This window comes from Panthera pardus, unplaced genomic scaffold (genome assembly GCF_024362965.1).
Source record: "Panthera pardus isolate Hobbes unplaced genomic scaffold, ASM2436296v1 HiC_scaffold_25, whole genome shotgun sequence".
Taxonomy (NCBI): domain Eukaryota; kingdom Metazoa; phylum Chordata; class Mammalia; order Carnivora; family Felidae; genus Panthera; species Panthera pardus.
This window is the reverse complement of record NW_026526821.1, coordinates 20,825,098-21,107,974: the sequence shown is the minus strand read 5'-3', so window position 1 is coordinate 21,107,974 and position 282,877 is coordinate 20,825,098. Positions and strand designations below refer to the sequence as shown.

General features: G+C 49.6%; 5 protein-coding genes and 1 long non-coding RNA gene across 10 annotated transcripts; 5 read left to right on the top strand and 1 right to left on the bottom strand.

Annotated features, from left to right (window-relative positions):
• The first annotated feature begins 18,856 nt into the window (after positions 1-18,856).
• SLC32A1 (solute carrier family 32 member 1) lies at positions 18,857-23,899 on the top strand. The gene is made up of 2 exons (XM_053890258.1): positions 18,857-19,817; positions 21,982-23,899. Exons 1-2 carry the CDS (start codon positions 19,425-19,427, stop codon positions 23,167-23,169), a joined length of 1,581 nt encoding a protein of 526 aa, XP_053746233.1. The 5' UTR covers positions 18,857-19,424; the 3' UTR covers positions 23,170-23,899.
• Positions 23,900-31,119: 7,220 nt separating this feature from the next.
• ACTR5 (actin related protein 5) lies at positions 31,120-58,524 on the top strand. Its single transcript, XM_019458509.2, has 9 exons — positions 31,120-31,555; positions 32,755-32,984; positions 35,117-35,286; positions 41,340-41,557; positions 42,358-42,540; positions 50,900-51,016; positions 51,963-52,102; positions 53,101-53,233; positions 57,908-58,524. Exons 1-9 carry the CDS (start codon positions 31,157-31,159, stop codon positions 58,163-58,165), a joined length of 1,848 nt encoding a protein of 615 aa, XP_019314054.1. The 5' UTR covers positions 31,120-31,156; the 3' UTR covers positions 58,166-58,524.
• Positions 58,525-81,653: 23,129 nt separating this feature from the next.
• On the top strand, positions 81,654-181,735 carry PPP1R16B (protein phosphatase 1 regulatory subunit 16B). 3 transcript variants are annotated; one of them, XM_053890257.1, is made up of 11 exons: positions 81,654-81,671; positions 109,321-109,671; positions 156,829-156,899; positions 160,643-160,788; positions 162,695-162,798; positions 164,451-164,575; positions 167,427-167,552; positions 168,086-168,161; positions 169,014-169,143; positions 169,235-169,403; positions 176,919-181,735. In XM_053890257.1, exons 2-11 carry the CDS (start codon positions 109,422-109,424, stop codon positions 177,426-177,428), a joined length of 1,707 nt encoding a protein of 568 aa, XP_053746232.1. In that variant the 5' UTR covers positions 81,654-81,671; positions 109,321-109,421; the 3' UTR covers positions 177,429-181,735. The 3 variants fall into 3 exon arrangements, with proteins under 3 accessions (XP_053746232.1, XP_019314051.1, XP_019314052.1); XM_019458507.2 differs by lacking the exon at positions 81,654-81,671 and adding an exon at positions 82,042-82,155; XM_019458506.2 differs by lacking the exons at positions 81,654-81,671; positions 109,321-109,671 and adding an exon at positions 81,867-82,155.
• Positions 114,722-116,296, bottom strand: LOC109272450 (uncharacterized). The gene is made up of 2 exons (XR_002082473.2): positions 116,095-116,296; positions 114,722-115,629 (listed from the first exon to the last, which is right to left on the bottom strand). It is a non-coding gene; the product is annotated as an uncharacterized LOC109272450 (long non-coding RNA).
• Positions 181,736-183,996: 2,261 nt separating the features above from the next.
• Positions 183,997-205,020, top strand: FAM83D (family with sequence similarity 83 member D). The gene is made up of 4 exons (XM_019458505.2): positions 183,997-184,521; positions 195,981-196,148; positions 200,365-200,489; positions 203,582-205,020. The coding sequence occupies exons 1-4, from the start codon at positions 184,045-184,047 to the stop codon at positions 204,570-204,572; spliced, it is 1,761 nt and encodes a 586-aa protein (XP_019314050.2). The 5' UTR covers positions 183,997-184,044; the 3' UTR covers positions 204,573-205,020.
• Positions 205,021-212,019: 6,999 nt separating this feature from the next.
• On the top strand, positions 212,020-278,322 carry DHX35 (DEAH-box helicase 35). Of its 3 annotated transcripts, XM_019458501.2 has the most exons (22): positions 212,020-212,149; positions 217,114-217,247; positions 221,736-221,828; positions 228,776-228,853; positions 233,843-233,947; positions 236,053-236,114; positions 236,957-237,026; positions 239,212-239,271; positions 245,659-245,771; positions 246,951-247,047; positions 247,915-248,073; positions 249,973-250,183; positions 254,451-254,575; positions 257,561-257,615; positions 261,040-261,135; positions 262,948-263,042; positions 264,949-265,026; positions 266,533-266,662; positions 268,801-268,882; positions 270,743-270,814; positions 273,458-273,569; positions 277,092-278,322. In XM_019458501.2, exons 1-22 carry the CDS (start codon positions 212,110-212,112, stop codon positions 277,134-277,136), a joined length of 2,112 nt encoding a protein of 703 aa, XP_019314046.1. In that variant the 5' UTR covers positions 212,020-212,109; the 3' UTR covers positions 277,137-278,322. The 3 variants fall into 3 exon arrangements, with proteins under 3 accessions (XP_019314046.1, XP_019314047.1, XP_019314049.1); XM_019458502.2 differs by lacking the exons at positions 233,843-233,947; positions 236,053-236,114; positions 236,957-237,026; XM_019458504.2 differs by lacking the exons at positions 233,843-233,947; positions 236,053-236,114; positions 236,957-237,026; positions 239,212-239,271.
• The last annotated feature ends 4,555 nt before the right edge of the window (positions 278,323-282,877 follow it).

Sequence of the window (282,877 nt, the reverse complement as noted above, 5' to 3'; positions counted from 1 at the left end):
AAGGTGATAAACTGAGGTAGATCCCCATTTTAATCCCTCAGAGCTCCTGGATTTCTCCTCCTCCAGGAAGTCTACCCTGGTCTGCTCCCTGAGCCAAGTCAAGTGCCTGCTTGTTATACCCTTAGTCCCCATGCTTCCCTCTAGCATAGGTCCTATTGTGTAGCATATTTCATTCATTCATTCATTCATTCACTCATTCAACAAATATTTATTGAGCCTGTACTATGTGAAAGACTCTGTTCTAGAAGCTGGGATATACCAGTGCACAACATAGAAAAAAAATCTCTGCCTCACGGTGTTTCATTCTTGCGGGCAGACTGATACTAAAGAAGATAAACAACTTCAATATGCAGTAGATCAGGCGACGGGAAGTGCTATGGAGAAAAAGAAATCCAAGACAAGTGATAGGAAGTGTGTACCTGCAGCAATTTTAAAAGGGTGGGGACAGAGAGCGCTGCATCAAGACGGTGGCATTGAGGACAGACTGAAGGAGGAGGAGGAGGAAGCCATGTGGATACTGGAGGAGAGGGTTTCAGGAGAAAGGGACAGCCAGGGCAAGCTCCTGGGGCAGAAGAGAACCTGGCTGACCCGGCCAGTCCTCCAAGTACAATGGGAGCTGCTGGGCTTTGAGCAGAGAGGACAGGATTGGACCTAAGTTGGGACAGCCTCATCTGGGCTTTCGTGTTGAGTGGAGACTCCAGGAGGGAAAAAGACCAAAGCAGGCAGATAGGAGACTTTTGCAATAATCCAGCCGAGAGATGCTGGTGGTTTGGACTGGGCTGTGGTACATGCAGTGACCAATCTCTGGAGAGCAAACTCATTGAGTAGGAAAGCTGGTTTTCCAAATTTGCCTTCCAGGACCCTACTGGGTTTGGATCCCTGCCACAAGCCCGGCCTTCTCCAGACCCCCTCTTTCCCTGGGGACTGCTTCCTTTCCCCTCCAGCCCTGGCCCACCCCATATGCTGGGATCGCAGTGCTGTTACTCCTCACAGACCCCTGCTGTCATCCCCACCCTGGGGTCCTGAGCACTGGTCCATCAGGTCCCTCTGACGGGGGGTGTCTGTCTCTGCCCCAGACCAGATCTCCAGTCCCAGCCCTTCCTACTCTTCAGCAGCCCACGTGGCTTGACCCTCCCTTTTGTACCAAAGTCTCTGCTTCCCTCTCCAGGTCTGTTCCCTGCTCCAGCCATGGAAATGCTTGCACATTCCCAAATGCACCAGGCCTTTTCCCATCCAGGGACCTATTAGAAAGCCCTTTCCCCACCCTCTTCACTTGGGTTGAACTCCCTCAGGGCTCAACTCAGGTGTCACCTCTTCCAGGAACCCTTCTGAGAGCCCTCAAGCTAAGACACACTTTCCCTCCCCCATTCTTCTGGTCACACACTCTTTCTTTGGGGGCAGCCTCTCCCTCACAATACTCTAAATCTAAGCTCCCTCAAGTGAGCCCAGTTCTATAGCCTTGCTGCTGAATAGTCCATGGCTCCCTGATGCCTGATGCTTAAAAAACCATGTGGCCTCATCTATCCTTACAGCTCTATCTTTTGGACTTGCTTTCTCTGTTCCCAGCTCCCCCCACACCTGACATTCCCATTTCTGGACCTTGCCCTGAGACTTTTCAGGTCAGCGGCAAGAGGTGGCTCAGCACACCCCCAGGACCGCCTCAACAGATACGCTATATGATGCCTAGACATTTGGAGCTGGGGGATGAGAACAGAGGCCTGCCCAGGGGAGCGAGGTGAGGCTGCAAATGCCCCTGTGTTCCTAGGAGTGTGGGATCAGACAGGCTGGGGGTTGAAACTTGGACTTGCCACATCCTAGCTGTGTCTCCTTGGACAAGCCACTTCAACTTTCTGAGGCGTGGCTTCCTCTTTGTAAGTGGAAACATTAATACCCTCTTTGCAGGCTTGCTGTGAGTCCAGTGAAATAATGAACATAGAATCCTTAGCCCATGCCTGGTAAATAGTCAGCATCAACAGATTGTAAAAATAATTGTCATGGGACAAGTCAATTGGAAAACCTCTGCCACTTTTCCAGCCACAGCGGTGACCGGAAGTGGCCTTTTTGCTCATGCCTGGCCGTGCCTGGCTGGTGAAGGTTCGGGGTCCTCCGCAAGACCCAGCTCTGGGGGGTTCGGGACAAGCCAATGCAGTTTGGGAATCTGCATTGAGGAGCTGGGTCATGGAACTCTGCGAGTGAGGAGACTGGTCTCCTCTGTGGCCCAAGATGGGACCATGGGCATACCGGCTGCAGGGGTTATTTTTTTTGGGGGGGGATCCAGCTGCAGCCTTTCTCTTGGGCATCTTCATCAGATCTGTCCCGACTGGCAGAATTTCTTGGCCATGAGTCTTGACCAAACTGTAAACTCCAAGCTGAGGATTGAAGATGAGCTATGGGTCAACCAGCAATGGCTGGACAGGTGGGCTACCAGCCGGGCCAGAGGGGGCCTCAACTACAGACCCCCACACTACATAACTCTGCTCATCTGCTTTGAGCCTCCTACCAATTCTTCTGCCCAGGAACACTCCAGGGCTTGAGAACATAGCAGCTTTTTTGTGGCGGGGGTGGGGGTGGGGGGGTGGGCAGGGGGAGAGGTCTTTAATTCTCCTCTATGTCCAAGCCAAGCTCTCAATCATTGGTGCAGGAAGTGCTCCCATAGCTCTGGCTTTGGCTAGATAAATTCACCTCTGTATCCTATGGACCCACATCTGGTTTCTAGTTTGAGGTCTGTGAGAAATAAGGCCACTGTCCCAATCAAAGGAGGACGCCGGAGGCTCGGAGCACAGTGAAGGGAGGCTTTAAACAACGTTCTTGCAAGAGCCGGTATCTGAGGGACAGGCATACCTGGGGCAATCCCAGCAGACAGTTTATCTCCTAGCTACAAGTCCCTCCCCTAGCTCCTCATTGGCTAAGTACTTCAGAGGCAAGTCCCTCCCCTGGTTCCTCATTGGCTAAGGACTACAGAGGTCACAGCCTTATCTGGACTTCACCTATGCCCACTTAAGGCAAAAAGTAGTCTGATTGGAACAAACATACATTCCCTGAAGTGATGCAGAGACTTTCAGTCCCTCCTCCCTTTATTCTATGGCGCATGCTCATTGCAAAGCCTGTGAAAATAAGCCCACGAAAAGGAGGGGGGAAGAAGGGTCTAAGGGTCCAGTGTGGGGATGTGGGGGAGGGTTATACCTATTTCCAATAGGTTGTAAACCTATTGTTAACTAGACAGCACAGCTTTTATTTGGTATTTCTGGAAATGAATCATCTCACTCTTTTCTCACAAGGTCCTGCGTTTGCTCATAGTATCAGAGGCGTCACTTAACCTTGAACCTCCACCTCCAACCGGGGAGGGGTGAATAAAGCATGACCAGTACATACACGGTCCCCTCCTACCCCCAGGGCAAACATCACTAACTAATCGGATAACCCTTCCCACTGAGGATACACCTAGCCTCAGAATCCAGGGCTTCTGCAAACGCTGCCAAATGATTGGAAAACTCATCTGCATTTGAGCAAAAGTCTTTGGGCCCAGGCCACAACCGTGATAATGATGATGATAATGATGATGCTGGCGCCGGTGTTGGTGAAGAGAGTGGTGATGACGATCGTATTCACAGATGTCCATCGTGATTTGAGGCTTGCAAAGTACTATCAGCACCCTTACTTCCATAGCTTTACCCCTTCAACCTTCAAAGATAAGTCGCTGCTTTATTCAGGCCTCATTGGGTTGTAACTAACAGATTTTTCCCCCCTTCAAACATGCTTGAATAAAGCCCCACGGAGAATGCCGATGTCTAGGCCTGGGTCACAACTCTGTCCCTGGGATCCACAGAAGGATGATTATGAAATGGACAGGGAGCAAGTGATTCTTGGACAGAATGGATTCTGGAGGTCCAAAAGCACGAGTCCATGGGAGCATGATTGCCCATGCCCACCCTGTTTTCCAGAGGGGGGGAATGGATGCTCAGAGATGGCAGATGCCTTACCCAAAGTCACACAGCCGGCAGGTGGGAGTGCCGGTATGAGAACCCAGGGTCCTAAATCTCTGAGTCCAGGATGCTTTTCCCTTCATTAAGGCTGCCCCTCAGAGGCTAAAACCAAGCGACCCTTACTACCATCAATAAATTCCCCAGACAGAGCACTCTGCGGCCATCTCTAGTCCCCCTGGCCAGGACCACAAGGCCTTTTTACCGAAGTGGACAGAAGGGACCTCTGCTCTGTCATGATCCCTCCCCCAAAGGGCTGGGCATGGGTTCAGAGGGGGTGGCGTGGGCAGGATTAGTAAGGACACGCCCAGCACTCCGCCCAGGCAGAGCCATCCTGCATCCCCCATCCAGGAGACAGCAGGCGGCCAAATAGGCAATTAATTACTGCCTGGCGGGCTGCTGGCTCCCCTGCCCCCTCTGTTCAGCCAAGAGTGTAATGGAAATGGGACTCAAACAGACTCCCCTGCCCAGAGGGACCCTGGCCTGCTCAACAGAGGAAGAGGCCCAGGGAGCCAGGGAAAGGGCTGTGACGCAGAGGTGAATTTATTAAAACAATGAGCTTCTTCTGGCTCCTTGTCCTGCCCTTTCTCTGACTCCTGGTGACAGGCGCAGTCTTCTCGGGGTGGGGGGGGGGGGGCTCTGCTAAGAAGTGGCCCTTTCTTGGCAGCCGGAGTAGAGGAGTGTTGTTAGTATTAGTCTTCTGTAATATTAACCGCCGTGTATTGAGTGATGTCCTACATTCTTTACAAGCATTATCTCCGCAAATGTTCAAGAAAGTCCTTTGATGTGATTGTTTTATCCCTCTTTTACAGCTGGAATGTCCCTCTTTTACAGCTAAGAAAGGCTGAGGCCCAGAGCAGTGACAGGCTCTCAGGGGATGGGGAGATGGAGTGGTTGGAGCACAGGCTCTGGAGTGCAGACCCATTCACGTCCCTCGCTACTCATTTGCCATGAGCCAGTTACTTACCTTCCCTGTGCCTCAGTTTCCTCATCTACGAAGGGGTGACGATGGTCACACCCACCTCATAGGGTTGCTCGGACAGTGTTTGGGTTGAATGTGAAGCATTCAATAAACGGCAGTTGTGTGGCTTTAGAAGGTAGACGGGGTGTTTTTGTTTTTGTTTTTTTTAAGTTTATTTATTTTAAGAGAGAGTGCGTGTGTGGGAGGGGCAGAGAGAGGGGAAGAGAGAGAATCCCAAGAAGGCTCCGCACCATCAGTGTGGAGACCAATGTGGGACTCAAACTGGGAGCTCATGACCTGAGCTGAAATCGAGAGTCGGAAGCTCAGCTGACAGCCACCCAGGAGTCCAGAAGGAAAATGCTTCCATACCGTGTTGCACAACAACTTTAACACAGTAAATGCATCAGGTGTGCAACGTGGACCATAATACATGCTATTTGCACTCTACGCACATGACAAACACAAGTAACTCAAGAACGTTTCATTCACAAAATGCCGGGCATGTTCTGAATCTTCTCTCTCTATCTTCTTGATCCCTCAGCAGCCCACGCCTCAGGGGGCTAGCATTTTCCGTCCTTTGTATGAAGACTGTCGGGGTAATTTTTGTCTGTTCCCAGGTGAGTCACTTAAATCCTGCTGATGGATTTGTTTTTATTAAGCTTACACAGACAGTCCCGCTACAGATTCTTAGAAATCGCCCAACCTCGTTTGAAAAATTATCGCCCCAGGGGCGCCTGGGTGGCTCGGTCGGTTAAGTGTCTGACTTCAGCTCAGGTCACGATCTCACAGTCCGTGAGTTCGAGCCCCGCGTCGGGCTCTGGGCTGATGGCTCAGAGCCTGGAGCCTGCTTCCGATTCTGTGTCTCCCTCTCTCTCTGCCTCTCCCCTGTTCATGCTCTGTCTCTCTCTGTCTCAAAAATAAATAAACGTTAAAAAAAAAAAATTAAAAAAAAAAAAAAAAAGAAAAATTATCGCCCCAGAAGAAAGGAAATTGGCTCTCCTGGACATCCAGATGGGCAGACTGGCAAGCGTGCGGCCAGGGTGCAGTAAAGGGAAGAAAAGAGAAAGACCCGGTCCAGATCAAGGCACACAAAGAGAAGTCACACACTGCCAAAGTGAGCCAGGGATTGTCCCCTCCCCCACTCATGGCTTGCTGGTGTCCCGGCGCCCCTGATCCTCTGAGCCCTGGGGAAAGGGCCTGGGAGAATTCACTGATGTCACCCCAGCACCCAGCACGAGATCCAGCACTGAACAGGGCGTCTGGGAAGGCTGAAGAAAGAAACAAATGAACGAACGAAAGAATGAATGAATGGCATGTCTATTTGGAGGAAGCTGTAAAGAATAAAGAAAAGAGGGAAGGAGAAATAATTCGTGCTATTTTCGGTGCCTTTAGAATACTGAACAATCTCTATATTCTGATGTGAAATATCTCCAAAGACAAATTAGGTAAAAACAAAAACAAAAACAACAACAAAAAAAACCCAACAAACCAAACAAACCAATGTACACAACTGAACGTAGAATATGCTACCTTTTTGTATTTAAAAAGGGGAAGGGGACAACAAGAACACATTTGTATTTACTTATATCCTTGTACATGTTGTACAGGCAAATGGAAGGGTCCCTAGGAAACCAGTAACAGTGGTTTTGGAGAAATGGAAGGTGGGTAGGCAGATGGATGACAGGAGCTACAGGGCCACTTTTCATTATATTTTATATAATATATAATAATACACATATTTTTTTTCTGAGCCATGTGGGAAAAAAATCAAGAAAAGGAAAGAAAAAATAAAAAAAGGAAATTTCCCCTCCAAGAAAACACACAAGAGTCACCCCTTGCTTGATGCTGGGGAAAGGAAAGGATGCTTAGTTATCTTCTCAAGGACTTAGTTTAATTAAGGCCTTAGAGATCTCCTAACCTATTGATCTCGGACCAGCAAGCATTAGGTGAGCTCCCAGGAGCTCCAGGCTTTCAGAAATCATTTCCCTAAACTCCACATCTCTTTTGTAGCCTCTGCACCCTTCCCTGGGGTGGTGGCCACTGGGACAACAGGCACCAGGAGAGAATTCTTGGGGGGTCCGGAAGCTGTCCTGGAGGAGGAGAAGGAGAGAAGCCCAAAGGCCTGGGTACAAGAGGCCCAGGAGCAAAAAGAAGGAAACTTTGTCTCTGGCTTCACTGCACCCCTCCCCACACCCACCTGCTGAAAGGGCAGGAAAGATCCACCGGCCATGGAATTAGGGCAGGGGCTGTCCTGGGTGGGGACCCTCTCCCGGATGTCCAGGGACAGAGAGCACCCGCTGACCTCAGGGCTCCATTTATAACAGTCCAGTGTGGAAATCGCACAAGTGTTTTTATGCCACGCTGGGCACTGAGGGGCCCAGGAGCTGAGCCCCAGCACCGTGAGCTGGGAGAATGGGGAAAGGGTGCCTGTAGTACCCACATCTGGGGTCAGATTGATTCAGGAGCCAGCGGCTGGGTCTCGCTGTCCAGGCACCGGGATCTTTCCATGTCTATGGGATCTAGACTCAGGGAGCCTGCAGACAGCCCCTGCCTCAAGCAGGCCTATGGCCTTTGAACTTCTGACACTGAGGGGTGCCCTCTACCAGAGGCTCTTTGATAAGTGCATTCATTTGGCTTTAATATCTTTGCTTGGAGGAGGCCTCCTAACCCTTCAGTGACCTTCACATTGACAACGTAGCCCAGGCCGTGAGGAAACCCCAGCCTCGGTCTGCAGCTGGAAGGATCGAGGCCAGCGGGAGGACTCCTGCAGGCTCATAGAGAGCCCCATCCTTTGAACCTGCCCCGGAGCCCGGTCAAATCCCTGGCTGCCATGACAGGCTGGGTCCAGGGCACGGTCTTCAGAACAGGATTTGTTCATCCTCAGAACAGACCCACACGTCGCGGGCACCAGCCTCACATGCCTACCTGCAAGTGCGGCATCCCCTCAGGCTGAGCGTGGTCCACGCTGGTGATACCACCACTGTTAACAACAACAAAACCGACGTTAATCCCAGCTGCCATTTACTGAGTCCTTCCCAAGAGGCACAGGACTTTGTGCACATTATCTCCCTTGATCCTCACAGCAGCCTCACCGGGGAGGTAGACCCTTATTTCCAGCTGCCTGGGACTTTTCAAACAGCCAGTCCCACTCTGGTGGTGACGACTTATGATATGGGAGGCTCGAGAGCTGTAGGCAGTCATGTTTCCCTCAACCTGGAAGGTCAGGCAGAAAACAAAAGTTACGTGCTGAGGGCACAGCCGCAGACGTGGGAAACGGAGAGGGGTCCCCGGTCCCAGCTTTCCTGAGGCGGTGCCCCTGTCCGCCTTCCATAGTTACCTGAGACCGCAGCATGCTTCCAGCAATGCCCATCTGGACCTATGCTAGGGGCTGAGGGTGAGGATAAATGAGATAACACATTTAGCCCTTTAGATGGAAAAAATAAGTCTTCCATAAGTGATAGCTGTTATCACTCTAATTAAGAGGACACAGACTCAGCTCAGCTCAATGCACACCCTGAGAGGCGGCCTCGGCGGGGCACAGAAGCACGATCTATTTTCCACATGCTACCGCGAGTGGTCCTGGAAAGCCCCATAGACAGACTTGTGGGCGGGGAGGCTTGGGGATTCACCTTCCTGGGTCCAGCCTCTTGGGGGCCAGGGGTGCTGGGCGTCCCCATCTGCCCCTGGCGGTCAGCGCGATGGTTTGTCCAGAGGCCAGTAAGGAGCGTCCTCCAGGGCAGACTCTGTGCCGAGTGCCAGGCTACACGGGCGAGTAAGACACAGGCCACACCTGCGTGTGCATGCAGCAGGCCAGGGCAAAGTATGAGAGGGTTGTAGGAATACTTAGGACAGGTGAACCCAATCTTGGGGAATCAAAGAGGGCTTCCAGGAGGAGGTAACCTCGAAACAGCCACCTAAGAATGCATAAGAATACTAGCTAATATCCACAAAGGATGTATTATTATGAGATCTTTCAGATCCTTTCATCCTTTGATGTAATCCTTTGGGCCACCCTGGGAGGGAGGTCTGATTATCCCCATTGAACAGGTGAGACTCCTGGTCCGGCGTCTACAAAGTGGCGGAGATCGGATTTGAATTCGGCCCTTCCTGGTTTAAGTGTGGGTTCTGAGCCGCAGAAACGAGAGTGGATGGGAGCAGGGGTGGGCAGCAGGTCCCTCCTTGCAGGGGGAGCAAAGAGATCTCCCTGAGCTGCTGGATAGGAGGCTGCTGAGGCAGGCCTGGGGTCAGAACTCATGGGGCCTTGCCCACTGGGAGTGCTGGGGAGGGAGTTTGGACTTTGTCGTGAGGGCAGCTGGATGATGGAGAAGGCCAGATGTGATGTTAGAACCCTACCAGTTAGCGTCTGGCCACAGATGAAGCCTTAGGTGGCTGGGGATGGCGGGCCTGAGTAGGGCTCAGAGCCTCCTTCAGAGCCCTGCCTTCAGAGCCCTCTGCCTGGCGTGAGGCCAGAGGCTGGAGGGAGAGGGCTGAGGGACTGGGTTTCCAGCTGCCAGGCTCAGACCCTCTTCCTCCCGAGTGGGGAGCGAGCTGGTGCATCTCAGCCAATCACCAAGCCCACCCTAAATGAGCCATAATGACTCCTGATTGCTCCTTTGTCGCTGGGCTGGCTTTCAATGCCACTTCCATCCGAGGCTGTGGGGAGGAGGAAATAGGGGCCCTGTAGACCAACGCAGCCACGCTGCTTGGTTTTCTATTTTAGGATAAATGCACGTGGGGAGGGGGTTGAGCCTCCCCAGGCTCTCAGATCCACGTGCCAGGCACAGATGAATGGGGGTGAAGGTGGAGACAAACAGAACCAGTTGCCACAGTTTACAAGGCAGATCTCTGACCGACTGACCATGGGGTAGGATTGTATCCTTATTTGACTAATGGGTAATCAAGGCCCAGGGAGGGGTTAGTATACAATCACGGATGGTGAAGAGTGGAACCAAGTCAGCCGACATTTATTGAGCACCTACTCTGTGTCAGGCGCCATGCTACGTGTCAACTATAAACCCAGAGCTTTTCCAATGGTGACGACAATGATAATAGCTAGCTTTTCCTGAGCATTTACTAGGTGCCAGGTACTCGTCATGGTACAGTTCGCCATTCTTGCCACCCACACTGTTAAGGAGAGTGAAATAGGCGCTTGGATGGGGCAGGAAGTGTTTCTCTCTGTCTCTACAGACCTGAGATGGTTCACAAACAGAGGCATTCGGAGACAACGAGGACTAGAGCCTAAGGACATAAGAGAGAGGGCCCAAATGGGAGGGCTCATCACAAGGTGCATGGCCACATGGACAACTCCAGAAGATCTGATCCAAGAACCCACAGCCTGCAGAGCCTGGGTGGGCTAATTAGAACAGAACACACACACACACACACACACACACACACACACACAGCCACAGATTGTGCTGAATTGAAAGATCCTGATGAACACAAAGTGATTCTTTCCTTCAATTTTTTAAAAGAGGCTCCACGCCCAACATGGCCCTTGAACTGAGGACCCTGAAATCAAGAGTTACATGCTCAGGGTGCCTGGGTGGCTCAGTCGGTTGAGTGTCCGACTCTTGATTTCAGCTCAGGTCATGGTCTTACCCTTTTGTGGGTTCAAGCCCCGTGCCGGGCTCTGCACTGACTGACTGCACAGAGCCTGCCTGGGATTCTCTCTCTGCCGCCCCCCCCCCCGCCCCTCCCACGCTCCTGTTCTTTCTCTCAAAATGAATAAAAATTAATTAATTAGTTTTTGAAAAATCCCATGCTCTACCGACTGAGCCAGCCAGGCACCCCTCCATGTGCATTTCTGAGCACTGACCAGTTTAACAGTGAATGCCTCATCCCTCCTTCCTACTGCCTTCGTTCTAGGACAATCCTTTTTGTCCCTTTTTAATAGATGGGTAATTTGAAGCTGAGAGACCCTGAGCCACCTGCCCAGGGTCACTCGACCAAGAGTGGAGGAGGGGACTTCCAGAGCTGAGCTCTGAACCAGCATTCCCCTCAGGCTGTCCCTGGACCCACTAGTCGTGAGGCTGGCCTGGGTGCCCTGGGTACCTAGTGGGCAGCAGGACGATCAGCCTCTGCGCCCACTGTAGAGCAGCAAACCCCTCCCCCTCTTTCTGCCCCTCCTCCCCGCAGCCCGTCTGGGCTCAGAGCTATTAACCAGGTCACGCTGGCTTGTCCCAGTCCAATAGTTCCCTTAATTGCCTTTTTATAGCACGTCGTACAACTGTTCATTACGCTGTCATATTTCCCCTCGAAGGCAGCAGTGGGGGAGCCAAACTGAGGATGGGGACCCGTCCAGGTGGCAGGGGCTGTGTGTGGGGCACCAATGTGTGAAGCTTATTTTCTACTTGGTCAGAATGAATTAAACGCATGCTTCTCACACTTGAGTAATACACAAACCACTTTTAAAGGGGGAAAAAATTTACAGCCCCTTGCCAACAATTGATGGATTATCTTTATTACAATTTTACCGAAATATGTACAAACATAAAGCTAAGTATAAAGCTTTATCCTTTTAGCTCTATACAACAGGAAAAGCTAGGATGATGTGCTAGTGGGATACAAAGCTACACACACACACACACACACATCAAAATAACACGATTAATTTAACGTGATGGATGATGTACTGCTGAAATTAAATCGCCACTTGCATAGTGAGTATGGTTCTGTGTGCTTTAGCATTTAGCCCCCCTCTGTTCTTTTGTCGTGAGACCTATGACAATTAAAGCAGTCTGGTCATCCAGGAGACCTAGAATCTGCTGGTAGTCTTTTTAGATATAAAATAATATCATAAAGGGGCGCCTGGCTGGTTCAGTGGGTGGAGCATATGACTCTTGATCTCAGGATTGTGAGTTCAAGCCCCACATGGGGTGTAGCGATTACTTAAAAATAAAATCTTAAACAATAATAATAATATAGAGGCGCCTGGGTGGCTCTGCCAGTTGAGGGTCCGACTCCGGCTTAGGTTATGATCTCACAGTTCGTGAGTTCCAGCCCCACAGTTCATGAGCTGTCAGCTCAGAGCCCGGAGCCTGCTTCAGATTCTGTGTCTCCCTCTCTCTCTGCCCCTCCCCTGCTCATGCTCTGTCTCTCTCTCTCTCTCAAAAATAAATACACATTAAAGAATAATAATATAAAAAGAACCAATTCTGGGTGAGAGCTCACACATCGCAGGTTAGGAAACAAGTGATTTCCCAGGAGCCTTTATCAACTCTGCTGGGCTAAGCCATCCTGTGGGGGAAGAGCCACAAGACTCTTGAGGCTGGAAAGCCCAAGACACAGGATGCGGCTCCCCGGGACCAGAGTTGAGTGAAATCCACAAGCTCTCCTGAGCACCTACTGTGTGCCCACCCTGTGCCTCCCCACCTCCCTGTCCCAGAGGAGTCACCTGAATAGTTGGAAGAAGAAGGTGCCAGAGTGGACATATACACCAGTCAGTGCATGGAGATCTATCTGGTCATTGGGAACCAGATCCGGATTGCAGCCTCTCCCTGGAGCTCAGGGTCCAAGTCCTTCCAGGTGAGCTCACCTAGGGCACTAAGGTTGTAAGGACAGCTCCGAACCTGGGTTTGAATCCTGGATCCACCACAACCTATCTGTGAGACCTTAGGCAAGTTATTGAACCTCTCTGTGCTCCAGGGTCCTCATTTGTCAATGGACACGAAACCAATCCAAGCTCACAGGGACGCCGTAAGGCAATCATGTAAGAATACATGCACAGAATAAACACTTGTTAAATATTAACATTGGCATCTCACCCCGGGGCCAGCTCTCAGCGCAACTGGGAGAGAGACAAACTTAACAGATTGGGCTCTTAAGCTGAAGGCCATGGAGTCATCATGCGCAGGCTATAGAGAATTGGAAAGTCCGTGTGACGTGTGTGTGACCTAGAAAAATCTTTGCCTGCTAAGCTAGTGCTGGTCAGGGGCTGGCAGAGGCCCTCAGTGTCTTAGTCAGCTGGAGTGCCGTAACAAAACACCACAGGCTGGGTGGCTTACACAACCGGCATTAATTCTCTCACAGTTCGGAGGCTGGAACTTACAGATCAAGATCTGGCAGGGTCTGTTTCTGAGGATTCTTCCTGGCCTGCAGAGGGCCACCTTGTCACTGTGTCCTTCCTTACCCGGCAGAGAGAACAAGCAAGGTTTGAGGGTCCAGGAGCCCCGTTGCACTCCTGGAGCCCGGGGTCCTCGAGGCAGGGCTCACCAGACTCAGAGCCTCCTCCGTGGCTGTCTCTCCCAGTCGCTATAACCAGTGACCCACAGATTCCTAAGGGTGCTGAGTGGTCTGGAAAGGAGTCCCTGAATCTGTGTGTGCACCCCAAGCCCGTTCTGAACAAAGATCCCATCTTACATGCGTATTGCATGACTAGCTTTCAACTCTGCAGAAGGTGATGTGGGCATAAAAGACAGATCCATTTAGAGGGGCTACAGAACCCAGAATTCAGGGCTGGATTTTGGCCATTGTGTATGTGTGTTTCTTCAACCAATTATACTGAAAGATCATGGGTGCAAATGGTTTTATGACATCAATTTAACACAACCCCGCCTATGTTTATTGAGTGTCTACTGTGCACTGGGTACCCAGCGGGGAGTGAGGTCGCTGTGTTCCCTGTTTTCCAGCATAACAGGAGGCTGTGCTCCCAGAAAAAGTCAAAAAATCACTGATCTAACCCATCAAGTCTGGTCCAGCGCTCCTCCTTCACTTCCAGGCAGCTTCTTCTGGTTTCAAAGGCTGCTGAGGGCCAGGCCTGGGTCCCCATGGGCCCTGGCCCTGGACTCTTCTCAGAGCCACCTTCACAGAAGCCTTGGCCCTAGAAGCCCAGAAGTTATGAAATCCTGGGGCGCGTGGATGGCTCAGTCAGTTGAGCATTCACCTCTTGATTTCAGCTCAGGTCATGATCCCAGGGTTGTGTGATCCAGCCTCAATGGGGCTCCATGCTGACAGCATGGAGCCTGCTTAAGATTCCCTTTCTCTCTCTCTCTCTCTCTCTCTCCCCCCCTCTGCCCTCTTCCCCTGCTCTCTCTCTAAAATAAAATAAAATAAAATAAAATAAAATAAAATAAAATAAAAAGTTATGAAATCCAGCCTCCCTTGCCCTGAGACAAGACTCCCCTGGACATTGTCCCTGATAGGAATCCAGCCTCTGCCTGCATACCCCCAGAGATGGGATGCTAATTCAGCAAGGAAAACCACTAATATTTAGTCATTAATGTATTTTAATATCTTTTACCCTGAGCTATCAGAGGCAGCACTGATACCCTCCATGGTCCCACCTGATTTGTCACACCAAAGCAGGGGAAGAATCGGGGTCTTTGTTCCACTTGGAACCCTCAGCCTTGCTGGTCCCTCTCCTCCTTTGTGCCCATAGACACAGCATCAGGAAATTGAGTTCCGGTTTCAGGCAAGGTAGCTGTGGCTTTCTCCAGCCGTAGGAAAACCTCACCAATGCCCCAGCTTGAGGGAGGGGGCCTGATGTATAGAGCCAGCTTCTGTCCCTTCAGCAGGAAAAGGCTCACAGACAGAACTTGCTCTGGAAAAGGAAGAGGAGGAGGGGGTCTGTCTGTGATCATTCAGCCCCGAAATGATGCTCATGATGTTGGCTTTCCAGGCCATTAATTCAAGGGCTTCCTGCCCCATCCCCCATGTTGCTGCCTGCTCTGGCAGATAAGCCCAGTTCTATTTAACCCTATTTATTCCCCCCAAAAGTGGCCTCCAACTCCATCAGCCAGGCATTTAACCCCTTGGGTACTGAAGGCATCAAAAACAGAGAGACCGGATCTCATGTTGGGAGAGGGATACGTTTTCCCCCTGGGCCCAGGCTTCAGGACTGATCCAGAGTACTGTCCTTGTATCAGGGGGCTTGGCAGGGGTCCTGGGGTCCCCTCACACTCCCTCTTATGCGGCCCAAGCCCCTCAAGACTTTGGGACCTTGTGTGGCCCTGAGAGGAGAGCCCCTGCCCCCACTCCCAGGGTGGGCTGCAGGGACAGGTCCTCCTCCCCCTCCACAAGCCCTCCCAGCTGCCATTTTCTTAGTCACAGGTCTGGGTTCTGGCATTGGCCAAAAGGAGGCAGTGGCACCTCTCTCTTTTGTGCTCCTGCCTGGAATGTCCTCTTCCCTCTGTCTTCCTCTTCCCTCTTCCAGCACGTTCCTTTTTGTGTCTCCTCCACCCTGTTCCTCCCTTTTTTCTCCCCTATTTTCCCCTTCAGTAATCATATAGGGGTATTCTTTCATTCGGGGGTGCCTATCGGTCTCAGTGTGAATCTGCATGTGTGTTCCCATGTCTGGGCGTCTGTCAGTGTGTGCACAACTCTCCACGTCCATGCCTGTCCTGTGCTGCTGTTGTGTCTAAGTCTATTATCCGGGTGCCGGTGCGCATGGGGATCCATCTGTGGGTGTCTGTCCTGGCTTCTTTGTGTGGCAGGCAGTGTCAGTTCAAATCTTGTGTCTGTGTGCTGGCCTGTCCTTGACCTGTGTGCGTTGCCCAGTATAAATCTGCCAGTGTACTTGAAGCTATGTGCTGGTCCTCATTTCTTTGTGCATCTGTCGGTTGGCTTGTCCTCTGTTGTGTGAGTGTATGTGTATATGTGTGTGTTGTTTCAACGCAGGGGGCCACGTTGCTGCAAATTCCTCTCGCGAGGGTGCCCCTAGAGGAGCTATCAGAAGAATCTGGAGGTTGATGGCTTCACTAGAGCAGGCCCAGCTCATTACCAGCTAGGCAGGTTGTCCGGTTTGCCTCCTGGGGCTGCCTGCCAGGTCCCCTGCCCTCCGTCCAACTCCTGACCTCCATTCCTTTCCTTGGAAGGCGTGAGGACAGGGAGGTGAGACAAAGACAGAAGAGTGCACATGCCAACTCACTCTGACTTTCACACCCAATCACAGACTTTCTCTTGTACACTCACTTTTTCCTAAACAATGAGACCTGGCTATCTGGTATGGCAACAACAACAGGATGATAAAGTAATTTCTACCATGCATCGGGCACTGAGCGTCCATTGCTCGGCATTTTGTATACAGGACTCACTGAATCCTTTCAAGAACCGAATGAGGCAGTTGTTATTATTTTCACATTTTAGTGTCGAGCAAGTAGAAGCTAAGGGACGTTAAGTGAGTAGTCCAATGTCACACAGCTAATACATGATGGAGCAGAATTTTCTAGTAAAGGAAGGCTGCTTGGGAGCATGCCACCCTGGCCTGGGAAGAGGCATTTATTGCAAATAGCAAGAAAAGAGGGATACAGGGGCACCTGGGTGGCTCAATCGGTTAAGCATCCGGCTCTTAATTTCAGCTCAGGTCATGATCTCATGGTTCATGAGTTCGAGCCCAAGTCAGGCTCTGTGGCAGCAGAGCCTGGTTGGGATTCTCTCTCTCCCTCTCTCTCTGCCCCTTCCCTGCTCACTCTTTCTCTCTCAAAAATAAATAAACATTAAAAAAAAAAAAAGAGGGATACAGAGGCTTTCCTCCTCCAATGTTGGCATCTAATTATTGCCAAAAGAACTAACGTCTGCTCGAAATTTCATCTCTTTTGACGGTGAGGTGACCGAATACCAAACAACCAGGGAGAGGAGATGGGAGGACAGACAAGGTCATGGAAGAGAAGGCACAGGAGGGGCATCGGGATTCCTGCGGCCTAGACTGCCTCTACCCTGGGCTCTGAATGACCTTGAGCAGGACACCTCACTGCCAGGCCTGAGTGTGCCTATCTGTAAATGTAAGGCTCTGTTGGGATGTTTTAGGGACGGTGTAAGCATCGCAGAAAGGATGATTGGACTGAATGTTCTCCAGTGTCCCCACCGACCCAAGAATTGCCACGGGAGCCTAGACAGGGGTCATGCTTGCATTGTCTTGGTGGTTCCCACAACAGTGGGAAGAGAGTCACATGCACAGTAGGGTGCTGAGAAGGTTTGCTGAATGAATGAATGATGAATGACACCATTTCTCACTAATGAAAGAACTTCCCAGTCCACCTTGGGTCTTACAGCAGCAAACATCATAAGGGAAAAGGAAAGAGAGGATAAGCATTTTGGACCATCATAAATCCACCCATAAATCAGGAATGACCAACTGATACATAGTTGTCAAAAGGCATCAATGGCCACCCCCAGGTGTGGGGGTGTATGGGGTAGAGGAAGACACTAGGGACCCCTAGTCTCTGCCTGGACCACCTCGTGTGGAACTAAAGAATTTCACCAGGAACAGAAAAGCTGGGATAAGGATGAGGAGGTGAAGATCTTTGCCTGTAGGAGTCTGTAGGGAGAGGGGATCTCTCTCCCCAGCCTTTGGGGATGGAGTGGAAGATGATCTCTGGGATGGGAGATCAGTTCTATTTCAAGTCTCCTTGGAAGAGACAATCTGTGTTTGGGGAGGAAGGATTTCTGTTCTTTGTTCTAGGTCATATCGTGACTTGGGGGGTCTGTGTTTGGAGCTGGGCTCTATGGGGAGGTTTTCTTGGCAGTATCTTCTCCTCATAGTGCAGGGGACTGGATTGCTCAGGTTAGGGGGTGGGCTTCTGTCTTGGCTTCTGGCAAGCAGGCTTTTGGGAGAATATAAGAGAGTACCTGGGGAGGGATCAAGGGAGCATCTCCGTCCAATGTGGCAGAGGTTCCTATCTGGAGAAGAGCTTCAGGGAGACCGGAAGGCACTGGCAGTGGGGGGTAGGGAGTAGGGGGGAAGCCTGTCTTGTCCAGGAAGCTCCAACTGGCTGGTCAAAGCCCTCAGGCCGCCCTACTTGTGCGCTGACGTGAGCTAATCTAGAAATACTACAGGGGCGGGGGTGGGGGGGGTGGGGGGGGGAGAGACTGGGGTTCTCAGAGAGACAGAGCCTTGAGAGGGGGAGACTGGGGATCGCTTTCTTTTCCTTTCCTTCAGTTTCTCCCTCCCCACACTCCCACCCCAGTCACAGCCGCTAGACCTCCTCCACCGAAGCCAGGTGGCCAAGCTGCTGTTTACTGCTCAGGAGTCGTCCCGGCGGGAGCCCAGCTGGGAACACACGCAGGGACCCTTACCGAGCTGTGGACCCTCACGGAGACACAACTACAAAAGGGCTCACACAGGCAGAAACGCAGGCAAGCCAGTCGGCAACACTTATGCACACAATCCAGCACACAAGCTCTGCGCACGCACAGGCTGAAATGCGCACGAAACCACACATGTACAGAATAAACACAGTTACCAAATCTCACCCTCGGAGTCCTTTCAGATTCAGCCCGTAGCAGTATCTGATACAGTATCGGTCTTTGTCTCAGGGTCGCTCTCTGACTCGAGCACCCCACTCATCAGCAACGATCTAGGTTTTCACCGCCTCGGCGAGCGCACCGCGCACCTCTGCGCCCCGGGCCCGCGGCGAGCCCTTCTTCCCTCTGGGCCGGACACCGGCTGAGCCCCTGTGCGGCGTGTGCATTCGCAGACCCGCCAAGAGGCTGTCGAGAAAGGCCCTCACGAAGTCCTGCTCCTTCCAGACTCCTCAACGAAAAGAAAGTGAGAGCGGTTGGTGGCGGTTGGAGCGGATGGAGAGCGGTTGGTGGCGAACGAGCCGCAGAATCGCTTCCATCGCGGCGTCCCTGGACGGGTTGAGACAGCCCGGTGACCGAGGCCCGGCTGAGCATTCTTGAAACTGGACCAGGACGGACTGCCTCCGAAGGGGGCTTGCGGCCAGGTTTCAGTGTGAGTAATTGGTACAGATAGACGCCCAGACGGCCGGCGCCGCCCGAGACAGGTAACTGCCCCGCTGCCTTTCTGGACGTCTAGACTGGTCCTTGGCCAGAAGCTCTGGGGCCGAAAGCCTCCCAGGCTCTGGAGGGGGTAGTCGCCGCCGCGGGACCGCTAGAATCGGCAGGCTCCGGCCCCCTCCCTCCTTGCCGCGGCGAGGTGGGAAGGGCTAGGATCCGAGCTTAGCACCTCCCCCAGAAATGCAGCACTCCAGCCCCCCCACCGTGCCCTCCGAGCCCCCTCCCCGGTGCGCTCCCTCTCGGTGCCCTCCCGCGGGCGCCCCTCTCCGGCCCCCATTCAGTTCTCCCGAGTCCCTTCGCGACCCTGTTTCTTCTCGCTGCCCTCCTCCCCACGCACCCCCTGCCTCCGGGTGTTTCCCCTTCCCCAGCGCCCGCCCCCCGCCTGATTCCGAGGGGCGGGAGCGCATTGGGCTGCGCACGGGTGGGGGCGCCGCGCCAGCCTCGCGTAGCTGCTCTGACGCCGCCGCCGCCGCCGCCGCCGCCCTCCGCAGCCCAGCGCGCGCCCCGCGGCAGCTCCGCAGTGCACTCGCCGCCGCCGCTCCGCCAGCCCCGCCGCCCGCCCGCGGGGTGGGCTTCGAGCGAGCCTCAAACGCCAGCCGAAGGGGTCATGAGCCAGAGCGCCCTGGGACGCCGCGGGGAAAGCGAGCGAAGATAGCGGCCTCGCGCCCCCCTGGCCCTCGCCGCCTTGCCGCGCGTCCCCCGCGCCCCCAGCCCCTTGTGTCCTTTCCACGGACCCCGCCGCAGCCATGGCCACCCTTTTACGCAGCAAGCTGTCCAACGTGGCCACAACGGTGTCCAACAAGTCCCAGGCCAAGGTGAGCGGCATGTTCGCCAGGATGGGTTTTCAGGCGGCCACCGACGAGGAGGCGGTGGGTTTTGCTCACTGCGACGACCTCGACTTTGAGCACCGTCAGGGCCTGCAGATGGACATCCTGAAAACCGAGGGCGAGCCCTGCGGGGACGAGGGCGCCGAGCCGCCCGTCGAGGGAGACATCCATTACCAGCGCGGCGGAGGCGCGCCCCTGCCGCCCTCGGGCTCCAAGGACCAGGCTCTGGGGGCCGGTGGCGAGTTCGGGGGCCACGACAAACCCAAGATCACGGCGTGGGAGGCGGGCTGGAACGTGACCAACGCTATCCAGGTGAGCGCGGGATTCCCTGCTCTGCCTGCCCCCACCCTCCACCTCCTTTAGCTCAGAGAACCAGGCCGTACCCCCAGCTGAGTCCCCGGGCGATCTCGGCCGAGAGACCCCCCCTCCCCTCCTCAGGACGTCGCCTTCCCCCTTCCCTCCCAGCCCTGCGGGGGGGATCTGCAACCCTACAAGCGGCGGCTCCCGCCCAGATCCGCGCTCCCTCCAGTGGCGCCAGCCGCTGGACAGCCAGGCTGCTGTTTGGTCCGAGGCACTTGCCCTGAGACCCTGCAAAAGGGAGGGAAACGGGAGGAGGGGGATCGGGGAGTGGTGAGGGAGAAGGAAAATCAGGATTGGAGGGAACGGTGTCTCCCGGGACTCCGGAATGGATTCACAGCTGCATGTTGGGGAGGAAAAGAGAAGGGGGACTGCTGAGGTGGGAGTCTCCTCCTGTGACACAGGCACCGACACACAGGCTCACATACCCCCTCCCGCACGAACAAACTCCCGGCACAGGTGCGCACGACATGCGTCTATATATAGACCACGGGGTTAGCCTCAAACGCACCTTCATACGCCCCCACACAAGCACATACCTGGACATACCAAGCACACACACGAACCTATTTGAACGTTCACAGGCACACAAGCGCAGACTCGTGCAAACAGGATTCAGCCCACTTTCTCAAGTGCAGCCCTACTGGGACATACAGGTGTACACAAACATAAGCACACATATTATGTGCCCACACAAGCACAAATGGCCCGTGGTACCTCGGTGCTTCTGCGCACAGACTCACCCCTTTCGCCCGAAATTCCGGCTACACCGCAAAGAGGCGACCAGCTTCTCCGCATGTGACCCTGGAGAAGCCGCCTCTGGATGCTCTGAACTGCCTCTACTCTCCAGGCCGGCCACCCCTTCAGGCTACTCGCAACGCCCCACTCCCCACCAGGAGGCGCCGGACTCTTCAGGGACCGGGTTTGGAATGCGCACAACGACCCCCGGAACTGGCGGAGGCGGGCAGGCCGCGGCACGCGGAGCGGAGGAGGCCTCAGCCCTAGGTGCCCCCGGGCCCTGTGGCTTGGTCCCCCTCGCGTCCCCAGAGCGCACGGTCGTTGGGGCGCACAACGTGGGCCTCCCGGGAGCGGGAGGGCCGCGGCGGGTTTGCTCGGGGACCCGGGCTGAGCAGGGCCCTGCGCACTAAGTGGTCGGGCCCGAGGCGCCTCCCGCTCCCGGGCCCTGCGAGACGGCGGTGCGGAACCGGGGGCAGGAGACCGCGACCGCCTCCTTGCCACCCCCGCCTTCTCCAGGGGCGTCTTTGAAGGCCCCGTTCCATAGGCCCGGAGGGAGGCCAGGGTGGGAGCCGGGAGGCCTGGAGGCCTCGGAAACCCTGGATTTCGTTAGCTTTTCTTCTCTTTGTGGATTCTAAACCTTCCTTCCACAGTCCGCCCGCCTGAGTCCACAGCTTGATTCCTGCTTGATTTAGCCTCTCAGTCACTGCTCGCGCTTCTCCTCCCCCCACCCCCCCCACCCCGCCATTACCCTTCTGGCCTCTCCCCCCTAGGGCCTTCTGGCCACTCTCACATTTCCTCCGTTCTGGCCTCCCTCTGCTTCGCTCACCTGTAGCCCCTCTTCCGCCCTACCCCAGCTCTTTTCCCGGCCCCTGCTGTTATAATGCTCCCTTCTCCAATCGGCCTTAGGCCCTCGTTAGCTTCCCTGTACCCCATTGGAGCCGCACCTAAAATCCCTCACCCCCTCTTCCTAGTGGCTCAGGCCCAGCTCTCTACCTTTCTCACCGCCCTTTTCTGGCTCTGATCCCTCCACCCCCTTCTTATCTACTTCCAAAATATCTCCATCTACCTTTTCCCTCCTTGTGGCTTGACCCCACGCTCAGCCTCCTCCCCACCTCCCGGCCCTTAGCGCACCTTTCCCTCTCAGTTCCGTCCTTGAACACCTCCCTCTCCATCTGACTCGACGCCCGGGCTTCCCCCGGTGAGGCCGCGGGACACCCCCATTGCAGCCGCCCGTTAACCTCTCTTCCCCGGGGCTGAAGCCCCGTTCTCACTCCGCGTAGCGCCCCCTCGCGGCCCCAGTTTTAAGCCACGCCTCTAGGCCCCCTCTGAAGAGGCTGCTGCCGCTGAGCCCCGGCGTCTGGTTCCCTTTTCCGCTCCGCAGGGCATGTTCGTGCTGGGCCTGCCCTACGCCATCCTGCACGGCGGCTACCTAGGGTTGTTCCTCATCATCTTCGCCGCCGTGGTGTGCTGCTACACGGGCAAGATCCTCATCGCGTGCCTGTACGAGGAGAACGAGGACGGCGAGGTGGTGCGAGTGCGGGACTCGTACGTGGCCATCGCCAACGCGTGCTGCGCGCCGCGCTTCCCGACGCTGGGAGGCCGCGTGGTGAACGTGGCGCAGATCATCGAGCTGGTGATGACTTGCATCCTGTACGTGGTGGTCAGCGGCAACCTCATGTACAACAGCTTCCCGGGGCTGCCCGTGTCGCAGAAGTCCTGGGCCATTATCGCCACCGCCGTGCTGCTGCCCTGCGCCTTCCTTAAGAACCTCAAGGCGGTGTCCAAGTTCAGCCTGCTGTGCACTCTGGCCCACTTCGTCATCAACATCCTGGTCATCGCCTACTGCCTGTCACGGGCACGCGACTGGGCCTGGGAGAAGGTCAAGTTCTACATCGACGTCAAGAAGTTTCCCATCTCCATTGGCATCATCGTGTTCAGCTACACGTCCCAGATCTTCCTGCCTTCGCTGGAGGGCAACATGCAGCAGCCCAGCGAGTTCCACTGCATGATGAACTGGACTCACATCGCCGCCTGCGTGCTCAAGGGCCTCTTCGCGCTGGTCGCCTACCTCACCTGGGCCGACGAGACCAAGGAGGTCATCACGGATAACCTGCCCGGTTCCATCCGTGCCGTGGTCAACATCTTCCTGGTGGCCAAGGCGCTGTTGTCTTACCCGCTGCCCTTCTTCGCTGCTGTGGAGGTGCTGGAGAAGTCGCTCTTCCAGGAAGGCAGCCGCGCCTTCTTCCCGGCCTGCTACGGCGGCGACGGGCGCCTCAAATCGTGGGGGCTGACGCTGCGCTGTGCGCTGGTCGTCTTCACGCTGCTCATGGCCATCTACGTGCCGCACTTCGCGCTGCTCATGGGCCTCACCGGCAGTCTCACGGGCGCCGGCCTCTGCTTCCTGCTGCCCAGCCTCTTCCACCTGCGCCTGCTCTGGCGCAAGCTGCTGTGGCACCAAGTCTTCTTCGATGTCGCCATCTTCGTCATCGGTGGCATCTGCAGTGTGTCTGGCTTCGTGCACTCGCTTGAGGGCCTCATCGAGGCCTACCGAACCAACGCGGAGGACTAGGGCGGGAGGGGTCCCGCGCTCCCGCGCCCTTCCCACCCTCCCCACCCACCCCCACCAGCCCTGTGCGCCCTGCCGCCGCGCTTGGGAAGCCAAGCTTTAAACATCTCTGGTTCCTAGTTTCTGATTATTGGGGACGGGGGTGGGGTGGGGTGGGAGGGATAGGAATCCACAATCCATCGCGTCTGCGTTTCTGTTGTCCTTTCTTTCCCACAACACCCTAGTTTCTGGGGAGGCGGGGGGCGAATTTGTGGGCAGGGCTTTCTGTCCTTCCCGGAGGGCCCCCTACTCTTTGGTCCCTGTCACCGAGCGGGTGGGAAGGGAGGGAGAAGGGGCTCAGCTCGCAGGCGCAGAAACTTGACCTTGGGGGGACATTTCACAGCCATCCAGTGCTCGGAATCTGCAGCGTCCAGCCATTTCCAGCAAGAGCGCTTCCCATTCCAGAGACATTTCAACCCTGCAGAGGGAAAGGCTGGCCGGGAAATCCGTTTCGGGTGGGCGATTTCCTTCCACGAAGCGGGGAGGCGAGAAACCAAGGCAGGGCCGGCTTGCCTGCCGGTTTTCAGGAATCCAAACTCATCTTGTGCAATTTATCAGGTCGTGGAACTGTTCTACTGTGCGTGTGGTGTGCTCGTGGTGAATAAGACGAAATGTATATCAGAAAAAAAAATCTATCTCTAATTTAGAGTGCGGTACATTAATTATATCCGTAAATAAAGAAGAAACAAAGGTGCGCGGGCTTCTTGTCGGTTCTGCATTTTTGCGCCCTCGGGGATCCCAAAGCGTTGGAGCGCCGGGAACGACTCTGGCCCGACCGGGTGAAGCAGGTGTGGATGGAAGAGCGCCTGTAGGAGAGCCTGGGGGGAGTGAGAAGCACTAAGAGGAGGCTCTCCAGGTGTTTGGGGGGAGGCAGGGGAAGGAGCCTGTGGGGCTTGCAGCAGTCTCCGTGTGGCCAGGGCCCTGCCGCCACCAAGATACGATTTGTTCCGAATCCATCTGAGAGCATTCCAGAGACTCTCAACCTCCAATCCTGAAAGGACAAAAAAGAAAAAAGACAATAAACAAAGGCATGCAGAAATTCACACTTGATTGTGGACTGTGAAGATACTATACAAAGGAAATCAGCCTCAGGTTGTGGATTTCCCAGGGCTCCCAGGGCCAGGGGCCAACCCGGCCTCCCAGGCATCTCTCACCCAAGAAATCCCCCCTCAAGTCCAAGCGGAGGTTTACACAGCCACAGCGAAGAGATCTAGCTGTTTAGAATCAACAGCCTGAGCTATTTGGATCCCAGTCTCCCCTCTCCTTGAGCAGCCTGTTGGATTTTTTTTTTTTTTAATTACCTAGAGGGTCCAGTCCTTTTTGTGTGTGTGCAGATCCAACTGCGGGGTGCCAGTCCTGGGCATGGTTGCCGAGGGTCACAGTCAGAATTAGCATACGGGATCCAGGAATGCAGGAAGGCTGGGCCATTCCTGGGGTCCTCTCTCACTTTGAGAGTAGCCGTGCGGGAGGTTTTTTGTCACCGCCACCAAGTCAGAGAGGACTAGTTTGGAACGAATTCTCTTGGTGTGATCTCTGCACCAGAAAGCACGGGGAGATTGCCTAAGAACAATGTCCATCCTCCCTGCCCTCAGCGACGGCTGTGGAGGCCTGTATGCGCATGTGTAGGAGATATAAAGATCTGCGTGTGGGGTGGACGGAAGTCTTGTGAGAGCCTTGATGAATATGTGTGTGTGTGTGCGTGCGTGTGTGCAGAGCATTGAGTGGGCGTGCCTGTGGTAGAGGTGACCTCGCACCATCCTGATTCTGCAGCTATGGAGCAGAACAAGGATAAGATCTGCCCTCTGCTGCCCGGGGTTCTGACTATTTAAACGGGCTATTTGGGATGTCCGCTGTCTCCTAATCCCGCTTGTCACTATTGTCGCGCATTCAGGATCCAGAGCTGAGCAGAGGATCCTGTTTGCTAAGCTCTCTGATGTCTCTCAGTCCCGAAGCTGACCACCCCTCCCTTCCCTACCCGCCACTTCTCAGTGGGTCCACAGACCCTGGGGTGCACTCTGAGTCGCAGGGAGGTGTGCAGTCTTCAGAAAAAGCCCGGGCTGCTGCAGTGGATGGGAAGGTGGGAGCGTCAGGCTGCACCAGCTCCATCCTTCCCGTCTTTAGAAGGACAAAGGAGACAGTAGGCAGGTTCTGGACAGTGGCTGCCACCTCCGCGGACTTGCCTAGATCCACTCCCTTGCGTCCTGCTCCGGGCTTTGTGCTCAGCTTACAGGAGCCTGGGTTCCCCCCTCCCCCACAGCGAGTCCGGAGGGTGAGGGTCCGGAGACCCAGCCTTCTAGGCGCCCCAGAAGAAACCCTGCACCCTCGTGGGTAGGACATCCATTCCAGACTCGCATTCAGGCAACTGGAAGAAATAGGGAGCCTGGGTAGCTGAGGCCCATCTCCGAACTCCTGCCGCCAACACCAAAGTGTGTGGGTAGAAGTTCAAACGAAGCATTCCGATTTTCTTCGGGTAGAGTCCGAGGGAGCGGATAGGCCCGGTCAGATTCATCAGGGGGTCGAACTGAAGAGGAGAGGCGGAATCCACCTCCGGGTCCCAGGGTGCCCATCATTTCCCAGCACGGATCCAGATAAGCGGTCCCTTCCGGCGGCAGCCTTGCGACGGTGTTATTGGCGTACCTGGCTCAAGGCTTGGGAACCAAGACACTTGTCCCCGGAGGAACCCAGGAGTCGCCGCCTGCTCCCCAGCGGTGTCCTACCTCGCCCCCCAGTGGTGAGAGCGCAAGCTGCCGGCCCTCAAAGAAGGCTCTCCACCGTTAGATTTTGGGTAATCTCTTTCCTGCATACCCCAGATTTCTAACTGCTTCTTCCCACCCTGCCATCCCCCGCCCTGCCCCATTGATAATCACTGCTTACCTCTAGTGCTTTATTTTCAGGTCCTTCATATTTCAAAAGTGGGCTTTTGATCGTTTTCCCCTCAAACAGAAGGAGGAGAAGGAGGCTATGTTGTCCAAGTGTTTCATTGAATGACATGTCCTGCCCCAGGGACTGATCTGTTCCCTTTATTCATTTGGATGGATGGAGGAAGCCAAATAGGCTCGTGGGGACCAGTCAGGAAGTTGAGAAGGATCCTCGACTTTTTGTTGGTGGGGATGAAAGATCTCAAGGGCAAGGGCCAGAGAGAGGCTGCCGTCAAGGAGGGGGCAGATCAGCTAGAGGGCTTAGTCGTCACTGCCAGTGAAGGTGTGGTGGGAAACCCAGGCCTGGACATGCAGGGATTCAGGAGGTGGAGCTGGTTTGACCCCAGAGAACCAACCTTGGGTGTTTTTCCCACGGCTTTTATTTATTTATTTTTCTTCCTCTTCCAAGAACACTTGCGAGCTTACAGAAAAGGTGAGAGAATTCTACACTGACAGTGCATAGCCCGCCACCTAGACTGAACAATCGACAGTTTTACAGTGTTGGATTATCTACCCTATAGCTATCCATCTATCCAGGTAGCGATCCACCTTTTTAAAAAGTGTCCTTCCAAGTTGCAGCCGTCAGCGTACTTCCCTGTTATGGAAGCATGCAGGATCGGTACCAGTGACATTCAAATAGCACAGGACCAGTGGCAGTGCTATCTCTGCTCAGCCATACCGAGTCCAAAGCAAAAGCAAAATATCAGCAATAAGGATCCTGTCTTGATTTCACATTTTATTATTTTGTTCATGTTATTTTGAACATTATAGTTCAGGCTTAAATCTTGATATTGATTTATTATGTATTTGTGTGTGTGTGTGTGTGTGTGTGTGTGTGTGTGTGTTGGCTCCATGCCCAATGTGAGGCTTGAGCTCAAGACCCCGAGATTGAGGGTCACATGCTCTACTGACTAAGCCAGCCAGGTGCCCCTGAATTTTGATCTTTAAAATAGTGCATCAAGGGGTGCCTGGGTGGCTCAGTCGATCAAGCCTCCAATCCTTGATGTCGGCTCAGGTCATGATCTCGTGCTTTGTGAGATCGAGCCCTGCGTGGAACTTTGTGCTGACGGCATGGGGCCTGCTTGTGATTCTCTCTCTCCCACTGTCTCTTGTCCCTCACCAGCTCACCCATGCATGCGCTCTCTCTAAATAAATAAACATTAAAAAAAAATCGTGCATCAAATATCTCATTGAATTTTTTTGCACCGTCTTAAACTTTGCTCTCTGAGCAAATGCTTCACTTGCCTCATGCTCATCCCAGTCCTAAGTGTGAGGTAGGGCTTGGGAGAGGAGCTCTACTTCCTTCCTAGAGGTTTGGAGTGAATCTGTTCAAGAGCCTGGCTATGACTCATCCCACAGTGATGCTGCGGGTACCATCTCTGCCAGTTGTGGGGTCGAAGAGGGGCCAGGAGGGGAGAGACTTCTAGCCACAAACGCCCAGCAGGGTGGTCCAGCAGCGTTAAGGGTCAAGTTCTGGAAGGGGATGGGGAGGGGAGGAGCTTTACGCCGGCAGCTCCAAATAACACTCTGTGGGTGGGATGGAAACAGGGTGTACAGATTAATTGTTAAGGTAAGGTCAGGATGGGCCCTTCATTCAATATGACTGGTGTCCTTACAAGAAGAGGAAAAGGGATACACACACAGGGAGAATTCCATGTGACAGTGGAGGCGGAGAGTGGAGTGATGTGTGTACAAGGCAAGGACTACAAGCGACACCCAAACATAAGATAAAGGCGTGGAACGAATTCTTCCTTAAAGCCGTCAGAAAGAGCATGGCTCTGTCCACACCTTCTTTGGGACTTCTGGCATCCAGAACTACGAGAGAATAAATTTCTTCTGTTTTCAGCCATTCCTAGTGGTACTTTATTATGCCGACCCTAGAAAATGAATACAGTAGGCTTCTGATCTATTTTCTTCTAGTCATTTCTACGGGCAAATAATTACCACCATAGATTTTGTCTAGTGCTGTGTTGTACAACAGAGTAGCCACCAGCTACACGGAGCTATTTAAATGCAAATGTAAATTTAAATCTTTTTTTTTTTATTTTTTTATTTTTTTATTTTATTTTTGGGACAGAGAGAGACAGAGCATGAACGGGGGAGGGGCAGAGAGAGAGGGAGACACAGAATCGGAAACAGGCTCCAGGCTCCGAGCCATCAGCCCAGAGCCTGACGCGGGGCTCGAACTCACGGACCGCGAGATCGTGACCTGGCTGAAGTCGGACGCTTAACCGACTGCGCCACCCAGGCGCCCCGCAAATGTAAATTTAAATTAAATTAAAAATCAGCTCCTCAGTTGCACTACTCACATGTGGCTCATGCATTAGACATTGCAGACTGTAGAACATTTCCATCATGGCAGAAAGTACTATTGGATAGCATTAGTCTAGTGTGTCCATTTTCTCCTGCAGTAATGCTGCGTGGCAACCCAGAATTTCAGTGGAGAGCAAACATTTTGTTGCTGTTCATGGATCCACGGGGCAGCCCAACTGTAGATGATGGGTCAGCTTGGACTTGGCTCTAGGCTGCAGTTTGGGTTTGGGTCTGCTCCATGTAGTTTCCATCCTCTTCACACTCCGGGCATGTTCTTCTTATGACTAACAGCAGGAGTGCAAAGAGGGCAGTCTAAACCACAAAGCACACTTAAAGCCTCTGCTCAGATCACATTTGTTTAGCGCTGGCTGAAAGCAAGCCACGTGGCCAAGCCCAGTATCAATGTTTATAGCGAGAGGCCCTACAAAGTTACATGGCAGGTGGTATGGATTATAATCTTATTATATGGGAGTGGAGAACCAGAAACAAGAATCCAGTCTACCTTACTTATACACAGTGCTTTTTTTTCCCCTGAAAAAGTAATACACTCACATGGCTAAAAATGTTTTAAAGTATGCTGTGAACATTTTCCCCATACCTGACCCTCCCACCTTGGCTCCTCTCTTTATAAGTATACTCCTATATTAGTTTCATGTCTATCTGTATGAAAATACAAGCAAATCCATATATATTTGTCCCCACCCTTTCTTCAAGGTAGTTTACTATACACTGTGCTGCTTTCACTTATTTCTTTTTTTTTTTTTTTAACATTTTTATTTATTTTTGAGACAGAGAGAGACAGAGCATGAACGGGGGAGGGTCAGAGAGAGGGAGACACAGAATCTGAAACAGGCTCCAGGCTCTGAGCCGTCAGCACAGAGCCCGACGCGGGGCTCGAACTCACGGACCGCGAGATCATGACCTGAGCCGAAGTCGGACGCTCAACCGACTGAGCCACCCAGGCGCCCCTCACTTATTTCTTTTAAAAATAAATCTTGAAGTTTTTCCCATGTTAGTATACATAAATGTAGCTCTTTTTTTTTTAATTTTTTTTAACGTTTATTTATTTTTGAGACACAGAGACAGAGCATGAACAGGGGAGGGGCAGAGAGAGAGGGAGACACAGAATCTGAAATGGGCTCCAGGCTCTGAGCTGTCAGCACAGAGCCTGACGCGGGGCTCAAACTCACGAATCGTGACATCATGACCTGAGCCGAAGTCGGACGCTTAACCGACTGAGCCACCCAGCGCCCCATAAATGTAGCTCTTGAACTTACATTCACTTATATTTACTGTTCTCTGTGTTCTGCTTATCCCTGCTTTCTCAGTTTAATGACTGATGAGATACTTTCAGATACTTTCAGATGAGATAATGGGTTTGCTTTGGAAGGCAACACCCTTAATCTGACTTTGCCACTAGGCTGGGTCTCAGTTTAGCCTAGAAGAGTTCACAGAGATTTTGAGAAAAGTTTAAGGTTTCATCTCTTGCTGAAAATGTTACCATTTAAAAAAATTTTTTTAATGTTTATTTATTTTTGAGAGAGAGAGAGAGAGAGGACAGAGGATCTAAAGTGGGCTCTTCACTGACAGCAGTGAGCCCCATGCGGGGCTCAAATTCACAAACCGTTGAGATTAGACCTGAGCCGAATTTGGACACTCAACCAACTGAGCCACCCAGGTGCCCCAAAACGTTACCATCTTTTATAACTAACTTGCTTTTTTCTCTCAAAGTTGCGGGTTCCAGACCTGAAAGCGTACAGTCAAGGGATGTGTTTTTAAACCTTTTTATACCCCTAGCTGGGAGAAATGGGGCAGGGGAGAGCTTGCCCAATCCTTTTAGAGCTAAACTGGAAGGCAGGTGTCACATTACCTCCACTCCCACCCCCACTGGCCAGAATTTGGTCACAAAATCATACTAGATGAAATTTTGAGGGAGTTATACCACTAAAAGGAAGAGAGAATGTATATATTGAGAATCAATTAGTCCTTTTCTCAGTCTTTGAGGTCTCAGTGAGAGGGCTGTGGGAGTTAGTAAATAATAAATAATTGAATTATTTAATAATGAATCTATTAAAAGAGTTCATATTGTATTACAAAAGACTACACACAGGAAAATGCACAGATCGTAAGTGGACAGTTTGATGAATATTCACAAACTGAAAGTGTGTACGTAGCGAGCTCCCTGGTCAAGAAACTGAACACTGTCAATACCCCCGAGTTTGTTTCCCTGACGGCTGGGCTAAGGGCTTCGTAACTCTGTGGAGGCGGAGCCAAGGGCGATTGAAGGTGAGTTACCCGGGACATGGGGGTGTGACTAAGAGAAAAGGCGGGGCCTGAAGTAGTTTAGGGACACGTTCTGGAGGCCCGGAAGGGGCGGGACCTGGTGGCGTTACGCATCCGGGGCGGGGCTAACTGTCCGGCGTCCCGGCTGGAGCGAAGGGGCGTGGCCAGATCGGATGTTGGGGGCGAGGTTAGGCAAAGGCGGGACTTCGAGGCCAGGATGGGCGAGGCCTAGCGATCCCAAAGGCCGCCCGGGTCGCTAGGGGCGAGTCAGGCGAAAAGACTGGCGGGGTTTCGTGAGCGGAGGAAGCTTGGGAGCAATCGTCACGCACGGGGCGGAGTCTCGTGTCGTCTGGGCGGGCATTGCGGTGAGGGGCGGGGCTTCGCGTCGTTTGGGCGGACGTTGCGGCAAGGGGCGGGCACAGCGCGCGCGCTCCAAGATGGCCGCGGCCAGTGCGGCCGGACCGGTGGCGAATGTGTTCCCGTTCCGCGATGCCCGCGCCGCGCCAGACCCAGTGCTGGAGGCCGGCCCGGAGGCACACGGGCCACTGCCAGTGCCACTGGTGCTGGACAACGGGTCGTTCCAGGCCCGCGCCGGCTGGGCATGCCCCGGGCCGGACCCGGGCCCCGAGCCGCGCCTACAGTTCCGCGCTGTGTGCGCCCGCGGGCGTGGCGGGGCTCGGGGCGGAGCGGGCCCGCAGGTGGGCAACGCGCTTGGCAGCCTGGAGCCGCTGCGCTGGATGCTGCGCTCGCCCTTCGACCGCAACGTACCGGTCAACCTGGAGCTGCAGGAGCTGCTGCTTGACTACAGCTTCCAGCACCTGGGTGTCTCCTCACAGGTGAAGCGAGGGGGAGGTGGGTTGGGCTTGAGGGGAGGGGTGAGGTCTTGTGCCCGCGCATTTCGCGGAGAGGTCGTAGTCACTACGGTAACTCTAGCTCTCATTGTCATTTAGCCATTCCTTTCGTCTGTCGAGCAAATCTTAAGCGCCCAACGCGTTTAAGCCCTATGCTGGGCTCTTGGGAAATAGCAGTGGACTAAACAACGGTCCTTTTCTCTTGCAGCACACCTTCGGGCATAGGTGCTCATTCGTTGATAAATTCATTCATTGAGCACCTACCTACTCTGTGTCAGGCACTTTTCCAGGCGTTTGGAATACATCCATGAATGTAACACAAAGTTACTTACGCTGTGGAGCTAGAATGGAAAGACATTCTAGTATGAAAAGGCAGCCAATAAACAATAGAATTAAGTAGTAGATTCTGTGGCATGATAGGAGGAGGGGGGGCGGTTCACGTCTTTTCGGATGGTCGGGGTAGGACTCAGGGAGAAGGGGATGTTCAAGCAAGGATTGAAGGAGGTGATTGAGGGAGCAAGCCATGGGAATATCTGAGGGAATAGTATTCCAAACAGAGGGAACAGCCAGTGAAAAGGCCCTGAGGGAGAAGTGTGCCCTAATCCTAAGTGAGAGCAGCCAGAGTGAGAGGAGAGTAGTAAGTGGAGAGGAAGTCACAAGTGATGAGGGGCAAATCACACACCTTATAGACTTTTACTCGGAGTGTAACGAGGAGCCATTGCAGGGTGTTGAGCGGAGGAGGGACATGACGTGTGCTCCAGAAGGCCCGCCGTAGCTGCTGTATGAAGAATGGACTGGCATGGGTCATAGGGTAGAATCAGGAGACCAGTTAGGAGACCATTGCAGTCACCCAAGTGAGTGATGATGGTGACTAAGGTGAAGGTCAGGGGAGGGGGATATGGCAAGAAGCAGTTTGATTCTGGAGGTATTTTGAAGATCGAGCCAATATGATTTGCTGACAGTCTGGTTGGGGCTTCACTTAATAACTTTCGATTGACCGTACTTTCATATTTTCCAAAAACAACCTCCAGTAGAGATGAGATGAGCGTTTTACAGTTGCTTCTGGCCAGGTGTTTGAAGACCGAAAGCAAATTCAGTCTTTACAGTAGGCCTTTGGTTTCTTTTATTCTTTAGGAAGAGTATTCTTTTATTAGTGGTCTGTTCTGTCTTTTCTTTCAAAGTAGGGCTGTGTCGATCATCCCATAGTTTTGACGGAAGCTGTGTGCAACCCGCTGTATTCTCGACAAATGATGTCCGAGCTTCTTTTCGAGTGCTACGGGATTCCTAAGGTTGCCTATGGAATAGACAGCCTCTTCAGCTTCTACCACAATAAGCCAAAGAACTTGATTTCCAGCGGGCTCATCATTTCATCTGGTTACCAGTGTACCCATATTTTACCCATCTTAGATGGGAGGTGAGTAGCACTTAGGGCACTGGAGAAGCATTCAGGAAACATTTGTTGGGTGCCCACCTTAAAGGTGGGGTGGAAAGAACAAGTATTGGACTGGGAACTAGCCTCTGGCCTTGGCTCTGACATACTTCACTATGTGACTTCAGGTAAGTCCTGGAGGGAGTTGTTGTAGATGGTCTTCGAAGTCCAACTCCATAATTGTAGAATTTTACTGTTTTGATTATGGCAAGATAATCACCTGCAAGTAGCAGGTGCCCATAAAAAAACGTTTTGAAGAAATTATTTGAATAATTTAAATGGCCTTTCTGTTCTGGAGTCACTTTTTTATTGAGGGGTTATTTTTTTAGGGGGGGAGGTTCTGGGTTTTCAGGTCAGTCATGACCCCAGGGTTGTAGGACCAAGCCCCACATCAGGTTTCACACTGAGTGTGGGGCCTGCTTAAGATTCTTTCTCTCTCTCTCTCCCCCCTGCACCTCTCCTCCACTCATGCTCTCTCTAAAATTTAAAAAAAAAGAAAAAGGTTATCTTTTAATTTAAAGCTCTTTAATCACAGTTGGTTAGTACTTTTCAGGTACAGTGCCTGGCACATAATATAGATACTTATTAAATATTTCCAAGTTGGATAAAAGGTGAGGGTAGTTTCTCTCATTTAAAAAAAAAAAAAATATATATATATATATGTGTGTATATATATATATATATATATATATATATATGTATGTATTTACTTATTTATTTTGAGGTGGAGAGAGGGGCAGAGAGAGAGGGAGAGTCAAATCCAAAGCAGACTCCATGCTATCAGTGCAGAGCCTGATGTGGGGCTCGAACCCATGAACTGTGAGATCATGCCCTAAGCCGAAGTCAGACCTTAACCGACTAAACCACCCAGGTGCCCCAGTTTCTGTCATTTTTAGACCAGTTTTCATTTTATAGTTGGGCTTTCATTGTTGGAGAAGAGACTAGACCAGCATCATGCTCTCGGGAGAAGGTTTCTTATTGCATACAGAGGGGAAGTAGGGAGCAGAGCCCTGGCTTTGGAGTTAAATGCCTGGGTTTGTGGCCCTGCTGAGAATGAGGTTATTTACCCTCTCCACTTGGCCTCTTCTTAACATGTAAAATGGGGAAAAACTAATTTTCCAGGGTTACTCTGAGGATGAAGTGAGATAAATGTAGGTGATGGCACTTCGGGAACTGTAGAAGAGTCTGAATATTTAAGTCAAAATAAATGTTGAATTTATTGAGACCTATAGTGGTAATTTCTCTTGAAGTTTCTACAAACATTTATGAAGATAGAAGTATTTATTTTACACGTTACCAAACACTCCTTATATTTGGAATTTTTTTTTATTTTATGTAAACAGAGTGTACAGAAAAGTATTGAGAGAAAAGTGTTTTACCTGAAAGTTAAGAAACGATCACATTGGAGCCTGTCCTGTTCTATGCTGGCATCTGCTGGTGAAGCGTGATATAGCAAAAACTTTGCAATTGCGGCAAGATCCTAGTGTCCTGCTACCCTTTCTCACATTAAGAAAGAGGCTATTCTGATTTCTCTTCCCCTTCACAAGATGTGGAAGGGACCTGGTCCTTTCAGGAGGTTACAGTAAGCCAGTATGTGCGTGGTTACTTAATGTGTATGCATCAGCAGAAGTGGAGTGTCCAGGGGAGGGTTCTCAAACTCTAGCCCATGTTAGACTTACCTAGAGAGCTTGTTAAATAAAGTGCATACTCCCAGCCCTACCCCAAAGCAAATGAGTCCCGGGAATTGGCACGTTTAACATTTCCCCCAGCTAATTCTACCAGGACCACAGTTTGAGAAATGCATGACGAGCCACGTAAGGGTCTGACTTCAGAGTACATATTCTTCCCGTTGAACCTTGTTTCCTTGTGACACCCTTGCCAGAAGTTAGATGCCACGTGTCTGGGTGTGGACTAGGAATTCCTGCACTGAGTCAGAGGCTGAATCGAGGGAACTTCAGAGTCCCTTCATCTCTAAAGTTTTCTGTTCCCCCGGCTGCTCTGTCTCTTCCTCGTTCATCTGCATTGTCACCCTCCCCCGAACCCCCCACGAAGTGTTCCCTGTCCTTTCTCCCATGTTGCCGCAAATTTCAGTGCTCTTTTCCATTCCTTGCTTATAGGTTAGATGCTAAAAATTGCAAACGCATCAATCTGGGAGGAAGCCAAGCAGCTGGCTACCTCCAGCGTCTCCTGCAGCTGAAATACCCTGGGCATCTGGCAGCCATCACTCTCAGCCGCATGGAGGAGATCCTGCACGAGCACAGCTACGTTGCTGAAGATTATGTGGCAGGTAATGGAGACGGCCTCTGTGGCATTTATTTATTTATAATTTTTTCAAAGAGTTTTTAAAAACTGTTGATTATTTTTCAGAGTGTGTGAGCAAGCATGAGTTGGGGAGGGGCAAAAAGAGAGGGGGAGAGAATCCCAAGCAGGCTCCATGCTGTTGGTGCAGAGCCAGGTGCAGGGCTCGGACCTCGTGAACCGCGAGATCATGACCTGGTGAAATCAAGAGTCAGATGCTTAACCCACCGAGCCACCCAGGAGTCCCTGCTTGAGGCTTTTAGATATTGTCTGTGTTCAGGGTGTTCCTTAAATCGTTTCCAGGATGACTCTCTTGCTCACTTTTTACTCTCATTAGCCTCCCCTTTTCCTTTTGGTATTTACTTAAACTATTCAACAAACTGGTAACTTACATCTGTAGGTTTTTTGTTTTTTTTTCAAAATGGTTTTGGCTATTTTAGTTCCTTTGCCTTCCCGTATCAACATTAGGATTATGGGGGTGCCTGGGTGGCTCAGTCAGTTGAGTGTCTGACTCTTGATCCCAGAGTCGTGAGTTTCAAGCCCCAAGTTGGGCTCCCGTGGAGCCTACTTAAAAAAAAAAAAAAGTTAGGATTAGCTTCTTCATGTCTACAAAAATGTTCTTTTGGGATTTTGATTGAAAGTATATGAAATCTATAGATCAGGTGGGATATGAAACAACAGCATTTTTAATATAAACCTAAACATAATATTAAGTCGAGATGTAACATTAAATGTAGATTGGGGAGAAGTGACATTTTGTACGATGCTGGATCTTCTGCTCCGTGAACAAAGTAGGTCTTTCCATTGACCTCGGCCTTCATTGATTTCTTTCATCAGCATTTTGTAGTTTTTGACATACAGATCCTATACATGTTCGGTTAGATCTGTGTCTAAGTTTTTGCTTTTTTATTTCACTTTCCGGCGGCTCATTGTTCGTGTTTAGAAGTGCAATTAATTTTTATGTGTTGACCTTGTTAAATTTATTTATTTTTAGTCTTTTGTAGATTCCTTGGGACTTTCCACATAGACGTGTCACCTGTGAATAGGAACAGTTTTGTCTCTTCCTTTGCAATCTGTTTGCCTTTCTTTCTCTTTTTCTTATTTTACTGGCTGGGACTTCCAGTACAGTGTTGAATAGGAGTGGTGATAGTGGGCATCCTTTTCTTGTTCCTAGTTCCTATTTTTGGCATGGTGGGGGGGACATAGTCTTTCACTATTAAGTATATGATGTTGGCTTGAAGTGTTTTACAGATGTCCTGTATCAAGCTGAGGATATTGCCTTCTGTTCCTAGTTTTAGTAAGCATTTTTATCATGAGTGAATTTTGAATGTTTTCTTTTTCTGCACCAGTTGATATGATCCTATGGTGTTTCTGCTTTGGACTATTCATATGGGAGATTATAATGATTGCTTTTTGGATATTGAACTAGCATTGATTGGGGGGTGGTAGATGCCACTTGTTCATGTATATTTGTCTTTTTATACGTTGCTGGATTTGACTTGGTAATATTTTGTGGGGTTTTATGTCTATATTCATGAGGGATGTTGATCTGTAGTTTTCTGTTTTCTTTCTTTTTTTTTTGTAATGTTTATTTTTGAGAGAGAGACGGAGTGTGAGTGGGGGAGAGGGAGAGGGAGACACAGATTCAGAAGCAGGCTCCAGGCTCTGAGCTGTCAGCACAGAGCCCGATGCGGGGCTTGAACTCACAAACTGTGAGATCATGACCTGAGCTGAAGTTGGATGCTTAACTGACTGAGCCACCCAGGTGCCCCTAAAAAAAATTTTTTTTAATGTTTATTCTTGAGAGAGAGAGAGATAGAGCTCAAGTGGGGGAGGGGCAGAGAGCGAGGGAGACACAGAATCCCAAACAGGCTCCAGGCTCTGAGCTGTCAGCACAGAGCCCGATGAGGGGCTCGAACTCAGGAACCATGAGATCATGACATGAGCTGAAGTCAGATGTTTAACAGACTGAGCCACACAGGTGCCCCCAAGATCATTCTTCTTGTAATATAAGCATTTAATGCTGCAAAATTTCCCTTTCAGCATTGCTTTGTCTACATTCTACAGATCTTGTTATATTTTCATTTTTACTGAGTTCAGGTATTTTCTTTCTTTTTTTTAATTTGAGAGAGAAAGGACAACTAGGGGAGAGGGGCAGAAGGAGAGAGAGACAGAGAGAGAGAGAGAGACAGAATCTTCAGGCTCCACGCTCAGTATTCGGCCCAGTGCACGGCTCGATCCCATGATGCTGGGATCTTGACCTGAGCCACAGTGAAGAGTCAGATGCTCAACTGACTGAGCCACCCAAGCACCCCGAGTTCAGATATTTTCTTATTCCCCTCAAGACTTCTTTTTATGAACCATAGATTATTTGGAAATGTATTGTTTTATTGGGAGTACATCAAAATAAAAAGCTTCTGCACAGAGAAGAAAACAATCAACAAAACTAAAAAGCCACCCAGTGAATGGGAGAAGATATTTGCAAATGACATATCTGAAAAAGGGTTAGTATCCAAATTATATAAAGAACTGATACAAGGCAACACCCAAAGCACAAATAATCCAATTTAAAAATGGGCAGAATTTTCTTAAGTGTTCAATGAAGATGAATTTTTTTTTTAAGTTTATTTATTTTGAGAGAAAGAGAGTGCAAGTTGGGAGAGAGGCAGCGAGAGAGAGAGAGAGAGAAAGAGAGAGGGAGAGAGAATCCCAAGCAGGCTCCACACTGTCAGCATGGAGCGCAACGCAGGGCTCAATCCCACAAACATAAGATCATAACCTGAGCTGAGATCAAGAGTCGGACACTGAACCAACCGAGCCACCCACGCGCCACGGAAGTTGAATGTGTTCTATAATGTTAATTCGAATGAATATAACTTAAAATAATTGTTTCTCAGGGTTCCTGGGTGGCTCATTTGGTTAAACATCTGACTCTTGATCTTGGCTCAGGTCATGATCTCCTGGTCGTGGGATCCAGTCACATGTGGAGTGGCTCAGCATGGAGCCTACTTAAGATTCTCTCTCTCCTTCTCCCTCTGCCCCTTCCCCCATTCACATGACTCTCTAAAATAAAAAAAAATAAAATAGTTGCTTTTCATGTTTAAGTCTCTTTTACAAAGTGAGTCATGTCTTACGTTATCCACACAGGATTCTTTAGAAGCGATTTCAGTTTGTTCATTTCTGTTAAAATGAAAAGATTTATATAATTTTTGTTTGATTTTATATATTTGAATGAGAAGGGTGATTTGTGTAAGGTTTTTAAAATGAAGAAGAGGGCAGAAGACATGAACAGACCTTTCTCCACAAGAAGACATCCAGAGGGCCAACAGACGCGTGAAAAGATGCTCAACATCACTCATCCTCGGGGAAATGCAAATCAAAACCACAGAGAGACATCGCCTCGTACCTGTCAGAATGGCCAAAATCAACAACACGAGAACAAGTGTTGGTGAGGATGTGGAGAGAAAGGAAGCCTCTTACACTGTTGGTGGGAATGCAAACTGGTGCAGCCACTGTGGAAAACAGTATGGAGGTTCCTCAGAAAGCTAAAAATAGAACTACCCTACGATCCAGCAGTTACACTACTAGGTATTTACCCAAAAAATAGAAAAACACTAATTCAGAGGGATACACACACCCCTGTGTTTATAGCAGCATTATTTAACAATAGCCAAATTATGGAAGCAGCCCAAATGTCCACTGATAGATGAATGGATAAAGAAGATGTGGCATACATAGAAACTTTTAGCCATAAAAGTGAATGAAATCTTGTCATTTGCAACGACATGGATGGAGCTAGAGAGTAGAATGCTGAGTGAAATAAGTCAATCAGGGAAAGACAAATATTGTGTGATTTTACTCATATGTGGAAATTAAGAAAGCAAATGAGCAAAGGGAAAAAAGAGAGGAGGGCAAACTGAGACACAGACTCTTAACTCTAGAGAACAAATTGATTGTTTCCAGAGGGGAGGGGGTGGGGGATGGGTGAAATAGGTGATGGTATGAAGGCGTGCACTTGGGCTGAGCACCGGGTGATGTATGGATGTGCTGAATCACTATATCGGACGCCTGAAACCAGTGTGACACTGTATATTAACTCTAGTAGAATTAGAATAAAAACAATCTTTAGGTTTTAGGGGTTAAGTCCAATTTGATATTTTAAAAAATAGTTGATGTGGAAAGCAGAAAGTAAAAAAAAAAAAAAAAAAGAAGAAGAAAAACAAATGTGTTGTTATATATCCAAGTATTTGGAGATATTCCTGTTATATTTTTGCGATTTATTTCTGGCTTAGTTTCATTATGGTCAAATATCAGGTGAGCTCGTGAAGGTTTGTTTCATGGCCCAGGCACGGTCTCTTTGGGGATTGTCCCATTCATGCTTGGAAAGAACATGAACTCTGCTGTTGGGCAGAGTATTCTGTGACGTCGCTTGGGCACGCTAGTTCGTGGTGCTGCTCAGCTCTTCGGTGTCCCTGTTCCTCTTCCATCCACTAGCTCTGTTGAGTATTAAGAGTTTCGAAGTCTCAAGGGATGATTTGTAGATTTTTTTATTTCTCCTTTCATTTCTGTCAGTTTATGCTTTCAAGTATCTAAAGCACTTTGGTTAGGTACATATTTAGGTTTCTTATGTCATCTTGACAAATTTACCTTTTATCATTATACAGTATCTTTTTTTATGCCTTGCAGTTTTCTTGGCTTTGAAGTCTACTTGGACATTAATATAGCCACTCCAACTTTCTTTTGATGCGTGCTTGCATGGAATGGCCTTCCCATCGTTTAGTCTACTTATACCGTTATACCCAAAGTGAGTTCAGTGGCTGTCTTTTTAAAATCTGTTATGTCAGTCTCTATCTTTTAATTAGTATGTTAAGACCTTTTTTTTTTTTTTTTAAATTTTTTGAGAGAGCCTGTGTGCTCACCCACACTTGGGGGAGGGACTTAGAAGGCGGGAAGGAATCCCAAGCAGGCTCCACACTGAGTGTGGACGCAGAACTTGATCTCATGACCTGAGATGGCGGCCCGAGCCCAAGTCAAGAGTCAGACACTTTTACTGACTAAGCCACCCAGGCACCCCAAGATCATTTAAAATTAATTCTATGTTGAATTTAGTTGTACCATTTTATTACTTGTTTTCTGGTGTTCCTTCTCTTTGTTGTTCCTGTTTCTTTCTCCTGCCCTCTTTTGGGTTAGAGTATTTAAAACTTTTTTTGGTACTGGCATTTTAATTTATCCGTTGTGTTTTTACCGTATCGTTCTATGTAGTTTTTTAATGGTTGCCCTGGGATTACAGTAGATAGACTTTTCACGGTGTTCTTAGAATCTGTGTTTTGCGACTTCAGGTGGAATGTGGAAATGTTAGCACCCCAGAGGCCCCTTTAGCCTTCCTCTTTTATGTTGGGTTGTCCTATGGATCACATCTACACACAAGGGAAACCCAGCGGACCTGTGATGGTTTTTTACTTGGAATTGTCAAACATAACTTTAAAGAACTCAGGAGGAGGCTAGCCTATCATGTTGAACCAGATTTTTGTCCTTTCTATTGCTCTTCCTTCATTCCCAATGTTCTGAATTTCCTTCTGGTGTCATTTCTGTCTGGCGAACTGTATTCGACAGTTCTTTTTTTTTTTTTTTTTTTTAATGTGTATTTATTTTTGAGACAGACACAGAGTGTGAGTGCAGGACGGGGAGTGTCAGAGAGAGAGGGAGACACAGGATCCCAAGCAGGCTCCAGGCTCTGAGCTGTCAGCACAGAGCCCAACATGGGGCTCGAACTCACCAACTGCAAGATCATGACCTGAGCCAAAGTCAGCCACTTAACCTACTGAGCCACCCAGGCTCCCCCTTTACTCGACAGTTCTTTGAGAAGGATCGGTGGGCCTTATGTTCAGGTGTTACAGCTGCATTTTGTTGACCGGGTGGATTCAGAAATTGGGTGGATTGTGCCTTCTCCATCTTCCCCGGATCCAGAACCCTGGTATCGCCTTTCTGATTTCTCTGCTAATACTGTTTCCATTTCATAACTTCAAAATGATTTCTCCGAAGAACTGCAGAAATGGCGGTGCCCTGATTATTACGAAAACAACGTCCACAAGATGCAGCTCCCGTTTTCCAGCAAGCTCCTGGGCAGCACTCTGAGCTCCGAGGAGAAGCAGGAACGGCGGCAGCAGCAGCTGCGGCGCCTGCAGGAGCTCAATGCCCGCCGGCGGGAGGAGAAGCTACAGCTGGACCAGGAGCGGCTGGACAGACTGCTCTGCGTGCAGGTGCTGGCGGGTCCCGCGAGGGGCTCCGGTGTAGGCTCAGCATGGGGGGCCTGTACCCGGTACACAGCAGCAGGTGTCTCTGGACTTGGCCTCACTCATTTACTTTGGCCTTATAATCTCCTTTGTTTCATAACTTCTTTTTAAAGTTTATTTATTTTTTGGAGAGAGAGAGTGTGCGTGAATGTGCAGGCGAGTTGGGGAGGGACAGAGAGAAAGGGAGACTGAGAATCCCAAGCGGGCTCCACGCTGTCAGCACGGGGCCCAATGCGGGGCTCGAACTCATGAACCTGCAACATCATGACCTGAAACCAGGAGTCGGATGCTTAACTGACTGGGCCAACCAGGCATCCTGTTTTACAACTTTTTGATTGAAACGTAGCACACATACTACAAAGTGCACAAGTCTTAAGCATGTGTATATAGCTCGATGGATTTTCACAACGTGGAACACACCATGTGTCTGCCATCCAGAGCACCTCCAGCATGCCCCCTCTTAGCCAGTTACCTTCCCACCCCACTCAAAAGGTAACATTTCTGACCTGTGTCACCATAGATTAGTTTTTCCGAATCAGGTGGTGCTGAGGCCCTGACTCGGTGCAGCCTAGAGACAGCTGGGGAGGAGGGTGGGGTGTGGAGCTCCGGTGGGAGGTGAGATTTTGTGGAGGCGCAGGCTCTGAGTGTTCTGGGAGCCCCCTCCTGCTGTAGTTTCTCTCTGTTCGGCTTCTAAGCTGCTTCTCTCTCCTTCCTGTTTGTGAGCGCACTGACGTCTTTGAAGTGAATTGTGACCGCTCTGGTTTCAGGAACTTCTAGAGGATGGCCAGATGGATCAGTTTCACAAGGCTCTGATAGAGCTGAACATGGACTCCCCAGAAGAGCTGCAGTCCTACATACAGAAGCTCAGCTCGGCCGTGGAGCAGGCTAAGCAGAAAATCCTTCAAGCAGAAGTCACCCTCGAGGTGGATGTGGTGGACAGCAAGCCAGAGGTACCAAGGGCCTTGGGAGGAGGGTCCCGTAGGGTCATTTAGAGAGGACAGCCCTTCCTGGGGACGGGAGGAGTGTCTTGAGGAGGCTGGCATAAAGAGGTGTGACCAGACTTGGGAAAGCGATGTGGGGAGTGCCGTCTGTGGGGACATGCGTGCCGACTGAAGTTCTGACCTGAGAGATTTCACCCTGTGGGCCTCTGGCCCCCTGGGCAGGAGAACTCTGCATGTAGGGTAGGAAGAGCCTTCGCGGACTGGTCGTGTGGGGCCCTCTTGAACCTGAACCTTCTCCTCCGATGGTTATTTGCAGTCCCTTCCACTTTTTTCTGATGTTTACTTAAATATATTGTGGTTGATACTTCACTTACTTCCTTTCTGTCTTGACGCCCCCTACTGTCGGAGATCGTGCTTCGTAATAGTTGATGGATTTTTTACAGCAACTGGTAGACGTGCTCAATAAGGTATCTGTGGGTTGATTTAAGATCAGCCTTTTATTACTAAAACTGAATAAGCCATTTGATCTCTGTCTTACCCTTTCTGTGTCCCTGCCAGTGGACTCTTAGTGTTGAGGTGGCCTAAGGTCAGGTGGCAAGGCGTGAGATGGGGCCCTGGGTGCTGCACAGTAGCACCGAAATCAGTAGCTGGTTGCCTGTCTTTAGAACTGGAGGAGAGTAGGGGCGCCTGGGTGGCTCAGTTGGTTAAGCGTCCAACTTGGGCTCAGGTCATGATCTCGCGGTTTGTGAGTTCGAGCCCCACGTCGGGCTCTGTGCTGCCAGCTCACAGCCTGGAGTCTGCTTCAGATTCTATGTTTCCCTCTCTCTCTGTCCCTCTCCCACTCACACTCTGTCTCTCTCTCCTTCAAAAATAAATGTTAAAAAAAATTTTTTTAAAGAAAAAAAAAAAACTGGAGGAGAGTGTTAATAAGTGTGTGCATTGTTCCTGAATCTGTCAGCTCTAGAGTTCTAAAACAAAGGACTTGTTCATTGCCTTGTGGCACTTCTGGACCAGGATTAACCAGGCTAGCTTGGTGGGTTTTGTTTTAGTTTTAATATTTATTTATTTTTGAGAGAGAAAGAGAAAGGGAGAGAGAACAAGCAGGGGAGGGGCAGAGAGAGAGGGAGACATAGAATCCAAAGCAGGCTCCAGGCTCCGAGGGTCAGCACAGAGGCCAACATGGGGCCTGAACTCATGAACTGTGAGCTCATGACCTGAGCTGAAGTCAGGCTTAACTGACTGAGCCACTTGGGTGCCCTGGTGGTTTTTGTTTTTAAATCAACTTTCTTTAAATTCTAAAACCTATACTTTTAGAAATGGAAAAATCCAGTTTGGTGCAGGGTGGTGTGGTTACTTGCCAGTGACTTGGGAGCTGTCTTTGGCTCAGTGGGGAGCCTGTTCTTGAGATTCCAGCTCTCAGCTGGAGGCTCGCTCACATCCTTGCTGCGCTCAGCCTCCAGCGCCAGCTCTCCCACAGCTGAGACTCCCGGAGGCCAGCAGCTGGCCAGGGCATGTGTATCAGATAGAGCAGACCCCACGTCAACCTTCCTAGACATGGTTCCCTGGATGGCTGAGGTCCTAGTCTGGCATGGCGTCCCAGGTCAGCCTCACAGCACCCAATGGGGCCTTCCTAGTTCCCCTCTCTGAGAGTTTTCTTCTGGTTGTGCTTCAGATCTCAGCTATTTACTGGGATCCAGACCCGTGTTGCCTTTGTTGTTTATTCACCCATATTCAGTTTTTGTCATGCCTGACAGGACATCAGCATCTTTATACCACAGATGTGTTGCTGAGCCACTGGCAGGTGGGCAAGGGATTTCAAATTTAAAATGAAAAGCCTGGGTGGTTCAATCCGTTAAGCATCTGACTTCAGCTCAGGTCATGATCTCACGGTTTGTGAGTTTGTGAGTTTGAACCCCATGTTGGGTTCTGTGCTAACAGCTGGGAGCCTGGAGCCTGCTTTGGATTCTGTGTCTCTCCTTCTGTCCGCCCCTCCCCTGCTCGTGCTGTCTGTCTGTCAAAAATAAAAAACACACATTAAAAAAAAAAAAAATTATAAGATGAAAAGCCCAAATGACTGTAAAATGTGATTCCTGAGCAGTTGGAGACCTAGTTTTTCCTTCTGTTTGTTGATTTTTCTGCATTTGTTACATGCTGTGATTCAGCCCCTCTTTCGTGCATTTAGCAGGTATTAATTAAGTCCCTACTTTGTTCTGTGCTCTGGGGATATGTATTCTCGCTCTCTCTGGGCTTGGGGAGATTTTGAGATGTTGGACTTTAGTTTCTCTGTATACAACAAATTTGATGAGTTGATCTGTACCCAAAGCTATGAGGGTCAGTCAGCATTTATTGAAGGTGATCGTTAGTGATTAGGGTCGATTACGTAACTTTCGTGGGATATATGTCCCATGTGACTGCATCACTGGCTGGCTGGTTCTCAAAAAGTATTTGTAGTGTTTTCCAACCATGTAATTCTTTTAGAATGGAGAGAATGGATTTATGTGGAATCAGAGCTCATATTGAAATGCCATCCAAGCAGTCATGCCGTATTGGATTAATTCAGCAAAATTTTTAACTTACAGTGTTTTCTAAAATCCATTTGTCCCCACAGACCAGTCCATTCCAGCCCTTGCTGTTCTGCAGATATTCTGATGAGGGTGTTGTAAAGGAGTAGGCTTTGTCAGCATTCCTAATGAAGTATTTGAAGTAGAGGATGTTGGCTTTCCGTCAGGAGGGGGAGCACAGTTCTAGAGCACATCGCTTGTTGGAGAGCACAATGAGCTTAATATAGAAGGTTCTCTTGCCTGATTAGCCAAGATGAGAGCTGGCCCCTGCTTGTTCTTATGCCACGCAATCAAGACTGTTCCAGGGAACATGCTGCATCTTCTGTGATGTGCTTTGGCAAACTGTCGTTCAGTTCAGTTCCAAAAGAATGCCTATTTGTGTTCCTGAACGCCACACAATACGTGTGGAGACCCTGGCAAACCCTAGAGGGAGAGAAGCCAGCCACGGTAGAGAAATCTGTTCTCTGTTGGAGGCCCGTCGTCCGCTCTGAAATTACTAGCTTTGTTTCTCCGTGAATCGTATGAATTTGGATAAGTAAAATATCTTCGTATCGTTTTATTTTTTTAATTATTTATCTTTGAGAGAGCACAAGCGAGGGAGGGGCAGACGGAGGATCTGAAGCGGGCTCTGTGCTCCCGGCTGACAGCAGCGAGCCTGATGTGGGGCTCAAACCCACGGAACGTGAGATCATGGCCTGAGCTGAAGTCGGATGCTCGACCAGCTGAGCCACCCAGGTGCCCCTCTTTTTATCATTTTTAGCGAAGCTTAGAAGTTATCTTTAAGGTAGCATGCTTTTGAATGTAGCTAGGTGAAGGTGGATGATGATATTTTTGCTGTAGCTGAAGAAGCCTTTTGAAACTCGAACATTTTATAATCCTCTGTTCCAGGAAAATTTGAGGGTATCTCCCAGGGGCTGACCGCTCAGTGGTAGGCATGGTATGCCAGGGACTCTGTGTCCCTGGCAGATGCACGGTTCTTGCATTCTTTCGTACCTAAAAAAATAGGGCTATCGAATCACACTTAGTTGACTGTGATAAAGCTTATCTGGTGTGCTGGCAGATGGTGTGGGAATTTAGGTGAAGTTTTTTTTGTTTTCTTTTGTTTTTTAAATATTTATTTATTTATTTTGAGAGAGAGAGGGAGAGAGAGAGAGAGAATCCCAGGCAGGCAGCGTGCTGTCAGCACAGAGTCCAGTGTGGAGCTTGATCTCATGAACGGTGAGATCATGACCTGAGCTGAAATCAAGAGTCCGACACTTAACCAACTGAGCCACCCAGGTGCCCCTGATGAAGTTTTAAGAAAGTCTAGGGATATTTGAGCTGAGGCCTGGAAGATGATATGATTTCAGTAGGTAGCAGATGAGGAGGGAAGGACATTATAGACGGAGACAGTTCGATGCCAGGAAGCACGTGTGCAAGGGAGCCCGGTAGGTTTGGTGTGCAGTGTGGGTGATAAAGCAGGGAAGTGGGGGGTGGGGGGCAGCCTACAGAGGTCCTTATCAGTCAGCCTGGGTATTATCCTTCCGACAGAGCCTTCGGAGGATGTCCGGCAAGGAACTAATACAAGGAGACTTGATGTTAGGAAGATAACTGCTGGCAGTTAGGATGATGGGTTTGGAGAGAGGGGAGGCTGGAGGCGGGAAGCAGGGTAGAAATGTGTGTGGTAATCTGGGAGAAAGCTCATGGGGGGTGGGAGAGTAGCCATGGGTATGGCGGGTGCGGGAGACACTTCACAGGTAGCGTCCGGGTACCTGGGGGGCTCAGTCGGTTAAGCGTCCGATTCTTGATTTCGGCTCAGGTCATGATCTCATGGGTTCATGAGATCGAGCCCCACGTCAGGCTCTGTGCTGCCAGCATGGAGCCTGCTTGAGATTCTCTCTCCCTCTTTTTCTGCCCCTCCCCGCTCACGCATGCACGTGCGTGCTCTCTCTTTCTCTCTCAAAATAAATAAACATCAAAAGGTAGCATCCAGGGATCTTGGTGCCATGTAGGGGCAGTGGTGACAGGAGTGGCAGTTGCTGATAATAGAATGTGTGACGTGTGCCAGACCATGAGCACTTCTGCAGGTGTGGTCTTGATGAATCTTTGCGGTTGGGTAAGTACTATCGTATTTCCACCTGACAGATGAGGCAGCTGGGGCGCAGGGGTGAAGGAGTCTGCCCGAGGCTGTGCAGCCGGAGGTAGTGCCGCCCATCTTCAGACCCAAGCAGTCCGGTTGCAGGTTCACTCTGGTCACACAGAGGCCATCCTGAAAGGCGGTGGGTGGAGGCAGCCTTGGGGTTGAGCACCTTGTCTTTAAAGTCTCAGTGGGACTTCAGGTGGAACTTGCCAGGATCCAGCCACCGAAGGACCTGGAATCGCATGGGGAGTGAGAGAAGAAGGATGCCCGGGTCCACTGCTTAGGGGCCCTGGGGTGGAGGAAAAGCTGGGGGAAGAGACTGAGGAAGAGCAGTTAGAAGAGAGCAGCAGGGGGGGACGGGAGACATGTAAGGCGGTGGGTGGTAGGCTCCACCTGGGAGGGCGCAGGAGTGTGAAAGGGCCAGGGAAGAGGTGAAGGGGTGGGATGGAGGTAGATGGGCAGTGGGCTTTCTGAAGTGCAGGCGGCCATCTGCCGAGGACCGCGAGTAGTGGCCAGAGGGGCCGAGGAGAAGTGCTGGGAGAGGCTGAAGACCCTGCCCCGGGGGATGCACAGGGAAGCTCAAGAGGACGACAGGCCCGGCCGTGGCGGCCTGCGGCTTTCTCACTCCTGCCCACCGGGAGCGCATTTCCCTCACCTGCCGTCGTGTGGAAAACCACTCCACACTTAGCAGCGTGAAATGATGACCATTGTGTTGTGCTTCCAAGTTTGACGGGTCAGGGGTCCAGAGAGAGTGTAGCAGGGATCTCTGCTCCGTGACGCCCACCTGGGGCCTCCGCTGCGAAGGCTTGGATAGCTGGGGACTGGGACCCCAGAGGGTTTTTCACGTCACTGGCACCTGGGCTAGGGATGTGCTGTGTCAGCGGGAGGGTGGACCTGAGCACCTACACGTGGCCTGAACGTGTGCCTTGGGCTTTTCAGCATGGCAGCTGGCTTCCAGGAGGGAGCTCCCCAAGGGAGAGCAGCCAGAGTGCGAATGTTTCAAGAGGTCAAGGGGAAGGAGGCTGTGTGGCCTTTTATGACATCACATTGGAATGCACGTGACACCGCTTCCACCATACTGTGTTGGTTGGAGCCTCACGGGTCCCTAATAAGATTCAAGGGGAGGAAATAGAACCCACCTCTTCATGGGGAGTGTCGAAGTCCCATTAAGGAAGAGCATGTGGGATGGAAAATACTGTGAGCGTCTTCGAGAAGTACAGTCTACCCCGGAGCAGAAGTGCAAAGAGCACCGGGTGGTGACCTTTAGGCTTCTAGAGTGGCCGCTGGAGCAGCAGAGCGGATAGAGTAGGGGTGGGGGTGGCAGTTGTGATCGGGCTCCAGGTGGGTGGAGGGAGGTGTGCGTGCACAGGGGAGCTCGTCACCGGGAGGTCAGAGAGGTCAGAGGAGTGAAGGTTGGGATGGAGAAGAGGACGACGGAGGTGTGGGGAGTAGAGCGGGAGGTAGGTGAGAGCTCCCTGGAGCTCATTCACTCGTCATTTGGGGGCCGGGGTCCATAGGTTTTGCCTGTAGTTATTTTAAATCCACAGGTGCCATCTGTGTGTCTCCAGCCCGTTATAACAGTTATTTAAGGGGCCAAAGTGAGTGTCTGGCTAAAAGAGAAGGACGAACTAACTGTTCTCTTCTCGGCCCACCGCTGCCCTAGGGTCGTGCCCTGCTTACAGAGGAGGACGAGGCCTCAGACTGCGCCACTGTGACCTTAAGTAAATCTTTGCCATTCAGAGCGGGATCCATGTGATCTCAAAGCCTCATCTCTTTTCTGCAACAGGCCACTGCTCCTGGTGGCTCATCATCCACAAGCCACCCAGTGAGAGGGAATTTTCATGATCTGTATCTGACCCTCTCTTGGGACCCCTGAGCTTAGTGCCGAGCCGGAACAGGCACAGGTGCTCCCGGGGTTGGGGCTCCTTTCTGGAAGATGAGAGTCTTGCAGATTCGAGACCGCAGACCTGCGGGGGGAGCGTTCCTTCACACACACTCTGCGGCCCCCACTGGGGCGGAGAAGCCTGTCTGTCATTCACTCTGCTGACCTTGCTGCTGCATGTAAAATCCTGGGTTCTCATTCATTCACCGTGACCTCAGGTAAATGTTTTCCATACTCCGCGAGCCCGGCTGTCCTGTCACACTCAGATTCATGATGTATGGAATTTCAGCTGGAGGCAGAGCGAGGACTTTGGAGTGAGCCATCTGTCTTAGGCCAAGTTTCCCCCACTTCCTAGTGTCACGTGATCCTGGGCAAGTCATTTCACCTGCTGAGCCCGTTTCCCCACCCGGGAACGGTAGTAGTCGTCTCTTCAGGGGGATTGTGCAAGGAGCAAGCTCCCTGCTCCCGGATTGGATGCAGTGTTCGGATGGCTCTTGCCTCCTTCACTGAGGGTGAGGTGCTTAGATTCTTGCCTCCCAGCCCACCCTCTTTCCTCCTTAAATCACCTATTTCCAAACCAGTCCCTCTCTTCCTGTTCTCTAATCTCAAGGGAAGAAGTGTTCTCGTCCTTTCCAAGGTTTACCCTCCCCTTAAATATGGTAGAATCGTCTATATTGAATAGAACTTAGGATTCATTTTACCTCGTTCTAGAAGCTATATATGCACGTGACTGTTCTGGTATGTGTTTGCTGGATGAGTGTTGAAGAGCATTGTTTAGGGGTGAATTTGGATGCTAGTGTACCTTTGAGTATATGTGGCCGTGTTCTAAAGAAGTATGTGTAAGTGTTGTGAGTTATGTTGCTAGTTTACATACGTTGGGGTATGTCCAAGGGTAAGGATAGGCTCACAGGACACTTACTCAACGCAGGGACCTCCCCTCAGGCATGCCAGGCGGGCAGTATTGAGTCAGCTTGCACCCTCCCAAGACACCTTGTGAGACAGTCCTTTCTATAGCAGCTGTCACTGTTAGAACCCTTTTTCAAGGAAGGCGACACAGCATTTTTTCCTGTAACTTCTCCCCCTTGAGTCCAGAGGTAAAACTCCTCTGCCTTTCACGTGGCAGAACCACAGATGGCTAGAGATGTCATCTAGAACCGCACTACCGCTGCCCAGATTCCTTGTCCAGGTCCAAGTTATGGTGGGCCCTGAACCTTCTATTGGGAGCGGTGCCAGCATGCGTAGGCTCCACCCAGGTTCCCTGTGGCTGAAGAGGAAAGCCTGTTGTGTGGGGCGCCACAGTTCCCAAGCTGTCACCTCGGGGGCTCTTAGTCACGTCTCCAGCCCAGTGGACTGGCTGTTAAGCCCATTAGTGTTGGCAGTTGTATTTATTAAGCAGATAAGAGATTTATTTAATTTTGCTGGTGTCTGGGCCACTTTGTGGGACGCCAGCTCTTGCACCCTGGCCCCCCGAACTGTGCGTGTGGTGTGTGCCTGCCCTCCCCTGGGTCCTGTTTGAGCAGCCCCAACGCAGGGCTTCAGAGAGAAGGTGGGGTCGGGGGGCTGTTGAGGTTTGTGTGAGGTAGGGGACAGGAGCAAAGCCTGTTCCTGGCTTTTTAGGGTTTTAATCCTTGTGTTCACTTGTCTTCCTCTTTTTTTTTTTTTTTAACAGTCTAGAAAATTTTCATCGTTTTTATATCAACTTTTAGGACATGGAGCGAAACACCAATTCTTGTCCGTGACGGTGAACTGGTAGAGTGAAGGCCTGAAGTTACAGGTGCTGTTTCGTCCTGTTTGTTCTGTCCTTAGACCCCTGACCTGGAGCAGCTCGAGCCGACTCTGGAAGACGTGGAAAGCATCAATGATTTTGAACCCTTGTTTTCAGAGGAAACCCCTGAGGTGGAGAAGCCAGTCGCCACTGTCCAGGTTGGGCTCCGATAACCTGCACCATGTTTCTGCTTTGAAACTGTTGACATAAATGACCAGTCTGGTCTAGTCTGCTTGTTTAGGAATGTTTAAAAAAAAAAATTCCTGTTGTATTTTCTAGGAAGGCGGGAGGTGGGGGTACTAATGCTTACAACTTCTGCAGTCAAAACTTTTCCTGCTGGTTAATGGGGTTCCCGCACTAAGATCTGTGAACCTGTGGGAAACAGTCTGCTTGGCAGAAACATTTAGGCAAGTAATTGAGAAGTTTAGACTTAAAGACTAGCTTTAGTGGTTTCATTTATTTTATTTTTTTTTAAAGTCTATTTATTTTGAGAGAGAGAGAGAGTGAGCATGAGTAGGGGAGGGGCAGAGAGAGGGGCGGAGAGAGAGAGAGAGAGAGAGAGAGAGAGAGAGAGAGAGAGAGAATCCCCAGCAGGCCCCGCGCTGTTAGCACAGAGCCTGACACAGGGCTCGAGCTCACGAACCTCGAGATCATGACCTGAGCCGAAACCAAGGGTCAGACGCTTAACCACTTAAAGACTGAGTCATCCAGGTGCCCTATGGTTTCATATACATTTAAGCCAGTGTCATTGTGCTTAATCCTCATTTGGGCCTACGTTTCTGTCATTGCAATGGCAACCAGACAGACTGACCCGAGTCTGAGGCTCACCTGGGAGGAAACTTCCCGCTGCTGCTCTTCTTGAGGTCTCTTTTCTTGCAACGCAGGGACCATTTCATGATGCAAAGTTGTAGGTATTTGTGATTCAGAAGTGGAAGAAAGGTAGAAAATGGAATTAGTGTATCAGGAGAGCTGGGGAGAGGTTGTTCTGGCACGAACAAAGGACAGAAGCTATGTTGGAATAAGAAGTGTGGTTTGAGGGAACTGGCAACTGGAATGTTTGTCACTGTGGCCTAAAAATATCTTCTAAACCTTGGGTTTTTAAAGCCCGTGTTTAACTTGGCAGCCTATCATCAGCTGTTTGTTGGGACAGAAAGAATTCGGGCTCCAGAAATTATCTTCCAGCCGTCTCTCATCGGGGAAGAGCAGGCGGGCGTCGCAGAGACCCTTCAGTACATCCTGGACAGGTGAGGCTGGTCCTTCTTTGCCTTAGATTTACCAGAACCGTTTCCTTGGATTTTGCACTGAATGATAGATGAGATGGGTCGGGCATTTGAAAATGTGCCTCATGTCCTCCTTTTCATTGACTTGCTGTGCTCAGATGGTATTCTTTCTCTCTCCTCAGCCCCGGCACAGAGGAAAGACTCTGTAATTCTTTTCTGAACATGTAAATGCTCAGTTGATTTGAGGAGCTTTAAGAAATTCTTTTATGTTTCAGCAACAATAACATATGTGCGTTGGTTTTTGTATAAACTTTGACGTTATTGAAGATGAGCGATTTTTAAGTGCCCTAAATATGTGCAGAGCCTATAAAAGTTTTTTCCTCCTTGCAGACATTGTATTTAAGAGTTTGCAGTTCTGTAAAATGCTCCTCCCATCCCATTTCTACAGGTGTTTTCCCGCAGTGCGAGTTTTCATAGTTCAAGCTGGACAAGCCGAGAGCATGATTTGTAGTACTCTGGCCGCCTTGGTTGAAACAGGGTGAAAACTGTCACCTGGCAAGGAAGGAAACTATTGCAGCCACTTTGTTGGAATGGCTTTAAGCTTTGTCGTAACGAGAAAGTGCTCGAACATGTATAAGATGAAGCTATTATATTTTTTATTTTTTTTTTAAATAAGCACATAGGTAGAAAGATGGGCTTTTTGGGGTGATGGAACTGTTCTGTATCTTGTGATAGTTACTAGGATGTATAGATTTATCAGACCTCATCAAAACGTTTGTAAATCAGTCCTCCGTAAAGTCACTTTTTAAAAAACGTGTCAAGACACAAAACTTCTAATCCTGCTAAGGAAATGAATTCTATAAAGTTGTAAGTGAAAAATGCCAGGTGTTTTTTTGTTTTTTTAAACACTTTCTGTGCAGATGTTTTCTTTTTTGTGCCAAGGGTTTATATTTCTACGTCTGCATTCTCCCCTGAGCTTCAAGTTGGTAGGAGTATACCGGAAGGAACTGTCTCTCTCCTAGGTACTCCAAGGACGTTCAGGACATGCTGGTTCAGAACGTTTTCCTCACCGGTGGGAACATGATGTACCCTGGGATGAAAGGTAGAATCGAGAAGGAGCTGTTGGAGATGAGGCCCTTTCAGTCTTCTTTTAAGGTACTGGTTGTTTATGTAACCGGCTGTTTCGTAAATAGCATTAGTGTTTTCTGATAGCAGAAGTAATAAACAGTAGTTTAGAGGAGGAAAATTACTTTCTAATTCCATCATCCACAAATATCCACTGTTAATATTTTTGTGGCTTTCCTTCTGGTCTTTGATATACGTTGAATTGTTAAAGCAGAATGGGAATCATGTTTTTAATATTTCTCTCTCTCTTTTTTTTAACTGAAAAAAGACATACAATCTAATAAAATTCAGAGAATACAGTCAGTACCCACTAAGAATAGTCATTCTCTTCCCCCATCCCTTATTCTACAGGCAAAGCTTCTCTTTCACAGATTCTCTATACTTGAGGGTAACCTGTCTTGTAACCTACATTTCTTTAACCCACCATGAGCGTTTCCTGATGTCATTCTTCCAAAGTACTATTTTTTTAAATTTTTATTCTATGGTGTGGATGTCCCATAACGTATCTAGTGAATCTCTGATCGTTGAGAAACATGGTCTGAGCCCCCATCGAGGACCAGGCACCTTGCAGATGCCGACAGGTCCTAGACACGGCCCTTAGCTGCAAGGAACTTGCTACCAGAGGGACAGCAGCTGACTAAATAGGCCATGATAGCCCAGAACATGATGGACGTTCAGGCATGGGCACCAGTCAGTCTTGGAGGTCAGGAAAGGCTCCATGGAAATGAGTTCTTCCTAGGATGAGGAGGTGTTTTCCATATAGACACTGGAGAGGGGTGGGATGGAGGGAACATTGCAGACCGGGATCAGCATGAGCCAAGGCTCAGGGGCCCGAGGCCGGCTGAGGGCGTAAGCTGCAGCTGAGCGTGGCTGGAGCATTGGGCTGCTAAAGAGGAGTGGAGAGGGGTGTGGTGGAGAGCCATGCAGAGCCCACGCGTCCTGCTGAGAGGCTGGCCTTGGTCCCCTGTGCTGCATGTTGTATTACACAGTCACGACGTGGGTTTTGGGCTTTGGTCCCTACTCCATCATCTCCATTACTGAATTTTGCCACGCCTTTGTTTTCTCCTTGGTACAGAGGTAATCCTACCTCCGGTTTGCAGGATTCAGTGTGCTGGTGCAGGTCAAGTGCTCAGCATAGGGCCTGCACAAAACGAACACTCAGACCTTAACTGTTGTAGGGGGCAGCGGGGTAGGGGAGGGCTCCCTGGGATCATTCCAGGTTCCATGATTGGCTAGGGCTCACAGGAACCCACATATAATCATACTCCTGGCTATGACTGGAAAGGAAACAAAGCAAAATCAGTAAGGAGAAAAGGTGCACGGGGGGAAGTGCAGGGGAACGAACGCAGGTGCGAGCTCCCAGAGTCCTCACCCGGTGAAGTCACACAGGGCACACTGGATTCTCCCCAGCAACGAGCTGTGACAACTCACGTGGAATGTCACCAACCAGTGACGTTTGAGAGAGACTCAGCGTCCAAGGTTTTCACCGGGGGCTGATCGTGTAGGCACCCCCGCCGGGCACGTACCCAAATTCCAGACTCACAGAAGGAAGCAGGTGTTCAGCATAAAGCACATTCAGACATCGGGAGCACTGAGCTGCTTTCACGAGTCTCCTGAAATCCAGGTCCCCGGGTGCCAGCCAGGGGCGGCCTCGTGAGCAGTCAGGCCTGTGGGTCCACTTTCCTGCATAGCTGTTGTTACTGTTAGGCCACATGGGACCGAGAAGGAGTCTAAGCATGGGAATTGTTTCCTTCGGTTTGAATTTAGGAAGATACTTTTGACTGTTGTGGAAAATGGGAGAATCAGGAGAAATATCGGAAGCAGGGGAACAGTTAGGCAGCAGCTCCTGGGCTTTACGGTGGAGTCCTCACTCCTCACCACAGTCTGCAGTGTCTCCTGTGATCTGACCTTGAATCACTCTCCCTGCCACCCTCTACTTTGTTCCCCAGTAAGCCATGTTTTCTTGCCTCAGGGCGTTTGCACTTGCTCAGTCCCTTTGCCTGGAACGCTCTTTCCATCTCGGTCCAGTGTCCCACGGCTGGCTTGCATGTCACTTCCTCCAGAAGCCTTCCCTGTCCTTAACTGTACTCCTTACTAGGCCCGCCTGCATTAGGGAAGAACAGACTGTCCTGTGAACTGTCGTGTGCCAGGCCTTGGCTCGGTGTCATTGGTAGTTGTGCCAGAAACATGCAGCAGGCATCAGGAGAGAGCGGGGGGACGTTGATGTGGCAGAGGTGAGGGGGGTGAGCTGAGTAACAGGCCAGATTTGGGGACAGAAGGGTGGGACCCAAGACAACCCCCAGGTTCTGAGTTGGGTAGCTGATGGGATACAGATGACCTCCGCTGGACTGGGGAATGGGAGAGGGAGAGCAGGCCAGAGGGTGGATAAGGAGTTCCACTCCTGCGGCGCGTAGAGTGGAGTTTCCGGGGGAATGTCCAGGAAGCAGTGATTCCTAGCCAGCTGCCGAGTGCTCGAGAGAGCGGTGGGAGGGTGGACGCAGAGCCCCTAGCGTAACCGTGTCTTTAGAGGGCACTGTTGGGAGGCTGGGTGATGTCCATGGTTAGGCCTTACATGACACCAGCATTTAAGGGCCTCGGAAGGGTGGGGGTGCCCAGACCGTGGGGGTAATGGCGCAGAGGGTGGGTGTGGGTGTGCGCCAGTGGCCGTGACTTGTGATGACAGAACTGAGCACACGTCGTATTACTGGATCTTTAAGCTCTATGTCTTGATCTTCGTGAAAGCCTTTCCCGTGAATTACTCTGTGAACATTCGTTGTAGGAATGCTGCCAGGGCTCCCTTCCAGCTGTCCGTCAGCTGGTTCGGTCTCCTGTGGCACAACCCCATCTTCCGTCTCTTCCTCCTGTCCTGCTCCTTTGCAGCTGCTGATGTAACAAGTGTGCGTCATGTCAGAACTACCCCTGATCTTCAAAATTTAGGTTATGTATTCAGCAGTGGCTCAAACAGGAACCATTTAAGACCCTAAATGTGCACTTTTGCATACTTTAAGTTTGTTTTGGTTCTTTCTCCTCCCTCCTCGTCCCTCTTCGTCCCTCCCCGTCCCTCCTCCTCCCTCCTCCCCCCTCTTCCCCCCTCTTCCCCCCTCTTCCCTTCTTTTCCCTTCTCTTCCCTTCTCTTCCTTCCTCCTCCCTTCTTTCTCTCTCCTTCCTCCCTCTTTCCTCCCTCCTCCTTTCTTCTTTTGAGAGAGAAAGAGTGTGTAAAAGGAGGGGAGGGGGAGAGTGAGGGAATCTTAATTAGGCTCCGTGTCCATCGCCAGGCCCGACCTCACGACCCTGAGATTATGACCTGAGCTGAAATCAAGAGTCGGATGCTTAACTGACAGAGCCATCCGGGTGCCCCAGTGTTTTCTTTCTTTTTTTTTTTTTTTTTTTTTTAATTTATTTTTGGGACAGAGAGAGAGACACAGCATGAACGGGGGAGGGGCAGAGAGAGAGGGAGACACAGAATCGGAAACAGGCTCCAGGCTCCGAGCCATCAGCCCAGAGCCCGACGCGGGGCTCGAACTCACGGACCGCGAGATCGTGACCTGGCTGAAGTCGGACGCTTAACCGACTGCGCCACCCACGCGCCCCAGTGTTTTCTTATTTAACAGCAAAACATTTTAAATCCAACTGTAGTAGTGTTTTAAAAGTTACATGAACTTTTAAACGTGTATGATTTTAACTAAAAAAAGAGAATGTCGATGGCTTATTTTGTGACCTGTATTTTTTTTTTAACTTCTTAAATTACCGTTTTGCTGTGTCAGTAGCTACACGTTCGAAGCCTCTTTTGTATGGCTGTGTCGTATTCCATTGTTATATGCGTGTATCTGACTGCTTTTTCACTGGTAATAACAAAAGCCACCGGTTGTCACTACTCAGCCGGTGCCAGGAGTGTCCCCCTGCTAGCGCTCGTCTCTCAGTGAGTTTCTGGCCAGAGCGCAGGGTCCTTGTTACCTGCGTTTATTCGCGGTCTCTTATCGCAAGTCCCTCCCACGGCAGCCCCGTCCGTCAGCCTCCTGACTTTGGTGTTTATGTGCTTCATCCGCCTCCACCTGTGCCCGCCGATCGCACGCCGTGTCACCTGCCTGTTACTTCAGAAAGTTCTGAACCCACCATCCCAACCCCAGGCTCCTGGGTTGGGGGAGGGAGGGGGGAAGGAGGCAGGAAGTCAGGTAGAGACTCCGGGAAGCTGGAAGCCCGATTCGAGCTACAGAGGCTGTTCCCCACTCTGGTCGGGTCAGCCTCGTCGAGGGGCTGCCACGGGGCCGCTGACCTCAGCCTCGCTGTGACACTAGGCCGCGGAAAGAGCACTGGCCGCGTCCTGGAGAACGCGCCAGGTGCTGCTCTTCGGTCTCCGCTCCTGAGGCTTGTCTGCCGCCGAGGCTAGAGCCGCCTCGCATCAGCCTCCACTGCCCTCCGCTTGTGGACAGCTCGGGAGCAGGGGCGGGGCAGCTGGGCCCTCTCTGACCCAGCGCGGGCCTGGCGTTTGTAAAATAGCTGCCGACCGCTGATGGAGGTCGAGTCTGGTGTGCCCTGCGCTCCTGTGTGCTCTCTCGGAACGTCCGCGGCGTCTCGGCTCGGCCGTGTTTGGAGGGTGGGGGCCGTCCCGCGCGTGTGTTTCTGGGGATGCCACGGAGGGGGCTGCAGCCGCGCCTGTGCACCCTCACTCCTCAAGCCCTCTGCTGAGCGCTGTTTGTGTTTCAGGTTCAGCTTGCCTCCAACCCGGTGCTGGACGCTTGGTACGGCGCTCGGGACTGGGCCTTGGATCACCTGGATGATGACGAGGTCTGGATCACCAGGAAGGAATATGAAGAGAAGGGAGGAGAGTACCTCAAGGAGCACTGCGCGTCCAACATCTATGTCCCCATCCGCCTGCCCAAGCAGGCCTCACGCTTCTCAGACGCCCAGGCCCCCGGCAAAGGCTCGGGGGCCAGTGGAGGCGGCGCTGGCGAACAGGCGTAGCAGGGGCCCTCTGGGACCCCGGGGCCGTGTCGGCCGGCATGGCGGACGGTGGCTGTGCCAGCTGTTGTCCACTCTGAGCCCTTTGGTAGCGCTGGGGTGCGAGCACTGGGGAGAGCAGTGAAGGGACCCTGGGAGTTACTCTTGGAACTGCATTCACTTGGGGCTCCTGCAACGAAGAGACTTTATGTGACCTTCTGGTGTCTTCGCTGAACCACGGATGAGCTGTGGCATCGGCTTTCCGCAGCAGTAAATGAAGACGGGTGGAGGACAGGGATGTACAAAATGTAAAAATTGTATTTCTTCATTTCAAAAACATCTTTTTTAAAGAAAATCCCTAAAAAAAAATCCTTTAAAATTTATACTATCAGTGTAGACGTTTTTCTGACTTCATTCAGAATTGTGTGAATGCCCAGCAGGTGGAGGCCTTTCGCACGTATACAAAAAATGGTGATGTTGGTGTGACAAAAGCAGTCACCCACGAAATCTCAGGAGCCTGGATTTAGGGTGGGTCCTTGTGTAAGAAATGACACAGGGGAGAAGGCCATGCGAAGACAGAGGCAGAGACTGGAGTAAGGTGGCCACACCCAGGGAACGCCAGAAGCCACCAGAAGCTGGAAGAGGCAAGGAAGGATTCTCCCCTTTCATAGGGAGTATGGCCCGGATGACCCCTTGATCTGGGTGTCACCGATGCAGAACTGCGAAAGGATAAATTTCTGTTGCTTTAGCCACCACGTTTGTGATCATTGGTTACAGAAACAGATGTCCAGGTTGAGTCTGGGAAGGAATCTGAATATGGGCGGGAAGTTTTTAAGCCATAAGGAAGCAGATAAGTTGCCCACAAGATAGAAGATTCCTAGAAGGAATAGGGAGGAGGGTTTGGAAAGGGCGCAAGACCAGAGCTGACGGTCCTGGAGAGGATCCCCTTCTGGGGATGAGGGAGGCCCCGAGGCAGCCCGAGATGGTGTAGGGGGAAGCACAGAAGGGGCTGGCGCTCCGAGACTTACTACAGCCAACGGAGGATCGGAGGAAGCCTGACCACGCAACCGTGCCGAGTACTGCAGAATGCCTCGCTGCAGCGCCTGGAGGGGGGGCCCCCGAGAGACTTGGAGACCCGCCCAGACCCTCTCCCTGCCCTGCTCCTTACCCGTATCCTCCAGCTGAGGGTTGCTCAGGTAAACCTAACACGCTCAACTGTGAACATTAGTAACACTGCAGCATCCTAATGGGGATCTGCGAGAAAAGACCAAATCCAGAAAATTCAAAGTCAAACTTGTCAGCAGAAAACACTGAGGGAAAAAAAGCCAGAGGAAAATTGCAATGTGGCATTCAGACATGAATTAAATAATTAGGCAAGCACAGCTAGTCGGGAGGGTACCACAACAGAAATGGAAAGCTTTGGGTAGAAATGACCAGACGGATGTGAAATGGGAACTGACAGGACCCAGGAAAGAAACTGAATAAAACCGAAAAATGATCTCAGAAACCTAAATCCAAGATGCTCAAGGGGGGAGATACTCACCCCGGAAGAAAGAAAACGAAATAACCAAATGAGAGAGAATTAAGAGAAAGTTACAGATAAGGCAAAGGAACCTGAATCAAGCTGAACATAGTTGAAGAAAATTTGTGTTGAATTTTCTATTGTAAAGGAAGAAGAGAAACAATGGAACGAAATTCATGTTTAAAGGGTAATTGAATGATACTTTACCCCTTAAGAGAAAATGTTCTGCATATAAGTACTGCAGAGACATGCTGTGTACATGCTCGGGAAAACTGGCTCAGAAGTGCCAACTCTAAGAAAATCCTAGCCAAATAAGTCCTCTGGGCCTTCAGGCGAAAAGACAAAGTGATTTGCACTATAAAGGAAAATTAGGTGTCATCAGACTTTCTAAAGGCACTGTATAACACTAGGGAGTTGACAAAAGAAATTGAATAATGATAAAACGAAAATGGTAAAATAAGCTTATTTGAAAAAAAACCACAATAACATTTAAGAAATACTACAAAACCTGCTAGCAAAAGATCAACAAAAATTTAGTGGAACGAATAGAGAAAGACACGAAATAAGGAAATAATACTAAAACAAGAAAAATCAGAACTGTGGGACAAGTCTTTGCAAATACATTTGAAAATATAGATAAAATCATCATGTTTTAGGCAAATATCATTTACCAAGACTGGCCCTGATAGAGATCTATAAAGTTTGGAAAGACCCATTTCCATACAGAAACTAAAGACCATTGTCACAGAGCTGCCCCCCTCAAAAAGGCTCCTGATCCAGTTATGTTCACAGAATTCTATTAGCCTTTAAAGACCAGATCCTTCCAATGTTCCTTATTTTCAGAGCATAGAAAACAAAAGAAATTCTCTACATTATTTTTAGGCATAACTTCTATCCAAATCTGATTGCGTGCACACGCACACAGACCCACCATAGCCCAGCCTCCCTTAAAAATATCAGTGAAGTAAACACAAGTCAGTTATTTACAAACGGAATCCATCAGCACATGAAAGGATAACACGTGGTGACCAAGTGGTTTTTACTCCGGGGATATGCAAGCGTAGCCACCAAATACCGAAAACCTCAGAGCCTTCACACAAGGTGTATTAAGTATGCTGTGTGTCCAGTGAATGTCAGCATGTGCGTGTGGGCTGGGGGTGGGGGGCATGCACTGTCCCACAGAATCATTGCATGCCATCTTAGGATTCTGCCATCTCAACGCAAAGGAAGGAACCAGGAACATCAGGAGTCCAGCCCCGGCTCCGAAATGCTTCCACCAAGAACTGACGTTATATATAAGCACACCTACTCAAGATTTCTTTCATTGGCCAGAGCACATAATTTAGCCCTGTGTGATTTAGCATTCCATTTTATCTCCTCTGACTAGTTATGTCTCTTGTCATTTTTGAAAGGTGATCTAGAAGTTACAGTGTACATGCTTAACTTATCATGGTCTGCCATTACTTAATTCTAGAACACTTCACCTACAGTGTAAGAATGTTGTCACATAGAACTCCATTTTTCACATTGGAGATTTGCTGTTGGTATCATGTGCTTTGCTATTCACTTACGGTGTAAACCCCGTAACACGTTTTTAATTTTTTAAATTTAGTCGGTAGTCTTGGAGAAATCTAGAAAGATAGGGTTTTACCTGCATGTTGACTCTTACTGGTCAAGAAAGTGATGGGGGTGGGGGGTGGGGGAGGCTTCCTTGGCTTCAGTACTTGCACATTCTTCTCAGGAAATGCCAAAGGACGGGCGGAGGCTTCCTTCTGGAAGGAAGATTTTGGAAACCATCTAGAAGAAGTGTACTGGGATTCTTCCCATAGCCATTCTCCAACCTGGACAACAAGGGTTCTCTGGAAGATGCATTCACCTGCTTGGTTCTTTCCAGCCTGAGTAACATTTTGTTGAACACTTGGCTGGGACGGGGCTATATTGGATCCTGCCAGCCCTCTCCCAGCCTGGACAACCATCTGGGGATTGCCCAGGAGCCAAGTTGATGGGCATTCCTCAGTCTAGATAAACCTCTGGAAACTCTTCAACTTTAGTTTGGGAGGAGGAGTTTACTTGATGATCATTCCCCACCTTGGAACACCAGCAGTTGTTTGGACTGGGTCAAATAGAAGTGTTGTTAAATCTAGAAGGCGTTATCCTTGCCAGCAAATGTCCATGCCCTCGTCAGTATTCACAGTAAAGGATGTTCCAAGAGTATGAACTGAGGAAATCTTTTTGTTGATAGTGGTCCTGTCAGGCTTTGTCATAGGCCTTCCCGTCAGCCATTGTGAGAAGGCACACCTAGTTGCTAAAGTACACAAATAAGAATCTGAATAAAACCAAAACATTTACAAAGACCCCCCCCCCCCCCCCCCCCGAGGAGGAGGAGAATCTAGCCTCTTGGCAGCTCTCCCCACATTCTGGGTCTGACAGTAGGGAAGCTCTTCCAAGATTATTGAGGTAGCTGGGAAGTCTGGGGACCTGCCAATTATACCCAGTTCATCCTGGCATCCCCTCTGTGTGGTGAGCCTTGGGTTTTGGAAATAGGATGAGCAAACAGACCTGTGGTGCTCCCACTTTGGGGGCGCACCAAAGGTGATGTGGATGCAGAATATCCCGAAGCCTCTTTTCTGAATTTGGGACTGATGTTGGAGAAGGACCAGAATGAAAAGAGCTTCCAGAGAGTCTGCTTGGGTGAAGAAGATAAAAGCAGGGGGTGGCCGGGGAAGGTGAAGTTCCTGGGCCTTGGCCCCTTGTGAGCTCTGGGAGCAGAGTTGGCAAACTCCCCAAAGCTCTTTTCCTTTCCGTCTTCTGAGTTCCCAGGCCTGCTCAAGGCTCGACCTTGAGAATGAAGATCTTCCTCATTGGCAATTTCTACGGAAGAGACTCTCAGAAAGAAGGAGGCAGTCCCTCTTCCCGCTGAAAGTTTGGAAAAGCAGGCACTCTCCTGAGAGCAGCAGAAAGCTGTTTCAAAGAGCCCGTTCGGATAAAATGTGGGACTCTCATCCTGCTCTGATTTTGGCTGCAAATGTTATTTGTAACAAAGGACTCTCTTAAGTCATCTGGGTTTCACAGAAATGTAATCGTGCTGTAAAAATAAATCTTCAAAAAGGTTAGTATCTTTAAAAATTAAAAAAAAATGTAATTGGTAGCTTTGCTTAATTATATATTGCCCAAATAATAGCATTTCATTTGACATATCTCTGCTTAAAAATGAAGGTAAGGGGCGCCTGGGTGGCTCAGTCGGTTGGGCATCCGACTTCAGCTCAGGTCACGATCTCGCGGTCCGTGGGTTCGAGCCCTGCGTCCGGCTCTGGGCTGATGGCTCAGAGCCTGGAGCCTGCTTCCGATTCTGTGTCTCCCTCTCTCTCTGCCCCTCCCCCGTTCATGCTCTGTCTGTCTCTGTCTCAAAAATAAATAAACGTTAAAAAAAAAATTAAAAAAAAATGAAGGTAAAACTATTTGTCCATTGTCTGTATTTGCAATTTCCCTCTTCTTCTTTCTCCTCTGACTATGACTTTGAATTAACAATACACGCTTTGTATATTTGGCTTTGGAACTGTGTATATGTTACATGCAGTTATAAAACAAACCAACTTTTTATTCACAATGTGAGCACAATCCTTAAAAATCAAAAGCAGAGTGGCATAAGTGAACCTCATTATCAAGTTGGCAGCTTACTTACACAGAGGGGTCTTAGTTTATGTCTTGAATGAGGTGACTTTAATTAGGTGATTTTATTTTAAGTGACTTTTTTCACAGCAATGAAGAAAAAAAGTCCAGTAAGTGAATGTACATCTTTAGTGGGATATAGTTGTATCCCACTAAAAACAACTGTAAGCAAATCTTGCTGTTTTCAGCAATTATGTTATTAGTAATGGCATTGGTATGGCTATTCTGAAGATATGAATATATATATATATATATACACACATGTATACATATATATACACACATATATGTGTATATATACATATGTGTACATATATGTATACATATATATGCAAATAATTATGTTAATGTTGTTAGAAACCAACATTTCCAGCCTAAGAGACCAGAGATAAAAATATAAAATCAAAAATTAAAAGTCCTATAATCCTGAATTTGGATCACAAGTATCAGAGCACATGATGTATTTTCTCTCTGAACATAGTACTGTCTTACTTGAAATAGGATCTAGAAATAATGAACAACCCAGTATCAAGGAACACCCCCAGTGTGGCTTCCCATTAAAAGGAACCAGGGCTCATTAAAAGGCACTGTTTCTTATTAAAAGGAACCAGGGCTCCTTGGAGAAATGACTGCTTCCCGTTCTGGGGCAGGAATTATACAAGATGAACCTGGAAAATCCTGTTGCATCAGAAAGCAAGGAAACTATCAAAGATTCCCAAAGACTCCCGGGTCGTCTTGAAAGAACCCAGGAGCTAACTTGAAGTGGCTCCCACTGGCCAAGGAATGAGATCGTTGGAGCATCAGAAAGAATACAAATGAAGGGTTAAAGCACATCAGATGTCGAAATCCATGAATTCATCGTTGGTAATCTTTGGAGGAATCAGCTCATAATTTTGAAAAGGAAATAAAGTGAAAGAAGCAGGTATTCATCTTGCCTTTCCCGTACCAAATGTACCCCATGGTAAACAGATACATGACAGGGGAATTTTTCTTTATAGAGGATTCCCAGCTAATAGAAGAAGAAGGAATGATAGAATACCACCATTTTCCAGGGCGCCCGGGTGGCTCAGTCAAACGTCCAACTGTAGATTTCAGCTCCGGTCACGATCTCATGGTTCATGGGTTTGAGCCCCGCATCGGGCTCTGCACTGACCGCACGGAGCCTGCTTGGGATTCTCTCTCTCTGTGTCCCTCCTCCACTCTCACGCTGTCTCTCGGTCTCTCTCAACAATAAATAAACATTAAAAAAATAAAATTAAAGGGGCACCCGGGTGGTTCAGTCGGTTGAGCGTCCGACTTCGGCTCAGGTCATGATCTCGCAGTGTGTGAGTTCGAGCCCCGCATCGGGCTCTGTGCTGACAGCTCGGAGCCTGGAGCCTGCTTCGGATTCTGTCTCCCTCTCTCTCTTCCCCTCCCCTGCTCACGTTCTGTTTCTCTCTCTCTGTGAAAAATAAATAAACATTAAAAAAATTAAATTAAAAAGCATTAGTACTCTCATTTAGCCTTGTTTTGTTTGTCACATAGCAATATGTCTTAGATGTCATTCCACGTCGTTGCATACGGAGTGGCTTCTTTGTCATCTTTGAAAAATGTATGTATGTGTGTATGTGTCACAAACATGACAACTCCGTGAGAATGTGATCAGCATGTCCATGACCTGTATATGCTTTCCCCACAAACAGTAGCGTGCTATGCACAGTATAACAGTATATCTTGGAAATCATACCACATCAGTACAAAGAGAACCTCCGTGTTCTTTCTTTTATCTTTGTTTTTATGTTATGTTCCATGGATAACTCATCCACAGCCTTCTGAAAAACTGCCCCCCACCCTTTGCCCTTTTATACTAAGAAATGTGGTAAGAATTGCAAACATTTTCCTGTGATGGGTGTTTGTCATTTGACTTTTGTTGAAGTATTTTTCCATGCATAATTCTTTATGGTCTCAAATCAAGCAATCTTTTAAAATTGCTTTTGGGTTTTATCTCATCTTTAGAAAAGCTTTACTCTGAGGTAATGAAAAAAAAATCTTATGTGTTCTTTCCATATATTTAGTTCTTTTAAACCTTTTAATGTAAAAAAACATAATGGCATACAATATAAATGTATATAACTTAACAACTTGTTAGAAAATGAGCACCTGTATAATCCTGGTGGTCAAGAAACTGAACATTGGTGTCCATGCCCCTCCCCAGAAACCCCCAATATGATCTTTCCTGATCAAAATCTGCCCTTTTCCCTTGGTAAGAAACCACTGTATCAACTTCTAACATATTCTTTTTTGTGCTCTCTATAGTTTTGCCACCTAATTGTGCATCCCTAAACATGGTCTTTAAGACGCATCCCTGTTGTGGGGCACCTGGGTGGCTCAGTCAGTTGAGTGTCGGGCTTCGGCTTAGGACACGATCTCACGGTTCGTGTGTTCGAGCCCCGCATCGGGCTCACTGCTGTCGGCACGGAGCCTGCTTCAGAACTTCTGTCCCCTTCTCTTCCTGCCCCTCCCCGGCTCATACTCTCTCAAAAATAAGCATTAAATAAAAATTTGAGACCCATCGCTGTTGCATGTAGCCGTGGTTCGCTCATGCCCGTTGCTCTGGAGTATTTTACTGCACGCATGTATCATGATTTATTTATCCAGTTGGAATTGCTATTGGGAGGTTTATGGTAGGACTCCAGCTGAATTACTTTTCGGATAACCAGCCAATTGTACCAACAATATTTATTAAGTAATCTGTCTTTTCTCCACTGATTTAAATGCCACCTTCATTATTTATTAAATGACCTTATATTTTGTGGTTTACTCCCAGACTCACTCATCTGCTCTATCCATCTCTCTTTCTGTTCCTGAATTCGTAATGAACTCGTACTCTTACCTTGTTGCACACTTTAAAATGCAACAGAGTTTGTCTCCCCAGAATTCTCTCTGTTTTTTTAAGGACTTCAAAAATTTTTTTTTCCTACATGATCCTTGGAATCAGTTTGTGAAGTTCCAGAAAAATCCTGTTGGAACATTTATGTGCATCCCATTAAAATTACAGAGCGAGAAATGGACGACGGTATCTTTCCTTTATTGACTCTTCTAGCCCCAAATGGAAAAGTGCCTTTTTCCTTTGTTCCGGTCTTCATGTCATGCAGTAGGACGACACCAGTTTTATTCATATATTTCCTGCACATTGTTTGTGAAGTCAGCTCATTCATTCGAACATTTGAACGGTATTCCATGGTATTTCATGTCACGATTTATTTAATGATTCTGCTTTTGAATGGCGTTTGAATAGCTCTGTTTCTAAATTTATTTTTTTAATTTTTTTAATCTTTATTTATTTTTGAGAGACAGAAAGACACAGAGTAGGAGCGGGGGAGGGGCAGAGAGAGAGGGAGTCACAGAATCCGAAGCAGGCTCCTGGCTCTGAGCTGTCAGCACAGAGCCCGACATGGGGCTCGAACTCACGAACACAAGATCATGCATGACCTGAGCCGAAGTCAGACACTTAACCGACTGAGCCACCCAGGCGCCCCTAAATAGCTCTGTTTCTGAATTTATTCCCTTACGGATCATGCTGCAGTGAATATCCCCTCACACACGCATATTCGGAAAGGATACACTCTGCAAACGAAGTTGCTGGATGAGAGGATGTTTTAAATGTCGACTGGTACTTCAAAGCACTGTCCCAAATGATACCAATTTACACTCTTTCTACAGGTAGCCACCCATTTTCCAGACTTCAACAGATCCTGCATATTTATAACTTTAAAATCTTTTTCTAATGCTCAGTACATTATATCTCACTGTGGTTTTAGTGAATAGCTCTTTGATTTCTGCTTACCTATATTTCTTCTGAGCATTCCCCATTCATATCCTTTACCTAGTTTGACATGGGACATATATATCTTTTCCGTATGGGTTTTGTATATGCTATTTATTTCACGTGTGAACCTTTTATTAAAGTCTGGAACATTTAATTCTTCACTGTCTGGAGTTACAGTGTTCTAATTTTCTCCATAAAGATCTTATGTGGGTTTATTATTCCTAGACACCTCCTAGATTTCATTGCTATCGTAAATGGCATCTTTTTTTTAAAAAGGCTATTTCCTAATTGTTTGTTGCCGGCATGTAGGAATGGAATTGATTCGTATCAGTGATGTTTGTTTAGTGATGCTGTGTCCACCAGCCCCACAACGCTCCCCTGTTAGTCCTCAGGACCTGAGTGAGAATCTGTTGGACTTTACTTTTATTTAAAAATACATTTTTTAAGTTTTTATTAATTTCTTTGGAGAGAAGGAGAAAGCCCGAATGGGATAGAGGCAGCGAGAGAGGGGAGACAGAGAATCCCCAGCAGGCTCCGTGCTGTCAGTGCGGGGCTCGAACCCACAAACCGTGAGATCATGACCGGAGCCAAAACCGAGAGTCAGATGCTTAACTGACTGAGCCAACCCAGGCGCCCCTGGATTTTTAAATGTAAAAAATCAGACATCTCTAGTGTCGTGTGAGCAACAGGTAGTTAAGCCTTGTGATGTAGAATCCAGGAAGCAGGGAGAGGGAGACAGAACTGCAGAGACTGGGAGAAATGGAGGAAGCAGGACAGGAAAGAGATGGTCGAGAGAGACAGGGGAACTGGGAAGACTGCAGGTGTGCAGGTAGTGGCCAGGGGGGAAACAAGGCGTTGAGTTAAGTGTTCCTGGGAAGTTCGTGTCTGCCATTTCCTTTCATGGCATTTGAAAAACAAAAGCTGGGTTATTTGTAACATTTTGGGGCCTGTGCTGTGCTTGCGTTAACTCCAACAGTGCTTTGGGATTGGATGTCATGGATCCTGGCTTATACCTGCTACGGTCATGCACAGACCAAGCCCAAGACTGTGTGCCTGGAGCAAAGGAACTAAAGAAGAAAGGAAACAGGAAGAATATACTATATTAATATAATGGAACAAACAAGTGGACTGCAAGGTGGCAACATCGTGGCTTTTTTTTTTTAATGTTTTATTTATTTTTGAGAGAGAGACAGAGAGACAGAACGTGCGCAGGGAAGGGGCAGGGAGAGAGGGAGACACAGAATCCGAGGCAGGCCCCTGGCTCTGAGCTGTCAGCAAAGAGCCCGATGCGGGGCTTGAACTCAGGAACAGTGAGATCATGTCCTGAGCCGAAGTCGGACATTTAACCGACTGAGCCACCCAGGCGCCCCAACATCATGGCTATTCTAATTAAAGAGCAGTGTGCTATCCTGAAAATATAAACAAGAGTATGGAGGTAAAAATATACCAGAGAAGGTTCAAATCTATAATGTCCTTGACACTAAGTAGAGGACTGTAGCAAAAAAGTAAAATTATAATAACATATTTATTATTATACTCCTTATTTATTTTCATGATTTTTAACTTAAACTTTAATTTTACTTATTTTGTATTTTGTTATGATATTTATTAATTATTGTTATTCTTGCTGCTATTGTTGTAGCTTTCTAGATGGCCAGATCTGGGCTGGAATTCTGAGTCCTCCACTCACAGGCTGTGTGAACTTGGGGAAAGGCAGTCAGTCCCTGAGGTTGAGAGGTCAGTGAAGAAGGCAAATCTGAGACGAAAACATGCACGCTGGCTATGACCATGGGCAATCCAGGCCCCAGCTGGGATTCCTGGGACAGGTAGGGCGACAGGGTCATTCTCTGCCCAAGGTCTCCCGTCCTCAGGTATACTCCGGTTTTGTGCACAAGGTGGCAGTGTTCCAAGCTTGTGCACGCGTGCTTCTGGAGCGCCTGCTCGCATCACATTTGCTGGTGTCCCCCTGGCCACAACAAGTCACGGGGACAAGTCCCAAGTCCACGGGGGAGGGGGTACACAAAGGCGTCAATACTGAGAGGCGTGGTTCATGGTGAACCGTCAATGTGACCGCATTACAATGTAATGGACAATGTAACGTGCAAGGCGTGCTTGGCCCTCGGCCTCCTCACAGTCTCAGGTGAGACCGTCCCTGGAGCAGCCAGAGCATAAGCAGGTAAGACCAGCAGATGGGACCAGAGCTGGTGCAGTCCGAATCATTGCAGGGGTTGATGCTTTGATAGGAGGGTTGAACCAAAGTGGGGGTGGCACAGAGGAGGCCATCAAAGGCCCCGGAGGGTAAGAAGTGACAGACACAGGCTCTGGAGCAGGCAGACCTGAGTTCAAGTCTTGACTTTGCCATTTACTTGTTCATAGCTCTGGGTTGCTGACTTCTCTGCTTTGGCCTCTTCATCTATAAAACTGACCTCGAGGGTTAAGGATTAAATGAGACCAGTAGAACTTAGCTTGGCACAAAGAAGCGGTCCATGAGTGGCAGTGGTTGTGGCCAGGCTGGCAAGAGGTGGTGAAGATAATGATGGTCAGCGATGACCCAGGACAGAGGTCAGGAATGCTCTGGACGAGCAGTGACTCTGGACGGGTGAATGAGGGTGGCCTATTAGAGCAGGGCGGGTGAGGGCATCCCGGGCAGGCAGAACAGTGTGTTCAAAGGCACGGGGGTAGGCTGAGTCTGATGTGCTTAACAAACTGTGATGCCTTTGGAGCCTTTGGTGCAATGAGAGGAGGGGGGGCCGTGCGGATTGTGTTTTCCCAAGATGGCCGTAGGACTGTCTCCCATCCCACATGCTCTTCTGACAGTGTGGCTGTTATAGGCTGAATTGAGTCCCCCCAACTTCATATGTTGAAGCCCTAACCCTAATATCTCAGAATGTGGAGATAAGGTCTTTAAAAATGTGATTAAGGGGGTGCCTAGGTGGCTCGGTCAAGCGTTGGATCTCAGCTCAAGTTACGATCTCACGGCTGGTGAGTTTGAGCCCCACGTCGGGCCCTGTGCTGCCAGCTCAGAGCCTGGAGCCTGCTTCGGATTCTGGGTCTCCCTCGCCCTCTGCCCCTCCCCCACTCACACTCTGTCGCTCTTTCCTTCCAAAATAAATAAGCATCAGGGTGGCCCTAATCCAGTTTGACTGGTGTGCTTATAAGAGGAAACGTGGACACACAGAGACACAGGGGTGGGCACACAGAGGAAAGACCATGTGAGAACAGAGCAAGAGGGCCGCCAACTGCAAGCTAAGAAGAGAAGCCTCAGGAGAAACCAAACCCACTGACACCTCCATCTTGGACTTTTAGCCTCCAGAGCTATGGGAAGTAGATTTTTATTGTTTAAGCTGTTCAGTCTGTGGCATTTTGTTATGGCGGCCCTAGCAAATGACCACAGTGACCTTGACATTCCTCCCATCCCGTGGCGGACCGTGTTCCCTCCCCTTGAGGCTGGGTGGAGACATTCACGCTTGAAGCAAGCTGCCATGTTGTGAGGAATGGAGAGACCCCACGTAGATGTTCCTGTTGCGGACCTAGCTGAGGTCCCAGCTGACACCCAGCAAGGACGACACACACGTGAGGGAAGACACCTCCAGGTGATTCCCGCTCTGAGCTGTTGAGTCACCCCCAGCCCCTGAGTCTTCCCAGCTGACACCCCAGACATGTGGAACGGAGACAAACTGTCCCTACTGTGCCCTTTTCAAATTTGAGATCCACAATTTATGAGCATAGTAAAATGGTTGTTTGCCCCACTCAGGTTTTGGGGTAGTTACATAGCACCATGAATTCCCAAAGGCTCTTCTAGAGCAGCTACCGTGAGCCTGGCTCTCTCACGGAAAGGCACGGATTGCCCCTCTCCATCCAATGTTCTCCCCAGCCTTGAGGCAGAGCTGTTGCTGCCACCTGGTGGCCAATAGAGAGAATGCGAGACCTACTGTTCTCCCTCACGAGCAGCTTATTCTCACTCATTCATTCAGACATTCACAATCCCTGATGGTGGCGGGTCAAGTGTAGTTTTAAAAAGCATAATCTGGGGTGCCTGGGTGGCTCAGTCGGTGAACCATCCGACTTTGGTTTAGGTCATAATCTCACGGTTTGTGACTTCGGGCCCCGCATCTGGCTGGTTGCTGTAGGCGCAGAGCCCGCTTTGGAACCTCTGTCCCCCTCTCTCTCTCTGCCCCTCCCCAGCTCGCCCTCTCTCTCTCAAAAATAAATTAAAAAAAAAAAAACATGAAAAAGCATAATCTAACACTACTGTTTCTTGTATGCGTTTGTCTTTGGTCATGAGATTTCATTTACAAGTCCCCAATCCCTTAAACTTTCCTTTAAAATCCAAAATTCTCTGAAAAGTGAAAGGTTTTCATCAGTTTGCAAAACTCGCTCAATAGCTAGACCCAATCTGAACTGACGTGAGGCCATGCATCGTCTCTCACCGACATTTCACAGCAGAAATATTAGTGTTTGGTTATGGGGTGCTGCCCTAGATTCCCTCTAGGGGTATTATATAATAGCACTGGTTCTCTTGGGGGACCTGGGTGGCTCAGTCGGTTAAGCGGCCAACTTCGGCTCAGGTCATGATCTCGCGGTCCGTGAGTTCAAGCCCCGCGTCCGGCTCTGTGCTGACAGCTCAGAGCCCGGAGCCTGTTTCGGATTCTGTGTCTCCCTCTCTCTCTGACCCTCCCCCATTCATGCTCTGTCTCTCTCTGTCTCAAAAATAAATAAACGTTAAAAAAAAAAAATTTAATAGCACTGGTTCTCAAGTGTGGTCCCCAGACCAGCGGCATCAGTATCAACTGGGATCTTGTCAAACATGGAACTTCTCAGGCCCCACCCCAGACCTGAGTCAAAAACTCTGGGATGGAGTCCGGCCATCTGTGCCTTAACGACCCCTAAGGGTAATTCTGATTCATGTTCAAGTATGAGAATCACCGATATCGAGTATATGCACCACATTATATTTAGTAAACCCCAGAGCCTGAATTCCAGAGCACATTTGGTTCCCATGGTTTCAGAGAAGAGATTCCTTGCAGACTTGTATTTTGAAATTTCAAGTCATGTTAAAGGAAGCCAGGAGATTTTTATGTGTAAGAAAGAGGGCGGTGCTTCCTTGTAGGCCTAGAGAAAGGATGACTGATGATAATAAAAGCTAACTTTCTGAGTGTTTATAACCTGGCGGGCACTGTGCCAAGTACCTGGGCTCACCAGGTCCACACAGTGAACTTAGAAAGTAGGCATCTTTAATCATCCCCATTTTACGAATGGGAAGACTGAGGCGAGGGGAGTCAGCAATTACCAAAGCACGGAGAGGACCCCCAAAGGAGGCCCTGGGCTTCAGGGGAGGGATACAGGCAAATCACAGGGCCTTGTTTCTTCAGTGTTCCGAAACCTGCTGGTGCCTCCCTTTGGCTAAGCTCTACGAGAAGCCAGAGAACAAGGGAATCCCTACGGCTTAGCCCACAGCGGTGCAGAGCAGAATAGATCTACGGGGGCCACTGTTTCACACTTCTACGGCGAGCGTATGTATCATAACTGGATGCTGCTGTGTGTTTAAATATAAAAGTATCACATTGCAAGGATCCATTTGCAACTTGCTTTCGTTTTCACTCACATTTTTGTTTTCTACATTTGTCTGTGTTGACACAGGTAGCTCTATTTTAGTTCATTTTCTCTGTTGTCTAGAATTCCATCATAATAAAAGAGCCCTTCGTAGGGGCGCCTGGGTGGCTCAGTCGGTTGAGCGGCCAACTTCAGCTCAGGTCATGATCTCACGGTTTGTGAGTTCGAGCCCCGCGTCGGGCTCTGTGCTGGCGGCTCGGAGCCTGGAGCCTGCTTCGGATTCTGTGTCTCCACCTCTCTCTGTCCCTCCCCTGCTCATGCTCTGTCTCTGTCTCAGAAATAAATAAACATAAAACAAATTTTTTTTTAATAAATAAAATAGCCCTTCGCTTATTGATCTCCAGTCCCCTGTCGGTAGATATTCAGAATGTTGCCCATCTTTTACCATTACAAATCAAACTACAATAAATATTCTTAGACCCCTCTTTTCCTACACCGGTGGGAGCCTTGCTCCAGGCCAGGTCCTCCTAAAAGTGGAGTTTCTGGGTCACAGGACACGCATATCCAACTTTTCCAAACAAGTGCAAAAGTCCTCTTCAAAGTGGCTGTACTGGTGTTGGGTTCCCCCTCACTCCAAGGGATTCCTGTGTCATATCCCTGGCCTGTTCCTCCCTTGAGAGGAAGGACTTGCTTTGCCTTTCTGCCGGCCGGCAACCTTTCTCCCCTGGGTGTTTTGCTTGCCTTCGCTCAAGAACGCAGAAGCCGAGCCTCCTGTGTGGGGATAAGCTGCTTCATCTGCCCAGCCTGGATTTCTAGCATTCCGCCAGACCCTTCCTCTCTTGTCCCAGGCGTAACCCAGGATGAGCGCTTTGGCTTTCCAGCGTGGGTGTTACCACTCAGGAGTGGAGAACGACTTTGTTTGCTCCGGGTGGTCTCTGTCCTCCCCCAGAGGCAAAGAGTGACAGCGGCCAGATGGACACAGAGCTGAGGGCCACCACGGCGACCACAGCAAAACACAAACCTGGAGCTGCCCGCTGTCCAAAATGTTGCCGCATCCGGGAGCTGTTTATTGAACCCCGGCGCGAGCTGGGACCGGCGGCAGGGCCTCTGTAAGCCCTTCCCACACCTTGTGAAGCAGGATGCCTTCATCCTCCCTGTGCTCCTCCTGCAGATAAAACAGACCTGGCGCCTGCTGGGGGACGCGCCCCACCCATCTGTCCGCTGGGAGAGGACAGGACAGGACAGGACAGGAGACACACACTGGGGACTTAAACTGCAGAAACTCCTTTTCCCACAGTGCTGAAGGATGGAAGTCCGGGATCAAGGTGTCAGCCGGGTCCTGTCTCCAAATGCAGTCACATTCCGAGGTCCTGAGGGTCCTCCCCACATTTGAAGGGAGGGTGGGGGGTGGGTGGAGGGGGAAACACCATTCAACCCCTCACATTGTCCAAACGGGAGAGGCAGACCTGAATCCAATGGTGACAAAGAGATGTAAAATGATAGCTGTGGTCCCGGGGACCATGAGAGCCAAGTCCAGGGGGTTTAACTGAGAGGCTTCCGGGAAGCCTTCACTGAGGAAGTGACATTGGGCTGAGACCCGAAAGACGCGTGGGGTTTCAGCAGAGAACGAGGGAACAGGATGTTCCAGGAGATGGGAGTACCGTATCTGCAAGGTGTTGGGGAACTGGAGGGCAGCCAGTGGGGGACGGGGGGGTGCTGTTAGCTGGGGGGGGGGGGACCTCCAGGGATGGTGAGGCCCTGCATCAGGGAAAAATCACCTGGGCACCCCTTAAAACCACAGACCCTGGGCCTCACTCCAGGCCCACGGAATCCGAACCTTCAAGGGACGGGGCTCCGGGATCTGCATTCCTTCCCAGGGTCCAGATTTTGTTATTTCGAAAAATATCAAACTCGCAGAGAAATCGAAAGCGAAGTACAAGGAACCCTTGAATACCCTTCACCTAGATTCACCGATGGTGAACATTTTGGCACATTTAGGCTTTTCTTTCTTCCTCATCCACCCTCCCCTTGGCAGGCATCCCCGAAGAATGAGGGAAGGAGCCGTCCTCCATGACCACAACACCGTGATCGCATCTCAGAGTATTAACGTTGCTTCGGTAATGGCATCTAATATACACACAAGAGCTAAATTCTCTATAGTCTACAGAATTCTTTTGTAGCCCTTCACTTCCTCAATCCAGGATCCGACCAAGGTCCACGCTTTGATGCCCCTTTATTCCCTCTTAATCTAGAATAGCTCCCCACCTTTAAATAAAAAATTAACTTTGTAAAAGAGAGTCCAGGCTGGTGGAATGCCCCACATTCTAGATTTGTCTAAATTTTCCTCATGATTAAAATCAGGTTAAGTATTTTTGGCAAGAATATGCCATAGAAGGTGACGCGTACGTCATATTGCATCACATCAGGGCACACACACAATGTCAGGCTGTCCCATTCTTGGCGAGGCTGGGTTCCATCACTGGGCTGAGGTGGGGCCTTCTGGAACTCTCTATTGTAAAGGTGCAGGTCCCCCTTTTTAAATCAGTACATAATTTGGGACATGGTCATTTGAACCATGTGAACATTCTGTCATCCAGCAAATTTTTACTCAGTGGCTCTAGCATCCGTTGATGACCCTTGCTTCTTCAATTGTCATTATAGTGGTGACCGCACAGTGACATCTGCATTTTTAATAAGTGCCCCAGGTGATTCTTTTACTCAGGAAATTTGGGAAATCCTGCTTAAGTCAAGGTAAGAGTTGCAGGAGAAGGAGATCACTATGGCATTGGCAGCTGGAGGCATTAGCTAAGACCTGTTGTTCTTAGGGGATCAGTTAAAATGCATATTCCTAGGGCTGTATTACACCAAAGAATGGAAAAGCACTGCCAAAGACAGGCCTGGGGAGCAGCGTTTTAACACCCTCTTCCTCCCTTTGCCCTAGGTAATTCTGTGCTCTGTGAACTTTGAGAAACACAGACTTAGGTGGTGATCCTTAGCCTGGATGCACATTACATTAAAAAAAAATTTTTTTTAATGTTTATTTATTTTTGAAAGAGACAGAGCATGAGCGGGGGAGGAGCAGAAAGAGGGAGACACGGAATCCGAAGCAGGCTCCAGGCTCTGAGCTGTCAGCACAGAGCCCGACGCACGTCTTGAACTCACAGACTATGAGATCATGACCTGACCCAAAGTTGAACACTTAACCGACTGAACCACCCAGGCGCCCCAAGGATGCACATTGCATTTTCAAATCACCTGGGGAGTTTTTGTGATCCCTGTATATACGTGTGTGTGTTTATTTATTTTTAATGTTTATTTTTGAGAGAGAGAGAGAGAGAGAGAGAGAGAGAGCATGAGTGGGGGAGGGATAGAGAGACACACATACACACACAGAATCCAAGTCAGGCTCCAGGCTCTGAGCCATCAGCACAGGGCCTAATGCGGGGCTCGAACTCACAAACTGTGAGATCATGATCTGAGCTGAAGTTGGACACTTAACCACCCAGCCACCCCAATAAGTGTGTGTTTAAAAGTAGGAGCCGCATCTCCAGAATCCGATTCAAGTGGCCTGGGGCATCCATCCTTTCCAGCGCTCCCTCAGTGATTCCAACGTACCGCCAAGATCGAAAGGCACCGTGTTACGAGAATTCTCTGTAAACGGAATATAAAAATGAAATCCCGTCCGCCCCCTCCCCCAGTCACCCTGAAACTCACAGTATCCCCAGCACGGAGCTCACCTGCTAGCCGAGAACATCTAGTGTTCCCTCCACACCTCTATGGGGCTCCCACTGTGTGCAAACATTTCTGACCGTGCTCTTTGGGAAGCTTACAAAAGAGGTCGAAGAAAGGTCACTTCCCTCAAAAGCACGAGGACGTGGGAAAACACACACACACACAAACCCGTGCGAGTATTGTACAAAAGGAGTTTTACCGACCAGGAAACTGACACCCTGGAAGGGGAAATGACCACCCAGCAGGTTCACAGTGGAGCCAGGACGCTTACCCAGCATGCCTTTCTACCACCCTGGCTCATTTTCCCCGGAGCCCACGCTGCACCCTCTGCACTCCCTGCTCTCCTGCCGACACCTTCACCAGCAGCACCTGCCTCCCAGCAAGGCTCACCGGGGGCCAGCCATCGCAGGACGTATTTGTTGAATGAATGAATGTAGCCAGCCCGGCACCTGCCCACCGGCTGGTACTAAGAACCAGTGGCTCAAATAACCTCGAAAATGAATCCCTGTGAGTGGGATTAGCTCATTTTTCCCACAGACTCAGGAGCCTCTGGGCCTTTCTTCTTCTGGCCCCCTTGCTTTACCTCATAACAACCATATAATGAGCCCCCGTTCTACCTCCTGTGTAATTATGTAACTGTGAGTTCACTTGAGCTGCACTTGACTAGTGGAAAGTTACGTAGATATTTAATTCTGTATTTGTAAACACCGATGTGTCAGATTTTATATGTTGCGACCAATCCGTTTATTTTTAGGTCCTCAAAGATTTCCCGCCATCTATTAGAATGTTCATTGGCCTTGGACTGTATCCTAATGTCTCATAGACCATAGGTGAGCTCAAAATATAAAGCAGGGCTTTGGTGCCTGGGGACAGGGGACAGGCTGGGAGACACAGTCCTCTGGTTGCTTTCAAGGGACCAGTTTAACTTTTTTTTTTTTTTTTTTTTTGGTGAAAACTTTATTGCGATCCATATACTACACAATTCACCCACTTAAAGTATACAATCCAGGGGTGCCTGGATGGCTCAGTCGGTTAAGCATCCGACCGGCTCAGGTCATGATCTCACGGTTCGTGAGTTCGAGCCCCGCATCAGGTTCTGTGTTGACAGCTCAGAGCCTGGAGCCTGCTTCCGAGTCTGTGTCTTTCTCTCTCTCTCTCTGCCCTTCCCCTGCACACACTCTGTCTCTCTCTCAAACATTGAAAAGATTAAAAAAAAATAAAGTGTGCCATCCAGCGGGCTCTGGTATATTCATAGTTGGGCAGCCATCACCGCATCAGTTTCAGTATGTTAATCACCCCCAAAAGAATCTAGTGCCTTTGATCAATCATGCTCCCCTTGCCCCCCAAACCCTCTCCCCGTTCCAGACAACCACTGATCTACTTTCTGTCTCTATACATTTGCCTGTTCTGGACATTACCTACCAGTAGAATCGTACAACCTGGGGTCTCGTGTCTGGCTTCTTTCGAGGTGCGTCCGTGTTGTGGTATGTATCGGTACCTCGTTCCTCTTGATCGCCAAGTAATACCGCATTGTGTGGACATATATCGCATTTTATTTACCCATCCAACAGACGATGGACATGTGGGCTGTTTCCACTTTGGCGCTGTTGTGCAGAATGCTCTGTGAAGGTTCGTGCACAGGTTTGTGTGGAGGCATGCCTTTATTTCTCCCGGCTGTGTAGCTACCAGTAGAATTTCTGGATCATCTGGTAACTCTACGTTTAACATTTTGAGCAACTGGCGGGCCGTTTTTGAAAGCAATGACCCCATCTTACATTTCTCCAAGCAATGTATGAGGCGTCTAATTTCTTCACTTCCTTGCCAGCCCTTGTTATTGCCTGTCGTTTCGATCACAGCCTTCCTATTAAGTTTCAAATGGGATCACATCGTAGGTTTGATTTGCATTTCCTTGATGGCTAATGACGTTGAGCATGTCTTCGTGCACTTACGGGCCACTTCTGTATCTTCTTTGGAGAAATGTCTATTCCGATTCTCTGTCAAATTTTGAATCGAGTTATAGCAAACCCTCGGTTTGCGAGCATAACTTGTTCCGGAAGCATGCTTGCATTCCAAAGCACTTGTATATCAAAGCAAATTTCCCTGGAAGAAATAAGGGACACTCAGATGATTCATTCCACAACCCAAAAATATTCATATAAAAATGATTACGATACTGTAATATAAAACAAAATAACAAAGAAAATACAAAATGTAAAGAAAAATAAACAAATTAACCCGCACTTACCTTTGAAAACCTTCCTGGCTGGTGTGCGGGAGACAAGAGAGAGGAGGGTTATTGTGTAGGACGACTGTCGCTATCACTAATGGAACCACTGCTGTCTGTTGGCTCAACGGAATCTTCTGCACGGGGGCCATCGTAGACACTCGCACGGATGTTGACCACAGTCATATACTGTATGTAACGTAACTGGCAATAAGGCAGCAGAGGAAAGGGTTTCTATCCGCAGGCAGCCTGACCCCGGATGAAGCAAAGCATTCCTAAGCTTACTTTTGTATGGGAAAGCAAAGGACTGTCCCTAGATGCTTTGAAGTGACAAAAAATACAGTAGTGCCTGTTGTGGGCACCTTCCAACGTTCTGAAAACTCACTGATTTCTGCCAAGCACTGAGGCGTTAAGACCAAGCATCTGAGCATGAGAGACAATCACCCAGAATCCCACGGGGAGGGAGGGAGAGGGAGAGAAGAACCATTGGCTCAGTTGTGATCATGTGACTTTTGGCATCAGGTACTACTTGTATTGCAAGACATCGATTGTTTAATCAAGTTAAAATTTATTAGAAATGTTGGCCCATCTGGAAGAACACTCGTAGAACGAGTTACTCGCAGACCAAGGTTTTTACTGTTTGCCTTTTTATTATTGAGTTGTAACAGCTCCTTACATATTCTAGATACAAGACCTTATCAGATGTATGATTTGCAAATCTTTCCTCCCATCTGGTGAGCTATTGTATTAGTTTGCTAGGGCTGCTGTGACAAAATGCCACATTCTGGGTGGCTTAAACAACAGAAGTTTCTTTCTCACAGCTCTGGATGCTAGAGGTCCAAGATCAAGGTGTTTGCAGATTTGGTTTCTCCCAAGGTTTCTCTCCTTGGCTTGTAGGTAGCCATCCGTTCCCTGTCTATGTCTTCACAAGGTCTCCCCTCTGTGTGTGCATCCCGGATGTCCTTTTCTCCATTTATAAGGACACTAGTCATACTGGATTCAGGCCCTATCCTAAGGGCCTCAGTTTGACTTAATCACGTCTTTAAAGGCTTGTTTCCAAATACAGTTAATTCTGAGGTACTGGGGGTTGGGACTTAGACATGTGAATTTTTGCGGGGACACAATTCAGCCCATAACAGTTACTTTCTCTTCACTTTCTTGATGGTGTCCCAAATTAAAAAAAAAAATTTATGTTTTTATTTATTTTTGAGAGAGAGAGAGAGAGACAGAGCGTGAGCAGGGGAGGGGCAGAGAGAGAGAGGGAAACACAGAATCTGAAGCAGACTCCGGGCTCTGAGCTTTCAGCACAGAGCCCGACGCGGGGCTCGAACTCATGAGTTGTGAGATCGTGACCTGAGCCGAGCTGGACGCTCAACGAACTGAGCCACCCAGGTAGGTACCTTGATGATGTCCCAACTTTTGAAGCACAAACTTTTTTTTTGATAGGACCTGACTTCTCTGGTTTTTTTTTCTTTGTTGCTTGTGCTTTAGGTGCCACATCTAAGAAGCCATTACTTAATCGATGGTCACAGTTTATGCCTACATTTTCTGATGAGTGTTTTGCACCTTTAGCTCTTACGTGTCAGTCTGGTCTGTTTTGAGTTAATTTCTGTACACGGTGTGAGGTAGGGGTCCAGCCTCATTCTTCTGCACAAGGAAATCCATTTGTCCCAGCGTGACATCCAGTTGTGCACGAAAAGATTTGTTGAAAAGATTATCGGTTCCTCATTACATTGCGTTGTCACTCTTGTTGAAAATTAATTGGTCGTAGGTGGAAGGGTTTATATTTGGACTCTCAGTTTTATCCCATTGTCTGCATATCTGTCCTCGTACCCATATTTCACTGCCTCGATTACTGTAGCTGTGTTTTGAAATCAGGAAGCGTGAGTGCACCGGAACTTTTGGCATCTGATACGGTGAAAGGTGTGAATGAACAATACAACATGGGGATTTGGGCCCATCCTCAGGGCTTCATGTCAGGAACATAGGCTCCAAGTTCAATACCCGCCTTAGATGGATTCCAGCCCTCTGAGCTCACAGCTGGAGCCCGGGTGGGGGGGGGGGGTGGGGGGTGGGTGGGGTGGTGAATGAGGGAGGGGGCTTTCAGAGGACTTGAGGGGCCCCAGGGCCTGGAACAAGCCCAGCCCTGAGTTTTTCACCTTCCCCAAGGAAGGTTACCGAGTTGCCTTAGCAAACAGGAAATCCCTAAACTCGGGTTCTACCGGCCACCGCAAAAGGACATTGCTAGTGTGATGGCCAAGAGGAATTCTTCCTTCAAACTGGATTGCTGGGGCGTGAAAAACTGCGCATCACCCCAAAACTCCCCAAACTTAAACCTTGTCTGCACCATCACTGACTGGCCCTGGGTTGCCTGGGGCTCTAAGCTGAGGCGGAGAAAGCTCAGGAAACAAGGCCCTTTGTGGACAAGAGAATGCTATTGTTCTAAAGCCAGTGTTCAGGGAGTGTGGATTCCAGAGAATGTTTTGGTATGGGTTTTTTCCCTTTGTTAACTTTCTCTTCTCTTCCTGGGGGGTGGGGTGGGGAGTAGGGCCCTCTCAACAGCGACGCAAAAATAGTTAGATCCTGTAAAAAAAAAAAAAAAAAAAAAGAAAAAAAAAAGATGGTGTTCAGAGTGCTGAGGCCTTCAGCCCCGGAAAGAGGCTCGAATTCGATGATCGAAACCACCTCGGTGTGTTTTGCTTTTCGTTTTTTCATTTTTACCACTAGATCTCCGGAGGGCAGCCCCTTTCTGGATGCTGCACACCTCAGACAGTGACAGACGTCAGCGAAGGTGCGACCACTTCCTTCCTCCTTCCTTAGCCTCCTTTCTTTACAGAAAGAGGAAATGATGACAGTCCATGTCGCAGGCCACAACCCCCAAGCTCCCACCGATCTCTCCTCACCCCCCACCCCCGCCCCGTCTGGGGAACCTGCCCCCACAAACCTGTCCCCAGGGCAAGGCCTAGTTGGGCTTCTTGAGGTCCCGGAAAGGCTTCAGACTCAGGCTGCGCAGGCCTTCGAGGTAGGAGACCTGGGTTTCTGGCACTGGTACTGATTCTGTATGACCTCGGGCAGGTTACTGCTCCCCTCTGGGCTTCATGATGCCCTTCCACGAAATGGGAGCAGGAATGCAGTCCTGGGCTTCCCCCTTTCCGCGTTTGGTGATGGTGAGGAGAGGGCGTGAAAGGGGGGAAGACTGTAAGGACGACTGTTCCGAAGCCTGGCAACGTCCATGGCCCTCGATTTCCGCTGCTCAGTGGAGGGGCCCGCACCCCCAGGGTGCCGGGACCCTTCTGCGAGCTCCCAGGACCGCGGGAGGAGCAGGGTGAGCGTGCCCACCCACTTCCCGGGAGCTCAGGCCCCGCCTAGGGGGAGGAGCCGAGGGGCGGCGCGGAGGCTGGCGGCCGGGCTCAGCCAGCTTCTGTCGCCGCACCGGCAGCTGCGGCTCGGGGACCGACTGACAGAGCCAGGGCCGGAGCCGCTCGGGGCCGGGCTAGGGAGAGCGGGTGAGTTCCCCGGCGACGCCGCCCCTCCCTGGCTGGAGCCGGCGGGGATGAGGATCGCGGCGGGGAGGTGGTCCCAGCCGCGGAAGGTCTGGTTGGGGGTGTGTGGGGCGCGTGGGCCAAGGGCCGGCGGCTGGAGGCAATTGGGGGAGGGGGCGCTGGAACGGCGGGTGCGGGGAGCGCAGGCCGGGGCGTCGGGCTGGGGTGGGGGCGTTCTCCGGGTCTGGCGCGCCTACGACGAGGCTGGGGTAGGGGGCGCATCGGCAGGCTGTTGGCCGGGGCCACCGGGGCCCGCTCTTGGGGCAGCCTGTGGGATTTCGGCTGCTTCTGCCGGGGGTCGCGGTGCCGCGAAGCGGGAGCCACAACCAGCATCAAACGGCCGGGGCGCCCAGCCTCGGGGCCCGCCGTGGGGGCGCCGCCCCCTCGCGTGGCGGCGCCAGATCCCCGCAGGGAGCGCTTCTGCCCGGGCGGGAAAGGTCCCCAGGGCGGGCGCCCCCGCGTGCGGACCCGCCCCGCCGCTGGCTCCAGCTGACAGCGCCCGCCGGCCCCGGGAGACCCCGCGCGCTTCTTCCCCGCGGGAGGTGCTCCCGGCCTCTCCAAAGGGCCGCCGTGCGCGGGCTGCCGGGTCCCCGCGCCAGGAGCGCGCCTCTCCTCCCGAGTCCCGCGCCCCGACTCCGGCCCGAGGAGCGCCCCCGAGAGCCTGGGATGGGCAGAACCCGTGCAACCCGCCCCAAAGAGGTCGCGCGGAGGGGTCTGCCCAAGGTCACCCGGAGCGCCCAGGCTGAGCTGCCCAGACCGCCCGAGTGGAACGCAGGGAGGGGGAGGCGCCCGCTGCCAGCCTCCTTTCCCTGATGCAGACTCCCTCCCTCCCTCCTCCTCCCCCAGTCTGGAGCCGGCTCCTCGGGAGCCGCTGCTGATGCAGCTCCCAGCCCCGAGCGGATGATTGAGCCGAGGCGAGCTTTGAATCCGGTGTTCCCGGGAGGGCCGCGCTCAAAGCCTGGGACCCGGGACTCCCGGGCACTCGGGAGCGGGGAGAGAGGTGGCTGCATAAGCGCTTCTCAGAACCGAAAGCCGAGCTGCTTGCGCGCCCATGTGATTGGATTCCACATAATGGGCCCCTGTTCTCGCTGTCAGAAGCGCTCACCAGCTCCCCGCGGCCGCGGGCACCAGGTGCCGCCTCTGAATCGCCCTCTGTGGAGGACCCAGGGCCCCGAGGTACCAGGCTCCCTTTCCCGCAGGGCTGTCTCTGGAAGGGGCCTGTCATTAGCCGCCTGAGCCCACGGGGTACTTTCCTGAGTGCCCTGCCATTTCCTGCGGCTGGTGAACCAGCGAGGGGAAAAACCCTCCATCTGGGAGGCTTCCCCCTAGGTTGGTAATAAAGCTTCTTAGCTCAGCCAGTGACTGGCGCTGGGCTGGAAGGCAAGGCACTTGGCCTCCAGGAGCCTCAGTTGCCTCTAAGACAATGGGGCTAATACTCAGGCCGTGGGCAGGGGTGGCGAGGGGACCCACGTGAAGTGCTTGGTGCAGTGGAGCGGGTCGGGAGGAATGCTCTTAGGTAAATACTGGCGCCCTTCCTAGTGGTTTTGAGTGGGGTGTGTCTCCTTTAGGCAGGAGCAGCCCGTGGAGTCCTGGAGGGTGGTTCTGCGGGGGCCGGGGGAGTTTCCACATCTTCCCCCAGCTTGGTCACAAAGCTCCAGCCTGCAGGCGGCTTGTGGGCCCTGGTGAGCGAGTCCTTTCAGCTCGCCGCCTGCTCACAGAGCCATCCCACACAGATTTCCCCGGCCCCTTCTCTCCCCCCCTGCCAGCAAGATGCTGGAGACAAGATGTCACCCAGGCCACTCTGGACGTTCGACTTTGAACCCTCTGGTCAACTGGAGCGTACCCAACAGTGTCGCCCACCCTGAAACCTTCCTGACCCGTTTCCTGGTCCCAGCCTCTGCAGTGGCTCCTTCAGGAAGACCAGTTGACCCTCCCTGTCCCTCTGTCAACCTCCTCCCACTGGGACATTCACCTGCACATTCCCTGGTTAGCGTGCGGAGGCTCCTTGCCTCCTGGAAGGACACGCGGGCAAGGCCAACGTATGCTCAGACTTCATTCCGGTCACTGGTGCTGGAGGGAAGGTTAAATCCTAATCTAGCTGCTAAAGTCTGTTTGGGAGCCTGAGGGACAGGGGGAAGGGGATGCTGACTCAGGAAGGTGGGATTTTCCCCAAGGCCAGAACCTTTCGGCAGAGCCCATTTGGACTGTTGGAAACTAGGGCCTCAGTTTCTTTTCAAAACCAGCCCCATCCCCAGAGGGACCTTTCTCTGGCCAACAGAGGTTGCAGCTAGCCTGGTTTTGCAGATGGCGGAAGGCACCTTCCTGGATTCCTGTGCCGTACTTGGACCCTCAAGAACCCCACCCAACCTTGCTGCCTTCCCCCAACTAGCTGCCCCAGCCTGTACCCTGCCTGCACCTCGGACTTGAACCATTTGGCGTATGGTGGGTCCCGCAGGGCATTCTGCCAGCAGAGATCAGGACAAACCTTCTTTAGCCCGAGCACATCTTAGAGGCTGGGCTCAGGGAGGGCTTGGACCAGCCTGCCTCCTGCAGAAAGCTACAAAGTTTGCAGACCACGAGCACCAGGCAGGTTTAGTTCAAATGATAGCTCGATACTTAAAGGCTGTGTGATGACAGGTAAATTACTGCTCTCTCTGAGTCCTGGTTTTCTCATCTGTAACATGGGAGCCAATAACACTGCCTACTTCGTGGGGTTGTGAGGATTCTGTGAGATAATAATGCACAGAAAGTGTTTAGTGCAGCACCTGGTGTGGGCAGGAATGCAGGAAATGGTTATTGTCACCATCACCACCATTTCCTCCTCTGCCTTGGGCTGTCAAAGGTCCCACCGCCTCCAGTCTGGGGGAGTCAGACCACTTCTGCCTCTAGCTCTCAGGACAGGGAAAGCCTCTTGGCTGGGGAGGCCTGACTCCTGGGAACTGGAGTCCAGCCTGGGCCTGTCCCCAGGAAGTCTGTGAGTTAGCCTCTCACATCTGGCTGCCATTTTCCAGGATTTGTGGGTTCATTCGATAGATGTTTACTCCGTTGTAAGACCTTGTGCTTAGCGAGGGATTTCAAGATGAATCAAGCAGCAATCAGGGCTCCCCTCTGCGGGGGAGAGGCAGGCCTGGAAACAGATAGCGAGGACACCGTGGGATAACAGCTTCACTGGTGAGAAGGGGAGGGGAGAGCCGAGGGGCGGGTGGACAGGTGGCCGGGGCTAACCAACCCAGGTTTCCCTCCTGAAGCTGCCACCTTGCTGCTGGCTGGTGATGGGCAGATGCCTGGGTAAGAAACTCAGCGCAGGGCCTTTTAGATATTAATCAGAGCTTTGCACATGTTAGTTGCTATTATTACTAGTCTGTGATGACCGATGACAGGTGGGCAAGCTGCTGTGGGAGCGCGTCGCGAGCCTTCAGAGACAGTTTTCCAGGTGGCGGGTACTAGAGGGGCGGGCAGGCTGAGCAGAGGGAGCGGCTTGCGCAACAGCACAGGGGCTTGAAAGCGCTTGGTGTCTCTGAGAGCAGTGGGCAGAGGCCGCGGCTGGAGTGCCATCACCATAGGGCGTGACGGACGCTGGGGCGGCAGGCGAGGCCAGGGAGGTGGGCAGAGGCCATCCTTCCGAGGGGTCCCAAATGATTAAACACTCGCTGACCCGAAGCAGGCACCCTGCGGCCTGTGGAGGGCTGTCCGGTTGCACACCCAAGAAAGTCTAGGATTAACTTCTGCACGGGAGGGAGGGCTGGCCCCGGGCTCATCTGCCAGTATGTTAGCTGTCCCTTCCTCTTCCGTCTACTAGGAAAGCACGGAGGTCCCCTCCTTCTTCCCGAGATGCTTTTCCTACTTCTTCATCTGTTTCTCTCTTCCTGGGACTCAGTAGCTCATTTGAAGGAAGGGGATGTACGTGGAGGAAGTGCCGTGATCTGGCTCCTTATTGATTATAACATTGTACCAGGTGCCGGTACACTTCCTGGAGGCTGGTCACTGTCCAAGGTCTTTGCTTGCATTGCCATGGAATGCTCATACCGACTGACTTGAAGTGGATGCATTTATCCCTGTTGTACAGAAGGGGACACTGAGGCACCAAGGGTGAGGCGATTCGCTAAGGGGTCTGGGGCTCCTAAGTGGCAGGAACTCATGTCGGGGGTCTCCAAAGCTTCCACGTGCTGTCCCGTACCACTTCACTCATGCTCCTTGTAAATCGCTAAATGTTTCACTCATGCAGAACGTCTGGTTTCTTCCACTGTGCACCCTTGGATGCTGGGCAGTAGGCACCTTGGAGATGGGTCACGGTGGGGAGTTCTCTGGCTGCCTGGACACTGCTGCATTCTCTCCCTGCCCTGATTTTTGGGGAGGCCCCGTGGGCAGGCATTTGGCAAAGGGGAGGAGGTGTTCTTGGATGTCTCAGAATTCAGGGCCGCATCCCTTGGCCCGTAGGGTCCCACAAATGTGCCTTGAGGCAGGCAGTTTGTAACCCCATTGATGTGGCAGGTGGTGGTTGAGTTCTACCGGGACCCCCTAGGAAGGAATGAGTCTTTTAGGACGGCTGGTCAGTGCAGCGCGCGCGCGTGTCACGTGACCTTACCTGTTTTCAGAAGGCAAAGGCTCAAATTTCCTTTTCCATAGGAGGCGGAGTTTAGGGCTGGGGTTCAAATCCAGGTTCTGCCTTCCACTGGCTTTGGGGCCTTGGGCAATTTCTTCGCTTCCTTGAGCCTCAATTTCTCCACCTGGAAATACAGATCATATATACTATATACATAATATGTATAATTCGGAGTTGTAATAAAGACTTGTAATCATACAGAGAAAACCTGGCTTCCACGTCGTAGATGACATCGGTATAATATCCACAACATTGACCTCTGTGGTACTTATCGTAGTTGTGATCATATGGTTATTTGTGGTCATTACTTTTTGAGTCTGTCTTACTCGCTAGACCAGTGGTTCTCAGCTGGTAACAGTTCGGCCCCCAGGAGTCCTTTGGGAATGTCTGGAGACATTTTTGGCTGTCACAACTGGGGAGGTGCAGGGTGGGGGGGGGGTGCTACTGGCGTCTAGCGGGTACAGGCCAGGGATGCTGCTGAATTTCTTGCATCACACAGGACAGCCTTTCATAGCAAAGAGTTACCCAAATGTCAATAGTGCCGAGGCTGAGGAAAGTTGCACTGGGCTATGAGCCTCATAAGGTCAGTGACTGTGTCTAATTCATTCAGCTCTGTGTCCCCGGTTGCCCAGCATGGAGCCCCGGTACATGGGAGACAATCAATATGCATTAAAAGGATGAATGAGGACTTGGAAGGCCTTGTGTCCCCTGGAGTCCCAGAGGTTTGGCTTGTAGGACATTTTGAATGGGCAGGAGAGATTTAGATGAAACTGAATGATAAATGGCCAGTTGGTGATGCAGGCCAAGGAAATTCAGACCAAGCTATTTTCCTTCGCCAGCAGGTGCTGGGGGGCCCAACTGATCTGAACCATTGCTGCAGTCACCAGTGCATTTTGGTCACGTGCCCGTAGGACTCACCTTTATCTGGACGAGCCGGCCGGGGCAGGCGAACTAGGTGCCGACAAGGAACGCCCTGTCAGCGGGGCCCTTGGGATTTGCCAAGCTGGGCCACAGCTGCTGTTGCCTTCCTGTTTTTTCCCTTTCTGGTGGAATGAAGGAAACCCACTGAATGGCTATTTTTCCACTGACATTTACAGCAATGTGATAGGCTTTGGATTAATGAGGTCAAGCTCCAGTGTGAAATCTGCCTGATAACTTGAAGCTGGGCCAACAGGAAGACACGGCTTGTTTTCTTTGGGCTATTTGATGTCTTTGGATGGCTTTGGCCAGGGAAGCAGGGGTCACAACTCCGTACAAAAGAAGGGAATGTTTTTACGCCCCAGAATTCCAGAGGCTGGTGTTGTTGTCTCTTTTTCAATTCATTGGGAAGGCTTATTTTAAATTTTTTAAAATGTTTTTATTTATTTTTGAGACAGAGAGAGACAGAGCATGAGCAGGGGAGGGGCAGAGAGAGAGGGAGACACAGAATCCGAAGCAGGCTCCAGGCTCTGAGCTGTCAGCACAGAGCCTGATGCCGGGCCCGAACTCACGGACCATGAGATCATGACCCAAGCTGAAGTCAGACGCTTAACCGACTGAACCACCCAGGTGCCCCGGGAAGGCTTATTTTAATGCCGACTTAGAAATAAGTAACTCATTTAAGCAGAGGTTCACTGTGAGCCCTAGGCTGGCTGCCGAGCATGGATCTGGGCTATGCAAAGCTGTTTTTCTGGGGCTGTCTGGGAGTCCAAAGGAAAAGATCGGCCCCAGAGGGTGCTTGGACAGGTTAGAGGTGCGCACGAGTTAGAACTTATTCTGATGGGGGACGCCTTCTTGGACAATGTGCCTCAAACTTGCTCATGAGTCATCTGGGGGTTCCTGTAAAACGCACAACCTAATTTAGTAGGTCTGGGTCCTGAGTGTCTGCATTTCTAACAGGTTCCCAAGGGGGAGCCATTCTGCTGGTTTGTGAGCTGTACTTTGAGTGGCAAGGGTCTGGGGAAGCCCACGTCTCCAGGGGAAGGGTCTCTGGTGTCACTCACGCAAACACAACAGCACTCAGCTCGTCACTCCTGTTGGCCCAGCCATCTGCTCTGCCGGCTGGCTTGCAGGGGCACATGTTTCTTGCTCCCCCTCTCCGTGTGTCCAGACCTGGGACCAAACATGAAAACGAGGCCGCTTGCTCCCAAGGGCAGGAACAGGTGGGGACGTCTGGTGCTTCCAGAGATGTGTGTCCAGGGACATGCCGTTCCCACGTCACTGATCACCTGGGGCTTGTTGAACATACAGATCCTCAGGCCCTGCTTAGCCCAACCCGCCTGTATCAGAACAGGCCCTGGGAATCTGTGTTTGTAAAAAGTGGGCCAGGAGATTCTGATCCACAGCCAGGCTGGCAGAGGGGAAGCCGGGAGGAAAGAATGGCTACATGTGGAAGTGAATCGCTCAGCAGGCGTGATATGTGAGGTTGTGGACTTGTGCACTGCCCGATGGCACAGGGAGGGGGCAGAAACCTCGTCTGCCCCACTTGCTAAGCTCTGCACCCTGCAGGGTTGCATCTGCCTGGAAGGAAGGACACCTTTTTCTTAATCGTAATAATAATCGTCAACATCTGGTACGTATCACGAGGCAAGCACTGTTTATTTAACCCCTTTAGTCTCATCCTCGCAAACTGTAGAGGGGGCATTACGGCGACCTTGATTTTACTGCTGAGGAAAGCGAGGCACAGAGAGGTCCAATGACTTACGTCAGGTCACATGGCCATTAAGTGCGGGAGTCAGGATTTGAATTCAGGACGTCTGGCTTCAGTGTGCTGGCACTTAAATCATTATGTTCTCTGGCGTTTCTCTGGGTAAAAACGCCGTTGCGCTTCGGGGCTGTCCCGACTCCGAGGAAGTTCCTTTTTCTATTTCTTTCCCAGATAGGGGAAAGGCTAGCAGTGGCCTTGGCCGTCCCTGGAGTCAGACCTGGGTTTGATCCCCGCCTCTAGCACTTACTGTAATCTTGAGCAAACTACTTGCTTAACTCCGCTGAGCCTCAATTCCCCGCATGTAAAATAGGGACAATAATAGAATAGGCTGGCATGATTAACCATTTTGCTCCATGCAGAGGATGTACTCAATAGTATCTGCAATTTTGATTACATCAGCATCCGTCACGTCTGCCCTGGGAGCATCCCTTCAGAACAGAGGGGATAGGTGTGCAGAGTCCTGGGTCATTTATGTCCCTGGGGCCTGAGCTCACCCAGATTACTTATTTACGTCTATTACTTACTTAGGCATCCCTAGCCTTTACTTCTTGGCACTGGTCAGAGGCCTCATGTACATTCCAGCTTGGTGAGTTCTCAGAATTTCTTGGCTCCCAGACTGATTCAGAGTCTCAATCAGAACTGGCTTTATTTTCTGTCATCCAAGAGCAACTAAAGGCACGCATTCCCATATTTATTTCCTTCAGGGCTCTTGGCCCTTCTCGGTGTCTGTCCCTGTCTCCAGGTTCCTTTCTGGAACTCTGTAGACATCATTGGCGCCTCATGAACTGGACAGAGAGCGAATGTTGCTTTATAGACATTGCCTATTGCCTTATAAAGAAATAAGGAAGATTTTCTCCAAAATTTCATTAGTTATCTTCTTTCTTTTTTAAATGTTTTTATTTATTTTTGAGACAGAGAGAGACAGAGCATGAGCAGGGGAGGGGCAGAGAGAGAGGGAGACACAGAATCTGAAGCAGGCTCCAGGCTCCGAGCTGTCAGCACAGAGCCTGACGTGGGGCTCGAACTCACGGACCGCGAGATCATGACCTGAGCCGAAATCGGACGCTTAACCGATTGAGCCACCCAGGCGCCCCAGTTATCTTCCTTTTTTTTTTTTTAATTTTTTTTTTAACGTTTTTATTTTATTTTTGAGACAGAGAGAGAGCATGAACGGGGGAGGGGCAGAGAGAGAGGGAGACACAGAACCGGAAAGCAGGCTCCAGGCTCTGAGCCATCAGCCCAGAGCCCGACGCGGGGCTCGAACTCACAGACCATGAGATCGTGACCTGAGCTGAAGTCGGAGGCTTAACCGACTGAGCCACCCAGGCGCCCCCCCAGTTATCTTCTTTTACATATAAAGCCAAGCTTTTGTTTTCTTATTGCGGCATTTTATCCTGTTTAGTTATAAAAAGAATACAAAATCATTGTTAACATCCGAATAGTACAGAAATATGGAAAACAGAAAGTGAAATGTCCCCAACCATCATCTCCAGCCACTCATTTCTTTTCCCCAGAAGAAATCCCTGGATGTTTTTGAAACTTTCCATAAATGTCTTATATACATACATACAAACCCCTATTCATTTATGTGTCTGTCCTTTTTTCTTAACACACCTCTGCAGCATGCTTCTGAAACTCCCCCTTTCAGCTCATTTATCTTAGCACATGTCAACATACCTCTGTCTCTAGGGCTATGTGGTACTCCAGGAATAAGCATTTATCGTAATGGATTTTCTAGTTCCTTGTGACAGTGAAGGTTGTTTCCAGTTTTTCTCCTACTAGAGCTGTGAAGTCACAGCATCCTTGCCGGTGCAGCATATCTCTTTGTACCCTGGCGCGATGTGATCCCTGTGGAAATTTCCCTGCAGTTTGAACTATGATGGGCATCATCAAACTCTCCTCCCAAGAGGCCAGACCACTTTCTATCCCCTCAGCAGTGTGTGCAGATGCCTCTTCCCCACCCTCTTCCCGCAACTATGGTTTTGCCAGTCCAATAGGAATAAACTGGAAAGAATGTTTCAGGGGCCACGTTGATTCTGGTTTTATAACCTTTTAGACTCTGCCTACATAAGCGTTGTTAAATATTCAAGAACTACATTTTACCTGGCCTTAAGCTTGGGATTAGAGATCTAAAATTAAACGAAGCCAGTTTCTGCCCTCAGGTTGATCCCTGTCTTCTGGAGGAAGCAGACACGTGGAAAGATAAAAACCAAGCAGTGTGGTCCAAGCGTGCCAGAGGAATGCGTAAACGAAGCTAACTTTTGCTCGATAAACTCTATCTGCATGAACATCACAGATGAACTTGTAAAATACAGAATACACCCTGTCCTGAGGGCAAAAGGGGTACTTGAAATCCTCAGAAGAAAACGACTTGATTGGAAGCAGAAAAATCCTGCAGCTTACCCCTAGTGGGGGCAGCAGAAGAGGCAGGCAGCTAGGAACGTGGGGAGATAGGAAATTTTCAGAGAGTCGTTTTGGTGGTTTCCAGGTTTGCTCATGGAAACCCATCAGTCCGAAGGAGGTGGTGCAGAATCCCCACTGAGTCTGTAGCACTCATTACCGATCACTCACGCCCGGGCAAACGTGCACATTAGTCCAGAAAGAGTGAGAGCAAAGGAGCAGAAAGCTGGATCCGAATACCCACGACGCTGGCCCTCGCAGAGGCTGGCCGTGGGTGGCAGGAATGGGCGGTTTCCCCAGGGGTTAGGAGGAGACGAACTCCGGACGGTACCCACCGTGGGGCAGATGCACAGAAAGGGTATTCAGTGAATGGGAGGACATCAGAGATGCCTCTGTTTTGTAAGTGGGCCTCCTACTTGAAAAGAACAGAACCATTTAGAAAGGGGTATGATCACCTAGTCTGCCCATCTGTAGACTATGGGGAGCCAGGCCATAGCTGTACATTTGCTTGGGGCCACGGTCCCAATGTCTCTTCATTCACTTGGGATGATTTAAGTATGACACAAGGTGGGGAGCAGTTGAGAATATCTGAAACCACACTGTGGGGATGAACATAAGCATCATTTTACAGCAAATCACCTAAGCGGGGGCACACAGAGCCCATGAAGCTAGGGGCAATCTTATCCCACCCTTCTGTGGCAGGGGCCGCGGGAGGGGTGTCCTGAGTTGACTCCTCAGTGTTCCCCCATTCCCCCCATCAGCCAGATCTATTTTGTCTGGTTTGATTCTCCAGCGCTGGTTCCAAACCAGGATAACTCCTTGTGACGCATGGATGGAATAATCTCTGAATTTTCAGTCTCTCGGTCTCCTGATTTCCTGTCCACTGTCGTCCCAATGGAACACCTACTGCCTGCTGGGGTGGCTGTGTGGTGGGACATAAAGGGGAATGATATGTATCCCTTGTCTTTGGAGGGCATCTCGTCCAAGGGAAGAGGCAGATCTGAAACTAACAATTACTACAGAGGGTTGAGCGCCACAGGGGAGATGTGGTCACGTGCCTTGGAACTGGAGAGGAGGAGAATGAAACCCATTTGGCACAGGGCAGATAAAGAACAATCCAGAGGGAAGAAAAGGAGCATTGAGACAATACTGTGTAAAGGAGACAAAGCGGGTGTTGAGCTTGGTGCCTGGAAAGCACTTCAGTGATGATGGATATGATCCCAGTGCTTGTAGCCGCTCTCAGAGAATGGGGAGTCTGCCAGGTGGAGGGACAGAAGGGTGATGCCACCCTGTGGGACAGAATGAAGGAAGGTGAGGAGGGGGGTGTGGTGTAGTGAAAATTGTGCGGGCCGTGGAGCGGAGAAACCCGAGTCTGTGTTCAGATCCTAGTTCTGCCCCTTTCGAAGTGTGGCTTGGGCCATTCAAGAGTAGCCTCCATTTCCCAATTTGTCCGTTGGGGACAATCATGTCTGTCTTTCAAGGCTGGCTGTGTGGATTGCAGTGAATCCGTGTGTGGCAGAGTCTCGAGACAGCAGAGTCTCGGCCCCTGGGGGCTACCATTGCTGAGGTATGAGGCCATCGGTCTGGTTCTGTGTAGCTGGAAAATTAAGCGTTAGCAGGTTGGGGCTGGGGAGGGAGGTTGGGCTGGCCAGAGATAAAGCTAAAATGCCCAGGCCAGACACCAGATGGGCTGTGAGACTGAGGCGTCTACCCATGACTCTGGAGGCCATGGGGAGCCATGAAATGCTTCCTTACGAGGGAAGCGCTGTGGCATCAGACTTAGTTTCAGAATGACCACTCTGCCAGTGGTGTCTGTGGTGGGCCAGAGGTAAGGGAACCACTTTGGGAGATGCTGCCTTCCCCGATCCTGTCTCGGCAACCCACAGCTCACATTAGCCTGGTGAAAGTTCTGGTGAGTTCTACAGTCAGGCACTTCCTGGAGAGACAGTCTAGAGTAGCGGTTCAGAGCATGGGCTTTGGTGTCAAGGCCAATGTGGATGTGGATCCTAGCCCTGTTGCTTTCCTGGCTGTGTAAACTTGGCAATCTCTTAACCCCCCTGAGCTGTGCTCAACCCTTCTATAAAAGGAGGGCTCACAGTACCTTCCTCATTGGCTTGTTGTGATGATTACTTTTTTTTAAGTAGGCTCCATGCCCAGCGTGGGGCTTGAACTCACTACCCTGATATCAAGACCTGAGCTGAGACCAAGAGCCGGAAGCTCAACCGACGGAACCACCTGGGCACCCCTTGTTGTGCTAACTGAACGAGACAGTGGGGACGAAGCAAGAAAGCTAGCTCTAGGAGTTCACTAAGTGCCCAATAAAAGCTGATCATCAGAATTTTTAAAATCACATCTTTGACCATGAAACCCCCGTTCCCCACGTGACACCTATTAACCATCTCTGGAGCTGCTGGTGTTACGACAGAAAACATCTTGCTTTAGACTTTTCTGGAGAAGCAGCAGCACTGTTTGCTCCGAGAAGTAGTAAGGAGGGTTGCCAAGTTCTAACACAGTGGTTCTTGGATGTACATTAGCCCAACTGGGGAGCTTTTCGAAATGGCAATGCCTGGCTGCACCCGAGACCAATTAAACCAGAATCTCTCGAGGTGGGCCCCACACACATCAGTATTTTTTTTTTTTTTTTAGTTTTAATGATTTATTAAGGTAAAACAAATATAGGAAAGTACACAACCCTGAAGTGAATGAATCGTTCACTGGCTGCAGATGCCCAGATCCTGCTCAAAAACCAGAATCTCACCAGTATTCCTGCAGCCCCTTTTAGGTCCCTTTCCAGAAGCTCCTCCACCCCAAAACCGCTATGCCGATCAATTGCCTGCTGCTGAATTTCACCTAAATGGAATCGTATAGCATGCACCGTTGTGTGTGTTTGGCTTATTTTGGTTAACGCCGTGAGAATCTTCCGTACTGACGGGTGTAATTGTGGAGGTTACACTAGGTGTGAGTCCTAGTGTGACTGAGCCATTCTTCTCTAGACTACTGAGGGTGGGCATTTTGGATAGTTTACATACCTTAGGACAATCACAAGCCGCGCTATTGACATTCTTCTACGTGCCTTTTGGGGAACGTATGTAGAAATTTCTGTTTGGGTATACTTCTAGGAATGAAACTGCTGGATTAAAACTGCCGAGCGGTTTTTAAAAGTGGTGGTACCAATTTATATTCCCAGTGTATAAGAAGTCTTGCCAAGAGCTGCTATTTTCTGTCTTAAAAATTTTTTTGGCCGTGCTCGTGGATGTATAGTAGTCTTGCTCTGCGGTCTTAATGTTAAGTTCCTAGCATCTCCAGGTGATTCCAATGTGGAGCCGAGTTTGAGAACTTCTTTCTTCACAGGTTTTGAAAAAGCAGGGAGCGCCTGGGAGCCTCAGTTGGTTACACGTCCGACTCTTGGTTTCAGCTCAGGTGATCACGATCTCACGGTTCGTGAGTTTGGGCCCCACATTGGGCTCCACAATGACAGTGCAGAGCCTGCTTGGGATTCTTTCCCTCCCTCTCTCTCTCTCTGCCCTTTGCCCGCTCACATGCTCTCTGTCTCTCTGTCTCTCAAAATAAACAGAGAAAAAGGAAAACACCTCTTAATACGACAGGATGAAGAAGGGCCTCCCCGTCGACTCCCTCTGATGTCTGTACGCAGAGTTTTTTACAGACCCACTGACTGTAATCAGCCACTGGACCATGCTTTTGCTGTGGAAGGAGACTGCGGAGGTCTGACAGCCTGCCCCTCATTCCTGTGTGTGCTTTTTGTCGGGCACATGGTGCCGTCAGGAATGATCTGGAAGCTGGAAAGAGGCCACAGTGGGACTTTACTCTCTTTTCCTACTTGAAGACCTGACAGAGAAGGAAAGGAGCTGAGAAGGGGCTGGTGGTCTCAACAGATGTTGTCAGATGACCAATCTGGTCTCTGGGACCAGGGTTTAAGATTCTGTGTTGTGTTTTTGCCCCTCAAAGCTTGCCCAATACCTGGCACTTGGAAGGTACTCAAAAAAGGGTCACTGAACTCAGTATGAGAGAGAACTTCGTGACTGTCCTTAGTGGAAAGCACGAGGCAGGATGCCGAGGAAGGCGTTGGTGGGGGTTTAGCTGATCTCATGAAGAGTTTGGGTCTTCTTCTTTGCTGTGTCGATAGTTTCTATTTGCTCATTTGTGTTCTTTTACACCCTCGAGCAAAGTTACAGGTAGCTGCTTTAAATCCTTATCTGTTGACTTCCAACATCTGGGGCATCTTGGGGTAGATCTCCGTTGATTGCCTTTCCTCTTGACTTTGGGCCACGTTTTCCTGTTTGTTTTTAATTTTTTTTTTTTCTAGTAATTTTGGATGACATTCTGAACCATTGTGAGCGAGACTTGAAGAGACCGTTGATTTTATTATGTTCCCCAGAACGGTAATGATTTCCTTCGTTTGTTTTATCAGGCAGTTAACTTGACCAAACTCAAACTCTGAACTCAGTTTCCCCTGTGTGGACAACAGCTGGAATCTTTTGTTCTGTTCCTTTGGTCTTAGCTGAGCTGCTTGGAACCTCCCCCCATACATGTGTCATTCAGAGAAACTTGGGTGGAATTTATACTCAGAATTCGGGGCTACTGTCCTGTGGCTATTTTCTGAGACCTGTCTCCTCACTTTCCAGGTGTAGTCACTTGAATTCTGCCCTCTAATTGCTCAGACAATAAGAGCAAAGGTCTCCATCCACGTTGTAGCCACCATGAACGTTAACTGGGTTCTGTCCTTGGGGAAAACCCTATAAAAACACGGAAGTCACCATTTCCTTCTTACGGGTGTTGATTCCCCTCTATTTTCTGTATGCTTGTAATTGAACAAACCGAGTGCCTTCTGATAGGTGTGTGTGTGTGTGTGTGTGTGTGCGCACGTGCGCGTGTGTGGTTTATAATAATTATATGTGAGAGGCTACTCTGCCATTACCTAAAGCAGAACCTTTCTGATCAATAGTTTGGTTCATTCAGGGACTCTCAGAGCCCCCTTATTTTACTGCCTAGCACATAGTAGATGGCAATAAATACTTATTGATTTATTGAGTAAATGCATGAGGTCTTAAGTTAAAAAACAAAAAATGAAAGTGAATCAGGGGAGAAAAACTGCCAGAAGAAAATCCTGAGACCAGCTCCCCCCGGGTGACACCAGGTATAAGATAGGGAGGGTTTTCGGTAATTTGCTGGGGGAAATGTTGAGTGCAGGGTTGTGATTAGGGCCCCAGATGTCTGAGGATAGACCGAAGTGGCTCACGAAGTGAACCTGTGTTTTCATCGCGAGGAGACAAATTCAGCTGTGACAGTAACATCACTTTCAGAGCATCGCGTCTGTGGCTTACTGAGAACTGACCGTGTTCGGTGGAAATACAGCTGGTCAGAGGGGAAGCAGAGGTCTGCCTGGAGTGCTGCACGCTCCAGAGGAGCCAAGGGGAGAGAATCAGAAGGGAGGCTGGCTGGCGATCAAAGAGCGGAGGAAGGAAAGTAATGAAAGGCAGTCCAATGCGGCTTGTTCCTCGCCGCGTGCTGACCTGGGAGGTCACAGACCCAGGACAGAGGGACTTCAAAGGCTACCTAATGCACAGAAGTGTCATTTAGCGAAACCCCGGGCATCTGGAAACTTCCTGGCTAACTCTACTGAATTTCATCTGGTGGAGAGGAGAGGAGAGGGGAGGAGAGGGGAGGAGAGGAGACAGGACAGTTGCTGGTGGGAATTTGGCTCAGGAGCTGTTGGGGGAAGTAAAAATGAGAGAGTGCTCACCAAGAAAGGGAAGGCTGGGCCCACAGGGGTTTAGGAAGGCAGGTTTTATGAAACTTAGGGTGAGTTTACAGTTGACCCTGAAACAGCACAGGTTTGAACTGCATGGGTCTACATATCCGTGGATTTTTTTTCGATACAGTACAGTCCCAGAAGTGTATTTTCTCTTATGAATTTCTTTCTTTTTTTTAACCTTTATTCATTTTTGAGAGAGAGAGAAAGAGAGAGAGAGAGAGAGAGCATGAGCAGGGGAGGGGCAGAGAGAGAGGGAGACACAGAATCTGAAGCAGGCTCCAGGCTCTGAGCTGTCAGCACAGAGCCCGACGTGGGGCTTGAACTCACAAACCGAGGGACCATGACCTGAGCCAAAGTCGGATGCCTAACCAACTGAGCCATTCAGGTGCCCCTCTTATGAGTTTCTTAATAACATTTTCTTCTCTCTAGCTTACTTTATTGCAAGGATACGGAATATAGTACATATAACATACAAAGATGCATGAATCCATTGTTTTTGTTATATTATGTTAGCAGTAAGGCTTCTGGTCAACAGTGGGCTATTATTTTTTCTTTTCAAGCAGGGAAGATATTAAAATTACCTAACCATCATGGCACAGGCATAGACCAGTCAGAAGAGAGGCTAGCCACCAACCACCAGAATATCAGCCCTCCTTCCAAGTTCCTTACCTCTGAGTCTCAGTCTTCCGGTCTTTGAAATGGGAACAATACCTCCACTGCAGGGTTGGTGCAATGGTTCCGAGGGCCATTACATGGAGAGAGCCTGATACGTGGGAAGTGCACCGTGGACAGACGCTGTCCTTGTCACTTTGCACTGTTTATCCCTGGGTTAATTTCTTCTACACATCTTATAGCTTCTCTGATGCGATGCCTTAGTTTCATTAAGTCATTACATTTTACTTTCTACTGACTTCACTAAGTATTTGTTTTAGTACAAATTCAGCTGTTCGTTTTCTTAGTCAAAGTGTCCTCCTGCCTTCCTGATCACTAACACTGTGGATTCTCTGAAATCTTGCATTTCATGAGGAAGGTCTTTTAAAGTTTATTTCTTTATTTTTGAGAGAGAGGGGGAGAAGGGAGAGAGAGAGAGTGCGTGGGTGGGACAGAGAGAGAGAGGGAGACACAGAATCCCAAGCAGGCCTCATATTGTCAGTGCAGAGCTCGATGCAGGGCTCGAACTTTCGAACTGTGAGATCAAGAGTCAGAAGCTTAACCAAGTGAGCCACCCAGGGGCCCCATGAGGAAGGTCTTTTAAAGCAGTTCAGGTTCTTGTAGGGTTTTCCCTAGTTACTTCCTCCTCTTCTTCCTCTTCTTCCTCTCCTTCTCCTCCTCTTCTTCTCCCTTTATGTACATAGACTTTGGAATTAAGCAGACCTGGGTTCACATCCCAGCTCGACCACTTATTGGTTGCATGGTCAAGGTGGCCACTCTCCGCCTTGACCTTCCCTCTTCTTTCTTCCTTCCTCCATTGTGGGACTTTCTCTCTCTCTCTCTCTCTCTTTTTTTTTTTTTTTTTTTTTTTGCTGTCCTCACTTCCTTGGAATCTTCTCTAAACCTCAGTGAACAAACAATATGAAAAACTCCTTAAAATTTCCATCTCTGCTACTTCCAATTGGCCAAAAACACCCCTGGCCCAAAGGGGAGGAGAGAGCTTGTTAGTTTCTGAAGTGGAAAGAGAGGTCTTGTTAGGAAGCAGACCACAGTCCCCTTCTTCCTTTATGTTGGCAGTGGTGTTGGACCCGCGATGTTTGGAACGGACGAGAAAGTGATCCCGGGCTTGTAGTAGTGACTCTGCCCCTCCCCCTTCAAGAATGGACCCCATCTGGTCACCAGAATGTGTATCTCCTACTCTCCAGGGGCAGAGCTGAGAGAGGTGGCGGTCAGCTCGCAAGCTGCCCTCCTTTGCTTGAGCTGGCTCAGCATACACTTCCTAGAATCCGGATCCAGTCAATTTAAGGGGTTGGTTCTTCATTCTACCCCTTGAAGTTATTAGAGAATAGGGTGAATTATTAGAGAGATTCCTACTAGAACCTATACTGCGATTTGAGGGGCCCTTCCACTCAATCTGATAACTTTCTAGATGTTTGTGTTTAAGGATTTTGAACAACGGGGCAAAGGCAAGTGCTGAAATCCAAGGTTAGGCAAGCATGCTCCGAGGTGTGTGCTCAGTAAGCATGCAAGCCACTCCCCACTGCTTTATCCGTGGCAGACATTACTAATCGATCCCACCACTCATTCCTCCTGTTGTCACACATGGCCCCATAAACCCTGCCTTCACAGCGCTCCAAGTAGCCATCACTAACCTGAGAGTTGGTGCAACAGAGAAAAGCTTAGCCTGGGCTGTCAAAAAAGAAAGCTTTACCGGGCAGAAAGAGGCAGGCAGAGAAGACAGAGGCCACTCTAGGCTTAGCCAGTGTGAATGGCCATCCCCTGTTCAATAAATGTGTAACCCAGGAGGGCATTTTGTGGCCACAGGTGGCCTCCTTTGGAAAAGGATCCTTCCAGCTGCAAAGGGAGCTTTTTCTCTCCCTGCAAAGAGAGGGGGTGGACCACACTCCCTGAAGCCTGGAGAAGCAGTATGTGTAATTTGACTCCTGTTTCCCCGTGCTTAGCTCTTACATAAGCTTCTTTAGAAGCCTGGCTGTTTGGTGCAGCACTGTCACTGTGACTGACTAATGTTCGTAGACATCATGTCAGCTCTGTGTGTGCCCCATCCTTGGCACCTTCCCTCTGGCCCCTGCAGCCTCCCCCACACTTGACATTCTTATCCAAAAGTACGTGGGCCTCTCTGTGGGTTCAGGTTCGCGGGGAGAAACTCAGCATGAAAGACTGATGTGTGCATGGGTTTTCCTTCACCTGTTCGAGCTGTGGTTTCCTTTGAAGCTTTCTTGGAGCTGAGCCTGTGTGAGCTGCCTCACCATCACGGGCAGGATGAATCCAAAACATCGTCAATCAGTGTCTATTTGGAATAGTCCTTACAGACTATCTAGCCTGGTGGTTACCAAGTTCTGGGCTGCAAATGTGCATGATGGAGTACTTGCTCCTAACACAGATGATCTGCCTGCCGGGCCAGGATGGGGGCTCCCTGGGACCGTCCCACCCTACCAGCCCACATGGGTGGTGGGACCTTCTCTCTCAGCAGCCTCGTGAGTGGCCTTGGAGTCCCCGATGGTGGGGACCCCAGCATTGTGCCATGGCTGGGCTTAGTTCAGTTGTCAATGTGAGATGATTTTTCCTCATGCCAGGCTGATCCTGCTTCTTCATTTTGCTCGTCCATGATCCCAACCCTGTCCTCTAGAGACCTGGAAAATAGCTCATGGCTTTTGTTAAGGCCTGGTCTTTTCCTGCCAATATGGCCCAGCCAGTTCAGTTAGAGGTCCACTGGGCTATTATTATCCCCGGTGCTGGGTAAGACTCTTTTCCCAAGAAAGTTCGAGTTGTGCAATTTACTTGATCCCTCCTTGTTCTTGCTGAACTTGTGGGCTTTTGAATCCTGCCACCCTCCCTCGCCCTGGTTCCCCTCAAAGTCTTGCCAAATCGGGTCATGGTAAACGGGCTTCAAGAGACAGTGACAAGTCAGGGCCGAGCCCACGGCCGTCACTCAGAGGTCCGAATGAAGGAGCCCAGCTGGGAGAGGCAGACTTGAGGAGCAGGCCGTTGGGGACCCGAGTCCCCAGATTTAAAACCAGAATGTTTGTCTAGGATGACTGTGCTTGAAGTCTAGAAGGTACCTCCCAGCAGGGATAGGAGAGTGAGTCCATCACATCCCATGAGGATGGGGTTGAGGGTGACCAGGCTCATTTCTAACTCAGGTAGTTGGAGCACCAAGGGTGCCAGAAGTCTCTTTGCTCACGAGTAAGGCATTTTTATACCGGGGCAGGGGAGCGGGGTGGGGGGGTGGGGTGGCGATGCTGTTATTCAAAGATGCGTGTTGCGGAAGGGTGGGGGCGTACATCCTTTAGGAGAGAAAGTGGGTCCCAAGTGAGATCCAAGGAGGAGGGCAAGCCAGTGCTGTTTGTTTTGTTTCCCCCTTTCCCTCGTGCTCGACAGCACAGGAAGCGCGAGGAGAAAGCACGCACGGTCTTCCTCTAGGATCCTGCCAATATTGTGTGGAGGAGAATAGCCGAAGAACAAGGGAAAAAAAAAAAATCTTCACATTTTAACGGCGTGAACTTTGAGACACCGTCTGACTCATATTTTGAAGGCTCTTCAATTTGAATTCACCTGCCTCCGTGTTGTTTTTCTCAAGCGCTACTAGGCTCGGGTCCAAAGAGGGGTCAGCCAGGTTCTCCCCTGGGACTGAGGAGTCCCAAGGCCCGGGCCCCCTGCTCCCATCTTGGGGTGGGGGGCGGGGGGTGGGGCTGCTGATAGAACCTGATAGAACGTGGCTTTGGCCTTCCCCCTCTTCCTCGAGGCTGGCCTTCGGCGTGGGGCCCCAAGTTTAGGCCGCTGTATCGGGCAATGTGCCCCAGCAAGAGGCCACTCATCTTGCTTCAGACAACAGTGCCTTCTGGAAGTCCAGAAGCCCCTAAGTTAAAGGACCCTCGTTTCCCTCTTCCTACTCCCAAGTATTGGTTCCTTCCAAAGGCTGGTTTCCGGCTGCAACTGGGGTTCATGTTTCCACTTCAGGGGCAAGAGGAAAACAGAGCTCCTGACTGGGGGCAGTTTAGGTCACGTGCCTACCCCCAGCCAATCACACATGGCTGGGCTTTGGCCCTCGCTGACAGGTTCTGGCCAATCAGGGCCCAGCACAGAGTAACCCTGGGGAAACTACAAGGACCCCCAGCAAGCACACTGTGTCTTTCAAGGGACCCATGCCTTTCTTCCTTTTCTGGTTTCCCCAGAGACCCATCATTCCCCAAACGACACTCCTGTAACGGCCGTCTTCTTATTTTCAAGGAGGAAGGGGTTCTGTAGAGTGTCCTCCCCAGCCCCTCTTCCACCTTGCCTCCAAGCCCCAGCAAACTTCCTCACCCTTTTCCCTTCAAGGCTCAGCTTTCTGGAGTGCAGCCCCTGTTCCCGCAGGTGTATACCGACTCAGTTTCCCCCTTAGCAGACAGCAAGCGTTAGTAGAGGCACCAAGAGAAATCAAGTTCAGATTTTGTCAGACAGAAACCGGAGGCGGAATCGAGGCTCACCCCAGATGCCTGTCCTGCCCCGCTGAGGTCAAGTGGCTTGGCCTCAGACTTCCGGCTGCCCACCAGCAGCCTCTTTTGTTTCATCCACCCAGACCTCATACAGACACCTGTGGGAGAATTAAGTACCTGCCCTATTTCCCCCTGCTTCTGATTTCTCTCCTTATATCACACACACTTCCTGGGTGATCTCACCCCAACCTGGCCTCTGCAGACCGCTTCCACACCTGCCTCGCCAGCCTGGCCACGCCGCTGACCACGCCACTGACTTTCCGCCACATGTGCCCAGCTCTCTGCAGGATGGCCCTTGTGGACGTTCCCACAAAACACTGGGCTTCATATATCTCCGTGGGGCTGGTGTTCCTACAAATGAGGGCCTCCTTGGGGATCCCCTTTAAGTGCTGATGATGCCGTTGGTCTCCCAGGTCCTGACGGTTTGGGCTGCGTCCCCATCACCATCCAGGGCTTCCTCTGAGAGTGCGGACAGGTGCGCCCAGGTCTCGGAGGGGGCCGGTCCACAGCCCAGAGGAGCCGGGACTTCTGTGGGCTGCCCCAGCACCCAGGCAAGTGCCCTGCCTTAGGGGCCGCCCAGCTGCTGTGTTAGCAGCACGATGGCAATTCTTTAATTAGACCAAGCAGGGTTTTCTCGGACGGGGGTGGGAGGAGGTGTGTGGGTCTATTGGGGGAAACTGGGTCACCTGAAAACCAGCAGTCAAGAGGGAGCTGTCCTGGAGCTCCAGCTCCAGGGAACCTAGAGGGGTGAGGCAGGAGGGGCTGGCAGGGAGAGCAAAGTCAGAGGAAAATGTGCTCTGGCCCCTTTTATTGGCCCTTGGGAGGCACCGTCCTCACCTTGCTGCAGGGGGCTGGGCAATTGCCCTTAATTCTGTCCTCCCGAGCACACTGCCCTAGCCAGGGAGGACACTGCAGTGAGTGCCTTCTGTCTGCCTGGGGCCTGATGCCATCTATCCAGTGGCTAAGGACTGTGCCTGTCTTTGGCCCTGCTGTACCCCTAGCCATCAGCACAGTCCTGGCATGTGATAGATACCGATACCCAGGAAATATTTGTCAGATGAAATCATGAGTGCACATGAGTGCTTCCCTTATAAAATTGTCATTGGCCATCAATAGCCCGCTGGATATCCCAAACGCCAATCACTTACAATTTTTGCCAGCATTGAGTGCCATCATTATTTCATATTTTTGGCAGCCACCTTGCTAGTTTTCCACGGAAGTGGATTCATTTCAAAAGGAAATTTTATTTATTTTTTTTTTATCACCACCATAAATAAACAGTAACTGCGAAAACAAATCCACAGAAAACAAAACAATGTTTTCGTGTTCTATCCCCAATGCTGTGAGCCTGAGGCCCGCCTTCTCTTTGTTTACAAGGGAGATTGACAGGGTTATCATGATGTTTAAGGTCTATGAGCACCCCACGGACACTGTCTCCTGGAGAAAATCTGATGGATTAAAAAAGAGGCGAAGAAGAGAATTTTCTCTTTCTCTGAGTTCCCGTGATATTAAATCTTGTCCCATACTTTTGAAAATTTTCTTGGAGTGGATTCTCTTTCCACACTTAGGGAAACACTTGGCTAAGAAGATGGCTGGGAGTCCTTAGAAAAGGATTAAGTGCTTTAATTAACAGGATAAGTGATTGGTATGCTTCTTATCTTTAGTCTTGGCAGGCTTTGGTACCTCTCACTTAGTGGGTGATCAGTAAACACTCAATATTGCAAAAAGAAGTAAGTGTGTACAGAATGTGAGGGCCAAAAGCAATCTTGTGGAATACTCAGGCCGATCTGACCAAAGGGGAAACGGCGTTCTCCAGTGAGTGATGGAGAATCTGCCGCCTCCTGAGACCACAAGCCCCTCGCTGAATTGTTTGTTGGGCTGCTCTGAGGACAGGTGCACAGCACTGTGCCCCTGCGCCCTGTCCTGTTCTTCCCTGGGGAGATACGTAGACTCTCTTTTCTTTCTGGGTATTTGGAGACTGCTGTCTCATTCTGCCTAAGACGGGGCTTGCGAACTCAGATGACCACAGGAGCCGGCAAAGTGATGCCAATTAGTGAAGGAGGTCAGGTGGGGTAATGGGTGGGAGGGTAGTGTCCCTACCTGCGTGGGACAGTCCTCCTCCGCATCTGCGGGTTGTTGCCGCGTGAGCCCCATGTGGCCGGTGCTGAGATGGTCTAAGAAAACCTGAAGATCTGATTTTGGATGTTAAAGGTTCAAGTTGTAAACATTAGCAATATATTACAGCGTGATAAAACATGGTGTGGTCCAACACCCAAGCAGCAGCCAGCCAAATGCAACGTGGACCAGGGGGCTTCCCAGTGAAGTCTGGCCTCTCGCCACAAATTGCCCTCCCCCCCGCCCCGCCCCTTCTTCTTTTTGGGCTGAGCAGCCCATTCTCCTCAAGCTGTGACTGTGGGTGTTGGTCCCTAGAATTCCCTCCATGGTGGTCAGCCCCCCTGCATGCCTTTAAACACCTCCCAGCTTCCTCTCCGCCCATGTCTGTCCTTTTCATCTGGCAAACTACTCTTCCTCATCATTCCCTTTTTTTTTTAAATGTTAATGTTTATTTATTTTTGAGAGAGAGAGAGAGTGTGTGTGAAAGGGAGAGGGGCAGAGAGAGAGGGAGACACAGAGTCCAAAGCAGGCTCCAGGCTCCGAGCTGGCGGCACACAGACCGACGCGGGGCTCAAACTCATGAACCCCAAGATCATGACCTGAGCCAAAGTCGGATGCTTAACCGACTGAGCCACCCAGGTGCCCCTCCTCCTCCTCCTCCTCCTTCTTAATGGTTGTCCCCTGCTCTGGAGAGCCTTCCTCATAACCCCAGGCGGACTGGCTCTTCCATTTTCTAGCTAGGATGTGACGCTAGGTAAATTACTTAATCTCTCTGTGCCTCAATTTCCCTCTCTGTGAAACGGGGATGATGATAGTACCTACCTCATTAGATTGCCAGGAGGATTAAAAGATTTTGTAGATACACTGTAGACAGACAGAAGACAGACAGACTGGGGTTTCCTAGAAGGTAAAGCTAGTCCGTGTTCCATCTCTGAAGCAGGGCTTGTCACAGAGCAGGTATGCGTTCAGCGTTTGATCACTTGAGGAAGTGGGGAGAAGTGAATATGTGGTCCACCAGCTCTGGCCATCATGATGAGATGATGTGGTTGTGAATGCAGCGCTTCCGAACTCCCCACTTTTGAAAAAGGCAACCAAAATATCTATCTAAATGGCTAAACTACGACACAGCGACAGCACCAAATGCTGGTGGAGGAACCGGAATGCTCATACATTGCTGGCGGGAATGAACGATGGTACCGTCACTCTGGGAAACAGTTTGACAGTTTTGTTTTGTTTTCACATAGAACTAATCATGTCATTACCACATGGGCCAGCAGTTGTACTCTTGGGCATTTGCTCCAAAGAAGTAAAAACTTGTATTCGCACAAAGCTTGCACATGAATGTGATAGCCCCAAGCTGGAAAGAGCCCAGACATTCTTCGGTGAGTAAAGGGTTAACACACCGTGGTACATCCGCACAATGGAACCCTACTCATTGTTGAAGTGACAGAATTCTAGAGATGGGGACCAGGTTAGTGATTGCCAAGGGCGAGGATGGGAGTGCTTTGAGAGAAGGGAGGTTAGGGATCCTCGGGTGATGGAGCTGTTCGTACCTCCACCGTGGTGGTGGACACACAAACCTACACGTCGGATGACGTTGTGTAAAACTAAACACACACACACAAACGAGTTCATGTAAAACCAGGGATTGTTTTTTTTTAATTTTTTTTAACCTTTATTTATTTTTGAGACAGAGGGAGACAGAGCATGAACAGGGAAGGGTCAGAGAGAGGGAGACACAGAATCTGAAACAGGCTCCTGGCTCTGAGCTGTCAGCACAGAGCCCGACGCGGGGCTCGAACTCACGGACTGCGAGATCCCAACCTGAGCCGAAGTCGGACGCTTAACCGACTGAGCCACCCAGGTGCCCCCAGGGATTTTTTTTTAAGTTTATTTATTTATTTTGAGAGAGACAGAGAGAGCACAAACGGGGGAGGGGCAGAGAGAGTGGGAGAGAGAGAATCCCAAGCAGGCTCTGTGCTGTCAGCGTGCAGAACCTGACCCGGGGCTTGAACTCATGAAACCGTGAGCTCATGACCTGAGCAGATATCAAGAGTAGGACGGTTAACCGACTGAGGCACCCAGGCGCCCCAAACCTACTCTGAATGGATTGCTAGGTTGTGTCAATGTCAGGGTCCCTGGTTGTGATCTTGTCCTACAGTTTGGCAGGATGCTATCATAGGGATAAACTAGGTAAACGTTGCATATTATTTGCCACAACTGCATGTGCATCTACAACATCTCAAAATAAAAATTTTAATAAATTACTTTAAAAAGCATTGCATGGGCGCCGCCTGGGGGGCTCAGCCGTTAAGCATCTGACTTCCGCTCAGGTCGCGATCTCGCAGTTGGTGAGTTCGAGCCCCACATCAGGTGAGCACGAGCCCCGCGTGGGGTGGGCTCGCGCCTCCCTTCTGGTGAGCTCCAGCCCCGGTTCAGGTAAAAACACAAGCCCTAGGTGAGCCCCACTTCTCTCTCTCCACCCCCCCCTCCCCTCCCCTCATTCACTTGCATCTCTCTCTCTCTCTCTCTCTCTCTCTCTCTCTCTCTCAATAAAGAAATAAAGAAATAAAGCATTGCATGGTATTCAAAGCAAAACGAAACAAAAAGCAACCAAAGGCTGTAGGCCTGCTGTTTGTTTGTGTTTTTTGTTTTGTTTTGTTTTGTTTTGTTTTTTTGCTGAGTCTTACCTTCAGCTTCTGTTTACATTTGAATCAAGTTTACTCGGACCCTTAGGGCTTTTGCCCTCCAGCCTGGCCAAGCCAGCCCCTTCCCCATTTGCTTGTCTGCCCTCCAGACTGGGAGCTGGGAGGAACCGGAAGAACAGCCTGGCCCAACCCGAGCTCCCAAGGGTCCAGGCTAAGGCTGAAGCCTGGTCTTTAGCGTCTGGAGGATGGACAGTCTGGGAGCAGAGCAGGGAACCCGGAAGACCAGTGATCACTTCCTGAAGCCCAAGGCTATCCTGACTCCTTGGGACCAGCAGGCATTAAGGCATTATGCAAATGCAGACCTGCGCCAGTCTCCAGTCTAATTACCCAACAGCCCACAATCATCCACCAGCCTTGCTGTGACTTCCCGGATGGGCTGCATTTACATGTCCCTGATCTTCCTCCAAGCTGTTTCTGCTGTTAGTTGTATAACGCTTTTTGGTCAGCTCTCTTTATTCCTATCAGTTCTGGGAGGTGGCTACAACATTATAAAGGCGGGAAAACAGGCTTAAAGAGGTGCGAGTGATTGTGCCAAGACCCTTTCCCTGTGTGTGAGAACCCATAGGGTCTGTGCTGAATGAGGGACAGGGACCCACTGGAATGAGATTGAAATTTTGTCGACTTCGTGTTGTCCAGGAATCTAGGAGAGCAAGAGGTGTGATTTGTTTATTTATTCTTTAAAAAAAATTTTCTTTAACGCTTATTTATTATTGAGAGACAGAGAGACAGAGCATGAGCAGGGGAGGGGCAGAGAGAGGAGGAGACACAGACTCCGAAGCAGGCTCCCAGCTGTCAGCGCAGAGCCCTACGCGGGGCTCGAACTCACAAACCGCAAGATCATGACCTGAGCCGAAGTCGGATGCTCAACCGACTGAGCCACCCAGGCGCCCCTATTGTTTATTTATTCTGAGAGAGAGAAAGAGAGAGAGAGAGCACAAGTGGGAGAAGGGCAGAGAGTGAGGGAGAGAGAGAATCTCAAGCAGGCTCCTAGCTGTTAGCATGGAGCCCAATGTGGGGCTCAAACCCACAAACTGTGAGATCGTGACCTGAGCTGAAACCAGGAGTCGAGGCATAACAGACTGGGCCACCTAGGCGACCCACAAAAGGCATGATTTAAAAGAAAAATTTAAGGTCATCCAAAGAAGAAAACTTGAACTAAGATGTTCTAGACTCCTGTAGGTAGGCAATTACCAAACTTGCCTAAAGGGGTCTTAGGACCCCTTTATGCTCTTAAAATTAAGGATCTCCAAGAGATTTTGTTTTTGTGGATTATATCTGTCAGTATTTACCATATTATAAATTAATACCGAGATATGTAAAATATGGTATTAATTCCTTTAAAAATGACCCAAACCCTTTATGTGTTATAGCAGTATAACAAGCTCCTTATATGTTATAAGACTATAACAACCTTCTGTGAAATAACAATGCAACCCCAAAAAAGCAGTAATTATGCGGCGTGACGGAGTAATCACGCAGCTAAGGCTGCAAGGGTCACCATATTGCCAATAGATAAGTGTATCAAATCAACGCTTTGCGCCCTAGACTTCCGCAACGTTATAGGCCAATTATATCTCAATTTAAAAAAAGGAGTAAAATAGAAAAAGCAAGTGTTCTGAACACGGGGCGAGCGACACCCTCTGATCGGTGTTCTGAGCCTGACCGGCGTGTCCATCTGTGTCTCTCTCCCCGCACAGGCCCCACCATGAGGCCCCAGTCCCGCAGGAGCCCCCGCGCTCCGCTGGCACCCGGCGCACCGCGCTAGCGCCCCGCCGGGGAGTGGGGAGGCGCCAAGGCCATGGCCAGCCACGTGGACCTGTTGACGGAGCTGCAGCTGTTGGAGAAGGTGCCCACGCTGGAGCGGCTGCGCGCCGCCCAGAAGCGCCGGGCCCAGCAGCTGAAGAAGTGGGCGCAGTACGAGCAGGACTTGCAGCACCGTAAGCGCAAGCACGAGCGGAAGCGCAGCACGGGCGGCCGGCGGAAGAAGGTGTCCTTCGAGGCCAGCGTGGCCCTGCTGGAGGCCTCCCTGAGGAACGACGCCGAGGAAGGTAGGCCGCTCCGCCCTCGGCCCCGGGCGCCCCCCGGGGATGGCCTCCAGGGGCTGCGCGGCGGAGGGGTGCCGGCGGGGTCTGGCCCCCTCCCAGGTTTGGGCAGCCCCGCAGGTGCTAGCAAGGGCGCTTACTTCGCGGGGCCTGAATTATCGGAGACTTTTTTTTTTTTCTAGCCTTTGGCTGATGAATTCCATGCTGATTTCCCTTCCCTCCGTGAATGTTTAGGACCCCCCCCCCCCCCCCACTTGCACATTTCTATTCCAAGTATGGTGAACAAATTGGATCTGGTCTTGCCCCTCCAAGAGCGCCATACTCGAGGATCTTGCATTTAAGGCCCTGTTGGGCGCCCCGCCACCGCCCAGGGCGCTCCGTGTGCGGTTGAGTTTTGTCTGGCCTTGGCTGCAGAGCCGGGCGGGTGTAGAGGTTAATAGCACAGGCCGGAAGTTAGACTGCCCTCACTTCTGAAGCTGGCTTTGTCTTTTAGACCCGGGGTGACTCTGGCAAGTAGGCGGCTCACTTCGGTTCCCTGTACCTTAGTTTGCCCCTCTGTAAAGTGGGGATAAATGCTAGTATCCGCTGCAAGGCCTTGCTGTGAGCATGAAATGAGGGAATACCCCCGAGTTCTTGGGCATGGATAGTCTCTCATTCTGTGTGAGGAGTTATTAGTATGTTTTATTTTATTATGTTATGACTATAGTTTATTTCATTATATTTATATAATGAATATGTGTATATATATAACGTTTGCCTAATGTACTATTTATATGTGTAATTATGTTTATACATAGAGTGTTCATAAAGTCTGGAAACCGACAAATATATACAATGTTGTCTAGGACATTTTCACTCGATAAAGCGAACAAATAAATGAGCACGAACACACATAGAACAAACAAATGAACACAAACACATATAGATACATTCATAGAATCCGTTTCCAGATTTTATGGATACCCTGTACTTGTTACATTTTACTTAATTATGGTGTTACCTGTCCTCCATCCAGATGTCACGATACCCTAAAGACGCGTGTAATGGGCACCCATGTTACAGATAGGGAAACTGAGACCCAGAGCCTTGACCGAGGTGGCAAAGCTGGGACCAGAAAGCTCAGGATGCCAGCTGTTGTCGCTGGTCTCATGGCCTCGTGGGTTTGTTTCCCGTTATATGAATGACTGGAGGATCCATGATTTGACCAAAGCTCTCTTCTCTGAACGTGCCCGGTCCTTGTGCAGCTGAGGTTGGCGTATGTGTCCTGTGCCCCCTCCAGTCCCCTCCTTCTGTACAGGAGTCCTTTCTGGCTGTCCCTGGAGAGGCCTAGCCATACTTCCTGGGTCCCTCCGGCCTCCTGCCTCTGCACACCCTCAGACACGTGGTGCTAAAATAGTTGTTGAAAGAGGGACGGCACTTTCTGCACTAGAGGGTGTTGGGTTTTTCGCACATTGCTCCTCAGGTTCTAGCACCTTCTGAGAAGCACAGTTCTACTGCCCCGGCTATGGTGTTCTGGGAACTGAGCAGAAGCATTCCCGGAACCACTCAGCTGGAAACCTCGCAGCTGAGAGCCTGGGGTGAGCAGCCTGGGGGGGGTGGGGTGGGGAGAGAGAGACAGAGAGAGAGAGAGAGAGGGAGAGGCTTGAAATGTCAGGCTCAGGGGACCGGCCCTGCGAGGCTCCTTCCCACACGAGATTTGCTGGGTGACGCGGCAGACCCATCCCACTCAGTGGGCGACACATCAATGATGTCTGATTTTTGTCGTGGGTGGCGGTTCATCATCTCTTCTTTTGCCGCTCGTCTTTTCCTCCCTCTTTCCCTGACAAAGCCCCACTCCCCTCCCTGAAGGGGCTCTGTGAGCTGGCTGACAGCTCAGAACAGGGGCGCCTGCCCGGCCCCAGCGTGGGCCCCACACCCTCATAGGCGCCCACGTGCCGCTGAGAAGGAGCCCTGGGCTCGGGGCCAGGACCTCGAGCCCCCTTGGCCTTGCATGTGATCTTGAGCGGCTAGTTCCACCTCTCTGGGCCAGTTTCTGTGTCTGTAAAATGGAGTTTTGAACCTTGTCCTCAAGGGGGGGTGTGGCAAGAATTAGACAAGATGCTGAATGTGACAGCTGTAGGAAAAGTGACGCTGAACGCAGCCCCAGGGTGGTGGGCATTTTAACCCGCTTTTCCCCTCTGTGTGTGTGTGTGTGTGTGTTAACACACTTTTTAAAGAACCCAAATATCCATAAACACATTCTTCTTCTAAAACTCAACACAGAGGCATACACAGGGTCCCTCCCTCCACCACTTCTTTCTTTCTGTTACTTTGATGTGCTTCCTTCCAGGCGTTTTTCTTATTTACCTGTGTGTTTGTAGACTTGGAGAACTCGAGAGGCTAGTTGGGGTTTTTTTGTTTGTTTTTTTTTTAATGTTCCTATATTTTTGAGAGAAAGAGACAGAGCGCGAGTGGGGGAGGGGCAGGGAAAGAGGGAGACACAGAATCCGAAACAGGCTCCAGGCTCCAAGCCGTCAGCCCAGAGCCCGACGCGGGGCTCAAACTCATGAACCGTGTGATTGTGACCTGAGCCGAAGTCAGACGCATTACCGACTGAGCCACCCAGGCACCCCTGTTTTTGTTTTGTTTTTACCCAAGTGATGATACACTGGATATGTTACTCTGCAATTTGTTTTTCCACCCACATTTTTCCAACGTGTCTTGGAGGTGTTTTCATGACGGTACCCTGGGATAATAGATCTGTATTATTCTTTTTAACTGCTGTGTAGTATTCCGTGGTTTGGATTCACCAGAATTAAAAAAAAAAATTTTTTTTTAATGTTTATTTTTGAGAGAGAGAGAGAGAGAGAGTGGGGTTAGGGGCAGAGAGAGAGGGAGACACAGAATCCGAAGCAGGCTCCAGGCTCCGAGCCGTCAGCCCAGAGCCCGACGCGGGGCTCGAACTCCCGACCCGCGAGATCATGACTTGAGCCGAAGTCAGATGCTCAACCGACTGAGCCACTCAGGCGCCCCATCAGCAGAATTTTTGAACTGGTTCCTCATTGATAGGCATGGAGGCTTCCTCAGTAGTTTTGCTTTGGCCCAAGTGAAAGTTCCATGCACACAGGCAGCTGTGTCTCAAGGACGGATGTGGGAAAATGGAAGAGCCGGAGGCAAGGACATGTGTATTCAATTTGAATGAGCAAAGTGCTGGCCCCTGGGGCCAGCCGAGCGAGGGTGGACGGCCAGCGTACTGGGCGCTGTGGTGGGCCGTGGGATGGGGTGAGCGGTCCCCCTGGAGTCCTCAGGTGGCTGGGTTTGGGCAGGGGCGTGAAGCTTCCATCAGGCAGCCGGCAGTCTGGCCGGGCTATGCTCAGCTCCCTGGCAGCATGACAGAGCCCGCTGCTCCCAGCTGGCTGCGATGGTTTCTATGTGCCTGTGGAGCTGGTGTTGGGGAGGCTGCAGGGGCGTCAGCTCGCGGCGGGATGGGAATGGGGGTGGCAGCTCCCCCGCTCCCTTCAGCTCACAGCAGTGGCTGAGTCAACCTTCTCCACCTGCCAGGGCAATGTGAGTCGACCCAGAGAAAGGCAGCGTTGGGGAGGGACTCTCTGTATTTCCTTCTCTGGCTCTGCATTGCCTTCAGGCTAACGTCCGGGCACCAGGGACCCTCCTTGGCCTTGGACCTGCCTGAATCCCACCCTCAGGCGCCCTCTGCCCAGCATTGCCCCATCCTCCAGCCATCTCCCATTCTTCCCATACGCCCTGCGTTCTCTTACCTCCCCGCCTTTGTATATGCAGACCCCTCTGTCTGGAACACTCTTTCCCCTGACTCCTGTAACCCTAGGGGTTGGGTCTTGAGTCTTGGGGAGCTGTCTGTGAGCCTTCTCTGCACCCCACTGCACCGCCAGTGAGAGCAGTAACTGAATAGACAAGCTGGCGTTTACTGAGAGGCTGTGCAGTGTCGTGGCCAGGAGCAGGCACTCCAGAGCCATTTCTCCAGGATTCAGATCCCACCTCTGCTGTGTCCCAGCTGTGCAACCGTGGGAAGGTTACTAAACTTCTTGGGGCCTCAGTTTCCCCGTCTGTGAAAATGAAGATGATATAATACACCTGCCTCAGGAAGTTGTCCTGGCGCTGGGGAGCCGGGGTGGCTCAGTTGGTTAAGCGTCCGACTTCGGCTCAGGCCATGATCTTACGGTTCCTGGATTTGAGCCCCGCGTCGGGCTCTGTGCTGGCCGCTCAGAGCCTGGAGCCTGCTTCGGATTCTGTGTCTCCCTCTCTCTTTGCCTCTCTCCTGCTTGCCCTCTGTCTCTCAAAAATAAATAAAAACGTTAAAAAAAAAAAGAAAAAAAAAGTTGTCCTGGGGTTAAATCGACTTTACAGATGTTAGAGTGGCATGCTAAGGAGTAGATGAGTGCTATAAATTGTTGCAATTCTGCATTATGCGTGGTCTCCACTTACATAATCCGTTACTAGTATATACACCGATTGTCATCATTACTATTATTTATCGAGTGCTTTACTTTGTATCAGACGTCATCTCAGTTCATCCTCACAACAACCCTCTGAGGTAGAGAGTCAAACCCCATTTTTTAAAAACAGCTCTATTGAGTTTTAATTTACATATCGCAGAATGTGCCCATTTTAAGGGTGCGATTCGATGATTTTCAGGACATTTACAGAGTTGTGCGCCCATCGCCACAACCCGAGTTTTGAACATTCCGTCACCCCAAAAAGACACTTTGTGCCCACTTGTAGTCACTCCTGTCCCCAGCCCTAGGCAACCACTAGTCTGTTTTCTGCCTCTGTATCTTTGCCTTTTCTGGAATGTTCCACGTACAGGGACTCAGCTAATATGTGATCTTTTGCGATTGGCTTGTTTCATTTAGAGTAATGTTTTCAGGGTGCGTTCAGGTTGTGGCATGTATCAGGACTTTCTTCCTTTTATCGCCCTTTAGTATTCCATCGTATGGATATGCCGCATTTTGTTTCTCCGTTCACCGGTTGAGGAACATTTGGATTGCTTCCACCTTGAGTTATGATGAATAATGCTGCTAAGAACAGTTGTGTGCAAGTCTTTGTGCGGATGTATGTTTTTATTTCTCTTGGGTGGTTACCTGGGAATGGAATTGCTGGGTCACATGGCAAATTTCTGTTTAGGAAACCGCTAACCTGTTTTCCAAAATGGCTGTAACCATTTTGCGTTCTCCAACTTCAGTTTGGCTATGTCACTTGCCAAAGATCTCTTAAGTTTTTAGTGTCAGACCTGGAACTTGAACCCAGATCTGGTGTCTCCGAAGTCCGTGCTTTTTGGCATCTCCTGCTTTGGATTTTCCTGAGAAAACGAGAGAGCCACTCACCTGTGATTCGGATCTGTCTCTCCCGGGGCCTTAAGGCCCTGCTGCTTCTGCTGGCCTCTTGGGCCCCTTGGATCGGAGGGGTCCCCGGATAAGCTCTTCATCCCTAGCTGTCACCTTTTCCATGGCCACATGAGCGAGCCTCTGTTGAAACCACCGAACATTTGTTAAGTTGTCAGGGCTTCTGTTCTCTCAGAATGTGCAGGATTTTCTTTATGGAAACTCTGTTCACATTCCCAAAAAAAGTTTGAGTGGTTCTTCTATAGCCTAATTTTAACTCTTCAACTGTTATTCATTCTCACGGTAAAGGTTTTCAAACTTTTTTTTTTTTTTTTCAAGCAGTGGAAACTTTTATGTGAAATTATGCAGAAACTCAATGTGTAACATGCGCGAAAGAGCCAGTCTGGCTGAGGTTGTTGGGGGGGGCAGGTGTTGTGGCTACTGGACCCTCAACCACCATCTGCCCTTCGGACCTCTCCCCGGCACGCAGGTGCACCAACAGACATCTGGGCTCCGCATGTTGTGCTTAAACGGTCGACTCATCCAAAGGAAATACAGGTCTGACTTTCACTTTTGATGATTTTCAAAAGGGAAGTTTCTCTTCTCTTAATTTTAAAAATCAGTCATCCTTGTAGGAAATTGTTAAAGTACAGAAAAAAAAAAAAAAACAAACCCATTAAGGCAGTAAAATCAAGATACCCCAAACAGCAACAACTATCAGTAACATTTTGGTATTTTCCTATTACTCAGGGTCCTGATAGGAAAGAAATGGTGCCCTGACATGAGGTAGTTTGAGAAAAGTTTAATAAAGGGGCAGTGGCCAAAAAGCTTAGGGCAATAGTTCTCAACCTTTTTGGTCTCAGGGCCCCTTTATATTATTAAAAACTGAGAACTCTTAAGAGCTTTTGTTTACCTGGGTTCTGTATTGATATTTACCACTAGAAATGAACGCTGAGTAATTAAAACAAACATGTGCTCATTAAACCATAAACACCAAGTTATCTGTTGTTATCTAGACACTAGTTATCTACTTATCTATTGCTACATAGTACGGGAGCTCAAAATTTAGCAGCTTAAAACAATAAACACTTACTGTCTCACACAATTTCTGTGGATCAAGAATCTGGGGCCAACCGAGCTTGGGTGGTTCTAGCTTAGGGTCTCTCATAAGGTTGCAGACGCCCCAAGGCCTAATGGAGCTGGAATAGCTGTGTCCAAGATGGCACACTCGCATGGCTCTTGGCAGGAGGCCTCCGATTCTTGCCATATAGCCCTCTTCACAGGGCTGCTTGAGTGTCTTCGGAACATGGCGGCTGGCCTTCTTCAGAGTGAGTGATCCAAGAGAGCGAGGGGGAAACCACAATGCCTTTTATGATCTAGACTTTAAAGTCACATATCATCCCTTCTGCCATGTTGTGTTCATTAGAGATGAGTCACTAAATCATTCAAAGGTAGGGGGATTAGGCTTCACCTCTTGAAGGGAGGAGAAATGGTGGGCAGGTTCCAAAACTACCACACATGTTAACGTAAATGTTTTTATGAAAAATACTGATATTTCTCAAAACAAAAAACATAGAGTAGCCTTGTTTTATACTTTTGCAAATCTTTGTAAGGTCTGGCTTAAAAGAACGTGGCTGGATTTTTTTTTAATCTGCTTTTGCTTCTCTCTGTTGTGATATATTATTTTGGTTAAAGTAAATGGACAAAATCTTACTTCACACAGATATGTTGGAAAAGAGAGGAAATATTTTAATTGCCTTTTCAGATAATTGTGGATATTCTTTAATACTCAACTAAACTCAACAGGTGGTAGTTTTTTCTTATTTTATTTTATTTTATTTTTTATTTTTTAGTTTATTTTTATTTGAGAGAAGGATAGAGAGCAAGCAGGAGAGGGACAGAGAGGGAGACAGAATCCCAAGCAGGCTCTGCACTGCCAGCACAGAGCCCGATGTGGGGCTCGAACTCACGAATTGTGAGATCATGACCTGAGCTGAGGTCGAGTCAGACGCGTAACTGACTGAGCCACCCAGGCGTCCCAACAGGTGATCATTTCTTGATGATTAATCTCAATGTGGAATCTGAAACCATAGGAAGTTTTAGCTTTTCTTAACTTTGTTATGTTAAAATCCATTGGTGGCTTTGCATTTTGAATGGCTCTTTTATCCATACCTATTTTTTTTTAATGTAATGTATTATCTGTTAGAAAATATTAGCTCATTTCTCGGGGGATATTACACCAAAAGTACAAGCAACAAAAGGAAAAAATAAGCAGGTGGGCCTATATCAAACCCAAAAGCTTATCCACAGCAAAAGAAACAGTCAACAAAAGAAGAAGCAAATTACGGAATGGGAGAAAGTGTTTGCAAACTATGTATTAGATAGGGGGTTAATATCCAACATATATAAGGAACTCCTACAACTCAATAGCAGAAGGCCCAAATGATCCAATTAAAAAATGGACAGAGGACCTGAATAGACATTTTCCCAAAGAAGACATGTAGACGGCCAACAGACACATAAGATGCTCAACATCACTCCTCATTAGGCAGATGAAGATCAAAGCCACAATGAGGTATCACTTCATTTAAGACACAGAAGAACTGTAATGACTTTGTGCCCATAGTAATAGTAAGGTAGATGGAGCAAAGAACCAAACCAAGAGAAAGCCCTGGGACACCTCAGATGCTATGTGCTGAGCCAAGAAGAGAAGGAAGGGGACCAGTAGTCATCTGCCAGGTGGAAGAAAGACAACTAGGGTGGTGTGGCATCTCAGAAGCCTAGGGAGGGAGGCATTTTTATTTTATTTTATTTTATTTTATTTTATTTTTATTTTTTATTTTTATTTTTATTTTTTTTTTGAGGGAGGCATTTTTAGAAGGTCTGTCGTTTGACTCAGATGTTGCTTAGAGGTCGACAGTTTTTTATTGTCTTAATACGGTCTTTGCAAAGGAGATTTTTAATGACGCCCTCAATCTCCCTCGTCTGAATGTACCAAAATGTATGTAACCACTCCCTATGATTGGATTTTCAGGTTGTTTCCAATTTTTGCTACTATAAATGATGCCATAGTGATTATCATTGTTTATCATTGTATGAAAGTATCTGGTCACGACTTTGGTTATTTACTTTGGGTAGATTTGAGGTTCATAGATTTGCGATATAAACATATGCAAGGCTTTGGTATAAATTGCTTATTTGGTTAATTTGCACCTCCCTCAGCCTGTGTCCAGCCTTGCCTCCCCTCTGCCTTGCTCATCGACACTGCTGGATGAACAGAAAGCTGACAGATTCAATATAGGGAAAATAGTCCTGTTGTCTTAATTCATATATAACTAAGAAGTTTAATGTTTATTTTTAGAGTGAGAGAGAGAGAGCACGAGCAGGGGAGGGGCAGAGAGAGAGAGACGCACACACACAGAATCTGAAACAGGCTCCAGACTTTGAGCTATCGGCACAGAGTCTGATGTGGGGCTCGAACTCACGAACCCTGAGATCATGACCTGAGCCAAAGTCAGATGGTTAACCGACTGAGCCGCCCAGGCGCCCCGAGAAGTTTAAGGTTGAATACCTATTCATAGGCTTACTGGGCATTCATTTTTTTATTTCTCCGAGTTGTCTATTTTTTTGTGTCTCCATTTGTTCTACTAGCTTGTTTCTTTTTCTTAATTGATTTCAACGACGGGGTAATGTTTGTGGGTGACAGAGGAGAGAAAGGGAGGAGAGACAGCATGAAAATGGTGGGGAGGATGTCAACCCTGTGCTGTCATGTATGATGCACATACTTTCTCAGAGAGAGAGAGAGAGTGTGTGTGTGTGTGTGTGTGTGTGTGTGTGTGTTTGCTTTAACATTTTGTGTATAGATTGTTTTTATGTAGTTAAATCTAATGATATTGGCTTCTTTTCTTCATTATTTTGTTCTTTGCTTTTATCCCTTTAAAGCAGGGGTGACACAACTATGGCTTGAATGCCACCGTCTGTTTTTGTAAATAAAATGTTATTGGAACACGGCCACACCCAGGCATTTACATATTGTCTATGGCTGCTTTCACACGACAATGACAGTGTTAGGTGATGGCAACAGAGACCACGGGACCTGTAAAGATGAAAATATGCCCTTTACAGAAAAACGTTTGCTGACTCTTGCTGTAAAGCGTTTCTTCATCCAGTGTTGTATATTAACCTACATGCTCTTCTAGATTTTCGTGGCCTTTTGTAAATAAATTAAACACTTAATTCTTTTGGGACTCGTTACAGCACAAAGTGGTAAATGAAAATCTGTCTATATCCATTGTGTTTCCAAGGCATTATCAATTGTCCGGCTTCCTTCCCTTGCCGGGGAGCATGTGATGCCACGCTCGTGCTCTGAGCCTCGTCGGTGAAGAGAAGGGTGACTTTCCAAGCTGTTTATTGTGTTCCAGCAATCTGATTCTGTGCCAGTTACACAATGTTTTGATCCTAGCTTTCTAGTGTGGCTTCATATACGAGAGAACAGGTCCTTCCTCAAATTGCTCCTTTTTTTGCAAAATGTTCTCGGTTATTTTCAGTCGTACACGTCACATTTAAGAACTTTTGGTCAAGCTTTCCCACTAGAGCTCAAAAATAGATTCCTCCAACATTGATTAATATTGTAGATCGGTAGAGAGTTCCGGTTTCACAAGATGCAGAGAATTCTGGAGATCGATGGCGGTGATGGTTGTACGACATTGTGAATATATTTAATACCACGGAACTGGACACTTGAAAATGATGAAGCTGGTAGATTTTGTGTGTATTTTACCACAATTAAACAAATGAAAAACATTAAAAAGCAACCCCCCCCCCCCAATTTAGCCAGGGACTGGAGGGAGGGGAGAAGGGGGAAGTCATTGTCTAACGGGTCCAGAGCTTCGGTTGGGGAGATGGAAAAAGTCATAGGGATGGATGGTGGTTTCGGGTGCACGGTAATGTGAATGTGATTAATGTCACTGAACCATACACTAAAAAGTGGCTGATATGGTGAGTTGTATCTTCTGTATATTTTACCACAATTGAAAAAAATTCATTTGGGCCAAACTGATTCCCTTGTCATGAGTTTTGTCTAAGCAGGCCAATGGCACCTGTCTCTACTGGGCAAGTATTCTTTTTTTTTTTTTTAATGTTTTTTTTTGATGTTTATTTTTGACAGAGGAAAACAGAGCATGACTGGGAGAGGGGCAGAGAGGGAGACACAGAATCGGAAGCAGGCTCCAGGTTCTGAGCTGTCAGCACAGAGCCCGACGCGGGGCTTGAACTCAAGAGCCGTGAGGTCGTGATCTGAGCTAAAGCCAGACGCTTAACCGAATGAGCTGCCCAGGCGCCCCTGGGCAAGTATTCTTTTATGCCCTTTAGGAAAGCTACAGATATTTTTTTTTTCTGTTACCATATAAGTCCTGTTTATTTCTTGAAAGGATGGCTTTAAGTTTTTATGTATTAATTTTGTGGAAAGCCATTTTACGTCTTATTTTTTTCAGTCGGTGCTTTTAGGGCTTTCGAGTAGAAAATAACCTTATTTGCAGATGATAAGGTTATCTGTTCATTCTGGTGTTTCACTGAGGCTGTCATGCCTATAACCTCTGCTCCCACCTCTTCTCTCTAGGCTAACAACCCCCGGTCCTTTTACGGATTTTTATAAGATGTGACTTTGAGATTTGTGAACATGCTCTCCTTTGTCTATAGCTTTCCCGAGTCTGATCTGGCTCACCCTCAGGTGAATGGAACTGTCAGTTTCCTCATTCTGGTTGAGTGTGTCTATTCGTATGGCCCAAATTTCCATTGGCTTTTTGGCCAGCTGTCAACTCATATGGTGTTTATAAGAAACTAAAACCCTCAAGTGGGTGTCCCATTAGTGAAGTTACATCTTCCCCATCCTGTTGTTATGCAAGTGATTTTATTTTTGTCTTTAAAAAATGTTTATTTCATTTATTTTGAGACAGAGAGCATAAGCGGGGGGAGAGGCGTAGAGAGAGAGGAGAGGGAGAGAGAATCCCAAGCAGCCTCCACACCTCAGCACAGAGCCCAAGGAGGGACTCCGTCCCATGAACTGCAAGATCATGATCTGAGCCGAAATCAAGGGCCACTTAACCAACTGAGCTAACACTGAGTGCTTTTTTAAAAAAACTATCTGTCGAAGTATATTTTTCGTACAGAAAATGACAAAATTGGTTCCATTTTCATAAGTTGTGTGTGCCTATGTAACTCGTCCTCACTCTGAGCAATGGGACGTCGCTGGCACTCTAGAAGCCTTGTAGGACACACAGGTGATTTTCAACACTGAAGTCGAGACTCTAAATTTATCCTGTTGAATTTTGAGCCCATTATCCACCTGCTCAAAAATTTGGACTTTGAATGATATAGTAAGACTTCTGTGCTACCAGTGACAGGAAATCCAACTCAAACTAATTTAAGCCTATGTGGCTACAGGGGGCCACCAAAAAGTGTCTCTGAATAATAGATCACTGTCAGCAGCTCAGAGTGTGTATTTTGTCCTTACAGTAACCTCCTTAGGAATAATTTCTCTTTCCAACAGTCTCCCAGGTTCACCAAGTCCCAGAATTGAATCTCATTGGCCAAGATGCCTACCTCGGAGCCAATCACAGGGGCTAGAGCGCGGATACAATGCTGTGATTGGTCTGATCTAAGTCACGTGCCCACCCCTGAAGTCAGTTCCTCCCAAAACACATGGCCTGACATTTGGAGATACGTTATACCTGCCCCAGGGAAAATTGGGATGCTGTTGCCAGCAGGAGGGAGGATGGATGATGGGCAGGCCATAATTAAATATGTCCACCTTAGATGAAATATTCACCGGCACTTTCTATTCCGTGCCATTCACAAACACAATGAAATCAGCATTTGCCTTCTACCCCAGAGTTAGTTGTTCAGTAGAACTTTTTCTGATGATGAAAATGCGCTGTTATGGTAGCTGCTGGTCACATGTGGCTCTTGAGCACTTAAAATGTGACTAGGAGCCTGAGGAACGGAAGTTTTAATTTTATTTAATTTAAAATCATTTTAGGAGTCCCCTGTGGCTAGGCTACAGGTTACTGTATCAGACAACACAGTCCTGGACCCCATCTAAATCCTTGATAAGAATGTTAAGCAGGCTACAGCCAAGGAGAGCCTGGGACGCAACCAAAGACCCTGCTCCTTACTCATGTATCTGAGCCAATCATTACCCATCAGGGATAGTTGTTTATCTGAAATGAATTTAACTATACTGTTTTGTAGTTGGTATGTGGGAACAATAGCAGGAGTCTCTACTATAAAAAAAAAAGAGAGAGAGAGAGAGACTTCTTGTCCTATATAAACTTGGAAGAAATTTTCCTCGGAGGATTGAATTATAACAAAACATGCAATGGATCAGGGTAGAATTTCACGCACAGACATTCATGGAACACAGTCTGGACATCTCCAGACTGGCAACAGTGGTTCAGTAGTGAACAGGAGGCTGGGTCAGGCCATAAGGGAGCTCAGAGTCTAGCAAAGTCAGTATTTGAAGAGTGGATTGTGTTAGAGAGCCTTGTGAAGAACAGATGCCTAGATAGAGGAGGCTAGGAGATCACCGATGAGCAAGGCCATCTAAATACTGTCCAGGGGTCGGGACAATGTGACCAACAACTTTTGAAGGTCACCGCCCCTGGGGAAGGCATTGTGATCATGAAAAAGGAAACTTCAACCCGTCTGGACACAATGCCGTTAAACGTGATGATCATGTACTTCCTTGCGGCCCTCTGATTATACCTTGGCTTCGCAGCCAGGTCTGCCTACAGGCGCAGAATGAGTTGACCATGCGTCAGTGAATTTCTGGAGTGCAAGACAATTCCTATCCTCAAGGGAGACTGTATTGTGGTTTTATTCGGCAGCCTCCTCTACTCAGATGGTAGGAGGCCACTCTTGGGCGAAGAAACCACTTGTGGTAGGCTGGTACATGTGGTCAGTCACCAAGATGAGGCCAGCCCTGGGGCGCCCAGCCAACTGGCACTCTCCTGGAACCTCCTCAGACCCCAAACACTGTGACACCCGATGAGTATTTCCCCTGGATATTGATAAGGAGCTACGTGAGAGGCCGTCCGCTGCTTGCTGGAGACTAGACGCACCCTCTCTTTAACATTTCTCAGTCCAAACTGACCCTGTTGAGAAGACAGAGGAGATATTTGGGGCATGGTTTATTCTTGTCTGGCTTCTCGGAACCACTGTTGCCTTCACAATGGAGTGAGAAAACGGTCAGTATTTCTGCCCGAGGAACTCAGGGGCTCTTTAAATGAGCAAATCCTAAGCCTTTCTACAACTTTCACCAGAGCCAAAGTCATTCAGTAACCATGTGGAGGAAGGCTGGGGTTTAGCAAATAGAAGAAGGTTCTAGAATCTGCTCCAAGTATTGCATCGTCCTAGTACATCCGTCCCGTGTTTGTGCCAGCAAGCAGAGCTGATCCCACCGCCCCGTCCTCTGCCCGTCCCGTTTGGTGGAGACAGTTGTGTCCAGGGCAGAGGTGAAATCTAAATGAAGAGGTAGGAAGGTTGCTACCTCGGGGAGAGGGAGGTGCTACCTCCATCACCTACACGCGGAAAGCTACGTGAAGCCCAATCTTGATGGAGGAGCCAGTGTTCCCGGTCCTTCAAGAGAAACCCGAGGACACAGGCTTTTTGGCTTAAGGATCCCCATTTCCCGGGGATCACAGAGGTAGTCGTGGCAGCTCTCCAGGTGAGTCATCAGCAAGAACTCTGCCGTCTCGGCTGCCTGTTGTTACGTAACAAACCACCCTGAAACACTCAGTGGCTTGAAACAACTTCTCAACGATCCTTTGGATTGACTGGGCATTTCTGCCGCTCTTACCTGGGCTCCGTATGAGGTTGCAGCTGTTGGCTGGGTCGGCCAGTGTCTGGGCGCAGCTGGGATGGCTGGGATTCTCTCTCCCTGCGGTCTTTATGCCGGGCTTCCCGCAGGACTCCAAGAAGGCAAGCTCCTGTGCACAAGCATGTGTCTGGCCTTTGCCTGCATCATGTTTGCTGATGTCTCATTGGCCAAAGTAAGTCACATGGCCAAGCTCAGAGTCCGTGTGGGAGGAGTCTGTACATGTGCATAGGTACTGAAAGGCGTGATTCATTGGGGCTGTGATTGTTACAATCGACCACACACTCTAGACTTTGCTTTGCTCTACACCAGAATCCCAGCAACCCCGTGTGATAACCCTGGGCATATTGTTTTGGTCAAATGCTGTGATTGGTTGTTGATATATTGCAATGTCCGGGATGTACCAGGTGAACCAAACACTGTTCCATCTTGGACCCTGGGTTGAGGATGCCAAGTATGTGATATGCATTGACTCTAAAACCATGTGGCAGTCAGGATTCAGCACTGGCGAATGGTTCTCGTGTTTATTTAATTTTATTGCTTATTAACTACATAGCCATGACAATGATTTATGTGATTTCATAATATTATGTTGAACCCTCAGTAATTGGGGTTAAAGTCTGGATCAATGTTGAAACAGAAGCAGGAACAGAAAAATAATCATCAGCCAGATGGAACGAATTATTAGTTCACAAACGCAGCGTGCCCGAGAGATAGAATCTTTAAAAACATGGATGGCATAGGGAAAATGAATCGGAGGGGGCTTTCGGTGGAAAGGTGGGGAAGCCTTGCAGAGATGGTAATAGGCCTTGGGAGTTATCACGGAGTCAGACAAAACTAAGTTTTAATCTCTATTTTGTGGCCTCGGGTGAATGCCTTGATCTCTTTGCGCTTGGATTCCTCATCTGTGAAGTAGAGACAATAGTGACTGTAGAGAGAATCTGTGAAGGAGAGAGAATAGTAGAGACTAGAGATGCAGTCTGGACAGCACATACAGCCACTTAGCTATTGCTGTCATCTGCCGTTAGCCTTGGTTATCATGGGCCAGAGGCAAGGTTAACATCTCTTCTGTTTTCTTTCGGATCCTTCTTCCGCTCACCCCTACTGCCATAACGACTCCGTTGCCCCTGTCTGCACTTACTCAGTGCCAGCCTCCCATTAGTCATTCATATAAGAGTATTCCGATTGTAGTCATTTACACTTTAGTGTGAAAATTAAGCCGTTTTACAGCAATTCTTGTCCCAAGCCAGTGGGAAATGAAAGGTTTGGGCCACCCCACATGATGTAACACTTAAAGGATGCTTGCATCAGGGGGTCCTTTCGGACTCCCTAGAGTGGAAGGGGCTGCCCCCTGGAGAGCTTCTGTCAGACTGTCGACTGAGACTGTAGAGCCCAAGGTGCCTGGAATCTCCTGGTTTCTGTGTGTCCCCTCGTAAGGCGGCCGCAGATACCTGTGTTGCTCAGCCTGAGCCATTTGAATGTTCAAAACCTGGCTGTAATTATAAAAACTCTTTGGAGGGACCCTAATTAGCTTCTATAAACGGCTTTCTCTGACCTTTTGAAGTTAATATGATCCCTTCCCTTGTCATTAAGAAAAAAAATACCCTAGATTATTTCGCAAAACTTCTCCCAAGTTCCTTGGCCCCTAACGTTTTGTCAAAGAGACATGGCGGCCAACCTTCCTGTGGATGGGCAAGGTTTCTACACAGTCATTCCTTCCGGCTCATGACTTTCTTCTTCCTTTGCTGCCCACGGATGCTGAAAATAACTTGTTTTCTGGCAAGTTTGGGATGAGATTCCTTATGATTTAATCAGATCCATAATGAAGCTCTCCTGGATTTTAGGAGAGAGCATCTCAACCTGCAGGGAGGGTATGGGCAGGGCTCTGGTGAGCGGGGGGAGCCTCTGGGCTTGCCGTCACATCTGGAACCAGGAGATCTGCTACAGGGCCGTGCTACCCAAGCTGCCAGGGTCCCTCCCCCCTCGCTGGGACTCCTGGCTCTGCCTGGCAGCGTTCCATGCCCTGCACCATGTGGGCTTTGCCTTCCCACTCCCAGTAGCCCAGACCAAAGGCCTCACAGATAATAAGCAGGAAACATTCTGTCTCTAAACATCAGCTGCTTGGTCCAGGAAGACATAATTTCCTGCAGAGAGGGGTATATATAGACCAGGACAGATTTGTCCTGACTAAAGCCAAGATTCCCTTGATTGTTCCAAACTGATGTTAACTCTAGATCATGCAAAGATGAGAGAGAAGCTGGGGAATCTGGCAGGGTAGCTGGGCGCCGAGTGATCCTCTGAGTGGCTGACGCGGAGTTGGATAGCGAAGGAACAGCTAAAGTAATGGGAAAGTAGCTGGAGAGAGGGAGTAGCTGGAGGGAGAGGGAGAGGGAGAGGGGGAGTAGCTGGGCCGTCAAGGGCTGGTTGGAGAACGGAAAAGTAACTGGCTAATGATCGTAAGACACAAGGTGGGAGTTCCTGCCGTGGGACCGTAGAAGAGGCCCCGACCTGGAGCAGGGACCACGCTGCCCTGCGTGCTCCAGGCACCTCCATTCTGCCACTTTCTTAGGTCTTGCCGGTGAGAAACGAACTCTGTCTGAGGGTATGTCGGTTGGCTCCAATCCAGTATGCTAGTGGGGCAAAGCTCTCCGGGATTCAGGCTGGTGTTGTGGCAGTGGGGTGTGGGTGCAGTGTGGAAGAAAGTACGATTCTTCCCTTCGGGGAGGGGCTCTCTCTTCTCTCAGCCCCTCAGAGGATGGGTGAAAAACCGCCTGCCAGAGGCCTCAGCAGAGCCCACGTCCGAACCCCCACTGCCCCGCTGTCACCTTCATCATTCTCTCTGCCAGTTGTCATTGGCCACTTGAGTGTCGGGCACTGTGGCATGTCTTCGCATGCGTTATCTCGTTTCATCCTTTTGACAACTCCGTAAGATAAGTATGACTGGTAGCCCCATTTTACAGGGGGATAAACTGAGGCTTAGTAAGGTCTAGTTGCTTGCCCAGCTAAGCAGCAGAGCAAAGTATTGTCTGTGCTCTGAGTCTTATGCCACAGTCACGGATTACACCCATAAGGAGCATAGTCCCTCTTCAAAAGCCCAGTTCTCCCCATTCACGTTTAAAAAAATTTTTTTTAATGTTTCTTTATTATTATTATCATTATTTTATATTTGAGAGAAAGGGACAGGGTGCGAGCAGGGAAGGGGCAGAGAGAGAGGGAGACACAGAATCTGAAGCAGGCTCCGGGCTCTGACCTGGAGCCCAAGGTGGGGCTCGAACCCACGAACCGCGAGATGACGACCTGTGCTCAAGTCAGACGCTTAACCAAATGAGCCATCCAGGCGCCTCTCTCCCCATTCACTCCTTAAGAGGACTTAGCAAGGTCTGGTCCAGAAGTGAGGGCTCAGGTAGAGTGTCCTACTTGAGTGAGGAGCCTGAGAGAGAAGCCAAGCGCCTGGGGCCCCCACCTGTGGGTGGATGCAGCTGCCTGTTAGCCGTGTTCCAAAGCCATTCCCAACGAGGTCTGTTGGATAAAGTCACAATTTAGAACCTGACTTCCCCAGGGTGTACCCACCACTGGCAATCGGACCTCATTTGCACTTAGACATTTATAGTCCATGGTGAATTTCCATCATCTGCACAGGCTGAGGCATCGGAGTAGAAAGCTCCTGGGCTTGGGAAGTTTCTCCTTCCGTCCTCTTGGGACGCATGTCTTGGGACAGATGCCATGTCAAGGGTCGTGCCCAGCTGACGTTTTCAAAAACATTTTCTGACACCAGGTGCTTGCAAAACATAATGTGGAAATAACTTCAGGCTTCGGGAAATTGTTTTAATTAAAAAAAAAAAAAATTTACATTTGGGTCCCGAAGAGCCTGACTGTATCTCATGAAAGCAGTGCAGTCTCGTTGTCATATGTGACGTGATGCCTTATTTAATAAGCTGCCGGTTCCGAGATAAGCCGTTCGCTCCCGAGGCTCTTGGTTGGCAAAACTGTTTTTCGCTAAGAGAAGCTTAAGGTTAAGCTCTAATTAACGGAGGGGGTTGGATTTTATACAGATAGATCGGTAAGTAGGTTTGAGGACATGTCAAATACACCATTTTTGTCTCTGCAGCTGAAAATATATTCATAAAGCCCACACAACGCTGTAGATTTCTTAAAACTCCATTTTTGGCAAATGTATTCTGGTCTCGGTGTGCTCTGGCTAATAAACAGCCTGTGACTCATGACACTCAATGACTGGTGATTGCATTGACCTGGGTGTCTCTCAGGGCATAGCTCTTGGGAGCCAAAATCCCCCGAGTCTCTCCTGGGCGGCCATGGCCTGGGGACCTCAGCCAGGCACTAGGATTCTGTCTTAGTCAGCTTGGGCTGTCCGAGCAAAATACCATAGACCAGGTGGCTTAGACAATAAACATGTATTTTCTCATATTTCTGGAGGCCGAGAGTCCAAGATCAAGGTGGCAGCGTAATCAGTTTCTGGTGAGAATCATCTTCCTGGTTTTTAGATGGACGCCTTCTTACTGTGTCCTTATATGGCAGAGAGAGAGAGAGAGAGAGAGAGAGAGAGAGAGAGGAAGCCCTCCAGTGTCTCTTATGAAGCCACTAATCTCATCACAAAGGCCCCATCCTCATGACCTCATCTAAACCTAATTCCCTCCTAAAGGCACCATCTCCAAATGCCATTGCCATTGGAGGTTAGGGCTTCAGCGTATAAATTTGAGGGGGACACAGTTCAGTCCATAGCAGGCACTTTGTGTTGTCAGGCCAGAGGGCCAACTTCTTTGATATCGCGGGGGGGTTCCTTGCGATCGGGAGAAGCTGGTAGGGAGTCGCCAAGGAGGACACAAAGGCAGCCTGAAGTTAGGAGGTTATTCCCAAGGGGTGGTTGTGCTGAAGCGAAGTCCACTGTTGATTGGCAGAGCTCGGGGGTCCCAGGTCCTGGCAGACTCAGAGTGTATCATTTTTGGAGGAGAATCCTGGTCTAAGAGAACTTTCAGGTAGAGAGGAAAAGAAAGGGAGGCAGAGGGAACGATCAAACCTGATTTGCTGGGTAAATGGATGGACCTACCAGCTGGCACCCTGTTTGGACAATACGATTTGAGCACGGGGCTACGATTCAGGTCTGCAAAACCATGCAGGGGGCAATGAGCTTATTAACCAAATCCCTGAAGTTACTCAGAAAGGTGTAAGGAAGTAGGGATGGGGAGGGGAGCTATATTACCAGAGAGAGGTCCTGATTCTCTGTTGCCATATAAAAAAACACTCCAAAACTTAGTGGTTTATTTTATTTATTTATTTTTGTATCTATTTTATTTCTGAGAGAGAGACAGAGACAGACGGACGAGGGGCAGAGAGAGAGGGAGACAGAATCCGAAGCAGGCTCCAGGCTCCAAGCTGTCAGCACAGAGCCTGACGCGGGGCTCGAACTCACAGATCTTGAGAGATGATGACCTGAGCCGAAGTCAGACGCTTAACCGACTGAACCACCCTGGTGCCCCCCACAGCTTAGTGGTTTGAAACAACCACCATTTTATCATGATCTTCCATGGCTCAGGAATTCAGATCGAGCACAGCAGGGAAATTTCGTCTCCGCTCAGACCTTAGCTAGGGTGACTTACGTAGTGGGGGTGGGGCCTCTTGGAGGTGGCTGGGCATCTCTCTGCTCTCTGTCTCCGTGTAGTCCGAGGGCTTCTCCACATGGCCTGTCCAACATGGCGGCCTTGGTATAGTCAGACTTCTTATGTGGTAGCTCAGGGCTCTCGGAGCACATGTTCTGGGATCCAGGAAGTCAGAGCTGCCTATATCTTGAGGCCTGGAACCGTTACAAAGCCCACCCAGATTTAAGGAGAAGGGGTGAAGACCCCGCCTCCTGAAGGCAGGAGTTTGATGCACACAATTTGTGGCCATCTTTTTAATCTGCAACAAGGTGCTAATTGCTGTGACATTTTGAAGTTTATGTCTTCCTCACGTAACCATCCAGCATGGGTGTTCATGGGTTACCTAGGGCTGGAGTTGCCTAGCGAACGGGGAATGACTGCTGATGGGCATAGGGTTCCTTTTTGGGTTCTGGAATGTTCTAAAATGGATTGTGGTGATGGTTGTCCCACTCTGAAAGGCCCTCTTAGGTAACTCTCCTCCATGCCGTGACCCTGTGCCAGGATCCTTCTATCCTTAAGCTCTGCCCTCCAGGTCTGCACCATCCAGTAGAGACATAATGCAAGCCACATATGTCATTTTGGTTTTTTTGTTATTTTTTAAATATGAAATTGTCAAGTTGGTTTCCATACAACACCCAGTGCTCATCCCAACAGGTGCCCTCCTCAATGCCCATCACCCACTTTCCCCTCCCTCCCACCCCCCATCAACCCTCAGTTTATTCTCAGTTTTTAAGAGTCTCTCTTTTTTTTTTTACTGTTTATTTTTTATTTTTGAGACAGAGACAGAGCATGAACAGAGGAGTGGCAGAGAGAGAGAGGGAGACACAGAATCTGAAACAGGCTCCAGGCTCCGAGCTGTCAGAACAGAGCCCCATGTGGGGCTCGAACCCACGGACTGTGAGATCATGACCTGAGCTGAAGTCGGACGCTTATCCGACTGAGCCACCCAGGCGCCCCAAGTTTTTAAGAGTCTCTTATGGTTTGCCTCCCTCCCTAACTTTTTTTTCCCCTTCCCCTCCCCCATGGTCTTCTGTTAAGTTTCGCAGGATCCACATAAGAGTGAAAACTGTGTCATTTTAAATGTCATAGTAGCTACATTCAAAAAGGTGAACATAAACAGGTGAAATCAATTTTAGCAAATTATGAATAGACTGAATAGTATATTTTCTTTAACCCAGTATATCCAAAATAGTATTTCAACATGCAGTCAGTATAAAAACTTATTAATGAGATATCTTACCTATGGGTTTTTTTTTTTTCACTTTTTAATGTTTTTATTTATTTTTGATAGAGAAAGAGTGTGCATGCGTGCACGCACGCAAGTAGGGGAGGGGCAGAGACAGAGGGAGACACAGGATCTGAAGCAGGCTCCAGGCTCGGAGCTGTCAGCACGGAGCCCAAGGCGGAGCTCGAACTTGTGAACCGTGAGATCATCACCTGAGCCCAAGTCGGTCGCTTCACCAACTCAGCCACCCCGGCGCCCCCATTCGGGTTCATTTTTATAGAAGTCTTTGAAATCTGGTGAATGTGTTGACACTATATGTCAATTCAGATTGGACACATTTCAAGTGTTCGTGACCGTATGTGGCTTGTGGCACCATCTTGGGCTGTAGACCCCCAGGTCCTGTCCATTCAGGCCAGGAATGGCGAACGTGTGGGGATGGCAAGGGAGGGTTCTGCAGGGTTCCACCGACGCCGTTGGTGCCCACATTCCATTGACCAGGACCCAGAGTGTGGTCCTGCCTTTACAAGGGAAATGGGGGCAGATACTCTAGCCATATGCTCAGGAAGAGAAGGAACAGAGTTTGGGGAACACACAGCAGATTCTGCCCTAGCAGCCGACAGTTTTTGGAGCACCTACTGTGTGCTCGTGGGCCTGGTCCGCATGCTTGCTTAGGTTTGGAGCAGGTGGGAGGAAGCTTTGCTTTATATACTGTTTGCCCTTGACTCAGTTCGTACAGCTTAAAGGGGCATCCAACTTACTGGCACCTGCTATGTGCCAGGCATTTCGAGTGCTTCATAAATATTCAAATATTCATTGAGTCCTCCTGACAGCCTTAGGAGAGGTTCTGTTAATTACCCTGTTTCTGGGTAGTGGGGACATATGCACAGAGAGATAAAGTAACTTGCCCAAAGTCACACAGCTAGTTAGTGGCGGACCTGGGAACCGAACTCAGGCCTTCTGGCTTATGCCCGGGTCTCCACACTAAGCTGCCCCCCTCTGCAGCAATCAGAGGTCATGGGACAGAGGGGGTCATATGACTTCCTCAGCCCGTAAGGACCTCCTACACCCGTCATGGGAGATCTTCTGGGACCCGGGCGGGCTGTGGCCCCGGAGCCGTGTCAGGGTTGCTGCTGCTTTTGTGGTTTCTCTGTGGGAAGGTTGCACTGACGGCTCTGTGGGGAGACAGAGGAGAGGATTATCACACAGCAGCACCTGGTCAGAGCGCCCCGTTCCCCGGCTTGGTTCCCTGTGGCAGTCTCCTGGCCTTCTCTGTCAGTTCTCGTTTTCATACTCACCCTGCACCGACAGCCTCTTCGCATCTCCCCAGTTGTCCACGGGGAGCCAGCCCTACCCTCAGTTTGCAAATCCCTCAGCAAAATGGGAGGCTTGGCCAGACAGCAGCCTCTGCCCCCAGGGCCTCCCTCCGCTGGAAGTTCCAGGGTTCCTTCAGCCAAGTTCCTCTGACTTACGAAGCCCTCCACGTCCTCCTGGGGCCTGACTCCTCTCTGTCTCCTCTGGACACATCCGTGAGGCTCACCCTCGCTGCATCCCCATTGGTCAGGCCCCTGAGTCTTGGGGTATCCATAGGTCACAGGCAGCCAGCTCTGGCAGCATGATGGTGTTGGGCACTGACCCCAGGGAGCTCATAGGCCAGTGTGATTGGATCACATCCGAATCTAAGGCTCAGTGAAGCCCCAGCACCTTGGCGGGCCACCACGGGTGCACTGTGACATTTTCCCCTGAGTCAGGAAGCGGATTAGCAAATGGTGGAGAGCAAGGACTTGGCAGTCGGCCAGGCCTGGGGTCTAGCCCTGACTCTGCCGTGGCCTTGGGCAAGTCACTCCATCCCTCCGAGCCTCAGTTTTACCATCTGTAAAATGGGGACACCAACAGGATGCTGCAAGGTTTCAATAAAGAAATGTGTCACCCGCATGGGCATACTTCCTGGCACATAGCAAGCCCCTGATAAACAAAATCTTTCATTTTTGTTAGGGTATCCCCAGCATATAACTGGGTCACGGCTGACGACTTCCGTTGAAGGCCTTGTCTGAGTTCTGCCCCTCAGCCTGGGCCTTTCGGCTGGTAATCTTTAACCCCCAATTTGCCCCTTTGCCTTTGTTTGGACTTTGTTTGGACTTTGTTTGGGCTGGTTCCTTCTGTTCTCATTGTGAACTCAGCGAGTTCTGCTAGGCCTTGCCCATGAGCTGGCCTTGCAGCCCCAGAGACCTTGACCCTGAACCAGCCATGATGCCTGGCCATGTCTCCCCTCTCCCCACCCCGCCACCAAGTGTGACTTCAAGTTCACTCTGGTCCTCCGAGCCCCGCATTGTGGAGTAGCCCGGGGACCCGCCTCTCCGGGGAGGAGTGCGGTGCCCATTAGGGTGGACAAGGCAGTGGGAGGTTAAGACCTTGGTCGGTGACCCGGACGTGGGCACCAGGGTGGGGGGTGTGTGGGGCCTAGATGCACCAGCAGAGGTGCAGGTAAGAAGTCAGTGCTTCTGAATGACTCTGAGGGACTAGCAGTCTCTGACCCAGTTTGGGAGCCACTGGCCCCTCTCAGAGCTGGAACTGCAGAAATCAATTTGCAGACGGGCACACACTACTTAATTAGCGTGGCCTCCTTCTGGCTGGGAAAACACCGTTAAGTGGGCTGGGTTGGCCTGAAATCATGCCAGTGGCCCCAGCCCCAGTCCCATCGGCCTCTCTGTCCCTTGGGCTCTGTCCTCTTAGCCAGGCTGGATTCAGAATGGCCCGAGTTTCCGGTTTGGAGCTGAGACAAATACTACTCTTGTCCAGGCCCGGGAAGCACCTGGCTCCCACATGGCAAGGTGAAGTTGGCCCTGGGGCCTGGGGTGTGCGGGGACCAGAAGGAGGAGAAGTAGGGGCTTCCCCCAGCGCTCTCTGCCTCCCTGTGCCTTTCTGCCCGTGTGCTGCCCTGCCCCAGCTCTGACTGCTTCCTGCGTGGCCCTGGCTCCTTTCTTTGCGTCACCTGTGTGCCCGTAGCGTGGGCTCGACGTCACAGCTGAGGGGACAGGCTCAGAGAAGTTGTCACTTGCCCAGAATTTGCACAGCCAGGAAGTAGCAGGGCAGGATTTGACCCAGCTCTGTCAGGATCCCGTGTCTGTATCCTGGCTTCTGTGCAAACTTGGTCAGCCCCTTGCCGAGCCTGTCTCTGATTTGAGGACAGCTTTCAGCACCTGTGTTTCAGAAGCCTGTGAGGTTCGATCCCTGCCTCTGGTTTTGGGAGAGTCGTCACACATGCTGTGGAACAGAGGAGCCCCCACGCCCTAGGTGTTGGGTCTTCTGTGGGCTGAGTGTGTGTGTAGCCGGAAGAGGGGGGGGCGCCTGTGAGTTCTACCGTGGGCTTGCTAGGTGAACTTCAGCCGTGAACTTGATCTCGGAGCCTCTTTGGCTTGTCTGCGAAATGGGAGTAACAGCAGGATGTATCTCACGGTTGTCCTGAGGGTGAAATAGGGCAACATACAACGAGGGCACCTAGTGAGTATCCCACCCGAACTCCTGTTGTGGGCAGCCCCTCGGACCCGGCACAAAGGAGGCTGCTTGCTTTCCCCTCACACTGTGGACGTCTGGGGTGTGAGGCAAAGGAAGTCCTTTCCCACAGTGAGGGCACAGCTGGGCATGCTAGGGCAGCCCGGGGTGGGGGGCAGGCCTCCCTGGCCCAGACACAGCTCTCCGTGCCTATGTCAGGAATCGGGGTACACCTGGGGAGTTAAAGTGCTCCGCGGTCTGGAAACTACTGGGTTTTCAAAATTTGAAAATGCGGATGGAACTAGAGTGTATTCACGCGAAGCAAAATAAGTCAGTGAAAGGAAGACAAGTATCGTCTGATTTCACTCCTATGTGAACTTTAAGAAGCAAAACAGCTGAACAGGGAAGGAAAGGAAAAATAAGATAAAGACAGAGAGGGAGGCAAACCAAAAGAGACTCTTAAATACAGAGAACAAACTGATCGAGGGGAGGTGGGGGGAGGGGATGGGTTATATGGGTGATGGGCATTCAGGAGGACACTTGTTGGGATGCACACCGGGTGTTATACGAAAGAGATGAATCACTGGGTTCTGCTCCCGAAATCAATACTACACCATATGTTAACTACCGTGAATTTAGATAAAATAAATAAATAAAAATTTGAAGTGCCATTCACATAACATAAAATTAACTGTTTCCGAGTGTATAAGTCACTGGTATTTAGTACATTCATAGTGTTCTGCAACCATCACCCCTACCTTCTTCCAGAACCTTTTCATCATCCCCAGAGGAACCCTTGTTCCCATTAGCAGTCATTCCCCAGCGCCCTCTCCTCAACCCCTGGTAAACACCAACCTGCCTTCTTTTTTTTTTATTTTTTATTTTTTTTTTAACGTTTATTTATTTTTGAGACAGAGAGAGACAGAGCATGAAGGGGGGAGGGGCAGAGAGAGAAGGAGACACAGAATCGGAAGCAGGCTCCAGGCTCTGAGCCGTCAGCCCAGAGCCCAACGCGGGGCTCGAACTCGCGGACTGCGAGATCGTGACCTGAGCCGAAGTCGGACGCTTAACCGGCTGCGCCACCCAGGCGCCCCTAACCTGCCTTCTTAATCTAAGGATTTACCTACTCCGGACATTCCATGTAAATGGAGTCATACAATATGTGACTTTGATGTCTGACTTCATTCGCTTAGAATAATCTTTTCAAGGTGTATCCATGTTGCAGCATGTATCAGCATTTCTTTCCTTTTTATGGTTGGATAACAGCCCTATGAACGGATGTGCCACGTTTTGTCTATCTGTTCATTGGTTGATGGAGAACGGCTGTTTTTTCGGGTTTTTTGAAATGGCTGTTTTCTAAAAGATAAAAAATAAAAAAAACCTGCTGCGTTGTTTTTAAAGTTTATTATTTTGAGAGAGAGAGAGTGAGCAGGAGAGGGGCAGAGAGAGCGAGGGAGAGAGAATCCCAAGCAAACTCCGTGCTGTCAGCACAAAGCCCAACACAAGGCTCCGGCCCGCAATCTGTGAGATCATGACCTGAGCCGAAATCAAGAGTTGGACCAACTGAACCACCCAGGCTGGCCTAAAACTGCTGTTTTTAAAAGGGGCTTGAGGAGAGGGCAAGTCTGAGCCCAGAGGGACACACACACACACACACACACTGCAGTCCAACGGAAGCCCCCCTCCCAGCCCCCCCACCCCCCGCAATGATGGGCAAAGGGCACTGCAGACGTGGTGCCTCCGGCCTCGTCAGCACATTACTGCTCAAATATTCAACCTGGTGCTGATGGGAGTGATGGAGGGGCGGTGGTTCCAGGGGTGGGGATGGTTAAAGGTCTACCAGGTACCCAGCCTGTGAGTCACCAGAGTGCATGGGGCAGCCCTAGGGCTTTGGAGTGAGACCGTCTGGGCTCAAATCTGTGCTCTGCTGCTTGTTGGGTAATCTTGGGTGATTTGCATCACTCAACCTCTCTGTGCCTCAGTTTCTCTTTTGGCCAAATAGAAATACTATCACCTTCTCAAAAGGGTGGCACCAAGGACTAGATGGAGCCTTGCTTTATTCAGCACCGTGTCCAGCATAGCGGAAGTTTCCAAAGTACGTTAGCTATCAGCTGTCCTTATTCTTTGACTATATGAGTTGGGATTTGCAGGCTTGTGGCAGGTGCCGAGCCCCTGACTGGGCCTGGTCCCTGCCCGGCATCCTCATGGCATGGTTCCATCTATTTGAGTGGTCGTCTTGTTACCATGCATCCCTGTGACCGACCCCCCAAGGCAAGGGCTGGGTCCGGTTTGGCTCAGCCCAGTATATATGCCTGGGAAATCTGTATGAAGGCTGCATACCCACATTGCTTCTGCCTTCTGCGTCAGGAGTCAAGTCCCTGCCCCCGTGAGCAAAACTTATGCCTTTTTATTGTGAGACAATTTTAGATTCATTTTAGATTAAAAAAAAATAATAGATCCCCTTTACTCTTTGCCCAGTTTACTCCAATGGTAACATCTTATAAAACTATAATATAGTATCTCAACTAGGAAATTGACATTGATACAATCCATCAACGCTACTCAGTTTGTTTTTTTTTTTTGGCCAATTTTCATGTGTGTGTGTGTGTGTGTGTGTGTGTGTGCGTTTAGCTCTGCAGTTGTCTAAATCACAGATGGAGATTTGTGTGACGAACACCACAGTCAAGATACAGAATTTAAAAATATTTATGACATGCATATTGAAATAATAATATTTTGGATGTAGTGGGTTAAATAAAATGTATTATTACAATTAAAATAATACTACAATTAAAATATAGTATTAAGATTAAAATATATTATTATTAAGGGGCACCTGGGTGACTCAGTTGGATAAGCATCCAGCTCTTGATTTCAGCTCAGGTCGTGATCTCGAGGTTTGTGAGATCGAGCCCCGTACTGGGTTCTGTGCTGACAGTGCAGAGCCTGCTTGGGATTCTCTCTCTCCTATCCCTCTTCCCTCTCCCCTCGAATTAAATAAGTAAATTTAAAAAACGTTAAAAATATATATTATTAAGACCTATTCTTTTAAATATGAAATTTATCGTCAAATTGAAAACCTATCTATTTTTTAATGTTGCCACCAGAAAAAAAAATATGTGGCCCACATTGTATGTCTGTTGGACAGTGCCGGTTTTGAACATCACCATCCCTCCAGAAAGTTCCCTTGTGCACCTTCCTAGCCTGTCCTCTACCCGCCTCCTGGCAAGTACTGTTCTGATGGCTTTTTTTTTTTTTTTTAACCACTACAGGTTAGATGTTTTGTTTGTTTGTCTGTTTGGGGTGAAATCCACATCACATAAAATCAACCATTTTCAAGTATACAAGCCAGTGACATTCTGTACATTCACAGTGTTGTGCAACCACCACTTCCATCTAGTCCCAAAACATTTTCACGCCCCCAAAAGGAAATTCTGTACCCGGTAAACAGTCACTTCCCATGCTGCCCTCCGTCCAGCCCCTGGCAACCAGCGATCTGTTTCTGTTTCTCTGGCCGTACCTTATAAATGGAGTCCTGTGATATGTAACCTTTCGACTGTGGCTTCTTTCACTTAGCATGATGTTTTCAAGGTTCACCCAGACGGTAGCATGAATTAGTACTTCATTCCCTTTTATGACTAAAGATATGTACGCACTTGGATTGTTTTCCTCGTGAGCTGTTTTGTGCCTGTTGTGAATGATGCTGCTACGAACATGAGTGTGCGTGCGTTTGAGTGTCTCTTTCCGGCAATTTGGAGGCACGTACCTAGGAGCGGAATTGCTGGGTCGTGCGGTAATTCTGTTTCAGTGTTTAGGGAGCTGTCAGATTGTTTTCCAAAGCAGCTTGCACCGTATTGCATTTCCCACCAGCAGTACAGGCGCGTTCCAGGGTCTCCACATCCTCGCCAACCCTTGTTTTGTCTGCTTTTTGATTATGGCCACCCTAGTGGGTGTGAAGAGTACCGTTAGTTATGCTTGTTCTAGAACTCATTCAAAAGGAGTAACAGCATCGACTCCTGTGGGGGGGGGCTTCTTCCAGCCTACCCGTGAAGATATTTGAGGTGTGTGGTTGAATGCCTGAAACACTGTGTCATGGCCCATGGAGGACTTTAAAGGGGAAGAGAAGACTCTTTTAAGGCATAGGTGACAGCTCACTCCCCCCTCCCCCGAGATCACCTGCTATGCCTTGGTCGAGACAAGAGGATGGTGGGTAGTGAGGAAGGCCAGTTGGGGAAGTTCTCTCCGAGGACTTCGGGACACCTGAAGGATGAGAAGGAGCCAGCTGTGTAGAAAGTCAGAAGAGGGTGGGCTAGAGGAGAGCGTTCTAGCAGAAACGGTGACATAAACAAAGGCCCTGAGGCAGGGAAAGGGGGTTCAGCGCTAAGTTGGGAAGGGTGTAGAACCGGTGGGAGCATGAGGGATGTTACTGCTGGTGATGGGCCATGGGGTGGGGGCCACAACCTTGCGTTAGCTGCGAGTGGGTCCCAGGGCACGAAGGGCCACACCCCCATGCCAGCCTTCTTGCTGCCTTCCCAGCCCCAAGGGGCAGCTCATCTGAGATATTGTGGCTCATCCCAGTGTCTTGCAGCCTCTCGAACTGGAGGGCGGGGTGGTGGCGATGGGGAAGGGCGCCGTCAGGGGCACCGAGTCCGAGATTCCAGGACGCAGGCCTGGAATCCCCACAGGGACTCTTGCGCGGTTCCCACAGCAGGCTTGTAAGCTTGAGTCTTGCCGACACACCCACAACCCTCGTCCTTTCAGGTTCATGGGGGACAAGGTTGCGGGGCAGTGCATGGCTCAGCCCGGTGCTCTCCCCTCCCTGGGGAGCTGGGCACTAAAGAGCTCTGGCCGGCCTTCCGGAGCTTCGAGAACAATTTGTCCTGCACACAGAGCCCTGGCCCCAGGACCCGAGTGTACCTGAGCCCCATCTACAAGAGGAAAACTGACCCCAGCTCTGAGTTACGTAAGGACATCTTTGGAATTTGGCTCCCTTTGAAATGAAGTGGGAAAACAACACTCAAACAAGCAGGTGTGGGAGTTCAATAGGAGGCAAACTCCCTTAGGGTCATCTCTGGGTCGGTCTGCTTCTGAGTGTTGGTTTATTCATTTAGCAAATGGTGCCGGCACCTACTTTGTGCCAGGTCTCATGGTGGCAGTGTAAGAACAGATGGCCAATAAATGCTCGTGGGGAGAAGGAGGGGAGGGGCAAAGAGAGAGAAAGCCAGCAAGGGAGGGATGGAGGGAAGGAGGAAGGAAGGAAGGAGGGACGGAGGGAAAGAGAAAGGAAGGAGGGAGGGAAGGAGGGGGGAGAGGAAGGAAGGAGGGAGGGACGGAGGGAAAGAGAAAGGAAGGAGGGAGGGAGGGGGAGAGGAAGGAAGGAAGGAGGGAGGGAGGGAGGGTAGGAGGGAGGGAGGGTAGGAGGAAAGGAAGGCAGGAGGGAAGGGAAGGAAGGAAAGAAAGGAAGGGGTAAGGAAGGAAGGGTAGGAAGGGAGGGAGGGAAGGAGGAAGCATAGATGGACAGAAATACCCTTGCAGAGCTCACACCTGTGCCCATAGTCATGTGACTAAGTACAGTCTAGCTCAGTGTTGGTCAACAGAAGAATCATGTGAGCCACATACTTAATTTTAAATTTTGTAGTAGCCACATTCAAGTGGAAAAGAAACGGGCGAAATGAGCTTGTATAACGTGTTTTCTTTCACTCAATATATCCTTTCAACATGCAATCAGTACAAAACGTTACTGAGACATTTTCCGTATCTTTTTTTGGTATAAATCTTCAAAGCCCGGTGCCTTTTACACTTACAGCGTATCTCAGTCTGGGTGATGCACGTACGAAGTGCTCCCCAGCCCCAAAGGGCTCACGGCACCTTATGGGCCACGGTGTAGGGGGACAGGTGCCGCGGACGGGGTGCACACTGCGCACTGTGGTGGGCACGTGAATCAAGGTCAAGGAAGACTCAGCCGAGGTGGTACATTCAGTCTTGCATTCGTTCACTCATTTAGTCTTCGTCTGGTGATTGCCGAATGTCTCCTACAGTGGTGTGAGGCTGGGCAGGGATTTAGCTGGTGGGAAAAAGGGAAGAATATTCCAGACCGAGGGGAGGGCAGACTGCGAGCTGGGAGAGAATGGAGCTCTTGTCTGTCTTGTTCACTGCTGGACGCCCACACCTGCACAGAGTTGGTGCCTGGTGAGTATTTGCGGAGGGGACACGGGGGTGGAGGAGTAGGGTGTTTCTAGAGCCCGGGAGACACAGGAAGGAATGATGACAGAGGAGGCTGGAACACCCGCATCACCGGGAGGGCTTGTCAAACTGTAGATCACTGGGCCCTCCCCTGAGGTTCCTGATTCGGTAGGTCTGAGGGAGAACCACAGGATTTATGTTTCCAACGAATTCCCCAGTCCTGCTGTTGCTGCTGGTACACACTGTGAGGACCTTGGGGCCAGTCCACCGACAGTGTGAAGGCAATGGGGAGCCATAGGAGGTTTTTGAGCAGGAGAGGAGCACCTTCAGGTCTGCGATTTGGGAGACGGTGGGTGGCCGCTGGGGGCAGGGGATGGCAGTGTCCTCCCCACTTGTCTCTAGCCAGGTCAGCGGCACCTTAGCTCAAGAAGGTGCCTCAGGACCCATTCCGTTCTCACACAGCACGGGAGCCTGGGTTGGGCCCCTACAACAAGAAAGAGACCCAGGCGATGCCTGACTTGTTTTCGGCACTGAGGGCGGTGGGGAACCGAAGCCCTTAGTCAGCTGCAGGATTCAGCGCAGACTTTCCCTGGTCAACAGAGATCTGACTGTGCGGGAGGGCGGGGGTCAGGTTGGGGCGCTGGGGGCCTGGGCTGGTACCTGGATGGTTCTGGCTCAGGGTTTCTCTGGAAGTTGTGGTCGGTACGTGACCCGGGCTCCCGTCATCTGAGGGTGTGAGTGGGGCTGGAGGTTCTCATTCACTGTGGCTCTCTGACCGTGGCTCTCTCACACGGCTGGTGGCAGAAGGTCTCCGTTCCTCATGACGTGGTCTTTCCACAAGGCTGCTTACGTGTCGTCCTGACATGGCAGCTGCTTCCCTGCAAGTGAGTGATCGGAGGAGAAAGACCGAGCCCACCGTACCTTTTGTGACCCAGCCTCGGAAGCCACACTCCGTCCCATGGTGCCACACGCCGGTCAGCTCTGGTCAGTGGGAGGCCTGGGAGGAAGGGAGGCGTAAGCAGCGTTTGGAGACGGGCTGCCACACCCAGGCTGCCCTTTGCCTCTATCCCAGGGTCATCCCACAAGATTGCCAAAGATGCTTTACGCCTGGAGCCACCATTAGGTGACTTAGAGCGTGAGCACTGGGTTCCACATTCCTGTGGGTGGCTTGTGTGTGTGTGTGTGGGTGGGGGAGGGCCAACTAAATCATGTTGTCATTGCTGTTATTACTGTCATCCTCATCAATACCTTATAATCTCCCTCTCAGATAACCTGATGAGGTTATAACTCCTCTTTTACTGATGGGGGAAACTGAGGCTCAGATAGAGGAGAAGACATGCCTGGGATCAGGTCACTGGCTGAAGGGGTCTGAATTCTTAGCCACTACCCCTGTGTTTGCATGCCAGGTGCCATGCTTGAGTGGCTTGCCTGTCCCCCCGACGGTGCATTCTGGTGTCCCCTCTCCAGGGTGCGAATGACCGTAGCAAAGGTCAGACTGGCCCTTTCATGCCTCTCAGAGCCTGGTGCCGGACGTGCTGGCAGAACAGGAAACAGGAAGGTTCCGGGCTGCAGATCCCCTGGCTCTGGAGACCTGGGGTCCAGCTTAGCTCTAAGACCTGTGTTGAAATTGTTATGGCAGAGCAAGCATGGAGTTCAAGTGTGGGGCTACTGGAGTCTCTTACCACCTGAGTGGTTTGATTAGCAAGTTGATTAGATGCACTGTGACTCAGTATCCCTAGCTGTAAAATAGGAGTGATCAGAGAGGCTGCCCCCTTCCAGCCCGGGGCCATGGTGGGGATCCGGTGAGCTAATTCCTGCTCTGTGCCAGGCACACAAGGCAGTGCCCGGCACATGTGTGTTCTTGCTATTGCTGGCTTGTTAGATGCTGATGTGTTTGCTCTCTGTTCCCGCATCTGGCTGAGTCCTGGGGACAGGACCGTTGGGGACAGCCCATTCTCGTCTGCTGCTGGGAGCATCAGCAAATGATCCCCAGGTCCCAGGGCTGAGGACATTCCCAAGTTCTGTATTTAACTCTGCTCCAGCAGCAGGCCGGCCCTCCCCAAGCCAGGCCTTGCTAAGAGCAGTGCGTTCCAGAAGCTCTGGAAAACCTGCAGACTTGCTCCCCTCCTGGCCCAGCCTGCTCCTCTCTGAAAAAAGAGCGGGTTTTTCCATGTCCTGTAGCAGAAACGCGTCTGTCTCCCCCTGCCCAGCCAGGCTCTCTCGTTTCTACACGTTTCACAGGTGGTCCTGCAGCAGCCAGGGGGCGTGGGTGGGGGACAAAGGACAGGGGCCTTGGGCGGTGGGCCTGGGTGGCAGGCAGCTATCCTGTTAGGAGACGCCTCTGTTCCGCTGTGGCAAGGGTGCTGAGTCTGTACCAGAAATGACAAAACCGAACGCCAGCACACGAAACCCCCCAGCCGTCAAACAGGAAGCAGGGCCCGGATAAAAATACCCTCCTTCCTGCAGCTGCAGCCTCCACCACACTGGTTTCAGAAGGTCACGCTCTTAACAGGAAACTCGGCTGCGCTGCGTGGCTGAGTTGGGGCTCCGGGGGCTGAGCTGGTGGGGAGAGAGGCGACAGCAGGCTCTCGGGGCTTTGTGCCCCCGTGTTTCTCAGCAGGTGCAGACACTGAGCCCGATCGGCCCATGGCCCGCCTGGCCACGATGCAACGGCCTACCTTCGATGTGTGTTGATTTCTTCCTCTCCTACCTGGCACCACGAGGCTTTTATTGTGGGAGGGAAATGACTGCGGTTTTCAACATGCTTTGCGAGCTAAAAAGCCCTGCACCAGGGATCAGCAAACTTTTTCTGTAAAGGGCCAGATAAGAAACACCATCGGCCGCGTGGGCCACCCAGTCTCTGTTCTGACAGAGGAAGCAGCCAAAGGCAATACATAAACAAACGAGCCTGTGTTCCAGTTAAACTTCATTTACGGGCACTGATTTTTGGCTTTCATGTAATTTTCCTGTGTCATAAAATATGATGCTTCTTTGATTTTATTCCCCCAACTGCCAAAAATATGTATATATATATAGAACCATTCTTAAGTTGTAAGCAGTTCAAAATTGCACGATGTTAGCCATTGGACCATAGTTTGCCGACCCCTGCACAATGCAAACAAAGGGGTTATTATTATTATTGTTTCTATTTAACATCCTACCCAACACAGGAATTTCAGCTTCAGCATTTGCTTCAAGGGGTCAGCCAGCGTGAGACCTCATTTCTGCCCTAGAAATTTCGCAGAAATGTAGTTCTTACCGCTTGGCTCTCATGGTGTGTGGAATGTATCATTTTGTGTTTTAGTGAAATTGGAACATTCTGGTTACTGGGGCGCCTGGGTGGCTCACTTGGTTGAGTCTGACTTTGGCTCAGGTCATGGTCTCACGGTTTGTGGGTTTGAGCCTCGCGTCGGGCTCTGGGCTGACAGCTCGGAGCCTGGAGCCTGCTTTGGATTCTGTGTCCCCCTCTCTCTCCGCTCCTCCCCACTCACGCTCTGTCTCAAACACATTTTTTTTTGAAAAGAAAATTCTGGTTATGAAAGTAGTGCATATGTATTTTTAAATGCTTGGAAAATTCTGGCCACCAGAAAATAAAAGTCACTGATAACCACCGTTCGTATCTTAATTGTTTTTCCAATAAGCAGCGTGTGCCTGTGTGGAAGGCATTTTTCCTTTCTAATTGAGATTGCATTGAATGTACAGTTTTGATCTCTCATTTTCCATTCTACGCTATATATCAAGCAATTTCCCACATCCTTAAAAATTCCTCAAAGATACGAGCTGCAGAATATTCCATCGTATGAATGTTCCATAATTTACCTAATCAGTCTCTAATTGTTTAGATGTTGGGTCGTTTCCGGTAATTCTTTATTATAAACAATGTATATAAACAGTGCTGCTGTGAACGTCCTTGTCCATAAATCTTTTTCCGCCACCCCTCCTCTTATCTTTAGCATGTGTATGTGCTGGAGATTCCTCGCAAAAAAACACACAGTTTTGACTTATATATGGACGATTTTTGTTTTGCTGGATTTTGCTTGGTGTATTATGCGATTCACAGGCTTTCTTAACTGATAATTGCTTCGTTCTCCCCACCCCACCGCTGACCCAGGCAGCCACTAATCTGCTTTCTGTTTATGATTTCATTTTGAAATATCTTTTTAAAAAACCACCCTAAGGGGCGCCTGGGTGGCTCTGTCAGTCAAGCGACCGACTCTTGGTTTTATGGACCAACTCAGGTCCATGATCTCACGGCTCGTGAGTTCAAGTCCCACATCCAGCTCTGCACTGACACCGCAAGAGCCTGCTTGGGATTTTCTCTCTCGCTGTCTCTGCGCCCCCTCCCCTGCTCTCTCTCTGTCTCTCTCTCAAAAAAAAAAAAAATAAATAAACTGAAAAAAAATTGTTTAAATCCATTCTGCACCATAGTAATGTTGCCACCCCCACTTTCTTTGTTTTCGCATTTGGCTGGTTTATTTTTGAGCATTCCTTTATTTTTACGCTCTCTGTTATTTTGTTGGGATGTATCTCTTGTAAGCAACACACAGATGAATGGTTTTTTTTTTTTTTCTCTTTTTGACAACCAAATCTTCACTGCTTTATAGGGGAGGGTAGATGATTTCATTTATTGTAGTAGATAGTTGGTTTTTGGTCATCTTGCCTCAGGCCTTGTGACATTTATGTTTCTATGTTCTTTCATTCTGTGACTTTAACGAATACTATGTTTTCTTTTACCTTTCCCGTTGGTATAGAAGACAAAATCCCGGTTTTACTTTCTCCGGTGGTTCCCTTTACAATTTCAAAAGTCTTGTTTACTTTCCTCAGCTAGACAGGTGGAAGCCCAGAGTGGGATTTGCTGGTGTTCTGTGTGACACAGCACTGAGAGACAGAAGCAAGATGCATCGTCTTTAGGAGAAAATTGAGAGCCAGGCAGACAGACTGGGGGGGGGGTGGGAAGGATGTGGTGATGGGACAGGAGAGTGGAACCAGGGAAAACAGACAGAAGGTTCAAAGTGGACGGGTGGGAGCTGGAGGAATATCCCCCTTCATAGGCAACTTGTTTCCTCGTACTAAATATTGACAGGAATGGGTTTTATTCTTAGTTATATATGGGCGAGTCTCTCCTGTCACCAGTTATGCCTGAAACACCAGCTGTACCTGGAATCAACCACACTAATATGGGTTCTCGACACTTATTAGCTAAGTGAGTTTGAGCAAATCATGGACGTTCCCTGTTGAATGAGCTGATGATAGCACCTAAAGTCATAGGATTGTTGTCGTGGTTAACTGGGATGAGACATGTAGCATCTGGGCATTCTTCTGGGTATTCTTCTGGGTATTCTTCACGCTTGGAAAATATTCAGGAAACGCTACATATTATTATGACGGCTGTGAAGCCATTTTCGTTTTCATGTATATGCAGCTCCTGCGTGTAGAGCTGGGAATATTTTTATCTGTTACTTGCATGGAGATATGAAATAATTATTTTTTAAAAAAAATTTTTAACGTTTATTTATTTTTGAGACAGGGAGAGACAGAGCATGAACGGGGGAGGGTCAGAGACAGAGGGAGACACAGAATCAGAACCAGGCTCCAGGCCCTGAGCTGTCAGCACAGAGCCCGACGCAGGGCTCGAACGCACGGACAGTGAGATCATGACCTGAGCCAAAGTCGGACGCTTAACGGACTGAGCCACCCAGGCGCCCCTGAAATAATTACTTTAAAAAATGAGGAGCAATAAGTAGACAGAGAAGAGAGGTGATAGAGCGATGGGGTTGGGGCAGCAACAGGAGGAAGTCCCGAAGAGGAGTGCAGGGAGTTTGGGGAGAGAGGGCAGTTGGGGGAAAAAAAAAGAACAGGTACCTTGGAGAGTTCCCAGGGGGCCAAGGCTCTGGAGGGCAGAAGGGAGATCAGGTTCCCAGATCCCCAGAGAAGCTGCAGGGAGAGGTACCGGGAAAATTGTGGAAGCAGAATTAGTGAAGAACAGGGACCTGGCACAGTTGGGGTCCAGTATGTTCATGAATGGAATGGGGGAAGTTCCAGGGTCATGTTTCCGGACTGGCGGTACCCTCACTTTGAGTCTGAGGTGTTGATAGGCACAGGTGCACCTGGTTGGCTCAGTCGGTTAAGCGTCCAACTCTTGACTTCAGCTCAGGTCATGATCTCACGGCTTTGTGAGTTTGAGCCCTACATTGGGCTCTGCGCTTTAAGCTGTGGAGCCTGCTTAGGATTCTGTCCCCATCTTTCTCTCTGCCCCATCTCCACTTGCTCTCTCTCTCTCAAAATAAATAAAAAATAAATAAACATTGAAAAGAAAACAGTAAATAGGCACAGCCTTTGTAGCTTTGGTGGAGAAACCTTACAGACCCACGTCTTCTCTGATGAGATGAATTAAATTCAGTTCTTTCTCCCTTTGAGGAAATCTAGTAAAATATCCGCTGCTACATTAGGAAGTTATTCTTCTCCCACCCCCACGTTTCAGAAAGACTCTGCATTTGCCACGAGCATTGACTGTAGCTTATTTTGTATCAAGGTTTCCCTGGTCTCCTTCTGTTTATTTATTTATTTAGACTGAATTTTCCGAGAACAGTTGTAGGCGCACAGCAAAAATGAGGGTAGGTACAGAGATTTTCCATATACCCCTTGGAACTACACATGCATAGTCTCCTCCATCGTCAACAACCCGCACCAGTGTGCTACTCTGGTTACCATTAATGAGCCTACATTGACCTATCATTAGCCTACAAAGACCCCGGTTTACATTAGGGTTCACTCTTGGTGTTGTGCATTCTGTGGGTTTGGACAAATGTATAATGTATAATGATGTGTATCCATCATTATGGTAGCATACAGAGTGTTTTCAGTGTCCTAAAAATCCCCTGTGTTTTGCCTATTCATCCCTCCCCCCTCCCTAACTCCTAGCAACCACTGATTTTTTTTTTTTACTGTCTCCATAGTTCGGTCTTTTCTAGAACATCATATAGTTGGAATCATACAATATGCAGCCTTTTCACATTGGCTTCTTTCACTTAGCGATATGCATTTAAGGTTCTCCCATGTCTTGTCATGACTGGACATCTCATTTCTTTTTAGCACTGGATAAATATTCCATTGTCTGGATGTACCATGGTTTGCCCGCTTACCTGCTGAAGGACCTCTGGGTTACTTCCAAGTGTTGGTGATTATGACTAAAGCAGTTATAAATTTTTGTGTGCAGGCTTTTGTGGATATAGTTTTCAACTTCTTAGAGTAGATACTAGGGAGTGTGACTACTGGATTATGCGGTAAGAGTATGTTTAGTTTTGTAAGAAACCGTCAAAAGTTGCTGTACCATTTTGCATTCCCACCAGCAATGGATGAACGTTGACTGTATTCATGTGGGTCTGTTTCTGGGCCCTCTGTTCTGTTCCGTTGATCTGTTTGTCTCTTCTTCCACCAATACCACACTTTCTTGATTACGGTAGCTTTAGGGGTAAGTCTTGAGGTCAGCTGGTGCCAGTACCCCAACTTTGTTCTTCTTCTTCAATATAGTGTCGGGGCTTTTGTCTTTTTCTATAAATCTTCGAATCGATGTGTCAGTATTAATAAAATCACTGACTGAGATTTTGGTTGGGATTGCATTGAATCTATAGATCAAGTTGGAAAGAACTAACATTTTGACAATATCAAATCTTCCTGTCCGTGAACATAGACTATTTCTCCATTTATTTTTCTTTGATTTCATTCATTCGAGTTTTGTAGTTTTGCTCATATGGATCGTATACATATTTTTCTTAGATTTTCCTGGTATCTTTAGTTTCATTTTCTTAGGAGAGTTTTTTTGTTTGTTAATTCTCTCAACAGCTACTTGTTGAGCTCTTACTCTAGGTGCTGGATATTCCAGATAAGAAGACAGACAGGATTTGCCTGCACAGAGTTGGCATTCTAAAGGGTCTGCAATCCCTTTTCCTGCGCACATCTAATACTAGATATAAGTTACACATGTGCAGAGGCTTCTGGGTAGCTGATGCGAGTCCCTGTCAACAACTTCTATCCAGCATGACCATGTGTCTTGGGCATGGAGGTTCTAGAAAAGAAAATATTATAGCTACATGCCTGACATGCCCTTGGCCATCTTGCCTTCCTAGTTTTGAAGGTATCGGAGATGCTAAGAGAGAAACCAACCTCTTTGTATAAGTCAAGGAATGAAGATTCTCTCTGAGATGAAAATGTCTATGGCCTGGCCTGGGAGCATTTTTGTCCAGAGCACGAAGTATAGACCAACCCAGGAGAGGATGCTCTGGCCAGTTCTGAGGCTTGGGTAGAGACCGAGCAGGCTCTCTTTACCACCGCAGTCATCAGATATTGACTGGGATCCCAAACCATCTCATGGTAGCCAAAAAGTTTACGGTTCCTACTCTCCTACCCCTCCAGCCCTTTCACTAGACCTCTTGGTCTAGTAAAAACACAGACAAATGCATGCACAAATACATCATAGTGTTAAGTGTTTGGGGGAGGGAACAGGAAGCGCATGAGAAGGGTGCCTCCCCCAGCCTCGGTGTCAGCTTCACAGAGGAAGTGACATTTAAGCTGAGACATTTAACCTGAAACTCGGTTAAGAATTAACCATGAAGTGAAGGCTGAGAAAGTCAGGCAGAGGGATAGCCCATGAGAAGGGCACGAGAGTCAAGAGAGAGGGTGGTACGTGGTGGTCCTGGAAGGGTCCGGGTGGTTAGGAGGGAAGATGCCAGCAGGGGTGGGCAGAGGCCAGATCATGCAGGGCCCTGGAGGGATCAAGTGGCCAGTGGCCTCCTTCTTTCTTTCCCGTTTTAAGTAAGAATCAAACATCTATTGTTTACCAGGTACTGTCCTAGGCACCGTGGGTACAGTAATGGATGAGACAGATACTGTCCTCACCTCGTGGAACCCCCAGGCTGGCAGGGGAACGAGCTCTCAGCAGGGTGCTCAAGGCCACCTTAGAGCCCCTTCCTCTTTTTTTTTTTTTTTAATGTTTATTTATTTTTGAGAGAGAGAGAGAGAGAGAGAGAGAGAACACGAGCAGGGGAGGGCAGAGAGAGAGAGGGAGACACAGAATCTGAAACAGGCTCCGGGCTCTGAGCTGTCAGCAGAGAGCCCGACGTGGGGCTCGAACTCACAAACCATGAGATCATGACCTGAGCTGAAGTCGGGCGCTTAACCGACTGAGCCACCCAGGCGCCCCCTCTCCCTATTTTTTTTTAATTGAAATATCACTCACATACCACAAAATTTACCCGTTTAAAGTGTGCAAAGGATGCCTGGGCGGCTCAGTCGGCTAAACGTCTGACTCTTGATTTTGGCTCGGGTCATGATCTGTGGTTCGTGAGATTGAGCCCCGTGTCGGGCTCTGTGGTGATAACTGGGGATTCTGTCTCTCTCCCTCTCTCTCTTCCCCTCCCCTGCTCATGCTCCCCCCCCACCCGCCCAATTCAAAATAAATAAATAAACATTAAAGTGTGCAATCTGTGGTCTTTAGTATATTCATAAGGTTGCGTAACCATTACCACTGTCTAATTCCAGAAAATCGTTATCACCCCAAATGAAACCCTGTACCATTAGCCGGTCACATCCCAGGGCCCCTTGCCCTCAGCCCGTGGCAGCCACTGATCTACTTTCTATCGTTATGGGTTTGCCTACTCTGAAAATTTCATACAAATGGAATCATACAACACGTGGCCTTTTGCGTCTGGCTTCCTTCCCTTGGTGTGATGTTCTCAGGATTCATCCATGCTGTGGCATGTGTCAGCATTTCGTTCTTTTTCATAGCCGCATAATATTCCACTATGAATAAACCTCATTTTACTTATTTCTTTATCCATTGCTGGACATCTGCGTGTTTTCACTTTCGGGCAATTATAAATACTGCTCCTAATAAACGTTTGTGGGCAAGTTTTTGTGGGGAAACTTGTGTTTATTCCTCTTGGGTCTATACCCTGGATTGGAATCACCGGATCACTTGGTGACTCTATATTTACTTTCTGAGCCACTGCCAGACTTCTCCTCGGCGGCCGCCCCATTTCACATTCCCACCAGCAACATACAAGGGTTCCGGAGTCCCTTCCTCCTTGCCAACCCTGTTATCGTCTGCCCTTTTTTCTTCCCAGATGGATCCTGGAGAGAGGCTCCCTGGGGAAGAACAAGGCCTGGCTCCTGGGGCCTGCACTTGGGGATGTGGCTTTGAGGGAAGCCCGGGTCTGCCTTGCCCACCCTCCACCGCGGCTGAGTCACCGTCCGGCATCTTGGGGTGAACCGGCCCCTGCAGAAGCCACCATTAGACTCGACTGAATCTCTCCCCGCAGCCTTGGGGCGGCTGGGCTTCCCTGGAAGCAGCTATCTCTGGCTGTTTCTGCTCCAGGGAGGGGGGGGGCAGTGGTGGGTGGAGAGGTTGCAGTCGAGTGATTTTGGAGGCGTGGCGCATCGAGGGCCCAGGACAACCTTTCTGAGAGCGCTGGTCCTCCTGGCAGTGTCTGAGCAGCAGGCTGGGTGCCCGGCCACCCCGACAGCACCCTGGGAAGGGGGGGAGCGGGAGGGCAGGTGGAGGAGCTGGTTGGACCAGGCTGTACGTGCTGGACCCGGGAGACTGTGGAGGGGGAGCAGCCCGGTGGGTTGGCGTCGCAGCTGGCCGTGTGCCTCCCGCGTGCCTGGCATCGGGTGGTGGGGGGGGGGGTCTGCCTAGAACAGAGGTGCAGCAGGGAGATGGACAGAGGATGCATTGGAGCTCAGGCTTCTGTGTCTACCCCAGAGCTGCCACTCATCTGTCACGGGACCTCAGGCTAAGTGTTAACCTCTGTGCCACCGCGTCCCCGTCTGCAGGCTGCACTAAGAGGTCGCTGTGATGACTATCAGGGATCACTGTCTTCATTAACCAGCACTGAACACTGAATGATCGGCGATGGTCCCGGCCCTTCTGGCTTTTCATCCTGTCTGTGGCTCTCTGCTGCATTCACCCTGCTCCTCTCTCTGCCGTCCACGTTCCTGCCCGGGCCCTCGTGTGGCCACAATTTTAGCCAAGCGGTGAAGTGTTCAGCTTTTGGAGGCAGCCAGCCGAGGTCAGAAGTTCGAGCTCTGCCGTTCCCAGACACGTACCCTTGGACAAGTCCTTTCCCTGGCTCGAGACTGAGCCTCAGTTTTCCCATCTGTGAATCGGGGGCAATAATAGCAGGCAGGTGATACTAGCCGGCCGTTAATCCTCATACCGGATCAGGAGGACTAACGGATTGAAAGACAAAGTGCTTAACGCCGTGCCCGGCACGGTTAGGGCTGGCTGCACAAAGAGTAACGGAAGGTGTCAGGCAGAGGGCGTGAGGTCTGGGACCCTGGGCAGGAGGGGACTGATGCGTGTCCGTGCCCGGCCTGGGAGTGGCCTGAAGGACTCCGGCTGCATTGCCAGTGGAGGCTCAGGGAGGGATATTTGCTGCTTCATTTCTGTACAAAACCTGTATTGTGGCTTTTCAGTTCCTGAGTCACACGCCCTGTGGTGTGTGCAGGGCTGTACGCATGTCCCCAGGGTTCCCTGGTCCCAGGGGCAAGCAGCTCTCTGGGCCCTCCCCTCCCTCCCTCCCCCTGAGCAATCTTCCCTTCCTCCCTCGCTTCCTTCCTTCGTCCATTCACACAATAGACTTGCTTTTTAAAATTTTTATTTTTAAATAAAAATTGAATATATGTAAGATATACAACAGAATGTTGATCTAGAGAGAGAAATGATTAATAGAGTGAAGCTAATTCACATACCCATCTCCCTATATAGTTACCTTTTTTTTTTTTTTAGATATTGGCCAAAGGGCACAAAGTTTTAGTTCGTTATATGGGATCTAATGCACAGTATGGCGACTATAGTGAATGCTTTATTGGGGCGCCTGGGTGGCTCAGTTGGTTGAGTGTCCGACTCTTGATTTCAGCTCAGGTCATGATCTCACGGTTCCTGAGATCGAGCCCCGCGTCGGGCTCTGTGCTGACAGCATGGAGCCTGCTTGGGATTCTCTCTGTCTCCCCCTCTCTCTCTCTCTCTCTCTCTCTCAAAATAAATAAATAAATATTTAAAAAATAATAATCGAAAACTAGAAATTTGCTGAGGGAGCAGATTTCTGGTGCTTTTGCTACAATAATTTCTGGAGCCCCTGCTAGGAGCCGGGCTCCCTCGCGGAGCCCAAAAAACTAAAGAAAGAGTTATATAATCATTGTAGACTAATCAGCCTGTATTCACAAATCGGGATGGGCACTGCTGTGGAGCTGAAATGCAGAAATGCAAGGTACTATGGGAGTGGGTAACTCAGGCAACTTGCCCGAGACTGGGGTGATCAGGGAAGGCCTCTCCGAGGAGGTGACATTTCAGCTGGGATCTGAGGTTTGAAGAAGAGTTCGCTGGCCCAAGAGTGAGAAGAAGGAGGGCTCCAGCCACAGGAACCTGCACGTGTAAAAGCCTGGAGGAGCTCTGTTTTTGTTTTCTTTCATTTTGATTTGGTAAATGAAAGAAGCCAGCGGCCACTGAATCGGTCACTGAGGGATTCGGGGAGGGCCAGAGACTGCATCACGCGGTGCCTCGGAGGCAGTGGAAGGATGTGGCCTCGTTGCTGGGCGCTGGGTGGAAAAGGAGGTGAGACGGGGCGGGGAGGGGGGAGGAGGGCCGGTGAGTGGGTGCCCCACAGACATGACTGTACAAGTCACATGGCCGGGCGGCAGCTGCTCAGCCCCAGAGCGCCCCCCGCTAGTGTGGATTGCCCAAGGTCCGCCTGGGGGGGGGCAGACACCTCTGTCCTTCGGTCCAGGGCCGGGAGCAGGTGTCACACAGACCAGCTCGAGGTCAGGCCGTCTGCTGTGTGGGGTAGAGTGGGTCAGGTGGCAGAAAACCCACCAGCTCATCAGCAGTGATTTCTCCCCGCAAAGGCAGCCGCCACCAGCTTCCTGCCGAGATGGGTCCCTTCACCCTCACTCGCTACAGCTGGAGATGGAGGGGAGCAGACGGCCCTGCTTGGCCCAGATTCCAGCCAGATTGCCAGGGAGGTGTGGGCGGAGCGACAGGGTGGATGCCAGGAGCAGGAATACAGGAGAGGAGGGTGGGAGCCACCTCCTTGCCATCTCAGGGGGACCTTGCTTGCATGGGGGGCGGTGGGGACCACCTCATTGCGGTCCTTGAGCCAGCAGAGGCTTGGAGCTCCCTCGAGAGAGATGCTTCTGTCTTTTACAGCCAGGCCAGGAGCTTGTGAGAAATGCGAGATGTTGACGGTTTCATCCCCGGCGCCCGGCGCCTGGTGGGACCAGGCGGGAGCTTAGTGGTTGTTTTTTATTTGTGTTTTAAAAATAAGGGGCGCCTGGGTGGCTCAGTCGGTTGAGCGTCCGACTTGGGCTCAGGTCATGATCTCACGTCCCGTGAGTTCGAGCCCCGCGTTGGGCTCTGTGCTGACAGCTGGGAGCCTGGAGCCTGCTTCCGATTCTGTGTCTCCTTCTCTCTCTGCACCTCCCCTGCTCACCCTCTGTCTCTCTCTCTCTCAAAAATAAATAAACATTAAAAAAATTAAAAAAAAATGGTGGTAGTAGCTTTCGGGAGATGAGCCTGGAGGGGTAGGGAGACAGGACTGCTGGGTACAGCTGAGCAAGCTGCACACTGCACAACTCCAGAGGAAGCCATTCCCATAGACCGTGATGAGAGGAATGCAGCCTGGGAATTGTGCAAGGTGGTAGCCCTGTAGGCGGGACCCCACCACGCAGGACCTTGAAGCCCAGCAAACATTTTCTGTAAAGGGCCAGAGAGTAAATATTTTAGACTGTGTGGTCCATACAGCCTCTGCTCTGCGACTCAGCTGTGCTGTTTCAGGGTGAAAGCAGTCATTGGCGATATGTAGATAAATGAAATGTTTCTTGTTCCAATAAACAACCTAATCTACAGAAACAGGCTGCCTGCCAGATTTGGCCCGTGTGCCATAGTTTGCCCACCCCGGTGAAGGCCACGAAAGGATTTTGAACTTCATTCTAAGCGCCGTGGGGAGCCATGAGAGGGTTTAAACAGGAAGTGAGAGGTGCACGTTCGCAGTTAACACGGTTCTGAAAGACCTGACTGTGCCCCCAGGACCTGCAGTGTTTCTTCCGTCCTGTGTGTGGATCACTCTGTTAGTGCTGGTTCCCACTGGCCTCAGGGGCAGAGTGGAGCAGCCCTGTGGTCAACAGTCAGGGCCTCGGAGTCGGAGGACCTGCTTTCCTCTGCTTGGTCTCCCGTGACTATGACCCTTTGTCTCTTCTTCTCCACGAGGGGAATCGTTACAGACAGGAGCCCCATGAAGGAAGGTGGTTCTGCACGGACCTGGGGGCACAGGAGGAGCTCAGTAAGGAGGCACTGTGGATGGATGTAAGAATCCTTTTTCTTGCTGAACCGGAGGCAGGAAAGCCTGGTCGCGCCCTGGGCGCGTGCCGTGGGCTCTTTGCTCCAGTGAGCTGTGCCCAGAGCCAGGCTCCCAGCTGGAGCAGAGCACACTTCCAGGGACACCGTGGCTCATACATGCGAAGGGCTCCGTGGAGATGGGGGTGATGCTTCGTACCTCTTGGGCTGAAAATAACTGCCCGCCATGGGAGTGATTCCTCATCTTGGGTTCCCAATAATTCCTGCACACGGACGCTGCTTTTGCAGCTGGTGTTTAATTTCTGTCTCCAAGAGTGTCTTCTGGACAGGGAGCCTGGTCCCCCCCACCTCCACCCCGGCGCTCCCTGCGGGATTTGATGGCTTGCCTCGTATAAGCAGAACCTTCCCAGAATCCGTCCTGTACAGGGGCACAATGGCCACTTCTACTCTCCCAAAGGCCACCAGCCAGCCCCACGGGCTCTCCACTGGCCCGTGGAGCGGCAGGCTGGGCCTCGGCGATCAGTGATCTTGCCATAACTCTTACCTGCCCCGAGGCTGTGGGGGTCACCACTGCAGGGTGGTCTGATTTGCTCAGAGCCGGAGAGGCTGTGTCCTTGGGCTGAGCTAGGGGGCTGCCGATTAGGCCACGGTCCAGGAAGAGTGGCTGAGGACTTACCGTGTGCCAGGCCTCAGGGAAGGAGCAGTAGGTGCCAGGTCACCGTCCTGCCCTTTTGGGGCTTAGTGTCCTACGGCAGACAGACCCAAAGCCCCTAATGACCCAGATAGTTATGTAATTTCGGTTGTGAAAGGCTATAAACTAGATTCAGAGGAGCTGTGGGTGTATGTTAACAGGGGAGTGCCTCGTCTGGGGAGTTTGAGCTGAGACCTGAAGGTTGAGGAGTGAGGCAGATGTGTGTGTGTGTGTGTGCATGCGTGTTAGGGGCAGATGTATGAATGAAGCTGGATGGATGGATAGCGGATGGGTGGATGAATGAAGGGACGCATGGATGGATGAGTGAGTCTTCCAGGCAGTGGGAACGGGCTATGCAAAAGCTCAGAGACCAGAGGATGCAAGGTGACCCTGTAACTGATGAAAGACCATTGTGGAAGGTGTTTGGAGTTTAAGGAATGGGACTGGAGAGGTAGGTAGGTAGGAGCACCATGTACCGCTGAGCAAGTTGCGCACTGCTCCAGGGGGTGCCGGTCTTATAGATGGCGGTATGAACGGTGCCCCCTGGACTGTGCAAGATGGAGGGCTGCAGGAGGGATCCCATCACGCGAACACCGTATGTCTTAGGAGGGGTTTTGGACTTTGTTCCCCGAGCACTGGGGAGCTACGGAAGGCTTTTAACAGTTGGTGATGGGGCTCATTTCCATTTATAGCGCCCCAAAGCGGCGCTGTCCAATAGAACTTTCTGTGAGGATGGAAACGTTCTGTTTCGGCACTTTCTAATACGGTAGCCACGTGTGGCTTTTGAGCACTTGAAATGTGGCCAGAGTGACCAAGGACGTGACTTTTGAATCCTTATGAGTGTAAGTTTAAAAGGCTGTAATAGCCAGATGCGGCTGCTGGCTCCATAGTGGACAGGCAGCTCCAGAGACTGAGACCATATCCCCCCCCCCCCGCCCAGACTCCTGCCCTGCTGGAGACGTCGCCGCTTGCCAGAAGGCTGGGCAGAGGCCTCAGGCTCCCCCCTCGTGTGGACCTCAGTTCACCCTCGGGCCAGGGAGGCCACGGGCCTGTGGTTCTAGGAACTGGGCCTGGTGAGGGTAGAGCTGAGGGGCCGCGTCCATCCCCGCTGCGCCTGAGACCTCGTCTCTTCCCCTGCTCCCACCCCCCGGGGGTGCTGAGCCGGTATCCGTCCTGCAGAAGCAGCGGCCGTGTCCCTGCCCTTCCCAGATCCCCCCTAGTTGCCCCACAGCGGCTCCTCGTCCGTATGGTGGAGAGCCGTTCACACTTGCCTCCTGTGCCCAGGACGTTCGCATCAGGACCTGGGCGCGGTGGGTCTTACCTGGGCCCCCCGCACACCTGCTCACTCCTCTGCCCTCCGTTGCAGTGCGCTACTTCCTGAAGAACAAGGTCAGCCCTGATCTGTGCAATGAGGACGGACTCACAGCCCTGCACCAGGTAAGGCCAGGTCCTTGGACCTGGGGTCCCTGGATCCCTGCGCCCCAGCTGAACGGTCACGCCATCTCCCGGCCTTTTCCTGCCCACAACCCCCAGGGTGGAGGGGAGGAAGGGCAGCCTCAGCTGCCTCGTCTGAAAGGCTCTTGTCTACTTGGGAGATGCGCGGGTCTGTCACCGACACGCCCACGGAGCCCCTGGGCACGCGTGCGTGCGGCACACGCACAGCCTCCCGGCACAGGGAGCCTTTGTCACGGCGTCCTCTCTGCCCAGCGAAGGGCTCGACAAACAAAGCAAGTTTGCTCTGAGCTCGAGGTTTACGAAGCATGTTTGTTCGCACCCACCGAGGCCTCCGTCCACCCTGGTGGGAAGGGTGATTGACAGGGAGGCCACGTGAGCCGCCTAGCGTCGCACAGCCGTGGTCCGTGGCCATGAAGCAGGTGCCCTCGTGGCCCACATCCTTTCCGGGGCGGCGCGATGGGCCAGCCCCCCCTTGGCCTGAGAGGGGCTGTTCTCGCTGTCATCACTCAGCTGGATGCTGCCAGAGCCTCCTAGCTGGGCCCCGGCATTCAGTTGCCGTGCCGTGTTTCGTTCTTCCCGCGGTGGCCTCAGGGACGCTCGGGCCAAAAGTCTGATGTTACTCAAAGCACTCTTGCTGTCCTCCCACGTGGTGCCTCGAGGCCTGGCCCCTGACCAGTGCTCTGTGCTCCCTGCCTCTCCGGGCTCCAGCCGCATGGCTTTTCTGTTCCTTCCACACACTGGCTCCTCCCACCACGTTTCCCATGGCGTGTGGGGGTGTGCCCTGATCAGCCCCCGTGTGCAGCAAGAGCCTGAGAGCTGTGCTATCGTATAGTGTCCTTTTCTTCTGAGCACCTGCTCCGGTAGCCATTTTAGCCATTCGATGCTGGCCTCCCTCTATCCAGACAGAGCCCATGTCTCCTGCCCATTGGTACGTCCTACCATCTTTCCCCGTGCTGGTATACAGTCAGTGCTCCATATGTGCGTGCTGACCTGAACACACGGAAGTCTCCCGGTGCCCTGGCCCAAGTTTCTGAGCAGGTGGACTTGCACGCAGCCCGGCAGGTGGGAGCCCAGGCTGCCTGAACCCCAAGCTCTCTCCCCGAGAGCGTCTCCATGAGCTCACGAGGGCAGGAAGGGATGGACGGAGACTGGCCGCTGCCCTACCCGTGAGCCCCAGGGGCAAGCCCCACCCCCAGCCATCAGCCCAGTGGCTTCCTATCTGTCTTTTTGGCTTCTCTTCCACTCCGCAGGGCTTCATTCACCCACTAATTCTAGCTGTGTGATCTTGGGCAAGTTACGTAAGCTCTCTGTGCCTCACTTTCCTCATCTGTAAAATAGTAAGTGCCCACCTCACTGGGCCGTTGCGAGGATTAAACGAATACGCATGACAGCCCTTCAAGCGTCTCCTGACGCTGCATAAATATTAGACGGCATTATCGTTATTGAAATTTGTCACCTCGTTCGCTTCTGTGCAGGGCCACTTATGTGAAGTGTAGTCGATCCTCTCAACAGCCCTTTGAAATATTATGGTTCCCATTTTTATAGCCCAGGAAACCGAGGCTCAGGGCCGGCACTGTCTAGTAGAATTTTCTAGGGTGATGGGATGTCCTGTGCATCTGCACTGTGCAGGACGCTAGCCTCGCGGGGCTATGCGGCACTCGGAATATTGCCCTGAGGATTGAATGAGGTCGTCTGTGGCCAAAAGTTAGCGAGGTGGCCCTAGCGGCACCTCAGAAAGCACTAGCCAGGGTTATTTGATAACGTGACAGGCTGTTATTGCCACTGCCCGGCTGTCATTACTGTGTCACTGCGGCTGCATCCAACACAGGCTGGAAGCGCCTTCGCACGCCTGGTAAAGGCGTGTGGCTCTCCTCCCCTTGGCAACAGGGAACCTTCGGGGCTTGTAAACTGGGACTCATGGATTGACGAGGAGCTCTGTGGGTTGAGGGTGTGGGAAGGGGGGCGACGGGTTGGCAGGGAGAGATGATGAAGCCGCATCAGGGCAGTGGGGCTGGGGGCAGTGATTTAGAAGGCGGCATCCACACCCCATGAGAGATTGGATGTGGGCAGTGAGGGGGCGGGAGGAGTCATCCAACCGCAGGTGCCATTTCCCACCTTGGGGAATGTAGAGGAGGAGGCCTGCCCACCCCACCACCTACCGCCCCAGCGTGCACCCCAAACCCAGCCCTTCCTCTGGCCGAGCCTCGGAGGTGCAGGCTGGTCCAGTCCCTGGGCATCCCTCTCGTAAGGCTGCAGTTCTGGGTGCACAGTCCCCTCCCCTTCCAACCTGAGCTCCTCCGCTACCCCGTCCTCACGTTTTCTGTAGCCCTAAGGGTGGGTTCTCTGGCCCGGCTGTCCCCTGACACTAGGGGCTGACCTGCTCCTGCTGTGGACAGGAACTCCCCAGACCCAGCTCGCAGTGACAGGGGCCCCTTGTCGGTCCCCACTGCCTCCCTCCAGTGCCTTGGGCTCCCTCTGCTGGCCGTGCTGTGCCACTGCATGGTTCTCTCCACCACCTGAGGCACACCCCCCTGGGGTCACCCCTCTGCCCCACTTGTCTGGAGAGATGCCCTCAGACCCAGCCAACTCTAGACAGGCTGGAAAGAGATCTCTGGCATTATCTGCACAAACGGTTGCTCTTTTCCCACACGTCCTTCTGGCACTGAACCCTGGCTCTGCCGGGGATGGGGTGGGGGGCCATGGTACCACCCTATCCCCAGCCCCATCGCCACATAGGGCCATGGGCTCCCAAAAGTGCCCCTGATCCTTCTGCTGGCATCCAGTCCCTTCTTCCCATGTCCACAGATAGTCCTGTCGGCCCAGCCACCATCGTCTCTTAACTGGATGATTTTGCCATAGCTTCTCCCTGTCCCTCTCCTCCTCAAAAAGTGCTCACATGCAGTCTGTTCTCCACATGCACCCAGAGGAAGGATTTTTTTTTTTAAAACAAGTCTGATTATGTTGCTCCTCTGAGTATAACTCTGCCACGTCTCCCATTGCACGGGGACCAAGCCCTTCCCTGGATGGGGCAGCACTGAGCACAGACGCCTGCTTTGTCCCCTGCTGGCTTCTCCATCCCGGTCTATAGAGTGACTCCCTGTCTTCTTCCTCCTCTATCCTCGCCTCTGTCCTCTCAGGGCCCTGGCTTGAGGCCCCCCTGTCCCCTTGGAATCGTTCACTCTCTGTCCCTGGAGTTTGGGGGCTCTGGTGGCTGTCAGAGGTGTTTGTCTCCCTGGGGGGCTATGGGTTCCTGAGCCTTCCCTGTCCCCAGGGCTGACCTAAATGTGGACAGGCCAGAGCATAAACCTGGCTGTGTCCTTTCAGGGACTCTGTCAGGGTCCCCAGAGCCCTGATGTGGAGGAGGGTTCTTTGCGGGGGGCGGGGGAGGCTTGGTTACTTGGGACTTAAAAAAGAACAAGATTTTGAAGCCTCATTCAAAATTTTGTTTCGTTTCCACCACTCACAAAGTATTTTCTCTCTGCCCCTTGGATTTTTAATATTTCACTTATATTTTTAACTTGAATGTTATTAACTTTCTCGTGGGGAAACCGAGGCTCAGAGAGGCTATGTGGCTTGCCCAACGTCACACAGTGTGTGAGTAATGCAACTTGATTCAAATGCAGACAGTTTGGCTGCACTGTCCTTCTTGTGGCCTCTCGAGGGGAACCCCGCAAGGGCCGGCGCCCCGCTGAAGCTGACCCTGTGTCCCCCCTCACCCCCCGCAGTGCTGCATCGACAACTTTGAGGAAATCGTCAAGCTGCTCCTTTCCCATGGTGCCAACGTGAATGCCAAGGACAACGAGCTGTGGACGCCCCTGCATGCCGCGGCCACCTGCGGTCACATCAACCTGGTGAAAATCCTCGTTCAGTAGTACGTGACCCTCTCTTCCCCAGGGACAGCCTCCCCTCTGCCTTTGGTGGTTTTCTATTTGTTTTGTTTCTGCCTTCCACCCCTTCCTACCCCCCTCCCCGCTCCGTCTCTCCTTTTCCTCCTGTGGTGCCATTTTCTCTGTCTCTTGTGGTGCCTCGTGTGTCTCTCTTTGTCCCCATGCCCTCCCTTCACCTCTGTCTCTGTTTCTCTCTCTCTTCCTCTGGCCCCCAGTTCCCTTCCTCCCTCCACCTCTGTGTTCCTTTCCCACTCTTGTCTCTCTCTCTCTCTTTTTAATATAATTTATTGTCAAATGGGTTTCCATACAACACCCAGTGCTCATCCCAACAAGTGCCCTCCTCCCTGCCCATCACCCACTTTCCCCTCTCCCCCACCTGCTCTTGTCTCTTTTCAATCTGTCTCTCCCTGCGGTTTCCCCCCAAACTATTAGCACACGACATAAAAACTCACCTTTCTTGCATTGCAGGAATAATCCCGATCAGTCTTGGTGTGAATCCTTTTAATATGTTGCTGAGTGGGGGTCGCTAGTATTTTGTTGAGGATTTTTGCATCCGTGTTCACAAGGGATATGGGTCTGTAGTTTCCATCTCCTGGAGGGTCTTAGTCTGGCTTTGTATCAGGGTAGCATTCTCTTTTTTTAATTCTCTTTTTTTTCTGTCTCTGTGGGCCCATGAGTTTACATTAATCTCCTCTACTCTCTTTGGGTTTCGTTGCCATTTTTGGTTTCTTTTGCTATTAAAAAAAAAAAAAAAAAGCATACTTGCTTCCTTGGCCCTGTCTCTCAAATGTTATTTACATGCTTTTCTTCAGGACAGAACCTGCTTTGAGGGGCACCACGTGGCAGTGTTTTTCCTAGGACTATGGCCATTTCTCTATATGCTGTTCTGAGGGTCCTTTCCTGCCCTGGAAGGCTTTCCAGTCCGCTCAGGTTCTGTAGACACACAGAAAAGACAACGTTCAATTTTAAATTATCGCACATCTGACTGAGCCGCGGGGAACGTTGAGTGGCCACAGCCTGATCAGTGATGGTGCCCAGAGGAAAAGGGAGTGCCAGCCGAGTACAGTGGTCCCCAGCGCTGATCTGTACCGGAATCACGTGGGGCGTGGGTTCAGAATACATAATCCAAAGCCGCACCCCCAGAGACTGTGTTTCAGGAGGTCTGGAGCGGAGCCCAGGAAGCTGCAATGTATTTCGGTGATTCCCCGGGTAATTCTGCAGGGCATCTCAAGATCGCGTGTGGGAACCACTGGGCCAAAAACCAGATTCTGCCAGAGAGCCCCAGGGCTCTGTCCTGCCCCTGTCCTGTCAGCCTTTCGGGCCAGGACTTGGGAGAAGGTCGGGGGGAGCCGGTGGACAAGGACTGAAATAGAGCCGGGGTTTGAACCTTGACCCTCCCGCATGCTTGCTGGGTGACCTTGCACAAGTGACTGCACTTGTGTGAGTGTTTGTTTCCCCTTGAGTGAGATGGGTCCGCAATAACAACTCAAAAGGACTAGCACGAAGAGTCACTCAGACGATGTGTGTATAGGGCTTAGATCAAGCCTGGCTCTAAGCAGATGTGTGATAATTTATGCCGTTAGTGTTATTTGTACTATCGTCACCAAGGAAGACTTTGACATCTGTCCTCAAGCGCCTGTCTGCTGGCCCAACAGAGCAGCAAGCTGGGGGTGGTCTGCTTGGGACGGCTTTCCTGGGAGCTCCCGTCAGAGGCCCCCGGGGATCCTGAAGCTGCCTTCCTGGCTGGGGTGCCCCAGCGAGGCGGAGGGGTAGTGGGTGCTGGGGTGCCCAGTGGGGTTGCGGGGGAGAGGCTGGGGGCGGCGGGGGCGAGGCAGCCAGACCAACCCTAGCCACCCCTCCCCGGCCCTCACGCTCACTCTTTTTCTGCAGTGGGGCCGACTTGCTCGCCGTCAACTCGGATGGAAACATGCCCTACGACCTCTGTGAGGATGAGCCCACCCTGGACGTCATTGAGACGTGCATGGCGTACCAGGGTAAGGGCGGGGTACCAGGGATGGGCACAGGTGAACGCGTTAGCTGGCTGCAGGCCCGCCTCATGCTCCCCACTCAGGAAGTAAGATGGGTCCTCGTCGTGGTTGTTATCCGGGTGACTAACAGGACGAGGCCACAAAAGGCCCCTGGAAAACGTGCTGTGCAGGAGGGAGGCACTGTTCTCATCACGTCACCCACACGCGCGGGCGGCCTCAGCTGGCCTCGTCTCCTCTTCATCAGCTGTGACAATTCAATTCAATAAACATTCACAATAAAGATATATTCCCCTTTGGAAACATAATCGAGAGTCAAGAACATTCGCGGGTGCCTGCTCTGTGCCAGGCACCACGCTGGCTGCCAGGGGCCGGGATAAACAAGATGTGGGCTGTTCTCAGCTCACAAATGAGCCGCAGAGAGGAAACAAATGTGGCAATCAGAGACCTGCCCGCCCCCACCACCCCGCACGCATATTTCTGAAGGCCTCCTTGGAAAGAAGTCTCCAATCCAGACCCTTGACTGCAGTCTGAGGTCCGGCCGGGACCCTGCCGTTGAGTCTCCTTCCGGGTTGGGGCAGTAGCCACCGATGTGGTCGCTGGCCTGGGCTCTCCCTATTCCTGTGCTGCAGGGGTCCTTCACTTTTGTACCAGTCTGGTGAATCCAGGGGCACCTCTTCAGGAATAGTGCTTTTAAATGCGGTTCTCAAATTCCCAGCATCATAGCGGAGATCAGTCATGTTAAAACATGGCTACCAAAACATTTTTAAATGTGTTACGTAGAAACTTCGTTAATTCACGAAACAGTAAGAAAATACCTGCAGTTTTCTGTTGGTGACGGTCACGGGCACCTGCTAATTCTGTGGATTTTCCCCATGTCCCCAGTGGAAGGAAATAACTGTATTTCATTTCATGGTTGGTGATAATAAACGTGTAATTTTTTTCCCCTCCTTTCGAGTTTATAGACCTCCCCTCAGTTCTGCCCAAGAATGTTTGATTTGACGGATATTTTTGTAGAACACGTCACTTTCGCCTTTTTAAACACCATGAAGTAACTGTCAGTAACGCTTAGACTTTTAGTCGGAGATTCAGGCTATCGAATGTTTGTCCGGGTCCTTCCACTCCAGTTTATTCAACTTGCCATTCAGAAGTTACATGTTCGCTAATTCATTCATGCCCGTAACAGAAATTCATTAAGCATTGAGCCCTCGTGCTACAGACACAGCCATGGGAGAGAGGAAGGGAACTAACAGGGAGACCCTGGTCAGACAGGTGGTTGAGGCAGGGGGGGCGTCAGCAAGGGAGGTGATCCCGGCCAGACCTGCAGGATAAGATAGGGCCAGCCGACTGAGCTGTTGCAGGCAGGCAGGTGGATGGTAGGGATTTCTGGTGTAGAGAGACAGAATATGTAGCAGTAACCAATCCTATTTAAGTGCCTCCTGGGCTCCAGGCAGGCATGGCCCTTGACCTTTGGGCCAGTGCACGGTGTGCGTGTTCACTGGGCCTGGGAGACAATGACCCATGGGCATGTCTGTCTTCTCCCTCGCCCGGCAGACCTCGGGGAGCAGGAGCCGTGCCTCGCCCTTCTGCCCCGCCACTCCTCCCCGCTCGGGGCCTAGGCCCGGAGTGCTGACTCAGTGTCCCCCCTCCGCCCCATGCAGGCATCACCCAAGAGAAAATCAACGAGATGCGGGCAGCCCCTGAGCAGCAGATGATTGCGGACATCCACTGTATGATCGCAGCGGGCCAGGACCTTGACTGGATAGATGCCCAGGGTGCCACACTGGTGAGCAGATGGGCCAGGCGGGTTTGGGCTGGGGCGGGGGGGGCGTCAGCACTGGAACCAAGACCAGCTGTGGCCGAAGTGGGCCAGCACCTGGTGGAGGTAAAGCCTTGAACCTCCTCCAGACGGCTTTGGGGCCAGAGTTGGCTCTGGAATATGGAGCGTCAGCAGAGCGGGGGGCTCACCCCCTTTGAGAATCTGGCCACTTTCAGCTGGGGCTGGGAGTCAGGAGCCCTGCTGTCCACCCGTTCTGTGTCCAAGTTCCTCCTCTACTTAGAGCTCCAGGTGTCCATCCTGAGCTCATGATTTCCCCCTCCTCCAGGGGTGGCTGGTGCCATCATTCATCCATCCAGTCGACACAGACCTCCGTGCCACATGCTTTACTAGACTTTGGAGAGCTAGAACAGTGAACCTTCTCTCTCAGATCTGCGTGATTGGCTCCATTCATCCTTTTGGCTCGAGTGTCAGCGATTAGAAACCTTGACCTCTCTCCATAGGCTTTCATAGGACGATGCAGCCTAGTACTGGGGAGGGCCTGCTTCTGAGGCTCTAAACTGAAAACAAGAGCAGGGCCTTGAAAGCCCGGATGCCCCCCCCACCCCCACCCCCTGCAACCCCTGCTGATGGCTGGGTCCTGGCCTGGGCTTGGGGTCCGTGCTGGTCGTAAACACTCAGGAGTCTCAGAATCTTGAGCTGACCAGCTGGGGTTCACCAGCAAGACCCCTCAGTGCCCCTCAGGCCTGACCCGGTGGCCCAGGTGTGGTTACTGAGCTTCCCCCACCCGGTTCCTGAGCCCCACCCTCTGCCTTATGCCTTTTCCTGTTCACTGGGTCCCTGCTCAGCCCAGCGCTAAAAGATAGAGTTAGGTAGTGAGACGGAACACGGCAGTATGAAATCAAAGCTAAGCTGTCCCAGGGCATGGCCCACCCTGGCTGGAGCTCCTTTGGGTGTGTGGCTGGACCCTTTAGACACACGGGTCTTCTCTTGGGCTGAGGGCTGGCCTCAGGGTGGCCCAGACCACATGGCCAGGCCCCTACTGGGTCTCAGGTCGTCCCAGTAAAGCGGGGATACGAATAGCACCTTCCTCACCAGGTTGTTGGGAGGAATAAGTGAGATTCTGTATGTAGGTGCTTAGCACAGAGTCTATGAACTCTCAGTGGATGTTAGTGATTAACATCTTTTTAAGTTTATTTATGTGTGTGTGTGTGCGCGCGCGCGCACGTGTGTGTCTGTGACAGAGAGAGAGAGAGTGAGCGAGCTCAGGGGACAGGGGGAGAGAGGGAGAGAGAATCCAAAGCAGGCCCACGCTGTCAGCATGGAGCCTGATGTGGGGCTCCAACCCACGAACTGTGAGATCATGACCTGAGCTGAGAGCAAGAGTCAGACACCTAACCAGCCGAGCCGCCCAGGCGCCCCAGTGTTATGGTTATTCTAGCAATATCACTCTCCCGGTCGTGCCATTTTCTTCCCAGCCAGGTATGAGGCCCCACAGTTTGTAATGTCTGGCTGGCCTGCTCGGTGTCCTTCTCCACAACTGGCAAACCACGCGTTTGTAAATCAGATGATTGTTCTAATTTTCATGTATGCCTGTACCAGATCACACCCCGGGTTTATTCTGAAAATTAAAAAAATAAAGGAAGACCTCTATTTGCCAGAACCTCATAGCAACCTTACCCCGGGATGGGGCAGCGTCTGACCATCAGGGCTGTGTTCTGAAGGGCCACTTCCTGGGGTCATGCCTTCTCTGTCCCACTGACCGGAGCTCTGTGGCCGCAGACCTCAGCCCCGCCAGAGCTCTGGCGTCCTTGGGATCTCAGCTCTATCTCCCACCTTGGCTGGGCAGTTGGTTTCTCTTTGCCTCATCTCCTTACTCCTTCCTTTCTTCCCAGGGTGCACCTTACCATCACTCACGGCCCTCCAAGACAATCACTTACTGTTTGTCATGCGCTAAGCACTTTATATATTTTCTGGAGGTCAAGCAGATGGGATATTTGAGGTCTGCAAGGCGGCGTCCATCCCCAGAGGCCTTGAATGGTGCTGGGTAGAAGAGTTGTGGCCTCAACATGAAGCTTTCCCTCGTTGGATGTGTTGGTTACCTATCGTTGTGTGACAAGTGACCCCAACACTTAGCGTCTTAGAACAACAGGAAATATTTGTTATCTCACATGGTTTCTGTGGGTAGGGAATTGGGAACAGCTTAGCTGGGTAGCTCTGGTGGGGGCCTCTCACGAGGTTGTGGCCATCTGAAGGCTTGACTGGGGCTGGAAGATCCACTTCCAAGATGGCGCACTCACATGGCTAAGAAGTTAGTGCTGGCTGTTGGCCGGAGGCCTCAGTTTTTCACCTCCTTACAACCTCTCCTTGTGGCTGCTTAAGGGTCTGCGCTACACGATGGCTGATTCCTAGAGTGATTGATCCAAGAGAGCCTAAGGTAGAGCCAGCAATGCCTCGTATGACCTCACCTCAAATCACACACCACCACCTCACAATGTCTTGTTTGTTAGAAGCGGGTCACTTGTTCTGGCCCGCATTCAAGGGGAGAGGAATGAAACTCCATCTCTTAAGGGAGGTATGTCAAAGAATTTGTAGACATTTTAAAACCACCATGTTGGGCCTCCGAAACCCCTTCCTCAGAGCTCAGCACGTGGTAGGGACTCAGTAAGTGCTGTTGCCTTAACCACAGGGGCTCTCAGACCCACCACAGGATGGAGAGTGGCCTTAAGAATGCTTTGTAATGTGGCTGGATTTCCGACTCATTCTCTTCCATTCACTGCCCCCCCGGAATGAGCTGGGATTTGGGGAAGAAGTGGGACTGGTGCCCGTAGGGAATGCTCACTTTCCTTCTCTCCTTCAGCTGCACATAGCTGGAGCCAACGGGTACCTGCGGGCAGCCGAGCTCCTCCTGGACCATGGAGTGCGTGTGGACGTGAAGGACTGGGATGGCTGGGAGCCCCTGCACGCGGCCGCCTTCTGGGGACAGGTAACTCTCCGCCGTCGGGCTGGGAGGGAGGGCACACAGGACCAGCCCGCTGTCCTTTGGGCTGGCAGAGGGTTCACAAGACCCACCGAAGGGGTTGACCACAGCTAGTTTGTGGGATAGGAAAGGACCTTGAGAGTTTGCAAAACCATTCGACAGGTTGTGTCCTAAGAAGATGATGATCACATTTGCCACATTAGAAAATTCCTCACATTTTTGATTTGAGGAGTTTCTCCTTTTGTTTCGCAGATACAAAACTCTGATTACAGCTGTTGCCGTCCCTCCTTGGATTCCTGACAGCTCTAGATTTACAGCTGACTCCTTCTTCTTCTGTCCCTTGGCATGGCCCAGGCATGCTGGAGGAGGTGTCACGCCCATTGTGTGGACAGGATTCCTGGCTCCAGGGTGCAGAGCCTTCCCTGGGAACCCGCTCTGCCCCATCATTCTTTATGTCATATCCTGAGAAACACTGGGCACTCTTACTACCTCCCAGGCTTTTTGAGCCGATGGGGAACGTGGGCTTCTTCCTGTTTCAGATGCAGATGGCAGAGCTATTGGTGTCCCATGGGGCCAGTCTCAGTGCTAGGACATCCATGGATGAGATGCCAATAGGTGAGTCCAGCATAAAAACTAATATACACATAGGTACTCATTAATTATTTGATGGATAGTGGAATAATTGGATAAATATATAGTTGGCTAGACGATGGATTTGTGTGTGGATGGATAGGATGAATGAATAAATTAATGAAGGGTAGTTTAATGTGCAGATGCACAGCTGGATAGGTGGATAGATACGTGTACGGGTAAGTGGATGAATGTATGGATGGAAGGTTGGATAGATGGATGGGTGGATGGATGGATGGATGGATGAATGGATGGATGGATGGCTGGCTGGCTAGATGGCTGGCTGGCTGGCCGGATGGATGGATGGACAGCTGGATGGCTGGATGGTTGGATAGATGGATGAATAAATGGATGGGAGGGTAGGGGATGAATCTGTGGATGGATGGCTGGGTCAGTGAACATCTGTGGATGGATGGCTGGGTCAGATGAATGAAATGATTAGGTGGATTGAATGGGTAGGTATATATGATTTGATATACATGTAATTTGGGGCTTGGACTACAGAGAGTACTTGCTTGTTTCTCTTGATGTGTCTTATATCGCTGGAGAGTTGATGACTCCTGTTGGAAACTACCAAAGGGGGATGGCTCTTCCCACAGCTGGGAACCTTAGGAGCTGTGACTGTACGAATCCTGGGGTTCCTGTTCTTATCCTCTAAGGATTGGGGTGTAGCCCAGGAAGTAAGGCTGGCATTGTTTTCTTTCCTCCCTGGATGATGCCCCAAAAGATGCTGGGAGTTCTCAGGGTGTTGGGATGGCAGCTGCCGTGGCCTGGAGGGCCCTCAGGGGCCACTGGCCCCTGCACTGCTCCCCACAACAGTCTCCTTTGCCCCTTCAGACCTGTGTGAGGAGGAGGAGTTCAAAGTCCTGCTGCTGGAGCTAAAACACAAGCATGACGTGATCATGAAGTCACAGCTGAGACACAAATCGTCCTTGAGCCGGAGGACATCCAGCGCCGGGAGCCGTGGGTGAGCCAGGGCCGGCCAGCCTTGGCCCCTGGGGATGCTCCTGCCCGTGGCACCTGGGCACAGCCCTCTAGCACCTCCTCTCTCCCCTCAGGAAGGTGGTGCGGCGAGCCAGCCTGTCGGACAGGACCAACCTGTACCGGAAGGAGTATGAGGGAGAGGCCATACTGTGGCAGCAGCGGAGTGCGGCCGAGGATCAGCGGACCTCCGCCTACAACGGGGACATCAGGGAGACCAGGACAGACCAAGAGAATAAGGACCCAGTGAGTGGCTTCATGCCCCTGCCGCGGTGTCAGCCCTGACTTGGGAGGTGGCCAGGACCCCAGCCCAGTCTTGCCTCTTCTTCTCGGGGCCTTCCAAGGGAGGGTGGGCAGGCAGTGCCCTTCAACCAGCCGGACCCCATCTGATGCTGGTGGCTCCTGTGGTTAATGAGGCGATCCTGGGGGTTGTGAGAGTCAGAGCCAGGAGCTTCGACACACAGTAGGGTCTCATAACAGACAGGAGGTAACTGCCATGCGCCCGCTCGTGCTCCCGCAAACCTAGTTCTGGGCTTCCCAGAAGGGAGGTTCAGTGCGGCAGCCATCCTGGGAGCTAAAGGCACTAAAACTTTTTGGCCGTGGCGGGGAATAACAAGATGCTGACCATTGTGTTTACAGAACACGTCGGTTGGAAGACATTTTTTGAAAAACTGAGGAGGGTAGTGGGAGGACCTCCAAGAAGCCTGCTCGAGGAGTAGCCAGGGGTCTGGGCATTAAACTTTCTTTCTTTTTTTTAGTATCTATCTATCTATCTATCTATCTATCTATCTATCTATCTATCTATGTATTTATTTAGAGAGTGAGCAGGGGAGGAGCAGAGAGAGAGGGAGACAGAGGATCTGAAGTGGCCTCTATGCTGACAGCAGAGATCCCAATGCGGGGCTCAAACTCACGAACCGTGAGATCGTGACCTAAGCCGAAGCTGGACGCCTAACTGACTGAGCCACCCAGGTGCCCCAATGGCATTCAACTTTCTTAAGGGAATGATGCTGTGTTGGTTTCCTAGGATTGCTGTATGTATCACATTACCGTCAACTTGGTGGCTCAGAGCAGTAGAGATTTATTCTCTTGTGGTTCCGGAGGCCAGAAGTCTACTATCAAAGTGTCCACGGGGTTGGTTTCTTCTGGGGGTTCTGAAAGGGTATCTTTCCACACCTCTCTCCTAGCTTCCAGTGGCTCGGGCATTCCATGACTCCAGTCTCTGCTTCTGTCTTCACACGGCCTTCTTCCTTGTGTGTGTCTGTGTTTCTGTTTTCTCTTCGTAGAAGGACGGCAGTTGTTGGATTAGGGCCCAGCCTAACTCAGTGTGACTTCACCTTATTTTAATGTATTACATCTGCAAAGACCCTACCTCCAACTAAGGTCACATTCGGAGGTGTGGGTTGGCCGTGACTTTTGGGAGGACACTACTGGACTCAGGTTCCATGCATGGCTGCTGTCTCGCTTCGTGGGGCCAGCAAGTTTGGGGCCAGCGCAGAATTGCTGGGGACAAAAAAGGGAGGGGCTGACCATCCCAGCAGTGGTCTGCCTTTTTTGGTTCTTCTACCGACCATGAGCAGCTGAACACATCTCTAGAGAGTGCGGCTTTGGTGGGATGCGAAATGATTAGCTGCCCAGAGTGCCCACCTGTCGCAGTGGGACCCTGCTTCCCAGCTGGAGCAGAGAGGTCACGTGCAGCCTTGTCTCACCCGCAGGGGAAGGTGCCCACTGAAGGGAATCCAGTGGAGCCTTGGCTGGGGACAGAGAGGGCACCTCGGAGGCTTTGTTCTGCCTGGTCCCTAAGCTTGGCGGTTGGGGAGAAAACAGCTCTAGACTGAAATCAAATCACATTTCAGATGTCTTCCACTACACATTATTTACTTTTCCTTCGTGAGTTGGATTTACGTACGGTAAAGTACACAAATCTTTTTTTTTTTAAATTTTTTTTTTAACATTTATTTATTTTTGAGACAGAGAGAGACAGAGCATGAACGGGGGAGGGTCAGAGAGAGGGAGACACAGAATCCGAAGCAGGCTCCAGGCTCTGAGCTGTCAGCACAGAGCCCGATGCGGGGCTCGAACTCACGGACCGCGAGATCGTGACCTGAGCCGAAGTCGGACACTCAACCGACTGAGCCACCCAGATGCCCCAGTACACAAATCTTAAATGGATTTTTCAATGGACTTTTATAAATGCGTGCCCTGAGGCGAACGCATAGAACATTTCGATCACCCCCAGGAAGTTCCTATGTTCTCTCTTCCAGTGGTCCTTCCTCCCCACCTCCCCAAAGAGAGACGCTACTTAACTTGGAACGGTAGAGGTTAGTTTTGTGTCCACATCTGCATACGAATGGATCCAGGTAGTAGGTGGTCTTTTGTATCTGACTTCATTCTTGACTGTGAGACTCGTCCATGTACAGGCACGTAGCAGCAGAGTTCGTTCGTTTTCATTGCTCTGGAAAGTTCTGTCGTTTAGCTAGGCTACGACGCACGTGTCCATTCTCCTGCTGGTGGAGGAGCAGGTTGTTCCTGCTTTGGGTTGTTTCAAGTTTGGGGCTATTTTGAATAAAGCTGCTCAAAACATTCTCATCCATGTGTTTTGGTGGGCATCAGCACTATTTTCTGTAGACTCTATACCCAGAAATGCAGGATGAGTCATGGGGAGGCTACGCGAGATACCGCCAAGCACTTTGCCAGAGTGATAATACCCATCTACTCTCCCAACAGTGCTCAGGAAACGTGAGAGCTTCTTGCCAATCCTTGGTGTACTCATTCATTTCCATCTGAGCCATCCTGGTGGGGTTACTGTGGGAGCTCGCATTTTATTTTATTTTATTTTATTTTATTTTATTTTATTTTATTTTATTTATTTCATTTCATTTCATTTCATTTTATTTTTTTCTATTTTAGTTATTTCATTTCATTTCATTTTTAAATGTTTATTTTGAGAGAGAGAGAGATAGAGTTGGAGAGAGAGAGAGAGAGAGAGAGACAGAGAGTGGGGGAGGGACAGAGGGAGACAGAGAGAGAATCCCAAACAGTCTCCACTCTGTCAGTGCAGAGCCTGATGTGGGGCTTGAACTCACGAACCAGGGGATCATGACCTGGGCTGAAACCAAGGGTTGGACGCTTGACCGACTGAGCCACCCAGGCGTCCCTTGCATTTTAAATTGGTATTTGCCTGATGGTGGTTGGTGGTGAACACATTTTCATGTGCTTATTGGCCGTCTGGTTATCTTTTTTTGTGCCACGTCTGTTCTTCTGCCCCTTTTTGTTGGGCTGCTTCTCTTTTCCTTATTGATGGGTGGGAGAGAGACCGAGATTCTTAAATCCTCAGGGAAGCAGCTCCTCCTTCACACCTACTGTGTTTGTTCAGATCTCCCAGGCCAGGGACTCTGCCACAAGTGCTCAGTTGGCATGGAGCCGTGTAAATCATTAGCCCTGCAGGGAATTAGGGTGGGAGGGGGGTGGCCCGAGTCTGTTGATAATTTCTACGGCTTCCTCGTCAGACTGCGGTTTATTTAGGGGTTTGTTGAAGGCAAGAGAATGGGCCATTTTGCCTCTGGGGCTGGGGTTTCAGGCCTGGGGAGAGATGGCAGCTTGAATTTTTGTACTTGTTTTCTTTACTTCCAGAATGGTCCTGGAAAGAGACCATTCAGAAGATGGCTGTCTTCCCGCCAGTTGCCCAGCCATCCAGCGTCAAGGACAGCTGTCAGGGTCCAGGGCCCCAGATATCAGTCCCAGCCCCCGGGGTAAACCAAGGAGATCACAGGGCACAGCTACAAAGCCCACAGCTCCTTCCTTTTTCTTACCTCCCCCTTTCAAGGCTGTAGGTACTGACAGGGCTGCGATGGTCTCTAAGACAGACATTCTCCAAGTGTGGTCCCTGGACCAGCAGCAGTGGCATCACCTGGGAACTTGTTGGAAATACAGATTCCCAGGGGCGCCTGGGTGGCTCAGTCAGTTAAGCATCTGACTTCGGCTCAGGTCACCATCTTGCAGTCTGAATTTGAGCCCCACGTCGGGCTCTGTGCTGACAGCTCAGAGCCTGGAGCCTGCTTCACATTCTGTGTCTCCCTCCCTCTCTGCACCTCCTCAGCTCGTGTTCTGTTTGTATCTCTCTCAAAAAATAAATAAACATTAAAAAAAAATGTAGAAATGCAAATTCTCTGGCCTCGCCCCAGAGGTACTGAATCATAAACACTGGGCTCTGGGTTTAACTAGCAATCTGTGTTTTCACCAGGCCTCCAGGGGATTCTGGGGCACACAAGAGTTTGAGGACCATGCATCTGGGGGGGAGTATCTGCTCAGCTTGACCCGCAAGTCAGGTTTCTGCCAAGACTCTATCTGGTTAACCCCCAGGGCTGGCTTTGGCACACGCTTTTGGCAGAGCTGAATCCCTGGAACTCAGGAGTGATGGGACAATCCCATCTCTTAACCAGTAGCTCACAAACTTAACTGTACGAGAAAATCACCCGGGGTGGTGTTTTTGGGTTTGTTTTCAAAAAATTCTGATGTCTAGGTTGCAACCCAGACAAATGAAATCTGAATCTTTGGGCCTGGTGTCCAGGCATTGTACGGATGTATTTAAATTTTTTTTAATGTTTATTTATTATTGAGAGACCCAGAGGGGGACAGAGCATGAGCATGGGAGGGGCAGAGACAGGAGAAGACACAGAACCTGAAGCAGGCTCCAGGCTCTGAGCTGTCAGCACAGAACCCGACGTGGGGCTCGACCTCACAAACTGCGAGATCCTGAACTGAGCTGAAGTTGGCCGCTCAACTGACTGAGCCACCCAGGCGCCCCTGTACTGATGTATTTAAAAAGAAACTCATAGACTTGATTTTTTGGAGCAGTTGTAGTTTATAGAAAACATATGTAGAAAGTACATAAAGTTTCCACACACACCCCTCATCATGTCCCCCGATATCCACTGGTATTAACATCTTATATTAGCGTAGTAGGTACATTATCATTGATGAGCCAATATGGATATATGATGATTAGCTGAAGTCTATTGTTTATGTTAGAGTTTACTCTGGATGTTGTACATTCCGTGGATTTTGACAAATATGTAATGTCACATATCCATCGTTAAACTTTTATACAGAATACTTTCACTGCCCTAAAAATCCCTGGTGTACCTGTTCATCCCTCCCCAACCCCCTGGCGACCACTGATCTTTTTACCATCTCCGTGGTCTTGCCTTTTCCAGAATGTCATAAAGTTGGAATCACACTATGTAGCCTTTTCAGGTTGGCATGGATATGTGTTTTTGACTCCCCAGGTGATGCCATTGTGCATCCGTGTTTTAGATCCCTGCTACTCAAAGCATCAGTCTGGAATTTTCTTAGAAAAATGCTGAAATTCAAGTCCCAACCCAGATCTGGTGACTCAGCATGTGCATTTTAACAAGAGCCCCAGGTGACTCATATGCACATGAAGTTAGAGAAGCACTTATTTAGACAATGAAGAATGGTCTTTTTCCAGGACCATTCCGGAAGCAAAGAAAATAGATACAAAAATTCAAGCTGCAAAAAAAAAAAAAAAAAAGCCTCAAATGTGGCTTCAATCTGCCTGTGTAGCTCGAAAGGAGCCGTTAAAAACGAAAAGAATATGCACACATACATGGAAGCTGACTATAGAAAGGGCCCCTCCCCTTACCATGATTTAGCCCAATTGTATATTTCTTGGAGATCTTTCCAAGAAATGGAAATTCTTGGAATCACAAGTCAGCGCATGAAGATTGCCTTCATTCTTTTTACCAGATGCAGAACGTTCCAGCACAGCTACTTGCCATAATTTCCCCACTGCCTAATGGTGACTTCCAGGCTTTTCTCCCCTAAGGGAGCATACATCTGTGAAATGAAGTCCTAGAAATGGGCTTGCTGGTGTAGAGTATGCATTCTTCCTTAAAAACCAATTTTTTTTGGTGGGGTGCGTGTGTGTGTGGGGGGGGCAGTGATGTGATATTATCCCCCAAAGAGGTGTGGTGGCAGTTTATATACCTGCCAGTTTTCCCACACTCTTGCCGACCTTGAGGCATAACAGAGTTTTAAAATATTTGTTGGGGCGCCTGGGTGGCTCAGTCGGTTAAGCATCCAACTTCAGCTCAGGTCACGATCTCGCCGTCTGTGAGTTCGAGCCCCGCGTCGGGCTCTGGGTTGATGGCTCAGAGCCTGGAGCCTGCTTCCGATTCTGTGTCTCCCTCTCTCTCTGCCCCTCCCCCATTCATGCTCTGTCTCTCTCTGTCTCAAAAATAAATAAACGTTAAAAAAAATTAAAAAAAAAATTTTGTTAATGTGATAGGTAAAAATATTCTGTTGCTTTTATTTTTATGTCATTAGTTGTTAGTGAGACTGAATATTGTCTCCTGTGTTTATATGCTATGAATATTATTATTATTGTTGGGAGCTGCACATTAGCGTCCTTTGTTGTTGTTTTTCTGTTGGGTAATTGGCCTAATATATATATATTTTTTTTCAATTTTTAAAGTTTTTAAAAGTTTTTATTTATTTTGAGAGAGAGATAGACAGCAAGTGGGGAAGGTCATTGAGAGAGAGAGAGAGAGGAGGCAGAATCCCAAGCAGGCTCTGCCCTGACAGCAGATGCAAGGCTTTAACTCACAAACTATGAGATCATGACCTGAGCCAGAATCAAGAGTCGGACGCTTAACCAGCAGAGCCACCCAGGTGCCCCTGGGTAGTTGGGCTTTTTAAAATGGACTTTTAGGGGTGCCTGGGTGGCGCAGTCGGTTAAGCGTCCGACTTCAGCCAGGTCACGATCTCGCGGTCCGTGAGTTTGAGCCCCGCGTCAGGCTCTGGGCTGATGGCTCGGAGCCTGGAGCCTGTTTCCGATTCTGTGTCTCCCTCTCTCTCTGCCCCTCCCCCGTTCATGCTCTGTCTCTCTCTGTCCCAAAAATAAATAAAAAACGTTGAAAAAAAATTTTTTTAAATGGACTTTTAAGAGCTCTTATTTATTTGGGAAATTAGTCCCTTTTCTGTCATATGCGTTGCAAATATTTTTATGTGCCTTTTGACTTTATTTCTGGTGAGTTTTGCTCTGCTTTTTTTGTCACCAAATATAGCCACCTTTTAGTTTCTAGTTTATAGGCAGCAGCTTCTTTCAAAGCTCTCGTTATCCAGGGGTTTCTGGGTTAGAATTTCTGCTGTTTGGAGTGGATATTTGCTGGGAGTACAGAAGGAAGATGACAAGTGACCAAAAACTCAGCTAGAAATGGCTTACACAAAACAAGAATTTATCGGCTCATGTCACCGCAAAGTCTGGGGCCGACTGGACACTGGGGCTCAAGGTGCACCCCTTCAGTCTCCCTTTATGTCAGCGGCACTGTCGAGTGGACCCTTTGACATGCCGTCTCCCCCAGGCCCCCAGCTTCCATCACTGTGGCCACCCTCGAGTTCTGCATAAACAGTACTTCTGTTTCCCAGTTGTTCTGGCACAGATCCCAGGGATGAGTTTTGTGCAACCAGTTTCAGCCAAGAACCAATTCCTGCAGTGAATCTGCCGACTGGCCATGCCTGGGGTCATGGTCCAGTCCTCACGGCAAGGATGGGGATTGGCCAGCTCTGTCAAAACGCATAGATTGGCGAGTCCCCTGAAGCAGAACGGAGGTCCTGTGAGCTCGGTTGGGAACATGGAGCGAGGACAGGTCCAGGCAATAAGGCCCTCAGCAGAGGTGCAAGCAGGGAGTGGGTTTGGATCCTCTGCCCGGCTGGTAATGTTGTCCTTCTCCCCCTCAGAACCCCCGGCTGGAGAAGCCCGTGCTGCTCTCCGAGTTTTCTACCAAGATCCCACGAAGTGAAATGGACGGGCCTGTTGAGAATGGCCTCCGGGCTCCAGTCAGCACCTACCAGTATGCACTGTCCAACGGGGATGTCTGGAAAGTGCACGAGGTGCCTGACTACAACATGGCCTATGGCAGCCCCGGCGTGGCCGATGCCACCTCGCCCTGGAGTGGCTACAAGGAACAGAGTCCCCAGACGCTTCTGGAGCTGAAGCGGCAGCGGGCTGCGGCCAAGCTGCTCAGCCACCCCTTCCTGAGCACTCACCTGGGCAGCAGCATGGGCAGGACGGGCGAGAGCAGCAGCGAAGGCAAGGCCCCCTTGATCGGAGGCAGAACTTCACCCTACAGCAGCAATGGAACCTCGGTATATTACACGGTCACCAGCGGAGATCCCCCGCTCTTGAAGTTCAAGGCCCCCATGGAGGAGATGGAGGAGAAGGTCCATGGCTGCTGCCGCATCTCCTAGTCTCTGTGTGACGGAGGAGAGAGATGCTTCGGGGAGGGGTCTCTGGAATCCACCCACCCGGCAGCCCTGGCTGGGGAGACATCAGAGGGCAGCTTGCGGGGAGGTGGGCTTTGCTTTCCAGAGCTGAGCCCACCTCTCACCCAGCGGCCCATAGCATCACCACTTCCCACGGCTCTGCTTCCTGCTGCATTGTCTGCCGTCAGAAACAAGGCCCCATCGTGGCTTCCTGACTCACCCCGCTGTCAGATTTTGGGGGGGGGGGCGCTGGGATTCCATTCCAGTTCTGTTGTCGGTTAAGGCTTCTCTGGACCGGGACTCGCATATCCCATATCGGTGCGCACGTGCACGCGCACACACACACACACACACGCTCAACCCTGTGTAGGAATGACACAGCTGCGCTCATGGGAAGCAGGTGGGACTGAGAATTTGTGGGTTCTTCCCAAGAGGATTGAGGCTAAGACTCCGTTTCATCACCACTGCCAACGTGGCTTTAGTAGGGGAGGGGGGCTGCGAAGCTGAGACCCACGGTCCTGCCCAGGGTCACGCGGGGGCGCCTGGGCTACCATCCACATCTAGCAGGAGAGGAGGTCCACTCTTTGTTCAGAGGAAGCTCTGAACCCACCTGGGGTCAATGAGACGGGCAATGGCCTTCTCCCCACAGCTTTGCCCATGCCGGAGGCCAGCTGTGTGACCACCCAGAGGCCGAGGTAGAAAACCAGGCTAATGCCTGGAATATTCCATGCCTGGGATAATCCAAATCCTATTTTACTTTTGGATGGAAGTGTCAAAAATTGGAGGTGAGGGGGAATAAGGTTAGTGTTTCCGAAAGTGCGTTGGATAAAAGGATTCTTTTAGGCTGTAAAACTACAGGTGGGAGAGAACTGAATTTGCTTTCTTGCTTTCTTTCGTGGATAGCATCATGATCACTGGGTTTTACTGACTGGTGTTGGAAGAATGAAGCTAAGTGAGGAGCTTCGGTTGCAAGGGCTTTCCAGGGCGAGGAGTGAGTTTGTGTTGTTAATTTCTACAACCCTCTCTGGTGACCTGTGCCCAGTGCCCTGGCCAATCTTTGTGAATATCCAGGTGATTTCGGTCCAGCCTCTGTCATCCAGACTCCCTCAGGCTGAGTGAGCCATCGGAGTGAACAGTGAGAAACTGCTGGGAGCCCCCACCCCTCCCGGGGTAAATGCCCAGGACCCCCAGCCCAGATTTGCCTTTTCTGAAATGCTCGTTGAGACAAGTTTTCCAGTTGGCCCTTGTGAGGTCCTGCTTGGCCCAGGGTCTCCCAGCCTGCTCTCGCGGGAGTGGTGACACCCCAGGGCTGCAAATCCAAGGCGCCCATGGCCAACACCCTGCATTGCATTCAGGACAGCGGTGATGGGGCTAGAGAGGGGCCTCACTGCAGCCCAGCAGTCTCAAAGCCCTGATCTCCCTGATGCTGGGGAGGGAAAACCAAGCTGCCCACCGTCTCTCGACTGCATTTTCTCAAGAGCCCCTTTGAAATTGCTGCCCACGAGTTGGGTACTGTTCACAGGCTCAGCCAAAACCTACTGGTGTACTTCATAAGCCGCAGGTTTGTTCCCTGCTCTGTGCGCCTTTCATTTATCCTACAACTACCTCCTTAGAGCTCTGAAGGGGCTCCTTAGGTCCAAATTCTGGGATTTGGGGGACAAATCTGGGTTCCCTTTAAACTTCTTTCTGAGCCTGTGAGAAATTCTCCCTGAGGGGCCCCTGGGCCAGGGAGCCGGGGCTGGAGGAGCCCCCCGTGCCACAATTCCAGTAAGGGGGTCTGCTGTTTATCAGCCCCAGTCCCCTCTGTGGCCTCCATGGCCCCACAGCCCAGAGAGGGAGCTGGATCCCAGGGGCCTGGCTGATGCTTTTCCAGGAGGAGGGCAGCTGGACCAGAGAGCAGAGGGCTCAGTGGAGTCACTGTGCACCTGGTGGCTCCTGGGAGCAGGGAGGGTCACAGCAGCAGTCCAGCCCCACCCCAAGTCCAGGACAGATCCAGTGGAGGGTGGAGGGGCAGCTCAGGAGACTGCAGGCAGGGATGTGTGATGCCTCCCGTGCCCCTGGCCTCTGCGGCAGTCTCTCCGTCACGTCAGCCCATGGCTGGAGCGGGGCAAGAATGATCAGAACACACATACCTTTGACTTTAAAGCAGTGTTCAGATTAGACTGACCCTGAACTCCTTTTGAGCCAACTTAAGCTGTAAGCAGAAGGGTGCCAAGGGAAGCCATACCCTCCCAGGAGAGGGCTGTGCAGGTTTTCGGATCTGCTGGCTCAGGGGCCAGAGACTGAAGGCATTCGTTGCCCACTCCGAGCCCTTCTGGCCGCTCCCTCTTTCCCCTCACTTCCTGCCTCCTGGGCCACGCATCTCCCAGCTGGAAAGAAGGCCGGGAATCCCAGCGGATTCCCCGACAGCAGCCAAGCGCAGACTCATGGGCATTTTAGCTCTTGTTTTCAGTCCGGGTAAGCCGTTCCTTGTTAGGGCTTCGAGTACCTGGGAACTCAACCTACGGGTCTCCGTGGTGTTGAGGGACAAGGCGGGGTCAGGGTCATTCATGTATTCGCTCATGTCGTTTATTGACTAGCTGAGACATACCAGGCACTAGGTTAGGCTCTGGGGGTAAAGGAGGAGCAAGACAAGGCGAGGAGACTTCGTTTTACAGTTTTTATCCCTTGACGACCAGCATCTGATACCTTGAGGTCTCAGGAGCCCCTCTGAAGTTCACCTGAGACAGAGGGACAGCATCCTGGTGTAGCTTCACCTTGTTTTCTAGCTCTGGAGTCTCTAGAGTGGGAAACCCATCAGCAGCAAAACTGCCGTCCTGGCCATCCCCGGATAACATTTGCCACTAAATGCAGATGCTGGCTCTTGAGTTCCATGGAGACAGCATTCCAAGTCTGTCTGGGACTTTCAGGGAGAGCTGCCTTCAGGCCAGCATCTTTGGGGCATCGTAGACTGGCAGATTTGAGGTCAGTATGTGGAAGGACAAAGAGTCTGGAATTTGCTGCTGCTTGCACCTCGGGTTCTGAAACTCACTGTCTCTTGCTCATTTTTGCTCCTTTGTTATGGAGTCCCCCTGCCCCACCAATGGATAATGGGAGGTGAGGAACTTCTCCTTTAACACTGAAGCCTTTCCTCATGCATCTGCCTCCTCCTGGCAGGTGTGGATCAAGGAGCGGGGAGAACGCTGGCAAGGTATACCAGATGCTCAGCTCACTCCTGAGCCCCAGGTCTGGTGGTAGTTCCTGGCTGATTACGGGAGGCTACTCACAAATCACGTGCCACGTGGCTCACTGTGAGCTCTGGCCTTTGCTCCCACCCTGTGCCCCCGGACCACTGACAACTGTGGCTGTCACCAGATAGTTCCTGGCCAGGAGCTCAGGGAAGTGGAGTAAACCTTAGACCCAGGTTCAGGATGTAATTCACCAAATATGCAGCTGCGATTGAACTGCTCCACAGTGTTGGATCAGGGTCAGTGGGCTTAGGAAAGCAAACAAGGGGGTATCCCTGTTCTACAACGCCATGGTTTGCTGGCTCTGTAATAACGAGACCGTTTTTGGCAATTGGTACCAGATACCTTTTGGTGTTGAGCTCTCTCTCCCACTTGCCTTCCCAGAGTAGGTTTTACTGGGGCACTTTCCAGAAGGGCAGTTTTTACAGGATGCTCAGAGGGACTGCATTTAACTCTTGCTATTGTAGCCTGGGGACAGCCTCCGCCATCCCAGTGCATGTAAGAGCGAAGGGTCATGCGGTCAGTGGTTGACTCTCCAGAAGTGACCCCCTTTGCCAGAAGCTGTAGACCTCTCCTTGATAGGAGTCTCTTGTTGGCCAGTTGGCCAGAGGGCCTGCTTCCCATGAACATAGCAAGTGCCACAGTGCGGGGCCTGGCTCTGTGCACCAAGGAAAAGTCTGCAGACACCCAGCCCTCCGCAATAATTCACCAGACCAGAAGCCACTGATGTACAGAGAACACTGAAGAAAAATGTATTTTATGTGAAAAAACGTTAAAACTCTGTATACTGTATCAGCAGCTTTGTGTAAAAAAATGGCAATCAAGAGAGTCTAATATATTTAAAACTTTTTTTAAAAAAAATCCTTGCGGATCTTTGATATTGTATTGAAGTAACTTCCAGGTAGCTCCTCGCCGCGTGGCAGTGGTGGGCCTCGATCCAAGACCGTGGCTCGACCACACCCCAAAGGGGCGTGACCCTGGGGTTGCTTCCAGCTGCCGAGGCCTGTGACAGAATTCACTGTTGAGAGTTTTTAATTAAGATTATTAAAATTCCTTTTAATAACACCTGCTAGTGTGGCTGTGGTCATTGCGGCGAGCTCACTTGAATTATGCTGAGTTGAATTCACCAAGAGATGATCTCTGGGATGGAGGGCAGGGGAGGGCTCCTGGTCCCCGTCCCCACGACAGAAGGCTCTCCTGGAAGGCCCCTAAAGCAGAGGGAGCTCTGAGGGCTCAGACTCGGAGTAGATGTCTTTCTAGATTGGGGGATGGTGAAATCCAATGCATCGGGGGATGGTGAAACCCAAAGAAGGGTGGTTGGGAATGACCTTTACTTTGTCAAATGTTCCCTTTGGAATAACATGGAACCCTGTAATAACTCATAAGTATATGAGGTTTTTTCCCCCTACTTTCAAAGGTTTATCTGGTAGCATGTATAAATAACGGGGCTGTCCTTCTAGTTTTGGAGTGCACCGGCCCACCTGCCTTACCGTTTTTCACCCCTCCATCCTGGTCCTCCTACTGGTAAAATACTCTATACTACTTTACATTACTACAACACGACATTAGGGGAGACCCTGGTTATTCTCACTTTTTATTTCCAGCAATAGGGGCATTGACAAGCTATGTGGCTGCACAGCCCCAGACTGTGGTCCTTGTCTTTGTCATAAGCGGAAGTTTGTTGGTGTCTTGAAAGAGGGTAGAGAACCGTGCTCTCTTGGATCCTCCTGGATCACATTTACGAAGAAGCACTTTACAGTTGTATATTTACTTTCTCATTCACACAAAGAAAACGTGGCCTGAGAGCTGACTATTGGATTTAGTGCTGTGGAGCTCCTCATGACCTTGACAAGAGGTTTTGGTCGCACAGGGGAGGCACAGCCCCTTCGACTAGTTCAAGAAAGAATGGAGGAAAACTGGAGACAGCAAGTAGAGACAACTGGTTTCAGGTTTTATGCTATAAAAATAAGCAGAGAAATGGAGAGGAAACTCTAGAGGAAGGTCAAGAGAAGGTTGATTTAAGATGAAAAGTACTCCTGGGGCGCCTGGGTGGCTCCGTCGGTTAAGCGGCCGACTTCGGCTCAGGTCATGATCTCGCGGTCCGTGGGTTCGAGCCCCGCGTCGGGCTCTGTGCTGACGGCTCGGAGCCTGGAGCCTGTTTCGGATTCTGTGTCTCCCTCTCTCTGACCCTCCCCCATTCATGCTTTGTCTCTCTCTGTCTCAAAAATAAAATAAAACGTTAAAAAAATTAAAAAAAAAAAGATGAAAAATACTCCAATATCAGTATGCTGAGAGGAATGAAGCAGTAAAAGAAGGGAAACTGATGATCCGGGAAAGAGCATTGCTGTAGGGATACAGGTTACTAGCAGAGGGGCTGGTAGCTAATGCCCCAACGGAAGGATTGGTGTTAGGCTCAGGGACAGTTCATTGGTAGTAACAGAAGGCCCAGTAAGTGGGCGGAGATGTAGACGGGTAGGTAGATGTGGTGGCGGCATGTGGAAGAAGTTCTCTCTGGTTGCTTCTATTTTCTCAGTGAAATACGAAACAAACGCTAAGAGTAAGAACGAAAGGAAAAGGTAGGGTGACTGAGGGAAATGTAGGCTAGCAGTCAATCTTCAGGATCCGCTTGAGACTGTGAATTTAAGGCACCGACAGCTTGGTTGCGTAGTCTTTCCCCCAGGACCATAGGGCTGCCCAGGTGCGGGGGAAAGTAGGTGAAGAGTGGGGTTTAACCAGGGTTGGGATTTTGCCAGGGCAATAACTTGATGGGCCGAGAAAAGGAAAAGCTACCTGAAGGTGTAATCAAAGCCAGTATTTTTTGAACGGGTTTACGAATGATTTAAATGCAGGGGATTACGGAGACAGGACTGGTCAGTCACGCCCAAGCCCGGAGTGAGAGCCCGGCAGCAGCGCGGCCAGCAGGGGGCGCGCTAGGATGGAGGGGGCCGGACTCTCAGGCTTCAGTTCGGGATCCGCTACCTGCGCCGCGGCCGGGTCACTGGGGCTCGTTACTCCCTCTCTCTAGCTGACCCTTAAGAGCTCGGCTACCCGCAGGCCCGGAGCAGGAGCAACTCATCAGCGCAGCCGTGGAGCCGCCACGTTGAAACCCCACGGAGCGACCCCAGAGTTTGGACTCGGCCTCCGCCGGCAGCCAATACGGAGGCGCGGGGCGGGGCCGGGCCGCGGAGCAGCCAATAGCACATCAGGGGGAGGGGCCGTGGTGGCGTTCGCAGCGCCTGGATTCCGCCGTTAGAGGTGGCAGCCAATGAGAGGGCCGGGACGCGGGCCGGTTAGATTCAAAGGTGCGTATAAAGCTGCCGGCACGCCCGCGCTCGGCCGACTCTGCAGCGGTCCTGTTTTGTCCGGACTTCGCAATGGCTCTGCGCCTCGAGGGTCCGGACGAGCTGCCCGCCGCCTGCCTGTCGCCGTGCGGGCCGCCCAACCCGGCCGAGCTGTACAGCGAGGCGCGGCGCCTGGCGCTCGAGGAGCTGGTGGCGGGCGGCCCCTGTGCCTTCGAGGCCTTCCTGCGAAGAGAGCGCCTGGGCCGCTTCCTGAACCCGGACGAGGTGCGCGCCATCCTGCGGGCGGCCCAGAGGCCCGGTCAGGAGGGCGCGGCGGCGGGGGCCGAGGACTCCTTCGGCTCGTCGCACGACTGCTCGTCCGGCACCTACTTCCCCGAGCAGTCGGACCTGGAGCCGCCGCTGCTGGAGCTCGGCTGGCCGGCCTTCTACCAGGGCGCCTACCGCGGCGCCACGCGCGTCGAGGCGCACTTCCAGACCCGCGGCGCGGGCGCCGGCGGCCCCTACGGCTGCAAGGACGCGCTGCGCCAGCAGCTCCGCTCCGCGCGGGAGGTGAGCGCCCCGGCTCGGGGCCCGGGGCGGACGGGAGGCCCTCGGAAGAATGGAGCGCGGGGGCCGGGTGGTCCCGGGGGCCCCGACTCGCCCCTTCTGCGTGGCTTCGCTCGGATCACTGATCACTCGGCCGCTCGTTGTGTCAGGGACGTGGGGGGAAGCCGCAGTCCTCAAGGAGGAGCATTGTGGCCGAGGTCCAACTCCTGACATTCACATCCCCTGGGGGAGGGGACCAGAAATACTTCTAGTTCCACATTTTAGTTAAAACCAAACGAGAGTGCTAATTTTCCTGGCTGCCAGCCAACACTGGATCCCATCTCCTAAGAAGTAAGTGCGTTACCTAGGGAAAAATTCCAGAAAGATTGTACCCAGCGACAACTTTGGGGCTTAGGCGTCTGTTAATTGCTAGTCACCGCCGCGTGTCTTATCTTGTAGAAAGCCAATACATTCCAGTGGTAAACTGAGAATCCTGCCTCTTTCCGTCCTGCCATTGACCAGAGAAATTGCTCTCTCTCTCTCTTTTTAATGCTTATTTATTTGTGTGTGTGTGTGTGTGTGTGTGTGTGTGTGTGTGTGAGAGAGAGAGAGAAAGAGGGAGACACAGAGAGACAGAGAGAGACAGCGACAGCGAGTTGGGGGAGAGGCAGAGAGGGAGACAACAGAATTCGAAGCAGGCTGCGCCGGCTCTGAGCTGCCGGCACAGAGCCTGATAGGGCTGGAACCCTCCAACCGGGAGATCATGGACCTGAGCGGAAGTCAGACACCCAACCTCCTGAGCCACCCAGGGCGCCCCAGGAAATTGCTCTTTCTGTGAATGAGACGGGCAGATACCCCTGCTTTGGGTCATCTCTCTTCCCAGTGGGTTTTGGTGCTGTTGTCTTGACTCTTAGAATGGGTGGGGTGGGAAATCTCGACTGCAGCAGGGTGCTGGGTACCTAGGGGTCTGCGAGAACATAGCACCATGTGAGTGGGGTCGGACACCTTAGTCTAGAGCCGTAGTTAGCTGCCACCTTGCTTGCTGACTGGCATAGTGGCCATCTTCCTAGTGGCCGCCTGTGCCAGGAACATGGCAGGTGAAGCCCCAGGCCATGGTTAGACTCAGGAGGGCTGGTACCTGAGTGTGTCTGTGGCTTATGATATCTGCATCATTCTGGCGGAAACAGTCAAGCCCAGGAACAAGCCCAGAGTCTCACCAGTGTTCTTGATGCTGCCTGTTACTTTCCTGCTGGTGGGGTTGCAGTGGGTAGAGGGTAGTGTGGGCTAGGGCTTTGCTTTTGGGGGAGTAGGTGCAGGCTCCAGCTATGCTGGTATCAGCCGTGCAGTGCTTTGGGTGTGCTGACGGTCCTTTTTTTTTTTTTTTTTAAATTTTTTTTTTTAAACGTTTATTTATTTTTGAGACAGAGAGAGACAGAGCATGAACGGGGGAGGGTCAGAGAGAGGGAGACACAGAATCCAAAGCAGGCTCCAGGCTCTGAGCTGTCAGCACAGAGCCTGACGTGGGGCTCGAACTCACGGACCGTGAGATCATGACCTGAGCCGAAGTCGGCCGCTTAACCAACTGAGCCACCCAGGCGCCCCCTGACGGTCCTTTTGATGGAGCAGACACTCGAGAAGAGTAAGAGGATGGAAAAAGGCCTGATGGTGGGGTGCATTTCCAGGCTTGCCTCCAGGAGGGAATTTGGGCACTTTGCAACTTGAGAAAAGCGACGAATAGGTCTCCATGAAAGAGAGGAGAATTGCCCTAACCTCTTGCCCAGCTCCAGCTTCTTAGCGGTAGTGAAGGGATTCTGGAGCTAAGGCCAGAGGGAAAGCTGCCTGTCGACTCATGTGCTGGCCTTAGAAAGGGCTCGAGGCTGGCCCTCAGCCACCCTTTTGTCCTGGGGGCATTCTGTAATACTGGCATTCCAGGGTAGAATGTCCTGCCCTGTTCTGTGCCCCAGTCCAGCCACACACTCACATCTTTGAGATGCTGTATTTGGAACCTGGGCGATTTTAATGGTGAAAGGTGGTACATTACCTTTAGATCTGATTAATATTTTCAGTGTCTCTGCCGGATGCCAAATTGCTTGCTCATTTGGCACCTACCACGTATTGGATGCTGTGCCAGGGGCTAGGGGCCGCAGGTGAAGGGCATGATGCTTGCCGGACACTTGAGAGTTGACAGTCTGCTGGTGGAATGGGTGGGGAGGTGGCTACAGATAGAGACGTTGGAGGAAGAAAGAAAGCAAGCCTCAGGAGAGGTGGTGACCTTGGATCTGGGTCCAGGAGGATGCGTGGGACTTGCCAGGCCAGAGGGTAGAGACTGGCCCAGAAGTGTGAAAGGACCTGGCATGTTTGGCGGCAGCCAAGTTCCTCACAGCTTGAACAACGAGTAGGCAGGGTTAGTGGTAGAAGAGGAGGCTGAAGGGGAGGCTGGAGCCGTGCTTTGCCCGCTAAAGAGCACTGGGGAGCCATTGAAGGTTTTGACGGAGGAGCATGATCAAATTGGCGTTCCTGAGCAGTCATTCTGGTGGGAGCACAAGGGAGCCCGGGTTAGAGAGGGCCGAGGCTGGTGTGTGGGGTGCCTGTAAGGAGGATGCCATAGGGATCTAGCGACCAGAAGAGGGTGTGTGCTAAGGCAGTGCTGGGGAGTTGGGCAGGGGAAGTTTTAATGGCAGGACTCGGTCATTCGTTGGCCTGGGAGGGAACAGGAGAATGAGCAAGGCCAAGGAGAACACGGGAGAGGCAGGGTTGGGGAGGACAGAGGTTTTTTTTTTTTTAGCTTGGTGGGCAGTGAAGCTACCAAATTAGGAGGAAGAACAAGGCCGAGAGTGGGGACCCGGAGACGGGTTGGATTTGAGACATGCTAACCTTGAGGCCTCATCCCCTTTACTTTAAAGAATACGATAATGCTCTGCGAAGCAGGTAGTCCCGAGGTAGGTGCAGTTATCCCCACTCCGCAGGTGATGGAGCTGAGGCACGGAGAAGTTAAGTTGCCCCGAGGTCACAGAGCTGGGGAAAGACAGAGCCAGGACTCCCAACTGAAGTACGGCGGCCCTCAGCCCCCGACAGTCCCAGCGCTCGGCCTGGTGCCGTGCAAGGATAAGGCGCTGTCTCCGTCCTCAGGTGGACAGGGCCTTATGGGGGTGATATCATAGGGAGCTCACCGGGTGGCCCCACCAGAGCTGCGGCTCGGGGTAGAGTTGCGCCTTGTGTGCACAGGAGTGGCTGCGTCACTCCGGCTGCGTCCTTTGAAGTTCAGTCCCTGTGACAGCAAGGACGCTGACGATGCCGGTCCCGGGCTGTCTCAGGATGAGATGAAAAGCTGTTACGCATCTGTGTCCTGATGGTATGCTTGAGCCCTTGCAGTGGGTCGATTTCTGTGCTGCACCCTTTGCCTGGATTCTCCCATTGAACCCTCCCACTGTTAGGAGGAGGCCACAGGTAAGAAGAGACCAGGCCCAGAGAGGTTAAGTAACTTGCCCAAGATCACAGAGGTAGCCCGTCTGCCTAGCTCCCAAGCCCATGCTCACAATCTCTGCTCCCCGAGGATTCCCTGGCATGAGAGAGGATTGGCACCTTGGCAGTTTTCAGCGACAGGCTGAAGGTTTTTAACAGTTTCTGAAGATTGGGACTTTTTATTTCCTCCTTGCATATCCTATAAACAGGAAAATGACTAGGACAGGACGAATACTTCCTGTCCGTTTCGGGAAGAAGACTGGAGTGGTCAGGATACAGGCCCAAGAAACCGGGGTCACCTGGGAAACGGAGGTGTCTAATCCTAGCTTTGCAGCCTGGACGGAGGGTTTTCGGACAGGTTTCATCCTCACCTGGGACCTGGGCTGCATGCAGGGTGTCTGGCAGGGAGAGGAGAGGCGGGGCAGAAGTGACAAAATGGTCTGAGCGATTCCGCCTGCCTTTCCAGCGAGTTCTTGTCCCAGAGTAGGTGTGACCGGGGCTGGGAGTCTGCCAGGCCCTCCACTGGCTCAGTTTCCGAGCGCCTTTCAAAGCGTGGGCATCCTGCCACGTGAGTGAGGGACGGCGTTGAAAAGACACATGATGTATGTGCAGCCTGGCTTCTGAATGCAGGCTGACTGCTGACCTGGTCGAGCTCCACCAAAGCTGGAGGAAATACTGACTGCTTTGGACCCGAGAGCCAAGATGTTGGCTTCCCGAGGGAATTCTAGAATAATTTTGAACCGAACAGGATTTTTCCCTGACACACCTACTCTGGAGCCTTTCCCTACATTACTGAATTTGTCGAGGAGACATTTTTTTCTTTGCCTCTGCTGCCCTGTGAATCAGCGTGTGGCTGGGCCCCACCTCCCCAGGGGTCAGGTGGGAGTGGAGACCTTCCCTGGACGTGCTGCGTGCCCCCACTGGTGATGGGTTTCTGTGCTGGCCCTTGGGGTATCTCTGGGTTTTGAATGGGAGTTCATGGGCAGAGCCCATTCTGGAGGTTCCACACTCCTCAGGCATCCTTCTTACCAGTGGCCCGTGTTCCAGAGAGACACCTGCGCTATGACGCGCCCTGGGGCATCCATTTGATAACCTGAGCATTGGGAGAAGCGTCACTGTGTTGACGAAGAGTCCTGCCAGGAGTGGCTGCTGAGAAATCTGGCCGAGGCCCCTTATGTGCGTGTGGATGTATCCGAACTAAGGTGCTCCTGGTCTTGTTTAACGCTCCTCTGAGTTTCAGTAGAACCTGTGCAGTGTGATCAGCTCCTGCTCCGGATGCCCCAGTCAGCCCGGGGCGGGCTTTCTCAGCATCACTCTGCCGTGGATGTTTTGGACCAGATCACGCTCTGTCTTGGAGGGCTGTCCTGTGCCTGGGGTGCCCAGCAGCCTCCCCGGGCCCCGCCCACCAGATGCCAGAAGCACCATCCCCGGCCAAGAGTCATGATGTTCAAAAAAGTCTCCCAAGGGGGGTTGGGGAGGATAGGGAGCTATTGCTTAAAGGTTATAGAGTTTCTGTTTGGGGTGATGAAAACCTCTTGGAAACAGATAGTGGTGATGATCGCACAATGCGGTGAACGTAATTCATGCCCCTGAAAATACACTTGAAAATGATGAAGGTGGCAGATTTATTATCTATTTTACCACAATTCAAAGAAATTGCCAGATGTCCCCTGGGGAAGAAAATTGTCCCTGGTTGAGAAGCACTGGCCTAGAAAGCCTGTCTGATGCACAACTTTAGGCTGTGCCTCACCAGACAGGGTGGCTGCTTTTTATCTCTTCCTTTTGGTTTTATGAGTCAGGTGAAGGATTTTGGAATTGTTAGCCACTTCATTTCTTTCTTTTTATTTATTTTTTATTTTTTTTAAGTTTACTTATTTTGAGAGAGAGAGAGAGAGCATGAGCAGGGGAGGAGGAGGAGGAGGAGAAAGAGAGAGAGAGGGAGAGAGAGATTCCCAAGCAGGCTCTGCACTGTCAGTGCACAGCCCAATGTGGGGCTCAAACTCACGAACCGTGAGATCACGACCTGAGTGGAAACCAAAAGTCAGCTTAACCCATTAGGCCGCCCAGGTGCCCCTATTTTTTATTTTATATTTTTTCAAGTAGGCTCCACGCCCAGTGTGGAGCCCAGTGTGGGGCTTGAACTCGTGACCCTGAGATCAAGACCTGAGTTGAGATCAAGAGTCAGACACTTAACTGACTGAGTCGCCCAGGTGCCCCTCTTTTTTTTTTTTTTTTTTTTAAATTACGGTAAAATACACGCAAGTCGATTTGCCATTTTAACCATTAACTGGGCTTGAGCACATTCACATCGTGTATCTGTCTGTACCATCTGTCTGCAGAATGGTTTCGTGTTCCCTGACTGAAGCTCTGCCCCCGTGGAACAGCCACTCCCACTCCCTCCTGCTCTCGGTCCCGTAGCCACCTTCTCTGTCGGCCGGTTCCTTCCTTCACTGTTTCCAGCTGGCGTCCATCAGGCAGCAGGGAAGCCACCGGATCATCCGGATTCCTTCACAGATACAGGATTATCCGGATTCCTTTACAGATACAGGATCCGTTTGCTCGCCAAAAACGTACTGGGTATGCGGGCTTTCTAAAGACACTGATGCAAACGATATAGCCTCTGGAGGGGAATTTGACCATATGCAGCAACACTTCAGTTGTATTTACGCATCAGCCTAGCAACTCCACGTGTGTGTGTCTGTCCCAAAGAGAACACTGGCAAAAACACGCATAGACGCGTGTAGCAGGCTGTTTGCGGCACTACTTACCATAGCGAGAGGCTGGGGGAGCCGAGATGTCCTTCAGTAGAACGGATACGTCCCCAGAGTGGAGTCCCCTGCGGCTCTGAGAAAGCAGTGACTAAGTGTCTAGGGCCGCACCGACCAGTGAAGTCACCGTTAGCCACCAGTGGCAATTTCAATTTATGTGCATTCAAATGAAATATGAAAAACTCAGTTCCTCTGCCTCACTAGCTATATTTCAGGTGTTCAGTCTCCACCGGTGGCTAGCGGCTGCTGTGTGGATGGCACAGACCTAGCACGTTTTCCTTCCTCTCAGAAGCTTGCATTGATGAGCACTACTCTAGAACAGCGTGCATCACGTTCTGCCTTGTAATCTACAGGGGGATGTGAACACACAGACACACACACACGTACATAATATACATTCTTGTTTATAGCAAACAAGTATGTACATACATGGGCCTAAGGCAGCCTTCTTTATATTCAAGAAAATGGAAGATGAACCAAAAATGGATTGAAATGATTGTAATGCAGAAGGAGGAAGGGAAAGGAGAAAAAGGGAAGGGACAAGGACGGAAGCTAGGTGTCTCTGAAAGCACCCTGTTTTGTAAATCGGACGTCGGAGCCAGGTAAATGTTTTACGTAATTATCAATAACTCAGAATGACAGCCCCTTAAGTCCCCCAAGCCCCTCTGGATGCTTTTTCTTTCTGAAAGCCCAGCGGGCATGCGTACTTCACGCTGGGACATGACGGCAGCCACGTGGCTGCCACCGTGGCCCGCGAGCAGTTGGCGTGCCTTCCCGCCTCCCGGGAGAGCCGCTGTGCCAGGCTGCAGACGGAGGCCACGCCAGCACCTTAGTCCGGCACTTGAATGGTTAATCGTACACTGACAGCCCATGAAACCGAGAGAGACCAACTCGCACAGGCAAGGTTAGGGTCGACCGTGGACATTTGCTTTGTTTCTAACTCCGGAAGATAATGCCAAGTTAACTTAAAAATTTTTTAAGACATTTCAAGGAGATCGTTTCTGTTCTATTTAAAACCTGTAATGAATGGGGAGAAAAGAGGTCTCTTGTTTTTGAGCGAGACCATCTCCAGAAGAGTAGGTGGGAGAGCACGGGGGACCTGGAGGAAATGGGTTTGAGAGCCATGTGGTCCGCGCGAAGAATCCAGTTGCCGGGCTGGCATTGGCCACCCCCCCCCCGCCCCCCCCCCTTGGGCAGGTTGACGCGTCATTGAATGTGCGCAGACCTCTGGCAGAATTCCAAGCGTGTTGCACACGTGTCCTTGCTTTGTGGCCGTGGGCGGGAAGGGAGGAAGACCGTGGCGGACTTGGGGCTAAGACACACAGGCTGCCGTGTGAGGGCTTCCTGTGTGCCAGGAGCCATCAGGTGCCCTCTCTGGACTGAACCCACTGCAGCCGCTACCGGATCGGCAGTAGTATTTGCAGGCGACAGGAGGCAGCGACACTTAGGTACCGCGCCAGCGGGCACGGGGTGCTCGAAAGCGGAGGAGCTGGCTTCCGCGTCAGGTCCGCCTCTACGGCCTGTGCTCCCAAGGTTTCCCGATTTAGTCCGTTCTGGGTTATTCGGCGGGACCGCCTGCAGAGAGAAGGTGCCCATGTGCTACGGCACTCCAAACTTCCTGACCGTTCGTCCTGTGAGCTGTTTCGTGTTATTAGTAATCCTCCTCCGACGGGCTCCATCCCATGTCCTTTGCGAAATATTCCATTGGTCCCTTCAGGATGTATTCCAAGCTCTGTCCCTTGAACACTGAACCTCAGGCTTGTTTGGAATAATATTTAACCCTCTTCTAATAGGTGGCTCTAGAGTCGCTCAGGCCGGGGTTGAGACTCCAGCTCCTGCATTCGTTTAAGAATATCCCTACGAACGAGTCACCTAGCCCCTCCAAGCTTTATTTTCCTCATCCGTAAATCGGAGATAACAATTACTGGTGTTTTGAAATCTCTAGATCTCTCTTTAGAGCTTTTGTGCAAGAAAGCAAATGGAAAAGCTCCCAGGTCACGTGAAAAATGAACATGAATAGTGTCTGCTTGTCCCCAATACACAATAGCGCAGTGGTTGCTACTGTGTAACTGTGTGTGTCACTCGATCCCTTGGTTTAAATCATCAAGGAGTAGTTGCAGTGACTGTGGCGGTGGCGGGGAGCACCTTTGAGGATGGTGTGGGGCTTGACACAGTCACGGCTGCTCTAGATGTGGCTGGAGAAGTGCAGGAACTATGGGGTACCAGGCGGCAGACCAGCCAGCCAGGCTTCTGGCGGCTAGATGTTTCCTCCTGTAATGACTGATTTGCACAGAGTTGCAGATGGGGGTTGACCTGGAACAGACTCTCAAAAGTCACCTCTTGCAGAGCTTTCTAGCCCTAAGAGATCGGGCAGGCTCTTGGGGGCACAGGCTGGGGTAGGCAGTGCCCACAGTGGCCGTGTGGGGGCTTGATGGGCACAGGATACCCCCTTTCCAGATGCGTCTCTCCTTTGTCCATCCCGCATGATATCTCAGGGAGTGACAGCAGGGACCGGTTCCAAGTCTGGGCATCCTTGCAGGGCCCAGAGACCTGTAGCAGGAGCCCCAGCACCTGGGAGACAGGTCCGGCCTTGGAAAGCAGACACTTGGCTGGCCAGCGAATGAGTCCAGGCCATTGCTGAGCTCAGTGAGGAGACTGTCCCTTGAGAGATTGGAGAAGCCCCAGGTCTCGTTGAGTCTGCAGGACTTGGTTGCACGGGGCTGGAGTGGGGAGAGTACAGGAAAGCAGGGGTGGGGTCTTGAAGGAGGGAAGGTCTTCGTGCTCATTGCTTTCCTGCGCAGGGCTGTGCCTCCGTCGCAAACCTTTCAAGAGTCCCGCTCTAGTAAGAGAGGGAGGGGATGTTGGGTCCAGGGGGAAGTTAGGGAGGGAAGCACTTGCACCCACCTTCTTAACACCTCGCGTCCCGATCCAGTTATTTTCAACACCCACAGGAAAGGCTGGGGCTTTAACACCAAATAATGAAACCAATGACAAATTAGAGACTTACTCACCACCTAACAAAGGTGGCGTTTGTATTGTTTGGTTCAGTGGTGAATCAAAGCCCAGTTTGGCAGGCCCTGCTCCTGGGTCCCTGCCTCCAGCAACCCTCCAGCCCTCTCTAAGCCAGCCAGCTGGGCAGGGTTTTCTGTCCCTCCCACGGGGAGTCTGGGTGCACGTCCATGCGCCGCCTCTGTCCCCCATTGGCCTGGGTTTCTTGAGGACAGGGACGGACCCTGGATGTGTCTTCCTCCAGCTTTCTCTCGTGAGCTCTGCGCTCATTCCTACACGAGTGTGTTCAAAACCTCTGTGGAGGTGCCACCGCCTGGTTTTACCGCCTGGCTCACCCGTCTGTCTCTCAGTCCTGTCCCGCTGCTCCCCATCACGCACACTCTCCGTTCCGGCCACACTGGCCCCTGCCCCATCTTTCCCTGCCTCTTCTGCCACCACGTGGCTTCAAGACCCTCTCCTTCACTTCTCCCCTGTCAAGACTGCGCCCTTCTTCATGACTCAGCTCAAAGGCCCTCCCCGCCAGGAATCCTTCTCTGCTCTTGTAAACATTTGAGTGCCTGGAGCGTGTCTACCGCAGCTTGACCATCTCCTTCCCACCTCCAAGTTCCCGTGATGTGATCGCCTCGTCCAGTGTGTATCATTCGGCCCCCCTGCGTGCGTGTCTTCCTTTTGCGGACAAGTCCGGCGTCTGTCACATTCTGTACAGCCGTCTTTTCTGCCTGGCCCAGGCTTCGGCCTGCCATAGACTCTGAAGAGGCGCCGGCCGCAAAATGGAACGCCCGTCTCATGCCCGAGCTAAGCCCTTTCTGTCTTTGTCCCCTGCGATCCCGACAGCAGCCCCTTACATAGATGCTGTTACTGTCCATCTCTTCCAGAGAAGGAAACTGAGGCCCCGCAGCATGCCTCGGGTCACATGGTGGTGAGCTGCAGAGCTGACATCTGTGACCAGGCCTCTCTGCCTTTTGCCCACGATGCTGTGTGACCTGGGGGTGGATACATAAAATAAGATGCATAAAAGCACGTGGGAGGCCGTGAACTTCTCGAGATGCCACCAGTTCAGAAAAATCACGTGTCCGGGGGGTTGAGGCAAACCCTTCCCCGGGGAATAGCTCGACAGCTGGGGCTTCGTCAACACTGGGGAGGGGCGGGGATAAGTAGCCAGAGAGAAATGGATCTTCCCAGACTCCTCATAGCAGTGACTTCCCGGGAGCTGGCCTTTCAAGGTCTCTCCAAGGTCGCCTCCTGGTAGGCGAGACTTGGGGTGTTGGAGACAGACCACGGGATCTCCTGTTTGTCTCCGTTTGCTTCTTGAACACCCACGTCCTTGAGGGGTCATGACTGTCGGGTACTGTCTTGAGTCCTCTAGGGTCACAGAGATGAGTCTATCCCATTCCAGGGCCTCCGTCCCCATAGAGGAAGTGAGACCCATAAATAAATTACCTTAATGTTCAAAAAGGAGTTAATGTGGTCCTAAGAGACACTAGTTTTCACTGTTGAAGTGAGGAGGAGGGAGACCCCCTTCCGGCCCAGGCTGCTGCAAACCGTGGCCCAGGGAGCCGTGGCCTTAGCTCGGGGCCCCAGCTCTGGCTTGGTGTGCAGAGACTTGTACTGAGTCTGCACATTCTGATACCCCACAGCCTTGGAGGGATTTCGCTGAGGGCCCCACTCTTAAACTTGCAAAGGGTGTAATGAGAGGCTTGGCGGCTGGAGCGATGCCTCCCCATGGTGAGCTGTCTGGACTGGCGAAGGGAACCCGCGAACAGATACTTGAGGGGATTTTGTACCTTGTGCTTCCTGTAACGTAGTCATTCAGTTCTGACCACATGCCTATTTTGCAGACGCAGGACCAGACCTTGGGAACGACTGTAATTTGCTTAGGGCCGCATGGCTGAGGCATCTCGGAACTGTAGTCTGATGCCGAGTGTGGAAGGTTGAGCAGCAGGCATGAATGGAGTGCTGCTGGGGAGAAAAAAGGACTGGTCCGAGGAAGCGTGGAGGACAGTGGCTAGGAGGCGATCGGGAGGGTCAGCTGGGCCAAATCCAGATGTGGCCTGAGTGTCTTTGGAGAAGGAGGTGTCTGCGGTTGGGGGCAAACCGATAGTGCAGAAGGAGAAGGGAGGAAGGATCCCGTAGGGTGGGGATCCTCTCCCGGCTCGGAGAGGGGCTCCAGAGTCTCGACGGTGCACCGTAAGCTGGTGTTCCCGTGAGCCGACAGCTTGCTCTTCCCTCTGCCTCACGCCATAGGTGATTGCGGTGGTGATGGATGTTTTCACGGACATCGACATCTTCAGGGACCTACAGGAAATATGTCGGAAACAGGGAGTCGCTGTCTACATCCTCCTGGACCAGGCTCTGCTCTCGCAGTTTTTGGATATGTGCATGGACCTGAAAGTGCATCCTGAAAAGGAGAAGGTTTGTGTTCCATGTTTCCAGTTTCTCCTTAATCAGCAATAAGACTGAGCCTCTGTAACCTACATGATCTACATGATGGTGCAGGGTGGGGCGGGGGTTGGATCCCCATGACACGAGAGGCAGCGGAGGCTGTGGCCAAAGCCATTTGTCTGCAATCTCGCAGAAAAGAAACCACAGAGCCAGGTTTCAAACCTCGGCCTCCCCTGAACAGCCGGGAGCTCGGCTGTTGGCCGCACGCGGCTGCCTTGGAGGCGCTGCTTTTGACAGTAGCGCCGGCCCGGCCACCGCTGACGGAGCCCCTGCTCCGTCCTTGGCACTGTCCTGGGCTCCTGACAAGTGTTAGGCAACTCCGTCGTCACCGCAGCCCTGCCGGGTAAGTACCTGTTTCAGGGCAGACGTGGTGGCACAGAGAGCCCGGGGTCTGCCACTGGAAAGGAGCGGGGGTGTGCCTCCCTCGCAGTGGGCCTGCCTCCAGCCCCGTGTTCCTGATCACCGTCACATGCTGCCTCTCCGTTCTCGCTGCTGTAAAATTAGGCTTTTCACGTCCTTTGCTCTGAGCATGACAGTAATTCAAACTGAAGTCTTTAAATGTACGGTTACATAACTCAGCCAGCTTGTTCTCTGTAGCAGAAAGAGCCAAGCGGCATCGTCGTATTTGTTATTCATCTTTTTCAATTAAGCAGCTTAATGTGAGCTGTGAGCTCTGGAACTTAATTCATCCACTTGGCTCATCACCTATGTGAGCACCTTCTCTGAGCCACTTAACTGTTCCAGGCGCTGGAAATAAAGCAGTCAGCAAACCGAACAACGCATTTGGGGCTTCGGTACTATAGGCTGCTTGCAGAGTGGACATCAGCGCACCGCCCCCCCCCCCCCGACCCTGTTGTCAAGTAATCTGGTTTACAAAATTTGGCTATTAAACTTCGAGTTCTTGGTGGTCGTTTTCCCAAATGGGGAAACCGAGGATCAGGTTGTTGCTAACTTATCACGGCCGCTACAAAGCCAATTCCTGGCGGAGGTAGAATCGGAGCTTGGAGCCAGGATGAAATGAGCCAGCCGTGTGACCCGTACTCGGTTAAAGTACGAGGTCAGGGGGACCCAAGGCAAATGCATGTCAGGCGTGGAAAAGCACGCAGACATTCAGCCTGTGACTGCTTTTACACAGAGCCAGGGGAAGCGATGGAAGATGTGCTGTTTGACTCTGAGGCTCTCTCTGCAACGAGGGCTGTGTGCCAGCAGCAGGAGAATCACAGAGTGGCTCTGGCCACAGCTCTGATCGTGAGATTGGCTTAGAGACGATCCAGTTATCCAATCCAGCATTATTTGCCGACTCACTTGCACAGTGTTGACTGTTGCCTCGAGGAGGAGTCGAAAGGAAGTCTGTACCTTTGGCCTCAGCAGTTCTTGTAGTGTCTTTTTTTTTTTTAAAGATTTTAGTTTTTTTAAGTAATCTCTGCACCCAACACGGGGCTCGAACTCATAACCCTGAGACGAAGAGTCGCATGCTCTACTGACGGAGCCAGCCAGACGCCCCAATTTTTGTAGTGCCTTGACTTCTTCCTAGAGCAGCACCGTCTTCCCTGGTGGCTTCTCTCACCAGGACGTGTCTGTTGGTGAGTCTGTACCCTCCCCCAGTGGGGGCTGACATCTGCCACGCCCTCGCTCTGTGGCTGGTTCTGGACGCTGGGTGTCCTGTCTGTAGACACTTGGTCACGTGTTTGTGCGTAGGCCCTCAAAAGCGCTTTGACTGCAGTCACAGAGGCCTGTACGACATTTGGGTAAGCACCGACGGAAAAGATGCAGAAAACTACACCTAAATGTGCCCACAGTGACATTTTTGAATGCCTGCTATTATATGTGGATCCTTTGAAACCTGGGTCAGGAATCGGTATCTCCTCCAGGAACCCCCTGCCCCACCTGCTCCGGGGGCACCACTATGGAAGGTCCTAGTTTCTTTGTTTGTTTGTTTAATTTTATTTTGAAATAATGTGATTTTCAAAGGAATTAGCGATAAGGAGTTCCTGAATACTCTTTGCCCAAATTATCTAAATGTTAACGTCTTATAAACCTCTGTGTAAATTTCAAAATTGAGAAATCTATTTGATATAATACCATAATCTACAGACCTTCTAAGTTTCACTGATCATTCCATGAATGCCCTTTTTCTTATTCAGGATCCAACCCAGGACCGAATCTTGCATTGAGTTGTCCTATCTCCTTAGCGTCTTCTCATTTGGAGCTGCTCCTCTGTCTTTGTCTTTTAGGGTGTTGGTGCTTTGGAAGAACATTAGCCAGTTTTCTGTAGGATTTGGGTTTGTCTGATGCTTCCTCATGGCTCAATTCAGATCATGTTTTGGTAAGACCACGGAAGTGATGTTATGTCATGCCATGGTGTTTTTGTTTTGTCTTATGTTTTTATTTTAAAGGAACAGTAGGTTCAGGGCGCCTGGGTGGCTCAGTCGGTTGAGTGTCCGACTTCGGCTCAGGTCACGATCTCGCGGTTTGTGAGTTCGAGCCTCGCGTCGGGCTCTGCTGACAGCTCAGAGCCTGGATCCTGCTTTGGATTCTGTGTCTCCTTCTCTCTCTACCCTCCCCGCTCATGCTCCGTCTCTCTCTCAATTCTTTTTTTTTTTTTTTTTTTTAATAAAAAGGGAACAATAGATTCACAGAAGTTGCAAAGGTCATACATAGAGGTTTCCATGTGTCCCTCACCCCGTTTCCCCAATGGTTACATCCTATGTGACTTCTAGTACAAAAATCACAGCCTGGAATCTGGGGTTGGCACAACATGTGTTGACAGTTCTATGCCATTTTATCACATGTGTGCACCTATGGACCCCCCCCCCCCGCCATCAAGATCCAGAACTGCCCCACCACTGTCGGGATACAGGACTATTCTATCACCACAACCATCTCCTTGTTCCCATTATGGTCCCATCTGCTCTCCTCTCTGTGCCCTTCTCCTCGTTTTTAACCCCTGGAAACCAGTAAATTTATTCCCCATCTCTATAATTTTGTCATCTAGAGAACGTTCTATAAATGGAATCATATAGTATATGACCTATTGAGATTGGCTTTTTTCATTCTGCATAAGGCGCTTGAGATCCATCCAAATTATTGTATCAATTGTTAGTTCTTTTCTGCTGCTAAGGAGTGTCATATGGTGTGGTTGTGCCACAGTTTAACTGTTCACCCGCTGAAGGACTTTAGGATAGTTTCCAGTTTCTTACTATGATGAATAAAGTTGCTGTGAGTGTTTGTGCACAGGTTTTTGTGTGGATGTAGGTTTTCACTTCTCTGGGTGATGTCATACCTTGTTTTTTGAATCACGCATTACTTTTCTCTCCCTTAGTCCCTAAAGGTAAGGAACATGCCTGATACCTCTATTGTCTCAAGGCTCAGCACACGGTAGGGACTTTCTTTGCTTATGGAATGAATGAGAGAATCAAACAAAAATCTTAAGCATTTAATTTGAATTGTGTAAGGTTTCTAAAGGCATAAAGCTGACGCTGTACTGATTTGTTCCAAGTAACGCAGATCGTCTTAGTGTTTTACATACCATCGGATATACATTTATGCGGGTCATTTTCCAAGGATGATTCCGCACTGTGGGTCCCCAGCGTATTACCGGAGTACCTTTTTGATAAATTCGTAGGAGATGTGACATTGTTGGTGAAGCCACATGTGATGTGAGTGTGTCCACCTCAGAAGTCCCGTGTTAGAGAAGGCTCGTCCTGTTCCCCATACTGAGGATGTCATGGGGGTAAGTGAGGGTGGGCTGTTAGTCATTACTGATGCAGTCAAATAAGAGAGTAGGAGAAATATCAGCTTAGCTCCCTTAAGCCTTCGTTAAAATGACATTTATTATTAGTGTGTTTTCTTTGCTGATTTTATCCCCCACATTCTGTTTCAATGTCATTTCTTGGATTCTGGCGTGTCAAAGAACGAGTGGCTCTTCTTTGAGAGCGCATGTACCCGTGAACCAAGAGTCTCACAAGTCCGTGTGAGAACAGGGCACACGAGAAGACGGACCAAGTGAAGTGACATTCGTCGAGTCCGGAGAACCGCTGGCTAGTGTGCGTGTGTGCCATTACCGAAGGGGACGGGGGACCGCTCCTTTGCCACCTAGTGCGTCTTTTCGGGAACTGTAGCCCAAGCCCTCTGTCGTTTGCTCACTGGCCTGTGTGTTTCTTTTTCCCCTGTTCCCCGCCGACAGCTGATGACCGTCCGGACTATTACCGGAAACACTTACTATGCGAGGTCGGGGACTAAGATAGTTGGGCAGGTGCACGAGAAGTTCACACTGATTGATGGCATTCGCGTGGCTACGGGCTCCTATAGGTAAGTCTCTAGCCTGCCCGTGCTTGTGACTCTGAACTTTGCAGTGGGTGCATGCTAGATAAAGGAAAAGCTGCTTTTCCTCTCAACGTGAGCCTCCATGGCCGGGCGTTCTGGTAGGTGTGCATCTGTGCACGTGAGGACGTCAGTCCGAGCGGCCTTTTGCAGGAGGTGGTTGGGGTGCGGGTCACCTCCCCTGCCCTGGGGGGCCACGAAACTAAGGCGTGGATGTTGAACCTTGCCTGGAGCCCCTGCCAAGGCCTGTGGTGGCCAAACTGGGGTTACCGGTGACAGGAGCAGTCTCACTTCCTGTTCCTTGGTCCCCCCCCGCCCCTTGTCCCTGTTCACTTGCAGGTAAGGGTCATCACAGGTCTCAGCGTCAGTGTGGAGGGCAGAGCCGAAGCTGTTGCCTTATGCTTAAATCCTTCACCTTCTGTCAAGCCTTGTAACTTAGTGCTTTAGTCTAGAAAGTACTGATCCAGGTTTCTAGCCCCAATTTTGAAGTCTTAACTTGGCAGTGGTATCTTACGGTAGAGTGTCGTCGAATAGAGGGTGCAGATGATTGGATCATTGATTTTCACGAATCTCCAGAAGTTAAGATGCACCGTGTTTACTTACGTGGCTCCAATGGCAGTGTGTCTGTGCATTCGATCGTCTGACGGTGTGCGTGAGGCATGTCTTGAGTTTAAAAAAGAAAAACTCATTTTTGGAGAAACGCGCATTCCCGAGTGATGATTGTGTCAGCCCTGGCAGATGTGCAAAAGGTTGTGGAAGCTGAGGGGGTCAGATCAAGAAACTCTTGGTGCCTTTCTTTTCAGACAGTACCATCATTGCTCAGAACAAAATTCACACTTCCTTGAGACTTCCTTTCATAAGACGTTTATAAATAACAGGAGGAGACTAGATTTTCACCCGAAGCAAGCTTTATCTGCGTATACAAACTTAGTCCCAAATGGTTTTTGGCCATCCTGAAATATCAAATATAAAAATTACCCTCTGCAAATGAGATATGCTACCATTGAGGAGGATGATGATGATAGGTTTTTTTTTTTAAAGTCTATTTATTTATTTTGAGTGAGTGAGAGAGAGACAGAGAGACAGAGAGAGAGATTGAGTGGGGGGAAGGGCAGAGAAAGAGGGAGACAGAATCCCAAGCAGGCTCCGCATTGTCCTCATGGAGCTTGATGCAGGGCTCAAACTCACAAACCATGAGATCGTGACTTGAGATGAACCCAAGAGCTGGTTAACCAACTGAGTCACCCAGATGCCCCGAGGATTATAGCTTCTATTTGTTGACGGTATTTATACTCCTGGTGTTGGATAGGTGTCTTGTTTGCATGATCTCATTGAAGGTTTTCAGAATCTTTCTTCTGGGGCTTTGAAGGCAGCTCTCAAGGTAGAGACAGAGCTGACACTATGTTTCATGATCTCTCATTTAAAACATCCTATTCCTTTTTAAAAAATTTTTTAATGTTTATTATTTATTTTTGAGAGAGAGGGAGACGGAGTGCAAGCCGGGGAGGGGTAGAGAGAGGGAGTTACAGAATGCGAAGCAGGCTCCAGGCTCTGAGCTGTCAGCACAGAGCCTGACATGGGGCTCGAACCCACAGACGGCGAGATCATGACCTGAGCTGAAGTCAGGCTAAAGTCAGATGCTTAACCGACTGAGCCACCCAGGTGCCCATAAAACATCCTATTCCTGATACAAACTTCTTTATCAGTGGGGTGATCGGGAGTGTAGAAAGCTAGCTCAAACTACTTTATGCAAAATAGAATTTATTGAGTTCCATAACTTGGGAGTGTAGAAAGGTGCAGTTGGTTTTCAGTTCATCTTGACCTGGAGGGCACACATTGATCAGAATATTGTCTCCTGGTCCTACTTTTTTTCTAGTTGATCTTTATTCTCAGTCACGCTCTCCCTTTGAAGGCAAGGTCCAGGCTTACTTACATAGCCTTTAGTATCTCTCCCAAAGAGAGAGACTTTCTTTCTGCCTGCACTGGCATCAGTCCTTGAAGAATTACTTGGTCCTAGCTAGGTCACGTGCCCATCCTGGGTAGGTCCCTGACCCAAGTGGGTGGCATACTCTGGTCAGCCTGGGTCATATGTCCACCCCATTGTGATTGCAGGAAGTGCCTAAGAAGAAGGCTGGGGTGGATGGGGTTCTATTACTAGAGGAAGAAGAATGCCTGACAGGCAGGGCACATGGCCACTAATCAGCCCTGAATGTGCTACTGTCCCCCATTGAAAATGGTAGCACTGGCAGCACCTGGGTGGCTCGGTTAAGTGTCTGACTTTGGCTCAGGTCATGATCTCACTGTTTGTGAGTCTGAGCCTCGCGTCAGGCTCGCTGCTGTTAGCACAGAACCCACTTCGAATCCTCTGCCTCCCTCTCTCTCTGCCCCTCCCCCGTTTGCTCTTTCTCTCTCAAAAATAAATAAATAAACATTAAAAAAAAAGAAAAAGAAAAAGAAGGGGCATCTGGGTGGCTCATTTGGTTGAGCTTTCAACTTCAGCTCAGGTCACGATCTCATGGTTCATGAGTTCAAGCCCCACATTGGGCTCCGTGCTGGCAGTGCAGACCCTGCTTTGCATTCTGTCTCTGCCCTTCCCCTGCTTGCACTTTCTCTCTCAAAATAAATAGAAATCTTAAAAAAGAAAGGAAGAAAATGGCAGCATGGGATCAGGTAGTAAGGAGCACTGCACTAACAGTCCTTACGTCCTGGGGTCTAGTCTGCAGTCTAGACCAGCTTCCCGCTGGGACATCACTAGCTAGTTTCATCACTTCTAAAATCAGGGTGCTTGCCTAAATCTTTTTGAAGCCCCTTCTAGTTTGTAGAAATGCTGAGGCTGTGGATGTCTAAGTCTCAGTGTGTTGGTTAAACAGTTGGCCTTTTTCTTTCTGTTACCGCATACATACGTTATGTATGGGGTTGGGGTGTTGAATTTACACCGAATGGTGGGTATGCTGTCACCAGAGTTGTGACTCCTGGAGCAGGATATCTAGGCTTTATTGTTCATTTTGACAGTGAGTAAACTAAGAGTGCTCATGCTTACCAGCTTCTGTTTGTTTGTTTGTTTGTTTTTAATCCTCAAGTTTTACGTGGACAGATGGCAAATTAAATAGCAGTAACTTGGTCATTCTGTCTGGCCAAGTGGTTGAACACTTTGATCTGGAGTTCCGAATCCTGTACGCACAGTCGAAGCCCATCAGCTCCAAGCTGCTGTCTGACTTCCAGATCAGCGGCAAGTTTGACCATCTAGTCGACAGTAAACCCCTGTCTAAGGAGCTCACGTTGGGCGGCCTGCTGCGCCTGCGGCTGTCTCGGCTCTCGAGCACCCCCAAGAAGGCTGAGCTGGGGTGTGAGGCCCCCGCTGAGGGCAGGGCAGAGGCCAGGCACCAGAACTGCGAGTCCTCCACCGTCGGCGATGAGGACGATGTCATCAGCTGCCAGGACAGACCACAGGGCGGGAGGAGGACGACCGATGCGGCCACCCAGACGGAGCCAGGAGAGGAGGTTCCAGCAGTGAGCACGAGCGACGCGGGGACACAAGCCAGCGTCACCACGGCATGTGCCGGGACCCAGACCGCGGTCACCACCAGGGTCGCGAGCTCCCAAGCTGTGGTTCGGTCCACGTCGGCCACCACCCAGACTGACGTGGACGAGAATGTTCTCTTTTCTCAGGGCACCCAGTCTAAAGAAGGGTCACCAGTGTCCAGGATGTCTGTGTCCAGATCTCCCAGTTTGAGGTCCTCCTCCTCTCTGTCTTCCCAGGGCTCTGTGGCGAGCTCCCTGGGCTCCCAGACGTCCAGCAGAGCCCCTGACTTTGTCCCCGCTGGACACGCCAAGTACTGGGGCGCCCCCCACTTGGATCTGTGCTCACGAGACTCCTTTAGGAACTTGAATCAAGAGCGCCAGTTTCACTTTGCTGGTATCCGGTCCCGGCTCAACCACATGCTGGCCATGCTCTCCAGGAGAACATTCCTTGCTGAGAACTACCTCGGTTTTCACTCCGGAAACGTTACCAGAGCATCAGTGAATCTCCTGGCTGTGAGAGACACCGCGCTGTATCCCTCCTACCAGTGACCGCTCGGCGTTCGGCGCCTCCTGGTTCCATCAGGCGCGCGGTGCTGGTCCACCGAGCACCCTGCTTTACAGTTTGTTCACCTGACCTTTGGTCCCCCCATTCTTCCCTGAATTCTATAAACTGCACATTATTTTATGTGCTTTTATCCTGTTCTTGTCATGTATAAACCAGGTGTTGGTTTTATGGTCGAAACACTATGGGTACAATTTCTTTGCACGACTTTAACTGATATCTCTTAAAGAGAGTGTTTGGGGTTCTCAGGTTCATTCAGGTAAGAGATAAAATGTGTGCTGTGTTTTTTTAGATTTGTGTGCTCTTCTGTTTTAGAGATTTGAACACTAGGTCTTATCAAAATCCTGTTTAGAAAAAACTTTCTTATTGTCTGTCTCTTCTTCAGGTATCTGTGTTCTTAGGATTAAATAAATACAACCAACTTTTGTTTGGTGATGGCTTGAGTGTTATTTTTCCCCGCTCTTTTCTTTTTAACCCTAGGTGTGTGTCACAAGTAAACGCACATAACAGCTATTTCTGCAGAATTTTTTAATAGAGTTGGGGAGGGGAAGAAGTAGATGACCCAGATTGTTAAGAGAAAATACCCACTTAAAAGTTAGAAGACCTAAAGTAAGTTTCAGGGTCATGCCTTCCTCAGGGATAGGAATGTTGGCGTTACTATCCGTATAGTTTGAATGAGGGAACTTGCCAGGACCTGCAGGTCTTTTCATGTGCTCTGCTTGTCTTTTCTTGAAAGAAAAAGCTTGAGCCCTTTAGACAAGGACCTTGGTTCTTTGCTTCTCTGCCAAAGGCGGCCTTAGTGTGCATTCCCGGATTCATCCCTGATATTAACTCTAGTGGCCCCATGGGCCCAATTTCATCAGATGGGTGTACTGACATTGATTTAGCAATCTAATATCCTGGAGTAGGGGCAGAAGAGGACACTGACAATTATCCCAGATTGCTAGTTCGGTGGCAGGCGATGCAACTGGTTTCTACACCCTGCTAATCAGGATTGGTATGGCTGTGGAATCCTGTTTTTGTCCAGTCTCATTCGTGTGGCCAGACCAGAGGAAGAGAATTCAGAGGTGGCTTCCTCCTTCTGATTCGGTCAAAGCAGCAGAGATCTGTAATAAGGGAGGGCGTTGTCTGCCACGTCGGCACGTTGCCGATGCAGCCGGTCATGAGCGCGCCTGCAGGTTTTCATGCGTGCACCAGGCCTCCCTTACGGTCACCAGGTTATTTGCTGGATTCGTGCCTTAATCTGGGCCGTGAAGCCAGCCAGACAACCGGTTCCCGTCTGACTGTAAACAACTCAGGCCCAAGCCTCACACAGACATAGTGCTGGTTGAAACCATTTGCAGATGGAATTTCCTATATGCTGTCTCTGACCCTCGCAACCAAGTCGTGGCTGGACAGCTGTTATTCCCAATAAACAGGCAAAGGAACTGAAGCTCAGGTAAAGTGGCGTATTCTAGGTCACAAGGCTGATAAAGGCAACGAACACAGGTTTTCAGATTCTGAGTCTGGTACTTGGTTGTACGACTGTCTGTCTGCAGGGAGCGTAGAGGCATTCCAGGGTGTACCTTGGGAAATGCAGTTAATACCCTGATGAGTTCAGAGTTAAAATTTAACCTGAGTAACAAATGTAGGCACATCTGAAATTTCAACTCCGTGTGTTCTAAGGAACTGCTGATAGGCGTTCGTACAAAAGGCTGTGCATCGGGGTAATTGAGGATAACTGAGTTTGGGAATTGATGGATCAAATAAATTTAAATGGGATGACTCGAGAGTTTTGAGAGAGGTGATGATCCCAGTGATTTTCTCAGAGGAGGGCAGGTATGTGGCCCATGACAAACTCATCTGCCCACAGAGTCCTCTTTCTGTGGAGTCGGACCCCAAACCATTATTCTCTGAAGGTGTTGCCAGTGATTAGAAATTAGAACAAGAGAAATATGGGATCCCAAGAAAATGGCCAGGTCTCTTGGAGTAAAGCTTTTCTGGCACTTGAGCGTGGAAAGATCATTCCGGGGCAGAGCGTGTCAGGGTGAGGTCTGAGGACCACCTGCCTCAGAGTGAGCTGGGTCCTTGTTTCCAATGTCCATTATTGGCCCTGCTCCCAGGGGAGGGGAGGGTGACTAGGGCAGACTTTTGGTACAAAATATTTGTTGCCCCTTCTGCGAGAGAATTATTTCCTCATCTAATGGCAGGCTTAGCCATTGCAAATTTGGCTGTAAATATTTCAGAATATATGTCTAAAAGATCAAAACAAAAAACAGCTCCCTTTTAAAAACCACGATACCAAGATCGTACCTGAACAACTTTAAAAATTTCCCGGTATCATCAAACGGTGTTGAAATTCAGTTGTCTTATTTTCTCCTTGCTGATTTGTTTGAAATTAGAGATCCATACAATTTTAAGGTCAACCCAATTGGATTGCAGGGTCGACATTCTTTTGAAAAACTTAAGCAGTCAACTGGAGAGCTGGCCACCCCACCCCTGTAGGCAGTTGGGTTGGGGAGTATTTATCTTTTACTAAGGGAACTTGAGGTTACTCAGAAGAAAACCTAGGGTACAGATCGTGTAAAGGAAAAGTTACATGAAGAAGCCCAAGGGGGGATTGGAATGAGGTTACATGTGCGTGCCATAACGACCAGCACACTCCCTTTGGCAGGCCACATGTTTACCTTTAAGCTTCTCGATAGCTGAGGCAGAGAGAGAAACCTGGTCAGACCCACCATTCACAGCATCCGTAAGATTAAATTCGGGTTCAGGAGGAATTCTTGTGACTAAGACCAGGTAAGAATTTTTCACAAGGACCCTCCTATAAAGATGATACTGGGGGAGGCACCTGGCTGGTCCCGTCAGAAGAATGTGTGGCTCGTGATCTTGGGGTCGTGAGTGCAAGCCCCATGTTGGATATAGAGATTACTTAAATAAATAAGTAAACTTAAGAAAAATGATACTGTGGGGGCACCTGGATGGCTCAGTTAAGCGTCTGACTTCAGCTCGGGTCAAGATCTCATGGTCCGTGAGTCAGAGCCCCGCGTCGGGCTCTGTGCCGACAGCTCAGAGCCTGGAGCCTGCTTCGGATTCTGTGTCTCCCTCTCTCTCTGCCCCTCCCCCACTCACACTGTCTCTCTTTCTCAAAAATAAAATAAAAACATTAAAAAAAATTTTTCTAAATTATACTGTGAAGAATTTGGATAATAATGCCCTGATGATAAACCCCACGACAGATACTTTGAGGTGTGCCCAGACACTGAACGCACCAGGGCAGCTGCCGAAAGCTTTAGTGAATTGAATGTATTCAGACACTCTATGAGAATACGCCCCAGTTTGCTTGGCAGAGTTCCAGTTTATGTCTGTAGATCCCCACCCCCTTTCAGTCCCAGAAGTGTCCCAGCTTGTACAATAAAGCATACAGTCTTCCTATCTTGAAAGCACCCGGTAGGTCTGAGGAGGCCTTCCCCAGCGCATCCAACTGCATAGATGTGCATCGTCCCTCAGGCCAATGTGACAGTCACTCCCCTGATAGCTGAATCTCTTTCCTAGTGGATCTCCACACCTCTGCACCCAAATCCTCAGAGCTAAGTAACACTTTTGCTTATGCTAATATATATGTGTGTGAACTCGTTCATTTGTGTGCAAGCCAACAAACCAGACAGATGTACATAAGTTACAAATTGCAGAGGGCTGCACTGAGACCCAGGGGGAAATCCCAGTATCATGCAATTCTGCAAAGAACGACCTCTTTGGGCTGGAGCAAAGCTCTTTCTGATCTGGCTTTGGGGAGGAGACCCACGGCAGTTAGGACTTTTTCTCAGAAGCCAAGAGTTCTAACACACGAATGCATGGATGGTGTAACGGACATCTGTTATTTTTGCTTCCTTCAATCCACCTCTGATAATTTCATCCTGAGATTTCCCTCTGAGGAACCATTCTGCTTCCAACTCTCAGTCCATGTGGTTCTGGTGAAGCTGACCACAGCCACAGCTGACTTGGGGTGGAGCTAATGACCGAGGTTCAAGCCACTCAGAACATCATATTCCGTGGTCCTGGTGATTGGTTCAGGGATGGAAACACAGTCAGATACTATTTTTTTATTTGAGAGAGCGGGGGAGAGAGAGACAGCGCAAGCAGGAAGGGGGAAAGGGGACAGAGGAAGGGAGGAACAGAATCGTTAGCTGGCTCTATGCTAAGCATGGAACCCAACTGGGGGATTGATTCTAGGACTTGGAATCATGACCTGAGCCAAAATCAACAGTCGGATACTTAACGGGTTGAGCCATCCAGGCGCCCTGGCACAGAGAAACTTCTTAACATATCCATGACACGTGGTTTTGAAGAATATTATCTTTCTGGAAAAGCAATTATTCACAAGTTACAAAATATACTATGTAACAAAATGATCAACTTTCATGGAATTGTTGGCAATGAACTAAATTCTGGATGCCATCTCAAGAAGCAAGTTTTAATTTTAGAGTAGTTATTTTAAGGCCAATCTTTCCGAAAATAGTTAAGAAGAATAAGATAGTCTATTAAAACACTCCTAGTTTGTGACAATAAAACCACACCATCGGCATCTAGGTTATTACTTAGGTGTTTCCTCTAAAAGAAGTTTGTGAAAGCAAAACAACCCACTAGGGACCGTCGGGCTTTGAGAACTTTCTGAGGCCGATGAACTAATTCTCATCTAGGAGAGCTAAGCTCTAATGGTTTTAAATGGCCCATGTGGGTGAAAAACCACTGGCTTGGGAATTAGAAAGCCTGAATTCTAGTTTCAGTTCTGATGCTAAAATTAGCTCATTGGGTCTGACCAAGTCCTTTTAATCTCCAAGAGCCAAGGTTTTTTTTTTTCTTCAATAAAACAAAGAATTTAGGCTAGATGTCTCCTCTAGCTTTAAGATTATGATCCAGTAATTTGGGAATGGCCAATCTACTGCCTCTTTCTAAATAGGAAGACTTCTTCATGTAAGTCAGAGTGATTTCTAAAATATAGAAATAGGGGTGCCTGGGTGGCTTGGTCGGTTAAGCGTCCGACTTCGGCTCAGGTCATGATCTCACAGTCCGTGAGTTGGAGCCCCGCGTCGGGCTCTGTGCTGACAGCTCAGAGCCTGGAGCCTGTTTCAGATTCTGTGTCTCCCTCTCTCTCTGCCCCTCCCCTGTTCATGCTCTGTCTCTCTCTGTCTCAAAAATAAATAAACGTTAAAAAAAAAAAATTAAAAAAAATAAATAAAATATAGAAATAATAAAAAGTGGCTTTTATTTCATTTTCCCTTGTATTCATGTATAAACCCCTCCTTCTATACTTTGGCCCTGAGTGAAAATAAAAGAAGGATCAATGACATGAAGAATTAAAACTAAGCATAAAGCACGGCGTTCACCTGTATATGATTCAACAGGTGCTTTGTTACTGGGCTATGAGTATGAATGTGACAGGATCTTTATGAAGCTCTCCATGTTAATAGTGGAGGCAAATTATAGTTCAACTAAATAAGTGGTAACACAATAGTGAACACACTGGTTCTGAGTCCAGAGGAGGAAGGCTTAAGCCAGTGAATTTATTCTTAGAGCTGGCCTGTATATTTTTATTTTATTTTTTAAAAGTTTGTTTATTGAGAGAGAGAGAGAGAGAGAGAGAGAGAGAGAGAGACGGAAGGGGCAGGGAGAGAGAGAGAACCCCAGGCGGGCTCTGCACTGTCAGCACAGAGCCTGATGCAGGGCTCAAACTTGGAAACAATGAGATCCAAACCAAGAGGCTGATGCTCAAACTCAGAAACCAAGAGACTGATGCTCAATCGACTGAACCACCCAGGTGCCCGTATATTTTAAAGATGAATAAAGAGTTCTTGGCAGAGAGATTATCATGTATTGAACCCTATTTTTATTACTGTGGAAATAAATCAAAGGGGATATTTGGAAAATGAATATACGTATGTAAATTCTGATGTATTTTTTCCCCCTGGTGGATTTGCTCTATTTGAGTTAATGAGAACCAACATTGAATGCTTATGTCTTACACTGTTAGGTATTTTACATGTTATGTCATTTAGCAGAACCTTTGAATAACTCATTTTACATGATTATATTATATTATAGCTAGGCTGGAGCAAATGGCAAAATTAGGATTCCAAATCATATCTACTTATCTCCAAAGCTCTTGGTCTTTCCATGACTATGCCATTTCTCATAAATGCAGAATTTTCTTCACAGCTCTAAAAATGCATAAATTCTGAGGCCTATCCCTTCCTATTAGTTGCCAACCCATAAAATATTTCTTCTCTTCTTTTGGCTAGCGGAATCCTTTTCAAGCTTGTTGACTGAAAGAATCATCTGTGGGGCTTCCTAAAATGCAGGTTCCCAGGGCATACCCCTGAGATTCTGACTCAGGATTGGATCAGGGCCTACAATCTGTATTTTTATTAAAAAAAATTTTTTTTAATGTTTTATTTATTTTTGAGATAGAGAGAGGCAGTGTGAGCAGGGGAGGGGCAGAGAGAGAGAGAGAGGGAGCCATAGAATCCAAAGCAGGCTCCAGGCTCCAAGCTGTCAGCACAGAGCCCGACGCGGGGGCTTGAACTCACACACCGCGAGATCATGACCTGAGCCGAAGTCGGAGGCTCAACTGACTGAGCCACCCAGGCGCCCCTACAATCTGTATTTTTAACCAGCACTGGAATCCTATGAGCAGTCAAATTGGAGGAAGTACTGGGTTAGTACCCTAGCCTAACTTACCTGCCCATTTCTAAGGCTCTTATTTCAACCCATTGCCCGCCCCCCCCCCCCCCCGCCACTGTTTTTCGAGCATTACTTAAGAGCATTACTCTTAAGGCTCCGGGAAATTTCCATACCATTTCCGATGGCTTTATTCACTGATAAGTCCTACTGTTTATCAAGCATTTATTTCATTCCCTATTCACCCTCCCCACCGCCTTGGACAGAAACTGCAATTAAGGGGCGGAAACCGCAATACCTGGGCGTACAGTGGGCTCCCAAGAATTATTTACTAGACCGGCAAACTCACGAGGTAGTTACTATGAACCTTCATTTGAAAATACGGAGGAAACTTAAAAAAACCCAGTAGGTCTGGGACGGCTTGTAACATAATCAGCACGTAACAGCTAATTCGAGATGGATTATCTCCGTGCCCACCGCGCGCCGCCGGTAGCCCCAAGACTCTGGTGCCGGCGGCTTTCTCCCAAAGCTCGTCCTTCCGGAGGTGTACGGCGGCCACGCAGTCCACGCCAAGCTCCTGGGCAGGGCATCCAGAATCTTCACACATCACACTGAAGAGCACGGAGAACGGCGTCCTTTCCCTCAATATGGCGGGCCCGGTCACGTGGGCCAGGGGGCGGGCCGGGGCGGTCTTGGAGAACCGCTGTAGGTCACGTGGCTCGGGGGTGGTGGTGACTACGGGGGCGTGGCCGTAACTCCGCCGGCGCCTCCTGGGCCGAGGCTCCTGGCGGGCCACGCCCCCCGGCCCCTCCGGGGGCTCACGCGCAACGGAGGGGTGGAGTCTCCCTCGTGACCTTTCACCCCAGCATGGCTGCGCCCGTGGGACCGGTGAAGTTCTGGCGACCCGGTAAGGCCCTTGGAGGAACGCTGGGCAGATGCGGCGGCCTGACTTTGGTCTTGGCCCCGCAACCGGCGTCCTGGGGCCTGCGGACCTGCTCGCGGGCCTGACCTCGGTGGGCTGGCCACCGCCGCCGCGGAGCTGGTGGGTTCTGTGGCTCTGGCGCTCACCGTGGTCCGGACGGATTCGGGGGGTCCGCCCCCAGGCTGGGCAGAAAGTCTCTGTGTCACCTTGTTCGAGTCTCAGCTTCCCCGGGCCTCGTTTTCCTCGCTCCTGATGCGTGTCTTGCCCAACGCTGGAAAAGCGCTGAAGCGCCCACGCGTGTCCTGTTACCGTCCTGGGGCTACGCTGGGGCGGGACGGGCGGTGCTGCTCAGGGCTTAGGAGCTCAAGCTTTGGAGTCGCGCTGCCGGGGTCAGACTTCTCGGCTCTGCCCTGTGGTAGCAGAGTTCCTTGGGGCAAGTCACTTAATTTTTTGAGTCGCCTTGACCTCTTCACCTGTAAAATGGGTAGAATAATAACTATCCTGTGGGATTGAATAATGAGCACAGCGCCTTGCCCGACGTAGAGTAAGTCCTCATAAAAAGGGAAAGAAGCCTTGTTTTGTTTTAGGGTAATTCTTGCCCATCCCGAGTGGCTACCAGAAAGTGACCATCCTCCTTCGTATTGGCTACCACCGCTTTCTCTCTTGCAGGCAAACACGAATCTTAGTCGCAAAATGCTTGGCCTGATTTGCTTTAATTTCTTCATTAATCAGGATTTTATAGAATGTGTACTTGCCAGATCCTGCTAGATACATTAGTTCCTCCCCTTCCATCAATTTCTTGTAAAAAGCAAAAGTTTCTTAACAATTACCAGTTTGTTTTTTTCCACCACTTGCACCTCTGCATGTCCGGATGTGCAAAGTAGATTGCAGCAAAAAATGAAATGAGAACAGAGTTAGATGGAATTCTAACCTTGCATATAAGTGATGTAGGAGAGAAGCCCAAGCAAGGGATGTGTTAATTCTTTTTTAAAAAATATGTAGTTTGTCACTTAACGACAGTTTTATTCAGTATTTAAAATCGTCAGCCAGTTATCCATCATGAATTTTATTTGTAGCCAGAAATTAGATCTCATTAGGTAATGAGATAGCCTGCATTTTATGTATTCAAGCCTTTATTAACAGGTCAAAGTGTTAAGTATGATAAAGGCCTGAATGAAATGTTGAAAATCAGAACAGGATACTATTTTGGCTAAAGAACATGTGGTTATTCTAAGCATTCTATACTGTTATTTAGCTCGTTTGTTGAACACCTAACCTTGTGGTCAGGAGACAGGTGACCAGGCTGCTGCTCTGCTCTCAAGATTTATTCTTTTTCTCTCAGTTAGAATATGAAGTTGGGTATCCTTTAATTTTTTTTTTATTAGTTTGTTTATTTTTTGAGGGAGGGAGGGGCAGAGAGAGAGAGAGGGAGAGAGAGAATCCCAAGTAGGCTCCACGCTGTCAGCGCAGAGCCCGATGCAGGGCTTGAACTCACTAACTGTGAGATTATGACCTGAGCTGAAATCCAGAGTCGGATGCTCATTCGGCTGAGCCACCCAGGCGCCTCTAGGAGAGATATTAAAATGAGGCAGAAAAAGGTGATGGTAAGGAAGATAGTCTCCACAAGTCAGTCTGTAGAGCTGTCCTTGACTGCCATATACTAAACCGGTGATTTGGCAAAGTCACTTAAGTGCTCTGAGTCTCAGTGATCCTCATCTGTAAATTGGGCATAACACCTACCAAAGGATTCTTTTGAGGATTAAATGAGAATACATGTAAAGCTTTTAGCACTAGATACACATTAAGTATTATCATCACATAAAAGTATAGAAGAGAGGGAAAGATTGTGTGGATAGGAAGTACTTCATAAAGATAGTGACATTTTTGAGGTGAACATTGAAGCACGAATAAGGTTTATTTCATGGAGAGGTAGGAGTACAGAGCTGGGCAAAGGGCGCAGCACGAACAAGGCAAAATGGGATGTGTGCCTCAAGCATGTCCTAAAAACCAAGATAATCGAGTAGCAAGATGATGTTGTGATAGGATAGGTTATATTTTGGGTCGAGGCAGGAGATGATGGTATTCTATTTCTAGTTCGTTATTGGGAAAAAAAATGCTGGGACGCCTGGGTGGCTCGGTCGGTTGAGTGACTGACTTCGGCTCAGGTCATGATCTCACAGCTCTTGAGTTCGAGCCCCGTGTCGGGCTCTGTGCTGACAGCTCGGAGCCTGGAACCTGCTTTGGATTCTGTGTCTCCCTCCCTCTCTGCCCCTAACCCACGTGCCTTCTGTCTCTGTCTCTCTCAAAAATAAATAAACATTAAAAAAAAAAATTAAGAAAAAAAATGCTGGTCATGACCCACTACATGCTTTCCATAATCCACTAATTGGGCACCACTCAAATTAAAAAACTGGTTTAGAGGGAATGCCAGATGGGAGGGTGTGGGTGCTGCTGTCATCCTTGTTTTGTAGATGGAGAAATGAAGGCATTTGTGGTTTGCAGGATTATAGACGTGTACTCTTGTAAGGAAAGAGAATGCTCCCAAGGGAAAGGCAGCCATAGGCGGTCAGAATGGGAGGTGGAATATACATAGAAGGAAGCAGTTCTGATTTGGTCAACTAAAGTCTTTCTTTCTTTCTTCTTCTTTTTTTTTTAAGTTTATTTATTTTGAGAGAGACAGAACTCCAGCCAGGGAGGGGCAGAGAGAGAGGGAGAATCTCAGGCAGGCTCCACGAGGTCAGTGTGCAGAGCCCAACGCAGAGCTCAGGCTCCCGAAACTCTGAGATCATGACCTGAGCCAAAAATCAAGAGCCAGGTGTTTAACCAGCTGAGCCACCCAGACTCCCCTGAATGAAGTCTTTTGTCAGGAGGAGACATGTTCCTTATTGATTGGCAGTAGCTCTTGTAAAACATCTCATAACAATATACTTGGATGTAGGTTAGAGACAGGGAGGGGTGGGGTAGTGAAGATACCTGGGTGGATTGAACCGTGGTGGGGGGGGAAGGAAGAGACCTTGCGGGAGCAATGCTAGCATGTTCTAGACATGCTGTAAAAGTTTTAATTGTGTTCTGAAAAGGAGGGAATTTGCGACAAAAACAGAGCTGGTGAGGTTAAGGTATTCTTTGCAGATTTTTCGTGGGTAAAGTCTACAAGAAGTTATTAAGATGTAGCGGTAATAAGAGACAAAAGGAAAGGAAACCTGCTTCTTTGAGCCCAGGCTTTGTTCCAGGTCCTTTCATATCTTTTATCTTGTTGAAAGGAAGGTCAGCGTTTTGGCAAAAAACAATACAGCAGTGCCCCACTTACCCGATTTTTGGCAATCTTGGACCTCTGGAACACAACTGTGTTCCTCGAAATAAATGGAAAAGGGATTAAAGATCTGTGGCAATGATTCTAAACTTAGCTCTAGGGGGTTTATGGACCACGAGCATTTTGTCTCCTGACCAATTACATTCTGGTGTATTTTTCAGGAGAGAGAGTCCATAGCCTTTACTAGATTGTCGAAGGGATATGGGACCTCCAAAAAATGTAAAAATAAATCAGTGGCTAAATGTGCTTGTCACAGAGCCCCTGTGTTTCCACATAGCATTATCATCTCCATGAGTTCAGAAGGCCTGGGGGATGATAGTTTTGGATAAGCATCTCTGTAGCGCCCCCCAACAGAAGGCGGTGGGGCACGTCGTTGAACTTCCAGGGAGGGTTTTCATGACTCCCAAAGACATTGCGTGCCAGTGCTGACCAGCTCTAGCTTTTGAAAATAGCTTCCTTATGTCACATTGTGTGTCACTTACCACTTCCAGTTTCTGTTCAAGGGCTACACAAATGAATCCCCGTGAAAAGTTACGGAAGCTGATCCTAAAAATTGGACCCATGTTCCTTGTAAGGCATTTTCCTTCTCAGGCTAAAATCCACGGTACCTTGAACAGTGTTTCATGGTGGGATATGGCTTCCCTACTCTTCACCCTCCTGAGCATCAGTTTGTCATTGTTCTTACCAAGCAGCTGTCGTGGGAAGCTGTTGTTTAATCTGCTGAGCACAGTGGTTTCTTGGAACAGCGCTTTGCACCCAGCCACCCCGGTTCTGTGATTCACAATGGGGGCTGCCGCCTAGCGCATCCCGCTCCACTGGCCATGGTTGATCGGATCAGGCTGGGCTTTGGACCTGACCTGGGAGGAGAGGCTCCCCACCCTCCAGACCACACACACCTGGGACTCCCGATCCCCCTTACCTAGTCTTTTATTTTCTCCTTAGCACTTAGAACCACTTCGTGCACTAAGTTACATTCTCTTGGGAGGCAGAATAAAAGAAGCAAGCAAGCTGCAGAGGGGAGGGCCTGCCTCTGTAGTGTTCGCTGCGGTATCTCTTGCCCTCCTGTCCTTGTCGGGTGAGCGAACGGGTGATCAGTGAGGGAGGGTGAGCCTGAGCTCGCCCTGTCAGCAGCCTTGATTCCAGCTGCTACAAGAAGCCAAACTTAGCGACAGAAAGGAGCTGATTGAGAGGCTCTGAGATGAGAGAAAGAAAGCCAGCACAGCTTTGGAGTACCCGGTCCCTGGCGTCCCCAGGCCTTGCCGCTGGAGTCCTGCGGTAGTGCCGCCCCTCCTTCGCCTCTGCCAATTCCCATTGGGTTTCTGTCACTTTCAGTAATTAGTAGTAATATGTGGAGGCCGGGCCTGAAAGCGTTGTCCTCTGTGACATACAGTTACGTGTGGCCAGTTTGGAGTCCAGTGGGACTCTCATCTCTGTTCTTGACGCTTTTAGGGAAGATCTTTGTATTTTCCTAGGTCCTTTCCTAGATGCTTTCCTCAAGTTAAAGTTGATTCTCTTTTAGTAGTTTGAGATAAAGCGCATTGCTGGTGTTGTTTACCTTCGTCTTTGAATTTGCAACGTCTGCACATTTTTCTGTTCGTTGGTTACATCAGAGCATCTGAAAAAAGCATTTCTGTTGCAGGTACAGAGGGACCCGGCGTCAGCATCTCTGAAGAGAGACAGAGTCTAGCCGAAAATTCTGCAACAACCGTTGTTTACAATCCTTACGCTGCCCTTTCCATAGAGCAGCAGAGGCAGAAGCTGCCGGTGTTCAAGGTACACTGAATAAGAATGCGCAGTCTGTTGGTCCAAAGCAGCGTGCAGTGGCTCCGTACTTGGTACTGAAGTGGATGATGTCCTCCAACTCTTAATGATTCTTTAGAGGGGGCGCCTGGGTGGCTCAGTCGGTTGAGCGTCCGACTTCGGCTCAGGTCATGATCTCACGGTTCGTGAGTTCGAGCCCCGTGTCGGGCTCTGTGCTGACAGCTCGGAGCCTGGAGCCTGCCTCGGATTCTGTGTCTCCTTCTCCCTCTGCCCCTTCCCCACTCATGCGCTCTGTCTCTCAAAAATGAGTAAACATTAAAAAAAAAATTAAAAAAAAAAGATTCTTCAGAACACAGTGAGCTCAGAGCTACCCTTATGTAAGGGGATTAGCTTTTCAAAATATGTGTGTGTTAGTTAACCGTATCAATCTTGAAAGTCCTTAAGGTTTTTTTTAGTTGAATCTTATGTATTGAAAAACTTTGCTTTCAGTTGTGGACAAATTAAAATATAAAGAAGAGTAGAGAAAATAGCACAACGAACTTCTATGCCTCCAGCTTCAACAAATTAACCAACGTATGGCCAGTTTTAGCTTTATTAAAACATTTTTTTTTAATGTTTATTTATTGTTGAGAGAGACATAGACAGAATGCAAGTGGGTTAGGGGTAGAGAGGGAGGGAGACACGGAATCCGAAGGAGACTCCAGGCTCCGAGCTGTCAGCACAGAGCTCGACGCGGGGCTCAAAGTCACGAACCGCGAGATCATAACCTCAGCCAGCCGGCTGCTCAACCAACTGAGCCACCCGGGCGCCCCTTAGCTTTATTTTTAAAGGCAAATTTTAAACAAGACTAGTTGGGAATGTGAGGTTGTTTCGGTGGAAGAGGTCAACTCCAACTGACCCAGTGACGGGATGTGGGTGGTTGTTATGGGCTGTGTGCACATCCAGACACTTGATTTTATTGGTCTCATGAAGTGGACATATTTATCTCAAGAGGCCAGAGCATAGGCTAGAATTCAGAATATGTTCATTTATAGCCATAGTTCTTCAGTACGGACAGACACGGTCCATGGACACACTTTCTCCCTGTTGCCAAGACCACGTGGGAAGCCAAATTGTAATCGGGAAGTTTGTGCAGGGCCAAAGGCCATTTAGATATAGCTGAAGAATATTTCTTTCATATAGCCCCCCATCAAGGGTGACGAGCTCTCCCTGCCTCACGAGGTGCCTCTGGAATGACCCGAGTAGGTGTGGCCACCAGCACCCGTGATTGTCTCTCTTTCGCTTGGACAGTGCTGGGGGAAGGCTGCCAAGTTCTTCCGCTAAGGGAGTCCCTCTGTATAGACCGTGCTAATGATTCCTCTTCTATTAATTCGTGCTTTCTCCAAGTGGATTTGAAGCAGAATCCTTCTTACTTTAGCCAAGTCACCTTGGTTAGAGCTTTATGTGGCCCCAAACATTTTAGTCACTCGTGTACTGATGTTTCTGGATTTCTCCCTCAGGTGATTAGCCTCATCCAGTACGTGTGAATGTAAACAGGTTTGCCCCTCAGGAGATAAGCTTATAGGTTCACTGTTGCTGCCTCACTGGTAAGGGACAGCCTGAACTGCGGTGAGGTATCGAGACTCTGGGGCTCGACTTTAGAGTTCAAACCCAAGCTTCATCGCTTGTGTGCTGTGCGATCTTGCTTGACCATCTGAGCTTCTGTTTTGTTATCTGTGACATGGGACTGATGGCACCTACCTCAGAGGATCCGTAAGGGGCCCAGACGAGCTAATCCACATCGAGCCTTTAGCTGGGTACCTGACATACAGTAAACATCCGAGTACACAGATAATTACTGTTTACCAAGTATTGAATTTTGGCCTTTTCTGGACTGTTCTTCATTCTCCAACTGAACTTACAAGATATGATAAATGAAACAGTGGGAAAAAGCCATCAAGATTTAACATACGTTGACGGAAATTAAAATGGTAAGAAGAGGGATATAAGTTATTGATAAGCAAAACAATTTAAATTTAAGCACATTTTGGATCTCTTGAGATGTTAAAGATAAATGTAGACAAAAAGGGTAAAAGTTAACTCATTCACCAACCCCTGCGCCATTAACTAAAAGTAGATTTAAAAACAAACTGAAACGAAAGGGGCAATAAATTTAAAGTCACTCCCTTTCCCCTGATGACGTTACAAGGCTGCCTGCTCCTCGACTGCCTCCTGTCGGCTGGTGTTCCCATTAGGGCCCTGACGCCGCTATGAGAGGTTTCCTCTTACTCCCTCAACAGCCGCCTCTTGAAGCTCAGTCCCCCCCTCCTCACCAACTCTTGGATTTCCCTGCTTGGGCCTCTGGGTGGTAGTGTCATTCTCTGTCTCCCAATTGGAAATTTTGTCATTTCTCTGTTGTCACACACTGGACTTCTCCATTCGCAGTCCTTCGTATTTAGGACGTGACGTATGAATTAATTGCCTTCTGTTTTTTCGTGCCCAGTCTCGTGTGGTGCTGCCCGGTTTTCTCACAGCACTGACAGCCCATCCAGCGCCCCCCAGGAAAGTCCAGATTCTAGCTCTGCGCGCACGGCCTTTCACAGGGAAGCCCGGACCACCCTTCTCGTAATCATTTCCAAACCATTCCCGGAGCTTTTCGTGGGCTTTTGTTGGTGCCCCTTGAATAGAGTTGGTACTATTTGCTTGTTTCCGTTTTCTTTCTTTTGCTTATGTTATTTCCCTTTCCTGGAATGCCTTGTCTGTTTCTGTCTGTATTCAGATTGTCTTTCAAGTTTTCCTTGACCATCCGTCCATTTATCCATTCCCCCATCGACTGGATGGATTTTCCATTTACAAAATGCCTGCAAAGATCCCAAACCTCTCACCTTCCCTTACCCAAAACAAAAGAAAGCACAAAGTCCAGCGTGTAGGCTAGTCAGTATAGGTCACCTGCAGCAGGCTCTCCTTTGGGGGCTTGAGATATGCCGATTCCTGGGCTCTGTCCTAAACCTGCTGAATCAAACCCTGAGGGTAGGGCTGGGAATCTTCATTTTTACTTTTTTTAAGTGTTACTTATTTTGAGAGAGAGAGAGAGAGCAGGGGAGGGGCAGAGAGAGAGGGAGAGAGAGAATTTCAGGCAAGCTCTATGCCAACACCGCAGAGCCCGACACAGGGCTCGAACTCACGAACCGTGAGATGGTGACCTGGGCTGAAATCAAGAGTCGGACGCTTAACCGACTGAGCCACCCAGGCGCCTTAGGAATCTTCATTTTTTAACAAATATCCTAAGAGGTTTTTCACACTAAGATGTGAGAACTACATGCTTAGACCCCACATGCCAAATTCAAAAACCCCAAACAGCCAGTACCTTACTGGGTCAGTTAGGCGGCCTTTCTGCTCTCCCAGTCCTCACCACATTATTGGTGCAGAATCAGATGGGTTGAGCGGTGGTCAGAGTGCGGGAACTTGGCAGGGCTTCCTTCATTCCAAACCAGGTAGTTAGGGAATACTTTCATGACTCTCCGGAATATCAGGTGCATCTGTAAACAAATGCGGGTACAAAAATATATCCTGAAGCTAAGCAGATAGGATGTGGAGATGATCTGAGTTTTCAGGGGCCAAACCAGTATTTCTGCTCACACTAAATGGGTAAAGGAAGGCTCACTTGAAATCTAGATGCAACCTACAGGTGCTGTAGTGTGAACTCAGATCTAGAGGTAGAGGTGAAAGCATATTCTTTTTTCTTTCTTTCTTTCTTTTTTCCCCCCAGTTAATAAACGGAAGAATTTGTAATTAGATAATACATAATTGTACAAAGTGTAAAGGTCTCCTTCACATCCTTGCCCCTCCCTGGCCACCCTCTTCCACTCCTGGAGACGTTACAATGACCAGTTTCTTGTTTTGTTTTGTTTTGTTTTTCCCAAAGAGAGCTCGTACATAAGCATATATGTATTTACCCTTTCTTTAAAAGCATAAATGGTAGTGTATTATTTACACGGTTCTGTGTCTTGCTTTCCTCTCTTAACATACCTTGTTGACCATTGGTTATCAGTGCAAATAGACATTCGTTCTTTTTAACAACCATGTGTATTCCGTTATCGGAGTGTATCATAACTGACTTAACCCTGTTAGTGAACATTTAGACTGGTTGAAGTTTTGGCTGTTATAAACAACCCTTCAGTGAGTGTGCTGTATGTGTACTTCTTTGTTCACATGTATTAGTATGTGTACTTCTTTGTTCACATGTATTAGTACGTCTGCAATTAAACTCTTTGGAAGTGACAATGTTGAATTAAAGGTTAAGTACATTGTATATTTTGGTGAGTTATTGCTCTCAATTGCACTTGGTTCAGCTTATATAGACACCAACAGTATGTCTGTGAGTTGGCAATACATTTTGATAGTTCTTTTTAAAATTGACTTGCCTTTGGCCGACAGCTCATTTCATAATGTTTAAAAGTCTTTGTTTCGTTCTTTTGAGGAAATGTATGGCTTTTTACAATGTAGGGTTGTATTTTTCAGCTTCGGAATCATATATTATACTTGGTCGAAAACTATCAGACCGTGGTGATTGTCGGAGAGACGGGATGTGGAAAGAGCACACAGATCCCACAAGTGAGTATATGCTTCGATGTGTCTTTGCACTTATATTTGACTGGAAGGGTTTTGTAACTTGAGAACTCTCTTTACTATAATTTGCATTTTTAAGATCTGCCATTGGAGAGAAAATATCAACCCAACTGGATGTTTTTTATTCAACTTCTGGCTCTTGTGGTTTCTTTGATTAGTGTCAAAGTAACACTTGTCTTGGATTTAATATAATTCCACAGTAACGATTGAATAGCCATGCTCTGAAAGGAACTGGGGGGCCTCCTTCAAAGAGGTGTAATGTGTAGTTTTGGCCTTCGAATAGTTACAGGTGAAGAGGAAAGTAAAAGGAATACTGCTATAGTTGTAAATAAAAATGGACGACTAAAGAAATACCCCCCGTGGGAGTGGAAGGAACCCCCCCGTGCAGGGCAAAGCCCTATCTAGCGTGGACACAAGTTGACAGAAGGATTGGGAAAGGCCTTGTAAGAGAAATGACATTTAGAGTAGACGTTGAATACCCATGGCAGCTGGTGGGAAGACATTCTCCTCCAGGGAATATTGTGCTCAGGGCTGCTGGGGTGTGAGAAGTGTTTGGGACTCAGCAAGAGTTCACAGTTAGGGTGAGATCAAAGTATGTCTTATGAGGGTGAAGAGTGATGTGTAAGTAAGTGGTCAGGGATGGGGGTCGTTGCAGGTCTTTCTTTCCTTTTTAATGTAGATTTTTATTGAAGTATAAAACGCATGTTGAGAAGTTCTCATGTCATAATTGTACAGCTTGATAAATTTTCACAAGTGAATATACCTGTGTTACCAGCACCCAGATCAAGAAGCAGAACACTATTATCAGACACCCAGAAGTCCCCTCGTGTCCCCTTCTGGTCTCCTGGCCTCTCCTCCTGTTCCTGCAACACAAGGGTATTTCTTATTCTGGCTTCTCATACCACAGATTTGTTCTGCCTTTTTTTTTTTAATTAAAAAATTATGTATTTTTGATAGAGGCAGAGCACAAGTGGGGGAGGGGAGGAGACACAGAATCTGAAGCGGCCTCCAGGCTCCGAGCTGTCAGGACAGAGCCCGACGCGGGGCACGAACTCACAAACTGCGAGATCATGCCCTGAGCCAAAGTCGGCCGCTTAACCGACTGAGCCACCCAGGCGCCCCTGTTCTGCCTATTTTTGAACTTGTATAAAGAGATAATATAACTTCTTTTACCCGACCCAATAATGGGTTTAGGATGTGACCCAGACATAGGTATTTCTTAGAAGGTCCCCCGGTGATTAATGTGTAGCCCGGGAAAGACAGGCGGAAGGGAACGGACAGCAGTAGACGAAGGACGGCAGGGCACATGGCGAGCTGCAAGGAAGACAGGTGCACGTGGTATCAAGCCCTTAGCAGATTACTTGCTTCCTGCAGAGAGCCATGGGAGAAGGGCCACGCGAAGTTACCAAGAGACCGCCAGAGAGTCGTGATAATCCAAGCCATCATCACCATGAAACAAGTAATGAGTAGTGAACAAGTGCTACATAAAGTGGTCACTTTGCACATGTTACTCTGTTTAATTCCCAGCGACCCTGCAAGGCAGGTACTGTTATTATTACCTTCGTGTTACAGATGAGGACATTAGCGGTGATGTGGAGGAGGGAGCAAGGGTGAAAGATGGGCCACGTGAGTTGAGGTGGTCTCAGTTTGTTTTGGAATCAGTCTGTATGCTTATTTAGTCATCTCAACATAACTGTGTTATGTTAACAAAGAACCTGAAAATCTCGGTGGCTTAAGAACACAAAGGTGTATTTCTTCTTTACGCCGTGTGGTCTCGGGTCGATGACCCAAGATGGCTGTTCCACATGGTCAGTGGGACCTAGGATGCTGGCCCAGTTCTTGTCCGGGCCTTGGGAGTAGATGGCGGAATTGTGAGATGGCTCAGGTGTCAGGACTCGTGACTGGTTGTGGCACTCCTCACGTTGCCTTGGAGAAAGCAAGTTTCACGGCCAGGCCCGATAGCAGTAGGGTGGCGGTATATATAATCCTCCTATCAGGTGGGTGGCAGATATTTGGATCCATAGTACAGAACAGCACAACGATCTGGTCATTTCCCCCAGCAAGGTTTAGCTGCCAGGTAACGGAGAGGGCCTGCTGAGCAGCGAGTCCAGGGAAAGAGTGGCCTGGAGGCCAGAGAGCGGGGTCTGAGGATCCAGCCTGGGCAGCGTGGCAGCGAACGAAGGTAATTCGTTTTAAATTTTAAGGTTTATTTTAACGTTTACTTTATTTTCATCTTTTTAATTTTGGAGGAATATTTAATGGGTTCACATCGTTTAAAATTCAAAGGCATGGAAGAACATCAAAAGAAAGGATTTCTCTTTTGCCCTATCTTTTGATCCTCATTTCCTTTATACAGATACAACGGATGTTAGTAGTTTTGCAGATAGAGATTTTCTTACTGCGTTTACAGAAAAGTGTGCGTGTACCTCTTTTTAAAGCCCAAATGGTGGCACGTATCCATGCTTTAATATACCTGGTCCTTTTTTCCACTTAATGTGTCATTTTTCAGTTGCATAGATTCTACGTAATCTATTTTACCAGTTCACAGTTGAGAGGCATTTAGGTTGTTTCCAGTGTTGTATTATCGCAGTGATGAAGTGAATCAATTTTCATATGTATCATTTTGTACGCATATGGGTATACTTACAGAATAAATAGAGGAGTTATGGAGGTAATGGATCCAAGGGCACGTACGTTTGAATTTAATTACTTTTAAGGAACTGTATTTTCTTACAGGCACTGTGTTTTTTTAATGCATTCTTCTGGTACACAGTTGAAAAAAGCACAAAAGAATAAATGGTAAAGCGTGAGTCTCCTAAGCTTTGCTGGTGAAATTGGCTAGGTCATTGTGATAGATGATTATATTATTGGTCCACATATCTGCTACCCCTCGTGTGGACGGATCATCTCCCTTTCCTCACCACGGAGTTTCTCTTCTCCGAGATTACCACAACTTCTTATTATGGCCTAGGAAAATTGGACAGGCTGAGCGAGGAGCTGAAGGTCATGGCAAGAATATGGAGCAGGTTTTCTTAACAAACCGTCTTGCTGGATTTATATAATATCTTTCCTTGGAAAAGTACTGCATGCTGAAGCACCAAACACCAGTTTTGAAATTTCACAAACTATATGTAGAACCCAGATGATATTTTTTCCCAGAGCTCTGTCAAAACAATGGATTATGCAAACAAGCTTCCTTACTACAATTTTTATTAGTGCTGTTTTTGATGGAGTGCTTCCTAATCCCACTCCTTAGCAAGAGGACCGGATTTGGTGACCCTTAAAAAGAGCGGAGATGCAACTCAGCGTGACATAACACTGCCTTTTGATAGCAACACTATACCTGCTTTCCAGCAGCTATACATTTCCATCTGTCAGTGGTCATTAGCATGCAGAAGTCTGAATCACAGGTGTACTGAGGAGACTGGCTTCGTGGACAGGTTGTTTGTTATTATGGGAATTCTTTTTCTTTCGCTTACCACCGTTATTAAGAGATTGACTACAGTTATGTATGTTTTATTTTGGATGGGAGAATTGTGTCCCAGTTTTGTGACAGGGCCGTGGTTTGCAGAGCTTAAATTCCAGTGCTTAGGTTTTTAATCTGTCCCGGGACAAGTTATGTGATCTCTTTGCTTGCTTATCTCTAAATTGTTGATGATGCTGTTCACCTTCCTTATAGGATTTGTTGCGAGGATTAAATGCGCTTGTGTGTGCAAGGTGCTCAGCACGGTTCTGGCGCTTAATAATGTAGTCCTTGACTCTTGGCTGTTATTTCATTTTTTTTCTTAAGGTTTTTTTTTTTTTTTTTTTTTTTTTTTTTTTTTAGAGAGAGCATGCAGGGGAGAATGGCAGAGGGGGAGAGAGAGAGAGATAGAAAGGCGTAGGGGGAGGGAGGGAAGGAAAATCTCAAGCAGGCTTCACACCCAGTGAGAAGCCCGACGCAGGACTTGATCCCATGACTCTGGGATCATGACCTGAGCCAAAGTCAAGAGTCAGATGCTCCATGGACCGAGCCACCCATGCGCCCCGTAGCTATTGTTTCTTGTGGCTCTGGTTTTGCGTTTGTGTTGTTTGGTGTGGTTGGTAGTGTCTTGTGTATGTATTTAATGTTTAATAGAAGAGAGAGAAACTTGACAGTTTTTATAGCAAAAAACCTACATTATCTAAAACATGTTGTTCCTTAGTCATTTTTTCTTAAACTGTTATTTCCAGCTAATTTTGGACGAACGGAAAAGTTGCAAAAACAATGCAGAATTCCCTTAAACCCCTCACCCCACCTCCCCTAGTACAGTAATCAAAAGCGGGACATCACTGTTGGTATGGTGCAACAGCTGGGCTGGAGATCGTACCCAGTCTCTTCAGTTTTCTCACCAGTGTCCTTTTCCAGTTCCAAGATCCGGGACCCTGTGTTGTAGTTAGTTGTTATTTCTGCCTAGTCTTCTCTAGGCTGGCACGGTGTCCTAGCCTGGAGTCTGTCTTTCTCATCTTTCGTGACCTTGACATTTTTGAAGAGTACTGAGCATTTATTTTCTGGAATCCCTCTCAGTTTGGATTTGCATGATGTTTTCCCATGATTAGAATGGGCTGATGCATTGATGCATTTTGGGAAAGAATACCACAGAATTGCTGTATCCTTCTCAGTGCGTCATATCACGGGGTTTGAGATGCTAATGTGTGATCACTGGTGAGGTTCATCTTGGTTAAGGTGCCAGGGTTTGCCTATAAAGTTACTGTCTTTCCCTTTGTAGTTGGTAAATATCCTGGGGGGAGATATTTTTAGACTGCAGATACTCCCCTTCCCTTCAGGATTTGCCTCCTAACGTTAGCATCCCTCAGTGGATCTTTTGTTTTTTTTCTTTTAATTAATTAATTTATTTTGAGAGAGAGAGAGAGAGAGAGCGCACAAGCAGGAGAGGGGCAGAGAGAGAGGGAGAGAGAGAGAGAATCCCAAGCAAGCTCCACACTGTCAGTGCGAGGAGCCCGATGCAGGGCTCGAACTCACGAACTGCAGGACCATGCGTGACCTGAACTGAAATCAGACGTTTAACTGACTGGGCCACCCAGGTGCCCCTCCCTCAGTGGATCTTGTCTGCAGCAGTTACTCAGGTGTTTGCTTAATACTTTTCTCTTTTCTCTTTTTTTTTTCCTTCATTAAATGGAATCTTCTGTAAGGAAGAACTGTCTTTTCTCGCTCATTTATTTATTTATTCAATTATTTATGTACATCAATGTGGATTCATGGATCTATATTTTGTTCTGTGGGTTAAAATCCAGTGCTATCCTTTTTAGTTTGTTCGTTTGATCATCAGGAGCTCCTTTACTTAGGCCCTGTGTTCTTTCTAAAAGCCTCCGTCCTTTTTTTTTGAACCTTTCCTTACCTTCTAGTACCATAGGATGTTCCAGGCTTGTCTAAGGTTTTCCCTGCACTAGACCTGGAATCCAACACTCTGCAAGGAGCCCTGGTTCCTTTATTGGAGAATGGTGTTTAGAAATCAAGATTTGGGTGCTAGGGTGCCCATTGCTACTGAGGTGACATTGCTATGAGTCTTCAGTGGGTGGATTTAGGAAATCTTTATGTGACTACCAATCCCCACATATAAGAGCATCTCTATATCTATGTCAATCTGTATATGTATTAAAAACCTTGAACTTATGCCGATACTTCTGATTCCAGTCCCACACCACAGGGCTCATTTTAGCCTTTCTTGATTTGTAACTTTTCTCCAACAGGGAGAAACTCAGACCTCATTGTTTACAGTATGTTAACTTATGTGTTAGATTCTAGTATAAACATAAAGCACTTTTAGAATTGCTAACCCATATGCCCATTTGCTTATTTACTAACATTTAGTAACTGGATCACAATTCTCTTTGTCTTTGGCTTTACAGCATCCAGTCCAGACATTGTTCTCCAGTTACTTAGGTCAGGTCTTTTCCACTGGCTTCGTTGTGATCACGTCATTCATTTGTACTACAAAAAGGGCCATGTGTTAGTGTTTGTATTTCCTTCTGATTTCTCTTCACTTACATCTCGGTCAGTTTGTTTATTTTTTGGGTACTTGAAGAGCACATGAAACATGACTGGCTCTAAGAGTCAGAGCTCCACAAAATCATCTACTCAGAACATTGTCACTCCCTCTTCCTCCCCTGCTGCCCTGTTTCTATTTCTCCCTTTTTCCTGCCCATCCTTCATAGACCGGCATTCTCTCTAGTTCCTTCCCTTATTTCTTTTGAACGAGTGAGCAGGTACGTTTTTATGTAGTGGCATTTTTGTTCTTTTTTTCCTACTGTAGAATATGTACTCCTGGTGAAACAATGTCGATGTTATAAAAATATATAACTGATAACCACTGTTATCCACTTCAGGCTTTAAAAATGTAAACGATAAAATAAATATATAACAAATGAATACATAAAGCAAATAAATATGTAAATAAATCAGATAAATACACATAATCAAATTTTTTGTGTACTGATGTAATGGCGTACGTACACGGACAAAACCCAGTTATTTTTATTTAATCTGACTAAGATGTTTTGTATGGTTGATATTTACATTGAGTTGGCTCAGCGTGTACTTTAAAATTCTTTGTTCTGTGGATTCAGCAGCGTTCTGTGTGACCCACGGATAGCTGTTTATTCCTCCAGGCAGCACTGGCACCTGGAAATTAGTAAGACCGGAGCGTCAGAATGTTGACCATGTGCCTTGGTTCTTCTGATTATTAGCTCTGATGTGAACGCAGGCAAATTACCTAACATTTCCAAGCCTCAGGTCCCTCATTTGCGAAATAATTTCCAAAATGTCTGCTGGGATAAGAACCCTCTGTTACTAACTTTGTCAGCGATTTTGACACAGGACGAGGTTACCTTGGGGGAAGTGGGTTCTGGAGAAGTGGTGTCGCGTGCAAACTTAGGTGTGCTTTTTTCTGCAGTACCTTGCAGAAGCTGGCTGGACGGCCGAAGGAAGAGTCGTGGGAGTGACCCAGCCCCGAAGAGTGGCAGCTGTCACAGTGAGTCTCTTTTCCCGTGTTGCAAAAACCCCATCTGCATCTTCTGTTTTCAGTGGCTTATTTTGTTTTCTTGTTTCCTGAGAGCTCCACGTGAATACGAAGTGGCTCCTTAAGTATTTTAATTCTTCAGTTTAAAAAGAGCTGTGACCTGCTTATTTTTGCAAAGTTGGTGCTTGTATGAGCTTGACGAATTTTTAAAGTAGTAATAAAGTACAGAGGAAATCACAACGAACAAAAAATAAGGAAAAAACGAAAATCTCATCGCCCAGTGAAAACCTTTTGAACATTTGTGAGCATCATTCCCAGCTCTGCTTTTATGTTCACATAAAGAGGAATCGGTTGGATGGACGGGAGTAGTTCTGCAAACATGGGGTCCCGGCTGTGCATTTGCCTTTGTTGGATTTAACAAAAGGGGAAACTGGAGTGAAGCAGGAGTCGGTGCTGAACGCGGGAGAGATGGGTGTTCGCCACAGGAAAACGTATGAGAGCTTAAAAACTAAGAAAGAAGGTTCCAAAGAGCTTGACGATGTTACTTGTTTTTGAAACCACGTTCGGTAGTTTCCTGTGACAGACGAACAAATGCACACTTACTCTCTGTATATTTTCTCCCTCCGTTTGTTATAGATGCAGCGCTAGGATTTTTAATTTCAAGGGTTATAAATACATGTTCTTTTCCTGTAATCACCAATCACTCCCACAGCTGATGAACTTTAATTCTAGTTTAAATAGAGCCAGTGTTCATCGCCAGTTCTCTTCCATGGTTTTGCTGACCTCGAATGGTTCATTTTGCCTTACTTCTTCATTGGCTGAATTTTCTGTGCCTGAGAACGTTTGATTGTGGTCTTTGTTACAAAATTCTTGGTTCACACTCTCTTTCCCTAGGAACTGTGCAGACACTGTGCACTGCCCTTGGCCTGGAGGATCACTGTGTAGATGCCTGAGTTCCAGTGGGTTCTCTCCGTTGCCCTCCTGGCTCACTTTCCCTGCTTGTAAGCTTGTTTTTGTGCCAGGATACATCTCGATGCTGATTGTTCTGTCTCATTTTTTCTTAAATATGGAAGAACTTTCCGCCTTCAGGTTCAAATCTCAGGTTTTCTTCTGTTAGATGTTGGCAAACTTCTGTTCCATGTATGTTTTCTTTTGTGTAAGGGCATCAGTTCAGTGATATTAGATATCCTTTGTTCACTTTTAGTGTTTATCACCATCTCTGGAATCATCTGCTCTTTTGCGGTTTCTTTTGTAAGATTTCTCCAAGGCTGTCTGCAATGTTTGTGATTGTTTTTAGTCAAATGTATTCTGTTTGGGTTCCTTTATATCTCTACTTGGGTCTCATAATCACTTTTTCATTTTGTTTTGTTTTGTTATTTGTTTTGCTTTAAAAGAGAAGTGAGGGGCGCCTGGGTAGCCCAGTTGTCTGACTCTTGATTTCAGCTCAGGTGGTGATCTCATTGTTCATGAGTTTGAGCCCTGCATTGGGATTCTCTCTCTCCCCTCCCCTGCATGTGCACACACCCTGTCTCTCTCTCTCTCTCTTTCTCCCTCAAAATAAATGTCTAAAATGGGAGGAGATACTACAATACATTACAAATTTTAAAGGTGATAATATTACAGATTTTTTTTTAAAATCCAGAAAAATAACACAGTGTTATTATTAACTGCCTGACACATTTCCGTAAATCCTTTTGGCCGGCAGTTGTTGACTGCCTTGCCATGGATCGCCTCTTCACACGACAGTGATTTCCTATTCTTTTTTTTACAGAGGGAGTAGAGCAACATTTTCGTGTTTCCCTGGAACAGTCGATTCACATTTGCTTTTTATTATTGCCACTGAGGAAAAGTTGCTTTACTTTTGTAAGTGGTTGTTTGTAGCACTGTATACATTTGGGGAATTGTTCTCAAATCTGAGAACAGCCTCTCAGGGGTCTGTCCTATGGAAGCTGTGAGATTTGGGGACCTCCACAGACTGACTTGTGACTTGCCCATTTAAGACCTTAATCCTGCTTGTTTCTTGGGAAAGTCCCTTTTTTGTGTGTGCCGGAACCTAGGATTGAACCATGGAAAAGACGTTTAAAATTTCTTTTTAATTGCTTTTTTGCTTGTGTTCCTGCCTTTCTTTCCTTCTTGGTTGGCTTTGCTGTGGCGGGCTGGCGTTAGTACTTTGATGATAAGTGCTCATCCTTGCAATGGGCCACCGACGGCCGCAGAATGTTGAGGCTCCGCTGGGCTGGATAACGCACGGCCTCCCCCCACATCTCTTCTCCTCCTTTGCTGGGCCAAGGTGGGGCTGCGGAGCTCGAGGCGCAGGCCGTAGTGATTGCAGAGGTCTGTCAAGGCTCATGACAAAATTCTTTGGGCTCTCTGACTTAGGATTCGATACTTGCTGCCTGACTGCATGCCTCTCCTTCAGTCCTCTCCCCCTTGTGATTGTTTGCTATCAAAATGGATTTCCACTGAGACATGTCCTGGGTCTTCTGGACCCAAACACGCTGCTGTTTCTTGTCTTCCTAAAATAAGGATTGTCCGTCCTGACCGTTAGGGCCATGGTGTCACGTTAAAAACCCCCGTAGTCGGCCATGGTTGACCTTGGAGCCTTTCTAGAGTCAGGCCTCAGGGCATCTGGCAGCTGTGCTTCCCAGTTTGTTGTCTGGCCTTGTGGCTCTTTCCTCCTTTCATCGGAGATACAGGTTGTGGCTGATAATATGTTTTCTTTCTTTTATTGTTTCAAATGAGCTCTTCAGAGGAATGCCTCTATTTTGTCATCTTTACCTGGACAAGAAACTAATCCTGTTGCCTTGAGTTACTTGTGCTCTGTACTGAGTTTTAATTATTGTGTCATCTTTTTTTTCCCTAAAGTCCATTTTCTAATTGTCTTCAAGGCAGAAATTATTGATAAACATTTTTTCTGAGCCTGTGTAAGTAAAAACAGAGATAACAGTTGGGAAACCACTAGACTTAGTAACCTTCTATGTCACTGAAAGATGACTCAGTTACTTAGGAATTAGAGCAATTTTTCCTGTATGTAGTTCGGACTCCCAGCTCTTAATCACTCCGCGTTTTGCTCCAAATTTGTAGCTATGGGTAATTTCCACGAAGCCCCATGCCTTCTCTTGAAAGGGCAAAGAGTGTAGAAATCAACGGGGTAGTATTAATAGAGCTGTGAAGTTGGGAATGCTACATCTCAAAAAGTACTTTGTGTGCAGACTAAACTCTGAAAACCATCTCCGAGCCTGAGAACAGATCGCGCAAGCCTTTGCTCGATCTCCGTGAGAGGCGGTCTGCCTAATGAGGATATCCGTTGGACTGCTAGGGTCTGGGTTCGCCTTCGAGACCAGGCCCTGCCTTGACCTGTGATTCAGGACAAGCCCTAACCCTGTCTTACTTCAGTTTCTTCCTCTGGGAAAACAAGGGTACCTCGCCCACCTCGTGGGCCGTGCGCGTATTTAGCGAGATACAGTTTTTGCAAACTTGGAGCACAGCACGGGCCGGTGGTTAGTGCTCGGTGACTGCGTTCTCCTTTTTGTTTCCTTTTCCCTGTGTTTGTTTGCCTGTGTCAAAAATATAGTATTTACCCAGTCCGGTTGATGCAGTCATTGGGAGTGAAACTTAAATAGTAAGAGGTAAAAACCTGTCAGAAAGCCTTTTCAATGTCCAGTGATGTGATCGTACATGAAAGACTAAAATAAAAAGTTTGAAAATAAAATATCTTGGATAACAGATGCATCCGAATCATGAAGTAATAAGGCTTGGCCCAAGGGCTGAGTGCAGGGAGGCTCCGGGCTCCTGCCCCTGGGGCCGCCGCAGCCCAGCGGCACTGGCAGGAAGCCCTGACTGCAGACAGCTCCTGTGCCGGCCCACGTCCCCGACCCAGGACTCGGAGACTCCGTGGAGAGGTCGCCTCACCTGTGGGAGCGGGCGCCCGGCTGCCTGCCTCGCGTGGGGGGCGGTGTGCCAGGTCCCCGGGAAGCCTCTTTACTACCGTTTGCCTGTGGTTCTTTTCAGTTAGGTAGTTTATACGGTGAACATTAAACTCTTTATTTTCTTTTTATTGCTCTCCCACTTTGATATTTATCTATTATTTCAAATATTCTCCATTAATAAGTTGACAGCCTTTGCCTTCGAGGGGTGGTGGGAGTTCTTGCCGTTGGGTTTTGTCTTCTCTTTCCTGTGTTCACCTCTCATTTGTCATATGTTGGTAAGTGAAGAAGAAATCTATAGATTGTGGTCTTTCTAATATATTGTTATGTATCTTGTTTTCTACTCTTACTTTATTAAGGTAACTTGGATCCTTCATTAACCTTCTCACCTGCTTATCCACCCTGTTCCTTTTTTTCATCTTTTAACCTAAGTTCTTCTTTTTTGTTTCCCCTTTTACTGCTTTTTGGTAGCTGGGGCACTGTTGCAAATTGTTTTAGGTTATCTGCCTCTGGAAACGTCATTGCTTTGCCTCCAAAGGGAAAATGAACTTGGCCCAGTGTTGAATGGGATCATTCCTGTTCTCCTGCCTTCATGGTCCAGTGGAAGGTACTTTATTTCGAGGCGTGAAGATGTGAAAATTTGTCCTTAGTCTGTGTGCTAAAGAAAGCTTTACTAGGGTGTAATCTTGTCACTTCTTCAACTTTTTGCTTCGGCCGCCAGGAAATGCCGAGCCGAATTTGTGGCTCAACTGAAATCATTTCGGCACATCCATGTTTTAAGATTCTCTCATTGGCTTTGATCTTTTGAATTTTATCTGCCATTTCTTTGGTCCGTAACATCTTTATGTGATTCCATTGTGCGGCTTATTGTTACACGGTAGTTAATTATAAGCTGCCTCAAGTTGGGTGTAGAATAAATCACATGCTTGCTCTCTAATGACCTGCCCCTTTTCTTCTCATTCTCCATGGTGTTCACATACTATTCAAAAATAAGGGACCTTTAGATTTTCCACAGGATGTGCTCTGTGCAGTAATTTCTGCGTCTCTGTTTTCAGCATGATCTTTCTTCCCAAAGGTTGCAGGGAGAGTAGCTGAGGAAAGGGGCGCGCTGCTGGGCCACGAGGTGGGCTACTGCATCCGCTTTGATGACTGCACCGACCCACTGGCCACGAGAATTAAGGTGAAGTGCTCACACTGCTTTTCGTGCTGTGAACCAAGAAGATTATTGGGGGGAAATTACGAACGTGCAGCCTCACTGCTGACGGGGACCTTGATGCCATGGCAGAAAGTGTATGAAATCACCCTGCCCTCAGGGAGATGAGTCCGCGGGAGGTGCGGCGCTCTCCCAGAGAGTCCTTGAATCATAGCCCAGAAGGGACCTTGGAAGGAAGGTTAAGCCCTTGGTTCGACAGATGAAGAGGTTGAGGGCCCGGGAGGTTGAATGGCTTGTCTGAGGTCTGTGCCCGTTGGTGATGGAACCAGGACTCGAGGCTGTGCTTTCTTCCGTGTGTTTTATTGTTTTTCCACCAATTCACACAGCTGTCAAAACAAAGAAACTTGCCTGCGAAAGACTTAACAACAGGGACAAGGCAGTATCAGTTGATAAGCATGGAATTCCCAAAGTTAGAACTTTGCCATTTTTACAGGATGACAGATTTTACTTGTGTGTTCTTTGACTAGTTGCTACTGTTGAAACGATCAGTATCCGTGGTAATCAGTCACCATCAGTATACAGTCCCCGGGGCGTCTGCTCCTCAGGGCAGTGCTGGAGTCGTTCTCATCAGACAGTACTGCAGAACCATGAAAATGCCCTGATGAAATGGAAATTGGTTCTGAGAATCTCCATGACCTCTCAATTTGCAGCAGAGGAAAGTTGAAAAGAATCAGAGGAACCAAACAAGGTGGTGATTTATAAAAATAGGGATCTTATTTTCTACATTTCTGTATTTTGTTACCTTTGAGATTTTGCTAGGTCAAGGGAACATTCTTCTGTACCATCAAATATATTGAAAGTAGGTAATTTAGCAAATTGTTAAAACGGTCGTTTCTGAGTCTTTCACGAGAAGCTTCCGTATTCCATTTGGCCATCATTTTTAAGGTGCTCTGCTCCTACCTGGTGCCTGTCGTCGGGGGTGGGTCCTCCTCCTCACTGCTCTGCGTATTTGTGGCAGCTGGTACCAGGCTCAGGATGGAAGCACATCCTGTTCTTAAACACGAAACAAAAAGTAGGAACACTAAGCTACAGCATGCGAGGGAGATGGTTAAAGTACTGGTTATTTTAGATGACATTAATAACGTAGTTACTACTGCATGTTTTTGAAGCATTTTATAAACATTCATTAATCTTAAATAATAATAGCTGATATTCTTGAACACTGTGTGCCAGGTCCCGTGCTGAACACTTTACGTGTCCTGTCTCTCTTAATTATACCACAGTAACCCTCCGAGGTACATGCCTTTATCATCTCCGTTTTACAAATGAGGAGTCAGGCTCAGAGAGGGTAGGTAACTTGCCCAAGGTTCACACAGCTCGTGAGAGGCGGGAAGAGGATCCGGGCTCCCAGCCCACGGACACCACAGCCTTTCTTAACCACCGCCCTATCCAGCCTCCCTAAGATGATAGCAGGCAAAGCCCAAGTTAGCAACCTCAGAGCTGCAAGTCTGAGTTGGAACATTTTTAAAAAAATTTTTTTAATGTTTGTTTATTTTTGAGAGAGGGAGAGACAGAGTGCAAGCTGGGGAGGGACAGAGAGAGGGAGACACAGAATCCGAAGCAGGCTCCGGGCTCCGAGCTGTCCGCACAGAGCCCGACGTGGGGCTCAAACTCAGGAACCGTGAGATCATGACCTGAGCCGAAGTCGGATGCTCAACCGACTGAGCCACCCAGGGGCCCCTGGAACATCTTAAGAACGATGGCCTCAGATTCATGGCCTTTCTTTGCGCAGACAGGGTTTGTCTTCACGGCCATTCATCCACAGTACCAGGAGTGCAGGTCCGGAGGAAGCAGGGTTGAGCCGATGTCAGATAGTAAATGCGGGTGGGATTCTGCTGGAAGATTTGCAGGCCCCAGCCGCGGACCCCGTGATTGAAGTCTTGTTTGCGAACAGTTCCATGGCTTGATAACAGAAATGTCGGGGCATTTCCTCAGTCCTCTGTGGGAATTACCTTGTACGCATACTGGCAAAGAGGCTGTATGCATTTGGTTACACTTGAGCTTTGAAAAAAAAATCATGAACGTACAGCGTAAATGAATTCTTTCTAAAACTTTGTGTCTCTGTTTTTTAGTTTCTGACTGATGGAATGTTGGTCAGGGAAATGATGGTTGATCCGTTGTTAACAAAATATAGGTAAATGTGTTTTTCCTATGATAACTTCCCCGAAGTTTGAAAGGCACACAAGTAGATTGAGAAGCAGTTGTGTCAGTAGCTGGGATTTGCAACTGCCTTCAGTTGGCCCAAAGCTTTCCCTCCTTACCTGGGCTGTTTTGACCTTTGACGCTTTCTCAGAGTTTACTGACAGTAAAAAATGGGCACCTTAAAAGCCCTGTCATTATTTGAATAATCTGTTGACTCGTCATACTTATCTTGGCCTCTGTTATATCCCCGGCTTGATGGTGACTGTGGATGCCAGCACAGAAATGGGCGATGTTTGTTGGATATTATATGCAGAGTCCAAATAATTACTTACACTCTGTGTGTCTTTGTCCATTACTCATTAACGTACCAACGTTGTCCTACACAGGCTCTGGGGTATGTTGGGGAAGGATGTCGCATTTGACACCCGTGTATACATGTGACCCATCTGTGCTCGCATGTCTCTGTGCTGTTATCTGCAGCCTAACAGTCTTCGGGTAGTGGGGCCTTGCTCTTAATTCTATGTGCTTTGTGGGGTTATGTGTTATATTGTGATTTAAAAGTCAGGTATTAGGTCCTATGAGAATCCAATGTGGGTTATAAAACTCTTTAAAGATAGCAAAAAAATATGCACCGTTCTTCACCAAGATATGTCAGTGTCACCATTCTTGTTAGCTGAATAGTCGTCTCCTTGACAAAGACGAGTTACTTAGCTCTCCTTTCGATACAAGGTGATTGCATGGGGACTAGATACCCAGAAGTCCCTTTGATGGTCTGGGTGGGATCATGCAGGTGGTTTGTTTGATGCTCACTGAGGTCTTCCCTTTGATCCTTAGTGCCATCATGCTGGATGAAGCCCACGAGAGGACCTTGTACACAGACATTGCCATTGGCTTGCTGAAAAAGGTGTGATTTCGCCGCCAGACTTTTGTTTTTCTGTTTCTGTTTTGTTTTATTGCTTGGTTAGGAAAGTAATTGTAGCAATTTGGGAAATCCAGTAAAATATGAAGGAAAGACATTCAAATGATCCATACTTCTGCTCACTCAGAGAAAATTACTGGTAGAATGTTGATACGGTTCTTTCTATTCTTGTGTGTATCTGTGTGTACCTGAATCTGTGTTGGCATAAGAGGCATTGGATTGTATGTGCTAACTTGTATCTCGCACATCTCTCTTAATATTACATCAAGATCACTTCTCTGTGTCATTAAATAGTCCCCGAAGACATTATTTTTAATAACGGCTATATAATCACATGTCTCTCTCTTGCCTTACTGTTAGGCATTTGAATGGCTTCCAGATTTGAAGTATTTTCTTTTTTTTTTAATTTTTTTTTTTTAACGTTTATTTATTTTTGGGACAGAGAGAGACAGAGCATGAACGGGGGAGGGGCAGAGAGAGAGGGAGACACAGAATCAGAAGCAGGCTCCAGGCTCCGAGCCATCAGCCCAGAGCCTGACGCGGGGCTCGAACTCACGGACCGCGAGATCGTGACCTGAGCCGAAGTCGGATGCTTAACCGACTGAGCCACCCAGGCGCCCCTGAAGTATTTTCAATAATACTTCAGTGAGCACCTTTGTAATGAAATCTGTTGCATTTGTTTCTTTTCTTTTTTTAACTTTTTACTGTAGAAGGTTTCAGGTATACCACGGAGTAAAGAGAGGGGCTTAATGACCCCTCTGTGGCCGTCGTCCGGATTCACCTATTACAACTCATTGCCAGTCTTGTTTCAGTTTTACCTCGCCTCCCTTCCCCGTACTTTCCGATTGTTTTCTTTGGACGCAGTCCTAATTGCAGGAGTCTAGAGAGAGGTAGGTGGTAGAACAGGGTGATTAAAAGGATGGACTCCGGGTCAGACCGCCTGGGTTCAAATTCTGACTCTGCTGGGTTTACGTATCTCTCAAATGGGGATAGTAGACGTCTACATCTGTGCTAGTACACTTTCGCATACGGCCGCTAGCCACCCGTGGCTAGTCGGATTTCAATTAGTGAAAATAGAATTAAAAATTTAAACGCAGTTCCTCTGTCACATCGACTAAATTTCAAGAGCTCTATAAGCATGCGTAGCCAGGGGCTACTGCACTGGACGGAACCTCTCTGTCACTGGAGAGAGCTCTCTGGGACAGAGCTGCTCTGTATCATAATTTATTGTGAGGCTCAAGTAAGATCGTGTACAATTCGTAGGACGGTACCCGGCAGAGTCACAAATAGACTGTGAGGTCCCACCTTTGTGCAAATTAGAAAAAGATGCCCACACTAAGAGTCTGTCCACAGTTAGGTGAGGGGAGGGTGGTCTGGACTTCAGATGCCCCTGGCCGCCTCAGCCAGGCATCTTTGTGCAGCACATAGGCCACACGGCTGTACGCAGGGACCCTGGAATAGCGCGTGACTTAGTTTACGTTAGTTCTGTTAGTTGCCATTGTTCCTGTTATTTTTGTTATTTTATTCTTCGGCCAGAGATTTATACTTCTGATATTTATGAGGGATTATCCCACCTGCTTGTATCCTCTTGGGAACAGTATAACAAGAGGCTCATGTCACTGCATCTTTGCCATTCCTGAGTAATTAGCCTTAAATAGATTTTTGCCAGTGTGGTAGATGAAAGAAATGTCATTGTTACTGTATAGTTTTGCTACAGTTTATATGATCGTTGCTTCTCTGCCTGTTGACCATTTCTTTCTCTGAATACCTTAAGATCTTTTGTCCATATTTCTGTCTTGGTGTTAATGTTTATTGTTTGTTTGCTTTTAATGAATTTTTTTATGCTTTAACTGTGTATACTGTCTGGCTATCCAGAGACCCAAGTATCAGGAAAAAATGGTTTTACCTTTGGTAAATTCAAATTCAGTTCTTAAAGCTCCTTTATGCTTTCTATAGACATTTTTTTTAGCTTTTTATTTTGGAAAATTTTACTACTTACACAGTTAGCATAGTATATTGAGCCACCTTTTTACCTGTCACTCTAATACCAACTTATAACTGTAAGCTCTCCCCAGGCCCCCCAAAAATAGACGCACTGAATTATTCTGAAGTAAATTTCAGGGACTAGATATTGCACTGTATCATTGTTTCTTAATGCCTTCTTTTTTAGATTCAGAGAAAGCGAGGGGATCTTCGATTGATTGTGGCTTCAGCCACTCTGGATGCAGAGGTACAAGCATTTCCCCCACCCCCCGCTGTCCCCTGTAAGCACTGGGATTGTTGGACGTGTCCATGGGAAGTTACCTGTAACGAGAGCTGATCTCTGGCGGAATGGCCTACCTTCCCTGTGGGGCCATCCGATGTCCTAGATTCCGTTTGATCAGAGGATACTCCTTTTTAGCTTGTGGGTGGAAATTAGCCTGTAATCAAGTGAGTTCATAATTACCTACTTGTCTTGTTTCTCTACATACTGTGTTTCTCCCCACGCAGGCAGTTTCTTTGTTACTTTTCTCGGTATGAGGTTATATTTCTTGGATTTATTTATGACTGTGGCATTTATGTTTAGATTTTTTTTGCATGTGCAGTTGAAGTTTTCCCTGTATGTGTAATAATTTCCATGTTATTACTTTGATAGCTCAGCTTACGTTATTTTTCTCTCTTACCAAGTAATATTTTAGTTCTAACAGCAGTTCAACTTAGATAATTTTGATCACTTCCTGTATGTAAATATATAAATAAATATAAGTATAAATATATACTAATAAAGTAAGTATAAACATATACTAATATACTGTGCTAAGCACAGTGCTGGCTACGGGTGATCGATACCCTCCCTGAACTTCTTGGGAAGCTGACACATAAATAGATGTTTACAGATCAGTATGTCAAGGTGCTGAGACGGCTAAAGCGAGGGCTGCTTAAGTCTAGCTGGCTGGAGGACGTCCAGAAGCTTTCACAGAAGTCAGACATCCCATTTGGGTTCAAAAGATGCGCAGAAGTCTGCCAGAATGGCAGGGGTGGGGAAGGGCATTCTAAGCAAGCATAGAACCACGGGGGCATGATGCCATGTGTCCAAGGGGCTGTGAGGCAAGTGGAGGTGGGAGTCTTCCCTTGCCTCCAGGGCCTGTGGGGTACGATCTGCCCCCAGTCCCTTCTCTTGTCACCTCTTTGACTTCCTCTCCGTCCACAGTCTCTCCTATGCACCTCACACCCGGCCTCATCTTGCTGTTCCTCAGAAAAACCCAAGTATGCTTTTACTCTGGCGGGACCCTCTCTCTAGACCGTGCTCCCACACGTTCTCGTGACTCCCTCACTTCATCCCGGGTTTGACCGTGTATTAGTCTCTCTGAGAGGCCTTTTCTCACTCCCCTGACTGAAACCGCGCCTTGCTGCTCTCCATTATCGTACTCTGCTCAGTTCTTCTGTTTAGCATTTGTTAGTACCCAGCATTGTGTGCATAGCCAAGTGTTTGTTTATTGTGTGTCTCCCGTCAGTAAAATAAAAGTTCCGCGAAGATTGGGACTTGGAATGTCTTAGTATTTTATCCCTTTCACCTGAAACAGTGTCTGGCACAGAGTAGATGCTTATAGGTTTAGAGAATTTTGACAGAATGGGAAGCCCTGGGAATTAAAATGGAGAGGTTGGGAGGGGTCAGATGATGGAAGGTCTTATAGGCCAAGCAGAGGAGGAAGGATCCACCCCATACCTGATTGGGAGCCCTGGGATAGTGTGAGGAGGGGCAGTGCCTTGATCAACTTTAAGTTCTAGAAAGATCACCCTGGGTGCCCTGTAGAAGAGGCCGGAGTAGATGTGGAGAGAGATACCAGTCAGCAGGCCAGTTCTTTCATCCAGCTGAGATGTGAAAAGGGCCTGGCCCCTGGCTCCTGGCCTCCCTGTGGCTTCAGGGATTCAGAGAAACTTGGAGAGAGAAAAAACTCAGTGTGTCTAAGAGGGGTGTCTGCGTGTGTAGCCTGGCTGATTTCTTGGACCTTCTCAAGGCCGTCTCTTGTCTTTAGTTGGCTCTTGATAACTTTTGGGTCAAAGCTCTTTGTTGCCCTCTTGAATTACTTCTCACCCCATAGCGTATGGCACCTGCCGGCACACCGGTTAGAGGGCTCTGCCCCACCTCACCTCCCGTCATTGCCTCCGTGCCCACGTTGCACAGAGCATCTGCTTCTGTTTGACCTCTTACCTTCGTCTCCCCTTCTCTTTTAAAAATGATTGCCAACAGTTTTTATTGTGTTTGAAAATGATGACGTCCCAGTGTTTTCTTAGAATTGTTGTGGAAAAAAAAAAAAAAAAAAAAAAAAAAAAGAATTGTTGTGGAAATTTATTGCTTCCAGTATCCTTTCCTTGTCTTTTGGTGTGGCCCAGAGACTTAAAAAAAACGGCTTCTTTCCATTCTGCCTATAGTAGTTGATATAGGTGGACTTTCTGGAAGTAGGTTTTTTAAGTGGGAGAGTGGAGTGTAGGAAGCTTGGCACGGCCTGGGGGTGCTTTATGATGCAAGGCATGCTGGGCCTTTGCTCCTTCACCCACCCTTGCTCAGCTTCTCCTCTGCGAGGGGGAGGGGCCTGTGTGTGCGTGAGCAGGGATCTCACGGGCAGGAGTCAGTCCTATGTGACTGAGGGCGTCGGAGGGTGGGAGTGGGTGCGCGTGGGGCGTGGGGTGGGAGTCCCTACGTGAGAGGAAGAGGGTGAGAGAAATCAGTGTACTGGAGTGAGGGAGTGGGGAGAGTGAGGGTCGAGGTGGCAGGATGTGGCTACAGCAGCGTTTGCCCTGGAGGCCCAGGTGTGCCAGACCCTCTCCCCTGGCTTCTCAGCTCCTGGCTCTGTGGGCGACGGACTAATTCCAGGCCCCACTGTCTGGAGGGGTAGATGCCATCTGCTCTGGTTTCAGGGCCTGGGGACACCTAGCCTGGCAGCGAAGACACCGGTGACCGCGGCCTGGTGGGGGCAGAGGCAGGCGGAGTACGATTGGGCCCATCGGATCGTGGCCTTGATTCGGTTAGCTGCTTTGTTAATGGAAGCTTAATCGTACGAGCAATTCTAGAACATGACCAGGTATAATTAGGAAGTATTAATTGACCATTGTATCACAGGCTATTGTTTTTCTTTTATGTGCTTCCATCCACATGGCAGGAAATCTGGTTGCTGACAATGCCGAGGTTTTTTGTCACTGGTCCAGCTGCTTGCAGAAGACTGATTTGTCTTTCCAGATTCCTAGAGAAGGAACTGAGGGTCAGCTGGGGTCAGGTACCCCCTCGGGACCAATCTGCATTGACCAAGGGCTGTGGGCCTGTGGTGTAGACATGGCCGCTGGGAGCCCACTTCTGTGGGTCAGGTCTGGGCAGCTGTCGGGGAGGGGAAAGTGGTGAGCTGGGAAGACAGCCCAGCAGATGTCCTCATCGTTTACACTCTGTTCCAGAGACCGTCCTCTTTTTGTCATTTGATGTTCCGGGCCGTGTGTCTGTGTTGGTCCGAGCCCACCTCTTTGAGACCTGACTCACACGCTCCTTTTCCTGGAGCTCCTTCCTCACCTCGCTCTCACCGTTCCTTCATTCGGCCTCACGCTGTATTTATTTGCTCTCTAGCCTGTAACTCTATGTAGTATACTTATGTATGTATACTATGTAGTAACTTTATGTTTCCAGATGAAGATGAAAGGTAATTATCCTGAGGCTAAAAATCTTGTGCCTCCTCAGTAACACTGAGTTTCATTTCCTGAAAGAGCAAGTCCCTGTCCGTTCTCTTCGGCACCACATGTTCGGAATGAGGTGTAGCCATCCTCCTTGTTCTGCTTGGCTTTTTGGTAACATTCGGTTCTCTTCACCAGGCCCCCCCCCCCTTTTTTTTTTCTAATGTTTATTGATTTATTTTGAGAGAGAGCACGAGCAGGGGAGGGGCCGAGAGAGTGGGAGAGAGAGAATCCCAAACAGGCACCTCACTGTCCGCGTAGAGCCATCGGCTCAGAGCCCGACGCGGGGCTTGAACTCCCAAACCGTGAGACCTTGACCCGAGCCGAAGTCAGGAGTCAGCCGCTTGACCCACTGAGCCACCCAGGCGCCCCCACCAAGCCCTTCTTAAAATCTTCCTTCTCAGTCTGCTACTTCTGGATCCCCGCCGTCTCCCCTCTCTCCTGCCTCCCTGCGGCTTCCCCTCAGACTCCTTTGCTGGCTGCCGTTCCTCCTCAGGGCTGCCCGCCTCCGCGGCCTCTGGTTCAGCCGACACTTTGTGCTTGTGGCCGTCTCGACCGCGTTCCTGTGCTCCCGCTGAGTTGTTCGCAGCTGGCTGGTCACCGGCCACCTGAACTCACAGCCCCGTGACTGTTGCCTTCTCTGTGGTACTCTCTCATCATAGTTGTTCGGTCACAAGACTTGCATTGCTTCAGGGAGTGTTATCCCTGACCAAGAAGTAATTCCGTCCTCTCCACTCCCCGGCTGCCGGGCCCCGTCAGTCTTACCTCTGGCATATGCTTCGCTTTCACCCGGCCCCTGCCCAGCGTACGCCTCATTCTCTCCTCTGAGCTCTTCCGATAGCTTCCTGAGTTAGTCGGCCGGCCTCCAACCTCTTCCTGCCCCTGCCCGCCTTCACAATGGCCACCGGAGCCAGGCATCCAGAAGGCAGGTCTGACGACGTCACGCCTGTCCTCACCGCTCTCGCCTTGTGCGTCAGGTGAAGTGCCCGTGCGGCATGACGTTTGGCCCTTTCAGAGCGGTAACACGATCGCTTACTGATGATACATACTTTAGGCCAGCCCTGTGGACTATAGTCACGTACACGTACAAGTCACGACTACAGTCACGTACGCTTTATGTGGCCTGTGTGGCGGCCTTGCAGGGGAGATAGCAGTTTGTCTCTTTTGTAGACAAGAGGACTAGTTCCGAACAGGGCTGGCCTGCCCTAGACCTTGGGCCCTCTCCTCTGTCGGGGGCCCCTTTATGTCTTAGTCTGCACTCTGCTCTCATCCTGGGGGCTTGGCGGGGGGGCGGTGTCTGATCTCCTTCACAGCCAGTGATCATCTTCCTCATCCGTTCAGGCTCAGCCAGGGGTGCTGCTGCCTCTCTGAAGCCTTCCCTGAAAGCCACTCAGCGTTGACCTTTCGTTCTCTCTCAGTCACTGGCAGCTTTGTTCTGGTCACGTAGTCACTCTGCCTCGCTTTGTGTTGTGACTGGTTCTCTGCGCGCCCGTCCCCTGGAGTATTCAGTCTTTCTAGTGTGGAGGAGCCGTCCCTGCTCGGTTGTTTGGGCGTCGCTTGCAGCCTGCCTGTGCTACATGCACATCATCGGACACAGGAGGGCTGAAGTCCCTTGAAGGGAATTTATCCAAAAGGGAAGCGAAGAATGGTGCCCTGTGGTTCTTCATAGCAAAACATGGTCCTTTGTTGGCATGAGGCACTTGTATGTCTGTGCCGACTCTTCTCAGACACAACTTTGAGGTCAGCGTATAGCATCCCATTTTCTGTAGTTCAATCCGGTCGACTGTAGAAGAAGTATTCTTCCACGTGCATTCACTCGGTGCTCGATGCCGTCCTCCGTGCGCCCCCGGCTCCCGGGCACCAGGAGCGGGCCGCGGCATGGTTGGCAAAGATAGGCGGGGAAGTAAAGGAGGCAGGACTTGTGATCACGTAGGCAGACCTCCCAGGGTAATAGAAAGGGATGCCCAGCCAGGCCTCGGGGGGACTGGGTTATCACCGGCGGGAATCAGATGACACACTCCACCCAGCAGGGTTTCCGTGTTCCTCTGCCGTCGGCACAGCCACTTCCTGTCTGGCACTCGCTCCCCTGCCAGCTTCTCTGTGTATCTTGGGTCATGTTCTCCGAGAGGGGATCTTCAGTGGTGCCTCCCTGCTGCATCTTTGGCCAGAGCTCTCGGGCCAGGCCTCCCTATAGACTGCCAGTCTGGTGGTCAAGTGCCCCCAAGGAGGACATAGCCGCCTTTCCCGGAGAAACTGCCAGGAGCTACTTCTGTCCGCTGGGTGCTGTGGGAGGGCTCAGGTGTGTAGCGCGTGACCTCCCCCATACGCAGTGTTGTGCCTGCTCCCACAGGGCATGGAAAGACGGAGGAGACACCGTCCCTGCTTAAAGTCTGAGAAGGTTATCGTAAATAGGTATCTGTAACCATGGTGCCAGGACCGTACCTGGTGTTCATGGAAGTGTAAGTTTCCTCTATTAATTGATAACCTGTGTGATCACATATGTGCTTTCCAGATCGGCCCGACTTAATCTGTGTTTAATTTGCATCACACCTTTTGACCCAGTTTTCTGTTAAATAAAATACAGAGGATAAAAATAAGATAAGTAATATCACAGCTACATGTTGACCCAGATCCATTAGTGAATAGTTTTGAAATCTTCATTATTTTTTATCAAACCTTAGTAGAGTCAGTCCATCATTGAAATGTCATTCCTCAAAATTGCAGTAATAAAAACACAATTTTTAGTAGTTATTTTATAATCCATAGGCCATGTAATATATATCCAGTCTCTTCTACCCAGCCCCTGCTCTTCCAGTTTTATATTATTTTCTTTCTTTCTGTGAGTTACTGTGAATCTTTTTTTTTTTTTAGAGAAATTAAGTTTTGTTTTGTTTTGTTTTTTGTTTTGTTGTTTTAATAGAAATTCCGGGATTTCTTTAATCAAAATGAGACCAGTGACCCAACGAGGGATACGTGCGTGATCCTTACAGTAGAAGGGCGAACATTTCCAGTGGACATCTTTTATCTACAAAGGTTTGATGACCCTTGCCTTTTTAATGATGGTTGTCAGCAGACCTGGCCTGTGTTGTGGAACGAGAAGCAATTGCATCCGCTCCCAGCCCCAAGGGCAGTATGCCAGGCTGGGGAGAGGGGCATGTTTCGTGTCTCCTGTCACTGGCAGGATGTTCTGGAGCCCTGTCGGTGTCGCTGCTCAATGCGTTTGAACTCTTGACACCGGTGGGCAGATTCCTGGGCATCTGTGGTCACGGTCTCAGTGGGAGAGAGCCAAGGGGTAACAAGATTACAGGGAGGAGGCCTGGTGGTCTTCAGAATGGGGGTTTCCCAGGCTGCCTGTCTGCGAGAGCAGCAGTAATGATTTGAATCATTTGTTTCTTCGCTCTCTTCATCTTTGCAAGAAGGCCTGGTTGACATGGTTGGGAGGAGCCCCCTTGGATAGGAAGGGTGCATCCTAATTCCTACACCTAGTCACCGCACAGATGAACACCAGGAGCCTGGCGCAGTGGTTGATAAGGCCAGAGCTGGGAGTCTGACTTCTGAGTTGTTCTCGCTGGACAGCGCATCCATTAGCTTCGAGTACCCCACTCAGACTTGCTGCCAGTGATCAGGAGGGAAGATAGAAAGAGTGTGGAATTTAGCACTGGAACCATAGCCCTCAGTTTTCACTGACCAGCCATCTGTGCATGCTAAAGATAGCACATTTATTTGCATGAGTTTTTATTTCTTTGCAGGTAAAGCTAAGAATCATGGTATCCATGTAATTATGGGTTACTTTTTTTTTAATGTTTATTTTGAGAGAGTGAGAGCATGCGTGTGTGTGTGTGTGTGTGTGTGTGTGTGTGTGGAGAGAGAGAGGGAGGGAGGGAGAATCCCAAGCAGGCACCACACTGTCAGCACAGAGCCGACACAGGGCTGGATTTTAGGAACCGTGAGATCATGACCTGAGCTGAAATAATGAGAGTTGGACGCTTTACCTGACGAGCCACCCAGGCGCCCCTATGGATTACTTTTGAATGCTGCCTTAAAAAAAAAAAGGAAAAAAGTGGATGACTATTTTATTTATTCACATACTGTTCACCTGCCAGGCAGGCCCAAACTAACTTTCATGAGGTTTTGCTGCTGGATTATTAGGCTAATTAATCTATAATTGATGAGCGTGTCCTACTGATGAATTTATCTCCTACGTCTTTTCAGTCCTGTTCCAGATTATATCAAATCAACTGTAGAGACTGTGATGAAAATTCACCAGACAGAGGGAGATGGAGACATACTAGCATTTCTTACTGGCCAGGTAATTCCACTGGAATTTTCTCTGATAAACAGACATGTTAAGGCAACACCAAAATTAACACAGGGGCGTGTTCCTTTACTTAACTATTCATTTCAGATTTTATTGTATCTTGTGATTAATTAATTGCATATAAAATTGTTTGGATTGATGTCATTCATCTACCGACTGGATTGTCAGGGAATCATTAGCTCCCGCCTGTTCTATCTGCAGAGGGTTCAGTGTATTTTAAATTTATTAGTTGGTTCCAAAGTAAACGAGGCAGTCAGCGGGCTGTTGTGCTAACCGTGGTGAAATGCTGTGTTAGGGACCCTTTGTGCATGTGTGTTGGCTGCTGTATGCCTCTTTCCCGGCGACACCACCCCTCCTGGGGTGGTGAGCGGGCACATCCCTGGAAAATCACCTGAACAAGCCCACTGCTCACTCAGGGTTGGAGCACTGTTCAGAACCACCCTCCAGCCGTAGTCTTTTCCACTGTCGAACACTTTCCACAGGACGGTAGTCCTTTCTGGGGAAAGCTTGTAGTGATTTTATGTGTCACAGCTTGTCCACATGTAGGACGTGCTTTGTTTACCACAGTACGTGAAAGCTGTGTAAAATAGTCATTGTTTTTGTTGATTGGGAGCTCTTGTATTCACTGCAGATAGTATAGGTGTCAGTAATGAACCTGACAGTTGCAAATTTTCACCCCATAGGCACCACTGTTCAGTAGCATTTGATTAAAAACCGCCCCACAGCAGAGTGTGCTCGCCCTGGGAATCGTGAATCCTACCACAGTTAAAATTCCGGTCCTGAATTAACATTTTCTTTCAAAAATGACGTGCTTCAAACTGATCTCGGGTTCTTTGGTTCCTGGTTTGATGTTTTTAGGAAGAGGTGGAAACGGTCGTGTCTATGCTAATCGAGCAGGCTCGGGCGCTAGGGCGAACTGGGATGAAGAGACACCTCCGGGTCCTGCCCATGTACGCAGGACTGCCTTCCTTTGAGCAAATGAAAGTGTTTGAAAGGGTGTCACGCAGCGTCAGAAAGGTGAGACTAACCCGCTGACCAGGGCCTTGGCAGCCATCTGTGATGGCTGGGAAGGTTTTTTGTTTGTTTGTTTGCTTATTTTTTAATGGAAGTGAAACTTGGTAAGACTTTTAGGTCCAGGTTTCTGTGCAGTAGAGCTAAACGCACACAATAAATCACAATGAATATGGCGTTCAGAAATCTCTAAAGCTGCCCCACAGAAGGATCACTGTGACAGCAATGATCAGAACAAGTGACTCCTCTCTGCCTCTTTTCTGTCTGCTTAGTATTGTTCCCTATGGCACGATACTGGCTTGCTTGACGTGAGTGTCTTAGTGAATCGTGTAGATGAGTTACTACAAATGGTTTCTAAACCGTTTGTTTTAGGCATCAGCAGTTAGCCTATGGAGCCAAGTTTAGATCAGTTAATTCAAAGTGTGGTTTTAAAAATATTTAGCCTGGAAATTGGGGTGGGGAAGGGTGTGGTGAGAAACATGAGTTGGAAGGAACGAGCAGGCGGCCAGCCTGTGTCCCACTTGTTGTCCCCTGGGCCTGGCTCAGCTTTCCTTCCCAGAGGACGAGGAAGGCCCAGACCTGGCCTGAAGCTGGCTTGTTGTAGCTGTTTATCAGCAAGCGGATGGTAGAGAACACGGTGGGTGAGGGCTGGTCTGAGGATCCACTCCCGATTCTGACCACTTGGGAGAAGTTGCCCAGCCTCCTGGTCGTTGGGGTGGAGCACCTCAAGCCTGCGAGCCCGGGGACTGTGGCCAACCAGTCAGGAGACCTGGACTCTGTGCCTGAGCTACTCGGAGCCTGGATGGGTTTCTCAACCTCAAGGCCCAGTTTTCTCAGCTGCGAAGCATAAATAACAACAAGTTTGGGTAGGTGGGTCTCTAGTATAAACTACTAAGTGTGTATTTTTACAAAACGATAGATGGAGAAGTGCCTTTGAAAGGTTCTGAGTGCTGTTATGCATGCTCCTTGCTGCTTCACATCTTCCAGGGGCAGTGCCTGGTGCACTTAGAATAAAATGCCAGCCCTCCTGGTGGCCCAGAGACTGTGCGCGATCTGGTCCTGGCTGTCCTCCAGCCTCCTCTTGTACTTCCCCTGGATTCTAGCCTCCCTGGCTGTTTCTGCTCCGAACTGTTTGTTCTGCCCGCATCTCCAGCAGGTTGGCTGGTTCTCGTTACTCAGGCCTCAGCCCAAAATCTTCTAGAGAGACTTTCCTTGGCCATCCACAGTAGCGTACCACGTTATTATTATTTAACACATAATGAGCACTGCACCCAGTAATGCTGTGTTATTACTCTGTTGCATTTTCTTCGTAGTATTTGTCACTCTCTGAGGTTGTCTGCTTGTTCATGCTCACGGCTTCTTCACCCAGACTCTCCCACGAGGATGCAGACTCTGGGAGAACAGGGGCCCTGACTTTCTTGTTCCTCATACATCCCTAGCACCTTGAGCAGTACCTGCAAAAGCATAGACAGATTCTCAGAAATGGTTCGAATGTGAGCAAATAAATGAATAAGGATGTACAAGGTGGTCATTTCCTTCAGTGATGCAAAAGGCAAAAACTAACATTCGTTGAGTCTTTATTATGGGCCGAGCACCAGGCTGTAAGTACTTTATGTATATAGTTCGCACTTGATCCCCTCCACAGCCCAGGAGGGGTGGATATTACATAGGTGAGGGACTATGCAGGAGGTCAAGTAACTTGTCCAAAGTCACACCTTAGGCAGATTTCAAGCCCAGGGCACACTGACCCTAAAACTCATGTCCTTTCCAGTCTATTAAACTGCCTCGTACAGATTCTACACTGTTGGAAATATCTTCGGTAAATCTTGTAGGATTTTGAGTAGTTTCTTAACAGTGAAAAGATCTAAGCAGCTCTTTTTTCCTCTTCTTCCTGTGGGGACCCAGGTGATCGTAGCCACCAATGTGGCTGAAACCTCCATTACAATCAGCGGGATTGTGTATGTGATCGACTGTGGCTTCGTGAAACTCCGAGCCTACAATCCCAGGACAGCCATTGAGTGCTTGGTGGTGGTCCCAGTGTCCCAGGCATCGGCCAACCAGCGCGCAGGACGTGGCGGCCGCAGCCGTTCGGGAAAATGTTACCGCCTTTATACAGGTTAGTGTGGCTTTCCTTAAGGGTTTTTGACTTTCTCATAGTGAAGCCTGAGCACTGGAGAAGATCACGCGTTTTCTCTAATGGGCAGAACTTCGCATAAAATCCAGACCCCCCTCACAAGGCCCTCTGCCCTCGGCCCCTGCTGCTTTCTTGACTCTAAACTTAGCACATTTTTGCTACTGCTCCCATCGGCCAGAGCGAGCCCATGAGTCAGCAGTTATTTGCCGTCCCCGTTCCACCCTCACGTCTGGGTGTAGGCCTGCCTGTGGCCGTGTGACCTTGCAGCCTGGGCCTCATGTCTCGGGTCCTGTCTTTCTTACCTTTTCCCTCAGCTTAATGTGCTGCTTTCTTGTTCCGGCATCCCTGATTCCTGTGAGGCCTCACACTGGGTTCCATCTTTACCTCTGGTTCAGAGCGTCTTTGCAGAGCAAACATGGCAAGCTCTGTCCTGAGACCACTGATGGAAACGGGTAGTTGTTCCACTCCAGTCACCAGGCTAGACTCTGAGGGAGCAAAATAAAATTAGGATGAAGACTGTCGCAGCCCTCACGGAACTTTCTCTCCAGCTTGAAGACAGCCTTGCCTTCGGCGGTGATATCTCTACAGCTGCTTTCTCTCTCTGTGCTGCCTTTTTGTGGGCGATGGCACCAAGGTTTCTCCCAGTTGTCCAGACCTAATTTTCACACCATTTTTAATTCTCTCCTGTGTCCAGTATCCATCTGCACTCATTTCCCAGATCAGGGCTTTTGTCATTTGTCTCTTCTTTCCTTGGTAACCATCCCCCTTGTTCAGTCCTTGATGTTATGCTTTCTTGTAGCGAATGTTGACGGGGGACCTGCTGTATGCCAGCCATCGTGCCAGGGTTTGGAGATCCAGGCCTAGGCGAGGTGTGGGCTGCGGGCACGTGGTGGACAGCCAGGGGGTAGAGGCAGCCCCCGGCATAGATTGGCACGTCACGGTGTGATAGGGCTGCCGTAACGGGATGAGCCTTGGAAGCAGAGAACAGGGAGTTATCCCGCTGGGGAGGGCTTCACGACTGAGTATTTGCACCTGATCTCACTGGCTGCCCAGTGGTTATCCAGGTGAAGGGATAAGCACCAGGCAGAGGGAATGGAAGGTGCAGGTACTTGGTGTGGAGGAAGCGAGTAAGGAGTGTTCATGGGACGTGGGGAGGCGGAGCCTGGGGCCAGAATGGAGGGGTCTTCCACCACTGAAGGCACGAAGGAAAGGTTGGAGAGGAGAGCACTGAGCCTGAAAGGATCTGGAAAGTTAGGAGAAGAGAAAGTTCCAAGATACTTGAAAATAAATGTGTTGAGGTGGAATTCACATTACATAAAATTAAGCATTTTAAATCGAACGGTTCAGTGGGATTTATTACATTTATAGTGTGCCCCACTGAGTCTGTCTGATGTCCGAATATGTCCATCGCTCCATACCCATCAAGCACTTTCTTCTCATTCCTCCCTGCCTGCTGGCAACCACCAGTCTGTTCTGTCTCAGTGGATTTTTCTGTGCGGGATATTTCCTATAAATGGGATCATACGATATTGACCTTTTGTGTCTGGCTTCTTTCAGTTTAGCATAATGAATGCTAAATGTTTTCTGGGTTCATCTCTGTTGTATTCATACTTCATTCTTCTTTTTTTTTTTAATTTTTATTTATTTTGGGGGGGGGGGGGAGAGAGAGCGCATGCGCATAAGTGGGAGAGGGGCAGAGAGAGAGGGAGACAAAGAATCCGAAGCAGGCTCCAGTCTCTGAGCTGACAGCTCAGTGTGGGGCTTGAACTTACAAACCGTGAGATCATGACCTGAGCTGAAGTTGGACCCTTAACTGACTGAGCCACCCAGGCGCCCCAGCACTTCCTTCTTTTTTGATGGCTGAATAATATTCCATTGGATGGATATACCACAGTTTGTTTATCCATTCATCAGTTGATTATTTCGGCCTTTTGGCTTTTGTGAATAGTTGCTGCTATGAAAATGTGTGTTTTGAGTACCTGTTTTTAATTCTTTTGGACATAAACCTAGGAGTGGAATTGTGGGGTCATATGGTAATTCCATGTTGAACTTTTTGAGGAACTCTTGTTATTTTTAAAGAAGAAATGACCCGCATTATCTCGTGCTCCAAAGAAGTGAAATCGTAGAATGCGGACTGAAGATAGGCAGGTAGATTTGGTTGAAAGGTCACTGACTTCCTTAGCAGGAACAGTTTCAGTGGAGTGGGGTTGGGTAGGGTTCACCCGACAGAAATGGGGTACGTTAGCATCCAGCCTCTAGGCTTTTTTGGCTAACCGGCTTCCAGATGCGCTTTCACAGAATGTAGTCCTGAGCAGAGTGCTCTCTGCTCAGACCCTTCACTGTTTCCCAGAGCCCTCCAGAACTTGCCCTCACTTATGTTCTGCCACAACCCACGTACCCTGCTCTGCCCCGCATCCGAGCTGAACCGTGCTCTTCCCGAACATACCTTCTGTGTGTCCACGCCCATTTCTCATACTTTTGATACCTTTCCTTGGGTTGTTTCCTCTGCCCGGCAGATCCCCCTTATCCTTCAGATCCTTTCTCAAATGGCAGCTTCCTCATGAAGTGACCTCAGATGCTTCCTCTAATGACTGTGCTTCCTCCTTCCCTGAGCCTCCATTTTCCTTCAGGAGGACCATTCACTGGGACCCAGCCTTGGAGTTTACTGTTTCCGGTCTCGGTGCCAGCCCTTTCATATCACTGAAGCGTCTCACAGCTGCTCCCGCAGCTCCTGGCCCAGGGCCTTGTGTAGTCGAGTCCTCAGTGGAATTTAATTGAGTGTCCTTGAACTCTTGGGAAGCACTGCTTCCTGAGAGCAGTATCTCAGCAGGGTTGTCTCGTATCTGATAACTTTGCTCTCCCTTGGCCAGCAGTGTGCTTGGAAAATGTGGTTATCCTACCAAAAGCTGTCCCCAAATACTCTTGAAACCCAGAGGGAGGATCCCATTTGGAACTTCCTGTTGTCGTCTGTTATTCTGAACCTTCCAGCCAGACCTGTGCGTTTGGCAATCTGCATCCATCAGTCCTCAGAATATTGGTTGTTTCTGAAAACATTTTTGAAGTTCTTCAGGGATAGTGCTGTTTCTTCATGATACCTTTTGTTGTTGTTTACTTTCCTTAGTTAACCAAAGCCTTATGATCTGCATGGAGCTTGGGTGAGCCTTGTGTTAAAGAGGGTGTGCGTAGTTAAAATGTTGACTGATTAGAGGGATTTGTGGGTGGAGCATGCTGTGTATAATCCGGAAGCTTACTGAATATATACAGAAGTGATTTAATCCCTTCCTCCCTCTTTTTCCTCCACCCTGTTTGTCAGGCTTTTATTAAAAGGCCTCCCAAAGCCTCTTCCTCCCTACCCCTCTCCTGTGGCCTCCCATCTTGGCATCACCTTGTGGTGCTTTTTCCTGTCGGTCACCTTTTGTCACTGACGGGGCATGTCAGCATTCCTTGATCTGTTTGGGGCAGCATCAGATTCTGAGTGTGACGCATACCTGGCCCGTTGGTTTTAAAAGATAGATTTGGACGATTTTTGCCCTTTGTAAGATTTGGTCATTTGCTCTATTGTGGTTACCGTTTTGGTGATTTGCGTTGAGATTGTTCTTGGCTGATATGTACAGTTCTTGCTTTCTAGACTTGCTGCAGCCCAGGCAGAGGGTAATGGTGCCTGGGCACCAGTAGGGATTCAGCAAGTACTTGTTGCTTTGATTAATGTTTTACTGGCAAAAAGCACATTAAAAAAGGCTCTAAAAGTAAAAGGACAGACTTTTTTAAAGATACTCTCTCTCTCTCAAAAATAAAAAAGAGGGAGGGGGTCTCCTGGGTGGCTCAGTCGGTTAAGCGTCCGACTTTGGCTCAGGTCATGATCTCACGGTTTGTGAGTTTGAGCCCCGCATCGGACTCTGCTGTCAGCACAGAGCCTGCTTTGGATCCTCTGTCCCTCTCTCTCCCTCTGCCCCTCCCCACTCGTGTTCACACATTCTCTCTCTCTCTCTCTCTCTCTTTCTCCCTCTTCCCCTTTCTCTCTCTTCCAATAAAAGGCATATTGTTTGTTTATAAAGGTATAAACAGCTAAGGTATTTTTATATAGAGTGGTCTTTTCTAAATACGAAACAACTTTGTTTTGTGACATCCTATGCATCCGATCCTAGAATCTTAAAGCCTCTTGTCAGAGACGAAAACCTGTGCCTTGGGCGTAACGATTGCATTTGACTGTGGCCTTTGACCCCAAACAGTTCTGATTTCCTATCCTCAGAGGAAGCCTTTGACAAGCTGCCTCAATGCACTGTCCCTGAGATGCAGCGTAGCAATTTGGCACCTGTCATCCTCCAGCTGAAAGCACTAGGGATCGACAACGTCCTCAGGTTCCACTTCATGTCGGTAAGTCCTGCTCTCTGTCTGCATGCCCACTGGTGAATGTCAGGACGTCAGATAGAGCAGAGCACGTCACTTTTCTTTTTTATTTCCACTTAGCTCATGCGTCGTGTGTCACTTTGCACCAGGCCCTCACAGGGTATGGGGGAGTGGAGGCAGACGGCAGACGCAACGTCCTGTACTTGTCTGCTGGGGGGGAGACAAGTAACTGATTGCAGTGCGTGGGCTCGGTGCTCTGAGAGACCACGGAAGGCCCCCGCCCTGGTTAGTCGTGTGTGAAGTGAGACCTGAAAGGCAAGAAGGATCTCAGCACGTGGGAGGGACGGGAGAGCCAGGACAGCCAGCGTGTGTGGGCCTACGTGAGGGAGCTTGACAGCTGGGGGAGAGCTGCAGGGACATCCTTGTGGCCGATCTCATTCCGGATTATTTCGAGACAGGTTTCCAGGAGTGAAATTATTGGGTCCAACGGCCATAGCCATTTTGTACATCCTTGACATGTGGCCAGATTGCTTTTATGCCTGAAGTCCGGTATTGCACGATGCCCACTCGTGGTGCCTTCATCATGCCGTTTTGTTTTCTTGTAGAGCCTTGCTGATTGCATTGGTGGCAGGGAGGGAGGAAGGAAAAATAGCTGTACCTTAATATTTGGTTTCTTAAAAGACAGTTCAAAAAAATTTATTGTCCACTTTATATTTCTTCCGAATCGTTAAGCCGTTTCTCTGTTAGAATTAGTGTCTGTGGTGATTTTTAGGAGTCCTTTAATAAAGACATTAACCTTTGTCTGTAGTATTTCTTGGAAATGGTTTTTCCAGTTATTTGTATTTTACTCTTTTTTTAATTTGTTTTTTATTTTTTAAAAAAAAAAAAAATTTAAAAAAAAAAAATTTTTTTTTTTTAACGTTTATTTATTTTCGAGACAGAGAGAGACAGAGCATGAACGGGGGAGGGGCAGAGAGAGAGGGAGACACAGAATCGGAAGCAGGCTCCAGGCTCTGAGCCATCAGCCCAGAGCCCGACGCGGGGCTCGAACTCACGGACCGCGAGATCGTGACCTGAGCCGAAGTCGGAGGCTTAACCGACTGAGCCACCCAGGCGCCCCTAATTTGTTTTTTAAATGTGCAGACATTATAAATATTTCCACAGTCAAGTCTTTCTGTCTTTGTCTCTACGATTTGTTTTGTCGTTCCTTTGCTTATGACACACTTCCTCGTATCTAGGTCAGTTAATAAACATTCAGTCATGTTTTCTTCCTGAATTTTTATGATTTGAAGACTTGAATTTTAACTCTGTTCTGCCCCGACTGCATTGTTGTGTGACAAGCCTGGGTTCCCGGATGATAAAGTCCCTGATGGCATATACATGTCATGATGAACTAGGTGAATGAAGGAATAGAAAACGTCAGCCTGTGTCCCAAAGAAAACAATTGTGTGTTCACCATAAATATGGAAAAAACGCACGCTTTGATTACTGGTGTGTGCAAGAAGTTATAAAGAAAAGATAACAGTACATGCAAATTAGAAGCTTAAGAGGAACCTCACATCTAGGATGAAATGAATATGTATTATGGCAGAAATGACATATCAGCACTTGAGAAAGTGCAAAGAGTTTTCAGGCATCCTTTGGAACTTGTGAGCTACCTGCTGGGGAAGGAGCCGAAGGAAAGGAGGCAGCAGAGTGCGTGGACAGTGGAAGCTTACCCATGCTTCTGTGGGAGACAGATATGTGCGGACTGAAAGAGCTGTAAGGCACCGCTTTACGTTAGTTAAATGATCCCATGAAGCAAGATGGTAAAATCCAAAGCTGGCACGGTTTGGGACAGCAGTTATATACTCCCGTTTGAGTCCCTGAGGGCTCTCCGACATTATCTAAGGAGCCTTAGAAATGCCTGGTATTTCTTCTCAGGGAACTTTCTGCTGAAAAAATAATTCAGAAGAAGAAAAAACACTTCGGTGTATGATCATGTTTATAGTATTGTGTATCAAATTTTTAAGTAGAATGATGAAAATCATAAATTTGTGGACAGTTGAAGAATGAGGAAAATACGTATAAATTCATCTTTGTTGATTTCTCTCTGGTTATTTTCTCCTGAAACTGTGTTGTTCTTTTTTTTTTTTTTTTTTTTTTTAACAATTGAAATCACAGGGTACATGTAACTTTGTATATTTAGCAGTGTTAATTATGTAGCAAAGAACTGGAAACCAGTCAGTTGCGCAGGACTAAGACAATTGCTTACTTTACAGAGTATGACCTTGTCGGAATATTATGCAGCCATCCAAATAATCAGGGTGAAGTTTCTATGGGTGAAAAAACACAATGAAAACAAAATCATACAGTGAGAAAAACAAACTAAAATTATACATAAGCAGTCCTTCCAGCTATCTTAAAATATAGTGTTCACGTACGGTCCCAAATCAGATGAGGCCAGAGAGAAATACTAGGTGTGTGTGGTTAGGTGAAAATACTAGGGATGTGATTTGGATTCAGAGAATCAGACTGAAGGTCACAATAGCAGCTTTGCTTAACTTCAGATTGCCTCGCATTCTCTGTTGTTTTCAGCAATTCAGATCCCGCCTCTGTCATTTGCCCTCTGTAGGCAAGGCCTGGAGCCGGGCTCTGGGTGGTCCAGGGTTGGCCACCGGGGCTGCTGGAATGGAAGGTGGAGACCATGAAGTAAAAAAATCAGAAATGTCCGATGGGAGTGGAGAAAAACAGGGAGGTTGTTCAAGATAGGGAGCCATCGCTCCTGATGGAGGGGAGCGTGGGGAGCGCTTCAAGGGGCAATGTTTAATCAAGCTGAGGTTGAAGACCAATTAGCACTAAGGATGCTGAGGAGAGAAAGGACACCTCAGGGGGTGCTGACATGAATAGAGGCCCGGAGGCCGGGAAGTATGGGGCACGTAAGAGGGAAGAGCGGCTTTGAGCAGGAAATAGTCACATTTTGTGTCTGGTACCCGAAAAAATTAACTTAGGAGGATTTTTATGTTTTTACAGCCCCCTCCAGCACAGTCGATGGTTCAAGCATTGGAGTTACTCTATGCTCTGGGAGGTATGCCTGTCTCATCCGTGTTCTCTAATCTGTTTACTAATAGATGGTATTAGGTAGGTTGTATTCACACTAGGGCTCTTAGTGTCTTTAGGAGTGGGATTGGTTCTCCCCACATATACAATCCTTTTAATAACGCTTAAGCTTTATTGAAATAAAAAAGGTGGGATCATAATTAATAGATGAAGTCCACTTATGACAATGAATACCTAAAGCATGTCAGTACATCAGAAGTTATTAATAACCATCATTGGAGCCACACTCCTGAAAGACATCTAGAAGATTGCCTACCAGTATTTCAGGTGTTACCTCTCCAGACCTTTTTCTCAGTCCCTGCACTGCGTCCTGAAATCTCAGGCTCACTATTGTCTCCCTCTTCCCCATCATTCCATTCTTGGAGTTCCCTGTGGAGAATTGGGTTGATGACCAGCCTGTGGAATTCTTTGGGGGCAAGGAAACACCATGTTATCGAGGAACCTCTGTTCTCTCGTTTAAAAATGTAGTGTTGGAGGGGCGCCTGGGTGGCTCAGTCGGTTAAGCGTCCGACTTCGGCTCAGGTCACGATCTCGCGGTATGTGAGTTCGAGCCCCGCGTCGGGTTCTGTGCTGACTGCTCAGAGCCTGGAGCCTGTTTCAGATTCTGTGTCTCCCTCTCTCTCTCTGACCCTCCCCCGTTCATGCTCTGTCTCTCTCTGTCTCAGAAATGAATAAATGTTAAAAAAAAAAAAAAATTAAAAAAAAAATGTAGTGTTGGAGCCTGAATGGCTCAGTTGGTTAAGCTCTTCGTCTCGGCTCAGGTCTTGATCTCTGGGTCACGAGTTCAAGCCCCATGTTGGGCTCTGCGCTGGGTGGGAAGCCTACTTTAAAAAAATTAATGAAAAATAAATAAATAAAAATGTAGTGTTTATCTTAAGATAGAGAAAACTGTAGCCTGAATTCATCTGTTCAGGAAGTACCTATCTTTTCTATGAATGTTGCCCCAAGTGAGCATAATGTCTGGTATGGTAGTGAGTTTCAGTAGAGGTTTTGTCCTTTGAGATTGTTTTGTTTTTAACATCTTTATTGAAGTATAATTTACATACTGTGGAACTTACCCATTTAAAATGTCCAGTTCTGTGGTTTTAGTATATTCACAGGGTTGTGCAGCCATCACCCCACGTTTAGAACATTTGGAACAGTTTTATCACCTAAGAAAGAAACCCCGTACCCACTCGTGCTCACTCCCACTCCCTGTCCCCTCCTCCTCGCAACTGTCCTAGGCAACTGCTAATCGAATCTCTGTCTCTGTAGATTTGCCTGTTCTGGACATTTCACAGAAGTGGAGTCACATATATGTGGTCTTTTGCGATTGGCTTCTTTCATTCAGCACGATGTTTTCATGGTTCATGTATGTTGTAGTGTGTGTTGATAATTCATTCCCTTTTATGGCTGAATAACATAGCATCGTGTGGGTTGGATATACCAGATAGTATCCTTATCCACTGAGCAATTGATTTTTGTACAAATACAAAATTTTTGTATTTTTGGCTAATACAAATAATGCTGCTGTAAACATTTGTGTGCTAGTTTTTGGTGGACATTCCTACCAGCCGTGTATGAAGATTCCACTTGCTTCACATAATAACATTCGAGCAAGTTGCCAACACCTGTTATCTGTGTTTTGTGTTATAGTCATCCTCGTGGATATGAAGTGGTATCTTGTGGTTTTGATTTGCATTTCCCTAGTGACTAATGACGTTAAGCACTTTTTCCTGTGCTTGTTGGCCATTCGTGGAACTTTGGAGAAATGTCCATTCAAATCCTTTGCCCATTTTCCCTTGGGTTATTGTCTTTTTATTATTGAGTTGGAGGAGTTCTTTATGTATTCTGGGTATACGTTTCTTATCAGATCTGTGATTTGTAAATACTTCTCCCACTCAGTGGGTTGGCTTTTCACTTTTCTTGATGGTACCATTGGTAATACAAAAGCTTTAAGTTTTCACGCAGTTCAGTATACGTATTTCTAATTCTGTTGCTTGTGCTTTTGGTGTGTTAACCTAAGAAACCATTGCCGACCCATGGGCATGGATATCTCTTAGGTTTTCTTTGAAAGGTTTTTATAGTTTCTAGCTCTTACATTTAGTACATCTGTGACCCCCCCCTTTTTTTTAATGTTTATTTTTTTGAGAGAGATAGCTCAAGCTGGGGAGGGGCAGAGAGAGGGGAGGACAGAGGATCTGAAGTCGGCTCCGTGCTGACAGCAGAGAGCCCGATGCGGGGCTCGAATTCACCAACTGTGAGATCGTGACCTGAGCAGAAGTTGGACCCTCAACCGACTGAGCCACCGCGGTGACCCTGTGATCTTACGGGTTAATTTTTTTGTATGGGGTCCATCTGTATTCATTACCTTTATGATACCTCTCTGGGAAGGAATAGCCAATGACTGATTTAAAAGATCGTCAGTGATTTAAAAGGCCTTTGGGTGGGTCTTCCTCGCGTCAGCCCAGGGAGAGTGTGAGCTGGTTTCCATCCCTTGTTCTCAGGCGTGTAGTAGGACCCCGAGAGTCGGCTTTCCTGGGATAGTCTGTAACGAGTATGAGGGAACACTGACTACATAGTTTTTCATCTGGCTTGATTTTCCTCCAGTCCAACAGAATGGAAGCTAAAGTTATTTTCTCTTTCTTCACCTCCCTGAATAAGCTGGAGAAGGCAGGGGGAACCACCTGACTTAATTAACAGTCACCAGCCGAATTACCACCTTTCAAGAGATGATTACATGGGAACAGAAGAGAAATTGCCTTTTCTGTCTTACTCTGAGCTCTGCAGCTCACACTCTCTCTGGGCCGGCACACCTTGGGAACAGTCTAAACGGTAGTAAAATAATAAATAGTCACCGTCTCAGGAATCCAGTCCCTGTATATTGGCTAGTGGTGAAGAGACAAGGAGGGATGTGGGGAACTGGGACCCGCCCAATTCAGTAGACTGCCCAGGAGGCAGTTGGATAAACACTTCTGGTGCTGGCATCCAAGAGAGATGTGGGCAAGTGTTCGGCTTCAGAGTCGCTGGCCTTGTACTTGCTCTCTTACCGCGGGAGGAACAGACGGTGCAGGATGCCATTCTGGGACATCTGCACTTGAAAAGAGCAGGCTCTGGGGTGGGTGATGGGAGCGGGAAGGAGGGGAGGCTGCAGGGCCCTTTCCCTGTAATTCAGTCCTTGAATAGAAGCTGTTAGAAGTCTCCGTTTTTCAAAATTGGGTCTTCAGGAGCCCAGAGGGGATCTTTTCTTCTTTTACTGTAACAGCCGTCCCGGTGTCAATGGAGTTTGGTAGCATGATTCATCTTTTGGGTATCTTTTTTAGCACATATCGCCTTTTATTCTCTCGATAACTACATCTTCCAACACAATGGTACGTGCCTTCTGATTTTCCTTGTTGTTGTTCTTCTGGCAGGTCTGGACAAAGACTGTCGCCTCACTGAACCGCTTGGCATGAGAATAGCAGAGTTTCCTTTGAATCCCATGTTTGCAAAAATGCTGCTTGAATCAGGTAGGTGGAGACGGACAGTTCTCATTGATTTTGTCACCAACTTCTTTCGACTTTTGTGCACCCTGGGGAAGAGGGCACAGAATCTTCTGAGGAGCGAAGGAGCTTTCCCATGATGCTGTCTGATGTGGGGCATGTTGTTAACTTGGGATTCAGTGTCTGTCGTCATTAATTCAGCAAAAACTTCTGTTTCTTTTCTGGGGGCCTAGACCTAACGCCTGACCTGTTTGAAAAAAAAAAAAAAAAAAAAAAACCAGAGAAGTTTTTTTCTTTTTTTTTTCATTATGGTAAAAAATACATAAAATTTACCATTTTAACCATTTTTAAGTGTACAGTTTTGAGGCATTGAGTACATTCACATTGTTTTTCAACCCCTATCACTATCCACTTCCAGACCTGCCAGAAGAACTTTTTCATCTTTTCAGACTGAAACTCTGTACCCCTTAAATACCAACTCCCTATTCCCTCCCCTCCAGCCCCTGCAACCACCTTTCTCCTCTCTGTCTCTATGAATTTGACCGTTCTGGGAACCTCACTTCCGTGGAACCCTACAGTGTCTGTCCTTCTGTGACCGATTTAGTTCACTTGATGTACTGTCTTCCAAGGTTCATTCATGTTGTAGCACATGTCAGAATGTCCTTCTTCAAGGCTGAATAATATTCCATTGTGTGTATGTTCCATTCATCTGTAGAGGGACACTTAGATGGCTCCCACCTTTTGGCTGTTGTGAATAGTGCTGCTGTGAACACGGGCACACGAGCATCTGTTTGAGTCCCTGCTTTCACTTTTTTGGGGTATATACTTTACAGTGGAATTGCTGGGCCACCCGGTAACTCTATAATTTTTTTGAGGAGGCACCGTACCGTTTTCCCCAGAGGCTCCACTGTTTTGTATTCCCTCTCCCAGCACACGAGGGTCCCAACTTCTCTGACGCCTTCAGATTTTTGTGACATTATGAGTTAAGTTCATAAGTCAGAGATCTTCTCATTGTACGTCAGAATCATCTGGAGACTATAGTTTCTGTGTTTCTCCCCCCAGCCACCATCCCCGGTGGGAAAGGAAGTAAGAATTTTTCTTGCCTTTGGCTAGCTTGTGCACTCACTAGGAATTTGCAAAGCTGTATTTCAGACTAAGCCAGACTAAGCATGGTGGGAGTTAGCTATACTTGTGTTTAGGAGTGCCCGGATGACCTCAGGCTTACACTGAGAAGCGGGGCTCTTAAGTTTGGGGTGGGGGGGGCGCATATCGGTCGTGAGGCAGGGAGCTGTGGGAAGGGGGCCGGGCAGTGCAGTTTGCTCTCACTGTCCAGTGCCCTGAGGCATTGATTGCCACAGACCCAGTTTCCAGGGCAGGGTGCTGCCCTGGTCTGCGTGTGCCTTGAGCTTGCCAGGTGGGGTGGGCCCTAGCGAGAGGGAGGCCACCCCAGAGGAGGGTATAGGAAGAGAGAGATCACAGAGGGGAGACAGCCCACACACTCCCTGCTGCCCCTCTGTTCCCTCTTGGGTTTTGGCCAGGATCCTCTGTCCACATGGGAGTAGGGAACCGGTGTGGAGCGGACCTGCCCCGAGTGACGCGGCCCCCTGCCCTCCCGCCCCCGTCAGCTGCTGAGCCCAGAGGCTGTGCTTTCTCAGAATCCTCCCAGGCCTGCTTTCACCGGGGCCACATACGGGACGTTAAGTTCAGCAGGGGAAAGTGTTCATGTGGAAATGTATGACTTTGGTTGACACTGTGGTGTAAGGAAAATAACAAGATGTCTTTCACTTCTCAGCGACACAATATGTGTTTGAAATCAAACGTGCTTTTTTTGTTTTATAGGAAATTTTGGCTGTTCTCAGGAAATTCTAAGCATTGCAGCCATGATGCAAATCCAGAATATCTTTGTGGTCCCCTCAAACCAGAAGTCTCAGGCAGTAAGTTCAGCCTTTTCCCCAAGCCATTCCTACCTAAGTCTTTATTCTGGGCTTTCCTTGTTGAAAGGACCCCGGAGCCACCGATGACAGGGCTGTGCAGATGGAGTCTGTGTGCATTCGCAGTGTTTGCCTGACATTGTGCCTCATTCCGTTGTATCTTCGTAAACCTGGAAGGTAGACACCGTTCTCACCATTTTTAGAGGTGGAGGCCCAGAAAGGTTAGGTAACTCGTCTGTGATTGCACAGCCATGGGGCAGTTGCCTTTCACAGTCCAGAGACTCCGGTCTTACCTGTGTCCCGCCAACTTCCCCATAAGGGAGACGGGCCTTCAGGCTGCTCCGGGACAAGCCGGGTGGCACACACTAGTGACGTGATGAGTCGTGCCTAGGCACAGCAGGCTGCTTTTGGTGGAGGGGCGCTCCGAGCCCAGGAGACGGCAGGGCCCCCCGCCTGAGGCCCGGCACCAGACAGCACTGCAGGAGTGGGTGCTGGGGAGACTGGGGAAGTCAGCCCCTGGCGGTGAGGCGGGCCAGGTGAGGTTGGGATGGTTCCTGCGGGAAGAGGCCGAGAAGCGGCCGCCCTGCACACACGGGAACTCAGCTTGGGTGTGTGCCGGGGAAGAGAGACTTTCTTATGGGCTGGTGTCCCCTTCCCTGACAGTCGTGTCATATGTTGTAAAGTTTGCCTGTCCCTGTGCCTGGTGGTTATGTCCATTTCCTCCATTGTTTTTTTGTTTGTTTGTTTGCTTTTCTATTATCTTTTTTTTCCTTTTTTTCTTTTTATTTATTTATTTTTAATGTTAATTTCAAAGGACAGAGAGACAGAGCGTGAGCAGGGGAGGGGCAGAGAGAGGGAGACACAGAATCCCAAGCAGGCTCCAGGCTCTGAGCTGTCAGGATAGAGCCCGATGCGGGGCTCAAACCCACAGACCACGAGATCATGACCTGAGCTGAAGTCGGATGCTTAACCGACTGAGCCACCCAGGCTCCCCTGTTTGCTTTTCTGTTAATCTCACGCTCCTCCTTCAGAACAGGCAGACTCATTTCCAAGGTGAGGAACCTGAGGTCCTGACCGCCATATGTCTGAAATGGCAGCACGTCCCCGTGGCGGTGCACCCCCTCCGCTGCCCTGCTCTCCTCTAGCGCTTCTTACCACCTGCTCTAGTATATGTTTGGCTCGTTAACCTGTTGGGTTTTTGCTCCCACCCCTGTTTGATTCACTGTTACATTCCAAGTGCTTAGAACAGCGCCTGGCCTCTGGTGGTGCTCAGGAAATACCAGTCAATGAAGGAATGGATGGAAGGCAGGGAGGCGGGTAGGTAGGTTGGTTAATTATGTGCTATTTGAGGCAAGGAGAAAATTGTGCAGATGAGTGTATTTGTGAGCTCAAACCTGTATCGTACGTGCTGCTTCTTGAACTCCCGGGAGCAGGGTGGTGTTGCCCAGGAGGTAACAGAAAGGAAAATTGAGAGATGGGGTCTGAAAGGATCGTGCAGCTGGTAATAGCCCACAAATACAGTGTCTCCCACGCGCCAGACAGCTGCCCCCGCCCAGCCCCCTAGAATTTACGTTCTAGTGGGGGCTGGAGGGGTTCTTCTGGAAGAGGTGGTGTTGACTGCACAGAGGAGGAGAGAGACGAGAACGCTGACATCTGTCTGACATCTGTGGCCGGTGTTACAGTGAATCACCTTAATCCTACAACAGTCTCGATGGGTTTGATACCCTGATTTGACAGATGAGGAGGTTGAGGAAGAGAAAGGTTACATCACTAGTCAGGTTTTCAGGGAAGGCAGAGCTAGCGTCGGTGCAGACCAGGTCTTTCTGACTACGCAGGCCATGAGCTGCTCACCGCGTGATGTTAGCTCCCGGTACAGGAGGCTCACAGGAGTCAACTTTGTTCTTTCCAGATGCGAGTGCACCGAAAATTTGCTGTGGAGGAGGGTGATCATCTTACTATGCTCAACGTGTATGAAGCGTTTATCAAAGTAAGCACAGCTCCCACCCAAAAGGCCCCTCCACCCCACTCGAGGTGAGCTAGGAGTGGGGAGTCCAGAGGTTCAGTTTATAAAGGAATGACCGAGAGACCTCCTATCTTCCTATTAGATTATTGCCAGGACTTCTGATCCACGGGCGGGGCCCCTGCCAGTGTCCGTGGTGCGCTTTTGCCTGGAAGAACGCACGAGTCGCCCTGGCTTTCCCCTGCCTGGAGACGTGGCCGGCTGGCCATGCCCCTCCAGGGCCCGCGCTCTCCCTACTGCCTCACACCCGCCGGTGATGCTGGTTCGCACTAGCCGGCATCTGAATACCAAGTCCTGTTCTATTTTCTGCCAAATAAGCGAGGCCCTGAGTGGCATCTCCAGAGCTGTCTCTGGGCGTGTGAGATGACGTGACAGGCCGTGGGTGGGAGGGGCGTGTGGTGAGGACCCGTGTCTGTTCACACGCCGTACCCATATTTAGCCGTAGGTACTGTTCATTTTTATTGTGTTTTTCTGGAATATTCTTAACATTTTGTAAAACTAAGCAAATAATGCGGCTTGAAATTGTCACTAAAAACCGCTGAAAAGCTGTCCTGACAGCTCTAAAGCTGATGAAAACCATAAGAAATCTCTTATATATAGGAATGGGTGGGAGGGGGAAATTAGATGCTTCAGGTTTTCAGTATCTTGTATCATTTTCTTAAATACTTTCTTAGAAGAGGGGAGGTACTGAATTTTTGTTTTGCCAGAGATCTAAGGGAGATTATTCAGTTAATGAACAGTCTTCAGAAAAGCCCCATCTCTTAACTGAGATCATGAATTATGAGTTACTTCAGTTAGAATTCGTTTGTACCGGCACAGCGTGCCGTCTGCAGTCTGAGGCTTCCTCAACCAGGGGAGGGCAAGCACAGGTCTACACCATCGTCGTGCGGAGTTGCCTCCGAAAGTCTGTGAATTACATCTTCTTATGTGAAACATCGTCCTTTCTGGCTTACGGCATAATTTCAGACATAACATTCCCACGGCAGTAACTCAGTGTAAGACATAATGATCATGCTTAGGAATGTAGAATAAAATTAAGCACTGTTGATAGAAAAATCATACTTTGGGGATAAATAATAATAACTTGCACATTATTTCTAGATTATCAAGTGCTGCTCACCTGTAGTCTCGCAGATTGATAAACTCGGAGAAAGTTGACTTACAAAGTTAATTGACAAAGACCCACAGGGAAGTGGTTCTTGCTGATAATTTGCCACCCGGGTGGGTATTTCAGATAGGAAACAACTGCTTGTCAGCACGTTCTCCTTTGCCCTTGAGCGCAGGGACTGAGCTGGAAGAGCAGTCACACGGTGCACGGTGGTCAGCGCCCGTTTAGGGAGGTGGGGTCGAAAGGGGCCCGTCGGCACCGGAAGCTCTTGTCCCCATGAGGAAGCGGTGCGCCTCGCAGCTTAGCCGTGGTCGAGAACTTGTCTGTGTGTCTCTCACTCACCCTCTGTCTCGGTCGCCCTGCAGCACAATAAAAACTCTCAGTGGTGCCAGGAGCATTTCCTGAATTACAAGGGTCTTGTCAGAGCTGCGACAGTACGAGAGCAGTTGAAGAAGCTTCTTGTCAAGTTTCAAGTGCCCAAGAAATCTAGCGAAGGTAAGAGCAGGCCACCTCTCCCGGGGGCGCCCCTTTCTCTGCTGCTCACTCACACCCCTGGACATGCTGGTGTGGTGCTGATGTGCGGCACGGGGCTCACAGGCATGTGTCGGTGAAAAGCTGAGCGTGTAAAAGTAGCCTGTTTTTTCTAAGAAGGTCCATTTTTATTTCTGAGGGTTTTTTTTTTTTTTTTTAAGTTTATTTATTTGTTTTGAGAGAGAGAGAGAGGGAGAGAACATGAACGGGGGAGGGGCAGAGAGGGAGAGGGAAAGAGAGAGAATCCCAAGCAGGCTCCTCACTTGTCACACACAGGGCTTGAACCCACAAACCGTGAAATCATTACCTGAGCTGAAACCAAGAGCCGCCTGAAGTTAGTTGATCTAGCGCCTGTCACTTAGCAGACAGATGACAGCCTTACTTCTACATCTGTGTTTCCTAACCTGTTTTTCATTATCAACCCCTCGGTCAGGAGAAAAGTTACATGAAATTAAAATTCTTCCTGGTGGCGCCTGGTGGCTCAGTCGGTTGAGTGTCCGACTTTGGCCCAGGTCATGATCTCACAGTTCGTGAGTTCGAGCCCCACATTGGGCTCTGTGCTGACAGCTTGGAGCCTGGAGCCTGCTTCAAATTCTGTGTCTCCCTCTCTCTCTGCCCCTCCCCAGGTCCTGCTCACACTCTGTCTCTGTCAAAAATAAACAAACTTAAAAAAAAAAAAAAATTTAAAAAAATAAAATAAAATTCTTCCTAACGAGAGAAGTTAAATACGAAGGAGAATAAGATTCTGTAAAGTAGGGTTGAGCCTTGGTGGGCCATAGCCATTGTAATATCTAAGATTTTCCCCCTTCCCTGCCCCCAAGAGCCCATTTTCATCCCTTTGGAAGTGATGTCACCCTGATAATGATAAGAATGTATGGTCTACGTAGAAATTTCTTTTGGGCAGCAGTTGGAGAGAAGAGACTAAATCTTGGATCAGATTGTGGTTAGAAATGTAGATTTGAGATTTATCAGTTCTGTGCTGAGGAACAATAGAGAAAATCATGGAAACACAGTAAATTACACATTTGAAACTTCTAGATGTTAAAGAAAATGCAAATAATGAAAATATTTTCAGCAGATCTAAGAGATAAAAAATTAAAAAGCTTATCATAGAATGAGTTCCTTTAACATGCTCCAAAAAAACACTAGTTTCCAAGTTGATAAATGGGCACAAGTTGATAAAAAACTCACAAAAGAAGAACTACGGATAGTAATTGATAAACATACAATAAAAGAAGGGGTGCCTTTTTGCCAAAACATTGCCGGTAAGAATGCAGTGAAACTGACATTGTTCTGCACTGTTGATGGCTCTGTAAATTATACCACCTTTTGGGAACTTATTTACGGACATACTGTATTTCATTGGCTCTACGATGCCGTCATTTGTAAGGCATGCTGTTATTTTATGTACCACTAAGAAAGAAAAAAGTACTGTCACGTATAATTACAAAATGCTGTCCTGATTTCAGTGAGTTAAAGGGGAAAAAAAGAGTGAACCTTAGAATGAATGAAATACCGTATGTCATAAGCCACCTCCGTGACCTTATGCTTTGCATAATAATTTGGAATGCATCCTGTGGACATCATCTCATAAATGGTCAGGCTGTATCCTTGGAAGATGATCACTGTAGCAATACAGATGCCAATCAAAATGGAACATTTGGAAACTTGCAAAGAATTACGTGCAGTAGCTCATAACCACAGAAATAACGTTGTGTCTTGCGGAAGAAACGTTATTCGCACAAGATTGTCTCCTAAAAAGGAGTTTTTGGTCACTGGCCAGCCTGTGGTGTGCTCTCTTGGGTTCTGGTGCCCAGCCTTGGTTGGGTCATCCTGTGGCCTAGGAAGGTTGGGGCATCCCAAGTTAAAGGGACAGTTCAGCGTGCTTCCCTCAACAGCCAGTTGTGGGCGGGTGGGGCCTCCATGGATACTGCCAGGGCAGGCATCCGGCACCGGGAGGCATGGGGCTGGGGCTGGTTCAGGACGGGGTTTCAAGGAGGCTCGAAACAGCCTTGGGTGGGGCCTCACAGCACAGGCTTGAGCGGGCAGAGTATAGGGCAGGCCGGGGGCTCACGCATCACTCTGTTTGCCACCTTGTACAGGTGATCCGGATCCCGTCCTGAGGTGCCTTGTTTCGGGATTCTTTGCCAATGCAGCAAGGTTTCATTCCACCGGAGCTTATAGGTAACTAGTACCTTGCAAAGTCATTTGTTAAAGGAGAAATCTTAAAAATGACCCAGCCCCCTTAGAAAGCTGATGTGCCAGCAAAGTACAGAAATTAAGTTAAATAAGTTGTCTTTATCTGCCTGCTTCCAGAGGTCAGTTGAGATTAACTACATAGCTTTAAGCATAATATCTTAACTTCACGGAAATGATTCCCAAATATTTAGCCCATCCATAGGTTGTAGAAAGATGACAATTACAAGCCTGGAGGCTGGAAATGTTTCCATTCTAATAACAGAATAATACAACCAGAAGGGACTATTAGAGACTGTCTTTCCAGGAGAAGCTCCCTTGGCCGTCGGCAGTTGGTCTCTAGCGATCTGGGGGACCGAGACCCCGGCCTGCCCTGATGCACCGTAACTTTGGTCTGTGGGTGTTGGCAGGTGTTTCTTCCGGCGCTGGATCTGCCTGTTGCCCCAGACCACATCCCATTTCTTACAGTTCCACTTTCTGGGCAGAAAATCACTGGTCACCAACACCCTCCTAATAACCTCAGAACCTCGGCCGTTCTGCTCCAGAACTTCACCGGAACCTGTTCAAAGTACATCTGTTCTTTCAAACGGGAGCAATCCAAAGGCTTTCTCCCCGACTTTTCTTTGCATTTCCTCCTCATACTATTTTGTCATTACCCATCTTCCCTCAGAAAATACTCTGTTCCCATTCCCTGGGGGGAGGTCAGCCACGATGTTCCCTCCCAGACACCGGGCTTTGTGAGCGAGCCCAGAGTTGCACTGAGCTCTGGCAGCCAGGTCTCTTACATCTGCTATCCTAGTAGCTGACTGAGCCCCTGCCCTTGACATTTACCTTTGGTATGTTCTATACCAGTTCCATACTAGTATGGCCAAGTTTTCTAGCCCGTGATCAGTGTCCTGATTCTGTTGCCCGTCATGATGAGCTCCCCCTCCCAGCACTGAGTTGTCCATGTTGGAGGCAACTCTGGGGAGGCCTGTGAGCTTCTCCAGTGAGGCCTGTCATTTTGTTGTCATTTTGATTGTCCCACCTGCCTCAAGGGTATTAATAAGCAATTTCTACCGGTATTGAAAAAATTCTTTCACTGGAGTCCTCAACTAAGGGCTTCATAACAGGGTTTAGTGGTCAGTCAGTTCCTCTGAGACAAAAGTTCAGTGTCAATGAGCTCAGGCCACCTGGTGGCACAGCCAGGACCCCAGCATGTTGGTTTATTACAGATCTGGAGAGGAGCTCACCCATGGTGCTCGAACTGCTTGCCTGGCACCCACAGAAACACTCCATAATTAGGGTTTGGGTGGCAGCATTCTAACGTGTTCGTGCTCTCCTGTGATCGGATCTTACTGTTGTGTTTCTGTAGTTATTTTTTTAGTTAAATTGGATCAAATCCGAGTTGGAATTGGAAATACTGTCTCAGAGAAATGGATGGTCCCATACTTAACCTTCTTCTTCCCCTATTTTTATGTCCCCCATGGTCTTTATCTTTACTACTTTGTGGAATAGAAAAGTTTATAGAGGTAACCATGTATGGTATTTCTCTCCCTAAGGAGATTGTTGTGAAAAAGAACGTGTGTAAGATAAACATAAACGTGGGCAGAGCAGTATGATTCTCATGTTTTTCCCCGAATGGCCACATGCTGTTTTTTTCTCCTCTTCCCTTTTTTGCGTGATTTGTTCTTGACTTCCAGGGGGCAGCGGGCAAGGGGTCAGTCAGGGCTCTAGAGAATATACAGAGAACAATCGGCCGAGTCAAGTATGATCTGCATATATTTGTTGATAATACGAACCATCTGTGGGAGAGTCCTGCTGTAAGTATTTCAAACTGACTTCCGATTAAATTATTCTGTTCGCAAGGACTATCCGTGACGACCATGAATTACATATCCACCCTGCCTCGGTCCTCTACGCAGAGAAGCCGCCTCGTTGGTGAGTACCCCCCTACTCCTTAGCCTAGTAACGGCTCAGAAGGCCAGGCCTGGTTCCCGTTCACCCCTGGGCCCCCGGGCCTGGCACTGTGCCAGGAGTACACATTTGTTGACTTTGTTATGCTGAGTCGTCCACAGGATTCTGCCCTGTCACAGATTTCCTTATGCAAATGGTGATGTTCCTCTGCTCATTCGTGGACTCAGCAAATGTTCGTTTTCACCCACAGACTAGATGCCAAACCCTGCACTGGGCACAGCAGTGTGGAGGCGAATTTGGGTTCTGGGCCACAGGCCTGAGCATCCAGCACCTCAGGACAAGGGCCCGGGGGAGGGGTAGAAAGCACTGAGGTTGGCACCTCATGTGCCAGGGAGAGTGACGGCTGGTTTCGTGGAGGAATCGACATTTGCTCTGGGGCTTGCAGATAGGAGTTGTTGGGCAGGAAAGGATGAGAAGGGAATACAGACTGAGGAAGCAAAGTCATGGGAACGTGAAAGAACCCCCTTTCTGAGAAGTGGGGAGTCATCGGGGCGGCCTGCCCCAAAGTGTTCTGGGAGGGCGGTGCAAGTCTGCGACATGCCTGGAGGAAGAGACACACGCTCGAGTTAAAAGGAGGCAGTTAGACTTTTTTTTTTTAACGTGTATTTATTTTTGAGAGAGAGGCAGCGTATGAGCAGAGGGGCAGAGAGAGAGGGAGACACAGGATCCGAAGCAGGCTCCAGGCTCCGAGCTGGCAGCGCAGAGCCCGATGCGGGGCTCAAACCCACGAACCGTGAGATCGTGACCTGAGCCGAAGTCGGATGCTTAACCGACTGAGCCATCCAGGCGCTTCACGTTTAGGTTAAGTTTTTGTCTGCCCAATTTAATAATAGAGAACTGGAGCCTACCTTTTGTATGTCTTTTTCAAATCTCATTTTTCTAGTAATTCATTTGTATTGTGTTTTACAAAAATAATTTCTTTCCCGACGGATTGGAAAATTTTACAATAACAGCTGGTTCTTCACCACAGCTAGGTGGAGAAGCCTAGGCAAGAGCGTGCCATGTGTGGAGAGGGGAGAGGGGATCACGGCAGGAGAAAGTAGAGGGCAAGAAGGCCCATTGTAAGGTACTTGGCACCCCAGAGTAGTGGTTTCCAAAGTGTCATCTCCAGGTAAGCATCCGATTCACCTGGAAGCCTGTTAGAAAGGAAGATTTTCAGGCCTTGCCCAGCCTTTCTGAATCAGAAGCTGGGGCGGGGTGGGGGTGGGGGGGTGGTCCAGCAGCCAGTTTCAACAAGCCCTCCAGGTGATCTGATGTGGGGTCAAGTTTGAGATCCTGTCCCCAAGACCAAGGAATCAGACTCTGTCCTGTAACCAGTGCAGGTCCAAAAGCTGCTGAGCCAGCGCAGGGCTTGGTCAGTCAGTTCGGGGTTTAGAGATGTTACCCAATGTCGAGGCACCAGGGTGGCTCAGATGATTGGGCATCTGACTTGGTCTCAGGTCATGATCTTGCAGTTCGTGGGTTCAAGCCCCACATCGGGTTGTCTGCTGTCAGCATAGGGCCTACTTCAGATCTTCTCTTTGTCTCTCTCTTGCTCGCTCGCTCTCTCAAAAATAAACAAACATTAAAAAAAAATTTTTTTTAATGGATTAAAATACTCTGTCCATTAGTGTGCAGGATGAGTTGAAGAGGGAAGCGAATCTCCGTTCTAGATCCTTCCCCAAGGGTCTGCTGACTTCGGGATGACTAATTTGGGAGTTGCTTAATTTGGGAGACTTCTTTTTCCTGCTTCATTCCCAAGGAGCCCTGAAGGGCAAAGGGAGCGTGGCTGAATAGGGCCCTTCCTGAGGCAGCCCCGTAACCTTAGGGTGGCCGAGGAAGCACCCTTCCCCTCCTGCTTCTGCAGACGGCCCCCCTTCACTGGATCCGCCCTTCAACAGCTGATTATTTGCCGGCTTCAAAGGGCGCACGGTGGCAGTGTGGCTGGGTGATTATAGTTGTTAGGGGAGCCCCGAATCAGCAGTTCGGGCGCTCAGAAACGGTATCTTATCTAAAAATGCATTCTAAAATCTGGGGATTTGAAGTGATCTTCTTGGTTCTTGGTGTCTTTTACCTCAGCCTCAGGCCAACCCCCCCCCCCCCCCACCTCCTTTTTTCTCTTACGTAGAGGTGTAATTTGTGTACAGTGAGCTCATTGGCACCTGTGCACACCCATGTAAGCCACACTCCAAATAGGATGGAGAATGTTTTCATCTCTAAGAACCTCCCTGTGTCTCTTTAATTTCCATCCCCTTCAGAATCAGGTAGGTCTTTGCTTCTATTTCTACATCTTCTAATAGAGTCAGGTGTTCTGTTGAGAGTTCTGTAAATGCAGACCTGGAATCCGGAAAGGTCCTGTGCTGATAACAGATGCTCAGACACGAGTCTGAACAGACCTGACGTGTCAGACAACAGTCATGTCAGACTGAGTCTCGCCTGTAAAGTGGACACACTTACCCACCCCTCAGGTCATGAGGCGCGAGCGAGCAGCGCGGACGCGTCTGTGTGTGGTCTCTGGTGCACGCGATGGGTCCCTGGTAAACGGGAGGGAACCCGCCGTCTCTGATTGCCGTGGTGCTTGATTTGCATTGTGAGACACAGGAAATCCATGTTCTCTCCTGGTTGCAGGGTCATCTACAATGAAGTCATACAGACCTCCAAGTACTACATGAGGGACGTGACCGCCATTGAGTCTGCTTGGCTGTTGGAGCTGGCTCCGCACTTCTATCAACAAGGAACGGTAGGGGTGAATAGAGACCGTCCCTCAAAACCACCCGTTAGCTGCCTCTCCGTATGTTGAAGTACAGATCGGTGCTCCGCGCCCGTTTAGTGCCCTAAGTTTGTTCCCCCTCAAAAGTGCATGGGGTGAAAAGGTCACTACCATATCTCTGCCCCATTCTGGGTAAAAGCACTGTACCATTTGCTCATCGTGAAGTGCGCTTAGAGGTATTTCTTTAGAAATAATCCCTCCAGCCTAAAAGACAACAAAGAGAATGTATCTTCAGCTCTTCCTCTCCCCCTCTGCTTTTTTTCTTTGAAAGAAATTACATCACACTTTGGACCATGTTCACAAGGAGTGGCACAAATGTTCTCTGGTGAAGATTGCCTCACAAAGAACACAGACAGGTGTGCGAGCTTAAACCCGGCGTGGTTCACACAGTGGTGGGTGATGCTGAGTGCTGGCATTACCGTGAACGTCTGTCCTTCTTCCCTGCCCGGCCCACGCGCAGGGCCCGCAGGGTGGTGAGCCTTGCAGAGGAGACCCATGGTCCTGTTTTCTTTATTTTCACCAAAAAATGGTCTGTTCATCGGGCGAGGGGGGAAGGCCATACATTCTTCTAATAAGATCTTTAACTGAGTGGTGGTTCTATCTGGAAGGCTGGCGTGAAAACAGGTAAACCAGCGTCCACAAACTTCCGTTGACTGATGCTGTTTGGTCTGCGTCCTGTATTTCACTGGATGGTTCAGCGTAATCACACGTCGTGCGGTTATTGGAATGGTTAGAGTGAAGTCCTCCATCTTGCTGGTGGTTTTCTGTCGTCTGAATTAGTTTGGTTTTGTTTTTCGTTTTCTCTTTTTTCCTGCCTTGCTATCTGTTGCCCAGTGCCCAAAGACAGTTGCTTCAGATACTTTTTCAGTTTTACCACTGTGTGCCCCAGAACGGAAAGTCCAAAACCTGTTACGTCATCAGGGTCGTAACCAGACTGCAGTGTCCTCAACCCAAAACTTGGATTGACGGCGCATCTAAAAATGGGGAGATTTCACGATGAATATGGATTTCAAGTTTCTCTCGAAATGTTAAGTCTGCCGGCACTGGGCCCGCATGACCCGTCGGCAGCAATCAGCAGGGGTGAGGAGTGGCTGCGCGCTGTGACTGTCACTGTCCCGGGGCCACAGTCCTGCTTCACTTGTGTATTAATTCACTTGCTCAGCTCTGGGACACATTTGAGTTGTGGCCCCATAAATGGAAAGCTCTTCTCATCCCTTCCCCTCCAGCAACGTCAGGGGACATTGTTCTTCCAGAACTTTCTTACAGTATTTAAATCTTATCCAGTCAAAGGAAAACTATCTCAAGCCTGTATAGTTCTTCACATGTCCTCATACGGATACTTCAGCTGGGAACGAGATCAGCCGCAGGCACTGATCGGAATTCAGAGTGTGTCGCCCGTGCTGGGTCCGGCTGGCAAGAACACACCTGGAGTGAGGGAGCGTCTGCCCCCGAGAACCTTTCGGGTGGGAAACAGCAGAGTTCTGAGGTCCAGGAGACGTGGGCAGAGCCGCCGGCTGGGAGCTGAGAGCGACATGCTAGGGAAGGGCTGGTTCAGGTCGTAGCGTGCGGGGGCTCGAGGGGAGAACCCAGAGCTGTCTTGGACTCGTTCTTTGGGGAGCAGGATTGACCTAGAGGCTGGGTCCTTTTCCCCTCTCAGCTCAGAACCACAGTTGGAGCCCAGCAAGTTAAAGGGCAGAGAGCCCCCAGGAGTTTGAAGAAAATGACAATCGCAGGTTTCTGCACTGGCCTCTTCTCTCCAGATGCCTGTGGTCCACTCATCAGTCCGTTCAGATCACTGCCTGCGATCGGAGTATCTTTAGAGATGCCTGGGCCTCTACAGGTCATCCGGTGCCACACCTTCACTGTACAGGCGAAGGCCCTGAAACCCCCCAAGAACCTCGGTCCCTTCCTACCCAGACGGTTCAGAGGTCCTTCTGTATGAACTTGCCCAGAATGAACGGACTTCTCCAGGAGCCCCTCAGGTCCCAGTGGCTGCCCACATGTGGTGGATGCTCCTTTGTGGAACATAGCGCCCCATGCCCCCCCCCCCAACCCGTGATCCCCGGCTCTGTTCCTGGCACCTGTGGTGACTTTCCATCGCTGTTGTCTTCAGAGTGTCACTCTCACCCTGTGTAGGGGCCTGAAATGGTCCAGAGTCGGCTGTGTTCATACTCAGCATTCTTGTCGGAAACGAGCACCAAAAACGGTCCCACAGGCGTGATGACGTCATCCTCACCCCCAAGCTAAGGGCTGTGAGCGTCTCACGTTAGTTGGAGGGGTCACACTGGGTAAAGTGTGGGGAGGAGAGAAATGACTCCCAGCTGGAGGCAGCAGGGTGACCCATTCAGAGATTCGCCTTCTTGTCCTTAAATTGTATGTCCTGATTCTCAGAGATGCCCTTGGGATCTAGGAAGAACCCTAACCAGGGCCTTTGCAAGAGCCCGTATGGGTCCTTTCTCCAGCTTACGCGGTTAGAAGGAGACTTCTTGTGACTCCCTTAGACTTGTGTCCCACTCACTCCGTCAACTGGTGCATCGTGCTCGGTGGTGTGTGGCATCTTTTGCACCCCGCGCTCTTCCAGGGCCTGCAACTCCCCTTCGGCAGTGGCGCGGCCGCCTCCGCCCACGTGGGTGTGCAGCCGTCGGGTGCTGGGCGTGAGCGTGCTGGGGACTGGCAGTCCGATTGGGAGTTCCTCCAAGATCCCTTGGCTGCTTGTTTGTGACTGTCGAGGGGATACCAGGGATACCTCAGATGGTAAACAGAGGTCCTTTATCAAAAGCATGTGTTTACATACTCTGCCTTAAATGCATATTTCACAGTTTCCGGCACTTCTGACTTTACCTTAGAACATCAAGTCTGATGGAAACCCTAAATCTGTCATCCGATGCCCATGATGATGTTGTACATCGTACGTTGTACTGGTGGAGAGCAACGTTTCTGAAAGGAAAAAAAGGCGTCCTTTTCCTGTGCGCCTTCCCTGCACACGCACTGGCAAGGGGGTGCACGGGGGTCAGTGCCCCGAGCACACGCACTTGCACGCGGAGATGCTTGGTGAAATGATGGATCTCCTTGTTCCTGAGGGGAGGAGGAATGGTTCCTCCATTTCCTGGTTCCTTGACCATTTGCAAAAAAATCCTGGAAACGTGAAGTGACCTGCAGCCTGAGCCCAGTCCCCTGAGCACGGAAGGTGTGGCTGCAGTGCTGTCCCAGGGGCTGGGGCAGAGGGAGAGCATGTTCCATTGACACCTTCCCGCAGAGCCCTGGCTGAGCAGGCTCGTCCGTGGCGGGCTGGGCCTCGGGCTGCTGTGCCTTCCCAAAGCCGGTCCATGGCCTTTGTCCGTCACTTGGGCTTTTTCCCTCCAGACTGTTGCCCGAGCGGCATGGCGTCTGCTGAGAAGGTGTGAGCCAGAGGGTGGCTTTGGTTGTATATGTGGGCGTTGTGAAGTCCGGTCTCTGGGCACCCCTAACTCTGGTGTTTCTTTTCTCTTGCAGCACCTGTCCCTCAAAGCGAAAAGGGCCAAGGTCCAGGACCAGTGAGCAGAGCTCAGCCGCAGGGGCCTCGGTGCCCTCTCCTCCACACTGTGGCCCCCCAGCCCTGGGTAGTGAGCAGGCCCCGGCTCACATGGAATCTTCCACTGTCCTGCAGTGGGCCGCAGCCCATCCGTTAGCCCCTTCCTTCCCGCTGCCTTCCACGTTCGCGTTCCTTGCTGGGATCCCGGGGGAGTCTGTGCATGAGCAGGCATCCCGCTGTGCCGCACCCAGGCCGAGTGGGGGGGGGAGGGCCGGGCTCTCTGCTCACTCAGCACCCTCGCTGACCCAGCATGCCACTTCCAGCAGGCACAGAGTTCTGGCCCAGCTTCCTGGGGAACCAGGAGGAAAGCTAGCCACCGCAGGCAGAAGTGCTGTGCAGGGTGGATGAGGGTTGCTGGGCTGGCTTCGCTTTCCCTGGCGGGGCCACGGCTGTGCTGACCAACGAAGTCCGCTGCCAGGTGTGACAAGCATGCGTCTACGAAGGGAGGAGACCGCACTGCAGTTTCTGCTGGAGTCACTGAGGCGCGTGTCTGGCGGGCACAGGGGCTCCCCAGCTGAGCAGCTTCTGTTCTCCCTCTGTGCCGTGTCCCTGTCTGTACGCGGCAGGAGATGCGCAAGGCTTGGTGATCGGCAGGCAGGACTCGTGCGCACTGTCCTTTGTTAGCAGAGAAGATTTCTCTCTCTCACAAGTGGGCTTAGCTTTCTGTCTGCGTACGACGACACCACGTCCTGATGCCATCAGCTGAGCACCGGTGAGCTCGTCAGCTCAAACCCCGTCGGGAACCCTCTGTCGCAGAAATTCACAACCGTTTAGAGGCTCTAAGCTTCTGTAGCTCAGGAATACAACTTGTATATTTGGTTTTTGTTTGCTTGGGTTCTGTGAGAACACTGGGGCAGTCCCTCCAGCAGGCCCTGGTCTCAGTGCTGCCCCGGGGCTTCTTTGCCGTGATGACGTTTGCGTTTCAGCACATGCCGATGCAGGTGTTTTTCCCCTTACTGTTTCAATGACCTTTATTTTAAAAACATGTAGCTTGAAAATTTATTTTTGTACCGATCTTAGTTTGGATGTGCCACTTTTGGCACCAAATATGTATGTCATTTTTATTTCCATTTTGTAAACATGTAAATAATAGTGATAACTTGTTAATAACAGTAAACCTTTCTACCTAAAGTAAACATGTTCCCTCCCGCCCATGGTACTCGTGGTCTGTATTTTAACATGGTCCAGTGAATTCTGAGAGAGGGGCTGACATTCGCTAAGAAACCTGATGATCTGGTGCACAGTAGCCTTTGAGGCCCCATGGACACAGGAAGCCTCATAAAATGAGGTCGATGGAGCCATGTGCCCTCAGGAGCTCATTCGAGCAAACCATGAGATGTTGTTTAAATAAAGTGCGAAAGAGGTGCTAAGTTTTGCCAGTTTCTGATTGGGATCATTCTGTAGAAGGGTCAGTAAGGTCTGAATTTAGGACCAGGGCTGATCGCAATAAACCGCTGTGGGAGGTGGGAGGAAGAAAAGGCACAAGATCCGAACCCTCTGGGGTGAGGCTGGGGATCCAGAATGGGAGAGTGAATAGGTGGTGGGGGTGGGGCAGTGCACAGACTGGTTGGAGCACGGTGTCACTGGCCACCTCTCCCTGGGTGTCACTGGCTCCGGACACATCTGCCCCTGTACCTCCGCCTCTCAGGGCAGCTCTCAGCAGGGCTGCTGTTACAGGCAGAGAAGGATCGTCACTGTCCGGGGCACAGCCACAAAGGCCCGACCTGGCTGAAGGCCCCCTTCCTGTGTATGAACAAGAATGTAGCTTGTCTGTCAGCCACGTCCCTGCCTGAAGGAGAAAGTGGGGACCGTGGCCATCGTGGCCGCATTGCCTGGCACCCCAAGACTGTCCCCGTGTAGTTTCATGACAGCCAGTTCCCTGGGGCTCATCAGAGGTTTTCAGGTGTTTTTAGTGACATTTCTACAGCACTGAGTGTCTTCCTTTGAAGGCAGGTGCTCAGGTGAGAGGGTGGAGGGGAGTTTGTGCTGGAAGCATCATAGAGGCGGTGGTGTCCTGTACCCCCGAGATGGAGTTTTCTTTGTTGGTGGCTCTTTTCCTGTCACCAGTCTCCCCGAGGGTGCCGTCACAGGGTCCCTGGCCCGGCGCTGCTCACCCAGTCCCTCAGCACAGCCTGGGCACACAGGCTGTGTGCTGGTGACAAGTGACTGGGCTGGTGGGCGGGCGAGAGCTACCCCGTGGGAGGGACCACAGAGGCCAAGGTGGCACTTAGAGGCCAGGGCAGCACCCAGAAGAGGCTTCCTCATGACAAGACTCTTTCCTTGTGAACGTAGATCGTGCTCATGTCCCGCCCTGTCTGTGCTGTCCCAACTGAACGTTTCACTTCGACTGTGAACTTGGCGGATGCAGGGCCCCAGCTCCGCGCTCGTCTACTGTTGTCCGACGTCGGGGCAGCCTGTGACCGGCGCTGCTTGCTCTCGGTGGCCCGGGTGCTGCCATTCAGTCGGGGCCCCCTCGGGCCTTCTGCCCTGTTCTCAGCTGCGCTTTGCGGGCCCCAGTGCCAATGGGCTGGCTGGTCCTTTGGGGGGGGGGGTGTCACGTGGTGCCAGCCCCACACTTTTACCAGCTGCCCTTCCAGAATGAGGGACATGGAGTAATGAGCATTCTGAAAAGCTGAAGTGAGTCTGTAAGAGACCTTTTAGTCTTTTTTTTTTTTTTTTCATTTTTGGTGCTACACGTTCCTTCTTTTAGAAAATGATGGCGACAATTACATGGTAGTTTGAAACTCTGTTCCTTGGAAAAGTAAAATCCCAACAGCCTTACATCAGTCTCCCCGTTCAAAACGAATTCAAAACAAACACGAAAACTGGTTGATGAAATCCGCAAGGCAGGGACCCCTTGGATTGTGGGCCAAGCAGATTTGGGGCCTGCTGGCGACATCAGCACTGGGCAGCGCAGCCCTGGGAGAGCGACCTTCCTGCCGAGCAGCTGACTCTCCGGTGAACCTTGGGAGCCGCTGGGAGGTTCCCTTGTCTTGATGTAATTGGAAGGATTCGAATTAGCGGGACTCGGCCCCCACATCCCTTACCTCATCTTTAGATAAGATCAGATATTTTCCACTCTCATGACTCACCTGGAATCTTCCTCAGGCTTCTAACTCGTGCTGAAACAGGATGGTGGAACTCTGCGTTTCAGTTTAATCCTTCCGTCATCGAAACTGGAAATAACCAATCAAATCATTTTCCACACCGCTGGCCACTTCGGATAAGTAGCTGGAGCCTGCATGGCAGGGCTCCTAGAGACGGTCCTCAAGGTCATTGCTCCCTCTGGCAAGCCAAGATGACGTTCCACTGTCTCTGGCGGATCACGGAGGTGCTACCTTGTGATCTTGGGTGGTATTGAGCTTGTTCCAACAGGCCGTCTCCCCGCTCACAGCAGGGATCTCAGTGTGGCACCTGCCCCCGGCCCAGGGGCATACGTGGCCTCAGCCTCTGCCTGGGTTCTGCTGAAGGCAGTGAGCCAGCCAAGGAGGCCGGGAGGTTCGCAAGGGAGCCAGTGTGGTGGTGCCCAAGACTTGTCTGTTAACCGTGGCCCTGAATCCGGAGGTCCAGGCTGGGCTCTTCGCTGGCCCCGGACTCAGGGGACAAACACATGATCCAAAAGGAGCCCAGGCTCCCTGCCTCCTGCCCTCACCCCTGGACCCCAGGAGCCCTGAGGGCAGGATTGGCTGATAAGGGCTTACCTGTCTGCCCTCAACTGGTTTATTTTAGCCTTTTCTTCCCATCCTGCTTGCTTTCTGTTCTGTTGTTACCCCATTTACTCTTACCACCTGTTGCTTGACTTCCACTGGGGCAGATGCTTTGTCCCTTTAGTCTTTACTTCTCTGACTTCTGCATTGTTTCCCTTTTTACCATGAAACTTGAAAATGAATATGGATGTGTGGGATTTGCTTCGTTTGTCTACTTTTTTTAAGAAGTATTTTTACCTTGGGGCGCCTGGCTGGCTCAGTCGGTTAAGCGTCCGACTTCGGCTCAGGTCATGATCTCGCGGTTTGTGAACTCGAGCCCCATGTCGGGCTCTGTGCTGACAGCTCAGAGCCTGGAGCCTCCTTTGGATTCTGTGTCTCCCTCTTTGCCCCTTCCCCGCTCGCACTCTGCCTGTGTCTCTCAAAAAATGAATAAACGTTTTAAAAAAAAAAAGAAGAAAAAAAGTATTTTTACCTTAGCCTATATTCTAACTTTTTAAAAAAAGTTTTTAATGTTTATTTTTGAGAGACAGCATGAGCTGAAGTCAGATTCTCAACCAACTGAGCCACGCAGGCGTCCCTAACTTCTCGATCTTGTTTATACTTTATTTGTTCCTAACTTTTATTTTGTACTTTTAGGTACAAAAAGAAATCTCATTTAGTTAGGTTTTTGTTTTTGTTCTGTAAATATTTCCTAACATTATTTTCATTTTAATATTACCAGTTATTTTTTTAAACATTCATTTAAATATTTAAATGGGGCTGGAGCCCATGAACTGCGAGATCATGACCTGAGACACTTAACCGACAGAGCCACCCAGGTGCCCCTGTTACTAGTTATTTTTAATGTTTATTTTGAGAGAGAGAGAGATGGAGCACAAGCAGGGGAGCAGCAGAGAGAGAGAGAGAGAGAGAGAAAATTCCAAGCAGGTGCCATGCTCAGCACAGAGCCTCACGCTGGGCTCAAACTCACGGACGGAAACTCACGATCATGACCTGAGCTGAAACCAAGAGTTGGACGCTCAACCAACTGAGCCACCCAAGCGTCCCTTAATATTACTATTTTTTAAACTCTCCGGTACAATTTACTTTCCATTTCATTTCCCCTCCATTACCCGCCTTCTGCTATATCTTAGTCTGCTTCATTTGTTTTCATGGTTGGCGACAGGCCTAACTGGTAGGTGTGGGAGCTGAGCGAAGAGGTTTGTGGTGGTTGAAATGGGCAGAGGATTAACTGCCAAGAATAGACAAGGAACTCCTACAAATCAACCATCAAAAGACAATAGAACAGAAAAATAGAAAGCATGGGCAAGGGGAACGAACAATTTAGAAAAACAGACCCTAAAGTCTACCCCGCCTATGGAGAGATGTTTCAGTCATCTAAACCAAAGCAACCATTAGCTCTTTGCACCTGTCGGATTAGTAAAAAGTGCAAAGGTGGGTAATGCCAAGCGTTGGCAGAGATGTGGGGACCCCAGTGGAATGTTGGTGTGGCCATGCTAGAGGGCACCGTGCCCCACAGTCCAGAAATTCCACGTCTGGGTAAATGTTCCCAACAAAATGATCACCTGGGCGCATAAGGAGGCACGCGGGAGGCTGCTTAACCCAGTGGGAGTGTGGTAGGAGGGACCGGAGTAGTTGGGAGGGGATGAGTCACGTGCATCGGCAGGAGGACGTTTAGGGAAAAGTCTGGATGACACCGACTACAGAGTACTACAGAGCAGTCTCAAGGCACAGACAGCATACAACACGTGCCTCAAGAATAGCTGAGTGAGAAAAGTAAGAAATAGACACGACAGTACCATTTACAGACGCTAAAAATAATGTGCAAAAGACACAATACAGCATTTGCAGAACGTACAGATGTGCATTGTAAGGGTTGCCTGTTGGAGGTGGGGAGAAGGATGGGGGTGACAGGAAATTGACACACAGGACAGGACGGAAGAAGGAGCCTCAGATGTTCAAGAGACTTGGCTCTTAGGGCATTTATGCTTTTCCTATTC

Excerpts from the sequence above, each read along its gene's own strand:
- DHX35 (XM_019458501.2), top strand. The coding sequence starts at position 212,110 with ATGGCTGCGCCCGTGGGACCGGTGAAGTTCTGGCGACCCG. Across the intron at positions 265,027-266,532 it reads TGTATGAAGCGTTTATCAAA|CACAATAAAAACTCTCAGTG; the intron begins GTAAGCACAGCT and ends GTCGCCCTGCAG. Across the intron at positions 266,663-268,800 it reads GCCCAAGAAATCTAGCGAAG|GTGATCCGGATCCCGTCCTG; the intron begins GTAAGAGCAGGC and ends CACCTTGTACAG.
- SLC32A1 (XM_053890258.1), top strand. The coding sequence starts at position 19,425 with ATGGCCACCCTTTTACGCAGCAAGCTGTCCAACGTGGCCACAACGGTG. Across the intron at positions 19,818-21,981 it reads ACGTGACCAACGCTATCCAG|GGCATGTTCGTGCTGGGCCT; the intron begins GTGAGCGCGGGA and ends TCCGCTCCGCAG.
- PPP1R16B (XM_019458506.2), top strand. The coding sequence starts at position 81,882 with ATGGCCCTCGATTTCCGCTGCTCAGTGGAGGGGCCCGCACCCCCAGGG. Across the intron at positions 156,900-160,642 it reads GACTCACAGCCCTGCACCAG|TGCTGCATCGACAACTTTGA; the intron begins GTAAGGCCAGGT and ends CACCCCCCGCAG. Across the intron at positions 162,799-164,450 it reads GACGTGCATGGCGTACCAGG|GCATCACCCAAGAGAAAATC; the intron begins GTAAGGGCGGGG and ends CGCCCCATGCAG.
- FAM83D (XM_019458505.2), top strand. The coding sequence starts at position 184,045 with ATGGCTCTGCGCCTCGAGGGTCCGGACGAGCTGCCCGCCGCCTGCCTG. Across the intron at positions 196,149-200,364 it reads TGCATCCTGAAAAGGAGAAG|CTGATGACCGTCCGGACTAT; the intron begins GTTTGTGTTCCA and ends CCCCGCCGACAG. Across the intron at positions 200,490-203,581 it reads GTGGCTACGGGCTCCTATAG|TTTTACGTGGACAGATGGCA; the intron begins GTAAGTCTCTAG and ends TTAATCCTCAAG.
- ACTR5 (XM_019458509.2), top strand. The coding sequence starts at position 31,157 with ATGGCCGCGGCCAGTGCGGCCGGACCGGTGGCGAATGTGTTCCCGTTC. Across the intron at positions 32,985-35,116 it reads TTACCCATCTTAGATGGGAG|GTTAGATGCTAAAAATTGCA; the intron begins GTGAGTAGCACT and ends CCTTGCTTATAG. Across the intron at positions 51,017-51,962 it reads AGCCAGTCGCCACTGTCCAG|CCCGTGTTTAACTTGGCAGC; the intron begins GTTGGGCTCCGA and ends GGGTTTTTAAAG.